The 276947-nt window shown below is 41.4% G+C and overlaps 1 protein-coding gene and 1 long non-coding RNA gene across 3 annotated transcripts; one reads left to right on the top strand and one right to left on the bottom strand.

Moving 5' to 3' along the window:
* The first annotated feature begins 109425 nt into the window (after window positions 1–109425).
* Window positions 109426–111530, top strand: LOC134332709 (uncharacterized). Its single transcript, XR_010015288.1, has 3 exons — window positions 109426–109602; window positions 109907–110204; window positions 111482–111530. It is a non-coding gene; the product is annotated as an uncharacterized LOC134332709 (long non-coding RNA).
* A 29233-nt stretch (window positions 111531–140763) lies between these two features.
* Window positions 140764–271222, bottom strand: pcdh1a (protocadherin 1a). 2 transcript variants are annotated; one of them, XM_063013786.1, is made up of 4 exons: window positions 270434–271222; window positions 267616–269802; window positions 190743–190962; window positions 140764–142001 (listed from the first exon to the last, which is right to left on the bottom strand). In XM_063013786.1, the coding sequence occupies exons 1-4, from the start codon at window positions 271220–271222 to the stop codon at window positions 141649–141651; spliced, it is 3549 nt and encodes a 1182-aa protein (XP_062869856.1). In that variant the 3' UTR covers window positions 140764–141648. The 2 variants fall into 2 exon arrangements, with proteins under 2 accessions (XP_062869856.1, XP_062869857.1); XM_063013787.1 differs by lacking the exons at window positions 140764–142001; window positions 190743–190962 and adding an exon at window positions 265795–266562.
* Window positions 271223–276947: the final 5725 nt, after the last annotated feature.

The following is a 276947-nucleotide window of genomic DNA, read 5'->3' as shown; positions in this document are numbered from 1 at the left end:
TTCAGACAGACCCAGTGTCTTCATGGGTCTTTGTTCTGCCAGTCATGCTGTAACAGACAAAGGACCTTCCTCAAACTGTTTTACGAAGTTAAAAGCATATAATTTATAACAGTGATTTTATACGTAATGGTTGTGTCTGAATTGAACCTTAGGAGCCCATGTACTTTTCACCGAGATCCTAAAAAAGCGAATGCTTTCGGGATCTGATGTCTGGAGTTTGAAAGTGATGGCGCTGCTCTACATCACCTGCGTCAGAAACACGAGTCGAACTGCTGCACATTCAGCCTAAAAAGCACCTATTTTTTATTCAAGGAGAAAGTGTTTTAATTGCATTTCCATGTCGTTCTCCTCTGAGAGCTTCCCGGTCCCCATCAGCAGCAGCAGAATGAGAGTGCCGAATGCCGAGAGGAACGTCCTGCACAAGAGGGCTGCTGAAATAAGAAGAAACACGGCAAACTATAAATACATTTATAAGAGTCAAAGCAGCTGGGAGCGTTTTCACCGCCGCCTGACTGGTTCGACTTATCCGCCGGAGATCTTCCTCTGCAGCGTACAATTTAAAAGAAATATTATTATTATCACTGATCAGATGAAAAAGCTGCAGGCCCAACTGGTCTACATTATTTTTTGCCACTGAAGCAGGAAAAAAGATTTCTCACTCGGGCTAGGCTGGCAAAAAATTCCGCATTAAACAAAGGAGTCAATTAAATGCGTACATGGCATTGCATTAATTTGCCTTTGCGTATGAAAATCAGTGAGCTAATTGATTCATTATTCTAAGCTGAAAGCAATTATAAAGTTTACACTGTGCACATTAGAAAGGTTGCTAGGTTGTTGACAGATTAGAGCCCTTGTGGCCATTTGGCACTATAATTGCTCATTAAACATGGAGGTGGTGCCGGGTTCCCAGACAGTCACATGGTTGGTAAACACTCCCAATCCTAGCTAACCTGCATCATCGTGAGCACAGGCAATTAAAAAGTGCCTCAAGAACAACCTGGGTAAATGTTCCAGTTTTATGTGTGCACAGCTTTTAGAAAGGACCACAGCCCGGCTCCTCATTGACCCGCCATCGATGCTGCTGGAATTTGGAATCTCTGTGATTATACACCCTGCATATGCAAATACACACGGCTCGGAACGAGATACCTATATCGATTTGCAGTCAGACGCCACTGCACCGGGCGCTATGCGGCGGTTTTGCCCACCTAATTGCAACTCTCATAATGTGAAATTGATGAAGATCTTGTGGCGAAGATATTAACACATCAATAGAAGCTGTAACTCTGAAGAAAAAGAGTAAAGCTCATCAGACTGATTAAGATGTAAATGCGTCTCCTCACACGGGGCGCCGATTTATCTGCCTGCAAGCTACGCGCTGCAGAGGCAAAACAAAAAAGTGCCTGGATTCTAGCCAGGGGTTGAAATGAAATACTTGAAAAGAATAACAAACAAAACTGGTGTCTTAGAGTAGCGCTTAACATGTAATGTTAAACCATTTTACCAGTTAAAGTCAAAAGCTTACATAAACTTGTGAGTGTACTGAGTCCCTGATTTTAATTACAGTGGTACCTTGAAACTCAACGTCAATTGATTCTAGGACAGACGTTGAGTTTCAAGGTATTTTTTCCCCATAAGAATGTATGTGAAACCTGTTAATGTGTTCCATGGTCCTGTGACACTGCATATATTTTAGCAGTTAGATAACTTAGTGCTATTAGCAGATAGTAATGGTGGCAATACCAAATATTACAATATGGGCCAAATCCAACTTTTAGTCATATGGATGTGTTATTATTAATAAATAGGGATGATACACTCTACCCACAATGCGATTCACGATACTTTCCTTTTATTATTTCTCTTTAAAAAAATTATAAAATACTGTATTTGTGCTTATCTTTTATTTATCTAAATAATGAATGTCCTTTTATTTGTGAGGTAGGTATTAAACTATGCAAAACAATGCTGCACATTTCCCTTTTTTGTGTAAAAAAACTGAAATGAAATAAATCCCACATTAAATAAATAAATGAATAATACAGATAAAGAAAGTATCCAAACCTGGCAACCCTGTAGTGACGTCCACCAGGCGAGGTGAATAGCACCAGTGCCCTCTGCTGTTTAAAGTGAATATCGATTGATTTTACATGTAAACCGATTTGAATCGTTACACATGTGAACCGATTTTTAACTGTCTTGTAGTGCATCGTTACATCCCTATTAATAAAGGTAAATATGTGAAGCTGTTCCCTTTAAGTAGTTAATCGCCTTGTAACAATAGAGGTGTTTTATAGACTACTGTTATTAGTTTACTTTAAGATAAAGTAAACGTGACCTTTCCTCACTGTTTAGACAATTAAGTTTCTCAGGCACATTGTCTGGTTCACCTTTGTACCTTAAATATGTTGAGCGTAGACTCTTCCTGCTCCTGAACAGTTGGCGGGAGCAGAGTTCACACGTACTGAATTTAATGAGGCTCTTCTCAGTAGTGAGAAGAATTATTTTTAAAAGTTGATTATGTATAGAAGAACCAGTGCTCATGATGAAGCACTTCTGTACAAGCGATTCTGTTCTATAATGGTCTCTTTGACTGGTATAGATAAGATTAATGTAACCCTGTCTATCATTCTTTGACTGGGCAGTGAGCAGCTTCTTATTAATGGCAGACCTTTTTTAATGGTTCTTGGATTACAACAACCATCCAGACTTTCTGTTGGAATAAGGTGACAGTTTTCTATGTGTTTTGTTTCCAACCCCAGCAGCAGAACACTATTTTATGTTTCCTTTTTTAAATTTTTTAAAAATATTTTTCTTTTTGCATTTTGTCCCCTTTTCCTCCCTTTAAGCACGTCCAATTGCCTGATTGCGTCATGCTTCCTCTCCACCAATGCCGATCCCTGCTCTGAATTAGGAGAACGAAGCTAACCCACGCCCCCTCCGACACGTGGGCAGCATGCCGTATGCATCTTATCACCTACACTTTGACGAGTGCAGTGCAGCTCAGCACTGTACGGAGAGACACACCCTGACAGCACTCTTTTCCCGTCTCTGTGCAGGCGCCATCAATCAGCCAGCAGAGGTCAGAATTGCACCAGTCATGATTGTTTGTTTGTTTATTAGGATTTTAACGTCATGTTTTACACTTCGGTTACATTCATGACAGGAACAGTAGTTACTCATTACACAAGGTTCATCAGTTCACACAAGGTTATATCAAACACAGTCATGGACATTTTAGTATCTCCAATTCACCTCACTTGCATGTCTTTGGACTGTGGGAGGAACACCAGTCATGAGAGAGAGACCCCATCCGGCTTAGTCCTGCCCATATCTGAACAACAGGCCAATCGTTGTTCATGTGGCCGCTCAGCCTAGCCGACAGGCAGAGCTGAGGTTCGATATGATGTGTTCGAGATCCCAGCTCTGGTTCCAGCGTGTGTTTTTACTGCTGCACCACCTGAGCGGCTAGTTTATGTACTTTAATACAGTCAAGCTAATTTCTTAAATGGCATAATTGCATAAATCAAGAAATGTTTACATGGCACTATATTGTGGGCTCACCACCTGCATGGTAAAGGGTGGTGATCAGCTTTGATGGTAGTCAGGCAGCAGGCGTGTTGGACAGTTTTAGCTTGACTGTGTCTTGGCGACAGAAATTAGGTTCACCAGTTGGCTCTGGGCTCTGTGATTTATTTGGAACAACCTTGGCATAAAGCCCCATCAAGCAGCTCCCACTAGAGCTTTTTCAAACACGTCCCAATGCACAGATCCTCCTGAAGGTGCTGGAACCCATGGCTAGGGATATAGAAAGCCTGGGCTGATCTGCTCAGCTTGCTACCACCATGACCCTCACTATGAAAAGTGTACAGAAGATGAGATGATAAATGAGGGATCAATTATACGGTATGTGGAAAAATAGCTGCTTGTTTGTAATAGCTATTTGTCCTTTCCTATATTAACCTTATATACTAATTAAACAGCAATTAATTAATGTTCCAGGTGCAGCGATAAAGATCTTGCCAAGAGAAAGAATAAGCAAATGTCAAACCTAATTGGTGCAACGTTTGGTTCAGTGCAAGGCTCAGCTTTACAGTCAGGCTTAAATTCATTCGTATGACTTAAGTGGAATATCTGTCATCTAATGAGCCTTTGACAGAGCCTGATGTTTTGGTTGCACCTACTTCAGCCACAACTAGTGCTAAAATAAACTAAAACACCATGCAGTCTTCAAACACTGGTGGTAGAATGGGTAGTACTGGTGAACGTGATGTACATCAATAAGTCATTTTCTACCCTGTTATTGTAAAGTAGGAACCTTTAGGAGCAACCACAGTTCATCCATTATACACCGATCAGCCATAACATTAAAACCACCTCCTTGTTTCTACACTCGCTGTCCATTTTATCAGCTCCACTTACCATATAGAAGCGCTTTGTAGTTCTACAATTACTGACTGTAGTCCATCTGTTTTTCTGCATGCTTTGTTAGCCCCCTTTCATGCTGTTCTTCAATGGTCAGGACCACCACAGAGCAGGTATTATTTAGGTGGTCGATCATTCTCAGCACTGCAGTGACACTGACATGGTGGTGGTGTGTTAGTGTGTGTTGTGCTGGTATGAGTGGATAAGACACAGCAATGCTATTGGAGTTTTTACACCTCACTATCACTGCTGGACTGAGAATAGTCCACCAACCAAAAATATATCCAGCCAACAGCGCCCCATGGGCAGCGTCCTGTGACCACTGATGAAGGTCTAGAAGATGACCAACTCAAACAGCAGCAATAGATGAGCGATCGTCTCTGACTTTACATCTACAAGGTGGACCAACCAGGTAGGAGTGTCTAATAGAGTGGACAGTGAGTGGACACGGTCTACTGATTCACTCATACCAGCACAACACCTAACACACTAACACAACACCTCCATGTCATTGTCACTGCAGTGCTGAGAATGATCCACCACCTAAATAATACCTGCCCTGTAGTGGTCCTGTGGGGGTCCTGACCACTGAGGATCAGCATGAAAGGGGGCTAACAAAGCATGCAGAGAAACAGATGGACTACAGTCAGTAATTGTAGAACTACAAAGTGCTCCTATATGGTAAGTGGAGCTGATAAAATGGACTGAGTCTAGAAACAAGAAGGTGGTTTTAATGTTATGGCAAAATATGGTGGTGATATTACATGCAAGCTAGACTGTCCGATTGACAATAAATTTGGCCTTGTCCTGGACACTTGTGGCTATATCTTACATTTGTTTACATTCTAGCTGACAGAGGTATTAAAGTTTACCGTTATAAATTAATCTGTCACCTTCTTTGAAGAACTTGCTTGCCACTCGTTTTCAGTCATGTATCTATTGTCACTGAATGATTTATTAAAGTCTGATAACCTTCTGTGCTTGGTGACCTTGTGCAGCTTGAGAGATGAAAAAGGTAGTTGGAATGTCTGACACCTGAGATTTATACTAACACAGAAGAATTCGGGGGCATGGACCTAAATAAGGTTTTCTTTAGGAGTTAGAAGAAATGTACCATTCTGGGATGTCCCACATGAACAACCCTCTTCAGCTCAGGTCTCATCATTGTCTGGACTTTTATTAAACCATTCTGGTGTTGATTTACTGGATTGTTTGAAATACTTGTATAATTTGTATTAAGCTTCAGGTGATTGAGCATTTATTGTTCTTCCCATCTGTACCAGCCTGATACAACAAAGCGGCTTTAAATTATTAGCGCGTCCAATTGCGTCATGCTTCCTCTCCACCAATGCCGATCCCTGCTCTGATTGAGGAGAACGAAGCTAACCCACGCCCCCTCCGACACGTAGGCAGTGCAGCTCAGTGTTGTGTACAGAGAGACACACCCTGACTGCACTCTTTTCTCATCTCTCTGCAGGCGCCATCAATCAGCCAGCAGAGGTCGTAATTGCACCAGTCATGAGAGAGAGACCTCATCCGGCTTAGTCCCGCACATATCTGAACAACAGGCCTATCGTTGTTCATGTGGCCGCTCAGCCTAGCCGTCAGGCAGAGCTGAGATTCGAAACGATGTATTCAAGATCCCAGCTCTGGTTCCAGTGTGTGTTTTTACCGCTGCGCCACCTGAGCGGCCACAAAATGCTACTTTTCCTGCAGTTGGGATGGGAGAGAGGGGCACCTGTACAACCCACATCTCCAACCTTATTGCATTGATTCACATATCATTCTAAACCTCATGGACTGTAAGTAATTAATTGTTTGGGTTATTAATGGTTTGGACAGAAGTAGTTTATGTATTATTAAGACGGATAAAAAAACAGACATTCTGCATCTGTAAGTAGGTATATACAGTGTTATGCTAAAGGTTGTACACCCCAGGGTCAAATTCCATGTATTCCCTTCCACCTACTGCATGTTTTTGATAGGTGAAAAGACACAAACCAAAAAATGTGGACACAGGAATAACAAACTCTCTTACAGACACAAAAGTGACTGAAGGTGAGCATCAAGTTCAGGTTAATGGAATCGGTCACATCTGGTATGTATTCTTTTTTTTTTTTCTTTTTTTTTTACATCAAAGTTGTGGACGATGGATAGCAAGGTCACCATCCACTTGAAATTGTATGTTATTTTTCTTACACACACACACACACACACACACACACGCACACACACACACACACACACACACACACACATCGATGATCCATGGTGGATGATTCTCAGCACTGCAGTGACACTGACCAACTAGGTAGGAGTGTCTAATAGAGTGGACAGTGAGTGGACACAGTATTTAAAAACTCCAGCAGCGGGGCCGCTCAGGTGGCGCAGCAGTAAAAAGAAACGCACTGCAACCAGGGCTGGATTCTGAGAACGTGGTATCGAATCCAGCCTTGCTTTACCGGTTCGAAGCTGAGTGGCTATATGAGCAACGATTGGCCGGTTGCTCATATGGGGGGTGGGACAAAGAACCGGATGTGGGTCTCTCTCTGTCAGAATGCGATTGCGTTCTCTGCCGGCTGATTGGAGGCTTCTTACACAGATGGGAGAGGGTGCCCTTAGGGTGTGTCTCTCCGCATGCAACGCTAGGTGGCGCCAAACTCGTCAATGTGTGGGTGGCAAAGATGCATCTGGCTGCTGCTCGTGTTTCGGAGGGGATACGGGTTAGCTTCAATCACCTCCGTCAGGGCAGGGTTCGGCATAGACAGAGAGGAAGCACGATGCTAATTGAACAATTGGATGCGCTAAAAGGGGAGAAAAAGGGGTAAAAAAAAAAAAAAAAAAAAAAAAAAAAAACTCCAGCAGCGCTGCTGTGTCTGATCCACTCATACCAGCACAACACACACTAACACACCACCACCATGTCAGTGTCACTGCAGTACTGAGAATGATCCACCGCCTAAATAATACCTGCTCTGTAGTGGTCCTGACCATTGAAGAACAGCATGAAAGGGGGCTAACAAAGCATGCAGAGAAACAGATGGACTACAGTCAGTAATTGTAGAACTACAAAGTGCTTCTATATGGTAAGTGGAGCTGATAAAATGGACAGTGTAGAAACAAGGAGGTGGTTTTAATGTTATGCCTGATCGGTATATATCAAATGAAATTAATTTGCAAAGGGTCTTGTGCTTACTGATGTGAAACTCCTTTAATTGTGCTGGTGCCTTGACCAGACAGCCGGTAACTCAGGGCAGCCGGAGACCAGACAGAGTGGCACTGACCCTCAGACCTGGCCAGCTGTATATGTTGAGCACCTGATCAAGCCAGTTGCACTACTGAGACTCAAACCTGGGAGCTTGAACTCCCTACCGTAGTAAACGTGTGCATTAGACTGCTGTAGCACCCAAATCCCCCCGACAGTGGTCCTCTTCTCATGCACCTTCAGCATGTGTTACTTTGCAACCTGCCGTATAGAACTACAGCTGCTTGCTATAAGGTATAATTAGCGAGAAGGGCATGCAGCACTATAATGCGATGTAATCATCACTAGAGGATCCATTATAGATATTATAATACTGTGTAATCATCAGTCCAGGAACCATTAGAGGAATATTATGGTGATTCGGAGCACTTTAAATGTATTACCTGGTTTTTAACAAAGGAGAGACTGCAGGTATTAGTTCTGTCTGGAGGGTTAGATCACTGTCTAGAGTCCAATGAAGTTCTTACATGTTAATGTTAGTGTATCAGTGGCAGCTTAGCAGTTAAGGTTCTGTTCTAAAACGCTTATATGCATTTTAGCCTCAGAATTTATGCAGATGTTTGAACACCTCTGATGGAATTTTTTGCTGTGTTGATCTAAATGTAATCCAAATATACCTAACTGAATATGGGATTGGACCAAGGGTATCCAGTCTTTTGCTTAAGACAGTGGTAGCCTAGTGGGTAGAGCTTTGGGCTATCAACTGAAAGGTTGAGAGTTCGAATCCCAGCTTTGCCATGCAGCCACTGTTGGGCCCTTGAGCAAGGCCCTTAACCCTCTCTGCTCCAAGGGTGCCTTACGATGGCTGACCCTGCGCTCTGTCCCCAGCTTCCAAGCAAACTGGGATATGTGAAGAAAGAATTTCGTTGTACTCTATGTCTGTATACACCGATCAGTCATAACATTAAAACCACCTCCTTGTTTCTACACACACTGTCCATTTTATCAGCTCCACTTACCATATAGAAGCACTTTGTAGTTCTACAATTACTGACTGTAGTCCATCTGTTTCTCTGCATGCTTTGTTAGCCCCCTTTCATGCTGTTCTTCAATGGTCAGGACCCCACAGGACCACTACAGAGCAGGTATTATTTAGGTGGTGGGTCATTCTCAGAACTGCAGTGACACTGACATGGTGGTGGTGTATTAGTGTGTGTTGTGCTGGTATGAGTGGATCAGACACAGCAGCGCTGCTGGAGTTTTTAAACACCTCACTGTCACTGCTGGACTGAGAATAGTCCACCGACCAAAAATATCCAGCCAACAGCCCCCTGTGGGCAGCGTCCTGTGACCACTGACGAAGGTCTTTAAGATGACCAACTCAAACAGCAGCAATAAATGAGCGATCGTGGACCAACTAGGTAGGAGTGTCTAATAGGGTGGACAGTGAGTGGACACAATGTTTAAAAACTCCAGCAGCACTGCTGTGTCTGATCCATTCATACCAGCACAACACACACTAACACACGACCACCATGTCAGTGTTACTTCAGGGCTGAGAATGAGAATGATCCACCACCCGAATAATACCTGCTCTGTGGGGGTCCTGACCATTGAAGAACAGGGTGAAAGCAGGCTAAAAAGGTATGTACAGAAATAGATGGACTACAGTCAGTAATTGTAGAACTACAAAGTGCTTCTATATGGTAAGTGGAGCTGATAAAATGGACAGCGAGTGTAGAAACAAGGAGGTGGTTTTAATGTTATGGCTGATCAGTGTATGTAATACTGTATAAAGATTGGGAGCCAGTCGAATGAAAGAAGCAAGCAGGCTTTCAGGAGCACCTAAACATATGTAAGTGAGGACAGGTTACTCCAGCAGTGATCAGAGAACACCATGGGTGGTTGGTTTTAGATGTTGCTTAGTGACAGAACAGAGAGAGAAATCCTGCTACACCAAGAGTCTGGCTTCATCAAAATGAAGACAAAGGTGACTGTGCTCATAATGCACATATTTTCTGAGCCAAGCTACTACACACTGTGTGGAAAAAGTCTAGTCCACTGTTAAATAATGCTTTGTACAATAATATACAAAAATGCAGTGTGTAAGTGACAGCAGAACAGCCACATCAGTAAAATACATCAGTAGAGACCCATGGTGGGCCAGCAATGGGATTGGACAGAGTGCTGTTATCCATTGTCCTGTTAGGACCATCTGTGTACAGTATAAATCTTTTCCCTGGCTACAGACCCTCGCCCAGTAGAAGGAGCATACCCGACGTGTCTAATGAATGTCCTAGCCAGTTCATGGACCTCGCCAGCTGGTAATGTAATCTCTTCTTGGGAGAAGGGACAACCGCAGTATTAAACAAGATTAATGGTTTGGCCTGGTTTATTTTGAATTGTCTAGTGAAACTTTTGGGGCTCTGTCTCATGTGGTCGTTATTCAGAATCAGCATGCTTTAGATACACAAATGGGTGGCACGGTGGCTCTGTAGATAGTACTGTCGCCAATCCCCAGGCCGGGTGGTCCAGGTCCTTTCTGTGTGGAGTTTGCATGTTCTCCCCATGTCTGCATGGGTTTCCTTCGGGAGCTCCGGTTTCCTCCCACAGTCCAAAGACGTGCAAGTGAGTGGCTTTAGAAGGAGGCTTGGTTTCACTGGCTCATTTCTATCATATGTCCAATTTGATTGGTTATTATTGTTTATTTGATTCTTCTATGCTCGGTGGGTAGCACTGTTACCTCACAGCTAGAGGGTTCGATTCTCAGGTGGAGCGGTTCGGGTCTTCTGGTTTCGTCCCACAGTCCAAAGACTGGCAAGTGAGGTGTTTGTGGGGGCATGGTGGCTCGGTGGGTAGTACTGTCGCCTCACAGCAAGAAGGTCCTGGGTTCGATCCCCAGGCAAGGCGGTCCGGGTCATTTCTGTGTGGAGTTTGCATGTTCTCCCCATGTCTGTGTGGGTTTTCTTCGGGAGCTCCGGTTTCCTCCCACAATCCAAAGACATGCAAGTGAGTGGCTTTAGGCTTGGTTTCACTGGCTTATTACCATCATATGTCCGATTTGATTGGTCCATTATTCGATTATTGTTTATTCGATTCTTCTATGCTTGGTGGGTAGCACTGTTGCCTCACAGCTAGAGGGTTCGATTCCCAGGTGGAGCGGTTCACGTTTTCTGGTTTCGTCCCACAGTCTAAAGACGTGCAGGTAAGGTGAATTGGAGATACAAAATTGCTCTGTGTGTGTGTTTGTGGGTGACACGGTGGGTAGGTGGGTAGCACTGTCGCCTCAGCAATAAGGTCCTGGGTTTGATTCCAAGATGGAGCGGTTTGGGTTCTTTCTGTGTGGAGTTTGCATGTTCTCCCCCTGTCCGTGTGGGTTTCCTTCGGGAGCTCCGGTTTCCTCCCACAGTCCAAAGACGTGCAAGTGAGTGGCTTTAGAAGGAGGCTTGGTTTCACTGGCTTATTACCATCATATGTCCCATTCGATTGGTTATTATTGTTTATTTGATTCTACTATGCTTGGTAGGTAGCACTCACCTTACAGCTAAAGGGTTCGATTCCCAGGTCTAGCGGTTCGGGTTCTTTCTGTGTGGAGTTTGCATGTTCTCCCCGTGTCTGCATGGGTTTCCTCCGGGAGCTCCAATTACAGTATCTCCCACAGTCTAAAGACATGCAGTCAGGTTAATTGGGGATACAAAATTGCCCCGGGGGTGTGTGTGTGTGTGTGTGTGTGTGTGTGTGTGTGTGTGGGTGTGTGGGTGTGTGTGTGTGTGTGTGTGTGTGTGTGTGTGTGTGTGGGTGTGTGTGTGTGTGTGTGTGTGTGTATGTATATAAATGTGTTTGCTCTGTAATGGACTGGCAACCTCTCTGGGGTGTTTTCTATCTTTTGCCTAGTGAATTGGACCCACCCAGACCCTAAATACTAAATACCCTAAATAATGTAGAATAAAGCGGGGGTAAAACAGACAATACATGAAAGAATGAATGGATAAATGATTCTACTATTACAACTAGTACAGGGACTGATATTTAGTAAAATAAATCGTTAACCTCTCCTATTCAGTGCTACCTTGTCACACTGACCACCATAGACAGGACACTGTGTTGTGAATATAAAACTGCATGTTTATCCTGGTAGAATAAAAGAGGGTATTGTTGGTGTGAATTTTATATTGTACTTTGTGATGAGTTTTGGTTTGAATGTTTGTACATTTTGTTCTGCACATAAGCATACTCTATTATCACCCACTTTAACCTTGAAGTATAACAGCTTGTTTTCGGTTATTTTTCATTGGCGCGCACATCCTTGTTTGTTCCTCTTTTGACAGACAAATATTTAGTTTTTCAATGTATGCTTTTATGTAATTCTTTTCTGACTTTCATAAATAATACTACTATAGCTTATATCCATTTACTTGCATATGAAGGGGGGCACGGTGGCTCGGTGGGTAGCACTGTTGCCTCACAGCAAGAAGGTTCTGGCTTTGATTCCCAGGTGGAACGGTTCGGGTCCTTTCTCTGTGGAGTTTGCATGTTCTCCCTGTGTCTGTGTGGGTTTCCTATGGGAGCTCCGGTGGGTAGCACTGTTGCCTCACAGCTAGAGGGTTCGATTCCCAGGTGGAGCGGTTCACGTTTTCTGGTTTCGTCCCACAGTCCAAAGACATGCAAGTGAGGTGAATTGGAGATACAAAATAGTCCATGACTGTTTGATATTAAAAACTTCAACTGATTAATCTTGTGTAATCAATACCTACCTGTCCTGTCATGAATGTAACCAAAGTGTGTGAAACATGACATTAACATACACCGATCAGCCACACTCCATTTTATCAGCTCCACTTACCATATAGAAGCACTTTGTAGTTCTACAATTACTGACTGTAGTCCATCTGTTTCTCTGCATGCCTTGTTAGCCCCCTTTCACCCTGTTCCTCAATGGTCAGGACCCCCACAAGACCACCACAGAGCAGGTATTATTTGGGTGGTGGATCATTCTCAGCACTGCAGTGACACTGACATGGTGGTGGTGTGTTAGTGTGTGTTGTGCTGGTATGAGTGGATCAGACACAGCAGCGCTGATGGAGTTTTTAAACACCTCACTGTCACGGCTGGACTGAGAATAGTCCACCAACCAAAATATATCCAGCCAACAGCACCCCGTGAGCAGCGTCCTGTGACCACTGATGAAGATCTCAAAGATGACCAACTCAAACAGCAGCAATAGATGAGAGATCGTCTCTGACTTTACATCTACAAGGTGGACCAACTAGGTAGGAGTGTCTAATAGAGTGGACAGTGAGTGGACACGGTGTTTAAAAACTCCAGCAGCACTGCTGTGTCTGATTCACTCATACCAGCACAACACACACTAACACACCACCACCATGTCAGTGTCACTACAGTGCTGAGAATGATCCACTACCTAAATAATACCTGCTCTGTGGTGGTCTCGTGTGGGTCCTGACTTGAAGAAAAGCATGTAGAGAAACAGATGGACTACAGTCAAATGGACTGAGAGTGTAGAAACAAGGAGGTGGTTTTAATGATATGGTTGATCTTTTGTGTTGTTTTGCACTTGCTGGGTGGTCTGTGTTGCACCCTGGTCCTAAAGGAACATTGTTTCACTTCAGTATGTACTCGTATATAGCAGAATTGACAATAAAGCCTATCTTAGAAGAAGAAGAAGATCTTAAACTCTTGGTGGCTTGGGACACCCAAACACAGGCATGCCCATACCACCAATCTTACATCTGGGCCTGTAACCGTGAGCAGCAGATGTACTAGAACGTTTTACCTGTAAATAATTGAACATGGGTTCATCTGCATTTTCTTTACTTTCTGAACTTTTGACAGCGCTTACCACTCAAACGATGCATCATTATTGTTTTTAATTATGCTTCCTGACCGGATCACGTATACCTGGTGTCTGGGAGACATCGAGGCTAGGAGCTGAATGTGAATGAGCGTGAGAGATACAGTGCTTTTGAGTTAATTGCAATGATTCTAGTCTACGTTACGGAGGAGTCCTCGCATAATTACCCGCCACTGAAATTATAGTGCGTGGAATTACTTGCTTCTGACAGGAGTTTGGTTTTAAATACCGATTGCTGTAGGTAGCTCCAACGTAATTAGCACTGTGATTGTGCAGCCGTAATACGCTAGCAGTCGTTGCTTAATGTGTTTAACAGCGCTTCTGATCCAATAATGATAACACAAGAGTGGAGAGAAGAAGAAAAAAAAGTTTTCACAGACGAATCCGGATCCCATCTAATATTTGATCTACAGTATCTACACACATCTTTCTAATAATGCAGGTAGTCTTCATTATCACCAGCCTGCTTTGCAATTCAAATGCGTCACCCAGCCCTGATATGTGAAATGAGCGGCGTGTATGCTCGAATAGACATCCTGTCAGTGATGTCGGCAAATATTTTATTTCCTCCTGACAGAGCGACGCCGGGACGGCCCATGTCACTGAACTGCTCGTGCACAATTACCTTGGGGTCAGCACAAGGAAATTGGCTTCAGCATTGATCTTTTTCTATCCCAAAGGGGCCGATGAATAATTGACCCGTCTCAAGTCTTGAGTGAAACACTAACCCATGCTTTGGGTTATCTGTGGACATGGCCTTCTTAATAGCAGGTTAATCCAACTCCAAACCTCGTTTTTGTCCTATTAAAGTTCTCTTCCTATTCTTCAAGATGTATTGTTCATCTAAAGTTTTTAAGGTTATTCAGAAACATTAGGACGTTTGGAAGAAATACTTGATATATCAAAACAATAGACATTTACATTTTCATCATTTAGCAGATGCTTTTTCTCCAAAGAGACTTACAACTGTGACTGTACACACTGCAAGCAACTGAGGTTTAAGGTCCTTGCTCAAGGGCCCAACAGTGGCAACCTGGAAGATGTGGGGCTTGAACCAGCGACCTTTTGATTACTAGTCCTGTACCACTGTCCTTATACACCGATCAGCCATAACATTAAAACCACCTCCTTGTTTCTACACTAACTGTCCATTTTATCAGCTCCACTTACCATATATAAGCACTTTGTAGTTTTACAATTACTGACTGTAGTCCATCTATTTCTCCACATACTTTTTAGCCTGCTTTACCCTGTTCTTCAATGGTCAGCACCCCCCACAGGACCACCACAGAGCAGGTATTAGTTGGTAGATCATTCTCAGCACTGCAGTGACACTGACATGGTGGTGGTGTGTTAGTGTGTGTTGTGCTCATATGAGTGGATCAGACACAGCAGCGCTGCTGGAGTTTTTAAATACTGTGTCCTCTCACTGTCCACTCTATTAGACACTCCTACCTAGTTGGTCCACCTTGTAGATGTAAAGTCAGAGACGATCGCTCATCTATTCTTGGTTTTTATGAATCTTGGTCTTGGTTTATTAAAGGTCTTTGTTCTTGCCGAGTGTGTGTGTGTATGTGTATGTGTGTCTGCCTTGCAATGGACTGGCGCCCCGTCCAGGGTATTACTGTGTGCCTTGTGCCCATTGAAAAGCTGGGATAGGCTCTAGAACCCCCCGCAACCCTGGATAAGCGGTTAAGAAAGTGAGTGAGTGAATGAGTGTTCTTGTCTTGTTTGGTTTTCAGCCTTGGTATTATTTTAGTCTTGTATTGGTTTGTCCTAGCTAAGCTTTAGACCTGACCCTGATCATCTGAAGTCTTCTTGGTGGTGTTGCTTGTTTTGGTCAGTGTGGTTTTACTCTCCGTTACTTTTGGTTCTTCAGTGGTGTGGTTTTGTTTCTTTCTTGGTCTTGACTAAACTGGTATGTTTAAATGCATTATAGACTTTTTAGTGGTTGTCTGAAATGTCTTCCGATAAGACTATTTACCATTGATTGCATAAATGCGCTTTAACTCCTGATCAGTGGGCGGTTTGATCTTTACAAAGTGCTTTGCTATAGTCATTTAAGGAGTTTTAACACCTAGTGTTGTGTTTTAAGCACTCAGATACTCAGAGGTGAGATGTTGGAGGCGTTGGCAGATTTGACCTTAAAACTGACACAATTAAATGAATCCCACAGTGGCCTCTGCACATCAACTGAAAAAACTCTTGTTTATGAATACTGAACACCCGACCCACAGATCCACTATCTGGTTGTTATTTAGAGTTCATAGAAAGCGAATTATAAATACAAAAGAAGAAGATATTAGAAATGTAGTAAACACCGCTCACACTGCAGTTGAACTCACTGATCAGTCTGAAGTGAAAATTATATTTATGTGTTTTAGATTTCATTATGTCTCAAACCTCAAAACACAATTATAAATATACTCATGAGCAAAGAAACGCAGCGTTTCTTTTAATGGTCATAACAAATCATGTGTCAGAAAATAAGTAAGAACTAAAAAAATATGCTTTTGAAACCTGCTTGTTATTCCTCACTATGGTGGTGAACCTTTGGGGGGGGGGAAGCTAAAAAACAGAAGTTTTTACATAAATAATTGATAGCAAAAAAACTGCAGTGACAATGACATGGTGGTGGTGTGTTAGTGTGTGTTGTGCTGAGTGTGTATGAGAGTTTTTAAATACCGTGTCCACTCACTGTCCACTCTTAGATACTCCTACCTAGTTGGTCCACCTTGTAGATGTAAAGTCAGAGACGATCGCTCATCTATTGCTGCTGTTTGAGTTGGTCACCTTCTAGACCTTCATCAGTGGTCACAGGACGCTGCCCACGGGGTGCTGTTGGCTGGATATTTTTGGTTGGTGTATTATTCTCAGTCCAGCAGTGACAGTGAGGTGTTTAAAAACTCCAGCAGCGCTGCTGTGTCTGATCCACTCATACCAGCACAACACACACTAACACACCACCATATGGTAAGTGGAGCTGATAAAATGGACAATGTGTGTAGAAACAAGGAGGTGGTTTTAATGTTATGGCTGATCGGTGTATATATATACAGTGTATCACAAAAGTGAGTACACCCCTCACATTTCTGCAGATATTTAAGTATATCTTTTCATGGGACAACACTGACAAAATGACACTTTGACACAATGAAAAGTAGTCTGTGTGCAGCTTATATAACAGTGTAAATTTATTCTTCCCTCAAAATAACTCAATATACAGCCATTAATGTCTAAACCACCGGCAACAAAAGTGAGTACACCCCTAAGAGACTACACCCCTAAATGTCCAAATTGAGCACTGCTTGTCATTTTTCCTCCAAAATGTCATGTGATTTGTTAGTGTTACTAGGTCTCAGGTGTGCATAGGGAGCAGTTGTGTTCAATTTAGTAGTACAGCTCTCACACTCTCTCATACTGGTCACTAAAAGTTCCAACATGGCACCTCATGGCAAAGAACTCTCTGAGGATCTTAAAAGACGAATTGTTGCGCTACATGAAGATGGCCAAGGCTACAAGAAGATTGCCAACACCCTGAAACTGAGCTGCAGCACAGTGGCCAAGATCATCCAGCGTTTTAAAAGAGCAGGGTCCACTCAGAACAGACCTCGCGTTGGTCGTCCAAAGAAGCTGAGTGCACGTGCTCAGCGTCACATCCAACTGCTGTCTTTGAAAGATAGGCGCAGGAGTGCTGTCAGCATTGCTGCAGAGATTGAAAAGGTGGGGGGTCAGCCTGTCAGTGCTCAGACCATACGCCGCACACTACATCAAATTGGTCTGCATGGCTGTCACCCCAGAAGGAAGCCTCTTCTGAAGTCTCTACACAAGAAAGCCCACAAACAGTTTGCTGAAGACATGTCAACAAAGGACATGGATTACTGGAACCATGTCCTATGGTCTGATGAGACCAAGATTAATTTGTTTGGTTCAGATGGTCTCAAGCATGTGTGGCGGCAATCAGGTGAGGAGTACAAAGATAAGTGTGTCATGCCTACAGTCAAGCATGGTGGTGGGAATGCCATGGTCTGGGGCTGCATGAGTGCAGCAGGTGTTGGGGAGTTACATTTCATTGAGGGACACATGAACTCCAATATGTACTGTGAAATACTGAAGCAGAGCATGATCCCCTCCCTCCGGAAACTGGGTCGCAGGGCAGTGTTCCAGCATGATAATGACCCCAAACACACCTCTAAGACGACCACTGCTTTATTGAAGAGGCTGAGGGTAAAGGTGATGGACTGGCCAAGCATGTCTCCAGACCTAAACCCAATAGAACATCTTTGGGGCATCCTCAAGCGGAAGGTGGAGGAGCGCAAAGTCTCGAATATCCGCCAGCTCCGTGATGTCGTCATGGAGGAGTGGAAAAGCATTCCAGTGGCAACCTGTGAAGCTCTGGTAAACTCCATGCCCAGGAGAGTTAAGGCAGTTCTGGGAAATAATGGTGGCCACACAAAATATTGACACTTCAGGAACTTTCACTAAGGGGTGTACTCACTTTTGTTGCTGGTGGTTTAGACATTAATGGCTGTATATTGAGTTATTTTGAGGGAAGAATAAATTTACATTGTTATATAAGCTGCACACAGACTACTTTTCATTGTGTCAAAGTGTCATTTTGTCAGTGTTGTCCCATGAAAAGATATACTTAAATATCTGCAGAAATGTGAGGGGTGTACTCACTTTTGTGATACACTGTATATATATATATATATATATATATATATATATATATATATATATATATATATATATGACTAAGGCGTTCTTCTTTTACTTCTGTGCAGAAAGCAAGGCTCACAAAACATGGTTTGGTTAGTTTAATGTAGGTGAACTGCAGAGACCTTAACAAAGCCCAGATCTCAACCCAGTTAAACAACCTGAGATAAAGTGGAGCATTGATCGCAAGTCAGGACTCCTCATCCAACCTGACAGACCACACAAAGGACTGACCTGACAAAATGCATATTGACTGGTAGGCACAGATTCCCAATTCCAAGTTCTATCTTAATGCCCATGGTTTTAGATTTGGATGTTCCACTATGTCATGGTCTGAAATTTTCTCTAGTGCTTTTCTACAATTCCATCTCTGTTGTGTTTTGTATGCCATTTCACTTCGATTGTTCTTTGAATGGGGCACCTCACTTGCATGCCTTTGGAGTGTAGGAGGAAACCGGAGCACCCGGAGGAAACCCACGCAGACATGGGGAGAACATGCAAACTCCACACACACTGAGTGAGTGAGTGAGTGAGTGAGTGAGTGAGTGAGTGAGTGAGTGAGTGAGTGAGTGATACCACATGGACAGACCCCACACAGATAAGTTAGAAAGAACTCCAAGTGATGAATTTATGTTAGTAAATGTACATTTATTTTTGATACCGTTGATGTATAAACATGTCAAATTACAAGCACAACTAAAAAAATGAACATTAGGTAAAATGCAATAGAAAGCAGTGATCTAGTAACTGTCTTTTATTCAATTTAATTAAAATAACACAAAGGGAGAGAATAGTTCAACAATGTAAAAATATTTTTCAATCTGTGATTAAAAGAAATTTGGAGATCCACAGCCCACTGATTTTTAAGAATCTAAAGAATCCAATTTAGAGAATCCAAAGAATCTTTAAAGAAAGCACAAGGCCAAAAACCAGTGTTGAATGCCTGTGATGTTTAGTCCCTCAGATTTAAATGCATTAAAATCAACAGACGTCTGTGCTGTGACGTCTATGTACAAATGAAAGTGTCATAAGTAGAGATGTACCGATCAGGGTTTTTGGCACCGATTTTGGCACCGGGAAGGGAGGGGGGGAGATGATGTGGCTGCAACATGCCCACACACACACACACACACAGGTTTAATGTTATCCAGTTCAGTCTGAAAAAAAAACTTAAAAAGAGCCTCACAGTGAAGATAAACCGGAGACAAACGCAACAGCGCGCGTGTGTTTGTTTGTGCCTTTAAGAGATGATCTGTTTAGTGTCGCTAAGTGATTCATGAGTCGATTCGTTTTCATGAGATGCGTAAGTTCTTCTTCTCGGTTATCTATCCGTGTTTACTGTTATTAATTAAATGTCGTGGTTTTAAATAAACACCAGATACTTCAGAACAGTTTGTGTGACTGTCTTACATTAAAAAGCTTCATTAAACTGCTTTAAATTAAATTGCTATTACCAAGTTTTCTGATGATCCTAAAAGTTCAGCAGATGATCCTGAACTAACGAATTTGGTAATGAATAAACTTTTGCCTCTGATTGGCTCTGTAACGTTTTCTGTTCTCATCTACATCACAAGTAAGAACCGCTCACGATTTACCAAAGTGAACCAGGAGTTTATATAACGTGCTGATAGAATCGACTCCGATGTGACCGGGTTGAATTATCTTTTTAAAGTAAATATTTCAATCAGCAAAATTACATCGTATGTATGATGCACAACGTTAATGATGTTATTTTAGGTCATGAAGAGCTTTCACGATGGTTTCTGTACGATGGTTGATGAATGGTGATGTGATGGTTGGTGCTTTGTAGCTCAAAGTCTGGATCAATCCACTGAGCTGTTAACTTAACATGGTCTTTATATATCACACGATCGGATCGGCTACATTTAGGAAATATCGGCCGATTGCCGATAGCATATTTTGATTAAAAATCGTCCGATACCGATTCATAGTCGATCGATCGTCCCATCTCTAGTCATAAGTCAGGTATCAACAACATCCAGAAACGCCGCCCATCTGAGATGGACTGACACAAACTTTGAATGTATGCTGTGGTCTGATGCCAGCTTTCAAACGATCTATTATGATATGTGGGTGTTGGCACCATTGGCATGGGTAACTTGTATATACACTGATCAGCCATAACATTAAAACCACCTCCTTGTTTCTACACTCACTGTTCATTTTATCAGCTCCACTTACCATATAGAAGCACTTTGTAGTTCCACAATTACTGACTGTAGTCCATTTGTTTCTCTGCATGCTTTGTTAGCCCCCTTTCATGCTGTTCTTCAATAGTCAGGACCACTACAGAGCAGGTATTATTTGGGTGGTGGATCATTCTCAACACTGCAGTGACACTGAAATGGTGTTGGTGTGTTAGTGTGTGTTGTGCTGGTATGAGTGGATCAGACACAGCAGCGCTGCTGGAGGTTTTAAATACCGTGTCCACTCACTGTCTACTCTATCAGACACTCCTACCTAGTTGGTCCACCTTGTTGATGTAAAGTCAGGCACGATCGCTCATCTACTGCTGCTGTTTAAGTTGGTCATCTTCTAGACCTTCATCAGTGGTCACAGGACACTACCCATGGGGTGCTGTTGGCTGGATATTTTTGGTTGATGGACTTCTCAGTCCAGCAGTGACAGTGAGGTGTTTTGTCTAATCCACTCATACCAGCACAACACACAAACACACCACCACCATGTCAGTGTCACTGCAGTGCTGAGAATGATCCACCATCCAAATAATACCTGCTCTGTGGTGGTCCTGAGAGAGTCCTGACCATTGAAGAACTGCATGAAAGGGGGCTACAAAAGCATGCAGTGGTAGCTCAGTGGTTAAGGTACCAGACTATTAATCAGAAGGTTGCCGGTTCAAGCCCTGCCACCACCAAGTTGCCACTGCTGGGTCCCTGAGCAAGGCCCTTAACCCTCAATTGCTCAAAATCGTGTTCAGTCATAATTGTAAGTTGCTTGTAAATGTAAATCATTGCTTTTTGTTTTTTAATTATTATTATTTATTTTCAAATCTTTCCTACTGCTCCTGAAATTGAATTGAAACAGTAGAATTTAAGATATTTTATTTCTTCTGCTTTTTATGGAACTACTTTCAGAGAATGACATTAAATTCTCCATTCACACTATGTTCTGACTTATAGCATTAATATTGCATGTTTCACATAAGTAGCTTTTGCTGTCCTTACAATAAATAAATGATGATTTTTTATATGAAACTTTATGGGAGGTGGGGTAAAAAAAAAATGCATTAAAAAATACGGTCCGGCCTTGTTGTTTCAGTGATTTTAGCATCGACATGATAAACGTGACAGTCGTGAGGAATCAGCATCACAGAGACAAATAGGACTCTGGAATAAGTGACGGTAATTCACACGGATGTGTGATGCTCACAACATCTGCAAAACTGATTACATCTGACCGTGTTAATAACAACCTGTATCTGCACAGCACAAAAAAACATGAAAATTCATCGTCCTAAAGGAGCTGGGAATATATTACAAATCACAGCTGCTGTTTTATACAAAAACCCACTTTGCTGGCCGGCAATATTAACTTTTTATAAATATAAAATGTCAAAACATTTTGGCAATGTTCATGTTCGTCTATAAGCTTTGCTTTCACTGCTTTGGTCCCAGAGTGTCCCAATACATAAACAAGACAAACTGGTATACAATACAAAACACAAACCTTGAGGTAGAACCTAAAATCATAAAGGATTTATTTTTGACTTAATATATACACAAATCAGCCATAACATTAAAACCACCTCCTTGTTTCTACACACACTGTCCATGTTATCAGCTCCACTTACCATATAGGAGCACTTTGTAGTTCTACAATTACTGATTGTAGTCCATCTGTTTCATTGCATGCTTTGTTAGCCCCCTTTCATGCCCCCTCAGCAGCACTGCTGAAGTTTTTAAACACCTCACTGTCACTGCTGGACTGAGAATAGTCCACCAACCAAAAAATATCCAGCCAACAGCACACGGTGGGCAGCGTCCTGTGACCACTGATGAAGGTCTAGAAGATGACCAACTCAAATAGCAGCATTAGATGAGCGATCGTCTCTGACTTTACATCTACAAGATGGACCAACTAGGTAGGAGTGTCTAATAGAGTGGACAGTGAGTGGACACGGTATTTATTAACTCCAGCAGCGCTGCTGTGTCTGATCCACTCATACCAGCACAACACACACTAACACACCACCACCATGTCATTACTGCAATGCTGAGAATGATCCACTACCTAAATAATACCTGCTCTGTGGGGGTCCTGACCACTCAGAATCACTGAAGAATCAGGCTAAAAACGTATGTAGAGAAACAGATGGATTACAGTCAGTAATTGAACAACTACAAAGTGCTTCTATATGGTAAGTGGAGCTGATAAAGTTGACAGTGAGTGTAGAAACAAGAAGGTGGTTTTAATGTTATGGCTGATCAGTGTACACCGACGAGGCATAACATTATGACCACTGACAGGTGAAGTGAATAACACTGATTATCTCAAAACACAGACGAGAACATAAAGCCTTGCAAGGTAAATTTATCCATGAATTTAGTAGAACCCTAGTCATAACCAATCATGTGTATGTAGACAAACAACCAGCCGATAGCTGATAGGTAACGGGCAAGTGCAGTTTGATCACTGCGCCACCTGAGCGCCCCAAATTTTGTGATGTGAAACAAAATGTATTTATTTTTTTATATGTTTGTTGTGTGTCAACTTTTACAAATGTTTTTTCAGCTGCTCCCATATTTGGAGGTTGCCAAAGCAGATCTGGTTTGCATACCAGACCTGGCAGTTTTTACACCCTTCCTGTGCACACTAGGTTGTTTCAGCCTTGCCAACCCCCCGGACATTAGCCAATTATTTGTGCAGACACCCAGCTGATAGCACTGCTGAACTCCAGGTCCTCTGATGTCAGTGGTTGTTGTTTAGTGCAGCCTTTTGCATGTTTACCCCAACCTTTTTAAGAAGAAGATGACCAACTCAAATAGCAGCATTAGATGAGCGATCGTCTCTGACTTTACATCTACAAGATGGACCAACTAGGTAGGAGTGTCTAATAGAGTGGACAGTGAGTGGACACGGTATTTATTAACTCCAGCAGCGCTACTGTGTCTGATCCACTCATACCAGCACAACACACACTAACACACCACCACCATGTCATTACTGCAATGCTGAGAATGATCCACTACCTAAATAATACCTGCTCTGTGGTGGTCCTGACCACTGAAGAACAGGGTGAAAGCAGGCTAAAAACGTATGCAGAGAAACCGATGCACTACAGTCAGTAATTGTAGAACTACAAAGTGCTTCTATATGGTAAGTGGAGCTGATAAAATGAACAGTGAGTGTAGAAACAAGAAGGTGTTCATAATGTTATGCCTGATCGGTGTACGACGAACATAAAAACACAAAGTTTATAACAATACTACTCACCAATGATGAAAAATCAGTGGGAACCCTGAGATTTTTTTGCTGCAATGAGACGCTCCCACTTAGGGGTGGTAACACAATAACACCTAAAGTGTGTTCCTTATGTCCAGTCTACTCTATAACTTTGTGAAGCGGGATTTTCTGCAGTGATGGCAACCAAAACAAAGATAGAATATTTGAAAAGGAAGCAGTGTTTTTACTGCTTTTGTAGCGATCTCTAATTATTTATTCCTTCTGTGTGGTCCAGTAATAAATGACCCATGGACTGGTACTGGTCCGTGGCCCCGTGGTTGGGGACCACTGGGTCAGTGTATTTTATAACTTTTCCATTTGAGCGTCCAATAATTGATTCAACTTTCTGAGCCTAAATGTAAGATTTTCACTTCATACTTAAACAGCAATTTCCTAGTGCTGTAAACTGCAGGAGCAGCTTGTTTGTTTACAATCCTCTCTCTTTTTAATCTGTCTGATTAATGTAAAGGCTTTACTGATATTTTGTAAAAGTTCAGACCCTCAGCTTATTGTTTGGGTGAATTTCTGAATCCAGTTGTTCTGTGGATTTCATCAGTCGTAACCAATCATGTCAGTATGTAGACCCAACCAACCAGCCGATAGCTGAGAGTTAGTGGGTAAGTGCAATTTATCGCTGTGCCACCTGTGCGCCCCTAATTTTGTGATGTAGAACTAAATGTATTTATTTATTATATGTTTGTTTCGTCTGCAGATCTGGTCTGTATACCAGACTTGGCAATGGAAATTTGTGCAGATGCCCGGCTGATATCACCTCTTAACTCCAGGTCCCCTGATGTCAGTGATTGTAGGTTATTGTACTTAATCGCTGCACCACCTGAGCTCCCAACTTTTACAACGATTATTCTTGATAATAGTGCTACTTTACTTTTGTACTTTGGTGCTGTAAACTGCTGGAGCAGCTTGTTTGTTTACATTCCTCTCTTTTGAATATATCTGATTAATTTGGGTGAATTTCTGAATCCAGCTGTTCTGTGGATTTCATCAGTCGTAACCAATCATGTCAGTATGTAGACCCAACCAACCAGCCGATAGACGATGGGTAGTGGGCTGGTGCAATTTATCGCTGCGCCACCTGAGCGCCCCTAATTTTGTGATGTGGAACTAAATGTATTTATTATATGTTTGCTTTGTATAATATATCTGATTAATGTAAAGACTTCACAGATATTTTTTTAAAAGCTCAGACCCTCAGCTTATCGTCTGGGTGAATTTCTGAACCCAGCTGTTTTATGGATTTACAGCAATCATGATAACTCTTCATAAAGTTGGCACCTCCAAATCTGCAATTGAGAGCCCATGTGTGACGTTTCTCTGAGAAGATTAGGGATAAACAGGTAAACATCATTGACGTTTCCTTCAGCTCTCCCGCTTTCTTCTTAATCCTTTTTTTATTGATCCGAGCACATTGACAAGCCAGGCAGAAGCGCCGCGCGCTCAAAAGAGATTGTACGCCCTCCAAACTTTCTCTGCAACTTTCATTCAGACGTAAGCGACAGACACCACCTCCCAGCTCTGAAAGCCATTTAAAGAGCACTATACAGTGCATTAGTACGTTTTAAGTGTGATTCATTGGCTTTCCTGCAGCGCTAAAGTAATAAAAAAGCACAACTGGGGTCTTTTTGTTGGGCGATTAATGACTTGCAGCGTGACACCATTCAGAATGCACGCTGCTTTTGTGTGTGTAATTGCGTATAATGTGGAATTGGGGGTAAAGCTAGGATCCAGGGTAGGGAAATGATCTTCCAGCGGAAGGATATTTATCTTATCCGCTATATTAATCTCATAAGCACACTCCAGTCTCCCCGAGGTGATTTTTAACCATAGCTCACCTGGAAAGTCCAGAGTTTGGGGTCGATTTGGAATGGATGTGTATAAGTGAATGCAACGTCGAGTGCCGGGCCTTGTTGCCATGGATTCCTCAGCCTTCCCTGTTGCCATTAGCAACAGATCAGTCCCCGAGTCACTGTTTTGTTCAGTGGTACAGTATGTCTCAGACATCTAGTGTTTTACATGCGGTCATTTCTTTCTACTCTAAGCACTAGAATCATTAAAAATACTACATATATTTTATTTAACTTTATATATTTATTTAATCTATTTATTCTGATTGACTAATTTTTTAGACTGTAAACAGTAGTGTACACGTCGACGTAAACCTAGTCATCTCTCTTGATGACTCCCAGATCAGACCGTCTGATAATGTAAGAAGCCTTGGTGTTGTCCTGGATAACCAGCTGACCTTCTCTCCTCATGTAGCCAACATGACAAGATCGTGCCGGTTCCTCCTCTACAACATCAAGAAGATCCGGCCATTTCTCTCCATGGAAGCTGCTCAGATTCTGGTCCAGTCACTTGTAATCTCACGGTTGGACTACTGCAACTCCCTCCTGGCAGGTGCTCCTATGTCCACTGTTAAACCCTTGAAGCTCATTCAAAATGCAGCTGCCCGTCTGGTTGTTAACCAACCTAAACACTGCCACATCACCCCACTGCTGCGTTCTCTTCACTGGCTTCCTGTAGCTGCACGCATTCAATTTAAAACACTGATGCTCGCCTACAAAGCCAAAAATGGACCAGCCCTAGGTTACCTTCGTGGTCTAATCAAACCCCGCTCTGTACCGCGCAACCTCCGAGCCACTAGTCTCGCTCGACTTGATCCTCCACCCAGGACTCGAGGAAGACCAGCATCAATGCTCTTCTCTGTTATCACCTCTTTAATAAGCACTTAAGCTGACTTGTACTTACTTACTAACGCTCTTATTCATTTCTTGAAAAGAAAAAAAAAAAAAAAAAAACTTTGGTTCTAACAGGGTTTCAGCAGATTTGTGTTCTTGGACTGTTGTCTACTGTGGTCCGTGGCCTGGTGGTTGTGGACCACTGATGTAGAGAGCTCACTAGGTTTTCGGACATTTCTCTGTGATGAAAATAGCTCATTAAAGGGCTTTTTTTTTTAAATGTCAAATGCTCTTTTGTAATGATGGGCACAAATTCCTCTCCAAAAAACTCTCCAAAATCCTGTGAAATGCCCTCACAGAACAGTGGAGGCTGTTATGGCTGCAAATGAGAAGTGTCATAATAATGTCAATAATTTTTAAATAGGATGTCCAACAAGCTCATGATCGAGTGTCCACATACTTTTTTTTCCCTATTTATTAATGCATCTCCCTTTTTCCTATTTTTCCCTTTTTCTGCCTATTTAACATTTGTGCCCGCTAGATGGCGCCCAGCCGACCGGTAGCAGAGCCGAGATTCGAACCGGGGTGTTCAGCAAAAAGAGATTCGAACCGGGGTGTTGAGAATCTCAGCGCTGGTGTGCTAGCGGAATATCCCACTATGCCACCTGGGCACCAGGTGTCCACATAGTTCTGATCATATAGTGTAATTCAGAATTAAATAATCTTCTTTATAGTGGAAATAATATTTGATTAAGGTGGCATGGTGGCAGAGCAGAGTGGGTGTAGCAGAGCAACATGGGTCCTGTGAACTTGGGTTCAAGCTCACTGACTGTAATTTATGACATTTTTCCATGCCCATGCTTCTTGGCTTACCTTCCACATGCAGACGGCATGGTGGCTAAGTGGGTAGCTCTGTCACCTCACAGCAAGAAGGTCCTGGGTTCGATCCCCAGGTGGGATGGTCCAGGTCCTTTCTGTGTGGAGTTTGCATGTTCTCCCCGTGTCTGAGTGGGTTTACTCCGGGTGCTCCGGTTTCCTCCAACAGGCCAATGACATGCAAGTGAGGTGAATTGGAAATACTAAATTGTCCATGACTGTGTTTGATATAACCTTGTGTGAACTGATGAATCTTGTGTAATGAGTAACTACCGTTCCTGTCATGAATGTAACCAAAGTGACATGACGTTAAAATCCTAATAAACAAACAAAACCTTCCACATGCAAAAGGTGCGTTTGTAGTTTGAAACTGCCCTTGTGTGTGTGTGCGTGTGTGTGAGTGTGAGTAAACGTGTAAGTGTTTGTTTTCCTGGCACCCCATGAAGTCGTTCATGAACAGATGAATAAATGAATGAAAATTAGCAAATAAATGAATCAGATCTGCAGTGAGTCAAGTTCCTGATTGAAGTAAATTGAATCGAATCGAATGCTTGTGCTCTCGAACCTCAGCGAAAAGTTTGAGACGTGGTGAAGGATCTGAATTCTCGGTTGGGTTTTCCGAAACATGGACGTGAGCCGTTGTTCCCAGCATGCACGCTGCTCTCGTCTGGGATTTACAAGCTGTCGTACAAGCTGATAAAGTGGAAGGAAATTTGCCCAACTGAGTAGATATTATAAAATGTAATGGAGTGAAATCAACCATGGATGAGAGAACGGGCTTTGTTCGATTGAAAGGTTGCCTGGTTTGTACCATTTCCGTTTTTTGTTCATTCGGCTGACACTCGTGTTCAAAGAGACTTGGCAGTAAAGCAGAATTTAATCTAAACAAAGAGTTGAACTTTAAGGGTCGGTGCTCAAGTGCTTCTGGAATTTGAACTGCCAACCTTGCCATTGTAAAACGTCAATTCCTGAGCTTTCACCAGCGGCGTGATACTGAATAAGCAATTGTAAGTGTAAAAATACTGACTTTTACTCCCCATGCCAGGGATTTAAGGTCGAATCTTTAGGGAAGGCTTTCCACAAGACTTTAAATGTTTTGGTTGCCCCGTTATTTTGGGGTCGGCACAGCAAATCTGGTTCTCCTTCCTGACTCAACACTTCCATTTTACCAGGCTTGAGACCAGCACAGAGAGCGCACTGACGAGCGCACCTCCTAGCAGAGATGTTTACAAATCACAAAGTCCGAGTCAAGTCACGAGTCTTTAGGCTAGACTCCGAGTCAAGTCACGAGTCTTTAGGCTAGAGTCTGAGTCAAGTCACGAGTCTTTAGGCTAGAGTCCGAGTCAAGTCACGAGTCTTTAGGCTAGAGTCCGAGTCAAGTCACGAGTCTTTAGGCTAGAGTCCGAGTCAAGTCACGAGTCTTTAGGCTAGAGTCCGAGTCAAGTCACGAGTCTTTAGGCTAGAATCCGAGTCAAGTCACGAGTCTTTAGGCTAGAATCCAAGTCAAGTCACAAGTCTTTAGACTAGAGTCAGTCAGGTCACAAGTCTTTAGGCTAGAGTTTGAGTCAGTCAAGTCTTTAGGCTAGAGTTTGAGTCAAGTCACAAGTCTTTAGGCTAGAGTCCGAGTCAAGTCACAAGTCTTTAGACTAGAGTCTGAGTCAAGTCACGAGTCTTTAGGCTAGAGTCTGAGTCAAGTCACGAGTCTTTAGACTAGAGTCTGAGTCAAGTCACGAGTCTTTAGGCTAGAGTCCGAGTCAAGTCACGAGTCTTTAGGCTAGAGTCCGAGACAAGTCACGAGTCTTTAGGCTAGAATCCAAGTCAGGTCACAAGTCTTTAGGCTAGAATCCGAGTCAAGTCACAAGTCTTTAGGCTAGAATCCGAGTCAAGTCACAAGTCTTTAGGCTAGAATCCGAGTCAAGTCACAAGTCTTTAGACTAGAGTTTGAGTCAAGTCACAAGTCTTTAGGCTAGAGTCAGAGTCAGGTCGCAAGTCTTTAGACTAGAGACCAAGTTAACACATGCTGATGCTAGGGACTCTTGTTGTTCACGAGTTTACGAGTCGAATCGGAGTCATTTGAAACAAGTCTGAAGTCACTGTGTGTGCGACTTACGTGCGACTTGGACTCCCCATCTCTGCCTCTTGGTGTTATCCCTGGATCTCAGCGGTAGTGGGCTAGCATATTTTCTCAAGCGCCCTGACATTTACTGAAGTTTAAATATAAATTAAACTCCACATTTGGCCCAATTACAAACTCAGCAGACAAACAGCTGTGTAACAGACAGGTCAGAGTGCTGTGAAGTTCCTCCACAACAACCTCTGCACCAAACACCAAAGAGGGGAGCATCCAGGCCCTTATGCAGCAAGCACCCAAACACCACCTCCTCCATTTGCTATAATGTTCAAACTATAAAATGCTGTATTTAAGGGGGGCGACCCGATGATAGAGTGGGATATTCCGCTGAACTCCCAGAGTTTGAATCTTAAATCTGCTACCGGTCAACTGGGTGCCCCCTGTTCGCAGTGCCTGCAGCAGACAAGATTGGCCGCCAATCTGTGGGGTGGGAAAGACCGGACTAACTGGGGGGTGGGGTCTTCAATGCTTTAAAGTAAGGACTCTGTTTAGCAGCCCTGTACAGAAGTGGAGAAACATGGAGATCAGTGTGTGACTCTCCATGCGCGATACCCGGCCTCACAAGCGAATCCACAAAAGTGTTTTGGTTGCTCGGTTATTTTGGGGTTTGTATGGGCGAATAAGAAGGGGTTGAGGGACTGTGCACGCATCAGAGGGGGCGTGATGCAGGCACATATATCTGCCTTGGATATGATGGGGATCCCCAGCAGCACAAGACTATTTGGCTATGCTAAAACAATTGGGAGAAAAGGGAAGAAGATGCATGAATAAAATGGGGGAAAATGCTGTATTTAAGTTTAAACAGACATCATAAGATACTTTGATTTTTTTTGTGCATAGACTTAGGGATCATCAATGAGTGCTTTTGTAAATGCCAGACAAGCACTGACGTTGTCTTTTTGTGGTTCTATAAACTCTTACTGTGGTTTGGTGGAGTCCTAAAGCCTTAGACATTTCTTTGCAACCCTTTACAGGCTGATGCATTTTACTAATCTCCTATCAAATATATTACGACTGTGATAGTGTTCCTTTAGGTTGACTGTTCGCCTTTAATAATAAGTAAAATTTATTTTCTACAGGGCTGTTCAATAGCAGAGCGAGCATCATAAAGAAATGCTTTGCTGAATTTAGTTCTGAAGATCTTGAACTGCCTGCCTGGACTTAATACTATCCACCACTTTTGAGATTAATCTGAGGCCTAATGCTCTTGTGGCTCTATCACCACAATCCTGTTGTGTGCTGGAAAGCTTTTTCAGAGGCTGGTAAAGCAACAGAGAGGAACAACCCAATATTCCTGAGCATGATTTTAAAATAAAGCTCAACTACAAACCCAGCAACCCAGCACTCAGTCCACTCTGTAACAGGTTATTCATTTAGATTTTAATTATCTTCATGCTTTCAAAATAAAAAAAACACTAACCAATATACAGTATATATCTGTTAAAAAAAATAATGGCTCACAGTAAAAAAAATGTGTATTAAAAATTAAACAGCATGAAAATATAAAGCAGCTTTGTTTATTCTCTGTCCAGGACTGGTGAGATAAAAGAACTGTATTATTGTTACTTACTTTTCTGATTGTGTTCATTAAAAGCTGAACGCAGGTTTGTAGTTCTTTCTTCTGTTCTAATGTTCTAATTGTTCTTTCTTTTGTTCCTTCAATTTCTTTCTTTCTTTTTTGTTTGTTTTTTCTTTCTTTCTTTTTTGTTTGTTCTTTTTTGTTTGTTTGTTTCTTTTTTCTTTTGTTTCTTTCTTTCTTTTGTTTGTTCTTTCTTTTCTATCTTTTGTTCATTTATTCTTTCTTTTGTTTTTTTGTTTGTTCTTTCTTTCTTTTTTGTTTGTTCTTTCTGTCATTTGTTTTTTTCTTTCTTTTTTGTTTTTTCTTTTCTTTGTTTGTTAGATTTTCTTTTTCTTTTTTTGTTCCTTTCTTTTTTCTTTCTTTTTGTTTGTTAGGTTTTTTTTTCTTTTTGTTCTTTCTTTTTTGTTTGTTCTTTCTTTTGTTTTTTGTTTCTTTCTTTTTTCTTTCTTTTTTGTTTGTTCTTTCTTTCATTTGTTCTTTTTTGTTTGTTTCTTTTTTGTTTGTTCTTTGTCATTTGTTTCTTTCTTTTTTGTTCTTTCTTTCTTTTATTCATTTGGTTTTTCTTTCTTTTGTTTGTTAGATTTTCTTTTTTGTTTGTTCCTTCCTTTTTTTTCTTTTGTTTGTTCGTTCCTTCTTTTGTTTGTTTTTATTTTTATTTTCTTTGTTCATTCATACTTTCGTTTTTTCTTAGTTCTTTCTTTTTTTCTTTCTTTCTTTCACTTATTTGTTCTTTTTCTTTTTTGTTCATTCTTTTTCTTTTTTTTCCTTCTGTCCGTCTGTTCTTTCTTTCTGTCCATTTGTTCTTTTCTTCCTTTTTTCTCTTTTTCTGTCTTTTTTTCTACATTTATTTATTATTCAAAACGGCGAGCACGTACGTGTGGAGTGTAGCGCTGGAATGTTAATTGCTTTAAATGTGCAGAGCGATGGAAATGTGTTTTGTCTCCTCAGTCGAGGTTACTGCAGGCACAGGAAGAAAGCACCAGCTATGTGAAATGAGGTGCAATTTGTCTTTTTATTGAAACATCATTTCTGACGCAGTTTGCAGACACTCATCAAGGTTGCTGTTTTCATTTGTTTGTAGCTGATATGTACAGAGATTGAAATTAAAATATGCTAAATGACAAAGCCTGCTCTTTGTGCCCGGTTTTTAAAAGTGTCATCATTGTTCTTACTTCCTTTAGCAGCATCACACCGATAATAAAGTGCCGGCTCTATTTTTTTTACAGAATGACGTCTATAACACAGATTAGCTTTAATTACATATCTGAAGAACTACAGGTCACACACTGACGAGGTATTTTTAGGGTGAAAGTTGAAGTAAAACTGAATTTTGCAACCTTTCAAACCATTACATTAATGATGCATCAATATCAAATCAATATCAAATTGTTTTAGTTCCACAAAATCTTTATTCTGCTTCTTACCTCAGTTTTTTATTTATTTTTTTTGCTCTTTTATTTATGCATTTTCTCCCTTTTTCTTTCAATTTACCATAGTTAATTCATCTTCCACTGCTGGAGACTCTGGTCGTGACCAAAATGGGAAATTTTTGCCTGCCCCACGCACCCTCTGACATGTGCGTAGTCCACAACTCCTTATTGCCCACACATTCAGTGAATTTGCACATGAAGCCAGTATTCGTGTGCAGAGAGCCACACACTGATCTTTGCTTTCCTCCACTACCTGTACAGGCGCCTCGGGCTACGGGTCCTTACACAGCGTCGGGCCACTTTTAGTCCGGTCTTTTCCCACCCGGAAGACTTTAATTGCCAATTTTGTCTGCTGCAGGCACTGCCAATTATGTCCGCTAAAAGAGGTGCCCAGCAGAACGTTTTTTTTGTTGTTGATCTTAACTTTAATTTTAAGCGATAAGGTGATTATACACCGATCAGCCATAATATTAAAACCACCTTCTGGTTTCTACACTCACTGTCCATTTTATCAGCTTCATTTACCATATAGAAGCACTTTGTAGTTCTACAATTACTGACTGTAGTTCATTTATTTCTCTACATACTGTTTTAGCTTTCTTTCATGCTGTTCTTCAATGATCAAAACTCCCCCCACAGAGCAGGTATTATTTAGGTAGTGGATCAGTCTCAGCACTGCAGTGACACTGACATGGTGGTGGTGTGTTAGTGTGTGTTGTGCTGGTATGAGTGGATCAGACACAGCAGCGCTGCTGGAGTTTTTAAATACTGCGTCCTCACTGTCCACTCTATTAGACAATCCTACCTAGTTGGTCCACCTTGTGGATGTAAAGTCAGAGACGATCGTTCATCTTCTAGACCTTAATCAGTGGTCACAGGACGCTGCCCACGGGGCGCTGTTGGCTGGATATTTTTGGTTGGTGGACTAATCTCAGTCCAGCAGTGAGCCTATCCCAGCTTTTCAATGGCCGCAAGGCACACAGTAACACCCTGGACGGGGCGGCAGTCCATCGCAGGGCAGACACACACACACACACACACACCCATTCACCTATATGGCAATTCAGTGTCTCCAATTAACCTGACTGCATGTTTTTGGACAGTGGGAGGAAACCGGAGCTCCCGGAGGAAACCCACGCAGACACAGGGAGAACATGCAAACTGCACAGAAAGGACTCGGACCACCCCGTCTGGGGATTGAAGCCAGGACCTTCTTGCTGGCCACCGTGCCGCCCTTGATGAATTTATGCATAGTGAAAAGTAAACCCATTTCTAAGCACATGTTTCTAATGGAAAAAGCTAATTTTTTATCTGTACCATCTTATTCATCATTATTTTTACTGAAATACTAAAGTTATATTTTCAGTACAATTAAAGCACACTGAGATTCATTTTTGTACTTTAAAGTGTAAAACTGGAATTTAGGGGTTGAAAAAGCTCTTTAAACTGGGCCATGCAAACACCTGGAAGGCCGATAACGCTGCATGGTGCGAATGGGAGGAGTGGTTAATGGTGCAAAGATGGAACATAGGGATGAGCGGATGTTTCTAACAGCAGGAGTGAAAACCAGCAGAGAATTCAGTCACTAGATGAAGTGCGAGACTGCTGCACTTTTATCTCCAAAAACAAATCTACACGTGCAATCAGACTGAGAACTGCACTGAAGCTTGGTCCAGACTTCACGTCCAGACTGAAATGTGAAAATGGCATGCTGGGCATGAGCGCGTGTCTGAGCCATGGCATAATGTCACTTTAATTCTGCAATTCTTTTCTGTCTCAAATGGTTTCTAGTTTTGCTTTAGTAGTTTTATTATGTATATATACACTGATCAGCCATAACATTAAAACTCACTTTCCATTTTATCAGCTCCACTTACCATATAGAAACACTTTGTAGATCTGCAATTACTGACTGTAGTCCATCTGTTTCTCTACATACTTTTTAACCTGCTTTCATGCTGTTATTTAATGGTCAGGACCACCACAGAATCAGGTATTATTTAGGTAGTGGGTCATTCTCAGCATTGCAGTGACAATGACATGGTGGTGGTGTGTTAGTGTGTGTTGTGCTGATATGAGTGGATCAGACACAGCAGCACTGCTGGAATTTTAAATACTGTGTCCACTCACTGTCTACTCTATTAGACACTCTTACCTAGTTGGTCCACCTTGTAGATGTAAAGTCAGAGACGATCGCTCATCTATTGCTGCTGTTTGAGTTGGTCATCTTATAGATCTTCATCAGTGGTCACAGGACGCTGCCCACAGGGTGCTGTTGGCTGGATATTTTAGGTTGGTGGACTAATCTCAGTCCAGCAGTGACAGTGAGGTGTTTAAAAACTCCCATCAGCATTGCTGTGTCTGATCCACTCATACCAGCACAACACACACTAACACACCACCACCATGTCAGTGTCACTGCAGTGCTGAGAATGACCCACCACCTAAATAATACCTGCTCTGTAGTGGTCCTGTGGGGGTCCTGACCATTGAAGAACAGCATGAAAGGGGGCTAACAAAGCATGAAGAGAAACAGATGGATGACAGTCAGTAATTGTAAAACTACAAAGTGCTTCTATATGGTAAGTGGAGCTGATAAAATGGACAGTGAGTGTAGAAACAGGGAGGTGGTTTTAATGTTATGGCTGATCAGTGTATATGGAACAGCATCCTGGTTTCTACACCTAATAAAACAATTAGTAGGTGATTTAGGATGTATTAATGACTTCAAGTTAAGCTTTTTTTATCCTCTTTATTGTTGCATTGTCTCTATTTGAATATACTTTTCTTAATCCCCATCTGCTGCCTGCAAAACATTATCTGACCTTCTTTTCCTCAGACATGACTAAATGATTATGCTGCTGCACTGCTTTTAAACCATATTTATATTTTTCACACAATTCCCTTCACCAATTACACAGGGTACCACATAATGAATTTTACATGCTACCTACTGCATCATGTTGTAAGGAGGGACGAGATGAGGCAGGACACAAGTGCCCTCTCTCAGCGAGTGCTCCATTAGGGCTGGTCCAATAATCAACATCCAAAGGCAGAGCTGTGGTCAGTACACAAACAAGCAAATAATCACAAGGACAATCCATGTTCATAGTCAGAGTAGCAGTCAAGGGTAAAACATCAGACAAGGAACATGTTAATGAACAGGACTAGAAAACATCAGAAACGACGGCTAATGCTTTGCAAAGAAACCCTGGGGGAATTGATAATGATGCTAATCAAGGGCTAAAGGTGTACTGGTGATAAAGAACAAAGGAACTAATAAAAACAAGGGGCAGTGACAGGGCATTGGAAGACTCGAAACAAAACATGTGATTAAAATCTGTGATGCCCTGGGGAGAGACTGTAGCCAAGTCAGGATTCACCTAGCCTGCTAAGTGTGTAGCTATAGTGCTAACTAGTTACTCCAATGTTGAACCATACTGGCTTAAAGGTTTATCACCACAGTTTGGGATGGATGGATAGATAGGTAGATGGATGTGTAGATAGATGGATAGATAAATAAATAGATAGATGGATGGATAGATAGATTCATAGATGGATGGATGGATATGCATATAGATGGATGGATAGCTTGATTATGGGTGGATGATGGATGGATGGATTGATTATGGGTGGATGAATAAATGGATTGATGGATGGATGGATAGATAGATTCATAGGTGGATGGATAGATAGAGAGATAGATTCATAGGTGGATGGATGGATGGTTAGAGAGATAGACTCATAGGTGGATGGATAGGTAGATGGATGGGTGGATGATAGATGGATTCATAGATGGATGGGTGGATAATAGATTCATGAATGGATGGATGGATAGATCATGGATGGGTGGATAATAGATTCATAGATGGATGGATGGATAGATCATGGATGGGTGGATAATAGATTCATAGGTGGATGGATGGATGAATGGATGGATAATAGATTCATGGATGGATGGAGAGATGGATGGATAGATAGATTCATGGATGGATGGAGAGATAGATGGATAGATAGATTCATGGATGGATGGAGAGATAGATTCATGGATGGATGGAGAGATAGATGGATAGATAGATTCATGGATGGATGGAGAGATAGATGGATAGATAGATTCATGGATGGATGGATGGAGAGATAGATAGATGGATGGATGGATAGATAGATTCATGGATGGATGGATGGATAGATAGATAGATTCATGGATGGATGTTAGAGAGATAGATTCATAGGTGAATGGATAGGTAGATGGATGGGTGGATGATAGATGATTCATAGATGGATGAATGGATAGATAGATAAATAGATTCATAGATGGATGGATTCATAGGTGGATGGGTGGATGATAGATGGATTCATAGATGGATAGATTCATAGGTGGATGGATGGATAGATGGATAAATATTAGATAAATAGATATTGTATGGATTAGACGGATAAGATGCATATCAGATATATAAGATGGATGAATGGATGGATATTTATAAATAAGAATATAATAAACCTGTTTTCTCAGTTAAAAGTAAAAGGTCGTGACTTCCTGTAATACATCCACCATGTTGAGCACTGAATTTTCTCATTTATATATAAATCTGGAACTCTTCATTGCTTTGACCCTCTCTGGTATGAGAAGCTTCATATAGTGTATAGATGAGGTGTAGATTTCAATACTGACCTGAAACCTTTGTTGCTTTTGAGAGTGAATCAATGTAACAAAAAATCTGAATATAAACCAACGCCAAAACCAAGGACTGCACGTGTACCTTTGTATTAGCTTGCTGAATTCTAAAGTATCATTGGCTACTTATAAGATTTAGTTTTGTTTCGTCACACCAACACAGAGCTGCTGACTGAGAGTAAAAGCGAACCCGACATGAATTGAAATCAATCAATAAATCAAATTCCTTTTTTTCTGAGAACAGCTTTAAAGCGCACAATGGAAAATCGAGGGCTTTTAGTTTCTGTATAAAAAGTCTAGACAGGCAAGGTAAAGATGAAACGTGCTTCATCTTTTACACTTTGAATAGCAGCATCTTTTGTCAGGAATCAGCTTTTAGTTGCTCAGGAAAAGTTCAGGTCCAGGTCTAGGTCATCCTTTATTTTACATCAAAGTTCTTCTATAAAGGTTGATCAAAAAAATCAAAACAGTTTTACCTTATAATTCTCCAAGTGCTACATCTTTAAATATCAATGGGTGGTTTTATTCATGGGTGTATTAGTCATACCCAGGTCCATTTCTGAATAGATGTTAGCTGTGCATTGTGAAACGTGAACTTGGTCATGCATTTAAAAAAAAAAATTTCTCCCTTTTCCTCCCGATTTTTAGCGTGTCCAATTTTTACCCAATTGTGTTATTTTTCCTCTTTGCTGGTGCTGACCCCCGCCCCAATTGAGGAGAGCGAGAGTAGCCGACTGCATCTTTTCACCTGCACATATGGCAGAGCTGAGATTCGATACGATGTATTAGAAATCCCAGGTCTGGTGTGCTAGCGTATTTTACTGCTGCTGGGAACCATAATGGTGTCCAAGGAGGGGGTGTCTTGACTGACACACACTCCCTCCGATCTCCCTTTGGTGAATTCAGAGAGCCACACCCCGATCTCTGCACTTCTCCACTTCTGTGTAGGCGTCCTGGACAACAAAGGTCCTTACAAGCCCCACCCTTTTTAATCCGATCTTTTCCCACCAAGCAGGGGCGGCACGGTGGCTAAGTGGGTAGCACTGTCGCCTTACAGCAAGAAGGTCCTGGGTTCGAACCCCAGGTGGGGCGGTCCGGGTCCTTTCTGTGTGGAGTTTGCATGTTCTCCCCGTGTCTGCGTGGGTTTACTCCGGGTGCTCCGGTTTCCTCCCACAGTCCAAAAAACATGCAAGTGAGGTGAATTGGCAATACAAAATTGTCCATGACTGTGTTCGATTTAACCTTGAGAAGTGATGAAACTTGTGTAACGATTAACTACCATGTGTCTGTCATGAATGTAACCAAAGAGTGTAAAACATGACGTTAAAATCCTAATAAACAAACAAACAAACCCACCAAGCAGACTGAAGGCCGATTTCGTCTGCTGCAGGCATTAGCCATTACATCAAGGGCATCAAGTTGTAGCCTAGCGGTTAAGATACTGGACTAGTAATCGAAAGGTTGCCGGTTCAAGCCTCACCACTACTAGGTTGACACTTTGGGCAAGGCTCTTAACCCTCAATTGCTTAGACAGTATACTGTCACAGTACTGTAAGTCGCTTTGGATAAGGGCGTGTGAATGTAGAGGGCGCCCAGCCGACCGGTAGTTCAGAATCGCAGCGCTGGTTTGCCAGCGGATTATCCTGCTGTGGCACCTAAGCGCCGGCATGTAATGCATTTTCATAAATGCTCCTCACTTTTTGTGTAACCTAAAAAAGCATCAACATTCAGTGAGGAAGCTTCACTATTTTTCGAATAGATGTCATTTACTGTTGTGAAATAAGTAGCATTCATTTTCTGAGTTAACATCATCACCGCGACAGGGGGAAGAACGTTTAACAGGATTCATAGCTTCTTCTTATTCATTTCTCCTGTGCCAATTAAAAGGTTCTGTTTGAAAAAGATGGTTCAAAGTAGCATTGACTCTTAACTTCAGGGCCCGGAGCTTCAGCGTAATTGCCTTCCGGGAGGGACGAAGAGCAAGCAATAGGAGATTTGAAGTGAAAAATGGCAAGGACTGAGGGGAAATGTAAAACACACGTAGTAAAGAAAAAAAAATAGCCACACCAGTGCTGGAAAGTCTCATCTCTCAGGCAGGTTCTTGGAAAATGGCTAATAAGGAAGCCTGTCTCGGTTTGTCCCCTGTTAGATCGGCGCGGTAGCCTAATTGTCCATTCAAGCCTGAACGTTTCAGCTAGACAATCTGGGGTAATTAGTGTAGATTTAGTAAAGGGAAGCGCACTCATGTTAAGCTCGGTCTTAACACTATTTTAACAAGAACGTGTCATGTTCATCCTCACCCAGAAGAAACATGAGTGCAGAACACGTCATATAAATGTGCATGATTTATTCACCATCACTATATTGTATAAAACTTAACTGCATTTAACTAACTAAACGTACCAAAAGCATCGAGTAAACTAGTACTAAATATAAGGCTAAAAATAGTTTGTCAACGTCTGCACAAACGATCTGTTTAGAAATGGAGAAATTCAGCACTGTCATTAATCTCTAAAGCATCCTTCAAGTTCACACCAAGAACATAAGAAACTTTAGAGGATTATTTAAGGAAGAGAACCAATCAGTAAAATGGGGTTGTTGGAAATAGATCAGGTGGTACGGTTGCTGGTACAACTGTAAACTTACAGCATTGTAGATTCTGGAATTTCAGTTCTTACCTTCATCCTCATCGCTTTTCTCCAAAGTGACTTGTATGCAGTTAAAGCAATTGAGGGTTAAGGGCCTAACAGTGGCAACCTGTCAGTGATGGGGTTTGAATCAGCAATCATTCTGCCGACTAGTCCAGTACCTCATTCGCTAGGCCAGTGGTCCCCAACCACTGGGCCGTGGACCGGTACCATTCCTTGGGTCATTTATTACCGGGCTGCACAGAAAGAAAAAAATACATTTCCAGTACTCTTGGGGTGTTAGTGTCTCTAATCACCACTAGGTGGGAGCAGCGTCTCGTTGCAGTGAAAAAAGCTCAGGGTTCCCACCGATTTTCCATTCTATAGTTCTTGTATTTTAAATCCTCCCACCCCCGCTGGTCCGTGAAATTATGTCTTATATGAAACTAGTCCATGGTGCAAAAAAGGTTGGGAAGAGCTGCACTAGGCTACAACTGCCCTGTCTGTCTGTGTCTTGCAGAGCTTCCTCCAGATACTTTGATTCCCTTTTACCTACCAAAATCATGCATTAGGTAGACTGGCTGCTCTAAATTGCCTCTAGATGTGAGTACGTTACTAAGTATGTGATGCCCTGAGATGTCCTGGATGCATTTCTGTCTGTGGTCAGACTGTCTGGACCTACCACAACTCTAACCAACCGAAATTGAAAGGAAAGAAAGAACATTGTACCATGGCTGACACAATTTGTCATCTTAAGTGTGAAGCATGGTGGAGGTGGTGTAATACTGTTTTATTGTTTTGGGCCATGAGGAACCAGCTCATCATTTGAAACTCAATCCCAGCAAGACAGAGATGTTGCTCATTCCCAGAGATCAGTCTCCAACCCAGGACCTAGTCATTTCTCTTGATGACTCCCAGATCATACCATCTGATAAGGTAAGAAGCCTTGGTGTTGTCCTGGATAACCAGCTGACCTTCTCTCCTTATATAGCCAACATGACAAGATCGTGCCGGTTCCTCCTGTACAACATCAGGAAGATTCAACCATTTCTCTCCAGGGAAGCTGCTCAGATTCTGGTCCAATCACTTGTAATCTCACGGTTGGACTACTGCAACTCCCTCCTGGCAGGAGCTCCCATGTCCACTGTTAAACCCTTGCAGCTCATCCAAAATGCAGCTGCCCGTCTGGTTTTTAACCAGCCCAAACACTGCCACATCACCCCACTGCTGCGTTCTCTTCACTGGCTTCCTGTAGCTGCACGCATTCAGTTTAAAACACTGATGCTCGCCTACAAAGCCAAAAATGGACCAGCCCTAGGTTACCTTCGAGGCCTAATCAAACCCCGCTCTGTACCACGCAACCTCCGAGCCACTAGTCTCGCTCGACTTGATCCTCCACCCAGGACTCGAGGAAGACAAGCATCAAGGCTCTTCTCTGTTCTAGCACCCAAGTGGTGGAATGAACTTCCTCTGTCTGTCCGAACATCTGAGTCTCTTGCTGTCTTTAAAAAACGATTAAAAACTCACCTTTTTACTAAACACTTAAGCTGACTTGTACCTATTTACTAACATTTTTTTACATTTCCAAAAAAAACTTTGGTTCTAACAGGTTTCAGCAGATTCGTGTTCTTTGACTGTTGTTTACTAAAACTTGAGAAATGAAATGTTTACTATGGAAGCACTTCTGTAAGTCGCTCTGGATAAGAGCGTCTGCTAAATGCAGAAAATGTAAATGGAACCTTTCATTCAATGATTTGATAGATCTTTTAGCCCATATGAAGAAGAGCTAACCTGACATGCTGTAAAACTCCTTCTTACAACTAGTGCTGGGCGATTTTCATGAATAATTCGGTTAATTCGAATGAACATTTTCACACGATGTGAAAATGTGACGATCGCAATTGTACAAGTTTTTACATACTTTATATTTTAATTAAAATACCAACATGTCACGAGGCAGAAACTGACCAGACGCTCGCGGAATATATATCAAGGAAAGTTTATTATTAAAAGCGCAATCCAAAAACAGTGTACAAAATCAGGCAGAGTCCAAAACCAGAGAATAAACAGCCTGGCAGAGAAAAACAAAGGGACCAAAACCAAAAGGAAAACCAAATTTGCTTCTTTTGTCAATGGCATTATACAAGAACAAACATAAAAAACTGTAATCGAGAATTGTTAATACATTTAAAAATAATTAAGATTTAATTTTGTTTTGCAATATTGCCTAGCCCTACTTACAACTTTGAACCCACTGTTAAAGCATATTGGATAAAGCAAATGTATAATTAGGGCTCTACTAAATTCAGGAAAATGTGCTTAACTTCATGGACCTTGTTTTTCCAAAAATCACAGATTTTTAAAGAAGTGTCAAATTTCACGGCAGTCATTAAATTACACTCATAAACGGAATGGTAGAATAAATGGAAGTTACAATACACATTACAGCCTGCCTTAATGGTTGAATGTAAACCTAGAACATCCAGCATCTCAAAGATATAAATTCTTGTCCGTGTTTTGACATGTTGCATATTTCAGGGAAAAGGCACGTTTCACAGTCCTTGACGAAATATTGGAACAGCCATGCCTGTCCAGATCTGCTCAATTGAGATGGTGCGGCACGACCTAAAGACCAAGAAATCCCTGATTTATTCGAATTTCTAATCAGCACCTATAGTGGCCAGTACTGCTGCAAAAAGATGCTCCACCAGTTATTAAACACAAGGGTTCACATACTAGTTCCTGCCGGGTCTGTAAATGATCATGCGCTATAATCGATGTGTACAATAAAGCACATAAAAGAAAATCAAATGAGAGGCTCACTAGCCATTTTACCATTTCCATAATCATAATAATTATAAAAAATAATAATAACAATAATAAACACTGGTGCGAGTCCATATTTATGGAATTTCCTGATCCACTCCGAGTGTATTGTGAGTCTGTTATGGCGATCCTAAACGAGGATTTATTGATGACATGAAATGGTACGAGCTGAACATCTGTTTGCTTTGCTGTAGTCATGGTGGTGTAAAAACACTCTTTTTTGGAGAATGACAGATTGCTGATGGCTCTCAGTGTAATTATGAACATGGAGTGGCTCGGCTACGAGTGCGCCGTAATTTGGTGGAATCAAAAAGCAGCACATTAGAGCCATCTGGCCATGGCGAGTAAATTAGCCAGCCAAAATGATGTTTTCTCTCTGAACTGTTAACCAGATAAAGAGAGCGTACAGTCATGGTTCATTTTACTCGTAATCAAACCCAGGGACTGAATATTAGTTCATGTTTATTTTCATTGATGTGACACTGTTTAGAAATGCTTGTGTTGTTAAATAATTCAGTCCTTGATGATGCTCAAACCTTTTAGAGTCATGTTCATTGAACAAAGATATTACATTGGAAGTTTTTGGACAACAGTATCCAACAACTTTGTCTGGCAAAGAGCAAACAGAGCATTTCATAGTCGGATCAAAACACTGGCACTGTGGTGTAGGGCTGCAACTAACGATTATTTTAGTAGTCGACTAATCTGACGATTATGTTTTTTAGTCGACTAGTCAACGATTATTTATGTTATACCCTCCATCTCTGCCTTAACATAACAAAACTCTGTTATGTTATTTAATAATAATAATAATAATACTTTCAATTTATATAGCGCCTTTCAAGATACCCAAGGTCGCTTTACATCTAACAATAAACAGTTCAGTGAGGTACAAAAAGAAAGCATAGTTAATTGAAGAGATGGGTTTTTAACAGAGATTTAAATTGTGGAAGTGAAGAGACAGAGCGAAGAGAAGAAGACCCATGAAACATGAATATGAAACTTAAGCTTGATAGTTTAATTAAATATATTTGAAACATTAATACACAATCACAATAAAAAAATTCAATTTAATAAGAAAGCTTTGGACAGCATTAGAAACTGTTATGTTTCAGAAGTTATCACTCTGGAAGTCAAAAACATTTATAACATGTTGTTGAGAAACATGTGAATGCTGTCTGTGAAGACCTCAGCCATTTGAGGGGTGCATGAACCTCTTCTCTGGTCAAAGTCATCCACACTCCATTGCTTAGTGCTGTTAATAGAAAGAGCAAAAGAGAAAGCTGTATTAATTATCACAAACTGAAGGCTATGTATCATAGTTTATTACAAATAGTGTACTGGCTATGCCAACTAAACCATAACAGGTTAAATATCTTCTGAATTATCTGCTGAGCTAACTAGCTATCATTAAGTGGAGGAGGCTTATTATTTAGAATGAATGCTCTCATTAACGAGAGCAAAAAATATGGAGGACGTGACAGGGTAACGTTAGGCTATAATGTTGTTATATAACGTTATTCATATAAATTACTCATTAACTATTGCACTTAATGAGTTAGCTAGCTAACAAACAATAGCGAACTCTTAGGAAGTTTTCCGACAAGTACTCTAGCATTAACAAACATTAACTACGTTGGTTAAAGCACAAAGCGGTGTAAAAACTTACCTGAATAACGCTGCTCATCACGGCTGCAAGGCGTTTCACCGTGTTGCTGGTGTGAAACCACAACTCTGCTCTGTAGTGTCTGCGTCCAGCTCGTTTCATTGGGTTATTTTGGCTGAAATACTTTAGAAAGTTTCGGTCTCTTTATCTTTGCCTCTCTGTCTTCATAAACTCCCCGCTGCGGCATGGAAGCGATGCTGCGCGCCCTGCAGTTCCTTTAGTGCGTTGCAATAATAACGACACGTCGACAATGAAATTCCAAATAAATTTTTATAGTCGACGTTATCGATTATCGTTATCGAGTTGCACCAGTTATGAGGATACATGATCTGACTCTTTACCCCTAACCCCATGAACAACAGCCGATCGTTGTTCATGCAGCCGCCCAACCCAGTCGGAAGGCAGAGCTGAGATTCTATACAATGTATTCAAAACCCCAACTCTGGTGTGCTAGCGTACTTTACCGCTGCGCCACCTGAGCGGCTTTGCTGGAGTTTGTAAATACCGTGTCCACTCACTAGACACTCCTACCTAGTTGGTTCACCTTGTAGAACTCAGTGACGATCGCTCATCTATTGCTGCTGTTTGAGTTGGTCATCTTCTAAACCTTCATCAGTGGTCACAGGACGCTGCCCACGGGGCGCTGTTGGCTGGACATATTTTTGGTTGGTGGACTATTCTCAGTCCAGCAGAGACAGTGAGGTGTTTAAAAACTCCATCAGCATTGCTGTGTCTTATCCACTCATACCAGCACAACACACACTAACACACCACCACCATGTCATTGTCACTGCAGTGCTGAGAATGATCCACCACCTAAATAATACCTGCTCTGTAGTGGTCCTGTGGGGGTCCTGACCATTGAAGAACAGCATGAAAGGGGGCTAACAAAGCTGGACAGATGGACTACAGTCAGTAACTGTAGAACTACAAAGTGCTTCTATATGGTAAGTGGAGCTGATAAAATGGACAGTGAGTGATCAGTGTATATGTATATATCACAAATAAAGGCATTCTATTCTATTCTATTTTTAATAGACACGTAGTTCCACTGTTTTCCTGACACATAATACCAGACCAACTGATCAAGCTGGAATGTGAATTATAAGATAAAATCAATATTAAATTCTGTAGTAAAATAACTTTCCTGTCTGATTCTGCACTAAAACATCTACATTCCATGTCAAAATTGTTTCATCTACAGCAGAATGAATTTGGCATTGGCTCTGTTTTCGCTAATCAAAAATGCTTTTTTCACTTTCAGGGCCGTTTCTAACCGATGCCAAAATAAAGAAAAACAAGCTGTTTGTGGACGTCTGCGTAAACATAAAATGCATCAGTAAGAAAACAATTTAGGCAGATAAATAAACATCTAGACTTAATCTCGAAGCAAATTGTGTTAGACTTGACGGCGGCCGCAACGTGAGGGGGCGTTATCGCGTCGATCGGCGTCGGCGCTCGCTCATCCATCTGAATTTTTTACACATTAATCCTCCATCACTTCATCTCCTCAGAGAGGCATGTGGCTGACGAATCTGCACCATCAATCAGCCGGCATCTCTCACGGGCAGGAAGAGAAAACTAACAAACACACACACGCTACGTATAAAAGTATGTGGACACCTGTACTAATTATTGAGCTTATGCCACTTATTATGTCACACTAATTACTGACATGTGTATTAAATGAAATAGAAAGGTACCTTAAAACTCAACGTCAATTGGTTCTGGGAGTGGCGTTGAGTTTAAAAGGTGTTGAGTTTCAAGGTATTTTTTGGATGAATGGGAAACCTGTTAATGCGTTCCATGGTCACGTGGAACTGCTTGTATTTTAAAATAATATAATAATATTATATATATATATATATATTATATATATATATACTGTATATACAGTGTATCACAAAAGTGAGTACACCCCTCACATTTCTGCAGATATTTAAGTATATCTTTTCATGGGACAACACTGACAAAATGACACTTTGACACAATGAAAAGTAGTCTGTGTGCAGCTTATATAACAGTGTAAATTTATTCTTCCCTCAAAATAACTCAATATACAGCCATTAATGTCTAAACCACCGGCAACAAAAGTGAGTACACCCCTAAGAGACTACACCCCTAAATGTCCAAATTGAGCACTGCTTGTCATTTTCCCTCCAAAATGTCATGTGACTCGTTAGTGTTACTAGGTCTCAGGTGTGCATAGGGAGCAGGTGTGTTCAATTTAGTAGTACAGCTCTCACACTCTCTCATACTGGTCACTGAAAGTTCCAACATGGCACCTCAAGGCAAAGAACTCTCTGAGGATCTTAAAAGACGAATTGTTGCGCTACATGAAGATGGCCATGGCTACAAGAAGATTGCCAACACCCTGAAACTGAGCTGCAGCACAGTGGCCAAGATCATCCAGCGTTTTAAAAGAGCAGGGTCCACTCAGAACAGACCTCGCGTTGGTCGTCCAAAGAAGCTGAGTGCACGTGCTCAGCGTCACATCCAACTGCTGTCTTTGAAAGATAGGCGCAGGAGTGCTGTCAGCATTGCTGCAGAGATTGAAAAGGTGGGGGGTCAGCCTGTCAGTGCTCAGACCATACGCCGCACACTACATCAAATTGGTCTGCATGGCTTTCACCCCAGAAGGAAGCCTCTTCTGAAGTCTCTACACAAGAAAGCCCGCAAACAGTTTGCTGAAGACATGTCAACAAAGGACATGGATTACTGGAACCATGTCCTATGGTCTGATGAGACCAAGATTAATTTGTTTGGTTCAGATGGTCTCAAGCATGTGTGGCGGCAATCAGGTGAGGAGTACAAAGATAAGTGTGTCATGCCTACAGTCAAGCATGGTGGTGGGAATGCCATGGTCTGGGGCTGCATGAGTGCAGCAGGTGTTGGGGAGTTACATTTCATTGAGGGACACATGAACTCCAATATGTACTGTGAAATACCGAAGCAGAGCATGATCCCCTCCCTCCGGAAACTGGGTCGCAATGCAGTGTTCCAGCATGATAATGACCCCAAACACACCTCTAAGACGACCACTGCTTTATTGAAGAGGCTGAGGGTAAAGGTGATGGACTGGCCAAGCATGTCTCCAGACCTAAACCCAATAGAACATCTTTGGGGCATCCTCAAGCGGAAGGTGGAGGAGCGCAAAGTCTCGAATATCCGCCAGCTCCGTGATGTCGTCATGGAGGAGTGGAAAAGCATTCCAGTGGCAACCTGTGAAGCTCTGGTAAACTCCATGCCCAGGAGAGTTAAGGCAGTTCTGGGAAATAATGGTGGCCACACAAAATATTGACACTTCAGGAACTTTCACTAAGGGGTGTACTCACTTTTGTTGCCGGTGGTTTAGACATTAATGGCTGTATATTGAGTTATTTTGAGGGAAGAATAAATTTACACTGTTATGTAAGCTGCACACAGACTACTTTTCATTGTGTCAAAGTGTCATTTTGTCAGTGTTGTCCCATGAAAAGATATACTTAAATATCTGCAGAAATGTGAGGGGTGTACTCACTTTTGTGATACACTGTATATATATATATATACTGTATATATATATATATATATATATATATACAGTATATATATATATATATATATATCAGTGTTTCCTCTAGAATTTTTTTTAGCAGTGGTGGCAGGCACCCTCAACCCCCCACACACCCACGGCCCCCACGGCTAAATGACGCCATCACCTAATTTGCATAAGCAATCAGCGCGGACCATGACGTCATCTGTGGGCGTGTCACAGTGTAGAGGCTGTGAAACCACTATTGCGCTGTTCTTTCATATTTTAAAAGTTCATCTAATTCAATTTTGATATTTTCAAAGCGATGAACTGTGCGATATGAGGCAGTAAAAGTGCTCTAGACAGTACGAACAATGCTTAACGTGAAAAATAAAGCTTAACGTGACTTATTGAACTAAAACAATGACAGATGAATTTGGGCAGTACAGAGCACTTATAACCAGTAATAACGGAGAGAAATTTAGTGTCCCTGTGTGGTTCTTTTAGTACTCCAAGTTACGCTTTTTTTATGTAAAGCTTTTTCGCTTCTCCCGAGAAGTCGATTTTCAAAACCCAGAGTTGCAGAACCACCACACAAGAAGTTAATACAGCTAAACACAGATGTATGTGGAGCTTTTGGACTGGATTTAATTGTTATTTCACAGAAATGGATGTTCGTTTTCGTGGAACTTTTGTGATGTTTTATCGCTCAAGCGGAGAACTGAGCAAATCGGCTATTTGACCCGAGGGTCGCGGTGAGAGCGAAGCTCAAAACGATTCTCACGTGATGCACTAAAGAAAACAATAACTACGACAAACACATCTACGTCACCAATGGTTATTCTATGCTTTTTGCATAAAAAGGAAAATCTGTAACAACACCACAAATGCTCACACATAATGTACACTCTCCGCATTACTCCACATCACTACTCTTTACTTTCTTTAAGTAACGCCCACCGTTGATGACGCACGCTTGTTTCCCAAAAAACTGGTGGAAACGCGGGTTGTTAGACTGACCGCCTGTGAGTGCTTTGGGACAGGGGTAATTGCGGTTTTATGTAATTATATAAATTCTGATGGAGCGGCGGCAATAATTAAGCAGCGGCGGGCCACCACCGCAAAGTACATGTAGCGGAAACACTATGTACAGTGTATCACAAAAGTGAGTACACCCCTCACATTTCTGCAAATATTTCATTATATCTTTTCATGGGACAACACTATAGAAATAAAACTTGGATATAACTTAGAGTAGTCAGTGTACAGCTTGTATAGCAGTGTAGATTTACTGTCTTCTGAAAATAACTCAACACACAGCCATTAATGTCTAAATGGCTGGCAACATAAGTGAGTACACCCCACAGTGAACATGTCCAAATTGTGCCCAAAGTGTCAATATTTTGTGTGACCACCATTATTATCCAGCACTGCCTTAACCCTCCTGGGCATGGAATTCACCAGAGCTGCACAGGTTGCTACTGGAATCCTCTTCCACTCCTCCATGATGACATCACGGAGCTGGTGGATGTTAGACACCTTGAACTCCTCCACCTTCCACTTGAGTATGCGCCACAGGTGCTCAATTGGGTTTAGTCCATCACCTTTACCTTCAGCTTCCTCAGCAAGGCAGTTGTCATCTTGGAGGTTGTGTTTGGGGTCGTTATCCTGTTGGAAAACTGCCATGAGGCCCAGTTTTCGAAGGGAGGGGATCATGCTCTGTTTCAGAATGTCACAGTACATGTTGGAATTCATGTTTCCCTCAATGAACTGCAGCTCCCCAGTGCCAGCAACACTCATGCAGCCCAAGACCATGATGCTACCACCACCATGCTTGACTGTAGGCAAGATACAGTTGTCTTGGTACTTCTCACCAGGGCACCGCCACACATGCTGGACACCATCTGAGCCAAACAAGTTTATCTTGGTCTCGTCAGACCACAGGGCATTCCAGTAATCCATGTTCTTGGACTGCTTGTCTTCAGCAAACTGTTTGCGGGCTTTCTTGTGCGTCAGCTTTCATCTGGGATGACGACCATGCAGACCGAGTTAATGCAGTGTGCGGCGTATGGTCTGAGCACTGACAGGCTGACCTCCCACGTCTTCAACCTCTGCAGCAATGCTGGCAGCACTCATGTGTCTATTTTTTAAAGCCAACCTCTGGATATGACGCCGAACACGTGGACTCAACTTCTTTGGTCGACCATGGCGAAGCCTGTTCCGAGTGGAACCTGTCCTGGAAAACCGCTGTATGACCTTGGCCACCATGCTGTAGCTCAGTTTCAGGGTGTTAGCAATCTTCTTATAGCCCAGGCCATCTTTGTGGAGAGCAACAATTCTATTTCTCACATCCTCAGAGAGTTCTTTGCCATGAGGTGCCATGTTGGATATCCAGTGGCCAGTATGAGAGAATTGTACCCAAAACACCAAATTTAACAGCCCTGCTCCCCATTTACACCTGGGACCTTGACACATGACACCAGGGAGAGACAACGACACATTTGGGCACAATTTGGACATGTTCACTGTGGGGTGTACTCACTTATGTTGCCAGCTATTTAGACATTAATGGCTGTGTGTTGAGTTATTTTCAGAAGACAGTAAATCTACACTGCTATACAAGCTGTACACTGACTACTCTAAGTTATATCCAAGTTTCATGTCTATAGTGTTGTCCCATGAAAAGATATAATGAAATATTTGCAGAAATGTGAGGGGTGTACTCACTTTTGTGATACACTGTATATACAGTATATATTATTATATAATATATAAAATAATATTGTAAAATAATAGTGTTGTTTTTGACACGTATTCACTGAAAATAACACAAATATAATATAAAAACACTGAAATAAAATTAAAAACAGTTAAAAATACAGCTGTACCTTGTAACTCAACGTCCCCTTAACTCTTATCTTTGAAACTTAACGCTCTTCATTGAGAAATTTGTACCCTTAAACTCAACGTGTTCAGTTTTTTTTTTTTTTATTCTTTATTTTATTTTAAATTAACTGAACAGTCGCCACTCAGGTGGCACTGCGGTAAAAACACACACTGGAACCAGAGCTGGGATCTTGAATACATCGTATCGAATATCAGCTCTGCCTGCCGGCTGGGCTGAGCACCCACATCACCAACAATTGGCCTGTTGTTCAGATAGGGGTGTGATATTAAAGCCAGATAAGGGACTGTCTCATAACTAATGCAATTACGACCTCTGCTGGCTGATTGATGGCACTCGCACAGAGACGGGGAAAAGAGTGCGGATCAGGGTGTGTCTCTCCGTACACAGTGCTGATCCGCACTGCACTCGTCAAATTGTAGGTGACAAAAATCATACGGCTGCTGCCCACGTATTGGAGGCGGCGTGGGTAAGCTTCGTTCTTCTCAATCAGAGTGGAGATCGGCATTGGTGGAGAGGAATCATGACGGAATCGGGCAGTTGGATGTGCTAAAAGGGAGGAATAGGGGAAGAAAAAAAAAAATTAACAGTTGCTCGACTTGAGCGGTGAGCAGTGCAGTAAAGCATCATCAAAGTGTGCATATGAGATGAATCTGTATTTGTGTGAAATAACCATCAGATTCACTCTGAAAGCTCCACATGTATCTGTGTTTAGCTGGATTTTTCTCCTGTTTCACAAGGTTCCCTTGTGCTTTGGAATGGTTTGGGATGGCAGAGGGGTAGTGTGTGTGTGTGTGTCTATATATATATATATATATATATTTTAGCTTATCACCCGTGTGCTGTTAGCACAGGGAACACCATCGTTTGCTTCTCGTTTCTCATTTGCGCCCCGTCACTCCAGATGTGACCACGCACTCTGACATCTGTTCCAGTGTCTGCTCTCGGAGGGAAACAGCATGTTCACAAACACACCCGCCATAAAACTGCTGGCACTCATATTGCAAACGACGCACACACACACACACACACACACACACAGTGCACAACAATGCTGATTATTCTGACTGAATGCCCGCAACATTTTGATTGATTTACAGTACACTAGCCAACTTCTGCTGATATCTGGGGATTCAGGGTTTAAATCTTAGCTGTTCTATTGGCTGGTCGGACATCTGCGCGGATTTACACCGATCAGCCTTAACATTAAAACCACCTCCCGGTTTCTACACTCACTGTCCATTTTATCAGCTCCACTTACCATATAGAAGCACTTTGTAGTTCTACAATTACTGACTGTAGTTCATCTGTTTCTCTACATACTTTTTTAACCTGCTTTCACCTCATTCTGAGCACTGCATTAACACTGACATGGTGGTGGTGTGTTAGTGTGTGTTGTGCTGGTATGAGTGGATCAGACACAGCAGCGCTGCTGGAGTTCTAGGTGGTGTTACAGCTCGGGGTTCTGAAAAAATTGTAAGAATCAGTTTTTTATTTCAGTGTTAAAAACAACCCCATTATTTTACATTAGTCTAAAATCAATGCAGTTCCACAGAACACATTAACAGATTTCCCATTCATTCTTATGGGGAAAAATACTTTGAAACTCAACGCCTTTCAAACTCAACGCCACTCCCAGAACCAATTGACATTGAGTAGGATGAAAACTTGGTGCTATCAATGGATTTTTCCAGTGGTGGTAGCGTTAGCTTAGAGCTTTAATCCAAATACACACACACACACACACACACACACTACCCCTCTGTCATCCCAAAGGTTTTCCAATGGTTTGGGATGGCAGAGGGGTAGTGTGTGTGTCTGTGTGTGTGTGTGTGTGTATAGCTTATCACCCGTGTGCTGTTAGCTGTTAGCAGGAGTTCTACCTAGTTGGTATACCTTGTAGATGTAAAGTCAGAGATGATCGCTCATCTATTGCTGCTGTTTGAGTTGGTCATCTTCTAGATCTTCATCAGTGGTCACAGGATGCTGCCCACGGGGCGCTGTTGGCTGGATATTTTTGGTTGGTGGACTATTCTCAGTCCAGCAGTGACAGTGAGGTGTTTAAAAACTCCAACAGCGCTGCTGTGTCTGTGAACATGTATGTTCTCCCCTCTGAATGATTGTGATTAGGTATTTTAGCCACACTCTATGCTAACAAAATCAAGGATCAAAATTTAGATACTTTCATTTTTTTGGCAACATTTTGGTTAAGCGCATTTCCTGTTCTGAGTGCCCCTGTGTACAAAGTGTGTCCATGTTTTTAGAAAACAGCATATCCGATCACACAAAGCTACCATTTAAAAATCCCTCGAATGTAAAAATGACACATTTGCCATTTTAGCAGATGCTTTTATCCGAAGTGTCATAATACAACACTAGCAAGAGAGGGAAAATTAAGGGCCTCGCTCAGGGGCACAACAGTGGCAGGTTGGCAGTGCTGAGATTTGAACCCTGCGACCTTCCATTGAATAGTCCAGTTTCTTAACTGCAGCGCTACATCTGCCCCTGTCAGAGCTTTCCTTTTAAATGCTTTCATTATTTATTTTCTTTTAACTGACTGTGTCATCCTGGTCAGGGTTGCTTTGTGTCTAACGCCACCTTCATTCGGATCAGCCGATTCATTCTTAGGATGTTTTTTTAATGTGAAGATGAGGTTTAAAGACAGACAGACAGGCAGATAGACAGACAGACAGACAGATAGATAGACAGACAGACAGGCAGATAGACAGACAGACAGATAGATAGATAGACAGACAGATAGATAGACAGATAGTCAGACAGACAGATAGACAGACAGATAGATAGACATACAGATAGATAGATAGATAGATAGATAGATAGATAGATAGATAGATAGATAGATAGATAGATAGATAGATAGATAGATAGATAGATAGATAGATAGTCAGACAGACAGATAGATAGACAGATAGATTAGATAGACAGATAGATAGATAGATAGATAGATAGATAGATAGATAGATAGATAGATAGATAGATAGATAGATAGACAGGCAGATAGATAGATAGATAGATAGATAGATAGATAGATAGATAGATAGATAGATAGATAGATAGATAGATAGATAGTCAGACAGACAGACAGACAGACAGACAGACAGATAGATAGATAGATAGATAGTCAGACAGACAGACAGACAGACAGATAGATAGTCAGACAGACAGATAGATAGACAGATAGATAGATAGATAGATAGATAGATAGATAGATAGATAGATAGATAGATAGATAGATAGACAGGCAGATAGATAGATAGATAGATAGATAGATAGATAGATAGATAGATAGATAGATAGATAGATAGATAGATAGACAGACAGATAGTCAGACAGACAGATAGATAGACAGGTAGATAGACAGACAGACAGATAGACAGACAGATAGATAGACAGACAGACAGACAGATAGTCAGACAGACAGATAGATAGACAGGTAGATAGACAGACAGACAGATAGACAGACAGACAGATAGATTAGATAGACAGATAGATTAGATATACAGATAGATACCATTTAAAAATCCCTCGAATGTAAAAATGACACATTTGCCATTTTAGCAGATGCTTTTATCCGAAGTGTCATAATACAACACTAGCAAGAGAGGGAAAATTAAGGGCCTCGCTCAGGGGCACAACAGTGGCAGGTTGGCAGTGCTGAGATTTGAACCCTGCGACCTTCCATTGAATAGTCCAGTTTCTTAACTGCAGCGCTACATCTGCCCCTGTCAGAGCTTTCCTTTTAAATGCTTTCATTATTTATTTTCTTTTAACTGACTGTGTCATCCTGGTCAGGGTTGCTTTGTGTCTAACGCCACCTTCATTCGGATCAGCCGATTCATTCTTAGGATGTTTTTTTAATGTGAAGATGAGGTTTAAAGACAGACAGACAGGCAGATAGACAGACAGACAGACAGACAGATAGATAGATAGATAGACAGACAGACAGACAGACAGGCAGATAGACAGACAGACAGACAGACAGACAGATAGATAGACATACAGATAGATAGATAGATAGATAGATAGATAGATAGATAGATAGATAGATAGATAGATAGACAGACAGACAGACAGACAGATAGATAGTCAGACAGACAGATAGATAAACAGATAGATTAGATAGACAGATAGATAGATAGATAGATAGATAGATAGATAGATAGATAGATAGATAGATAGATAGATAGATAGATAGACAGACAGACAGACAGATAGATAGTCAGACAGACAGATAGATAGACAGACAGACAGACAGACAGACAGACAGATAGATAGATAGATAGATAGATAGATTAGATAAGATAGACAGGCAGATAGATAGATAGATAGATAGATAGATAGATAGATAGATAGATAGATAGATAGATAGATAGATAGATAGATAGACAGATAGTCAGACAGACAGATAGATAGACAGGTAGATAGACAGCAGACAGATAGACAGACAGACAGATAGATTAGATAGACAGATAGATTAGATAGACAGATAGATATACAGATAGATACCATTTAAAAATCCCTCAAATGTAAAAATGACACATTTGCCATTTTAGCAGATGCTTTTATCCGAAGTGTCATAATACAACACTAGCAAGAGAGGGAAAATTAAGGGCCTCGCTCAGGGGCACAACAGTGGCAGGTTGGCAGTGCTGAGATTTGAACCCTGCGACCTTCCATTGAATAGTCCAGTTTCTTAACTGCAGCGCTACATCTGCCCCTGTCAGAGCTTTCCTTTTAAATGCTTTCATTATTTATTTTCTTTTAACTGACTGTGTCATCCTGGTCAGGGTTGCTTTGTGTCTAACGCCACCTTCATTCGGATCAGCCGATTCATCCTTAGGATGTTTTTTTAATGTGAAGATGAGGTTTAAAGACAGACAGACAGACAGACAGACAGGCAGGCAGATAGACAGACAGACAGACAGACAGACAGACAGACAGATAGATAGATAGATAGATTAGATAGACAGATAGATAGATTAGATAGACAGATAGTCAGACAGTCAGACAGACAGACAGACAGATTAGATAGACAGATACGTAGATATACAGATAGATAGACAGACAGACAGATAGCTAGATTAGACAGACAGATAGATAGACAGGTAGACAGATAGATTAGATAGACAGACAGACAGATCGATTAGATAGACAGAGTCATTGATTGAACTTTACTGTTATTGCTCAGTACAAGGCAACGAAATGCAGTTAGCATCTACCAGAAATGCAAATAGTAGCATTGTGCACGAAACGGAGACATCAGTACGTATATTTATGATTAATGTAATAAAATTGTAACTATAGCTATTTACATATATTATATTACACCAATCAGGAATAACATTATGACCACGCTCCCCACGTGCATCAATGAGCCATGGCCGCCCATGACCCTGTCGCCGGTTTACCACTGTTCCTGCCTTGGACCACTTTTCATAGATACTGACCACTGCAGACCGAGAACACCCCACAAGAGCTGCAGTTTTGGAGATGCTCTGACCCAGTCGTCTAGTCATCACAATTTGGCCCTTGTCAAACTCGCTCAAATCCTTACGCTCGCCCATTTTTCCTGCTTCTAACATCAACTTTGAGAATAAAATGTTCACTTGCTGCCTAATATATCCCACCCACTAACAGGTGCCGTGATGAAGAGATAATCAGTGTTATTCACTTCACCTGTCAGTGGTCATAATGTTATGCCTAATCAGTGTATATACATAATAGTAATAAAAGAATAAGCACAATAATGGGATTAGCTGGGTATGTATTATAATAAATAACTGTACAACTAGAACTATATAAAGATGCTGCTAACTGACTATACATATCCGAGTATTAATTGTGCAGATATGTATATGTATGACAGTTTGTGTAAAGTGCAGACGTGAATGATATATAATAATTAATAGGTCCAGGTATCAAAGTCAATTCCTCAGTCGTCTTGATTATGATGCAATCGGTTACAATATGAAAAATGAAAGACTGGGTGGCAGAGTGGTGCAGCTGGTAGTGTGGGTGCTGCACAGCAACATGGGTCCTGGTTTTGGAAGCTAGATTTTATAAATACCTCTGGTCTCTGTTTGTAGTGCTTGCATGTTCTTCTGTGTGGGTTTCCTGTAGGTTTTCTCCAACCTCAAAACCATGCTTTAAATTGCCCTTAAGTGTAAGGAAGTTGGATCAAGTAGGACTTGACCATGAGCTATATGTGGGAATTTGTACCCATATAGTCAAAAGAGCGTTTGTATGGCTCAGCACTGATGTTGGTTAAGAAAGCTTTAGTTGATGTTCCAGTTCATTCCAAAGCTGTTCAATGAGTATTTTTAATTAGTGTTGACATAGAGGGGGCTATAAGAAAAGCCCACTTTCCCGAGAAGGCTTCTACAAGACTTTGAAGTATATGTCTGTGGGAATTTGTGCTCATTCAGTCAATAGAGCATTTGTATGGCTGGGCACTGATGTTGATTAAGAAAGCCTCAATGGATATTTAGTTCATTTCAGGGCTGTTTGGTGGGGCAGAGGTCAGGGCTCTGTGCAAGCTGGTCTTTATGCTTTCATAGAGCTTGCTTTGTGTGCAAAGCTGGGAAGGATAGAAAGGATATGCCGGAAGCATATCACTTCCTTTATATGATTGATTTATTATGCCTGTAGGCAGTTGTTGTGGCTGTAACAGGTGGATTTAGTAATTATAAGGGGTGTCCTAATACTTTTGTCCATATGGTGTACATGTACAAAGTATATGTATATATATATAGACACACACGCTACCCCTCTGCTATCCCAAACCATTCCAAAGCACAAGGAAACCTTGAGGTGATAGATCTGTCCCAATACTTTTGTCCATATAGTGTACATGTACAATATATGTATATATACACACGTACACACACACTACCCCTCTGCCATCCCAAACCATTCCAAAGCACAAGGAAACCTTGAGGTCATAGATCAGTCCCAATACTTTTGTCCATGTACATGTACAAAGTATATATACAGTGTATCACGAAAGTGAGTACACCCCTCACATTTCTGCAAATATTTCATTATATCTTTTCATGGGACAACACTATAGACATGAAACTTGGATATAACTTAGAGTAGTCAGTGTACAGCTTGTATAGCAGTGTAGATTTACTGTCTTCTGAAAATAACTCAACACACAGCCATTAATGTCTAAATAGCTGGCAACATAAGTGAGTACACCCCACAGTGAACATGTCCAAATTGTGCCCAATTGTGTTGTTGGATCCTCCCTGGTGTCATGTGTCAAGGTCCCAGGTGTAAATGGGGAGCAGGGCTGTTAAATTTGGTGTTTTGGGTACAATTCTCTCATACTGGCCACTGGATATTCAACATGGCACCTCATGGCAAAGAACTCACTGAGGATGTGAGAAATAGAATTGTTGCTCTCCACAAAGATGGCCTGGGCTATAAGAAGATTGCTAACTCCCTGAAACTGAGCTACAGCACGGTGGCCAAGGTCATACAGCGGTTTTCCAGGACAGGTTCCACTCGGAACAGGCTTCGCCAGGGTCGACCAAAGAAGTTGAGTCCACGTGTTCAGCGTCATATCCAGAGGTTGGCTTAAAAAAATAGACACATGAGTGCTGCCAGCATTGCTGCAGAGGTTGAAGACGTGGGAGGTCAGCCTGTCAGTGCTCAGACCATACGCCGCACACTGCATCAACTCGGTCTGCATGGTCGTCATCCCAGAAGGAAGCTGACGCACAAGAAAGCCCGCAAAGAGTTTGCCGAAGAGAAGCAGTCCAAGAACATGGATTACTGGAATGCCCTGTGGTCTGATGAGACCAAGATAAACTTGTTTGGCTCAGATGGTGTCCAGCATGTGTGGCAGCGCCCTGGTGAGGAGTACCAAGACAACTGTTTCTTGCCTACAGTCAAGCATGGTGGTGGTAGCATCATGGTCTTGGGCTGCATGAGTGTTGCTGGCACTGGGGAGCTGCAGTTCATTGAGGGAAACATGAATTCCAACATGTACTGTGACATTCTGAAACAGAGCATGATCCCCTCCCTTCGACCACAAACACAACCTCCAAGATGAAAACTGCCTTGCTGAGGAAGCTGAAGGTAAAGGTGATGGACTAAACCCAATTGAGCACCTGTGGGGAATCCTCAAGTGGAAGGTGGAGTTCAAGGTGTCTAACATCTTTGTACATGTACAAGTACACATAGAATCCGTAAGGATTTGAGGGAGTTTGACAAGGGCCAAATTGTGACGGCTAGACGACTGGCTCAGAGCATCTCCAAAACTGCAGCTCTTGTGGGGTGTTCCCGGTCTGCAGTGGTCAGTATCTATCAAAAGTGGTCCAAGGCAGGAACAGTGGTAAACCGGCGACAGGGTCATGGGCGGCCAAGGCTCATTCATGCACGTGTGGAGCGAAGGCTGGAAACATTTGAATTAAAGGAAATAGAAGGGGTGTCTCAATACTTTTGAACACACAGTGTATGACTGAGTTTTATAGCACATGTTCTTCATCTCTGCCTCTCTGAAAGAGAAACTTTTTCTCTGTTCACCTACTTTTCTTGAACTGTGTATGTAATAACGGATGCTGCTGCCATCCCATCACATGCCCCCCCCCCTCCCGAGACGTTTCCAATGCCAGTTGGTTGAAGGCAGTATAGCACATTCCGGACGGACTCGGTGAACGTGCTAACACTTGCTATTCACCGTTTCATAACGTGGGCCGACAATCTGGGAGGAAAGTTAATATTTGATTTCTTTTTCACGCTAGATATGAAAATGCTGCCTACAACATAATGTGGTTTTATTTTTTGGACAACAACACTGAATATGTGGCAGCACCAGGCTGTTGGTACAGAATTCTGTGTGTAAAGTACATTCATATTGATGAGATTTGTGTACTGGCTGCAATTTAATACAACATAACCCCAACACATTCATTAATACGTCAGATTACAATGTGTAGTTGCTTTATGTGACTAAACTTGGGACCAAAAGTATGGAGACACCCAACCATACGATTGTCTAGCGCCAACATATGGAACAAATGCATCAATTCCAAAATTTTCTGGGGAAGCATCCCAGATTGTGGAAATTTAGTCCTAAGAGCATTTGTAAACTCAGGCGGTCATGTTGATTGAATGACAAGACCTAAATGAGAAGACCTGGCTCACAATTGATGCTCCAAACCAGCCCGAATGTGTAGATTGAACTGGAGGTCAGGACTGGAATGTTCAAGTCAGTGTTCATGCCTTTAAGGTCTGCATTTTGTACACAAGGGCGTATTAATGCTGGGACAGGAAAGCATTTTTCCTACAATATTGAAAGCCCATTTTAGCCATAACATTAAAACCACCTCCTTGTTTCTACTGTACACTCTGTCCATTTTATCAGCTCCACTTACCATATAGAAGCACTTTGTAGTTCTACAATTACTGCCTGTAGTCCATCTATTTCTCTGCATGCTTTGATAGCCTCCTTTCATGCTGTTCTTCAATGGTCAGGACTCTCCCAGGACCACTACAGAGTAGGTATTATTTAGGTGGTGGATCATTCTCAGCACTGCAGTGACACTGACATGGTGGTGGTGTGTTAGTGTGTGTTGTGCTGGTATGAGAGTGGATCAGGCACAACAATGCTGCTGGAGTTTTTAAACACCTCACTGTCACTGCTGGACTGAGAATAGTCCACCAACCAAAAATATCCAGCCAACAGCGCCCCATGGGCACTGTCCTATGACCTCTGTTGAAGGTCTAGAAGATGACCAACTCAAACATCAGCAATAGATGAGCGATCGTCTCTGACTTTACATCTACAAGGTGGACCTACTCGGTATGAGTGTCTAATAGAGTGGACAGTGAGTGGACACGGTATTTAAAAGCTACAGAAGCGCTGCTGTGTCTGATTCACTCATACCAGCACAACACACACCACCTAAATAATACCTACTATGTGGTGATTATTGAAGAACAGGGTGAAAACAGGTTATAAAACATATGAAGAGACATAGACAGGCTACAGTCAGTAATTGTGGAGCTGATAAAATTGACTATGAGTGTAGAAAGAAGGAGGTGGTTTTATTGTTATGGCTGATCGGTGTATGTCAGTGGGAATTTGTGGCCATTCAGTCAAAAGAGCATTTGTATGGCTGGACTCTGATGTTGGTCAATTAATGTTTAGTTCATTTCAGAGCTGTTTGATAGGGCAGAGGTCAGGGCTTTGTGCAGGTCACTGGAGTTTCTTTAAAGCAAGCTGTTCTTTATGCCTTCATAGAGCTTGCTTTGTGCACAGTAATGCTGGAACAGGAAGGATATAAAGGATATGCCAGAAGCTATAATTTCCTTTAAATAATTGATTTATTACGCCTGTTAGCAGTTGTTGTGGCTGAAACAGATGCATTCAGTAATTATAAGGGGTGTCCCAATACTTTAGTCCATATAGTGTACACATGTGTTTTAAAATGTAATGTGTGTATCATAATGCCCTTATATTGTAAGAGATGAAGACAGACCATTCTTATTTGTAGGTTCACTAAAATGCTGCAGAGCTTGGTGCGCTCTGTATAAAACTGTGAAATAACACTCGTCGTATGGAGCTCGTGTGAAAGAATCAGCAGGACGGACAAAACCCGCAGGAAAAATACAGCGTTCACATTAATACGGAAATTGTGCCGGTGACACACTGTTATCTGTGATTTATCTGCACAGTTTATTAGAAATACACGGCAATATGAGTTCCTTTCAGCACAGGCTAGATCATTTTGCTTGGAATAAATGGACGGGTAAAAACCGATATGAAAAAATTACTCTGACGTTCTGATTTATTAAGGACCTGTGTGTTGAAGAACGTGTGCAAAGCTAAAATTAGCAGGAAAAAAAAGTGCAACCTGATTTACCGAGTGCAGAAACCGAGAGCTTCTTTTAAATAGCAAAAACATCTGTACTGCAATATTTTAAACCTACAACTGCATAAACATAAACAAAGCATGTGTTTTAACCTACAAAATAAAGTGTGTGTATATACACTTTGTAGTTCTACACAGACACAGCAGCGCTGCTGGAGTTTTTAAACACCTCACCGTCACTGCTGGACTGAGAATAGTCCACCAACCAAAAACATAGCGCCCTGTGAGCAGTGTCCTGTGACCACTGATGAAGTCTAGAAGATGAACAACTCAAACAGCAGCAATAGGAACTCCAGTAGCGCTGCTGTGTCTGATCGACTCATACCAGCACAACACACACTAACACACCACCACCATGTCAGTGTCTCTGCAGTGCTGAGAATGATCCACCACCTCAATAATACCTGCTCTGTGGTGATCCTGTGGGGGTCCTGACCATTAAAGAACAGCATGAAAGGGGGCTAACAAAGCATGCAGAGAAACAGATGGACTACAATCAGTAATTGTAGAACTACAAAGTGCTTCTATATGGTAAGTGGAGCTGATAAAATGGACAATGTGTGTAGAAACAAGGAGGTAGTCATAATGTTATGGCTGATCGGAGTATATATACACATACAGTGTATCACAAAAATGAGTACACCCCTCACATTTCTGCAGATATTTAAGTATATCTTTTCATGGGACAACACTGACAAAATGACACTTTGACACAATGAAAAGTAGTCTGTGTGCAGCTTATATAACAGTGTAAATTTATTCTTCCCTCAAAATAACTCAATATACAGCCATTAATGTCTAAACCACCGGCAACAAAAGTGAGTACACCCCTAAGAGACTACACCCCTAAATGTCCAAATTGAGCACTGCTTGTCATTTTCCCTCCAAAATGTCATGTGATTTGTTAGTGTTACTAGGTCTCAGGTGTGCATAGGGAGCAGTTGTGTTCAATTTAGTAGTACAGCTCTCACACTCTCTCATACTGGTCACTGAAAGTTCCAACATGGCACCTCATGGCAAAGAACTCTCTGAGGATCTTAAAAGACGAATTGTTGCGCTACATGAAGATGGCCAAGGCTACAAGAAGATTGCCAACACCCTGAAACTGAGCTGCAGCACAGTGGCCAAGATCATCCAGCGTTTTAAAAGAGCAGGTTCCACTCAGAACAGACCTTGCGTTGGTCGTCCAAAGAAGCTGAGTGCACGTGCTCAGCGTCACATCCAACTGCTGTCTTTGAAAGCTAGGCGCAGGAGTGCTGTCAGCATTGCTGCAGAGATTGAAAAGGTGGGGGGTCAGCCTGTCAGTGCTCAGACCATACGCCGCACACTACATCAAATTGGTCTGCATGGCTGTCACCCCAGAAGGAAGCCTCTTCTGAAGTCTCTACACAAGAAAGCCCGCAAACAGTTTGCTGAAGACATGTCAACAAAGGACATGGATTACTGGAACCATGTCCTATGGTCTGATGAGACCAAGATTAATTTGTTTGGTTCAGATGGTCTCAAGCATGTGTGGCGGCAATCAGGTGAGGAGTACAAAGATAAGTGTGTCATGCCTACAGTCAAGCATGGTGGTGGGAATGCCATGGTCTGGGGCTGCATGAGTGCAGCAGGTGTTGGGGAGTTACATTTCATTGAGGGACACATGAACTCCAATATGTACTGTGAAATACTGAAGCAGAGCATGATCCCCTCCCTCCGGAAACTGGGTCGCAGGGCAGTGTTCCAGCATGATAATGACCCCAAACACACCTCTAAGACGACCACTGCTTTATTGAAGAGGCTGAGGGTAAAGGTGATGGACTGGCCAAGCATGTCTCCAGACCTAAACCCAATAGAACATCTTTGGGGCATCCTCAAGCGGAAGGTGGAGGAGCGCAAAGTCTCGAATATCCGCCAGCTCCGTGATGTCGTCATGGAGGAGTGAAAAAGCATTCCAGTGGCAACCTGTGAAGCTCTGGTAAACTCCATGCCCAGGAGAGTTAAGGCAGTTCTGGGAAATAATGGTGGCCACACAAAATATTGACACTTCAGGAACTTTCACTAAGGGGTGTACTCACTTTTGTTGCCAGTGGTTTAGACATTAATGGCTGTATATTGAGTTATTTTGAGGGAAGAATAAATTTACACTGTTATATAAGCTGCACAAAGACTACTTTTCATTGTGTCAAAGTGTCATTTTGTCAGTGTTGTCCCATGAAAAGATATACTTAAATATCTGCAGAAATGTGAGGGGTGTACTCACTTTTGTGATACACTGTACATACATATACACACCAGCCAATCATTGTTCGTGTAGGCGCCCAGCTTGCCGGTAGCAGAGCTGAGACTCGAACCAACGAGTTCAAGATGTCAGCTCTGGTGTGCTAGTGTGTTTTACCGCTGCGCCACCTGAGCGCCCACCACCTTGGATTTGTGTATGTTTTTGAGAGAAAATCAGAGCACGTGCAGCAGCCCCACAAAGCCATAGAAATTAGGATTGAACTTTGGACTATAGGACCCATGGTGCTGTGCTGCACCAACTCTACCAGCTGTTCCAACTCATCACCTCTTCAGTTAGCACTCAGGGTTAAGCTACTGAGAGAGACCACATACCTGTAGGGTGAAAATAGATGTATAAAAAGATGAAAACATAAAAAGTGCATTTTGAGAATGAAATTTAAATGTGGCTGTTAGGAGGCGCGAGTCAGATAAATATTTTAAGTGTGCGTACTTTCGACTAATATAGAATGCACCAGAGAGCTGGCCTGGCTAAAGAACAGAGCACCAGAGTCCGAGCAGAGGCGGGAGGGGGTAGCGTAGCCTGCGGTCCAGCCGAGATAATGGAATTAGCGTGTTCTCCTAGGGAAATGCTTCTAGCTGGAGTTAATTCTGATAATAGTGGGTGAATCCAATGGGGGAGACACAGCGGGAGAACGGAAACGAGGCGAGGCGAGAGAGAGCGTCCAGTTGTGGGATGTATAATGAATGAAGTGGGCTGGGGGGGGCGAGGAGCTCATAATTGCTCTAAGAGCTGCTAATGTGTCCTCGTAAAAAGGGCCAAGCCCCTCTGCGCTCGGCTCCGAGTAGCCCTCCAGTAGAATAACAGGAAAAATCCGGCCCACATGGGGGGGTTCTGAAAATTAAAAACACGTCTCCAGCCTTTCCTCCCACTCGCCGGGTTATTCCAGGTTCATTCTGGCCAAATTGAAACCCGAGCCAGTGTGGAATTGGAAGCGAAAAGGGGAAAAGTGGAAGAAATGAACGTTGATGTTTGTGATTACACCTGGCACGGAATCACGTCCTAGGTCGTGAAATTAGATCAGTCACGGAAGGCTAGCATTTTGCTGCCAACCGCTGTATACTCTGTTAGTATTATTTAAGCTGGATTGGTATGTTTAGGTTGACGGATGTCTGGATTGATCAGGACTAAACAGGATAAGAAATCTCTACAGCGTGGTACACCCTGGTGGCATGAAAAAGAAAGAAAAAGAAAAACTACCTTAAAAAATACACAGTCCAACAACATTCGCTTCCTGCTAATCTCAACACTTTACATTTTTCAGCAATTAGCAGACTAGTGTACAGTCTAAGCAATTGAGGGTTAAAGGACTTGCTCAGGGGCTCAACAGTGCCAACCTGGCAGTGATGGAGCTTGAACCAGTGACCTTTTGATTACTATTCCAGTATCTTATCCACTAGGCTATATTATTTCATTTAGAACCTTGAACCCATCAAAGTAAATTAGCGGTCTTAAAAGTTTCTTTATGAACACTATCCTAAAAAAATTCTACTTGTTGAAATCTGTAAGTTTGAAAAGAGCTACAAAGCCATTTCTAAAACTCTAGGACTCCACCGAACCACACTGAGAACCATTATCTCTAAATTGATAAAACTTTTTTTCTTGAGGTGCCACCTTCTTTTACCTTTATGACTTCTCTGCGCCCATATGAAAAGAAATAAATCTTAACGTTTTACATTTGTTTGCATTTAGCGACTTACAGTACTGTGACAGCGTATTTTCTAAGCAATTGAGGGTTAAGGGCCTTGCTCAAGGGCCCAACAGTGGCAACCTGGCAGTGATGGAGCTTGAACCAGCAACTATTTGATTACTTTTTCAGTACCTTAACCACTAGGTTATCTTACGTATATTTCATTCTGAACCTTGAACCCATCAAAGTAAATAAGCCAACTTAAGAGTTTCTATAGGAACACTATCCTACTTGTTAAAAAAAATTCTACTTGTTGAAATCTGTGAGTCTGAAAAGAGCTACGAAGCCATTTAGAACTCTAGGACTCCACCGAACCACACTGAGAACCATTATCTCTAAATTGATAAAACTTAGAAAACCAGTTCATTTAAGAGTTGGCAGCCTGCAAAAAATCTCCAAGGGCTTGGGGTGCCACCTTCACCTTTTTTTACTTCTCTGCGCCTATATGAAAAGAAAAAAATCTTAACGTTTTACATTTGTTTGCATTTAGCCACTTACAGTACTGTGACAGTGTATTTTCTGAGGGTTAAGGGTTAAGGGCCTTGCTCAAGGGGCCCAACACTGGCAACCTGGCAGTGATGGAGCTTAAACCAGCGACTATTTGATTACTATTCCAGTACCTTTACCTCTAGGTTACAACTTCCTTGATTACTTTTTTTAGTACCTTAACCACTAGGTTATCTTATTCATATTTCATTCGGAACCTTGAACCCATCAAAGTAAATAAGCCAACTTTAAAAGTTTCTATAGAAACACTATGCTACTTGTTGAAACCATTTTGATTAAATTTGATTTAAATTGATAAAACTTAGAAAAACTGTAAATTCATATGAATTGGCAGCCTGCAAAAAATTCTCCAAGGGCTTGGGGTGCCCCCTTTTTTTTATTTTTACCTGTTTGACTTCTCTGCGCCCATATAAAAAGACAAAGAAAAACTACCTTAAAAATACACAGCTTCCTTCATTCCAAACATCATTTGCTTCTCGCTAATCTAAATGCTTTACATTTTTCAGCATTTAGCAGATGCTTTTATTCAAAGCGACTTACAGTACTGTGACAGTATATTTTCTAAGCTATTGAGGGTTAAGGGCCCAACAGTGGCAACCTGGCAGTGATTGAGCTTGAACCAGCGACTATTTGATTACTATTCCAGTACCTTAACCACTAGGTTACAACTGCCCTGGTTATCTTACTCATATTTAATTCTGAACACTATCCTACTTGTTTAGAAAATCCTGTTGAAATCTGCAAGTCTAAAAAGAGCTACAAAACCATATCTAAAACTCTAAGACTCCACCGAACCACACTGAGAACCACTATCTCTAAATTGATAAAACTAAGGACAAAATTTACATTTATATGAGTTAGCAGCCTGCAAAAAATTATCCAAGGGTTTGGGGTGCCCCCCCCCCCCACTTTTTTTACCTTTTTAATTATAAATAACAATTGCTGGTGACTTCTCTGTGCCCATATAAACAGGGCTAGCTTAAACACACCTGTTAATAAATATATAACACTGGTTTTTTTTGCCAAAGTAGAAAAGTAAACCCAAACTGTCACCTTATACCAAAATGTTTCATCCAGAAGATCAAATGTAATTTAACAACCACCAGGAAACAAGTTTTTAAACAAGTGAATTAAAGGCTGCTTGTACATGAGTGGCTCTGTCCACAGTCAAGCAAACTGGACAGTACAGTAAAGGAAAGAAGTCCCTGCTTCTGTTTTGTCTTTGTCTGTTTGTTTTGTTTTATTAGGATTTTAATGTCATGTTTTACACTTTTGGTTACATTCATGATGGGAACGGTAGTTACTCATTACACAAGACTTCATATCTACAGGTCGCCTTCGGTTCACAAGGTTATATCGAACACAGTCACGGACAATTTTGTATCTCCAATTCACCTCACTTGCATGTCTTTGGACTGTGGGAGGAAACCGGAGCACCTGGAGGAAACCATGCAAACTCCACACAGAAAGGACCTGGACCGCCCCAGCTGGGGATCGAACCCAGGACCTTCTTGCTGTGAGGCGACAGTGCTACCCACTTAGCCACTGTGCTGCCATTTTGTCTATCTAATCAGTAATAAACTTCAGTCCATCTTTATGGTGCATGCACGGCAGCGTAAGGACAGTACCCTTCATATAGCATATTTCACGGGGGTGGCACGGTGGCTCGGTTTGTAGCACTGTTGCCTCAAAGCAAGAAGGTCCTGGGTTCGAATCCCTGGTAGAGTGGTCCGGGTGTGTGCATGTTTGACTGTTTCCTCCCACAGTCCAAAGACATGCAAGTGAGGTGAATTGGAGATACAAAATTGTCCGTGACTGTGTTTGAAATCCTAATATAATAATAGAATCATTTATTTCATGGTTTGTAATTTATATCTGAGAACATTCTCTCAGCATTAGGTTACAGTTTGTTAGCTTTTCTCCCTAATCTTGGAAAGGGACCACTGTTCCATATACTTTTTATAAGGTTCAGTCAGTCACACTACTTATACAGACACAGAAAATTCACCAGCTGTATTTATTCGTGAACAATAACAAGGATTCAGGAGTCTATGTTACAGAATGTCTAACATCTGGCAACCGTGCTTGAGAAGCAAGGCAACTAGAGGTCCAGGGGTGAAGTCATTTAGACTCGGAGCAGTTAATGAGCTACCTGCAATTTAGTGTCAATAACTGCAATAAACACTGCTGGTGTAAATATACAATTAAAATGTTTACAAAAGAAATAAAAACACATAAAACAAACGCATCCGACTACTGCTTTAGCTGCTTAAATCCTGGAGCACCGCACTGTGATAGATAAACTCATGTATATTTATGTTCATTTAAATAACAGGCCTGGAGAACAACAATAAAAGCACACAAATCAAGGGACAGGTCGCCTTCGGGCCACGCCAGGCTGCTTTTAAAGACCGCGGAGCATCGCTCGACAACGGGAGCTTTAATAAAATTCTCGGACTGGCTGAATGATGAGACTATTAAAGGAGAACAGTGAAGGCCCTCTCTTCTCAGCTCCTGTGGAAAATGGCTGGGGTGGCTCGTGGGATTGAAACGAGAAAACCAAGAAGCGACACCCCCCCTCTTTACTGCCTCACTTGTCCATCCGAGCAGCCTGGCTCGCCCCGCTCTCGGGGATAATTGCCGTCCGAATTATTTCAGCACGATCCTTCAGTGATGAAAGGTTCAATTTACTGCTCAGAAATCAGTTCAATAAAAGACAATTGCTTCTGCAATAAGTTTGGACGACTGAAGGAGCTCCTGTTCTGCAGGCGAGGGACGCAGTACCGAGTCTCACGTACAGGTGGAGCTCTCCAGCTTCTTGCAATTAATTTTTCCAGTCGGGCCAGTCAGTGAGGAAGAGATGCCAGGCTGCCGTCAGTCTCGAACCTGTTGCTGGTAATTAAATGATAAATGTCTGCCACAGAAATCATAGCTTGCGTCTCTCCCAAACGTGTACAAATGGGCACGCCAAGCAGGATAGATTAGCATGCGTCCCCGCTCCTGGTCAATCCTATTCTTCATCCGTGAATGAGGCTCATTGTCTGCCAGTTTGGAGTGGCGTATGCTTGCTGCGCGGTTCGTTCGCTGCGGACGTAATCTTCACATTCGGTTAATTAAAAAGGCACCGCGCAGGCCGCGGGAGCTCCGAGTCAGTCATTTACCGCTCGGCGTTAATTGATTTTAATTGCAGAATGACTTAGGAGCACCGCAAACACTGTGCTGCTTTATCAGATTTTGGTATGGATCTGCGTGCATTTGCAAATTCGCTTCTTCTAGAGGTTCAGCCTGCTTCTTTCACACAGCAACAAACAAGTCTAATCGTTAAGCCCGTCATATCAGACGTTTTGAAAAGCCTCTTCGCTGCTTTTGGCACAAATTGCCTAAATAGATCAGTTTCTGCTCTTTCATCTAACCAGCAAATAAACTGGAACTTCAAAAACATCGATTTATAAGACAGACCGAATTAGACCCTTATCTCCGTCCATGTGCATCAGATGCCAATTTGGCTCTCAGCTGAAAAGTAACTGATCAAATCTGTCTAAATCCAATTATAATAAATCTGCTATTGAATAAGCCACCAAGATAACAGCAGCTCACGCTTTGATGATGCGCAGTAACACCAGGCTTTAAATCAGCTCTGTAACCTACCCTTCATCTGCGCTCCACCACTCATCATTCATTCATTCATTTTCACTTATCATCCTAGTCAGGGTTTCAGTGGGTTCAGCTTTACCTACAAGCGCTGGCTGCAAAGTAGGAACAATTCAGGTTCAGGGCATCAGACACCAACACATTTACTCACCCACTCACACCCAGGGGCAATTCAGAGCAGCCAATCCACCTTTCATATGTTTTTGTAGGGTAAAAGATACTCTGAGTACTCAAAGGATCAATTCTAGGTTGCCAAGTACCATTTTGCTATGTGACATTCCCTGTTTCAGTGTAAAATAAATAAATAAAAAGCAAGTAAAATGACCCATATGCAGCGCTCAGGTGGTGCAGTGGTAAAACACACCAAAGCTGTTTTGGCTCTGCTCCCAGGCTGGGTACCTACATGAACAATGATTGGCTCGTTGTTCAGGGAGGGTGCCGGACATGATTCCTCATAACTGATGCAATTACGACCTCTGCTGACTAATCGACGCCGCCTGAGCAGAGACGGGCGATAATGGGATCAGTGCGTAACTCTCCGTGTGGAGTCTGATCCGCATATGAACTCACCTCGTGAAGGTGAAAAGATGCAGTCGGCTACTGCACACGTGTCGGAGGGGGCGTTTGTCAGTCACGGCTCTCCTCAGTCAAAGGTGGAAGTCAGCAACAGTAGAGGGAAAGCGAAATGCAATCAAGTAATTGGATATGACTTTGGGGCGAAATGCATTATACACCGATCAGCCATAACATTATGACCACCTCCTTGTTTCTACACTCATTGTCCATTTTATCAGCTTCACTTACCATATAGAAGCACTTTGTAGTTCAACAATTACTGACTGTAGTCCATCTATTTCTCTACATTTTTTTATCCTGCTTTCACCCTTTTCTTTAATGGTCAGGACCCCCACAGGACCACCACAGAGCAGGTATTATTTAGGTGGTGGATCATTCTCAGCACTGCAGTGACACTGACATGGTGGTGGTGTGTTAGTGTGTGTTGTACTGGTATGAGTGGATCAGACACAGCAGCGCTGCTGGAGTTTTTAAATACCGTGTCCACTCACTGTCCACTCTATTAGACACTCCTACCTAGTTGATCCACCTTGTAGATGTAAAGTCAGAGACGATCGCTCATCTATTGCTGCTGTTTGAGTTGTTCATCTTCTAGACCTTCATCAGTGGTCACAGGACGCTGCCCACGGGGTGCTGTTGGCTGGATGTTTTTGGTTGGTGGACTATTCTCTATTTTTAAAAACTCCATTAGCATTGCTGTGTCTTATCCACTCATACCAGCACAACACACACTAACACACCATTGTCATTGTCACTGCAGTGCAAAATGATCCACCACCTAAATAATACCTGCTCTGTAGTGGTCCTGTGGGGGTCCTGACCATTGAAGAACAGGGTGAAAGCAGGCTAAAATAGTATGTAGAAAAACAGATGGACTACAGTCAGTAATTGTAGAACTACAAAGTGCTTCTACAGGTATATGGTAAGTGGAGCTGATAAAATGGACAGTGAGTGTAGAAACAAGGAGGTGATTTTAATGTTATGGCTGATCAGTGTATAATGACATATGATTGCCACCTATTGAGCTGGCATAGCCATTTTCTAATTGCCTCTCCTCCACCATGCTTTGTAGTTGGCACTATGCATTTAGGCAGGCTAAACCCAAATTTATTCGTCACACCTTGAATGGACAATTGGAAACAATCCGACCGTACACACCGTTCTTCAGCCAGTGACCACATACTTTTGGCTAGGTAGTGTTTTTGCATTCCAGCAGTCGTTTTCTTTCCTGCAGTATAATTGGTAACTGCATTTAGTGCTCGAGTGAACATTATGTATGTAAATTGCTGGAGGTTTTCCCCAAAGTTCAAACCTTTCCTTGCTGTTCTCTCATATTTCTTTATTAAATTCTATAGAATTAATTAACAGAGTTTTATGGTGGTTTTTATGCCCGGCTTGGATGGTGAGGACGGTACAGAGTGATTCGTGTGGATGATGGGGGCAGAGCACGGAGTGAATGTGGTATGTTACAGTAAGCAGTGAATGTAAGAGTCGAACCCATACTGCAGTCATCACTCTTCAAAAATGCTGACCAGAGTCAACACACACACACACACAGCACCTGATAGAGATAAAGAGGGAGTGTTAGGGGAGTAAGGGACTTTATGAGTGGGAAGACGATATAGAAAGAAAGGGGTTGCCAAGGGCCAGCTTTCCATACCATCTGAACGACCACTCTAGGTGCCATTCCAGCATTTTTCCTATAACTAGGTATTTGAAATCCTCCTACCTATCCAGCCATCTCCTCATCATCTTAAAAAAAATATCTCAGTGCTTCTAAAACAATATCCATAACATGATCCTAACACCAATGAACACCTTTGGGGTGAATTGGGACATCATTTGTGAGCCAGGCCTTCTCATCCGACATCAGAGCCTGACTTCACTAATGCTTTCTTATGACAGAATGGCAAACTTCTACAGACATGTTCCAAAATCTTGGATGGAATCTAACCAGTACTATATGAATGCCCATGGAAACCTGTTTACTAGGGCTTCAACGATTAGTCGACATAATCGATAACGTCGACTATAAAAATTTGTCGACGTGGAATTTCATTGTCGACGCGTCGTTAGTATTGCAATGCACTAAAGGAACTGCAGGGGGCGCAGCATCGCTTCCATGGCGCAGCGGGGAGTTTATGAACACAGAGAGGCAAAGATAAAGAGACCGAAACTTTCTAAAGTATTTCAGCCAAAATAACCCAAAGAAACGAGCTGGACGCAGACACTACAGAGCAGAGTTGTGGTTTCACACCAGCAACACGGTGAAACGCCTTGCAGCCGTGATGACCAGCGTTATTCAGGTAAGTTTTTACACCGCTTTGTGCTTTAACCAACGTAGTTAATGTTTGTTAATGCTAGAGTACTTGTCGGAAAACTATCTAAGAGTTCGCTATTTTTCAGGTTTGTTACCTAGCTAACGCATTAAGTGCAATAGTTAATCAGTCATTTATATGAGTAACGTTATATAACTTAACATTATAGCCTAACGTTACCCTGTCTCGTCCTCCATATTTTTGGAATATATATTTTATTCTAAATAATAAGCCTCCTCCACTTAATGATAGCTAGTTAGCTCAGCATATAATTCAGTTAAGATATTTAACCTGTTATGGTTTAGTTGGCATAGCCAGTACACTATTTGTAATAAACTATGATACATAGCCTTCAGTTTGTGATAATTAATACAGCTTTCTCTTTTGCTCTTTCTATTAATAGCACTAAGCAATGGAGTGTGGATGACTTTGACCAGAGAAGAGGTTCATGCACCCCTCAAATGGCTGAGGTCTTCACAGACAGCATTCACATGTTTCTCAACAACATGTTATAAATGTTTTTGACTTCCAGAGTGATAACTTCTGAAACATAACAGTTTCTAATGCTGTCCAAAGCTTTCTTATTAAATTGAATTTTTTTATTGTGATTGTGTATTAATGTTTCAAATATATTTGATTAAACTATCAAGCTTAAGTTTCATATTCATGTTTCATGGTTTATTATTTTAATTTGATATTGGAACTTAAATGACATAACAGAGTTTTGTTATGTTAAGGCAGAGATGGAGGGTATGACATAAATAATCGTTGACTAGTCGACTAATCGAAAAAATAATCGTCAGATTAGTCGACTACTAAAATAATCGTTAGTTGCAGCCCTACTGTTTACCCTCTTGAGGTTAAAGACTGCAAGTCGAGACTACAGTGCCAACAATGCTGCTCCTACTAGATGGGATGGGAACCTGGCGTGTTTGCACCAGAAATGTCCAGAACTTACAACGGACTTTATCACAGACTGGACTGAACAATTAAGAACTACAATAAATTTTTTGCTAGTTATAACTTTCAGTTCAATTTAACTTTGTGTTTGTATAATTGGTGTAAATCCTATTTATTTAAAGTATCCTCCAGGCCACCCAAAGAGGATGGGGGTCCCTGCTGAGTCCTCTCAAGGTTTCTTCCTGTAATTTTAAGGGAGTTTTTCCTTGCCACTGTCGCCCTCGGCTTGTTCAATAGGGTTTTTTTGTCTGTTGGTCCTGGATTCTAAAAAGTTGCTTCATTGTTCATTGTAAAAAGCGTTATAAATAAATATAATACAACAAGCTCATGTTCATGGTCTACATACTTTTGGACAATGTATCTCTTTTCTTTAAGTATAGATGCATTTTTAGAAGCTAACTAGAATTTGAGACATTGGGTCTGTCTGAAAACCTAATGACCTCTCTACATAGATCATCCTACATGCTCCTTAGAAGAAGGCTGTCTAAATTCCTAGATTCTTAAAATGCTGCCTATGGTAATGCTTTATTGTTAGCAAATAACAAGGGAGCTCAGTTTTAGCAGTGGTGGGCTAGTGTAACCCAAGCACCTTCCTGTAAATATAATAGAAAATATAGTGGAAGTTCATTGTACTGTGTGTTTTTCATTCCAGGTTTTGTGCTTCTGCCACCAGATTATGGGTCTGTCTAAAAACCTAGTGAGCTGCCTTGCTGCCTACTGCCTATCTAGGCAGCTGCCTCAGTAGAGAGGATTCTAATAAGACATTGAACACATAAGGCAGATTATTTAGACTCACTGCTCAGACAGCGATTTCGTCACCACCGTTTTCGCTTACTCTGTAGTCCATCACATTAGATATACAGTGGTACCTTCAAACTTAACATCAATTGTTTCTGGGAGTGGCGTTGAGTTTCAAGGTGTTTTTTCCCATAAGGATGTATGGGAAACCTGTTAATGTGTTTCAATGGTCACATGGAACTGCATATATTTTAGGCTAATGTAACATAATGGGGTTGTTTTTGAAGTAGACAGAATTCTAATAAGACAACGAACACACAAGGCAGATTATTTAGACTCACTGCTTAGACAATGATTATGCCACCGCAGTTTTCGCTTCCTAAGCTAACACAGTTAGCCTTAGGCCATTCAAACCAATGGGCTGAGGCGACACAACCTGCTAGCATGCCAGCTAACATCTTCCTCTGTGTACCGAAAATGGTTAAATTGTCACTGACAAGCCCGAATGTGCAAATAAATTATATTTCTACACCTATATAAGAATTAAAAATCAATGATTTATTTACATTTGCTGGGATTGCCTTCACTACTAAGGTAGATCTGATGCTTCTTTGTTATTCAGTTAGATTATAGCTTAGAAATAAGGCACCTCACTAGGCAGCATTTTAAGGTATATAAGAATTTAGACAGCTTTCTTCTCGGGAGTGTGTAGGATGATGTTAAATTCATCTATATAGAGCTCACTAGGTTTTCAGACAGACCCTATGTGTCTTAAAACATTAGTGTTGGGCATACAGCATTGCTAAGTGGAACAGTTGGCAAGAATTTCAGCTCTTTAAAGCTCATCTCCGCCCTGGCGTTAGTCCCGCAATGCAGGGTCCGCTCTTGTGCACAGTCTTCTCCATTTGGCACGGTCTAGGGTGTCTTCGGGGGCAGCATTGACGATCTTCATGTCTGCATTGATACGGTCCAGCCACCAGTATCTTTGGTCGCCCCCTTGATCGGCGCCCTTGGGGGTTCAGTTGCAGGGCTGTTCGGGCCACTGAATCTGCCTTGCTCTGCATGACGTGTCCATACCAGTGCAGCCTCGCCTCTCTCATCTTCTCTTGCATAAGGGCGATGCTCAGATGTTTCCAGACGTCCTCGTTGGTGATGTGGTCCCACCGCGTTAGCCCCAGACTCCACCTGAATATCCGCATCTCCATGACATGGAGGACTTGCTCGTGTTTTACGGACGCCGGCCAGCACTCGGTGCCATAGAGGGTCACTGGGCGGACAGCGGTCTTGTATATTTTGGCCTTAAGATGGTTGGGCGGTCATGGAGCACCCCTGTGACTTGGCGCCACCTCAGCCATGCCGCGTTGACCCGGGCTTGGGCATTGGGAAAGGTGTTGCCATCGCTGCTGATGATAGAGCCAAGGGATTTAAATTTCGTGGTCTTCTCCAGGTCTTCGCCGCCGATGCTGATGGTACCGTTGGTCTGGGGGCCGTGTTCCATGTACTCTGTCTTCTTGGTGTTGAGGCGCATGCCGTAATCATCCAGACGGGTCTTCCGTTGCTGGATTTGGCGTTGCACATCCCCACGAGTCTCACTTGCAAGAAAGACGTCGTCGGCGTAGAGGAGCGACCATGGGTGGGGCGGTTGCAGATGAGCGGTGACCGTGTCCATGCAGAGGATGAACAGGAGTGGTGAGAGGGCTGAGCCTTGGTGAACACCGACAGTGATGGGGAAGGGCGGTGAGGTTTCAACTGGACAACAGACTGCGCTGGTGACATCGGTGTAGAGGAGCTCGATCCAAGCCACATAGGCCTCGGGTATACCATGTGACCGGATGGCATGCCAAATGAGGTCTTGGGGTACCCTGTCGAAGGCCTTCTCTAGGTCAAGGAATGCCACGTGCACCGACTAGTTCTTCTCATGGTGCTTCTCCAGGAAAAAACGGGTGGCATGGATTGTGTCCGTGGTGCCACAGCTTTGCACAAAACCACACTGGTTCGATGACACGGAGGCGATCCTCACAGCAAAAAGGTTTTGGGTTCGATCCCCAGGTGGGTGGTCCGGGTCCTTTCTGTGCAGAGTTTGCATGTTCTCCCCATGTCTGCGTGGATTTCCTCCGGGAGCTCCGGTTTCCTCCCACAGTCCAAAAACATGCAGTCAGGTTAATTGGAGACACAGAATTGCCCTATAGGTGAATAAGTGTATGTGTGTCTGCCCTGTGATGGACTGGCACCCCGTCCAGGGTGTTACTGTGTGCCTTGCACCCATTGAAAAGCTGGGATAGGCTCCAGCACCCCCCTGCGACCCTAATTAGATAAGCGGTTAAGAGAGTGAGTGAGTAGAACTTCGTTAGTTCCATAATTCTACTTTAAAATGGCAAAAATGAACTTAGCTGCGTAGCTGTGGGTGCTATGAAGCAAGATGGGTCATGGGGACCTGGGCTTGATCCTTCCCTAAGGTCACTGCTTGAGAGGAGTTTAACACACCACCCCTGTGTCTTTGCGGGACCCCTTAGGGTATTTCTTTCCCTTTTTTAACCTCAAAAACATGCAGGTGAGTTGGCTACTTGAAATTCCTTCAGCGTGGTTCCCTGCAGTAGATTGTTCAGGGTTGAGCCACCACCTTGTGCATAGAGTTTCTGTTTGGTGCTCTCCATGCAACTCTGACCAGGATTTAAAAAATGGTCATTCCTATTTTTCTTTTTATTTAATTGGAAGATTTATTTTAAAAAAATATGACAGTCTGCGTTGGTTTTGACTCATGGCTCTAACAGTTGAGATACAGGTTGGCATTTAATAGTTATAGAAAAATGTTTACCATTTAATTTAATTGTCAATATTGGTTAACACTGAACAGTAGCAGCACTTGCTGAAAAATTCTGAATCAGTTAAACATGATCATCGTTCTATTAGAAGATCTTTAGGAAACCATCAATATTTGATGAACAGTCGTGAAAGCTATAAAGCACCGGCGTGTGTAATTGCCCTCAAATGAGGTTCAGATGGCCTGGATTTGAAACTCACATGCTTTAAAAAATGAGAATCTCTCATGTCTTCATCACTCTCTCCACAACCACTGTTATTTCTCTGTAGTCCATCACATTAGTTATACAGTGGTACCTTGAAACTCAACGTCAATTGGTTCTGGGAGTGGCGTTGAGTTTAAAAGGCGTTGAGTTTCAAGGTGTTTTTTCCCATAAGGATGTATGGAAAACCTGTTAATGCGTTTCAGTGGTCAAGTGGAACTGCATATATTTTAGGCTAATGTAAAATAATGGGGTTGTTTTTGACACTTATACACTGAAAATAACACAAATATAATATAAAAAACACTGAATTAATGTTTCTTTTAAGCACCTTTAATTTAAATTGATATTATAGAACCAAGTTTAGAAAACAAAGTTTATATATAAACACTAAATATACTGTATATCTATACTTAGCCACAACATTAAAGCCACCTCCTTGTTTCTACACTCACTGTCTGTTTAATTAGCTCCACTTACCATATAGAAGTACTTTGTAGTTCTACAATTACTGACTGTAGTCCATCTGTTTCTCTCCTTTCATGCTGTTCTTCAATGGTCAGGACTTTCCCAGGACCACCACAGAGCAGGTATTATTTAGGTGGTGGATCATTCTCAGCACTGCAGTGACACTGACATGGTGGTGGTGTGTTAGTGTGTGTTGTGCTGGTATGAGTGGATGAGACACAGCAGTGCTGCTGGAGTTTTTAAATACCGTGTCCACTCACCGTCCACTCTATTAGACACCTTGTAGATGTAAAGTCAGAGATGATCGCTCATCTATTGCTGCTGTTTGAGTTGGTCATCTTCTAAACCTTCATTAGTGGTCACGGGACGCTGCCGATGGGGCGCTGTTGGCTAGAGGTTTTTGGTTGGTGGACTATTCTCAGTTCAGTAGTGACAGTGAGGTGTTTAAAAACTCCATCAGCATTGCTGTGTCTTATCCACTCATACCAGCAGAACACACACTAACACACCACCACCATGTCAGTGTCACTGCAGTACTGAGAATGACCCACCACCTAAAAAATACCTGCTCTGTGGTGGTCCTGTGGGGGTCCTGACCATTGAAGGGGGGCATGAAAGGGGGGCTAACAAAGCATGCAGAGAAACAGATGGACTACAGTCAGTAATTGTAGAACCACAAAGTGCTTCTATATGGTAAGTGGAGCTGAAAAAATGGACAGTGAAACAAGTAGAAACAAGGAGGTGGATATGGCTGATCAGTATATATATATATATGTATGAAAGACTTAGACAGGTCAGGTGTCAGACAGGTCAGGTGATGTTTGTGGATTTCTTTAAGTAGTATAATATCATAATAAGCAGAATAATAATGTGGATGTAGTTGACACTGCTAAACAGAATGAATTATTCAGCTTGTACACCTGTAAAAAGCGTCATTACTCTGTTATGCCTGCATCTTCAGGTTATTAGCTGAACTAGCACTGATCAGCAGCTCAAACTGTGAGGTCTGTATGACATGTTGCTCTTAATGACTTGTCTGTGTCAGACAGCACAACAGCAGCATGTCGCTATGTGGCTATTTTAAACGGATGCCTGTATTTGTTCAGGGGATGCCGGGAATAGGCACCTAAGAAGCCAATTACACGGTCAAGTGAGAATTTGTCCAGTCGTTGAAGGCCATTTGTAAAAGAATGGCGCCAATCCTTATTCTCAACACTTTTCCATTAGACCCGAAGTAAACAGACTAGCATGCTGGGTAGGGACTATTATTTTTTCCCTAAAAAGACACTAGGAGAAGTGATGAACGGTGGCCAGCCTTAATGATGTCGTGAAAATTGAAATGTTCCAGAACATGCAGTGGACGCAGTTTGTGCCGAAGTAAAATAAAAATGCAGAAAATAAACAGCGTGGTGGTGAGCCTCAGGTGATCCGGGCTGTGTTCCAATACTGTTTTTTACACCTCCCTCTCTATTTTCACTCAGTTGGAATCCAGTGCCACCTCAAGCCAAGATGGCCACTGAGGTGAGAGATTGAGGCAGGATAAATCTAGAAGTCACATAATAACAAAAAACACCTCAGAATAACATTGCCATCTTTGCCTTAGATTGTAGGATAATGCATGCATGTGTAAGATTGTAAAAAAAGTAACTGTCCCTTCCAGGCTGCTCATTATAAAACCTGATATAACTCAAATAGAGCCTGAAGAAAACATATTATGTTATTTCATTATTTCTACTATAATATCTATATCACATACTGTGGACATACCAGGATAATTATCAACTTCCCTTAGTAGTTAGAAATAATAATAATAAAAATTCCGGCACCCAGGTGGCACAGCGAGATATTCCACTAGCGCACCAGCGCCGAGATTCTAAACTCCTCGGTTCGAAACTCGGCATCGCCACTGGTCGGCTGGGCGCCATCTAACGGGCATAATTGGTAGTGCCTGCAGGGAGGGATGACTGGAATATGTGTGGGCGGGGTCTTTAAACGCTGTGTAAGGACCCTGATTGGCGGATAGAGGTGCCTGTGCAGAGTTCATGGGTGGAAAGAGATTCGCTTAGCGTTCAAGTGCCTCATGTTTGCTGGTTAATTTGCATTATGAGCCGGTCCTAACAATCCTACGGCAATTCAGTTAGCAATTGGTTAGTCAAAACGTCCAAGATGTCGAAGTCTAAAGCAGCTAAAAATACGACTCTGGTGACTGAGTTTGGAAAACTCCCAATCAATTCTGTGGACGCAGGGAAGGGGGGGAGGGGTGTCAAAACATGGATGAGAATTTTCATCTTTGAGACCGCCGCTGGATGTTCGATTGCATAACACTTCCTCTCTACGGATGTTGATCTCCACCTTGGTTGATGAGAGCCATGACTAACACACACCCCCTCCGACACGTGTGCTTTAGACGACTCCATCTTTTCACCTGCACTAGGTGAGTTCATATGTGAATCAGCTTTGCGTACAGAGAGCCACACCCTAATCCTCACTATCCCTTGCCCCTACGCAAACACCATCAATCAGCCAGCAGAGGTTGTAATTGCATCAGTTATTAGTTTCCCTCCAGCACCAACCAACCCACGAACAACAACCCACGAACAACAGCCAATCGAATGGCAGAGCTGAATTTTGAACCGACAAGTTAGAAATGTCAGATCTGGTGTGATAGCGTGTTTTACCATGTTTTACGACACAGTGGATCAGTTGGCAGCACTGTCGCCCCACAGCAAGAAGGTCCTGGGTTTGATTCCCACGTGGAGCAGTTCGAGTTTGCATGTTCTCCCTAAGTCTGTGTGGGTTACCTCTAAGGAGGAGCTCTGGTTTCCATCCAGATAGTTACTGGTTACACAAGATTCATCAGTTCAAGTTTTAATTCTAAAACATGACGGTAAAATCCTAATAAAATAAAAATGATGTAGCAGTTTACCACAGGTCATCATACCTCAAAATCTGATTACTCGCAATGATCTGATTATATGCATGTAAGCACACTTATTGTGAAATCATTGCCTTGTGTGTACCACTCTACTGGGTCTGATGTGCACTTCCTGAGGTCTAAGGGGGGTATGTTAAGGAACAGAAGTGGAACGGAGAAGGAAGGGACCATGACGGGGATCTCTCAGTGTAGTGAGAGATGTTGGCCTGGTGCACTGAACTCAGAAAATCCATAAGGCAGGTCTATAAATTACACTCTCCCTAATGTCATGTGACATGATGTTAACTAAATGCAGTGCTCATTGGAGTACTTGTTCAATTTCCAGCTGATGCATCTACTCAACCATAACGACTGGATGTAAAAATCCTGCGTGTCAGTCACATTAAGTAACCATTCTGAACCCCTAAATGTCAACATTCTCAATTCCTCGTCCAACGTCTTGCCTTAGCGTGTTACTCTAAAGGCTAAAAGTATGTGGGCAGTGCCCCTGAGTTCTGGTGTCCAGCGTTAATAAATGAATTACAATAATTTGTATTAAATGAACTATATGCTTTAAGCTTTGAGTTCATGTTAATTACAGGATCCGTCCTGTTCCTTCATGACTGTCTATCTCTGCATAAACCGTCATTCATAAAGACATGGTTTAATGAGATTGGTGTGGAGGTCTGCTCAGTACCATGACCTTAACTCAATTAAATTAAAAATTATAAACGAACATCTGGCCTGCTTGTTCAACAACAGTTCCTGCCCTTACAAATGCTGTTTTTACTGAATGGACAAAATTCCCAGAGATACATTCCAAAAGCTTTGTAGTTCTACAATTACTGACTGTAGTCCATCTGTTTCTCTGCATGCTTTGCTAGCCCCCTTTCATGCTGTTCTTTAATGGTGAGGACCACTACAGAGCAGGTATTATCTAGGTGGTGGATCATTCTCAGCACTGCAGTAACACTGACATGGTGGTGGTGTGTTAGTGTGTGTTGTGCTGGTATGAGTGGATCAGACACAGCAGTGCTGCTGGAGTTTTTAAACACCTCACTGTCAGCGCTGGACTGAGAATAGTCCACCAACCAAAAATATCAAGCCAACAGCACCCCTTGGGCAGCATCCTGTGACCACTGATGAGGGTCTAGAAGATGATCAACTCAAACAGCAGCAATAGATGATCGATCGTCTCTGACTTTACATCTACAAGGTGGACCAACTAGGTAGGAGTGTCTAATAGAGTGGACAGTGAGTGGACACGGTATTTATTAACTCCAGCAGCGCTGCTGTGTCTGATCCACTAATACCAGCACAACACACACTAACACACTACCACCATGTCAGTGTCATTGCAGTGCTGAGAATGAACCACCACCTAAATAATACCTGCTCTGTGGGGGTCCTGGCCATTGAAGAACAGGGTGAAAGCAGGTTCAAAAGATATGTAGAGAAACAGATGGACTACAGTCAGTAATTGTTGAACTACAAAGTGTTTCTATATGGTAAGTGGAGCTGATAAAATGGACAGTGAGTATAGAAACAAGGGGTTGGTTTTAATGTTATGGCTCATCAGTGTATGTGATTGAATAAGTGAGTTGCCCCTCAGACTGCCACCCTGTGCATGGTATTTTTCTACCTTTGAGTTTCCAGACAGCTGCATACCCATTGTGGCTCTAATCAGAATGAATCAGTTAGTAAAAATGAATAATAAATGATGCACACTCACCTGGCACTTTATTAGGAACACCTGTGCACCTTCTCATTCATATAATTGTTCAATCAGACAGTCGTGTCGCAGCAGCACAGTGCATGAAATTATCCCGACATGGGTCGAGAGCTTCAGTTCACATGAAATAAATGTGATCTGAGTGACATGGCATGCCTGTTGGTGCCAGATTCACTGATTTAAGTATGTTAGAAACTGTTGATCTGAGATGTTTACACAACGAGTAGTAGGAAAAACAGTCAATCAAACAAAAAACATCCAGCGAGTGGCAGTTTCTTGACAACAAATGACTTATCTTTCAACGGCCTGCCCAGTCACCAGATTTTTCACAGGGAGGACCCGTCTGCTCCACCTGGGAATTAAACTCACTACCTCTTTACACTCTCACTGAATACATGATTGCACACACACAATCATCTATCTGAGAAAAAAGTATTTACACTCCACTGAATACATGATTGCACACACACAATCACCTATCTGAGAAAAAGTATTTACACCCCACTGAATACATGATTGCACACACAGTCACCTATCTGAGAAAAAGTATTTACACCCCACTGAATACATGATTGCACACACAGTCACCTATCTGAGAAAAAAGTATTTACACCCCCATTGAATACATGATTGCACACACACACAATCACATATCTGGGAAAAAGTATTTACACTCCCACTGAATACATGATTGCACACACACAATCACCTATCTTGGAAAAAGTATTTACACTCCCACTGAATACATGATTGCACACACACAATCACCTATCTGGGGAAAAGTATTTACACTCCCACTGAATACATGATTGCGCACACACACAATCACCTATCTGGGAAAAAAGTATTTACACTCCCACTAAATACATGATTGCACACACAATCACCTATCTGAGAAAAAAGTATTTACACCCCACTGAATACATAATTGCACACACACACACAGTCACCTGTCTGAGCAACAGTATTTACACCCCCACTGAATACATGATTGCACACACACAATCACCTATCTGAGAAAAAGTATTTACACCCTCACTAATTACATGATTGCACACGCACAATTACCTATCTGAGAAAAAAGTATTTACACCCCATTGAATACATGATTGCACACACACAATCACCTTTTCCCACTACATACATTACACATTAGACATTACACTTGTTCATTTACAACAATTTTTAAGTCATTTTTTCTCTCCAAAAGGCTCACTCGCAATTTAGAGCATCCATTCCACCTTCTAAATATTTTGTAAGGTACACATTCAGTAAAAGAACATAAACTCCTCACAGACAGCGACTGGAGGTAGAGATTAAACTCAGGTCCTCAAGATTTTTTTTCCATATACGGTCATGTCCTCAACCATTTATGCCAGACGACACCTGTAATCTTACACATGGTCCAAGTGGAGCTCCATTACTACTCCACACTCTGGAATGTCTACAAGCTCACTCAACCGTTCATTCACTCACTCATTCACTCACTCACACCTAGTGGCAATTTAGAGCAGCCAGTCATTGAGGACACTGAAACCCAGACATTAAATAAGAGAACATGAAGTCTTCACTTGTGGTGACCAGAAGTTTGGATTAAACCCAGGTCCTTAGGGCTCGTGTTGCTGTGCAGCACCCACTCTACCAGCTGTGTCACCGTGCCTCTAGCTTTCAAATATTTTTTTCTCTTCTTTAAAAAAATATCTTGTCTTCTTCATTCCCCAAGGACATTGTATCATTTACATTCATGTCCCCAAACCTATTTTTTTTCTCTGATGAGACCTGTTATCTTCTACATGGTCTAAGTGGAGCTCCAAAGCTACTCCACACACTCTATAATTTTTACAAGCTTTAAGTGATGAAACACGCTGTTAGCATTCGATCAAACCTGGACGTTTTAACCTAAAGCTTGGAGGGCTTTGAAGTTTTACCGAGGGCCATTTGCGCTCCTCGTCCATTCAATGCGGCTCTTTAGCGCCCATTGGAGCTTTTACGACATGCTCCGGCACCACTTAAAACAGATCTGGAACCACCACTTTGGGAAGCATAAATAAAAAAAGGAATAAACGGCGGATGCGGTTCGCTCGTATCATTTATTGACACCTGGCTGAAGTGAGAATCAAAAGGACATCCCAGCTTTTTTTTTTAATAAGGAAGAAACCTGGCACCGTGGTGGCTGATGGTCTGTGCTTTCTGATCAATCTTTAGTCAGCCCGGCTGGTCTGCTTTTCACCGGACACCTCCGGTGAGCACAGATCATTGATTCCTGTACACCACAGATATGCCTGCTTTGCTGATTCTGCTGCATTTTGAGGCGTCTGCTTTAAACCTTTCGGCCCCTGACACTGATAGCTCGCTTTTTGCGAGAACATGATCAGACCCTCGATAGGCGCTTGCATTCTGTATTAACTAAGGCAGGACAGTGAATTGAGCCTCTTTTCATACCAATTTGCTGTGACATTCAAAATTTAAGGTTTGTGTTTAGCGATTTACCGTAGTGTTCAAGTGCCTCATGTTTACTGGTTCATTTTCACTGTTACCCCTTTTCCATCGATGCGGATCCAGCTTCGTTCCGGTTCGCGAACTTGATTTTGAACCGGTTCTGCGTGTTTCCACCGACAAAAGAGGTTCCAGACAGCTAACTAGCGTTCTAATCTGGCACCACAGAATACTTGGTTTTTCAGCGCGAACCGTGACGTCATCTGTGGGCACAGTGTCACAATGTAGAGGTTTGGGTGCTTTTACATGAGACATTATAACATTATATAGAATTTAAACCACCTTCATCTTTTAAAGTTCACCTGATTACATTTTAAACCAGTTTGCCACTGATATTCGCTATTTTCAAAGAGATGAACTGTGTGATATGACGTGATAAAAGTGACCCGGACAGTACGAGCAACAGTAACGTGACTTGTTGTACTAAAACAATGACCGATACATTTGTGCAGTACAGAGCACTTATAACCAGTAATAAGAAGTTTAGTATTTCTGTTTAGTACTTTTAGTACATTCAGCCACGTTACGCTTTATTTAGGTGAAGCTTTTTGCGGATTCAGAACCCCGAGCTGCAGAACCACCACATGTGAAGTTAATCCAACTAAACCCAGATACATGTGGAGCTTTTCGAGTGGATTTGATGGTTATTTCACACAAATGGATGTTTGTGTTGTGGAACTTTAGTGATAATTTATCGCTCAAGCAAATCGGCTATTTGTGCCGAGGGTCGCGGTGAGAGTGAAGCGCAAAACACGTCTACGTCTTCTTATCACCAATAGCTCAGCGATGCTTTTTGCATAAAAACAAACATCTGTAACAACAGCACAAATGCTCGCAGGTAATCTACACGCTCCGCCATCATGTCACTACTCTTTACTTTTGTTGTGTAACGACCACCGTTGATGACGCAGGCTCGGTTCCCAAAAACTGGTGGAAATGCGGGTCGGTTCTCTACAAAACACCAAGGTTCGAAGAAACCTGAACAGAACCGGTTCAAGAACCATGCTTATTATTATTATACATACCTAGTATTTTCATTCCTATGCTTATATTATTGTTATTCTTATTTTTTTTTTTTTATATACATACCTAGTATTTTCATTCCTATGCTTATATTATTATTATTATTATTATTTTACATACCTATGCTTATGCTTATTATTATTATTATTATCATTGATTATTATTATACATACCTATGCTTATATTATTATTATTATTATTATTATTATTATAATTATTATACATACCTATGCTTATGCTTATTATAATTATTATTTTACATACCTATGCTTACTCTTATTATTATTATTATTATCATTTATTATTATTATTATTATTATCATTTAGTATTATTATACATACCTATGCTTATGCTTATTATTGGTAATTATTATTATCATTATTGTTATGTGTGTGTGTATGTATGTGTGTGTGTGTGTATATATATATATATATATATATATATATATATTTAAAAAAAAATCACCGATGAGGCATAACATTATGACCATCCTAACTTATTTCACTTATTATTATACATATCTAATATTTTTATTTCTATGCTTATTTTTGAAGATCCCGCAAAGCTTCCAAATGAGGTTTGTGAATTTAAGCAAATTTTTCCTGTGAATTTAGTAGGGTGACTAAAGATGCCAACATATCCATGAGATCATGTGTTCATAGACATTAATTTAGCTCCAAATTCCACCTTGCTTGCTGTCAGTCTTTCTGTATAGCACATTGGAAGTAAAGCAACCTTTTCCAACAGGTTTCTTCTCAGGTTTGTTGGAGGAGGATCCTGCTGTGAAACCCACCTCTCAGTTCTCCTGTGCTTCAATTACCAGCACATCATAATCCACACACATAAATCATGGACGAGTCTGCTTTTTACTGACAGGGGAATGATGTGGCTGTGCTGGAGAATCCTGACAAGCACACAGCCTCAGGTTCTTCTACCAGCTGCTGTGAACTTTTGAGATACCTGGACTTGGTTCACATACTGCATTTATGGAGAGCTGCTCATGCTAATTTTTAGGAACTTCTAGTGAAAATGCAGATTCTTTTCAAAAGTTTGCTTCATGGATAATATACAGATACAGATGAAGTCAAAATTTTACATAAACTTGTGAGGGACGTGTATTTTATGTAACTGATTACAATGTCTACACCTGGTGTCACTGTCCACAGTCAAGCAAGCTTATATGCTTTAAAAACTTTGTACCTCACACATCTGCATAATTATATGCTTTATCAAACCCTATGCTCACTTATTATTATATAATGTTTCCTCACTCACTGTCCATCTTATCAGCTCCACTTACCATATAGGAGCACTTTGTAGTTCTACAATTACTGACTGTAGTCCATCTGTTTCTCTGCATGCTTTGTCAGCCCCCTTTCATGCTGTTCTTCAATGGTCAGAACTCTCCCAGGACCACCACAGAGCAGGTATTATTTGGGTGGTGGATCATTCTCAGCACTGCAGTGACACTGACGTGGTGGTGGTGTGTTAGTGTGTGTTGTGCTGGTATGAGTGGATCAGACACAGCAGCGCTGATGGAGTTTTTAAATACCGTGTCCACTCACTGTCCACTTTATTAGACCCTCCTACCTAGTTGGTCCACCTTGTAGATGTAAAGTCAGAGTCATCTATTGCTGCTGTTTGAGTTGGTCATCTTCTAGACCTTCATCAATGGTCACAGGACGCTGCCCATGGGGCGCTGTTGGCTGGTTATTTTTGGTTGGTGGACTATTCTCAGTCCAGCAGTGATGGTGAGGTGTTTAAAAACGTTATCAGCATTGCTGTGTCTTATCCACTCATACCAGCACAACACGCGCTAACACACCACCACCATGTCATTGTCACTGCAGTGCTGAGAATGACCCACCACCCAAATAATACCTGCTCTGTAGTGGTCCTGTGGGGGTCCTGACCATTAAAGAACAGGGTGAAAGCGGTCTTACAAAGCATGTAGAGAAACAGATGGACTACAGTCAGTAATTGTAGAACTTCAAAGTGCTTCTATATGGTGAGTGGAGCAGATAAAATGGACAGTGAGTGTAGAAACAAGGAGGTGGTTTTAATGTTATGGCTGGTCGGTGTATGTATATGGACCTAATACCATATATGTAAATAGCTTCAGTTATAAATATAATACTAACCATAGATATATGTTTACTGATGTTCTTTGTTTCTTTTTGCACAATGCCACACCCATTGCTCATAATTGTGTATAATCAATTATATAAAATATACACTTCCAACTTTGTGGCAGTGGTTTGGAAAAGACCCTTTCTTGTTTCAGCAGGACTGTGACCCTGTGCAAAAGTGAGGATTGTGTTATGAAGACATCATTGTATTTGGTGTGGAGGAACCCCACTGGTCTGCACACAGCTCTGACCTCAACCCCAATAAACAGCGTGAAAGAAATTGGAACAGTGATCGCAGACCAGGATTTCCTGTCCGTAAGTGGCCATCGTAAATGACCATGGCATAACCTGATTCAACTAGCAAATTATCAGTAAGCAGAAGATGTGGCTTCATGCTGCTCGCTGTTGCTTTGAAGTAAACAAAGATCTGCTCCTGCACCAAAAGACCAAAAGCGAAATCAGCACAGTGACCATCAGCTACACAAACTTTATCCTGAGCTGAGGATGGAAAGCTTGGCATGAGTGTGCATGTTGTATGGATCTGTGAAGACAGAGCTAGTTATCTGGCGGTACGATGTGTGTTACCATGGTGACAGTTAGCGACCAGGCGAGTGATGGATGCGTGCACTTTCCCACGTGACTCAGACAGACACTGGATTAATTGTGTTTGTGTGTATGTCTGCTTGGTGTTTTTTGTTTTTTTTGGTGGAGAACGTGTGTGCGCAGGTGTTTCGGAAATCCACGGTGTACCATGGTATTGCGGCGCATCTCATGACTCGGCGTGCGTGGTGGTTTTGTGGGGGTGTTGCAGTGAGAACGGCTTTGATGAGGCCATCCATCAGTGTGGAGCAGCGAGGACTCCGTCAGGCTGGCGCGGTGAGGGGAGGCTAGGGGAGGCGAGGGTGTCACCCTTAAACAGGATATATGGCCTGTCACGGAGACACAAATTACAGAGTAAATACATTACAGTGCTGCCGCTGACTTCTACTAGCGTCTCTCTACTAGCATGGACGCGCCACCCTGCATACACAATCGCATTGGAAAAGGCTGCCAACATCACGCAGTCGCATTAGCCGAGTCGGGCTGCGTTCGAGATCGCTCCTGAATGCACAATAAAGCGGTAGAACGCGGATCATCGACCCGGCGAGCACCAACGAGGCCTGCATACCAAATCCAGCACTGTACCAACACACCATGCACCATAATCCTATCAATATCATGATTCAGCTCGAGAGGTTCTAACTCGACTCAACTAATCTATTTGATTTAACACACAGCCTTTTCTTTTCCTTATTGAATACACATTCTCTCTCTCCTCCTCTCTATCTCACTCTCACCTTCTGTCTCTATCTCCATCTGTCTCTCGCCCATTGTTTTTCATTTTTCATCCCGGCCACACATGCACCTCTCCTAATTCGCACGACACGCAATCACTCAATGCAGAGCTCATTCACAGACCCATACGTCAAATCACAACGCTCAGAATGCTGCTAAAAAATGAGGACCAGATTCTCCTAATACGTCTGGAACATGACTGCTGGGATTTGCTTCCATTCCAACTTTGTAGCAACAGTTGGTTTACGACTTTTTGTGGTCCTGCATGTGCCCCTATGACTTGGGGTTGACAAGTTTGTTCCAGAGGAACTTCACTGGTGGGCACAGAATTCTGCCCTCAACCCGAATAAACACTTTTAAGATGAACTGGAAAGACAACTGTAAGCCAAATGAACACAATCACTTAATGCAGAGCTCATTCACAGACCCATACGTCAAATCACAACGCTCAGAATGCTGCCAATAAATGAGGACCATGACTGCTGGGATTTGCTTCCATTCCAACTTTGTAGCAACAGTTGGTTTACGACCTTTTCTGGTCCTGCATGTTCCCCCTGTGACTTGGGTCTTGAGGACAATCACTGGCTCACAAAATTCAATTGTGAGCCAAATTAACACAATCACTTAATGCAAAGCCTATTCACCTAAACCATGTCAGATACCCACCCTCAGAATAAAGCCAATAAATGAGAACCAGATTCTCCTCATTTATTTGGCCTGCTGCTACATTTGGCAACTTTGTAGCAACAGTTGGTTTATGACCTTTCCTGGTCCTGCATGTGCCCCTGTGACTTGGGTTTGAGAAGTTTGTTCTAGAGGACATTCACAGGTCGGCACAGAATTCTGCCCTCTTTTGAGACGAATTGGAAAGTCAACTGTGAGCCAGATGAAAACAAAGCACAATCACTTAATGCAAAGCCTATTCACCAGAATCATACAGCATATACCCTCAGAATGCAGCCAATACATTACTCCTTATTACTCCTCCCACGTTCACCGCTTCCAACCAAAATATAATAGTGCAGAAATTTTTTGAAGATCCCTCGTATTACCTTTACTTTAGGCTCCCACAAACGTGAAGCTAAACATCAAGAGTGGAGTCAGATGCATAAAATCTAATCTTCGTATAGTCAGATAGATGTTGGAACATGAGAATAATCGCTCCTGGGATCGAATTAAATGACCAGTCATTTTTAAAGGTTGCCACAGAAAAACAGTGGGCAGAGGGCAAGAATGCACACAATTATTGAGCAACACGCTCTTACACATTTATGCGCCCACTCAAACCTCAGGGTAATTTAGAAAAGCCAGTCCACATTCTGCATGGCTTTGGAAAGGTGGATGAAACTATTACTACTGCAGTGCCCTGAGAAACCCAGCAAATACAGAGAAATGTGATTTCAGCTGGGAAAGCAGGAAAAAAACTAAAGCAACAAACACCAAATGTTTTGCAACCAATTTCTTCCTCATCTTGAAACCAGATTCTTACATTTGCGTGGGTTTCCTAAACATACTCTGGTGTCCTTAAACTCCCATAAACTTGCAGAAAGAAGACAGACTGCTTTAAATCGCCCCTAGGTGAGTCAGTGAGTCAATGCACGAGTTGCTCTGCAATGGATTGGCGCCCCGTCCAGGGTAAATTAAGTCTTTCAGGGTTCTCAAAGACACGATTTGTTGCGTGTGAGAAAGGGAAGGTTGGATGAGGTATCATCCACAAGGATACAGAAAGTGTAGGTCAGGTACAGAGGTCCTCAGCGGTCGATGTGAAGATGATGCCGGTAGCTTTATTTGTTCTGGAGGTGGTGTGTGTTAGCCTCTTGCCATCCTCGGTCAGCTAAAGTATCATGCTGTCATGCAGTAAGCAGAGGTTGCTGGAGTGGACCAAGAAATTGGGGATATTCAGTACAGAAAAAAAACAACCAACCACTAATAAAAGTTAATAGGCTGAATATGCTTTGATCCTTGAGGTGTGTCTAGATTTTAACTGTAGTCACCTGTTTCAATTTGAATTGATTATACAAAGATTGGAAAGGCTCACGTCTGGGTCTATAAGGGCCTACAAGTTCCACTGCATTGTCAAGACACAAACCAAACCATGAAGTCCAAGGAGCAATTTGTGTCTGTGTGAATAAATTGTAGTAAGGCACAGATCAGGGCAAGAATAATAAAACAATACCCAAATAATAAAACAACACCCAGGGTGTTCATGGGACCATAGTGGCCTCAATATGAATTTGAAGATGTTAAACCTTCATAGATTTGGGTAGTAATAGCATACAACACTGTAGTGACTTTGGGGCAAGTTGACCCCACTAGACATCTTTAGAAAGACCTAAGAGAAGTGGTTGGTCCACTAGACAGGGATACTCACCATTCAAATCTTTGTTATAACATGGTTTCAGCAGATTAGTTCAAGAAGACAACAGTCCAAAGATACAAGAGTAAGAAAATATTTACTGAGGCACTTCTGATGGATGGATGGATCTGGATAGATAGATAGATGGATGGATCTGGATATATATATGGATGGATGAATCTGGATAGATAGATGGATGGATCTAGATAGATAGATGGATGGATGGATGGATGGATGGATGGATGGATGAATCTGGATGGATAGATGGATGGATGGGTCTGGATAGATATATGGATGGATGGATGAATCTGGATGGATGGATGGATCTGGATAGATATATGGATGGATGGATCTGGATAGATGAATGGATGGATCTGGATGGATGGATCTGGATAGATAGATGGATGGATGGATGGATGGATCTGGGTAAATGGATGGATGGATGGATGGATGGATCTGGATAGATGGATCTGGATAGAGGAACAGTGGTAGCCTATTGGGTAGATCTTTGGGCTATCAATCAAAAAGTTGAGAGTTTAAATCCCAGCTCTGCCATGTAGCCACTGTTGGGCCCTTGAGCAAGGTCTGAGCTAACCCTCTCGGCTCCGGGGCGCCAAAAAAAGCTCTGACCCCAGCTTCCAAATTAAGAAAAAGAATTATGTTGTGCTGTACACCTGTATATGTAAATATGACAAATAAAAGCACTCTATTCTATAAGAGCATCTGCTAAATGGCCAAAATGTTAATCATGTAGCTTGGGATGATCTTCCATGAAAATTGAAATAAACTGCCCAAATCCAGGTGTCCAAAGTTTTACAGATTTTAAAAGCCACTTAATTATTAGGCTTTTATAATATTGTTGTAGTTAAATAGTAGCAATTTTGTAATGAAATGAAATGTAAGAATATGACAATGTTTAATAAATGACAAAAAATACAATTGTAAAATATGTAAGTGAGAGATCGCTGTGGCTGTTTTATTAGAAACATTCTAACGGGTTTATTTTCACTATGTAGAATCTGAAATTGATTTCTAAAATACGTCATCCAACAATCAACAAAACCAGATCCCTGTACGCAGCACATATCATTTTTATTTCAGTTTTTATTGCACTTTTAGAAAAGGTCCCAACTTTTCTGAAAATGAGGTCTGTACGTTTTCAGGGAGCAAAATCAATTTCAGAATGTTAAACATTGATAAAGATTATGTAAGTGCTACCCTGATGCCCTCTTGCTCTGACAGACTGAGCAGTTTTTCAGTAATATTTCAGCTGTAAACGCCGGAGTGATGCGGCGGCAGGACAGGGGTCAGTAAAACTCGATGTTCAGGGACTAATGATGCACTGCTGATGGGTAGAGGGGTGAAAGGTTGAGGGAAGAGATCGCACAGGGCTCTAATGTAGACGGTGTGAAAGCGGAGCGAGGCGAGGCATCATCAGCTTGATCTTTACTTCTCAGAGCAGAAAGCCAAGAGCTTATATAAGAAACCCAGTCTCTGTTCCGCTGATCCTCCATGATCTCCGGCTAAACACATGGCTAGAAAAGAAATCCAACAAAGACCCAAACCTGAAAGTTTAGCGTAGACTTGGTTGAATGTTTGCCACAGGAAATAGATTTTTAAAGGTGAATAATTCCAGTAGGTAGCATTAGTAGAGGTTATATTTACATTTATTACGTTAGTACATTGTAGCTTTAATATATTGTAGCTACACTATTAGTGATGATACTGTAATAGCTAATGAGTAGCAAGTTTGAAAAATAAAATAGATTTTTACATTTATTTCATGTAGTGGATGCTTTTATTCAAAGCAACCTGCAGTTGCAAGGAATTAAGAGTTAAACACCGTGCTCAGGGGCCCAACAGTGGCAACTTGCTGGTGGAGGGGCTTGAACCAGCGACCTTTTGATTGCTAGTCTGTATGTAGACAACAGTCATTGCAAATAGGTGTATAAAATCATTCATTCATTGTCTGTTTTATCAAATGCTTTATCCTGATCAGGGTCATGGTGGGTCTGATTCATTGTGAAAAAGACAGGTCACCAGTCCATCACAGGGCAGACACACACACACACACTCAGCACTGGGTAATTTTCAGTAGCTTCAATTGGCCTTACTTACTATATATAGCGCTTTTCCACCAAAAGAACTCTGGTTCTTGAACCGGTTCTGTTCGGGCTTTTTCAAACCTTCGTGTCTTTTAGAGAATAGGCCCAAATTTCCACCAGTTTTGGGAGCCAAGTTTGTTTCTTTTTTTTTGGTAGAAACACACTGAACCGGTTCAAAATCTGAGCCCGTTCTGCGTGGGTGGAAAAGGGGTACTAGAGGAAACCCACATGGACCCAGGGAGAACATGCAAACTCCACACAGAAAGGACCAAACCCAGCTTCTTCTTGCCATGAGGCGACAGCACTACTCCATGTGCCACCATGCCTTGCTTGTATACACCGATCAGCCATAACATTAAAACCACCTCCTTGTTTCTACACTCACTGTCCATTTTATCAGCTCCACTTACCATATAGAAGCACCTTGCAGTTCTACAATTACTGACTGTAGTCCATCTGTTTCTCTGCATGCTTTCTTAGCCCCTTTCACCCTGTTTTTCAATGGTCAGGACCACCACAGGACCACTACAGAGCAGGTATTATTTAAATGGTGGGTCATTCTCAGCACTGCAGTGACACTGACATGGTGGTGGTGTGTTAGTGTGTGTTGTGCTGGTATGAGTGGATAAGGCACAGCAGCGCTGCTGGAGTTTTTAAACACCTCACTGTCACTGCTGGACTGAGATTAGTCCACCAACCAAAAATATATCCAGCCAACAGCACCCTGTGGGAAGCGCCCTGTGATCACTGATGAAGGTCTAGAAGATGACCAACTCAAACAGCAGCAATAGATGAGCGATCGTCTCTGTCTACAAGGTGGACCAACTAGGTAGGAGTGTCTAATAGAGTGGACAGTGAGTGGACACGGTATCCATTCATACCAGCACAACACACACTAACACACCACCACCATGTAATTGTCACTGCAGTGCTAAGAATGATCCACCACCTAAATAATACCTGCTCTGTGGTGGTCCTGTACGGGTACTGACCATTGAAGAACAGGGTGAAAGCAGGCTAAGAAAGTATGTAGAAATATAGATGGACTACAGTCAGTAATTGTAGAACTACAAAGTACTTCTATATGGAAAGTGGAGCTGGTAAAATGGAGAGTGAGTGTAGAAACGGAGGTGTTTTAAGGAGGTGGTTTTAATGTTATGGCTGATTGGTGTATTCTTAAAGACACACTGCAACACCCTGTGGGAGGAGAAGTAGAAGTTCTAGCTCCAAAACAAGGGTGGTAGGAGGTGTGAGGTATCCAGATACTTTTGGCCTTATTGTGTATATAAGGCCAGTAATCACCACTCACAACTTCAGTTCTGTACTGCCTGGTAGGAACAGAGTTCAGGTGTCCTTGTCTCGGACTCTTTGTTCCTTGGGAAGAAGGGTAACCAAATTCGGCACGGTGCTTAGTTCCGCTACGGGTCACTTGGCAAGGAAACAACCATAAAATGTGAGATCACAGATTAGTAACCAAAGCGCGTCGTAGCTCTCGGTCCGGTAGAAAAGCCGCAAAATGGGCATGTATGATGATAAATTCATTACTTTAGAATACCCTTGGAATAACCGCCTTTACTTTTTCTCCTGGTTTTAGCTGAAGTGGGATGAAGAGAGGCATCAGATGGAGGCTCTGGTAATAAGCCAGCTCCTCTGCATCTCACAGGGATGAAGAAGAAGAGCACTCGCTTATGATATGAATCTCATTTGAGATGGCCACTTTTTACGCTTTGCATGAGCGGCCGTATCGCCGGGCCGTTACTCCACGCTGAGATTTGTCACTGGCTCCCGGCGTTCTTGGCTCTCCACTCCAAAGCTCTTCTGAGTAAACGCTCTATATCTGCATGCTCCAGCGCTGCTGAAACAGCCTGAACCACAACAGGCCATTAAAGGTACCTCACCATGAAGAGAGATAAAGCTGCAGGGAGAAAAGAGAGGGAGAGAGAAAAAAAAGAAAGAAAGAGTGTGAAAGAAAGAGAGATAGTGAGCGAGAGAGAACGAGAGATAGAGCGAATGAGCAAGAAAAACACTTTAACACTTTTTTTTTCACGGCCCTGAAACAAGCAGGGAAAAAGAAGCCCTTTATTCTTCTTCCCTTGCAGCTAGACATGTTTAAGGAGATCTGATCTACATTTCTCATTTATTCATTCATTCATTCATTAATTTATTAACTATTTCATGAGTGAGTGGGTAAGTAAAAGCCTGAGTGAGGGAGTGAGTGAGAGAGAGTTAGTAAGAAAGACAGAGCATGGGTGAGTGAGTGAGAGACAGTTAGTAAGAAAGACAGAGCATGGGTGAGTGAGTGAGAGACAGTTAGTAAGAAAGACAGAGCATGGGTGAGTGAGTGAATGAGAGACAGAGCATGGGTGAGTGAGTGAATGAGAGACAGAGCATGGGTGAGTGAGTGATTGAGTAAGTGAATAAGAGACAGAGCATGGGTGAGTGAGTGAATGAGAGACAGAGCATGGGTGAGTGAGTGAATGAGAGACAGAGCATGGGTGAGTGAGTGATTGAGTAAGTGAATGAGAGACAGAGCATGGGTGAGTGAGTGAATGAGAGACAGAGCATGGGTGAGTGAGTGAATGAGACAGAGCATGGGTGAGTGAATGAGAGACAGAGCATGGGTGAGTGAGTGAATGAGAGACAGAGCATGGGTGAGTGAGTGATTGAGTAAGTGAATAAGAGACAGAGCATGGGTGAGTGAGTGAATGAGAGACAGAGCATGGGCGAGTGAGTGAGTGAAAGACAGCGAATGGGTGTGTGTGTGTGTGAGTGATTGAGTGAGTGAATAAGAGACAGTGTGAGTGAGTGAGTAAAATACAGAGAATGGGTGTGTGAATGAGTGAGTGAGTGAATAAGAGACAGAGAATGGGTGTGTGAGTGAGTGAATAAGAGACAGAGCATGGGTGAGTGAGTGAGTGAAAGACAGAACATGGGTGAGTGATTGAAAGACAAAGAATGGGTGTGTGAGTGAGTGAGTGAATAAGAGACAGAGCATGGGTGAGTGAGTGAGTGAGTGAGAAAGAGAGAGCATGGATGGGTGAGTAAAAGCCTGAGTAAGTGGGTGAGTGAGTGAGGAAGAGTATGAGTTAGTCGGAAGAAGAGAGCATTGGTGAGTGAGTGAGAAAGAGAGAGCACAGATGAGTGAGTGAGTGAGAAAGACAGAGCATGGGTAAGTGAGTGAGAAAGACAGAGCATGGGTAAGTGAGTGAGAAAGACAGAGCATGGGTAAGTGAGCAAGGATGAGTATGAGTGAATGAGTGAGAGAGAGAGAGAGAGAGAGAGAGAGGAGAGAGAGAGCATGGGTGAGTGAGTGAATGAGTAAGTGAGAAAGAGAGAACACAGATGAGTAAGTGAGTGAGAAAGACAGAGCATGGGTAAGTGAGCAAGGATAAGAATGAGTGAGTGAGAGAGAGCATTGGTGAGTGAGTGAATGAGTAAGTGAGAAAGAGAGAACACAGATGAGTAAGTGAGTGAGAAAGACAGCATGGGTAAGTGAGCAAGGATGAGAATGAGTGAGTGAGAGAGAGCATGGGTGAGTGAGTGAATGAGTAAGTGAGAAAGAGAGAACACATATGAGTAAGTGAGTGAGAAAGACAGAGCATGGGTAAGTGAGTGAGTAAAAGCCTGATGAGTAAGTGACAGACAGAGCATGGGTGGTGCGTGAGTGGGTGAGAAAGATAAAGCGTGGGTGAGTGAGTGAGAGAGAGAGAGCATGAGTGAGTGAAAAGAAAGCATGGATGAGTGAGTGAGTGAGAGAGAGAAAGTCAGAGCATGGGTGAGTGAGTGAGTGAGAGAGAGAAAGTTGGAGCATGGGTGAGTGAGTGAGAAAAAGACAGAGCATGGGTGAGTGAGAGAGAGAAAGTCAGAGCATGGGTGAGTGAGTGAGTGAGTGAGAGAGAGAGAAAGTTGGAGCATGGGTGAGTGAGTGAGAAAAAGACAGAGCATGGGTGAGTGAGTGAGTGAGAGAGAGAAAGTCAGCGCATGGGTGAGTGAGTGAGAAAAAGACAGAGCATGGGTGAGTGAGAGAGAGAAAGTCAGCGCATGGGTGAGTGAGTGAGAAAAAGTCAGAGCATGGGTGAGTGAGAGAGAGAAAGTCAGAGCATGGGTGAGTGAGTGAGTGAGTGAGAAAAAGACAGAGCATGGGTGAGTGAGTGAGTGAGAGAGAGAAAGTCAGAGCATGGGTGAGTGAGTGAGTGAGTTAGAAAGACAGAGTGTGAGTGAGTGAGTGACAGTGAGTGAGTATCTGTGTCCTTCATCTTTCAGAAAAAAACATGCAGAAGGTAGATTGGCTGCTCTAAATTGTCCTGAGCTGGACTGGTGTCTTGTTCAGTGTGTATCTTCACTATTTACTGGACATGGACCCTGAGGACCAGTGTTCGGACCCCTGTCTGTCTGTGAGTTTTTCATGCATCTGTGTAGCCCAATGTTTTGTCTTTCAAAAACATGCAGAGGGTGGCTTGGTGGCTGTAATCTGCCCTGATCCATTAGTGCCTTGTTCAGGGTGTGTTCCTGCCATGCACCTGACCCACTGCAACCCTGACCAGGATGAATCAATTCATAGAAATAAATGAATTGCTGTATGTATTGGGTGGTATGATGGAGTGTCTGGTAGAAAAGGTGCTGGGCAGTAAAATGGGTCTTGAGGACTTGGGTTTAAATATTGCCTGGTCACAGTCTGTGAGGAGTTTGGTATGTTCTTTGTGTGTGTTTGCTGTTCTTAACTTTGTTTTTCTCAACGTTGCTTCCATTAGTGGGAAGTAATTGCCCAGATGAATTGATGCCATTTTTCACAGAGATATCCTGCTCTGTGCCGAGTGTTTTCCAGTGGCATTAGTCCCACCACAGCCCTGATCAGAATGAAGCAGTTAGTAAAGGTAAAAATTATATGAATCATTTATATACATTTTATTTTTCATAGGAACGATTTTTAAGAAAAAAACAAACAAACATTCTGTTCTGGTGTAATTGGCTGTAAACTTCGCCGCTTCACTCATTCTGATTTGAAGAGAAATCTGAGCAAACCTGTCAGATCTTCACACTGCTGAGTGAGACGTGAGCAGAAAGGTCCTTCATTTCATCTGAATGGAGAAGAAATACAAGTTTAGTCAGGCGTGATAGAACAACTCATTATAAAAGTGAAACCGCCGCTGCAGGAGGAAAAAAAAGCAGCTGTGACACAGAAAAAGAAAAAGATAATTTAGAAATGAATTTGAACTGCCGTCCTCTTCAACAATAGAGCACTTTAAGGATGAATGATTAGTGTTACGATGGAAAAAAAGAACTCATTTTCACGTTTGGAACTTTTTGAGGACAACTGATCCTGTTTCTAGTGGAATAAATGAGGAGTTCACGGGTTATCTGCTCATACTTTAAGCCCATCTGTCTTCAAAGCAAGTGTGGGAATAAAAAACAAAATACTGAAAAAAGGAGAGCATCTAATATTCAAATCTTCTCATTTGGAAATGTCTAGCGTTCCAAACTTTTGGTACCGGACATCTTTTTACCAGCATCTTCTAATACAAAAGGTTCCAGCTCCAGTCCCAGTCACACCAACAGCACAATATATGTGAATGGTAAAGATCCTGTACCAGAAGTACCAGTTCCAATACCAAAGGTTCTGTGTCAGTACATACTGTTTTAGCCTCTATAACATTAAAACCACCTCCTAGTTTCTACACTCACTGTCCATTTTATCGGCTCCACTTACCATATAGAAGCACTTTGTAGTACTAGAATTATTGACTGTAGTCCATCTGTTTCTTTGCATGCTTTTGTAGCCCCCTTTCATCCGGTTCTTCAATAGTCAGGACTCTCCCAGGACCACCACAGAGCAGGTATTATTTGGATGGTGGATCATTCTCAGCACTGCAGGGACACTGACATGGTGGTGTTGTGTTAGTGTGTGTTGTGCTGGTATGGGTGGATCAGACACAGCAGCACTGATGGAGTTTTTAAACACCTCACTGTCACTGCTGGACTGAGAATAGTCCACTAACCAAAAATATCCAGCCAACAGCACCCCATGGGCAGCGTCCTGTGACCACTGATGAAGGTCTAGAAGATGACCAACTCAAACAGCAGCAATAGATGTGCGATCGTCTCTGACTTTACATCCACAAGGTGGACCAACTAGGTAGGAGTGTCTAATAGAGTGGACAGTGAGTGGACACAGTATTTTAAAACTCCAGCAGCGCTGCTGTGTCTGATCCACTAATACCAGCACAACACACACTAACACACCACCACCATGTCAGTGTCACTGCAGTGCTGAGAATGATCCACCACCTAAATAATACCTGCTGTGCGGTGGTCCTGTGGGGGTCCTGACCATTGAAGAACAGGGTGAAAGCAGGCTAAAAAGGTATGTAGAGAAACAGATGGACTACAGTCAGTAATTGTAGAACTACAAAGTGCTTCTATATGGTAAGTGGAGCTGATAAAATGGACAGTGAGTGTAGAAACAAGAAGGTGGTTTTAATGATATGGCTGATCAGTGTACTGTTTTATATTGTCAGTACATACTGTTTTAGCCTGAGGTTTGGTATCACTGGGCTCTATTCCAGTACCCAAGGCATATTTTCAAAAGCAAGAGTTTTCACTCCAGTAACAACATTCTTCTATCCCACTAGCTAAGCTTCTAGTCTAGCACCAAACTCTTTTGTTCAAGTACTGAAGATTACAGTACCAGTACTAACAGATACCTGAGGTACTGTACCAATTGACCTAGTTTCAGTATCCAAATTCCCAATACCAAGTCCAACAGTTCAGTCGACAAATGTCCCTGTTACATACAATAAACTTCTAGTTCCAGTAGCTAGCTATTCAAATTAAGTAACAAAGGCAAGCCTCAGTTCCAGTACTAAAGAAACCAGTTCAGTTGTAAGGGTTTTGCAAAAAAAATAAAGACATATGAAAGAGATGACATGCTTTCTACTGCTGTGTCCCAGAACATTTGGTTCCAGAAAACCAGAAATGTGTAATGTGTAAACAGAGGATCCAGTTGTCCAGTTAAAGGTACCTGGTCTGGTTTTGCACCAACAGAGTTCAATAATATTGCAGGCTTTGTCTACTTAAAACTTTGTTTGTTGTGTATTTATTATATGCAACACTATAAACCCAAACTGGAAGGTCTCAGTTCCGGTACTAGTACCAGCATTTCCAGTTTTGGTAACAAATGCATCAGTTCTAGTACCTAAAGTTCCAGTTTTATTATCAAACATCACAATATCATAATCTAAGGACCAGGTTTGTGCACTTAGTTCTGTTCTGAAGCCTCAAGTTTTTCTATAAAACTTGTTCAGTATAGTAATAATGGAACTTCCCAATAATTAGGTTCCAATACTAAATATTTAATTTACATAAGATCAAATGATCCAGTTACTGTACTAAGGTTTTAGCTTCAATAACAAGAAAGGTCTCAGTTCTATAATCTAAATCCTAAGTTCCTTTGCCTGTGGCCGCAGTTCCAGTATCAAATGTTTGAGTTTCCAGTACCAGATTGCCATAGATGTGGGCACATTTCTAAGTGTTTGTTGAATGCACTGGTTAAACTGGCACTGCATTAAAGAGATTCTTAGCATACCTCCTGTTGTACCAGTGAATCCAGCACTTTCTAAAAAGACAGCAAATGAAAGCGTAGTACGGAGCCGCTGCTTGCTGGGTGCCAAATGGAAACCCCAATTCCTGGTGAACATACAGGAGTGGAAATTGGCTGGACTGAGAGGGAGAGGCGAGGCACTGCTGGGGCCACGGAGAAAACCTCACTGCCTGAGGAGACAATGATCTTCAATTACCTCCAAGTCTCCGTCCAATTTAGTGCAGACATGAAAGAAAGCAAAGAGCTGCAGAGGTAAGAAAGGTAGAATTGTTCTCCTGCAGTAAAAGACTGAACGTTCTCAGAAGGTGTGGGCTACAGGCATGATCTTCTTAAGTGGCCAAGTGGATGGACGTATGGACCGTAGGGGAACAGGGCATTTTAATTAGATGATGGACACACAGGGGAAAGGGCCATTTAATTGGATGGGAATCGAATGCAGGACAGCCAAGAGTTTTATTAAGGAAAGATAGGGAGGCTCAGAGCAGAAGCCGGGTCTCTAATGAGAGCAGCGCCACAGAGAGAGAGAAATGGAAAAAGATATGAAAGGGAAAAAAAAATCCTTATTGGAAGAAAACTGAAATGCTACTTACTGGCAGGGGAGTTAAAGCAATGAGCACACAAAAATCTTTCATTTAAACTGGTAATTCATATGTTCTTAGTTCCTGCTTTATAAAAAAGCACACTGAATAAAAAGCTGCTCTTAACTGTGGAAGCAAGATTTCTACCCATGGTCCCAGACTTTTGCTTATCAAAAGATTTAGTTCCAGTACCAAATGTTTCAGTTCCAGTAGTAAGCAATTTAGTTCCAGTACTAAAGAAATGAGCAACAGTTTCGGAGCCCAACAAAAGTCTATAGGCATACGAGCAGAATACACCCTGTACAAGCTGCCAATCCATCACACGGCATAATTCACTCAGTTTCAGTTTCAAATGGTTTAGTCCCACTAACAAAGGATCCTGTTTTAGTATGAAACACAGTAGCAAAAAGCCTTATGCCAAGTTCACACTACACGACTTTCCAAGTGGTCAGGTCGCTGTACAGTTCACACTACACAACTGGATCTCTTGTAATCGGGAATCTTTCAAGTCGGTGTGGCTTTCACACTACAAGACTGATCGGTGATAGGGATCAGTCCTGGAATCGCAGGCGAGCTTCTCTGGTCTCCCAAACTATGTTTTGTCACGAAAACAAACGCGAGAAGTGACGAAAGGTTTAATGATTCCACGTCCAAAAATGCACGTCAACAAGTAGCAAGTGATCAAAGTTTGTGCGCTGATGTGCAGCGTAAAATCAAGGAGAATGAATGAATCTGAGTGGATTTAGCAACGCGACCAGCAGGAATTGTTCTATAGTGAGTTGGAGGTTAATAAATATTTTTGCAATGCAACTTGGTATTGTTAGACCACTGTTCTAGCAAGAACTTTACCAATGGCCCAGTTTTACCACCAAATGATTGATTTTGGGTGTTAAATGGTTTAGTTCCAGTAGTATAGGATTTAGTTCTGGATCCAGAACTAAAGAAGTGAGCAGTGGGTTCAGAGTCCTACCAGATTCTATGGGGACACAAACAGAATACACTGCTCTTGGACGAATGTTGAATGCTGAATATTGATTACTGAACACTGCTTTCCGAATGCTGATTGCTGCACGGTGGATGCTAAATGCTTAATGATGAATGCTAAAAGCTTGTACCGGATGTGGTTACAAAATACTAAGTGCTAAAGACTTTATTTTAAATGTAATACTGGCACTGGGTTCTGAATCCTAAATGCAGGATGCGGAATGATAAGTACTGAACAGTGATTGCTCAATACTGTGTTCTGAATGCTGATTGGTACAGACCCACTGCAACCCTGATCAGGTTAAAGCGGTGGTAAAACTGATGTAATTGATTTCATGAATAAAACGCGGTGGCTCCATGAGTTGCAGTGTCACCTTTCAGCAAGAAAGTCTTGTGTTCGATTCCCAGGTGGACCGGTCCGCGTCTGTGTGGGTGGAGTTCTGTAGAGTTTGCATGTTCTATCTGTGTCTGCGTGGGGTTTCCTCCTACAGTCTGAAGACATGCAGTCAGGTTAATTGGAGCTACTGAAATTGCCCTGTGATGGACTGTCCAGTGTGTTTCTTATCTTCCTCCCAGTAAATAGGACCCAGCAGCTGTAAAACAGACAATGAATGAATGTTTTACCACCGCTTTATCTTGGTCAGGGTCGCGATGGTTATGATTCATTGAACAAAAGGCAGGAATCACCCCGGACAGGGTGCTGCGAGGCATCTGCTGTACCCACTGTGCCACAATGCTGCCCCTAACTGCTGTATGTAGAATACTAAATACTTACCACTCAATATTAAACACCAAATGCTGAATACTAAACACTAAATGTTAAATGGTGAATCTTGAATGTAGGATGCTGGGCAACAAATGCTGGATGCTAAATAGAGATCTGTGGCTTTGGGCTTGGCACTTGTCATTCAGTGCCGCAGGTATGAGCTTAATCACAAGTGCCATTGCTTCCGTTTTCAGATTGGACAGAAGGAACAGGTACTGCGGGAATTTCCTTGTCAGCATTCATCTTCTAAATGAGAATCTCTTCTCCAATCTATCATGTCGTCCGTCTCGGCTTCTCTGCTCCAGTTCAACTCTAACTGATGCTTACAACATCTCACTGCATTTTTTCCTTTCCACTGTTACTCCATCCTCAGGTCTGGTCCAGTGTACTTTCCACTAACATGTACCTGCTCCTACACTCGATAGCCAAAAGTATGGGGAGCCTTCTGCTAATGATATAATTCAGATTATATAGGATAAATTATAGGCATTTATGAAGGCATGGTTTGAAGAAATCTGCACAGATGGTCTGCACAGAATCCTGACCTCAACCCAATAAGGTTGTGTTTACACTTTTAGTTTGGAACAAACAAGAAACTGATATGTTGTTATATTTAGTCCTGGTTTGCTAGCATTCACACTCACAAATTTACAATCAAATCAAAAGGCCAAGGCTCACTGATGCACGTGGGGAGCGAAGGCTGGCCCGTGTGGTCCGATCCAACAGACGAGCTACTGTACCTCGAATTGCTGAAGAAGTTAATGCTGGTTCTGATAGAAAGGTGTCAGACTTCATGCCTCAATGGGTCAGGGCCGTTTTGCCAGCAAAAGAGGGACCAACGCAATATTAGGAAGGTGGTTTTAATGTTATGCCTGATTGGTGTATGTTTTGCAAGCACCATGCTGGGCTTAATGCACTTATTGGGCTTGGTGTTATATTTACCAACTGAAAACATAGTAAGAGATTGTAAATGGATAAAGGACTCAAAACAGCACAAGAAACTCCTCCATACATCAAAGAAGGTACTCTGTTCTCTTGTGGTGCGTTTGTCTCATCTTGTGACGTCACATACTGTGATTGGTTTATTTAGATGCCTTTTGATTCATATTGTGCTCATACCTGAAACAAATCACACCAGATAATGAGATGAGAGTTGAGACTGAGGGGGGCAGTGGTAGCCTAGTGGGTAAAGCTTTTGACTATTAAACAGCAGATTGCCGGTTTAAATCCAGGCCCGGTTATACAGCCACTGTTGGGCTCTTGAGCAAGGCCCTTAACCTTGTCTGCTCCAGTGGAAAAGTACAATGGCTGACCCTGTGCTCTGACCCCAGCTTCCAAACAAGCTGGAATATGCTAAAAAGATTTTCATTGTACTGTATATGTGTATATGTATAAATGACAAATAAGGACATTCTTATTCTAGGAATGAGCCAAGACCACTTATTTGGTGCGCACCAGAGTTCAAAAGGAAGTGTTCACACTTACTGTAATGAGCTGCACAAACAGAGCAACTAGAAATGTATTTATAAGCTGGGACTTTTTCCTCCAACATTAGTTCTTGACCTGATCAATGCTGTTTTTACTAAATGTGCAGAATAACCACACATACTTTCCCTAAGGATTAAAGGCTGTTATAGCTGCAACTAAGAAGCAACTTTATAATAATGGTTCTGTTTGGAACAGGTTCAAATGGTCAGATAACAATCACATGACACTGACAAAGACATCAAATGTTTAAACCAGATAAAAACAAAACAGCTTAAAACTTTATTTCTGTTTCTTCAGCCAAATCACTACTAGAGGACCCTGTTGTTTTTGTTCCTGAGTGGCACGTTGCTGCTCTTCCTCATTAGCGTGATGGTTGGTACCCCCCGGTTGTTGCTCTCAATAAAAGTGCTTAGCCCAAATGCTAGTGCAGCGTTTAATTGTACCCCCTGTGTCTTCCACAACAAAACATCTATCATTTCTTCACTCTTGTTATTTTTTTCTTTTTTTTCCTCAGCCTGGTTTGGTATTTATTTGTATAAAAAGTAAGAAAAGGCAGTGCTGTTAAAATATGAATTTCATCATCATTTTTTATGCTTTACCATTGGTCAGGGATGCAGTAGGGCCAGTTTTCCGAAATCACTAGGCGCAGTGCAGTGACACATCCTGGACAGGATGCCAATTCAAAGCCTCGAAGAAGATATTTAATGTTTTATCTGCTCAACTTCATTTCATTTGTTAATATACAGTACATCCATTCCTGCATATCAGGCCTGCAACACATTCCAAAAAAAAGTTGGGACGGGGCAATTTAGGGCTAGTAATGAGGTGAAAAAACTAAATAATGATGTGATTCCAAACAGTTGATGTCAACATGTGATTGTAATCATGGTTTGGTACAAAAGCAGCATCCAGGAAAGGCTGAGTCTTTGATGAGCAGAGATGATCAGAGGATCTACAGCTTGTCAAAAAATGTGTGAAAAAAATGATTGAAATGTTTAAAAACAATGTACCTCAAAGAATGATTGGAAGGGATTTGCATATTTCTCCTTCTACAGTGCATAATATCATTAAGCAATTCAAGGAATTGGGAGGAATTTCAGTGCGTAAAAGCCAAGGGCGCAAGCTTAAGCTGTGTGAACGTCTGTGATCTTCGATCCCTCAGACAGCACTGCATCAAGAACCACCACTCAACAATAGCTGATATAACCACATGGGCAGGGGATTACTTTCAAACCTTTGTCAAGTACTACAATACAGACTTACTTTTTTTTTCTCACTTTGGTTTGGTATTTTTTTGTATAATAAGTAGGAAAAGGCAGTGCTGCTATAATATGAATTTCATCATCATTTTTTTTTATATTTTACCACTGCTTTACCATTGGTCAGGAGTGCAGTAGCTCCAGTTTACTTGAAATCACTGGGCGCAGTGCAGTGACACATTTTGGACAGGATGCCAATCCAAAGCCTTGAACTGACAAAAGTAGAAAGGAAAGATTTCCAGTGTTTTTACTGATCAGTGGCCCAGTGTTTAAGGTACTGGGCTAGTAATCCAAAGGTTGCTGGTTCAAGCCCCACCACTACCAGGTTGCCACTGTTCGGCCCTTGAGCAAGGCACTTAACCCTCAATTGCTTAGACAATGTACTGTCACTGTACTGTAAGTCGCTTGGGATAAAAGCGTCTGCTAAATGCTGAAAATGTAAATGATCAACTTATTTGTATTTTGACACATTTAGAATTTAATGCCTGAAACATGTTTGGGCAGAGGTGTGTTTAACACTGTGTTCTATCACCTTTCTTATTAATGAGTCTTTTCTATTTATTTTTTTCATTTTCTCCCTTTTTCTCCCAATTTAGCATAGTCAATTTGTCTTCCACTGCTGTGGATCCCTGATTGCACAGGCGCCTCGGTCTGCTATTTAGGTTCCTTGCACAGCGTTTGAAGACCCCACCCACTTACTCCGGTCATTTTCCCACACAACAGACACGGTGGCCAATTTGTTGTGCCAGTTGTGCCCGCTAGATGCGCCCAGCCAACGGGGGTGTTCAGAATCTCGGCGCTGGTGTGCTAGTGGAATATCCTAATAAGTCTTTTCAATAGTGTAGAAACTGAGGTCACTAAGTGTCGCAGTTCTGCAAGTGGATTTCTCCATTCTTGCTTGATACGAGACTTCAGCTGCTCAACAGTCTGTAGTTGCCACTGGCTAATTCTTCTCTTAATGCTGCACCATACATTTTCAATTGGAGACAGATCTGAACTGCAGGCAGGTTAGTCAAGCACACACACTCAGTGTCTATGAAACCAGGTTGGTGAAGCATGTACAGAATGAGGTCTGACATTGTGTTACTTAAATAATCATGGACTTCCTGAGAAAAGACTTTCCCTGATTGTAGCATGTGTCTCTCTAAAAAAATGTACGCCTCTACTTCAGTAGTACCCTCACATACACTGATTTGTCTTGGGCACTGACTTGTTTCTGCCTTCAGCTTAGTTCATCACTGATGAGCACTGATGCTTCTTCATATTATGACAGATTTTGGCTTCTGCACCTTTTGCTGATAACTAAGATTCTCTAGTTTTTTAATTCTTTTAACTGTATTATTTATGGTAGGTGCATTAACATTTTTTAACTGATTGACGATTCTCTCACACACCGATCAGCCATAACATTAAAACCACTTCCATGTTTCTACGCTCACTGTCCATTTTATTAGCTCTACTTACCATATAGAAGCACTTTGTAGTTCTACAATAACTGATTGTAGTCCATCTGTTTCCCTGCATGCTTTGTTAGCCTCCTTTCATGCTGTTCTTCAATGGTCAGGACTCCCCACAAGACCACTACAGAGCAGGTATTGTTTAGGTTGTGCTAAATTCTCAGCACTGCAGTGACAATGACATGGTGGTGGTGTGTTAGTGTGTGTTGTGCTGGTATAAGTGGATCAGACACAACAGCGCTGCTGGAGTTTGTAAACACCTCACTGTTACTGCTGGACTGAGAATAGTCCACCAAACAAAAATATATCCAGCCAACAGCAACCTGTGGGCAGCATCCTGTGACCACTGATGAAGGTCTAGAAGATGACCAACTCAAACAGCAGCAATAGATGAGCGATCGTCTCTGACTTTACATCTACAAGATGGACCAACTAGGTAGGAGTGTCTAATAGAGTGGACAGTGAGTGGACACTGTATTTAAAAACTCCAGCAGCGCTGCTGTGTCTGATCCACTCATACCAGCACAACACACACTAACACACCACCACCATGTCATTGTCACTGCAGTGCTCTGTGGTGGTCCTGACCATTGAAGAACAGGGTGAAAGCAGGCTAAAAAAAAGTATGTAGTGCAATAGATGGACTACAGTCAGTAATTGTAGAACAACAAAGTGCTTCTATATGGTAAGTGGAGCTGATAAAATGGACAATGAGTGTAGAAACAAGGAGGTGGTTTTAATGTTATGCTAATCGGTGTATATGTCTTGCTTGCAAATACAGAGCCTTTTTATACCCAATCAAGATTGGAGAAAAAGAGAAAAAAAATAAGCCCATTGTCACGTGGGAAGAAAGGACGCAAATGCAGAAGTAAATAAAAATAATAATATTTTATTTAATTATAAGGACAACAGAAAGATAAACAGCAAACGAAAAACAGAACACAAAAAACCCGATCGGAAACTCCGACGGAGCTGCTGGCGCAACTAAATGAAAAATAAACAAAGTGAAACCAAAACAGAAGGAAGCGGGACGCGAACCCCGGTCAGCCGCGTGGCAGCCGGGAGCGTTACCACCGCACTGTAGTGGTGCTGGAAAACGGGAGCGCGAGAACCTCTAATACGCTTAGGAGCGAAGGGAGAGGAGGGGAACTCCGAGGAGCGCTAGACCCAACACCGCGACTAACAATCGCAGTGACCGGTCGGCGCGCCCTGGATCGCGGAGCTGACACACCAATCTGAAACCAGAAAGAAACAAATAAACAAAGTTAGGCAGTTCTAGACTGCGGATTCGAACCGGGGTCTTTAGCACGGCAACCGCTTGCTCAGCGGAGTCGCCACCCAGCGGTTGGAGAATCCAATGTTCAGAATAACTGAAGGCACTGATGCCAGAATACTTTCAGCGCTTTAACACAGCGCTGAGTGAAACCGCTAACGCTAACTGCTAGCGCAAAATGAACTGCAGTTCGAGGACTGCACTGCGTCGCACCACACTATATCTACGAGACCAACAGAACATACCAGTTACCTCAAACCTTGCGGTTTTACTTACCCGAATGGCATACGCCACCAGGGCTACCAGCTAAGGCTACGAACGTGTGGACGACTGCCACCACGGACCGGAAAACAAACAAAGGTGCGACACACGCTGCTGTGTGGAGCTGGCTTAAGTAGTCAGCCCCACGGCTGCGGGTGATCAGCACTAATTAGGAGGCCTGGTATAAGAGGCCTTTGTTTTCTGAGCTCTGTAATGTCTGCTTCGCTGGGAACCCGGGGCACGTTCACCAGCTACCACAGACCTCGTTATACCCATAAGCCAGTATCCATAATTAGCTTGGCTTTAAAATTAAAATACAGTTTTACTAAATAAATATTTGAACAATCATGTTTTCAAAAATGTCTATCTCCATTACCAACTTTTATTCCCCCCATTATCCCAGGCTTGCCAGGACAATCCCTAAGGTCCAACCTACCCAGCAGGAGGCTTGCTTTAATCCCATCCAGCATCCGGAAGTAAACGGGAAATGTTGCACACTGTAGCACAGACTTAAAAATAAACGACTGAGCAAGATGAGAAATAATGAACTGAGCTGGAGGCAGAAACAAACGACAGACCAGCAGAGCAGAAAGAAATGACTGACCACCAAATTGGATCTAAACAACTGACTACAGAGGAGGACATAGAGGTCACCACATAAAAAGAAGGATGGATCATTAGAACAGGGTCCACCAGCCCAGGTTCTGTATCATCCATTTATTCATTCATAACATACTTCTGTGACACTGGACACTTGGCAGTCAGTCCCAGCATGTACCACACTCCAAGGGACATTTTTACTAGCCAAATCACCTACTGGCATGTTCTTGAGAGGTGGAAGTAAACTAGTATCATATTATTCCTATTTTTATTTCTTTGTTACGCCACTCTATACCTATTTGTGTTCATCTTAAATTTACTAATTAAAAATTTTGAGAGCTTGCCAAAATAAAGTAACTTAATTAAACCAGATTTACACCGATCAGCCATAACATTAAAACCACCTCCTTGTTTTTACACTCACTGTCCATTTTATCAGCTCCACTTACCATATAGAAGCACTTTGTAGTTCTACAATTACTGACTGTAGTACATGTTTCTCTGCATGCTTTGTTAGCCCCCTTTCATGCTTTTCTTCAACGGTCAGGACCACCACAGAGCAGGTATTATTTAGGTGGTGGATGATTTTCCGCACTGCAGTGACACTGACATGGTGGTGGTGTGTTAGTGTGTGTTGTGCTGGTATGAATGGATAAGACACAGCAGCGCTGCTGGAGTTTTAAAGTTAAAAATTATTTGAGAGGTCACACACTGGGAATTAATGCAAAAGGTGTTCAGTGTAAACACAACAATTAGTAGGGGTGTCCACACACTTTGGCCGTATAGTATATGCATTTTCAGAGAAACAGATTTGTTTACCATACCTCTTTATTGAGCCTGTTATCTTATGTGATGCTACTTGGTTTACATTGATTGGAGGATCAGTATGGGAAGCATGCCCGCCGCTCTGAGTTTAATTAGTACTGTGTATCATTGTTTGCTTTGAAAATATATTGTAATTCATGAAGGAATCAATAAGGAACCCAATGGAAAAGCTGTAAATCACATTTCCAGTTAGCCCTGTTTAAAACCACAAATGATATCGAACCGCTGGCAGTTTGCAAGAACTAACACACCGCTGGCCTTGTCTTCATTATCCCGCAGAGAGTGATAGAGATTAATAAACCTACAATAAATACACATTTTCCACTCTTTTTAACTTTAAACCCTGCATGCTAATCACAAATTCATCCACCTGCTCACAAGAAATATTGACATTTTCTGAGAAGTCGATATAACATTTTTTACTCTATTTCTATCCACACACAAGCAGGAGGTCTGAATGCAAAATTCAACATCCATTGTAAAATGAACACTGTATATTTTATATCCTGATTGTTTGTAAAGGATAGTAAACAACTTTTCTATTTGGTTTCAGAATCTAATAAAACAGAGAAATATTGAGGGCAGTTACTGCTTCTGCTAGAGCTTCTTTCCCCAGGCGGTCGGCCTCCTCGACACCCAGCCACCCCCCTTACCTTGTACCCACCTGAATTGAAGTAAACCGAACAAACCAAATCAAACACAGCCCAAAGCCTGCACTATATAAAACTTCAACAGAGACCAGGACTTTCCAATTTTTAGTGTGAAAGAACTGTATACACACATAGAGAGAGAGAGACTCATACAGTGTTGTGTATAAAGGTGTGTGTATAAACCCCTGTCCATAAAAACATGGTCTAACCCCACTGAACACCTTTGGAATAAATTGGAATGCAGATTCAGAGCAAGGTCTCTCATCCTACATCACTTCCTGACCTTAAAATGCTTCTTTTGACTGAATGGCCTGAAATTGCCACAGATGCACTTCAAACCTTGTGAGAAGTTTTCCCAGAAGAGAGGAGTAGAGCCTGTTATAGGTCAGGTTTTCACATATACTTCGTTTTATTTTTTTCAAAATGTGTTTCAATTATTTTGTCTTTAAAATAAAAGTTACAGGCCTTATAAAAACTGCTATAAAATACCTCCTGACTTCAGCTGTAGCTTAAGCTCACCAGTCTCTTGTCATGTAAACACCTTTTGCACTGATTTACATGTAATTTGGGAAATGTCTTTATTATCTAATGAAATACTAAACGATGATTGGCTGACAGCTTTATATTAGTACAAATGTGAAGGAAATGAGTAGTGTGTGAAATAAACATTCAGTCAGCACCACAATGACCAGGGCAGTTGTAGCCTAGCAATTAAGGTACTGGACTAGTAATCGAAAGGTCGCTGGTTCAAGCCCCACCACTGCCAGGTTGCCACTGTTGGGCCCCTAAGCAAGACCCTTAACCTTTAATTGTTTAGACAATATACTGTCACAGTACTGTAAGTCGCTTTGGATAAAAGTGCAAATACAAATACTTAAACAACAGAGTAATTAGAGTCTTACACTTTATTGCCAAAAGTATTCGCTCGCCTGCCTTCACATGCATATGAACTTGAGTGACATCCCATTCTTAATCCATAGGGTTTAATATGATGTCTGCCCACCCTTTGCAAATATAGCAGCTTCAACTCTTCTAGGCAGGCTTTCCACAAGGTTTAGGAGTGTGTTTATGGGTGTTTTTGACCATTCTTCCAAAAGCGCAACCCCACACCATAATCCCCCCTCCACCAAACTTTACACTTGGCACAATGCAGTCAGACAAGTACCGTTCTCTTGGCAACCGCCAAACCCAGACTAGACCGATGTCTAGAAGCGACACCTAGCGTGTGGCTTATAAGGTCCATGTGGCACAGTCATTTAAGCTCAGTCTGTTGAAAAGGTGGCATCAAACAGAAATGGAGCAAAAACAGAACCTTAAATTTTGTTTCAAATTGGGAAAAACAACGACGAAGGTGTACAAAATGCTGATAAAGGGGATGAAGGCATCAGCACTTTTTTGTTTCCTCGCCTTAAGGAGGTTCTGAAGAGATCAAGGTTTGTGGACGTCTCAGAGATTCAGACCCGTATGACAGCAACTCCGAAGGCGTTTCCAAAAAAATACTTTTAGAGCAGTTTTCAGAAGCTGTATGAACGTTGTCAAAAGTGTGTTGTGTCTGAGAGACTTTGAAGGTAAGTAAAGGTGTTTTCTATGTATATTCTGATTTGCTGTTTTTATTGTAACGTTCACAAAACTTTTTGTCCACACCTTGTATACTTTAGTCATAACTAAAGTTCTAGACTTCCTACAGCTTTCTAAATGCTTATTTTCTTGGGGAAATGATTTCAGTAAGTCTTTTTGTTTAATTTAGAGCCTTTTTGTTTCGGCTCTCAGGTAACACAGCAGTCTACTACGCTAACCCGCCTCCACCGAGATCCCTGTTTGAATCTTAGTGTGTAACACAGAAAAAAAGGTCAGACACAAGCAGGAGAAAAGTAAAAATGAGGTAAATAAATTGACAAACCATAATCACATCAGAAAAAAAATAGTTAGGGACAAAACCTAGGAGTAACTGCTGACAGGTAAAACAATGTGAATTTTAAACTAAACAAAGCTAAAGTAAAAAAAAATCAGGCAACTAAAACAAAAAGACGCCAGACAAAAATCAGAAACAAACAGACAAAGAAGTAGAAACTGACAAAAAGATGCTTGGTACACTATAAGGAAAATACATCCAATACTGAGCAAAAAAAACAGCCAAAGCAGGTGAAAACCAGCAGTAATCAAATGATTATGAACGAGGAGGTCTGGATTGGTAGAATGAAGGGAAGCAGGGGTCATGTGACTTTCAGCGGAATTCTGAATAATGGAGTCCACAGCAGTCTTTATACTGTAGATTCTAAAGACACAGTGGTGCTGGATGTCAGGGATTCTACACAGACATGATTGGCAATGTCTAAGGAAGGAGGTTGGAATGGTTGAAGACAAGAAATGGATTGGCATCCTGGCCAAGGTTTTTGTGCCTTGTGCTTAGTGTATGGGGTGGGCGGCACGGTGGCTAAGTGGGTAGCACTGTTGCCTCACAGCAAGAAGGTCCTGAGTTTCATCCCCAGGTGGGGCGGTCCGGGTCCTTTTCATGTGGAGTTTGCATGTTGTATGCGTGGGTTTCCTCCGGATGCTCCGGTTTCCTCCCACAGTCCAAAAACATGCAAGTGAGGTGAATTGGAAACACTAAATTGTCCATGACTGTGAACTGTTGAACCTTGAGTAACTACAGTTCCTGTTATGAATGTAACCAAAGTGTAAAACATGATGTTACAATTAGAGATGCATGAGTACCGATACTGGTATCGGGTATTTGCCCGATACCGCGCTCATTAACTTGTACTCGTACTCGCAAACGAGGCTCTGATACTAAACATCCGATACCGTGTGCCTAGTGCACGTTGCTGCGTTATGCGTAGTTCACACTACACGATTTTTGCCCTGATTTTCGCTCGGCGACTGGTCGGCGCTAGATTTGCCGGCTCGGGAGCAACTCTGCGTTCGCTCGGCGATCAAAACTCGGCTCTCAGTCGCTAAGTGTGAACTATCCAACAACTCGATCCGACCGGCTCGCAGAGCGCTCGGTGACCGGATCGAGTTTTCTAGCATGTCAGATATCTGATCTGAGATGTGTGACTGGGAATGAGTAACATGTCTAACAGCCAATGAGAACGCAGGATACAGTGTGAGTGGAAATGCAGGAGAGGAGTGTAAACAGGTGGGACAGGGGGATAATATAGTTTATATCAGAATACACACACACACACGTTTTACAGTATTTCTGACCTAATCGTTCTCTACAAAACATAACAACAAAACACCAACATTGCAAAAATATTTATTAACCTCCAACTCATTAACTCCATTAACTCATTAACTCCATCATTCTAAATAGGTATTGGTATCGGTATCGGCAAGTACAAAATACATGTACTTGTACTCGGTTGGGAAAAAATGGTATTGATGCATCCCTAGTTACAATCCTAATAAACAAACAAACATAGTGTATGTGGTTCTTCAGTGGTAGGAAAGTGTCTTTATTACTAGAAAATATTCTTTACTTGTCATATTTTACAATCGCCAAGTTTGTTTGTTTATTAGGAATTTTACATCATGTTTTACACTCTTTGGTTACATTCATGACAAAAACGGTAGTTATTCGTTACACAAGATTCATCAGTTCACAAGTTTAATGTCAAACACAGTCATGGACAATTTAGTATCTCCAATTCACCTCACTTGCATATCTTTGGACTGTGGGAGGAAACCGGCGCTCCCGGAGGAAACCCACACAGACACGGGGAGAACATGCAAACTCCACAAAGAAAGGACCCAGACCGCCCCACCTGGAGATCGAACCCAGGACCTTCTTGCTGTGAGGCGACAGTGCTATCCACTGGGCCACCATACCGCCCACAATCTCCAAGTAAAATTAAAGAACAGGATTCTTTCTCATTGAAAAATTGAGACTCTTTATGTTAACTGGAGACATTTCAGCTTCACTCATCATTTCATCCTGGTCACTGGGTCCTCTGCCATCTGGGTACACTGAGAAAACCCCATCTCTGGGCATCATCACTAAGACATTCATATTCTTTCTTATAGCTAGGGGCAATGTAGAGCACCTCAGCCCAACCCATACCATTGGAATAAATTGGAATTCAGATTCAGAGCAAGGCTGTCTCATTTTACATCACTTCCTGACCTTAAAGATGCTTCTATTGACTTAATGGCCAGAAATGGCCCCAGATGCACTTCCAGCCTTGTGAAAAGTTTTCCTAGAATAGAGGAGGCTCTCATAGGTCAGGTCTCCACATATACTCCTTTTTATATGTTTATGAAAATGTGTTTCAATTATTTCGCCTGACAAGTAAAACTTACAGGCCTAATAAAAAATGCCATAAAATACCTACTGACTTCAGCTGTAGCTAAAGCTCATTCATTTTCTTTCTCATAGCTAGGGGCAATATAGAGCAGCCAGCCCACCCTTTGGTCTTTTCTTTTAGGAAGCTGAAGGGCCTTAGGAAGACCCACAAAAACAGGAGAACAGAGAAACATAAACACAGTCAGTAATACAGGTTTTTCAAACCTGTTGTCTTGCACCACCCACCCGGTTGCTGCACCACTGTGCCAACCCATGATTTAAACAAAAATGGCCCCCCAAAATTATTGTAATTAGACAAAGAAAAGTCTAATTTTACACTGTCTCACGTAAGACTATGTAAGAATAACTGCTAAGTGAAAATGAAAGCAGACCGTAGGGTTGCTGTGCTGCTCAGCATGACAATAGATGTTCAGAGATCAGATATCGCATCAGCCTTAACATTACACCATTACAAATTGTAGATCTGATCTGGCGTTCTTGTCTCTGATTGATCCACTGATGGAACAGGAAGTTGATCTTTCTCCAGCTGAGACGCTGAGACATGATTACTATTGAAGGTGAGCCATGTAGAGTGGGAGGAATTCTGCTGATCAGCTTCTATTATCTCCAAGAAATGAGAAAAGAATAAAAGCCTAAACTAGAGAAAATGGATATGAATCAAATCTCTGTATGTACTTATATTACTGGAATTAGATTCATTCTCTCATTTTCACTTTCTGCTTCATCCTGGTCGGGTTATTATGAGCACCACCCAGAAACACTGGCCAAAAGTAGCTCACACATTTTCACACTTACTTACATCTAGAGATATTTTAAACATCCAGTCCAAAGCCAGAACCAAAGCATACATTACTAAGCAACCAGCTCCTCTGATGAGTAATGCAGGACACATATTTCTTACGAGGGACACATGTCTGGTGGGCTGGATTAGATTCTGCAATTCATTCATTCACTTTATTTTACTAACCGCACGGTGGCTTGGTGCGTAGCACTGTTGCCTTACAGCAAGAAGGTCCGGGGTTTGATTCCCAGGTGGAGAGGTCCAGGTCCTTTCTGTGTGGAGTTTACATGTTCTCTTTGTGTCTGTGTGGGTTTCCTCTGGGAGCTCTGGTTTCCTCCCACAATACAAAGAAATGCAAGTGAGGTGAATTGGAGATACAAAATTGTCCATGACTGTGTTTGACATTAAAGACTTGAACTGATGAATCTTGTATAACCAGTAACTACCCGTCCTGTCATGAATGTAACCAAAGTGTATAAAACAGGACTAATCAATAAATAATACATTTTACTAATCTGCTTTATTTTGTCCAGGGTCACGGTGGGCAGGGCAGGACACCCTGGACACTTTCTGATCCCAGGATGCTTGTGGGTCATTATTTTTTTGGTTTGCCTTCTTCCAGCAGTGATATTGAGGTGTTTTCCAAACTCAAATACAATTGTGACCAGGTACAATCCAAACAATTGAGGGTTAAGGGCCTTGCTCACGGACTAAAGAGGCAACATGGCAGTAGTAGAGCTTGGACCAGGGACCTTCACTAGTCCAGTAGCTTAACCTCTGAGATACCACTGCCTGAAGTGAGCATCTAATACCAGTACATCACACCACTATGTCATCCCCATGTTGGCAGCACAGTGGCTTAGTGGGTAGCACTGTCACCTCACAGCAAGAAGGTCCTGGGTTTGATCTCCAGGTGGGGCGGTCTGGGTCCTTTCTGTGTGGAGTTTGCATGTTCTCCCCGTGTCTGTGTGGGTTTCTTCTGGGAGCTCTGGTTTCCTCCCACAGTCCAAAAACATGCAAGTGAGGTAAATTGGAGATACAAAATTGTCCATGACTGTGTTTGACATTAAAGACTTGAACTGATGAATCTTGTGTAACCAGTAACTGCCCGTCCTGTCATGAATGTAACCAAAGTGTGTAAAACATGACCAATAATAATAAATACATTTTACTAACCGCCTCATTTTGTCCAAGGTCACAGTGGGCAGGACAACCTGGATACTTTTTGATCCCAGGATGCTTGTGGGTCTTTATTTTTGGTTATTCTTCTCCCAGCAGTGACTTTGAGGTGTTAAAAAAACTTAAGAACACTGCTGCACCTACATTTACAACATTTAGAGAACACTTTTTTATCCAAACCTAAATACAACTGTGACCATGTACAATCCAAACAATTGAGGGTTAAGGTCCAGCTAGTCCAGTAGCTTAACCTCTGAGATACCACTGCCCTCAGTAGGTGAGCATCTTATACAGTAATACCAGTACATCACACCACTATGTCATTACCATGTTAGTGTCATTGCAGCGCTGAGAATGGTCCACAACCCAAATAACATCTGGTCAGTAGGTGTCCTCTGAGGGCCCTTTTAAAATGTACATTCATTATACCCACACTGTTTATCTGTATGGTAGATGGAGCTTATGAAAAATGTAATGAACATACAGACCAGAGAGGTGTTCCTAATTGTAAAATAATTTAATTAGTTCATGTGTTAATGTCTGCCTAGAACTTCATAATAATGCCTAATGCTCATAATATCCTCTAGCGACCGTATCTTGGGGAGTGCATGTGTCCTCCCAAGGCTGAAAACTGCTCCTTTATTCTCAGGGGGAGAACATGAATGCATTTGTTAATTCAAGAAGCAAACAGCTCACAATGAGAGTATTTTCTTGAGACATGAGTAGTCTGTTCTAATATCCTGTTGATGCTAAACTGTAGCTAATTAGATTAAAGCTAAAGTGTCATGTCTGCTGGATTCTGAGAGGCAAATGAGCAGCAGTAGTCAGTGGGGGGGCTGGAAATAGATGAGTGAAGGCTTAGCTTTACTAGATACGACCGAGCCTCTGCTGTTCAGGAGCGCTGTGTTAAGCGGTGTTTACATGGACATTTTTAGGCATCCAGCAGAAAACACTCTGACGTGGGTCGCTAATGTGTTTGTGGGTGGAGTAGATTTTTAAAATCACTTTGAAATTTTCATCACATTTTACATGTACACTATATAACCAAAAGTAAAAGGACAGCTCTCCTGACTAATAGGCTAAGTTGTTTTTGCCACATCTGATGCTTACAGGTGCTTATTTCAATTGTATTGTCAATATGCTTCCAACTTTGTGAGGGCCCATTTCTGCTCCAGCATGACTCTATGTCATGCACAAACCAAGCTCCACACACATGATTTGACAAGTTAGGTGTAAAAAAAAAAAATTAATTGACTTCTGTAGCTGCAGCTTTTTGACGCAACCATTTAGGGATACTAGGAAAAACAGTGATGCAACAGCAATGAAAAGCTTCAAGTTTGAAACTCCATCTACCGACCAGGCTAAAGTTTTCTGAGAGAATTAGACAAAACATTATGACCAGTGTGAACGTAGGGTACTGGATATGAAAACTGTAAAACATACTGTGTAAATCAGAGAATAAATACACCTATCACTAAAAAAGCTTATCTGTGAGGCATAAAATATAAAACTGTTGTGATATTAGAAAAAAGGAAGCAAGGAGGCAATGCAATACCTGGTCGATGCGTGAAGCGTATAGAGCAAGCCCCTCTTCCGACTCCCAGGCCTAAAAGTGATTCTCCTCAGGATTCTGGTCAGGGGTTCAGTGGACCCGCTTCCACACGAGTGCAAGCCCGGAATACCCTGGACAGGGTGCCACAGATAAGCACACCCCCTTTGACACGTGTGCAGCATGCCGTATGCATCTTGTCACCTACACTCTGACGAGTGCAATACGAATCAGCACTGCGTACGGAGAGACACACCCTGACAGCACTCTTTTCCCGTCTCTGTGCAGGCGCCATCAATCAGCCAGCAAAGGTCGTAATTTTAATATCCCACTCCTATCTGAACAACAGGCCAATTGTTGTTCATGTGGTCTCCCAGCCCAGCCGGCAGGCAGAGCTGAGACGCGATACAATGTATTCGAGAACCCAGCTCTAGTGTTGCAGCGTGTGTTTTTACTGCTGCGCCACCTGTGGATCATATGTGGATCAGCTTTTTGTACAGAGAGCCACACCGCGATCCCATTATCCCCTGTCTCTGTGCAGACGCCAGCAATCTGCCAACAGAGGTCATAATTGCATCAGTTATAAAGTCCCGTCCGGAACCCCCTAGAACAACAGCCAATCATTGTTCGTGTAGGCGCCTAGCCTGCTGGATGACGGAGCTGAGTTTCAAACTAAATAGTTTGGTATGTCAGCTCTGGTGTACTAGCTGGTTTTACCGCTGTGCTACCTGAGCGCTAGTCTTGAAGTTCTCATTTTCTGTGAGATTAAATGTTTGAGATGCTGTTTTTTGTCCAAAGAGTAAATCAAAGTTATATTTACTTGTATTTTTAAATCTAAATTTTCTAGTGCTCTGTGGTGACCTCTGCCTGCCATCTGACTCCCCCTCCCTCAAAAAACAGCCAACTGTGTCTGGTGTATTGCATGCAGAGCTGCTTCTATTAAAGCTGGTTGCGTATTTGTCACACAGCACATTTTGCCCCTTGTCTAAAGTGTCACACCTGCTGAAATCTGAGAATCAAATGAGCAGCAGTAAGTGTGTAGACTGGAAATTGATAAGTGAAGAGTAAAAAGAGAAAAGCAGTCTTTACCGGATATGACCAAGCTTTCGCAGTCTCATTTGTGCTGCTGTGATTTATGTAATCCTGCCTTAATGGGCTGTGAAGCACTTGTACACAAACAATGCACATTCGTACACACACACACAATACACACTAATGCATGTGGTGCACACTTGTACACACAATACTCTCATATCCGGACACACTCTGGCTTTTAGCTGTCAACAGTAACAATAAGAGCCAAGATTTTTACCAGCAGCTCCTGTCGACCTGCAGCATTCAGGGTCTGAGGCTCAAAAAGTTTCTATTTTGTTTTAAGTGATATTGATTTCTTTTATTAAATATACAAAATGGATGCAGAAGTAAAAAAAAAACAGGTGAATATCCTTTCACTGGGTTTCTTTTGCAATGAAAATTCAGGCGTTGATGTCTAATGGTTGGGCATCAGTGGTTAAGTGTGTCTGATATTATTGATTCAGTGATGTAGCTCTTGGACAGAAAAGGCATCACGTTTGCCTTCAGTCCAGTTTTGAGTTTTGAGGGGACCCAATTCCTGATCAATTAAGTGCATGAAAATTGCAATTTTTACAATGCTGGAAACTTAAAGAGCATAAACAAATACTAATATAAACTTTCTGGCGAAACCCATAGACATTCATATAGAGTTGATGATATTTTCCTGCTACACCCACTACACTCACTAGATTCTGCAACTGGGATTCACTTCCATTCAGCCACAAAAGCTATTAGTAAAGTGGTGTTGGGCAACATGGGTTGCATTTAGCTTTTAATCCCAAAGGTTTTGGATGGGATTCAGGTCAGAGCTTTGTGCAGGCCAGACACGCACTTTTTCAGACCTTATTTCCTGAAAAGTTTGGACGTAATTAAATCATTCAGTCATTGTTTTACCACCGCTTTATCCTATTCAGGGTCACGGTGGGTCCAATTCACTGGGTGAAAGGCATGAAACACCCTGGACAGGTCACTAGTCCATCACAGAGCAAACACACTCACACACACAATCATAAGACAATTTTAGTAGCTCCAGTTCATTCGACTGCATGTCTTTAGACTGTGGGAGGAAACCCACTTAGACACGGGGGGACAAGCAAACTACACACAGAAAGGACCTAGACCACTCCACCTGGGAATCGAACCCAGGACCTACTTGCTGTGAGGTAACAGTGATAACCACCCATAATCCTTTATTTAACCAAAAAAAAGTAGAAAGAAAAGATTTCCAGTGTTTCACCCATCAGCTTCATTTTATTTTGTAAATAAAATAATGTAGAATTTGATGCCTGAAACACACTCCAAAAAGTTAGGACAGAATTATTATTTTTAATGCTGGTCGGTGGGTCTAGTAACTCCCAGAAATGACACAGAAATCCCCATCAGGGTGCCTTCTGTACCTTTTATAAAGGTGGGAGGAAACTAAGCTACCCATAGAAAGCTCAAAAGATCAAACCCAGGTCCTTTAACCTCATGTTGATTTACAACACCTAGTGTATGAGCAGTTATATAAGGGATTCCTGATTCTGCACTATCTTTGCTGTGAGGCAAAATTTAAGTGTGTGAGGTATGAGGTTCTTTGTGTGTGTGTGGCGGGACCCTGTCAGTGTTGATGGATGGCTATGAAGTATTTGTGGATCAGAGATGATTGGAAGATTGAGTTCAGGTGGAGGCAATAGAGTGGTAAATGAGTTAGTGAGATGTTTCATAGACACTATTAGGACGTGTGTGTGAGTGTCTGTGTGTTTGTGCGTTTGCTTTGTATAGAATGGGTGGGTCCTGGGGACCTGGTTCAAACCTTATCTAACCTACATGACTTTTCTAATTTCTCTAGTTTCTTTCCACCTTTAAAAATATTCCATTGTACAATTCTCTCTAAATTAGGCGATTGTAAAGGTGTGATGATCCCTGTGTTCTTTTCTGTGAAGGCATCAGCCCAGCTAGGACTATTATTCAAAATAAACAAATAAATTATTAATAAATTAAACATATAAGTAAGACCTTTACAGCTCTCGGGTGGAGTGGTAGTCTGTTACGCTCACCCACCACTGCTGATATCTGGGTTCAAATCTCAGTGGTGCTATCTACACAGACATGCTTGGCCAAGTCTGAGAGGGCAGCAATGGCCGTAGCCTATTGATGGATTTACTGGTGACCACTGGTGGAGAGGTGGAGCAATAGCAGTCAGTCATAACATTAAAACCACCTCCTTGTTTCTATACTTACTGTCCATTTTATCAGCTCCACTTACCATATAGAAGCACTTTGTAGTTCTTCAATTACTGACTGTAGTCCATCTGTTTCTCTGCATGCTTTGTTAGCCCCCTTTCATGCTGTTCTTCAATGGTCAGGACCCCCACAGGACCACCACAGAGTAGATATTATTTGGTGGATCATTCTTAGCACAGCAGTGACACTGACATGGTGGTGGTGTGTTAGTGTGTGTTGTGCTGGTATGAGTGGATCAGACACAACAGCACTGCTGGAGTTTTTAAACACCATGTTCACTCACTGTCCACTCTATTAGACAATCCTACCTAGTTGGTCCACCTTGTAGGTAGATGTAAAGTCAGAGATGATCTCTCATCTATTGCTGCTGTTTGAGTTGGTCATCTGCTAGACCTTCATCAGTGGTCACAGGACTCTGCCTACGGGGCGCTGTTGGCTGGATAAATTTTTGGTTGGTGAACTATTCTCAGTTCAGCAGTGAAAGTGAGGTGTTTACAAACTCCAGCAGCTCCCCATATATATATATATATATATATATATATATATATATATATATATATATATATATTGTTATACATACAATGTATCACAAAAGTGAGTACACCCCTCACATTTCTGCAAATATTTCATTATATCTTTTCATGAGACAACACTATAGACATGAAACTTGGATATAACTTAGAGTAGTCAGTGTACAGCTTGTATAGCAGTGTAGATTTACTGTCTTCTGAAAATAACTCAACACACAGCCATTAATGTCTAAATAGCTGGCAACATAAGTGAGTACACCCCACAGTGAACATGTCCAAATTGTGCCCAAATGTGTCGTTGTCCCTCCCTGGTGTCATGTGTCAAGGTCCCAGGTGTAAATGGGGAGCAGGGCTGTTAAATTTGGTGTTTTGGGTACAATTCTCTCATACTGGCCACTGGATATTCAACATGGCACCTCATGGCAAAGAACTTTCTGAGGATGTGAGAAATAGAATTGTTGCTCTCCACAAAGATGGCCTGGGCTATAAGAAGATTGCTAACACCCTGAAACTGAGCTACAGCATGGTGGCCAAGGTCATACAGCGGTTTTCCAGGACAGGTTCCACTCGGAACAGGCTTCGCCAGGGTCGACCAAAGAAGTTGAGTCCACGTGTTCGGCGTCATATCCAGAGGTTGGCTTTAAAAAATAGACACATGAGTGCTGCCAGCATTGCTGCAGAGGTTGAAGACGTGGGAGGTCAGCCTGTCAGTGCTCAGACCATACGCCGCACACTGCATCAACTCGGTCTGCATGGTCGTCATCCCAGAAGGAAGCTGACGCACAAGAAAGCTCGCAAACAGTTTGCTGAAGACAAGCAGTCCAAGAACATGGATTACTGGAATGCCCTGTGGTCTGACGAGACCAAGATAAACTTGTTTGGCTCAGATGGTGTCCAGCATGTGTGGCGGCGCCCTGGTGAGGAGTACCAAGACAACTGTATCTTGCCTACAGTCAAGCATGGTGGTGGTAGCATCATGGTCTTGGGCTGCATGAGTGTTGCTGGCACTGGGGAGCTGCAGTTCATTGAGGGAAACATGAATTCCAACATGTACTGTGACATTCTGAAACAGAGCATGATCCCCTCCCTTCGAAAACTGGGCCTCATGGCAGTTTTCCAACAGGATAACGACCCCAAACACAACCTCCAAGATGACAACTGCCTTGCTGAGGAAGCTGAAGGTAAAGGTGATGGACTAAACCCAATTGAGCACCTGTGGCGCATCCTCAAGTGGAAGGTGGAGGAGTTCAAGGTGTCTAACATCCACCAGCTCCGTGATGTCATCATGGAGGAGTGGAAGAGGATTCCAGTAGCAACCTGTGCAGCTCTGGTGAATTCCATGCCCAGGAGGGTTAAGGCAGTGCTGGATAATAATGGTGGTCACACAAAATATTGACACTTTGGGCACAATTTGGACATGTTCACTGTGTGGTGTACTCACTTATGTTGCCAGCTATTTAGACATTAATGGCTGTGTGTTGAGTTATTTTCAGAAGACAGTAAATCTACACTGCTATACAAGTTGTACACTGACTACTCTAAGTTATATCCAAGTTTTATTTCTATAGTGTTGTCCCATGAAAAGATATAATAAAATATTTGCAGAAATGTGAGGGGTGTACTCACTTTTGTGATACACTGTAAATTGTGTGTGTGTGTGTGTGTGTGTACAATACCCAAAAATCTTAAAAACCCATGGAACAAATTTAAAAAAATACTAACAATAATTCTCACTTCTTTACTTAGTTGGGGTACCTGGTGAAACCTTTTCCTCAGTTGGTGTAACCTGACCTTGACCTACCTTCTTATCCAGGTAATGAAATCATAGCTTTCCTGAACTCCCATTTGGCCGGGTTCAGAGTAAAAGAGGCATAATTTTTGTGTTTCATGTTTTCAACAGTACTCTCACATGCTTTTTAATAGCATGGCTGGTGTTAAGTGAGTTACCTTTACCCTGCATATCCTAAAATAGTAAAAAAAGAAAAAAAAATCACCTCTCAAATGTCACCAGTTCTTGGTTTCACAACCAACATCAATTTCAAGCTGAAACAAAACCAGTTTTATCAGTGAGATCCTATATTACTACTAAAAAAACATGGAACAGGTTTAAATTAGGCACCTTAATGTGTAAAGATGTGTCTTTTTAGGTGTCTTACCGCCCCTTCAGTCCAAGAAAAATATGGGAAGGTTTAGAAATATGCAATGCCTTTTAAGCAGCAGGAGTCACAGTGAATTCTGGGTAATTACAGTGGCTCTAATCTCACTCCTCATCCACCCACCTTTTCTTATTACAATATTTACCCTACAAACTTCCTAAACTCACGTTTTATTTGTGCTTTAAACCATTTGTGCTCATCATCCAGAGGAAATATAAGTGAGTGTAGAGAAAACACTGGTGTTTAATTGGATCAAGTGCTGAAAGGCCGCCGTCAACGCCAGTGTTTTCATTTCTACAGCGGATCGACTGGGCTAGAGAGAACGCGTGGGTGATAAAGGAAGTGAGAGAGAGGTTGCCACGGCAACAGCGGATCAACAGCAGCCGTAGCCCGAAGGGAAAGATTTTGTCTCGGAGAGAAGGAGGTGAACAAAAACCCCCCTGATTCTCTAAACAGCGTACACAGACTCTACACTCACACTCGAATCAAAGACTGATGTTTAAAAACAAGATCTTTAAAGAGATGAAAAAGCAAAACACAAAAGTACCACAAAATTCTCCTGTTAATCAGCTCTACGCCTAGGGTTTGGCTTGTTATGTAGTGTAGCCATGCTAGCTCTCTGGCTAAACAAGCATCTAGTATGTACTGATGTGTACAATGCAATCCATTGTGGAACGTTCATTTTTTATTAATAATGTTTATACCTAACAGCTACCAGTAACTCATCATGAGCTACCAGATTGTTACGTCATGGTTTATACTCCTGTGACCAGATTTTTTAATGAAAACCAGAAACAAAAATATGGTGACACTGATGGTCCCAGTGCATTTTCACTCCTTTTGTTCTTTCTCTATTACTCTTTTCAATATCATTAAATTATCACCAGAAGTCCTTCCTCTTACTCTTCACTTTCTCTCTGCACCCAGATTATCAATCAAAAGGGACCCCCACTGACCAGATGATATTTAGGTAGTGGACCATTCTAAGCACTGCAGTGACACTAACATGGTAATAACATGGTCGTTCTGGTGTGAATGTAGCAGGTGCGACAGTGTTTTTGCTATTTTTAAACACAGCACTGTCAATGCTGAGAGGATTATAGAGATCCATCCGAAAATAGAAAGCCTACAGGGTCCTGTGATCAGAAAAGGTCTTTTGATTAAAGATTAAAACATAAATTATGAAAACAGCTCTAGTCTCTAACTGTGCACTTAAAGGCAGTCGTAGCCTAGCAGTTAAGATACTCGACTATAATTCGAAAGGTCGCTGGTTCAAGCCTCACCACTGCCAGGTTCCCACTGTTGGGTCCTTGAGCAAGAACCTTAACCCTCAATTGCTTAGACAATATACTGTCACAGTAGTGTAAGTCGATTTGGATAGATGCTGTGAATAGGGTGGCCAGCCGTCTGGCTTTAGGTCGGACAGTCCGGTTTTTCAGCTGCCAGTCCTCCACCCATGCAATGCTAGGACGGACACTTAAAAATCCTCCTTTTGGAATGAACTGGTTACATTTTTTATCTATATTATCTGTCATTGGCTCAGTTACATGTCAAAATAAATGCTCGCCCACCAGTGGCCAATCGCAGAAGGTCCGCCCTCTAAATGCTAGTCTGTGATTTGGTGGTTGAATTTTGCCCGCTCGCTCTGTTCTGCATACACCTCTACTTGAGTCAATTAGTAAACTTTTGGAGGCAGCGAGGAACAGACTTAAATATCAGAAGTAGACACAACATGGTGAGTAAAACAGTAATTTGCTATAGAATTCTAGCTTAAATTGGTCAAAAACTCTGTTATATGGGTAATGGTTTCATTCTGTGTGTTGCAGTATCATGTCCCCCGTTCCATGACGTCCTCCTTTTGGGGTGTAATGTCCTCCTTTTTGTGACTATGAATGTGACCACCCTAGCTGTGAATGTAAATGTGCACCTACAACCAGTGCTAACAGGGTGTGTTCCTAATAAAGAGACATGTACAATTAATCAATAGATACATTTTCCAAAACACTGCTGCACCTACACTCATACCAGACCAACACACACCATCATGTCATTTTCATGTGTCATTGCACTGCTGAGAGTGCGCCATGACTCAAACATCATCTGGACAGTGGGGGGTTCGTTTAGATTACAGAAATTGGGTACAGTGTATAGAGAAACAGATGTGATATGGTCAGCCATTGTATACCCACAATGTACAACTGCATGGTACATACAAGATAGGTGTACCTATTAGGTAAGTGCTCATTGAGTATATACAATCATTTCACACATTTTAACATGGAAAACCTCTTTGTATGTATTATTTTTACATTCAGGTTTAGCAGCCAACCTCAAAATCAAATCAAATCAGTGTGGTCCGAGTTCTAATAGTTTTAATCACATTCACTTTCTCAACCTCTTATCCAATTAGTGTCGCGGGTGGGGGTGGCTTTTCAATGGGTGCAAGGCACACAGGGCACACAGTGTGTGGATGGGACTGGCCAGTCCATCGCAGGGCAGACACACATACACACACATACACACACCCATTCACCTATACCCATTAACCCGACTGCATGTTTTTGGACTGTGGGAGGAAACCGGAGCTCCCGGAGGAAACCCACGCAGACACGGGTAGAACATGCAAACTCCGCACAGAAAGGACCCGGACCGCCCCACCTGGGGATCAAACTGTGAGGCGACAGTGCTACCCACTGAGCCACCGTGCCGCCCTTGTGCCATTCAGCATTTTTTAATTAATAAATCGCATTTTGTACATTTCTGATTTGTTTCTGTATGTGTTTATTATTTTATTCAGATCCATGTAATACAGATTTAATTAGCTTGATTGTCCGCTTGTGACCTGTGGTGTCTTGTTTTTATATGAACCTGCCTGTGATTTGATTTTTAATACGGGCTTGATAAAGGGAACTGGTTTTACCATAATAAATATTGTTGATCCCCTGCAAATGCCTGGCATGGACTGGAGTAAACCAGCAAACTCTATTAAAATTAATAACAGCTAATGCAAACTACTCTTCCCAGCTTTTGTAATGCCTCCACGATTGCATCAGTCAAACCCCGGTTCTAGCACATTAGCTAGGTATTAATAGTGCACCACATCTGATTGAATTTCCCGCAGTGAAAGTGCTGTATAATTTTAGCCATGGCCACAATCTGTTTTTTTTTATTTTTTATTTTATTTCACCAGCTTCCATTCTGATCATTATCTGTATAAAACTTTAATACACCACAGGTGCTGGGAAAATCAAATTGAACCCTGGAGGAAAGAACATCTGATTCAATTAATCTTCTGCTCTGACAATCAGCTATTCATGTCTAATCTTTTAGTAATCATGCTAAAAGGGTATGAGATATTTTGGCTTCTCGAACCCTTTTTGTATAGATGGTTTCATAAAGCAAAAGCAAAACTTCTAAAATGTTAAAATAAAAGTCTGTAATGGATGGTACTATCATTTTAACCCTTTAATGGTCTGCTCAACCACTTAGAGAAGCTACTTTGAGTCTAAATATTTGGGTAAAAAAAAAAAAAAAAAGGGCGGCATGGTGTCAAAGTGGGTAGCACTGTCGCTTCACAGCAAGAAGGTCCTGGGGTCGATCCCCAGGTGGGGCAGTCTGGGTCCTTTCTGTGTGGAGTTTGCATGTTCTCCCCATGTCTACGTGGGTTTCCTCCGGATGCTCCGGTTTCCTCCCACAGTCCAAAGACATGCAAGTGAGGTGAATTGGAGATACTAAATTTTCCATGATTGTGTTTGATATAACTTTGTGAATTGATGAATCTTGTGTAACTGCTGAATAATCATCTATTAAAAAAAGTTGCATTATTTTTGTGATCATCTTAACTGCTTGGTAGAGGATTATTAAAAAATACTGTGTGCACTAGTAACAAAATATTATATTGTTTGTTGTTGGTTTAGTCCCAAGAAACTAAGAAATGCAAAGAAATAATTCTTAAACATTATTTTCTTGGTGAGACCATTAAAGGTTAAGAAGACGTCATCTTGTGCTGTTACTTTCCCCCAAGGTAACATATTATTTTCATTAACCACTTTATCCTGGTCAGTATTGGTCATTGTCACAAGGTCCCAAGGCCAGGAGACACTGTACAAGGGCGCCAGTCCTTTGCAAGGCTTTGGCCACACATACACCGCTACCACCACCTCCAGACGTAAACAATCATGTCTATGTAGATGCCCAGTACATGATGTAGATGACCGACAGTACAGCTAAAATACGAACATAGATCTCAGCAGTGGTGAGGTGGACCACTGCACCACTTAAGCACCATTCCAAGGTAACAACATACACAAACTGTAACATCACTGCTAACAAACACTTTCTATGAACACATTCATGCAAACAAACATATTTTCGCTGTTAAGCTAACAAGTGTTAAAAATAAGCAAGTACTTCTCAAGTGTTTTGAACATTTTTGACCTGTTATTGCATAAACTAATTTGGAGGCTTTCTAATTAGCCAATTGGAAGCACCCATGTTTGTAAAGGAAGGGAATATTTCAAAACTTGAAAGTGAATATTATTAAATGCACTAGATTAAGGTTGCCAGATTTTAGACACTGAACAGTGACAGTGTTTCATCAGTGCTTCAGAACTCCTTTTTATCCTGAATCCTGAACAGACACCTGAGCAACACTGCTTTTAACATCAAACACCCTGGTTCTTCACTCCTGTTCAGGATCCATGTTACCCTGTGGCACCTGCACTTCCAGCTGTGCTGTGGTGCCATTAGCACCCGAATTTCACTTCCTAATTCAGACATTATGTCAGTCAATCACCATGTATTCATTTTTATTACTTGTTTTATCCAGGTTCAGGTTGTAGTATGTCTGGTGTTATTAAAGAGCAAACCACACTCAAATGTTTATTCACTTCCGTATGTAAAGAGGAAATAAGGATAGGCCAATCCACCTTCTGCATGTGTCAGGGTGGTGAAAAACAAACATACAGACTTTTACATGGAACTATCCAGTCATCTGACAGACAGTGACAGTATCAGTGATAGAACTGCTATGTGGTACCCACGTTGCACCCATGCACCACTTAGCCTACCTTACAGAATAATGCTTTGAAAATGAATGCTAGGGTTCCTAATGTTTTGTGTATTGTTTTGTATCATCCAGCTTCCTGTGCTGGATAATATCCAAAACAATCTCCATGCCCAATTCGACCTCTCTCTGCTAGTAAGATCTGCATGCAATATTGGCTGGATATACCTTCTGGCTTGTATCCTTTCCCTGTTTCTTATCTCTTTCCTTGACTTTTAGCCATTTATTTCCATTTTAGAACAGCATCATTTGTTCACGAGAGGCGGCATCCTCTCCAGCTGTGTATAAAAGCCAGATTGATTTATTGTCTTTCATCTGTGCAGTTTTATCTTTATGGCATTGTCTTTATTGTGCTGTCGAGGTTGGTAAGATCTTGGGGTTAATACACAAATCCTCCAGCCCCCCCACCATCCCTACTTCACCAATCCATCACTTAGAATACATTTCACTTCCCACTTCTTCCTTGATGCTGATTTTTTTTCGTCTCTGTCTTGCCGGGATAGACCGTTATCTAAACACATTAATATTGATGGATGTTTGGGGTCGGGTTACGTGCAGATGTGAAAGCTTTCTCAAACTCAATATTCTGCTCCATCAGGTCCTGAATGCATGGCCAAACCCATGCTGTCTGCTAAAGAGGCTATAATACCCGGAAATGAGGAAAATGATTATTTTTGGTTGCTTTGCTTCAGCAATGTCTTAATAATGCAAACGCATTGTGGGAAAAGTCTGGTCAGTGCACTTAAGAATGCCATTCATGGGAATACATAAGAACGGTCTAACAAGTGATTTACACCTGTTATGTGAACTTGCTGGCAGAAGAAGCATCTATAACAGCTAGAACCTGTTCAGTAAACCCTGTAATAACAGTACGCAGAAAACTTTGATGCAAAGCTTCTGGGGATTTTTTTCCTTTATTTTCTGGGGAACATGGCATAAAAGACATTTAACATGTAAGACATACACTGATCAGCCATAACATTAAAACCACCTCCTTGTTTCTACACTCACTGTCCATTTTATCAGCTCCACTTACCATATAGAAGCACTTTGTAGTTCTACAATTACTGACTGTAGTCCATCTGTTTCTCCGCATGCTTTGTTAGCCCCCTTTTATGCTGTTCTTCATGGTCAGGACTCTTCCAGGACCACTACAGAGTAGGTATTATTTGGGCGGTGGATCATTCTCAGCACTGCAGCAACAATGACATGGTGGTGGTGTGTTAATGTGTGTTGTGCTGGTATGAGTCGATCAGACACAGCAGCACTGCTGGACTTTTTAAGTACCGTGTCCACTCACTGTCTACTCTATTAGACACTACTACCTAGTTGGTCCACCTTGTAGATGTAAAGTCAGAGACGATCGCTCATCTATTGCTGCTGTTTGAGTTGGTCATCTTCTAGACCTTCATCAGTGGTCACAGGACGCTGCCCATGGGGTGCTGTTGGCTGGAAATATTTTTGACTGGTGGACTGTTCTCAATCCAGCAGTGACAGTGAGGTGTTTAAAAACTCCATCAGTGCTGCTGTATCTGATCCACTCATACCAGCACAAAACACACTAACACACCACCACTATGTCATTGTCACTGCAGTGCTGAGAATGATCCACCACCTGCTCTGTGGGGGTCCTGACCATTGAAGAACAGGATAAAAGCAGGCTGACAAAGCATGCAGAGAAACAGATGGACTACAGTCAGTAATTGTAGAACTACAAAGTGCTTTTATATGGTGAGTGGAGCTGATAAAATGGACAGTGAGTGTAGAAACAAGAAGGTGGTTTTAATGTTATGCCTTATCGGTGTATTTATGTTGCAGTGCAATAAATAAAGTTTCATGAACAAATACATAAATTGTATACATTGAAAAAACCCTTATGTAGGTCTTATGTAGGTCTTATGACAGAAATACAGACCAAACTTTTCCTCAGTGACTGCAATTATAAAACTTACTAATGTTGTTCTGCAGGTGCTTTGTAGTGCCGAGGTTTATTACTCTAACCCACCACTGCTGGAATCCAGGTTCGAATCTCAGCTGTGCTATCGGCCGGCCCGTCATCTACACAGACATATCTAAGGGGAGGTGGGGATGGCTGAAGCTTTGTTATGAATTATTGCCCTGTTTTCTGGTGAAACCTGACCTGCTGTGACCCTGACCAGGATAAATCAGATGATGAAAATAAAAACAGGTTTTATGTAGGACTATATTTCTAGTGTGACGTATAAAAAGCTTATGTAGGGCATTTCCTCTCACAGTGACTGTGAAATAATGAAATAATAAAATGTGTTTATGTGTTTTAGGTCAGCTGTGGTAATGATTGTAGATTTGGGTTTGATAATGCATGAGTTATATAGCTTATTTAGTTGTGTTGCCCTATGAACACCACCTTTAAATAATAACAACCAGCACATTTTCTCAGCATTAATGAAGCCCTGATGTTTTTCACCATGAAGCACTGATGTTTTTTACCATTGCTGTGCATAATTAATGTCACTTCATGTTGGTAGGACAGTGTATGAAGAGTATATAAATATCTCATGTAGCCCTGTAAATGCCATCCAAAAATGTGTTATCGACCAGGCTTTTCCCACAATTCCTGTGCTTAATTAAATCTTATCGACCTTGTAGTACATAAATACCAGGTGTACTCACCGATATCCCAATATGGTCTATGTTTCCTCTTGTATTCATTAATTTCCCTTTTGCTAGTTAGCCCTGCCTGAGTCAAATCCTCTGTTTTAGCCCAGTGTTTTAGCACCGCTCCTGCTCTGGTTTTTAAACCCTGGATTTTTCTATATAAATCACTTTGTTCTGCTCTGTATTTTTTTCTTTTTTTCATGCCTTTGAATCTCAGCCAGGCTGTGTACAATGAATTCCCCAGTCTCCTCACCTGATTTCAACGTTTTCTATCTAAAATAAAATAAACAAACTCTAATGCTTTTTAATCTGACAGGAAATACAAATTTTAAGTGCATTTTAAAATAAAACAGAAAACTCCGTCACCCTCAGACCTCTTGGAAATTAAAAGAACAATATTTACATAATTCATAAAAAAGTGTTTTAATAATGAATTATTAAATAAATAAAACGCTTTGGGGAGTTATATGAATATTTGAATGGGATCCATCGCTGCTGAAGGTTTTGAAGTTGATTCCCTAAACACATCTGAACTTATTTATGCAAATTTGATGTCCATCCTCACCCTCCACAAAAACTCTTCTTCCTTTTGTTAGATTGCATTATCCTACATGAGGGCATAATTTTGTGTAAACACTTCCTTAAACTCAGTTAATAGATTGTTTTAGGGAAATAAGACTTAAAAACTTAGGAGGATCTGAGAATGAGGAATGTGAGAGCACATTACAGGAGCAGCACCACTGATGTCCATGCAAAGCGATCACCAGTTTACTTGGGAAACAAAATAGTAAGTGGATTCAACTTAACCAGCTACTCAGTCCACCAACAAGTTACAACTCAGAAAAGACCAAAAAGAGGGCAAGTAAAAAAAAAAAAAATCTGGTAGCAAATAAAGAACTTAAAAAAGCAGACTCAAGACAGATGGTGGCGTGCAAGTTAACAAACCAGAAAGCCACAACCATTTACTGGATAAGTCACCGGGTACAAAAGCTAGAGAGAGTCAAATGGTCTGGTGACTTTAAAGCACTGGCCTGAGGTGCAGCAAGTAAAGCTTAATGAGACAGGAAACATTATCACAGAACTACACTGTGAATCAAAAAAGGACCTCTGTAACTTTGGCCATCATTTTGGCATTTATTTATCAATTTTCAAAATGTTGTCTTGACCAGTGGAATCTGCAACTATGTGCATTTTGACTGTGGGCATTGTAACTTAGAATTGTAAAAACAGTTCATCAATGTTGAATTTGGTCATAAACTGATTGATTGTAGAATTAAATTGTAAAAAATGATCAACATTTGCTAATGTTATGGACAAAGGTACAGAGGTCCCTTTTTTGACTTACAGTGTACACTTACATGTCAACCTGCACCCCTTTCTTTTCTGCCCACTGCGATAGGCTTGGCAGCTCGAGATGTTACAACAGTGTATGTTTACATTGTGGTAAAGTATACAGCCTTGTAGCTTTGAGAATGCTGAAGTGTTACCGACTGCTCTATAAATAAGACAACACAGTACACTTATTCATTTGTCTTCACTCATTTTATTACAAATTTCTCAAGGAGGACTTATTACAAGGGGTATATTTTTAACATGCGGAAACAGAATGAAACATAACACATGGGAAGTAAACAAACGCAGAGGATCGGACGGCTCACTGTTCACAATAAACGCAATAAAAAGATCGGGATGAAGCCGCCGGGAAGTAGGAGCCAGTGAAACGACGAACGTTGCAGGCATAAAACGGCCACATTCACACCGACTCAGCCAATTATCAACTCAACTCAACCAAGGCAAAAGATGTGCACGTCTCAATAAACACTTTACGATTTTTATATGCCGTTGCAATACGTTTTTGTCGCAAGATTTAAAAAGCTTCACTTGCATGTACATAAAACTGTACAAAAAAACAGGGCATCACAAGCATTTAGTTCCTATATAAATATAACCAACAATAAGGATAACATTTTTATTTCACTCTCCTGCAAAATACAGACTTTCAAGGCAGCTTTAGATTCTTTAGATTGGGGTGAATAGTGATGATGGGGGTGTATGCATTGTGAAACTCATTACTGTTTAATCTCTGACGCAAAAAATGAAAAACATTGTTTTAACCACCACTAACATTTCAGTGCAGGACAGCAAACAATTTCTACCCATTTATCTTTGGAATTCATGCTAAACTGGTGGCCTGCACACACTGGGGCTATGTACAAAACACCTTCTAGAGAGGCTAGCCGAAATACAAAATACCATACCACTGAGTGAGTTCTTGGAAAAATGAACGTAAAAGTTATCCCCGCTCACGACAATCTTGATCTACCCATCACTCCTCAGCTATAGACACCAAACAGCAACAGGGCACATGTCTAAAAACACCAGTTATAAAGAAACAACCACTAGTCAAAGGTTTTAACATTCAAGTCACATCCGATCCACCTGGAAAGAGGCCGCATCGGAGTGATGATACGCAATGATTCAGTGCGAAGTACATTATGCCGGACTTGTAACCGTGTAGCCATGGAAGCTTGAAATTTGAAGTTCCTCTGTACCCAACAATACAAACTTAATTCTATACAATTCAGGTCAAAAGTTCACGTAAAATTGCAATGACATGAACTTGTGTCAGCCTTGGGATTTCAATTTCTGCAACTGTTTGATTTGTGATCACAAACGTTGTAGCTCATTGGTTAAAGTACTGTATTAGTAATCAAAAGGTTGCTGGTTCTAGACACACTACTGTCAGGTTGCCACTGTTGAGCAATTTTAAGTTGCTTCCAATAAATGTATACATGTAATATATGGTTACTCCAGGCTTTCTGAGAATCTACTGGGTTGAAATATATAAACAGCAGCTTAGATTAATAATTTAGTGATGCAGGGAGTTCTGTAATGTCATGTCAGGTTGGCACAAGTCATGAATGCCATTTGAGGACAATTTTAAGCAGCTTCAAGGCTCAACATCTCTGTACAACAATGATCTATTATAACAAAATAAAACATGGAACAGTGGTCTCTTTACTAAGTGGAAAAATCCCCCAAACCCAGTCTGTTACCTCGAGGATAAATTTGTCCCAATAATTAGATGCCTATTAGTCCTATAATTAGTCCTATAACTCTTTTTCTTGTTCCTCAGCCTTTGTCCCGTTTTTCGGTTATGGGGTCGGCATTTCCGGCTTCTTCACGTTAGGGGTCGTCGGCGGGATTTGGCAGTTTTTTTTTACGCCGGATGCCCTTCCTTACACAACCCTCCCTATTTATCCGGGCATGGGACCGGCACTACAATCTGTGCATCCCAGCGGCTAGGTAACTATGGGACAATTCAGTGTCTCCAATTAGCCTGGCCGCATGTCTTTGGACTGTGGGAGGAAACCGGAGCACCCGGAAGAAACCCACACAGACACGGGGAGAACATGCAAACTCCACACAGAAAGGACCCGGACCGCCCCACCCGGGGATTGAACCCAAGACCTTCTCGCTGTGAGGCGACAGTGCTACCCACTTAGCCACCGTGCCGCCCAGATGCAGTCCTATAACAACCAAAAAAAAAACAAGCCGGCTATATGTTAGAAGCTGCTGGGACAGTGGTTGCACAGTCCACAGTCAAGCAATCTTTACATTGACAAGGGCTTAGACGTGGCTATGCTAAAAAAGTTAAGGCATCTTCAAAATGTTGTGGCCAGAATGATCAGAAGTATGTTTTGAGACAAAATACAAGGAATTCTAACCCAACAACTGTCAGCGCTGTACCTCCTCTCAAACATTCTGGAGGTGGTATTCTGCTTTGGGCTGTTTTGCTAGAACTGATGCATTTCAGAAAGTGGAGAGAATAAAGAAAAAAGAAAGATTTTTGAATCCTGGATCACACCTCACAAATGGTTTTGGAATGGTCTTCCCAAAGTCCTAACTATAACACTGTTGGAAATATGTGGACTGTAATCAAAAGTCAAGTCCATGCCAGAAAACCATCTAATTTGGATCACCTCCACCAACTGCAGGCTGTGCCAGCTTGCTGATGGGGATTGAAAGTGGCTGATCGAAGTGAGAGGTGTTTAGACACATTTACATTTACGACATTTAGCAGACGCTATTATCCAAATCAACCCACAATTGTGAATGATTATACTGCAAGCAATTAACTTTGGCAGTGACTTGAACCAGCAACCTTCTGATTACAAAGCCAGTACCTTAAACACTGAACTACCACTGGTTTGGGACATCAAACCAAATATTAGGCGGGCTGTAAATATAACAATATTATTCACTAAAATTATTTTGTTACAATTTCAACAAACAAACAAACAAAAACAATAAATGTATAAAAACTTGAAAAAAAAAGAATAAAATCATTTTAATTGGTAAGTCCAAAAAAGTCTGTCTCAAAACTGTCATGACATGTATCACTTCTAAGTGTATGCACGCTTTTGACCTCAATTGTATTTTATCATGGTATTTTTATCAAGAGCAAATATATGTTTTATGTGTTTGTTATGGTGTACAATGATTAAACGAATGTACAGAGGTACTTTAAGTAAATAAAAGCAGTCAGATACAGAGACAGAGCATGAATGATTCAAGCCACTCTGGGATTTCAGCGCAGTTGGGTCACATCACACTTTCAGTTATGTCAGAACTGGTTAAACCGAGTGAGCAGTGAAAACAGTGAAATGATCATGTCTTTTTTTCAAATGAATTAAGTCCAGGTCAGCAAGCTTACGCTTAGCCATGCCAGAGCTGGCCACAGTCGAGGACCACGCTAGAATTTCCCTTTGATTATCACTGCTTTGAAAATGTGCTTTTTCTTCATCAGGGCGGCATTACGGTTCGCCTTGCTTAATCACAGTCATGTCCAGCAGGATAATGTCCATACGCTTCGCTTCGTGTTGCCTGGGGTGCTGATGAGGTAGGAGCTGTGAGTGTGCCGAGTTTCTGTCGACAGACCTAGACCTCGAGATCCAGTCCCAGTCTCCCAGACACCCACCACATACCACTAATTGGTGGATTTCACTATAATTAGTGAAATAGCCACTGTAAACACGCTGAGCGCCAGGGGGTCGAGCTAGGCGCCACAGAGTCATGAAGATAACGGAACACGCTAACGGGCATGAGGCGGCATGGTGATTACTGATGATTTTTCCGCATTAGATTGCAGTGTAGCTTGGAGCATCATGACCACGCTTGCTCCATGCCATCATTACTGAAACAGGCCATAGAAAAGGCTAACACATCGTCCAGAAACTCCAGGAACCACCCAGATCAATTTCAGGGAATATAGTGTAAAGGAAATGATCTTGGTTTGATGAAAACGCAGAATCAACTGAGGCTAATTTCTCTGTAAAATTCTTGACTGAAAAACAAAACAAAAAAAAACATGCACAGCCAACATGCTCGCGAGTTCAGGCGGGATTATCAATCATCAAACATGATTGTTAAATACAACAATTTTTAAGGCATTGAAAAAAACTGGCAACACTTCATAGAAAATTTGTGTTTATAGCACTACATAGCACCTAAATAAGGTCCTCATAATACATACAGCTGACAAAGACATACATAAACAGTTATAAAAACATTTCAACAGTAATCAGCTGTTATAAAGACTATTAATGTCAGTGTTGAGAATTTTAATTACTACTGTAATAATAAAAAATGTTTCAATTAAAGTGAACCATTTATATATTGTTTAAATAATTTAAAGATTACCCCCCCACAACTGACAAACTTCACGCTGACTGAGACCCGCAGACTAGAAACCATCAGCCTCTTCTTTTCAACAGCCAGCAACGAATTCATACATAAAATCAAAACACACACAGAGTAACACACTCGGCTCAAGGTGAATCCCCATCCGACCCAGCACACTGTCGCACATACAACCGAGTCTGCAGAGTGCTCGACCAGGCCTGTGCTTTTAATGAGACCTGAACACAGATCTCAGCTTGCGGAGTAGACAGTTGCATCACCCGAGCTTCTAAATGAGCTGTTTTATTTTGCCACTGTAAGATGTGCATGACTTACAAAGCAAAATTCTGTACTGCTTTATTTAAAGATCCCTTCAACACACTGTAGCTCTGAAGCTCTGGTCCAACCCAAAATTAGACTAGGACGTGTTACACTGAAATAACCCTGTATTCTAGGTATAAAAAAGCTGTAAAGCTATTTTAACCTTTTGGCTAAACTATGCTATGTTTTTAATAAATAATTTCTACTTGATTGGGTAGTATTGTTCATAAATAGTCTTTTTACTTATTTATTTATTTATGCATGTTCTCCCCTTTTTCTCCATTTTAACGCGTCCAATTGCCCGATTGCGTCATGCTTCTTCTCCACCAATGAAGCTAACCCACGCCCCCTCCGACACGTAGGCAGCAGCCGTATGCATTTTGTCACCTACACTTTGACGAGTGCAGTGCAGCTCAGCACTGTATACGAGAGACACACTCTGACAGCACTGAACAACAGGTCAATCGTTGTTCATGTGGCCGCTCAGCCTAGCCGACAGGCAGAGCCGAGATTCGATACGATGTATTCGAGATCCCAGCTCTGGTTCCAGCATGTGTTTTTACCGCTGTGCCACCTAGGCGGTCTGTTCATAAATTCTTAACTAGTGCTTTTACCTACTAAGTAGTTTGTCTACAGGTGAGAAGCACTGCGTCTTTAGAGGCCAAAAGAGCAAAGCTTTTGTTGCAAAGGTGAATATGCTTGTCAAAAGGTTTTCACCTCTACATCATTATATTAGATTAGATTCATTTTGTGTGCAGAATTTTGTATAATAATAACCTGGTGTGGCTGGGTCACAATGTACCAATGCATGAATAAAGCATAAGCAGCTTTAACTAACTGTGTGTAGGTACAATGAACAGTAAACTAGTCTCACTAACTTTAGGTAAGTTAACTCACTGCTCTGTGATACCTTTACCATTCCCACAGAAATCCTTATATTCAAAATGCTCCAGTATTTATTTGTAATAAATATCATTGTCAAAATTCAATATTTCCCCCCTTTATCTGTCAATCTAGTCATTTCCAATTTCCGGTTGTAAATCTGCTGCTGCTTGCACAACCCCGATCCTATCAGGGAGAGCCGGATCACCACACGCTCCTTCCAACACGCGTCCAATCTACGGCCGCATCTTATCGCCCGTCAGTGTTGGTTTACCTCCGTATCGTGTATGGAGAGTTACGCTAAGCTCCATGTGACTCCCAAACCCCATATTGCAAAGGCAATGGGAAAAGACCCCGTCCAACCTTCCTTCCCTCAAACACATACAGCATTGCTTACTTGACAGCTGAGATTTAAACTTGCGAGTAGACCACTGTGCCACCCTACCGCCTGAATATTGATATTTCTATTGTTATAGCTTTAATAGGAATAAGTTTCAACAATGTTCTCCCGACTACACCTGACTACAGGCTAGCGTCTATGTTCCATGTTCCTTTAGGAACTCCCAATTTATACCAATGATGGATTGATACCAATTTGGACATTTGGTATAAAGTAAGTCTTTATAACAGCTGAAGCTAGTTCTAGCCTAGTACCCTTGCCAGTATGAAGTATAAAGAGCTTAAGTACTTATATAGGACTTATGTAGCCTTATAAACACCAGCCTTTATGAAAGTGTCACCAGAAGTGTAAAGTTTTTTAGACCTAGAAATGTGTAATCACAAGACCAGATGGTCATATAGATGATGATGAGTAGAAACGTTGAAAGAGAAGCTTGTGAAAATGTGAAGATGTTTCAGCTCAGTCAGACTGGGCGGTCACTCCGACTGTCCATCAATTCCTGACACAGAGAATTGCTAATGTCAAGGCTCAGTGCAGATTTTTTTCTCCCAAAAAAGAAAAGCCGTTGTAGCTTCACAGGAAGCTGTGTTCCAAAAGCTTTACCTGCTGGGTGGAGTTTAGGGTTCACAGTGCCAAACACATCAGTTAGGTTTCGTACACACACAAGGTAAGCTATAGAACAGAGCGCTGGTCGTGCCAGATACAAGTTCGTAACGGCACACTGTCCAGAGTGTGGAGCTGCGTGTGAATCTCTAGCCATTAGCACCACTTGTACCATCAATACCACCTGTGTTCAGGCTGATTTGTTCGGAATGTAGCATTTTTAATAGATATATATTTCTTTTTTTGATCCCAGCTCGAACCTGGTTGCAATACTCATATATACACACCATAGAAATGTATTTACACGGCTATACAGGTACTAATGCTGCTCCGTTCGGACAAGGATCCGATCCAGAAAACTCTAGAAGAAGCCGAGCAGGTGCTTCAGGCTTGTTATGGCACTACAGCTCAGGTCACACTGTCCGAAAAGATCCAGTAAACATTCCACAGGCTAAAGAAGCTAAGTCATTCAGTGTTCAAGCTGTTTTATCAGTGAAAAGAGTAAAATAATAAATAGACAAATTTATGCATTTATGAGCAAATAAATAAATAGACATATAAATACACTCTACCACAAGTCCACGAACAGCCTGATTCGCTATTCTCATTCACTCCGCGCTTCCTCGCATTTCTGCTCCGCGCATCTCACTGCAATTTATTTTCAACAATGGTGCTTTGCTCACAGGTATATCTCGCGTTTAGGGGCGTGATTGGAGGTGGAGCTGGTGGGTGGGAACTCGGATGTGACGCTCAAAGGAACCTCCTCCACCGGGACATGGTCGTTAGGGGAGTGGTCGTTGGGGACGTAGGCACTGCGGGAAGGCGGAAGGCGGGGCCGGGGCTCGCCGTTCGCAAGCCGTCCCAGGGTCCCTCTCTCCTGGTAAGGCACGAAGGTGGAGAGTTTGGGCAGGGTGCGTGTCTTGCGAGCAGGCGAAGGCTGTCCGGGCATCCAGCAGGCATCCGAGTGGCCGAGCTCGCTACACTCCGGACTGCAGGTTCCCGTCATGGCAACGTCTGGCAGCGAGCGAACGTCTGCAGAAAACAATGAGAATGCAAAAATTGGTATGCTGTAGAACAGTGAAGGAAAAATATGTGCTCATGTGCATCAAATTACTTCTTAATATAAATACATTTATTTTTATTTTGTTCACATTTCATATAAATCACTATGTAAAATGTTTACTACTATTAACTTTGTAAAAGTCACTATAAATGATTTATTTTACATAAGAAATTATTTTCTTTATATATTTATTTAATGCATTTTCTCCCTGATTCTCCCGATTTTTTTTTTTACCCAATTGCGTTATGCTTCCTCTCTATTGGTGCTGACCCCCGCCCCGATTGAGGAGAGCATGTCCCCTCCGACATGTGAGCAGTAGCCGACTGCATTTTTTCACCTGCACGAGGTGTGTTCATATGCGAATCAGCCCTGTGCACGGAGAGCCACACCCTGATCAGCATTAATCAGCCATTAATCAGCCAGCAGATGTCGTAATTGCATCAGTTATGAGATCCCTATCCCGCTCCCTACCCTGTATGAAAAAAAAGAGTTAATAATAATAATGTTCGATACAGTGCCCTTCTTTATGCAATAAAACATATACAAAGAATACAGCACTCTCCATGCCTTCGGTAATGAACAAAAGACAGGCAACAAAGAAACCAGAACAAAATGTTTCCTCTTGTCTGCACCATGCAAACCATAAGCAAATTTCCAAAATGCAATAGACTACAGCAAATGTTCCTTATTGCGTTTGCATAAACTACACAGTAAAATACTCTAAATATGAGCACAATGACATCATCAAACCTGCACAAGCCCACCACTGGTACACAAAGGCAGAAATGATTGATTATTTATTTAATCCACAGCATAAATGTATTACATTATTCAAGCATCCTTTTAAAATTCTGTCTTTTTAATCCAGATTTCTCGATGTGCAAATTCTACATTTGCATAAAACCAGAAGCTGGAGGGTTCACAACCAAAGTCAGAGTGCATCAGAAAGCGCAGATCACCTGCAGCCAGACACGCTCGATTAGTGAACGGTTGCTATGAGCTGTTGAGAAGTCGCTTTGTGTGGTGGCATGGTTGCTATGCATGGCGGTGTGGTTGCTATGCGCTGTGGTAGTTGCTGCTGCTACTGATGGGCTTTGATCAGCCAGTGAGGGTACACTGAAGTGAGAATGAGTCTGTGCGTGTGTGTGTGGAGAGTATATACATGTACATTTGTGCAGCCTTCAAACACACACAGACACACACACAGACTAAATACTTACAATACATAGCCAAAAGTATGTGGACACCCCTCCTAATAATTAGGTTAAGATTAAAATAAATATAATTGCCCCAGTTTTGTAAATGGTTTTATTTTATGCACAAATATATTCACAGGCCACACCCACTCTATGATACACCCTCACACACACACACACACACACACACACACACATATTTATGACCTATAAACGGAGTTGAATTGAGCCTAAAGGCAGAATGTTGGGTGGCATTGAGTGGCAGGGCTGAAATTAGTGCGCTCTTGATTGCTATCCATTTCCCATCCCACTTTTCCTAATGAATTAAACACAGCCGAGAGCCAGTGACCTCATTCCAACAAGCCGAGGCACAAGCGCCTAAATCTGCTGTATCTACCGCTGTGTGAGTCCTCAAACAATCAGAGTGTAGCACACACACACACACAGGCACTTAAAACAGAAAATAAAGAGTGCTCTGGTCCTAAATGTTAAACATGTATTTTAATGGTTTTTCTTAGCAAGAGCTCTAGAAAAACATCAACCACAAAAACAACGTTGGTCCTCGCACTAAAATATATTTGTAAATATTATTTCCATAAAGGAAAATAAGCAACACACCCTGAAGCTTCCACAGTGAAATGTCACACGCTCAGAGGAATGTGTCTGAATTTCATGAGCCGTTTTCAATCAAACATTGCAAAAGTTCTGCAGGTACCCCAGTGACATTCACTGCCTTTTCAAACCTATAAATGTCACTTTAAACGTAAACAAAGAACATTTTTTATTTAATGTAAAATGATCTAAAGCATTGACTCGAATGCGCTGGTGTGCATTCAGTTGGACAGCATTTTTAAGAACCCACAGACACCTTGGTAGAGAATCACAATGTGCTCTTAGACTTATTATAAAGAGGGTAGGGAAGTACATCAAAACCACAGTAAAGTATGGTGGTGGAAGCATCATGATATTAAGCTGCTTTTTTGTTTTCATTATATCAGCCATAACATTAAAACCACCTCCTTGTTTCTACACTTACTGTTCATTTTATCAGCTCCACTTGTAGTTCTACAATTACTGACTGTAGTCCATCCCTTTCTCTACATATCTTTTTAACCTGCTTACACCTTGTTCTTCAATGGTCAGGACCCCCACAGAGTAGGTATTATTTAGGTGGTGGATCATTCTCAGCACTGCACTGACATGGTGTGTTAGTGTGTGAGGTGAGTGGATCAGACACAGCAGCGCTGCTGGACTTTTTAAATACTGTGTCCACTCACTGTCCACTCTATTAGACACTCCTACCTAGTTGGTTCACCTTGTAGATGTAAAGTCAGAGATGATCGCTCATATATTGCTGCTGTTTCAGTGGTCACAGGACGCTGCCCACGGGGCGCTGTTGGCTGGATATTTTTGGTTAGCTGATTATTCTTAGTCCAGCAGTGACAGTGAGGTGTTTAAAAACTCCATCAGCACTGCTGTGTCTTATCCACTCATACCAGCACAACACACACTAACACACCACCACCATGTCAGTGTTACTGCAGTGCTGAGAATGATCCACCACCTAAATAATATCTATTATAATATCTATATTCTTTTTGTACTAGCACCCAAGTGGTGGATTGAACTTCCTCTGTCCGTTTGTACATCTAAGTCTCTCACTGTCTTCAAAAGATGATTAAAGACCAACATCTTTACTAATCACTTAGGATGAGGAATAACAGCACTTAGCATCTATAGCAATAAAAATAATAATTCTACTTTGTTCTAACAGAGTTTCAGCAGATTTGTTTCCTTGGACTGTTGTCTACTTTAACTACAGTAGTGAAACTGTACTTTACTATAAGTTGCTCTATATTAAAGCGTCTGCTAAATGCCCAAAATGTAAATGTACTACATCATGATCTACATCATGTACATTTAAAATGCCTGAATATTTTCTTTGTTCACATATAAATACATATTTTTTGTTAAAATTTTTAAGTACAAAGTCTAAAGGCAGGATTGTGTGTAAATAGAAAGCGGATCCTCCGACTCGAAGTGTACACCTAAAAGAATATCAGATTTAATGCTTGTTTGGTCTCACTATAACATTGAATCTGTAGATGTATCCCGAATGTATTGGATGTGTACTGCTGATAGTGTGTGTGCGCACATCTATGTGTGTGTGCAGCTGCCGGTGGCTGTAAGCAGTAGCTAATGGGATTGTATGAGCTGGATGGTGTGTTTGAGAGGAGAAAAGCTTCTCCATTTCTTGTTAGACAATCAAAGCCTGAAAGCATCCAGGTTGGCAAACACACTATAGCTGTGGCATCATCACCACAGCACTTCATACCACGCTTGCACCACTTACACCACTCACACAGAGCGAAGGAGAGAGAGAGAGAGAGAGAGAGATAGAGAGAGAGAGAGGAGAGAGAGAAAGAGGAAGCTTCTCAATTACAGCACTATTGCTATCATTGTGGATCTTGCTGTCTTCTTTGCTTTCTTACATTCATTCATCGATTCATTTGATAAGCGCTGATCAGGGTCACGATGGAATAAGAGCTTATGCCATTAAAACTGGGCAGGGTGCTAATCCATCACATTTAAAGCAGATGTGAGAGAAAACCAAAGTACATAAGAAAACCCATGCAGTCATGGGAAGATCATGCACACATAGAGTAAGGGTGGGATTTAAACCTTGGTCTCCAGTTACCTAAACTGTGCACCACTCACACCACTATGGAAGCCTATCCATAATGGTGCATCACTTACTTCTGCAGTCACACTCATTCACACCTAGGAATGATTCAGAGCTGTCAATCCACCCTTTGCCTCAATACTTAGAAAGAGCATCTGCATATATGGAGTAACCCACCAATCTCCACACATCAAGTACCCAGAGGCAAGAGTTTTGCCTTCATAAGCACCCACACCACCATTGTAATACCATCCCCAGCAACCACTTAATCCTGTTTAGGGTCAAAGAGAGTCCAGAGTTCACTCAGACACACCGGCTGCAAAAGCAGGAGCACACCCGGACCATAAATCTATAAACACACACTCATGTATTCGCTCACTCACCCACACCTACACTAGGTACAATATAATGTGGGCGTCGCACAGCAACATGGGTCCTCGGGACCTCAATATTCTCGGCCCTCGGTTGCTGTCTGTAAGAAGTTGTTTTCCCTGTGTCCGGGTGTGTTTACTTTTCATCATCTGATTTCCTTCTACCTCCCAAGAACATGGGAAAGGTGGATAGACTAGTCTGAATTGCTGCTAGGTGAAACTGAGTACGTAAGGGCAAGCGGGTGAAAGCCTGTGATAGATTGATGTTCTGTCCAGGATAAAGTGGTTTGAGAAAACGAATAAATGGAAGAAAAATATGATTGTAGTCCAAAGAAGAGAGAGAAAGAGAGAGGGGATGAGTCACAGGTCTGAATAACATGTCACACACACACTCACACACACACATATGTAATGAACAGGTTTTGCAGTAAGCTTGCATCAGACTTGTGTGTTTGTGACAGGTTTGTTCTGTGTCTGATCCTCTGCCTTGGGGCACAGGGGGGTTTCTGTTTGATTTTTCACTCTTTCAATTTATTGCCCCTTTCTCTTGCTCGAATGCCCACCTGTGGAGGCGGAGTGCACCGTTGCGCGCTAATCAAGTGGAAGTTCTGACCCGGTTGAAGCTAAGGAGGTACAGTGGGGGTTTATCTTAATTCTGAAAGCATGTTGCACGACGAATTAAAAGTGTCGCTCTGTGGTCATTCATGCTATTAATCTGTCATGCAACACACCTCTGGAGTTAAGCTAAACCATCATTTCTGCACCACCTCCAAAAACGAAACATCCTCTTATCCTCAGTAAGGCTGGGCGGTATATTGCAAAAATCGATATATTCGATATTACTTTTTACACGATACTGAAAATGACTATATTCGTTATATCGAGTATGCCTAGTACACATTTGCCTAGGATACATTTAGGTTACCATTTGAGAACGTTTAAAACAGCACAAAAGTGCTGTGCTGCACATTTTCTTTCGCAAAGCATTATCAAATACTCCTACCAACTAGGTAGGAGTGTCTAATAGAGTGGACAGTGAGTGGACATGTTATTTAAAAACTAACAACAACACACACTAACACACCACCACCATGTCAGTGTCATTGTTGTGCTGAGCATGATCCACCACCTAAATAATACCTACACTGTGGTGGTCCTGTGGGGGTCCTGACCATTGAAGAACAGGGTAAAAGCAGGCTAAAAAAGTATGTAGAGAAACAGAGGGACTACAGTCAGTAATTGTGCAGTCAGTAATTGTGCTTCTATATGGTAAGTGGAGCTGATGAAATGGACAGTGAGTGTAGAAACAAGGAGGTGGTTATGGCTGATCAGTGTATATATATTTTATATATATATAAAAGAATTAAGTGGATTATATCCCTAATGGAACAACACACGGGCATAGATTTGAAAAAGAGAAGCTCAGGTAAGCAGCGGTTATGATTTTATGCTGCTGTGTGGTTGATCTGCTGTTTACCGTTCACTTTTATTTTGCAATGGTAGCAAAGCATTATCAAATATTGAACCTTTTCAAATTTCAGTTATTTGAAGTAAAATGGAAGTGGCATGCCACTGTACTTTGTTAAGTTTACATTTTATCGCATCGTATCGTATATCGCTACTTCTCAAAAGCATATCGAGATATGAGTTTTTTAGTCATATCACTCAGCCCTAATCCTCAGTGTCATTAGTGTTTAAGACAATACCGTCTGGATAAAGATAATCATGACTGAACCAGTAGAATGACACTAGCTGCATTTTTTTTCTTCAACGCAGCGTGCCAGGCTTGTTATCATATTCAGGAGTTCAGTCTAACAAGCTGACACCTCTGAGTACATCATGTTCCCTGCCAGAGAGATGAGAGGAACCAGGAGAAAAAAATGAGACGCTGAATTCATCAAAAGCCAAAAGTATCATTGTATTCTTTTGGGAAAAGTGTTTCAGACATACATATGTTAAGTTACAGAAGGAAATGTTTAAAAAAAAGCCTATTAGTGTCAAGGATTGATTTTTTACAGTTGGGCACCAGAGGGCACTGTATATTAATGCTATAAAGCTGCTTTTGGAAGTATGCAAAACTGCTGACATCTCAAACCATTTTGAGTCATCATTAAGGTTGACAAGGTGATAGACTAATACAATACTTGTAATAAATCATTCAAACTGCTTAACAAATAAGGTACTTGTTGCTTGTACTGGCCAGGATTCAGTAAATAGAAACTCCAACCTTTGGTATACCACCAGAATTAGTTTTCCACACATACAGTGTATCACAAAAGTGAGTACACCCCTCACATTTCTGCAGATATTTAAGTATATCTTTTCATGGGACAACACTGACAAAATGACACTTTGACACAATGAAAAGTAGTCTGTGTGCAGCTTATATAACAGTGTAAATTTATTCTTCCCTCAAAATAACTCAATATACAGCCATTAATGTCTAAACCACCGGCAACAAAAGTGAGTACACCCCTTAGTGAAAGTTCCTGAAGTGTCAATATTTTGTGTGGCCACCATTATTTCCCAGAACTGCCTTAACTCTCCTGGGCATGGAGTTTACCAGAGCTTCACAGGTTGCCACTGGAATGCTTTTCCACTCCTCCATGACGACATCACGGAGCTGGCGGATATTCGAGACTTTGCGCTCCTCCACCTTCCGCTTGAGGATGCCCCAAAGATGTTCTATTGGGTTTAGGTCTGGAGACATGCTTGGCCAGTCCATCACCTTTACCCTCAGCCTTTTCAATAAAGCAGTGGTCGTCTTAGAGGTGTGTTTGGGGTCATTATCATGCTGGAACACTGCCCTGCGACCCAGTTTCCGGAGGGAGGGGATCATGCTCTGCTTCAGTATTTCACAGTACATATTGGAGTTCATGTGTCCCTCAATGAAATGTAACTCCCCAACACCTGCTGCACTCATGCAGCCCCAGACCATGGCATTCCCACCACCATGCTTGACTGTAGGCATGACACACTTATCTTTGTACTCCTCAACTGATTGCCGCCACACATGCTTGAGACCATCTAAACCAAACAAATTAATCTTGGTCTCATCAGACCATAGGACATGGTTCCAGTAATCCATGTCCTTTGTTGACATGTCTTCAGCAAACTGTTTGCGGGCTTTCTTGTGTAGAGACTTCAGAAGAGGCTTCCTTCTGGGGTGACAGCCATGCAGACCAATTTGATGTAGTGTGCGGCGTATGGTCTGAGCACTGACAGGCTGACCCCCCACCTTTTCAATCTCTGCAGCAATGCTGACAGCACTCCTGCGTCTATCTTTCAAAGACAGCAGTTGGATGTGACGCTGAGCACGTGCACTCAGCTTCTTTGGACGACCAACGCAAGGTCTGTTCTGAGTGGACCCTGCTCTTTTAAAACGCTGGATGATCTTGGCCACTGTGCTGCAGCTCAGTTTCAGGGTGTTGGCAATCTTCTTGTAGCCTTGGCCATCTTCATGTAGCGCAACAATTCGTCTTTTAAGATCCTCAGAGAGTTCTTTGCCATGAGGTGCCATGTTGGAAATTTCAGTGACCAGTATGAGAGAGTGTGAGAGCTGTACTACTAAATTGAACACACCTGCTCCCTATGCACACCTGAGACCTAGTAACACTAACAAATCACATGACATTTTGGAGGGAAAATGACAAGCAGTGCTCAATTTGGACATTTAGGGGTGTAGTCTCTTAGGGGTGTACTCACTTTTGTTGCAGGTGGTTTAGACATTAATGGCTGTATATTGAGTTATTTTGAGGGAAGAATAAATTTACACTGTTATATAAGCTGCACACAGACTACTTTTCATTGTGTCAAAGTGTCATTTTGTCAGTGTTGTCCCATGAAAAGATATACTTAAATATCTGCAGGATAATCTGCAGGCAAGCTAAGAGACTGTGACATAATACTTGAATGCATCAACCAAACTGAAGGAGAAATCATGATTGCTGCTGCTTGTACTGGCCGGGATCCGACGAACAGTTGACACATTGTCTACATGAAAAGACCAAAGCTCCAGCAGTGCAGTGCCTAAAGTCACAGGGTACTAGTAAGTCCTTAAAAAAAAAAAAAAAACTGGAGGGCCGCTCAGGTGGCGCAGCGGTAAAAACACACACTAGCACACCAGAGCTGAGATCTCTAATACATCGTATCAAATCTCGGCTATGCCATCTGGCTCGGCTGAGCGGCCACATGAACAACAATTGGCCTGTTGTTCATATAGGGGTGGGGTATTAAGCCGAATAGGGACTCCTCGTGACTGATGCGACTGCGACCTCTGCTGGCTGATTGATGGCGCCTGCACAGAGGCGGGGAAGAGTTGCGTTGATCAGGGTGTGTCTCTCCGTACACAAAGCTGATTCACATATATGCACTCGCCTAGTGTGGGTGAAAAGATGCATACGGCTGATGATCACATGTCGGAGGGGGCGTGGGTTAGCTTCGTTCTTCTCAAATCAGAGCGGGGGTCGGCATTGGTGGAGATGAAGCGTGAAGCAATCGGGCAATTGGACGCGCTAAAAAGTCGGGAGAAAAAGGGGAGAAAATGCATAAACAATATATATATATATATATATATATATATATATATATATATATATATACTGTATGTATATATATAAATGGTGCTTGGTTTTCAGTGGGTAGATCCATGGGCAGGTACGGTGAGTCTCAGACCTATGGTGGATGTCCACTTTCGCCAAGCTGCATCCTATTTAAAGAGAGTTCAGCCTGATTGCTTTGCTTAACAGAAGCTTCTGGATGGGGCCAGCAAAATGCATCATGCATTTAGCAAATCAGGCAAGTGCTTTATGAAGGAAAAAAGTCTGATTAACAATAACCAAACCCAAACAATTCTGATAGACACTGTTCAGCCAAAGGTAAAGAGACCCAATGCGGTGCTTTTAGCAAAACAAAAGGGGCAATGCACACACTTGGCTATTAAGGACTCACAAATTGTAAAATAGCCTTTGCCAAACTGAATGTTGCAAACAATAAGACAAGTGATAGGTTAATAGGTGTGACAACTAGGTACCCATCTTAAACATACTACACCTAATATAATGAACAATGATGGTCAGTTATTGGTAACCCCAGTGGTTTTCAGAATAATCTGATAATAATCCGATTCCAGATTTAAGAAGTGATTGGGCTGAGAATGGGTTCACAGACCTGTTTTATCTTGAGCTGGTGCCGTTTGTAAATATGTGCTGAAATACTCTGCTGGCATTTAAGGCAGACAGGTGCTTTATAGTAAAAAAAAAAAAGAAAGAAAAAAAATGCTTATTTAGAATGGCCCAAATATGGAAGAAGGAAGATTGCCTCTTTGGGTAATATGAATATGCTATGCAAAATAGCAAGCAACAACAAAATAACAAGCAAAAATAATAAGCGAAATACCCCCACCACCTCCCATTACTGCCGTGGCTCCACTTACGTCATGTTTTGTGCAGACATATGGATTTATTTTTGTTTCTGCACCAATCTGATCTGGTGATTGCATACAATTGGCTTGCATTTATAAATGGGAGATGCTTGTGTACATAGAAAAGGGGCGGCACGGGGGCTAAGTGGGTAGCACTGTCGCCTCACAGCAAGTAGGTCCTGGGTTCGATCCCCGGGTGGGGCGATCCTTTCTGTGTGGAGTTTGCAAATTCTCCCCGTCTTCATGTGGGTTTCCACCCACAGTCCAAAGACATGCAAGTGAGGTGAATTGAAGACACTAAATTGTCCATGACCGTGTTCGATCTACCTTGTGAACTGATGAACCCTGTGTAATGAGTGTTTTTTTGGGATTTTAACGTCATGTTTTACACTTTGGTTACGTTCATGACAGGAACGGTAGACAAACAATACATAGAAAATGAACTAGAGGAGCAAAAGAAGCTTCATTTCATTGCAGTTTGAACAAACCATAAGAAAGATTTTCTTCATTGAATGCCTGCCTGATCTATTTTCTGCACTGGTGAGCTTGGCACTGATGGTGAGATGGCAATGATTGGGCATACAAGGCCTTATCCCAGGCATCATTCCTTTTTCTTTAGCCACTTTTCACATGATAACAGCATTTTAAATTCAAGGTTAGGGCTGGTGACCACTTTGGGCAGGTAGCCTTCAGATCAGCTGATAAAGATAACAAAAGGACGGAAAGGTAAAGTCGCAGGAAAGAAAAATAGGGCGGCTGATGGAGGCTGATTAACCACAAGGTGCTGCCAGATTCTCCTGATGGCCTGTGATACTTAGGCTAAGGATCATTTTCCTCTTAGCTGTGGGAAAACTGCCGCTTGGCTGAGAGGGAGGTGGCATGGCGATGGCCTTTATTATGGAGATTGCTGGCAGGTCTAGCCTGCATTGGCACGCTTGCTATTGGACTGTTGGGGAATAATTAGAGGCTGGCACCTGAATGGATGGCTATATCATCTGTGTGGTAGGGAAATAAAGTTTAAATATGTATGTGGGTTTTGGGCCAGAGCTCGGATTGTGCTGCCGCCGGCAGAGATTGGAAAGCCAGCGCTCCTCCGAACTCGGCAGAAAATAAGAAAAGTGCATGTCAGTTTTGTACAGAGCCAGTCCCTCAAGTGCCAGCCATCATGGCAGGGCACTGCAGTAGTTAGAGAGTGCTTGACTTGCTGTCTGTTTCTCTTGCATCGAACTGATGGAGGGAAAAGCTCCAGGGTCTTTCCATACCCATGTGAGAGGTCCAACTGGGGTAAAATCAGATTGGGCTGCAAGCCAAAAGGCTTTTTAAAGTGCTCACTGATTTAGCTTCTCTTAGTTGTCTGCACTGGGTGGGATTGTAGTCATGTGACCATTTTATCTTGTATGTTCCTCCTTGTATGTCATGTTGAGAGCTTGATGTCTATTCACATCTTCACAGGGAGTCAACTCAGTACTCATCGTTAGTACAATACGGAGTACATCAAAATATGTGGACACACCTCCTATATATTGAGTTCAGTTGTTTTAACTACACTTATTGCTAAAAGCCAGTTTAGGGAAGGCCCTTTTCTCCTCTAGCATAACTGTGCCTCATAAATTCATGTCAAGGAACTTGCACTGAGCTTGCACAGAGACCTCACCTCAACCCCGTGGTACACCTTTGGGATGAATTAAAACATCAGTTGAGAGCCAGGCCTTCCATTATTGCCTGACCTCACGGATGCTCCTTTGACTGAATGGGCACAGATTTTTAAAATCTTGTGGAAAGACTTCCCAAGATGAATGGAATCTGTTATAGGCACAAACAGGGGGTTACAGACCCACCATGACCTGACCAGGATATAACAGTCGATAGAAATGAAATGAAACATTTCATTAGTAAGTCTGTTGTTAGGATTTTATTGTTTATTTTATGTCCAGTATAAAAGCTCATTTTTTTTAGTTACATCAGACTGAAAGGAAATGTAAATATAAAATATAATCAAAGTGATTTATTTTTATTAGTTTGAGTACATTTGGATGTGGATGAGAAGATAATAAAAATGGACTTGACTTTACGATTATGGAATTGACCCGCTCTGTCATGTTTTGTGTTGCTGCACATCCGGAGCTTATTATTCAGCTCTCCTCATTATACAGTCATCCACTCTGCTGCCAGCCTATACAGTGTATAATCTGCCAGCACAGCCAAACACACTATGTTTTTTTTTCCCTGTAGCCAACAGTACTCTAAATAATCCTCCCATTAATCTGAAGGTGTCAACGAGACCTTTAAGAGACAGCAGATAGAATCAGTAAAGTCACTGGAGCCACAGTGACGCTAGTGAATAAAGAAACGAGAGAAGTTCTTTAAGGACTTTTAGCTCTGCAAAATGACACCAAAATGCAAACACATTCCTACATTCATTTAATCTTTCTAAGGAATAGCACGGTGGCTCAGAGCAAGAAGGTCCTGGGTTCGATTCCCAGGTGGAGCTGTTCGGGTCCTTTCTGTGTGGAAAGGCTCTGGTTTCCTCCCACAGTCCAAAGACGTGCAAGTGAGGTGAATTGGAGATACAAAATTGTCCATGACTGTGTTTGACATTGAACTTGCGAACTGATAAACCTTGTGTAACGAGTAATTACCTCTCCTGTCATGAATATAAAACGTGTGTAAAACATTATGTTAAAATCCTAATAAATAAAGCAACCCTACTTATTTTATCTTGGCTTCACAAGTGCACCTTCCAATGGCTAGGCTGTTCGATTCCGCTTGCACACCAGCACCGAGTTTCTGAACTCCTCGGTTCGAAACTCGGTGTTGCCACCGGTCGGCTGGGCACCATCTGGCGGGCATAATTGGCAGTGTCTGCAGCAGATACTAATTGGCCACTGTATCTGCAGGGTGGGGGCTGGACTATGTGTGGGTGGGTGGATCTTTATACGTTGTGTAAGGACCCTGATTGGTGGAAGAGATGACTGTGCAGAAAGCAGGGGCGAGAAGAGGAGGGCTGTGCATGTGTCGGAAGAGGCGTGTACAGTGACGTGCTCTCCTCGGGTGCAATCTGGTATCTCTGGTCGCAGCGGAAGACAAAATTGAGTGCGGGGGAGGAAAATGGGGAGAAAATGCATTAAAAAAACTAAAAAAACAATCAACAGCCGCTTTGTTCAGCGATCAGCTTGAGCAGTGCGGTAATACATCATCAAAGTGTGAATATGAGACAAATCTGCATTTGTGTGGAATAGCCATCAGATTCACTCTGAAAGCGTCCACATGTATCTGTGTTTAGCTGGATTTTCCTCCTGTTTCACTTTTAAACTTGTGTTACAGCTCGGGGTTCTGGGATATAAGAATCAGTTTTTTATTTCAGTGTTTTTATATTATATTTGTGTTATTTTCAGTGTATAAGTGTCAAAAACAACCCCATTATTTTACATTAGCCTAAAATATATGCAAGTCCAAGAGACCATGGAACACATTAACAGGTTTCCCATACATCCTTATGGGAAAATTACCTTGAAACTCAACGTCACTCCCAGAACCAATTGACGTTGAGTTTCAAGGTACCACTGTATTGGATTTAAAATGCAGGCCCTGTCAGTTCACAGGTAACAACAGCGTCTCTTTCTAGTTTGTCAGTCATCTGTAGAGTCTCATGTTCTCTCAGAGTTCACTCATTTTGTTTGTGTGTAAACATGTTGATGGTTCCACCAGGTGAAAGGTCTTGACGTGTGTGCAGATCTCACCAGATCCTAAACACAAAGCTCTGAGACTTTTCTATGTCATGCAGTGTGCGCTCGGCACAAGTTGCACTCGCATGAAATAAACTACAATCTATTTTTGAAATGAAAAAGCAGGTTAAAGAAAAGTTGGATGGCAGCTATGGTATGTGGGTCAGTCCCGTATTTAGTTGCTTCCCATGTGGCTGGACTAATTCTCTATAAAATGCTAAAGTGTCTGTATGATGTAACTTGAGGGAAATTGGGTGTTATTTGGAGGACACTGAGCGTAGAAACAGAAAACGCTCGAAGTGTGAGCTCCCGCTATCTGACATGATGGGGATATAATCAGTGTCATCAAGTTGTCGGACGAGCGCCGCCACTGATGGTGACGCGCTATAAAGCAGATAATCATTCGATTTTTATCTGCCATGAGCCTGGAGAGGAGGATGAGCTCTTGCATTGTTCTAAAGAAAAAGGCAACAAGAAGCATGCTGATGGTCCAAAGTGGTTATGGGTGTGATATACGGGTTGGATATTTTCATTTTGTCTTATGAATTACACCTGAGGGTAAAATTTGATGCATAGATGACAGGCATCACTTCACCGAACAAAGGAGAAGACAAAAGTGTTAAGGAGAGAGAGACCTTGACTTACAGTGGCTGCCCTCATCCATCATTTATCTCACCATTAAAATACCTGTTAATATTTTATTACTACGCATTAAATAAAACTACAAGTGAAGTCAAAAGTTTACATACATTTGTACGTGACGTGTATGTCTATCTATCTATCTATCTATCTATCTATCTATCTATCTATCTATCTATCTATCTATCTATCTATCTATCTATCTATCTATCTATCTATCTATCTATCTATCTATCCATATATATATATATTTTGACAGCCATCAACAGACTCCTGGAAGAACTCTGGTTGAATCTTCAGACACTTTACTTGGCAGAACTGGTAAAGTTCAGGCAATTTTTTAAAGAAACGTATTAGTACAGTCCAATTATTTTTAAAAGGATTGAGTTCAGGACTTTAATAATCACTTACTCACTTTCTTAACCGCTTATCCAATTAGGGTCGCAGGGGGTGGGGGTGCTGGAGCCTATCCCAGCTTTAAAATTTGCGCAAGGCACAAAGTAACACCCTGGACAGGACGCCAGTCCATCGCAGGGAAGATACACTCACACACACCCATTCACCTATAGGGCAATTCAGTGTCTCCAATTAACCTGACTGCATGTTTTTGGACTGTGGGAGGAAACCGGAGTTCCCTGAGGAAACCCACGCAGACACAGGGAGAACTTTCAAATTCCACACAGAAAGGACCCGGACCGCCCCGCCTGGGAATCGAACCCAAGACCTTCTTGCTGTGAGGCGACAGTGCTACCCACCGAGCCACCGTGCCGCCCCTTTAATAATCATTTAATTATATTAAAAGCTTAATTTATTTCTAATTTGGTTCATGTTTCCCTGCTGGAACACCCAGCTGCATCCTTTTAAGGTACAGAGCATAATGCTACCACCACTATGCTTAACAGTAGGTACAGTAATGTTGGTTGTAAATACTAAAAGTATAATCCTTACCATGTTTGGCCAACAAACCCCTGTTCCATTTGCTAACTTCTTTTTGGTGTTTATAAAGATTTCTCCATGCCGATGTAAATAAAGCTAGATTGACTAGACATATTAAAAAGTACATGGACAGACAGAAACAAAACTCACTCACTCACTTTCTTATGCAGTGAGGGTGGCGGGGGTGCTGAAGTCTATCTCAGCTTTTCAATGGGCGCAAGGCACACAGTAACACCAGTCCATTGCAGGGCAGACACACATAAACACACACACACACACATACCCACACTCATTCACCTACAGGGCAATTCAGTGTCTCCAACTAACCTGACTGCATGTTTTTGGACTGTGGGAGGAAACCGGAGCTCCCGGAGTAAACCCACGCAGACACAGGGAGATTCCGCAAACTCCGCACAGAAAGGACCCGGACCGCACCGCCTGGGAATCGAACCCAGGACCTTCTTGCTGTGAGGCGACAGTGCTACCCACCGAGCCACGATGCCGCCCCCAGAAACAAAACTGTCAAATTATATTTAAAGAGAAAGATGGAACCACCAGAAAAAAGGTGACACTGTTAACAGTCAACTGAGCTTTAGATTGCCATAGAATTAGATGCTGTCATACAAGAAAAAATGATTATTTGGACAGAGAATAATGTGTTCCAATCATTTAGTCACACAAAAAGTAACAATATATATTTATTTGAATCCAAAGACTGCAAGACATGTTTCTCTGAGTTCTAATTACATCATGGTTTCTCAAATCAGTTTATTTTATATATAAAGTCAGTGTGTGTTAAATCATTTTTACTTGACTTTTTTTAAGAATCAATAGACAGCGGTGTTAAATCCTTGAGTAATGTAGTTTCACCGCCGTCCTGCTAACTAGGCATTAAAAGACAATTAAAAAACAAAAAGAAAGCAAAAAAGAAAACCTCAACATAATAAACACGCTGAATCTGCTGTAACCCACAAACAATAACAGCAGATTAGCACAGAATTCATGCATCTCCTGGCTCCCCTGCTATTGTTCAACCAGAAATCCAGCCCAGCCCAAATGCTCCACGCTGGGGGGTAAAAGAGAAAAAGCCAGGGTCTCGCGGGTTCTTGCCCGAGCTGATTGAGCTTAGCAGATTCTGGCTCAGGCCACCGCAATCAATTCTACTAACAGGCAGGGGCTCTGACGAGGCCCGGCACCATCTGTGTGAGCAAAGCCGTGTCCCGCATCATCACGCCACGCTGGCACCCGGGCATGGGCCCAAACTGGCATCCGCAAGACAAACAAGCCCCCTCAGACTCACACTCTGTTCCTCGGTCTGTCTCGCTCCTTTTTTCATGGAAATAATAGAGGGACGAGCAAAAAGTGATGATAAAACATCTAATGAAAACATTACAGGGTGAGAAATCATACAGCACACAAAAAAGGATACAGCACTGAGTAAAGAAACTCTTATACTGTACCATCATAAGCCCTCAAACATCCAACCACAAACACTCACACCCAACCGGCAGATAAAAACAACCCAGAACTACAAATGAAATAAATAATAATTGTTATTTTTAATATTAAGCAAACATAAAGATCATGTGATTTTTATTCATTTATAAATCTTATGAGTAGCAATGGTGCAGCAGTAAATTAAGCTAGCCTACTATCGTTGGGATCAAGGTTTAAATCCCCAGCGGTGCTATCAGCCGGTGGGGAGTCTACATACAGACATAACTGGTTGTGTCTGGGGGGGAAATCCAGCATTTTGTTCATGGTGTGCTACTGCGTTGTGCCCAGTGATTCCGGGAAAACCAGACCCGGCGTTACCCTGATCTGGATAAAGCGCTGATAAAATGGAAAAATGAGTAGTTATATTATTCTTTATTTTCTATTGTAATGTATTTGTCATTTGCCAATAAAAATAATATTAAAAAATGTATGTGAATTTCCATACATTAAAACCACCTCCTTGTTCCTACACTCACTGTCCATTTTATCAGCTCCACTTACCATATAGAAGCACTTTGTAGTTCTACAATTACTGACTGTAGTCCATCTGTTTCTCTACTAACCTTTTTAACCTGCTTTTACCCTGTTCTTCAATGGTCAGGACCACCACAGAGCAGGTATTTTTTAGGTGGTGGATCATTCTCAGCACTGCAGTGACACTGACATGGTGGTGGTGTGTTAGTGTGTTTTGTGCTAGTATGAGTGGATCAGACACAGCAGCGCTGCTGGAGTTTTTAAATACCGTGTCCACTCACTGTCCACTCTATTAGACACTCCTACCTAGTTGGTTCACCTTGTAGATGTAAAGTCAGGGATGATCGCTCATCTATTGCTGCTGTTTGAGTCGGTCATCTTCTAGATCATCATCAGTGGTCACAGGATGCTGCCCACGGGGCGCTGTTGGCTGGATATTTTTGGTTGGTGGACTATTCTCAGTCCAGCAGGAACAGTGAGGTGCTTAAAAACTTCATCAGTGCTGCTGTGTCTGATCCACTCATACCAGCAAAACACACACTAACACACCACCACCATGTCAGTGTCACTGCAGTGCTAAGTAATGACCCACCACCCAAATAATACCTGCTCTGTAGTGGTCCTGTGGGGATCCTGACCATTGAAGAACAGGGTAAAAGCAGGCTAAAAAAAGTATGCAGAGAAAAAGATTACAGTCAGTAATTGTAGAACTACAAAGTGCTCCTAAATGGTAAGTGGAGCTGATAAAACAGTGAGTGGACAGTGAGTGTAGAAACAAGGAGGTGGTTTTAATGTTATGCCTGATCGGTGTATATATATATATTTTTTCCCATTTACAAGACATTTTATGCATTAAATAAAAGTATCACCACTACTGTAACTAATACTAATAATCAAATATTCAACCATTTAAATCTATTATTTGATTATCATTATTATTTTGATTATTATTGTTATTATTATAATTGTTAGTAGCAATAGTAGTATTTCCATCAATAAATATTGTGATTACGTTCATATCACCCAACCATTCTACACCACATCCATAGTGCTTGGTAAATGACTGAAGCATGATGGGAAGTGAGAATCACCCAGCATCTCAGATTTCCTCATCATTATGTAAATCTCATTTAAGTCCTTCTGATCCTTTCCTCAGTGTGGTGCCCATATGTAGACTCACTCCTGCTCTGGCTTCAAAGTGAAGTCGCGTAGCGGGCACTGAGTGCCCATGTAAACACGTCCATCTGGGGCTGACGCTGCCCAGCATGCACACTCGGGTCACGATGAGCCCACAGAGCAAACTCTACCTAAAATAACAGGTGGAAACTGTGATTCAGGTGTCTAGACACTTTGAGACACTGTGACCTTGCATGATGCTACCTGAGATCTATACCGTACACTTCTGAAACTGCAATGTGAAAAAGAGATCTTCAGTCTAGACTGAACATATTCATTCAGCATGCACTCACCACAGTGATGCTAATCAGACACATTTATAGTAAGCACAAAAAAATTTAGACGACCTATAGAATTAAAATAAACCAAAAGATTCTGACAGTTTTATTATGCAGAATGCGAGCATCCAGTTTTGTTTATTTCACTGCCAGAGCATTATCTGTTTTATTTACTATTTTTTAAGACTTAGATGTTAATTGTTGTTTTTCTTAATGTTTACCCCTTTTGTTTTTTTTATTTTTTATTTAAAGGTGTAGTGCATTGACACTTATTTCTACTGCATTAAGGAAAAAAAAATTGTAAATGAACTATTATACAATTTAGACTTACTGTACAGGGGGACCAAAAGTCTCTATATATTGTTTATGCACCCCCCCCCCCCCCCCCCCTTTTCTCCCTTTTAAACCTGTCCAATTGCCCGATTGCATTATGCTTCCTCTCCAACAATCCCAGCTCTGATTGAGGAAAACAAAGCTAACCCACGCCCCCTCCGACATGTGGGCAGCAGCCGTATGCTTTTTGTCACCTAGACTTTGACAAGTGCAATGCGGATCAGCACTGTGTACAGAGAGACACACCCTGACAGCACTCTTTTCCCGTCTCTGTGCAGGCGCCATCAATCAGCCAACATAGGTCGTAATTGCATTAGTTATGAGAGAGTCCCTATCTAAACAACAGGCCAATCGTTGTTCATGTGTTCTGGTTCCAGCGTGTGTTTTACCGCTGCGCCACCTGAGCAATGGGACCAAAAGTCTTTAACCACTAGTAAAAATGCTTTTATTTTTTTATTTTCTATTTATTTACGCATTTCCTCCCGATTTAGCGTAGTCAATTTGTCTTCGGCTGCTGGGGGATCCCTGACTGCATTCGAGGAGGTTTTATTGCTGCTTATGCCTCCTCCGACCCGTGCGCAGTCCTAGCAGACCCCTTCTTTTCACCCATGCATTCTGCACAGACGCCTCTGTCTGCTAATCAGGGTCCTTGCACAGCATTTGAAGACCCCACCCACATAGTCTGGTCATCCTGCCCTAGCAGACACAGTGGCCAATTAGTGTCTGCTGCAGGCACTGTCAATTATGCCCGCTAGATGGCGCCTAGCCGACCGGTGGCAATGCCGAGTTTCAAACCAAGAAGTTCAGAATCTCGGCGAAAAATTCTTTTATTTAGCATTGACCTTGAATTAATTAGAATGTTGTTCATTACAAATCAAATATACAGCAAAACAATTACAGTGGGGGGCGCCCAGGTGGTGCAGCAGGATATTCCGCTAGCACACCAACGCAGAGATTCTAAACTCCTCGGTTCGAAACTCAGTGATGCCTCCGGTCGGCTGGGCGCCACTTAGTGGGCACAATTCAGTGCCTGCAGCAGGGTGAGGGCCGGACTATGTGTGGGTGGGTGATTGGCAGAAGAGACGCCTGTGCAGAATGCAGTGGTGAGAAGAGGAGGGCTGTGCATGTGTCGGAAGAGGCGTATACAGCGACGTGCTCTCCTCGGATGCAATCAGGTATCTCTCAGCAGCGGAAGACAAATTGAGTGTGCTAAATCGAGAGGAAAATGGGGAGAAAATGCATAAAACAAACAAACAAACAAAAAACTATTACAGTGAAAAGCTGAACCAACAAACTCCCAATGTATTAAACATTGTGCCCTTGTGAGACCTGATTTGGTCCCCTGAAGTAAAGTATAAAAAGCTAGCTGACACAAAGTCAGAAGTTTGACTTACTGAAGGCATTTTCTCTTTCACATGATGCGAATGGGCTTTCACTAGGGAATGTTCCATTAACTCTGTTGGTTAAAAAGGTCATTCACATTTATTTGAACAGCCGACATTTGACTTGAACTGAGAGTGGTGCTACAGGTCTCCACACACACGATAGCTCAGACTGCGTAGTTGAGACTCACCCACATTGCACAGTTCTGTGTCATTAGGGAATCTGACTGCATATTAAACTCTGCACATGTGGACCTGTGTGTAACGATGTAGAGATTTTGCATCATCTATAAGTATACCAGTGGTCATCATTTCATAATAATAATAACCACACTAATGTAATCAGAGAGCACTTTCACATACGACTTCATCTATATTTTATTATTAGCGTGTTTAGTTAGCACTTGTAATTAACATTCTGGATGTTATAACTGGTTCTGATTTCGGTCTTTATGTTGTTCGCCGTGTTCACTATGTTATGCTGTTTTTTATGTGAACTACTATTACTGAAATATGAACCCGTAGTTAAAGTCAGAGCTGTCGGGTCAGGGTTTTTTGTTTGTTTGTTTTTTGTACATCAGATTAATGGAATGCCTGAAGCTTAGCATGGATCAAATTCAGATCCGCTGCTCCTTATGTGGTATAAACTTCTAAGAAAGCTAATTATTTTATTACACTGAACATTTTTTAATATTTTATATGCTAGTTTTCCCTCATTATTTACTTCTTAACTTTTTTTTCTTTGATTTTTTTTGCTCTTTGTCTTTTATTTGTAAGCTGTAATTAAGAGTCTGGGTTAAACTCAAATAATAATAATAATAATAATAATAAAAATAAAAATAATAATTAAAAATTTAATAATAGTAACAATAACAATAATAATATTAATGATAGTAACAATAATAGTAATAATAGTAACAATAATATTAATAATAGTAATAATAATAATAATAGTAATAATAATATTAATAATAGTTATAATAGAAATAACATTAATAATAATAGTAATAACAGTAATAATAATAACAGAAATAATAATAATACTAGAAATAATAATAATAATAGTAATAATAATAATAGAAATAACAATAATAATAGTAATAATAATAATAGTAATAATAATAATAGAAATAATAATAATAATAGTGATAATAATAATTGTAGAAATAATAATAGAAATAATAATAGTAACAATAATAATAATAATAGTAATACTAATAATAGTAATAATAATAATAGTAATAAAATTAATGATAGTAATAAAAATAGTAATAATAATATTAATAATAGTAATAATAACAGTAATAATAATAATAGTATTAATAATAAAAATAATATTAATAATAATAGTAATAATAATAATAATAGTAGTAGTAGTAATAATAATAATAGTAGTAGTAATAATAATAGTAATAATAATAATAGTAATAATAATAGTAATAGTAATAATAATAATAATAAAATAATAGTAGTAATAATAATAAAAGTAATAATAATAAGAATAAGAATAGTTATAGTAATAATAGTAATATTAATTATAATAATAATGTGCTCATTATAATCAGAGCAAGTGTTAATGTATACAAAAAAAGTGTTGTACAGTGTTTTACTCGTTCAACAAAAGCTATACAGTAACACATTCTGTAAAAAAACATAAACATAATTCATTTAAATATGACTTGAAAAGCTGCTGACACTTCTTTTACAACAGGGATCCTTACATAGAGCTTATTACATACGTCAGTCCACACCACCCTCTCAAGATCCCTTCACAGCTCGTACCAGTGCCTCAACCAGACAGAAGGAGCTGCTGTTGACGTAGCAGGGAGGTGATTTCCCGTCGAGACTCAGCGGTGGTGAGCTAGTGTATTAGACTGCTGTGCCACCAAAGCACAAAAAACTCATTTTTAAGATAAAAAATAAAAATGGCATTTAACAGAGCTTTTATCCAAATTATAAATGAGACCTTTATCCTGGTCAGGGTTCCAGGTCCGGTTTCCCTGGAACAACTGGGCACGATGCAGAAACACACCCTGAAGAGGACTCCAATCCATTGCAGGGCTCTGCCACCCCCCCCTTCCAAACACAGCCAATCTTGTCTGTATGTAGACACTCAACCGGCTGGTAGCACAGCTTGGGATTGTAACCCTGGATCCCAGTGGTAGTGGGCTAGCACAATTCACCGCTGTGCCACCAAGCCATATTTTCTACTATTTTCAACTATTATTGTGTTAGCTGAATTTGCGGTTTTGTTACTAATCAATCGTGAGTACACAGGTGTGAGAATGTGAGGTTTGAGTTTGGAATGAAATGTTGGTAGACGTGACTCTCATGTGGGAGACGACAGTCTTTGTACAACTGTAATGTTCCATAAAACACACGCCGTCAACTTTCATAAATCACAACCAGCAGCTCTAATTACTGTCAAGCAGCATCTTGTAGAAACCGAGTGACTAACACACACACACACACACACACACACACACACACACACACACACACACACACACACACACACTTTTCTTTCTCACCGTGAGTGAGAGAATGAGACAGAGAGCTGGAAGTGGTAATAAAGTGAAAATGAGCATTTTCATGCATGTCATTGTGCACTTGGCGTCACTCAGATGGCAAAGTAAAGTGAAAGCTGTACACCTGACTCACCTAACCAATCGTGTCCAATTAAGTCAGATTACAATGCTCAACCTGTTACAGCGACCATGTTCCCATGAGTGTTCAGCAGTAATTAAAAGACTTTACAACTGTATGCAGAACAAACGCACAATAAAACAACTTCCATTACTTTAGATGCTGCATTTTAACTACATGAAATTCCAATATTTGCACCCCAAATGTAGGGGCGGCACGGTGGCTAAGTGGGTAGCACTGTCGCCTCACAGCAAGAAGGTCCTGGGTTCAATCCCCAGGTGGGGCGGTCTGGGTCCTTTCTGTGTGGAGTTTGCATGTTCTCCCCGTGTCTGCGTGGGTTTACTCCGGGTGCTCTGGTTTCCTCCCACAGTCCAAAAACATGCAAGTAAAGTAAATTGGAGGCACTAAATTGTCCATGACTGTGTTCGATATAACGTTGTGAACTGATGAACCTTGTGTGAAGATAAACTACCGTTTCCTGTCATGAATGTAACCAAAAGTGTAAAACATGATGTTAAAATCCTAATAAACAAACAAACAAACAAACAAACCAGAATGTAAGGAAAGTTTAGCATCATGCAAACCACAAGACTGATGATGGCTCGATCTAAATTCTGCACACAAATTACTTTAATTTTGAAAGCAACTGCATCAATAAGCAATTTGCATCACAAATTAATGGTGCAAAAAAACTGGCAGAAAAAAGGAGAAATTTCATCCAAAGTTTAAATTTGCTGTGGCACTGCTGAGATTTAAATGGTGGTTGTTTTCATTTATTTAATTAGAACAGGACTGCCTGTGACCTCTTACACATGCACTATATGGTCAAGATTACATGAACACCATTTAATATGACTTTAATGTGAAGTTGTCACGAGAGTTTGACATGTGTCTGTGGGAAACTGAGCCCATTTAGTTGCTACACGTTGGTTATTGTAAAGGTTTTTAATGGGGTTGAGGTCTGGAGCTCCCTCACACCAAACTCAATCCATGTCCTAATGGACCTCACTTTACGCACAGTAGGGCTGGGCGGTATATCGCAAATATCGATATATTCGATATTACTTTTCACATGATGTTGAAAATGTCTAGGATACACAGGTTACCATTTGAGAACATTTAAAACAGAGCACAAAAGCAGTGTTCCGCACGCTTTCTTTTGCGCATGAGCGGGTGGCGCGTGCACGCACACACATGCAAACTGAATCACTGAAACGAGTCAGAAAAGATTATTTTCATACGAATTCTTCATTGGAATCGAATCATAGTCCAGGCCTTGATAAACAGCTGTAGAAACCAATCAAAGCTTCCGAATTCAGATTTTGGGCGGAATTTCAGTCTCTCGCTTTATTGGTTGTAGAGGCATAAGTGACAGTTTAGTGAACGAATTACCAGTTTCAGCTTTTTACCGGGAAAGCCAACAGAATATAGATCTAAAACGTTTTTCATTAGTTAGGTGAACAAACACAGTTGGAAATGGATTATAAATTCTGGAGATATTCTGAAAACAAACAAGATGGCCTTCAAGAAGAAAAACAAGTGGATTATATCTCTAATGGAACAACACACGGGTATAGATTTCTAAATTTGAAGAAGAGAAGCTCAGGTAAGCAGCAGTTATGATTTTATGATGCTGTGTGGTAGATCTGGCTCACAGTGCTGCTGTTTACCATGCGCTTTCATTTTGCAATGATAGCAAAGTAGTATCAAATATTAAACTTTTTCAGGATTTTTTTGAAGCTCATGTGAATTAAAAGGGACAGCATAAATGTGACTGTGAGATTCTGCTGGTTTGTTTGATATAAATATTGTCAAAATGAATACAAATACAGCCGTGTAATAATACAAAATATAAACTCTAATTCTGTCAGAATTTATCTTTTTAAGATAACTTATAAACAAAATAAGCTAAAATACGGGCAGTGGCCTGCCATTGTAGTTTACATTTACATTATATCGTATCGTATATCGCCACTTCTCAAAAGCATATCGAGATATGAGTTTTTTTAGTCATATCGCCCAGCCCTAGTGCACAGTACAGCAAAGAGTCATGCTGGAGCAGGAAAGGGCCTTCCCCAAAAGTCTTAAAGTTGTCTGCATAAAAGATGGATATAAGGAGAGTGAGAGAGCAATAAATGAAAAGGATTGCGAGTGGGAGAGAAATAAGAAAGTGAGAGAGCATAACGAAGAGACCCTCCTCTGTTCTATTCTTGCCCTAAAGTTGGCTACATATAACTCGTGTGTTATATGTGTGTGATCATGTGAAGCAATCAATGTCGATGCAAATGATTAGAAAACTAGAAAAAAATTGAATTGGTGCATTACTAGCTTTGAAGTTTTAATTCTAGAACCATTTCTGTGGCAGATGCCACTTGAGTAATTTGTGTCTGGCATATGGATTTAAAGCTGTTGCTTTATTATGATCTCCAAACCTGGAGAGTAGCAGCTGGTTATTACACTCCTGTCTCTTAAAATGATTATACAAAATTACCAAACCGTATTATCTTCTTTACTTCCAGCATCAGACTCATAGGCATATGCATGGTGTTGTACACCTATCAGCCATAACATTAAAATCGCCTCCTTGTTTCTACACTCACTGTCCATTTTATCAGCTCCACTTACCATATAGAAGCACTTTGTAGATCTACAATTACTGACTGTAGTCCATCTGTTTCTCTGCATACTTTTTTAGCCTGCTTTCACCCTGTTCTTCAATGGTCAGGACCCCCACAGAGCAGGTATTATTTAGGTAGTGGATCATTCTCAGCACTGCCGTGACACTGACATGGTGGTGGTGTGTTAGTGTGTGTTGTGCTGGTATGAGTGGATCAGACACAGCAGCGCTCCTGGAGTTTTTAAATACCGTGTCCACTCACTGTCCACTTTATTAGACACTCCTACCTAGTTGGTCCACCTTGTAGATGTAAAGTCAGAGACGATCGCTCATCTACTGCTGCTGTTTATCAGTGGTCACAGGACGCTGCCCACGGGGTGCTGTTGGCTGGATATTTTTGGTTGGTGGACTATTATCAATCCAGCTGTGACAGTGAGGTGTTTAAAAACTCCAGCAGCGCTGCTGTGTCTGATCCACTCATACCAGCACAACACACACTAACACACCACCACCATGTCAGTGTCACTGCAGTGCTGAGAATGACCCACCACCCAAATAATACCTGCTCTGTGGTGGTCCTGACCATTGAAGAACAGCATGAAAGGGGGCTAACAAAGCATGCAGAGAAACTGATGGACTACAGTCAGTAATTGTAGAACTACAAAGTGCTTCTATATGGTAAGTGGAGCTGATAAAATGGACAGTGAGTGTAGAAACAAGGTGGTTTTAATGTTATGGCTGATCACTGTATGTTGATCTGATGCCACTGCAGATCAGTGTCTTTCCTAATTTTCTCCTTCTGCATGGCCAAAAAGAACAGCCAATCAGCATAGTGAATATACAAAACTCCCCACACACTGACACTGAACATAGAGAAAAAATGCAAACTTGCTTATTTGATGCTTAAATTTGGAGTTTATCCGATTCAGCTGCTAATCAGAATGGAACGTAAATGCAGCCTGAGGGAGACGATTTTAGAAAATGAGGAATGATTGGCTGAGTTGTTCTGATGACAATGAAACCTGATAGAAGTGCTAATGAATGCTACCATTGGTTACTGTGTGTAATCAGAATAGTGAAGCTAGGCTGATGAATCCTGCAAATCGTACACACTGTGTACTCAAATCACTGTTCACCTGCTCAAACTTTATAATCCCCCAGTGAAGAATGCTGGTAGATCTCATTAGCGAATCAGACAATGATTAAGGTAGTGCTGAATAATATGTGTGTGCTACTGTGCCCAGGCAAATACACCCAGGCAAGCTAGCGGTGGTAATGAGAGAGATCCAGTCTGGCACTGAAAAGAAGAGAAAGCAGAGCTAATGCTAAAATGTTAATAGAGACCTGCAGAAATCAATAGTGACGGGTCATGTTACATGAGAATCAAATAGGTAGCTAGCTTTAGCGTGAGCTAAGGGGAAAGCAGTAGAGAGAGAGAGAAAAAGAGAGAATGTGAGAATGAGAGTAAATGGCATCAGTGTATTTTTAACAAAAGATAAAAATGTCCATGTTAAGGTACAAGGATATATAAAGGTTCAGGTGTCAGAGAACAAAGAAACAGAATCAGTGTAAACGAGGAATAAATGAGATAGCAATAGAGTGGGAGAAAGAACATCAATTTAAATGTAGAATTTATTTAAGCTCTAGTTTAGTTCACCTACACACGCTCTGATTTTTGGATCATTCCTACAATTCGGTGCCTTTTGTGTCCCCAGTACTGATCATTGTATTTATTAAGTACATTTTAAACAATACAATTTCTAAACATCTTACTGAAATAATTAACACTTTCAAATATTAAACACAATGTTTTCTACCCCCCCCCCCCAACCGAATAAAATGACTGCATACCCAGAATTTTTCCCATGTCCCCAGTGCTGTACATTCTGATTTAGTGATAGATATATGAAAATATCCCAGTCTTTCAATACTGTTTAAAAGCTTTGCTTAAATCCCTCTAAACCTTGGATGTTTTTTTTATTATGAGTTTCATTTTATTGCCGATTACAGTAGACCCTTGAGTTATAATTAAATATGGTTCACCTGTGCAATATTTTGTGCAATATTCAGTGCAATTTTTTGTATTCATATGTGCAATAATAATAATGCAAGCATTTAATTATTTAATTATGTGTAAATAACTTTTTAACTTCTATTTGCACATTTTTCTTCTTTTTGTCTTTGTTTTAAGCTAGTAGAGTGTTTATTCTTTCTACATAAATGGGTGCTACTGTAAGAACTGCAATTTCCCTCTGGGATCAATAAAGTATTCTGATTCTGATTCTAATTCTGATGAACGGTTTACTATACAAACATTTTGGGTTATGAGCGATCTTTTTCAACTTAACGTACGAACCGAAATTTGCGAAACACGTGACGTCACAAACAAGTCTCCAACCGTCTCTCTCTCTCTCTCTCTCTCTCTCTCTCTCTCTCTCTCTCTATATATATATATATATATATATATATATATATATACAGTGTATCACAAAAGTGAGTACACCCCTCACATTTCTGCAAATATTTCATTATATATTTTCATGGGACAACACTATAGACATGAAACTTGGATATAACTTAGAGTAGTCAGTGTACAGCTTGTATAGCAGTGTAGATTTACTGTCTTCTGAAAATAACTCAACACACAGCCATTAATGTCTAAATAGCTGGCAACATAAGTGAGTACACCCCACAGTGAACATGTCCAAATTGTGCCCAAATGTATCGTTGTCCCTCCCTGGTGTCATGTGTCAAGGTCCCAGGTGTAAATGGGGAGCAGGGCTGTTAAATTTGGTGTTTTGGGTACAATTCTCTCATACTGGCCACTGGATATTCAACATGGCACCTCATGGCAAAGAACTCTCTGAGGATGTGAGAAATAGAATTGTTGCTCTCCACAAAGATGGCCTGGGCTACAAGAAGATTGCTAACACCCTGAAACTGAGCTACAGCATGGTGGCCAAGGTCATACAGCGGTTTTCCAGGACAGGTTCCACTCGGAACAGGCTTCGCCAGGGTCGACCAAAGAAGTTGAGTCCACGTGTTCGGCGTCATATCCAGAGGTTGGCTTTAAAAAATAGACACATGAGTGCTGCCAGCATTGCTGCAGAGGTTGAAGACGTGAGAGGTCAGCCTGTCAGTGCTCAGACCATACGCCGCACACTGCATCAACTCGGTCTGCATGGTCGTCATCCCAGAAGGAAGCTGACGCACAAGAAAGCCCGCAAACAGTTTGCTGAAGACAAGCAGTCCAAGAACATGGATTACTGGAATGCCCTGTGGTCTGACGAGACCAAGATAAACTTGTTTGGCTCAGATGGTGTCCAGCATGTGTGGCGGCGCCCTGGTGAGAAGTACCAAGACAACTGTATCTTGCCTACAGTCAAGCATGGTGGTGGTAGCATCATGGTCTTGGGCTGCATGAGTGTTGCTGGCACTGGGGAGCTGCGGTTCATTGAGGGAAACATGAATTCCAACATGTACTGTGACATTCTGAAACAGAGCATGATCCCCTCCCTTCGAAAACTGGGCCTCATGGCAGTTTTCCAACAGGATAACGACCCCAAACACAACCTCCAAGATGACAACTGCCTTGCTGAGGAAGCTGAAGGTAAAGGTGATGGACTAAACCCAATTGAGCACCTGTGGCTCATCCTCAAGTGGAAGGTGGAGGAGTTCAAGGTGTCTAAGATCCACCAGCTCCGTGATGTCATCATGGAGGAGTGGAAGAGGATTCCAGTAGCAACCTGTGCAGCTCTGGTGAATTCCATGCCCAGGAGGGTTAAGGCAGTGCTGGATAATAATGGTGGTCACACAAAATATTGACACTTTGGGCACAATTTGGACATGTTCACTGTGGGGTGTACTCACTTATGTTGCCAGCCATTTAGACATTAATGGCTGTGTGTTGAGTTATTTTCAGAAGACAGTAAATCTACACTGCTATACAAGTTGTACACTGACTACTCTAAGTTATATCCAAGTTTCATGTCTATAGTGTTGTCCCATGAAAAGATATAATAAAATATTTGCAGAAATGTGAGGGGTGTACTCACTTTTGTGATACACTGTATATATACAGTGTATCACAAAAGTGAGTACACCCCTCACATTTCTGCAGATATTTAAGTATATCTTTTCATGGGACAACACTGACAAAATGACACTTTCACACAATGAAAAGTAGTCTGTGTGCAGCTTATATAACAGTGTAAATTTATTCTTCCCTCAAAATAACTCAATATACAGCCATTAATGTCTAAACCACCGGCAACAAAAGTGAGTACACCCCTAAGAGACTACACCCCTAAATGTCCAAATTGAGCACTGCTTGTCATTTTCCCTCCAAAATGTCATGTGATTTGTTAGTGTTACTAGGTCTCAGGTGTGCATAGGGAGCAGGTGTGTTCAATTTAGTAGTACAGCTCTCACACTCTCTCATACTGGTCACTGAAAGTTCCAATATGGCACCTCATGGCAAAGAACTCTCTGAGGATCTTAAAAGACGAATTGTTGCGCTACATGAAGATGGCCAAGGCTACAAGAAGATTGCCAACACCCTGAAACTGAGCTGCAGCACAGTGGCCAAGATCATCCAGCGTTTTAAAAGAGCAGGGTCCACTCAGAACAGACCTCGCGTTGGTCGTCCAAAGAAGCTGAGTGCACGTGCTCAGCGTCACATCCAACTGCTGTCTTTGAAAGATAGGCGCAGGAGTGCTGTCAGCATTGCTGCAGAGATTGAAAAGGTGGGGGGTCAGCCTGTCAGTGCTCAGACCATACGCCGCACACTACATCAAATTGGTCTGCATGGCTGTCACCCCAGAAGGAAGCCTCTTCTGAAGTCTCTACACAAGAATGCCCGCAAACAGTTTGCTGAAGACATGTCAACAAAGGACATGGATTACTGGAACCATGTCCTATGGTCTGATGAGACCAAGATTAATTTGTTTGGTTCAGATGGTCTCAAGCATGTGTGGTGGCAATCAGGTGAGGAGTACAAAGATAAGTGTGTCATGCCTACAGTCAAGCATGGTGGTGGGAATGCCATGGTCTGGGGCTGCATGAGTGCAGCAGGTGTTGGGGAGTTACATTTCATTGAGGGACACATGAACTCCAATATGTACTGTGAAATACTGAAGCAGAGCATGATCCCCTCCTTCCGGAAACTGGGTCGCAGGGCAGTGTTCCAGCATGATAATGACCCCAAACCCACCTCTAAGACGACCACTGCTTTATTGAAGAGGCTGAGGGTAAAGGTGATGGACTGGCCAAGCATGTCTCCAGACCTAAACCCAATAGAACATCTTTGGGGCATCCTCAAGCGGAAGGTGGAGGAGCGCAAAGTCTCGAATATCCGCCAGCTCCGTGATGTCGTCATGGAGGAGTGGAAAAGCATTCCAGTGGCAACCTGTGAAGCTCTGGTAAACTCCATGCCCAGGAGAGTTAAGGCAGTTCTGGGAAATAATGGTGGCCACACAAAATATTGACACTTCAGGAACTTTCACTAAGGGGTGTACTCACTTTTGTTGCCGGTGGTTTAGACATTAATGACTGTATATTGAGTTATTTTGAGGGAAGAATAAATTTACACTGTTATATAAGCTGCACACAGACTACTTTTCATTGTGTGAAAGTGTCATTTTGTCAGTGTTGTCCCATGAAAAGATATACTTAAATATCTGCAGAAATGTGAGGGGTGTACTCACTTTTGTGATACACTGTATATATATATATATATATATATATATATATATATACAGTGAGCGAACATTCGGACAGCGGACGGTGCTTTCTTTATATTTTGTATAATAAAATTCAATATTAAAATGTCCCCAAAGACATTAAAAATAAAAAAATCTATTACTATTTGTTGTTGTATAATTACTCCTGTCAGTAGCTGTCACTGTGTATCAGGCAGAGGGGACAGTGAGTGAGAGAGAAGAAGGAAATCGCTGAGTAAAGTATTCTTTCTTTCGTGCAATTACACCTACAAAATACAACACTATTGAAATAAAGAAGGAAATAATAGAGAAATATGAGAGTTATTGTTTCTGGTAGATGCATTTTATAAAAAAAGAAGGAAATTTATTATGGTGTATGATACAGCACACGTACTGTACTGAGATGTGGTGTGTGTTTTATGTACAGTACAGTACTACTGTGTATTGTTGTTTATTATTGTTTATTACAGGAATGTTTATTCTATAATTTAAAATTTAAGGTAAAATATACTTGTATTTATAACAAAAAAGAGCATTTAAGACATTAGAAAGGTTAGGTAAGGGGGTGGTTTGGGAGGTCTGGCACGGATTAATTCTATTTACTTATTTCTTATGGGAAAAATAGGTTTAACTAATGAACATTTTGACTTAAGAACAGCCCTTCAGAACCAATTAAATTTGTAAGTCAAGGGTCTACTGTATAAGGGTTTTTTACAAGTCCCTCAAGTTGCTGTCCACTCTGTTATTTCTTACTACTGTCTCTTAAAATGAAGAGCTGTTTTACATACTAACATAATTTCCTGGAGCTCACACGATCTTTTTGGAGGGAAAACAACTGTGGAAGATGAGTGGCTAACTCTTCATTTTAATGTTGTTTTTTCCACATTTTATCCTAAAGGTCTCATATGGTCAAACATAACATGTCCACCCTGTTATGGAATATATGAGAAAAAGCTATACGATTTGATAATTAAAATAAAAATAATCATACTAAAAAGCTGAGAATTCTTTGTCTGAATTTACTTTTATGCTAGCATGGTTTTGCTCACTGGCTAGCTAATGGCTAATTTTATGTCAGAATGTCCACCCTGTTATGGTCCACACTGTTACAACCTAATACGTAACAGGGTGGACGTCACAGTGTATATGAGGTGCATGTGTGATTTATATAGTGATTTATAAATACAACAGTTCTGCATTTGTCCGTAACAGGGTGAACATCCTGGGTCAGAGACTGCATAAACATGTTTTAATAAAACCTATAGTCTGTGTGCTGGAGCTTGACCAGTATTAGTTTGGAAAAGTATAACATGTCCTTTTTATAATAAAACATAAAAAAAAAATAAAAACAGTGTTTCATTTTTTAAAAGGTTTTAAGGTCCAAAAGGCACCCACTCCCAGGAATGACCCATTTCTATATTCCACCCTAACACAGCTACATCTGAAAGCACATTGTTTAAAATCTGTTCTTGAAAGTGGATAACTCTAACAACCATGTTTTCACGTTTTAGTGTGAACGAGGGAAAACAAAGCTTTTTTGAAAAACACCTTGGTAGCAATTCAGATGCAATCTCGTTTTTTCTTTGACCTGGAGAACAGAACATCCATCATTTCCAGAAACAACTGAAAAGATCAGACTGCAACACACGTCGTCTCTTTTTATGTTCAGTTTATTTTAGATGATCTTCAGTTCAAAGACGTTGGTGGCGTTTCTGGATATTGTTGATACAGTAGACCCTTGACTTACGAATTTAATTGGTTCCGAAGGGCTGTTCTTAAGTCAAAATGTTTGTTAGTTAAACCTATTTTTCCCATAAGAAATAATGTAAATAGAATTAATCCGTGCCAGACCTCCCCAATCACCCCCTTACCTAACCTTTCTAATGTCCTAAATGCTCTTTTTTGTTATAAATACAAGTATATTTTCCCTTAATCTTAAATTATAGATAGACATTACTGTAATAAACAATAATAAACAACAATACACAGTAGTACTGTACTGTACATAAAAAACACACATCTCAGTACAGTACGTGTGCTGTATCATACACCATAATAAATGTCCTTCTTTTTTTATAAAATGCATCTACCAGAAACAACAATAACTCTCATATTTCTCTATTATTTCCTTCTTTATTTCAATAGTGTTGTATTTTGTAAGTGTAATTGCACAAAAGAAAGAATACTTTACTGAGCCGAATTCCTTCTTCTCTCTCACTCACTGTCCCCTCTGCCTGATACACAGTGACAGCTACTGACAGGAGTAATTATACAACACATCAAATAGTGATTTTCTCACCACTGCACTTTCTCCGCACTTTAATTGGGGAGATTTTAATATTGAAATTTACAAAATATAAAGACAACACCGAAAAAACACCGTCCGATGTCCGAATGTTCGCTCACTGTATATATACTATAGAGAGAGAGACGGTTGGAGTCAACTTGTTCGTGACGTCACGTGTTTCGCGAATTTCGGTTCGTAACCGATTGTTCGTAACCCAAAATGTTCGTATGGTAAACCGTTCGTAACTCAAGGGTCTACTGTATATGGCTTTAGCTTTATGTAGCAGAGTCTAAACTTGCATTTGTAGCTGCAAAAACAAATTGTGTTCACTGAAAAGAGCGTATGTGGTTACATTAATTACAGACAGACATCGATTTTTAATGCAGTGCCTTCTGAGGTATTAAAGGTCACAGGCATTCACAGGCAATTTTTATTTTGCCCGTTACGCACGGGATTTCTTTGTATTCTCTCAACCTTAAAACTAGTAAGGTAAGACATTAAATAACACTTAACATTAAATTGTTTGCTGTTTTGAATTAAATGCCTGCAATTTATGGTGTACTGGAACTCCTGCCCAACGCCTAGTGTTTTTCTAGTGTACCAGAGGGTTTCATGCATTCTAATTCACTGATCATGTCAATGCATATTCTTGTTTTGCACAATATATACCCATGAGGGGCACTTGGGTAGCAAAGCGGTAAATTACGCTAGCCCACTACCACTGGGATTCAGTGTTTGTATCCCCAGTGGCGTTATCAGCCGAAAATAAAATGTATCCATGAGGAAAAAATAATGATCTATTTATCATTGATAATTAAATACAGCATGCAGAGGACTGCACTGATTTCTATCCAGGTATAAAAAAATGGACCCATATATGTACACACTTTATACTACATACAACAATATCTCCACCTCATTATTGTACATTGGTTACGTTGCCCATTATATACCATATATACACTGATCAGCCATAACATTAAAACCACCTCCTTGTTTCTACACTCACTGTTCATTTTATCAGCTCCACTTAACATATAGAAGAACTTTGTAGTTCTACAATTACTGACTGTAGTCCATCTGTTTCTCTGCATGCTTTGTTAGCCCACTTTCACCCTGTTCTTCAATGGTCAGGACTCTCCCAGGACCACAACAGTGCAGGTATTATTTGGGTGGTGGATCATTCTCAGCACTGCAGTGACACTGACATGGTGGTGGTGTGTTAGTGTGTGTTGTGCTGGTATAAGTGGATCAGACACAGCAATGCTGATGGAGTTTTTAAACACCTCACTGTCACTGCTGGATTGAAATTAGTCCACCAACCAAAAACATCCAGCCAACAGCGCACCATGGGCAGCGTTCTGTGATCACTGATGAAGGTCTAGAAGATGACCAACTCAAACAGCAGCAATAGATGAGCGATTGTCTCTGACTTTACATCTACAAGGTGAACCAACTAGATAAAAGGGTCTAATAGAGTGGACAGTGAGTGGACATGGTATTTAAAAACTCCAGCAGCGCTGCTGTGTCTGATCCACTCATACCAGCACAACACACACTAACACACCACCACCATGTCAGTGTCACTGCAGTGCTGAGAATGATCCACCATCTAAATAATACTCTGTGGTGGTCCTTTGGGGGTCCTGACCATTGATGAACAGGGTGAAAGCAAGTTAAAAACGTATGCAGAGAAACAGATGGACTACAGTCAGTAATTGTAGAACTACAAAGTGCTTCTATATGGTAAGTGGAGCTGATAAAATGGACAGTGAGTATAGAAACAAGGAGGTGGTTTTAATGTTATAGCTGATCAGTGTATATAATACATCAATTTGTTTTTAATTAGTACAAAATTAAAAATACCTTCAGTGTGTACAGCTTTAGCATTAAATCTAATTGAAGTGAAGTGAGTTGCATTAAATGTGAGGTGAATTTAATATCAAGCGGTATAGAGCCCATGATAGAGAGAAAGGTTTGAAAAGGACTGAGGGATTTCCTGTGCGTGTGAGACCCTCTACCATCCGTCACTTCTCCAGTTTACTACAGTATAACATCATACATCATTGTGATCCAGGATCAAAAGCTTATCACACTGCTACTATGGCAACAGCATGTGATGCTCTGCCGCTGCTGAAGTGGATGTTTGCTGAACTGGTTGGGGTACCTGTGCGGAGGCACTCACGTCACCATGACTGCGTCACTGCTGTCACATACGTCCATGTTACATAATACTGTGATTTTCGAGGACATGAGGTGCATTCCAGACTTACGTTATCTTCACTAAGCAAAAATAGCTGAATGTAGAATTAAATTCACAAGAGAATTTTAGCAGATGCCACAGAATGCACTGGTGTTCTGCTGTTTTTGTAAACTGTATTAATAAATGAATTCAGTCAGCCAGTCATCTTCAGGAACTGCTCAACCCCAATCAGGCTCACGGTGTGTATGGACTATTCCCGAACACACAGATTGCAGGGTCAGAATGCACCCTGGACAATGTGCCAGTCCAATACAGGGCATCACACACTCACCAACTGACTTAAGCCTACTTTACACTGTGATAATCGGACTGATTTGTATGTTGAAGACAAAATCGCTAGAAGATGGTAGAAGCTTTTCATTGTTTGTATTAAATCTGTGGTCTTGGAACGCATGTGACTAGCTCACTGGCAGTTGAATTAGTGCCGCTGCGAACAAAGACAGGCAATACGTTCTTGTTACAGAAGATTGAAGGTTGTTATAGTATCAAGAGTGGTGGTGGGGAGGGGGGCTGCATATAAACGCTCATTGTTCAGGAACAGGCTGTCCTACATGCTTAAGGTCAAGTGTTTACATACTTGTGTTCATACAATCGGCTGCTAATACTCGAGTTTTGTCTTTGAACTCTTTGTTCGATTAATTTGGTCATTTAAACCTTAAGCAGGGGGATTTTTAGTGTCTCGATTTCGACTCATTATACTACTAATAATAATACTAATACTAGTATTAACAATGGACAGTTGTGGCCTAGCGGTTAAGATACTGGCCTATACTGGCCTAAAATGTAAACAATACTAATACTAATAAATAGGGATGTAACAATACACTCTACCCGCGATGCAATTCCCGATATTTGGTTCACGATATGATTTATTTCCCAATTTTTTAAACAAAATGAAATTGAAGACAAATGATAAGTTTCCTTTTATTATTTCTCTCAAAAAAATAAATAAAATACTGTATTTGTGCGTATCTTTTATTTATCTAAATAATGAATGTCCTTTTGTTTCTGAGATAGGTAAAAAAAAAACTGAAATGAAATTTAAAACAATCCCACATTAAATAAATAAATGAACAATACAAATAAAGAAAGTATCCTCACATAAATACATTTGGCTGGAAAATTCTGAACCTGGCAACCCTGTAGTGACCTCAACCAGGCGAGGTGAATAGCACCAGTGCCCTCTGCTGTTTAAAGTGAATATTGATTCATTATACATGTAAACCGATTTGAATCGTTACACATGTGAATTGATTTTTAACTGTCTTGTGGTGCATCGTTACATCCCTACTAATAACAGTGCCAGTTCCACAACACCTGCTTTGGCCAAGAAGGACTGCAGGCTGGCACATGCCCCCTCCGACATGTGTGAAGCCATCGGCTGCATCTGGCTAGTAACGAATTCTTACTGAGGGCTTTAGCACATATGGAGGACCACGCTACTTTCTTAGCATTCCTCAGCCACTACTGCCAGTGCCTCGACCAGAAAGCAGGAATTGCTGTTGCAGCCAAGGCGGCAAATAACCATCTGGTCGTTCCAGACCATCCAGCCTTTATAAGCCTTGTCGGGTTTTCAGTAAACACAATTATTCTGGTCTGGACTAGCTTATTAGACTGCAGCACCACACAAAAGTGTTTTTTTTTATTAATTAATTTAGCTTTGTGCTTTTCAGTTAATATATAATTATTACTGATGACGGTAAAAAATTATAATGAAGCATTAGCATTCCTAACTGCAGCATTTGTAGATAATATAACTGATTATTAAACAGCTAATCATTTGATCTCTTTTTAACACTGTTTTATTCAGAATTACATCAAACCAGACTAGACGTATATAAATATTATTGTTTCCATGTGAGCTTTAGACTGGTGTGATGGATTTTTCTTCTCTGTAAAGATCATAAGTGTTTCTGAAGTTTCTCTGACGTTCCGAGATCAGACAATTTTCTTTATGCCTTTTCAAGACGATTGGACCGTTTTTAAGTGGGACCCAAGTGTGAGAATAAAAACTTGATCTTCAATCAAATATAACGCTTTATTCCTTATAAATCTCATTCTTTATAAAAATCATCAAATCCACTGTGTAAATAGAACAAGACTACTGAACGCTGAATAGCTTTTCATGTAGTTAAATAGAAGCGTCTTTGTGTTCTATGTTAGGAGAAGCTCAGTGATTAATATCTCTGATAGTTTGTTGGTTGATGGTGGTTTAGAGAGACATATCTAAGCCATTACGTGGTCCACTTACCCAGTCAATAGAAATTTTGGGCAACCTGAAAATGTCACCCACACACCTCAACATTTATGTACCTTCTGTTTCTTTCTTTTCTGTAAGAGCTTTATCTTTAAGCTTTCCCCACTTGCATATTGCCAGTCAGGTGTCGACATACAGGCATGATAGGCTAAATGCTTTGGAGCAGGGGTCACCAACACGGTGCCCGCGGGCACCTGGTCGCCAGCAGGGACCACGAGAGTCGCCCGCAGGGCATGTTCTAAAATAGTAGTGACCATAGAGCTCTGTCTAAAAATTTTATTTGTGTTGCTGTTCTTTTTAAATCAGTAACACCTGCATTGATGTAGATTTGAAAATGACAATACTGAATATAACATTTAAAAACAAAAATGCTGTATGTTTATATGAGCTCTGATCTTGTCTGGGTGCGGAGTTTTATATCGTGCGCATAACGCTGAGACAAGCAAGCTACGCATGCGCAGCTACGATGTGGAGCGAGATGCAGGTTTTACCCCGAAAAAATAATAATGAAAAAACATACAAGTAAAGCGAAAGAAAACTCAATATTTTCACAATGATTGGGAGGAATGTGGAGAGACACTTCAGTACGTCTCACAAAAATCATCACATGTACATCGCAGTACATTGCAGCTTTTTTAAATCGTACATAACTAATAATTTGTACAAACATGGGACCGAGTTCATAATTTGTTCTAAAATGTTGCAAAGGAAGTGATAAGTACAAACAGGACATGATTTGAAGACGTGATTTCCTTAAAAAAATGGTACAGAAGTGATGATCATTTGTAAAGAAAAAAAAGTGTGATTTTGATCAAAATGCTGCTAATGTGCTCATTCATACAAAACTGTCAAGAAATATATTTACAAAAATATCAGAGATGTAACATCTCTGACGTTCAAATATTGAAACAGATTTAGATTAATAGAGATACACTATATTGCCAAAAGTATTCGCTCGTCTGCATTCACACGCATATGAACTTGAGTGACTCCCATTCTTAATCCAAAGGGTTTAATATGATGTCAGCCCACCCTTTGCAGCTATAACAGCTTCAACTCTTCTGTATAGGCTTTCCACAAGGTTTAGGAGTGTGTTTATGGCTATTTCTGACCATTCTTCCAGAAGCGCATTTGTGAGGTCAGACACTGATGTTGGACGGAAAGACCCGGCTCACAGTCTCCGCTCTAATTCATCCCAAAGGTGTTCTATCGGGTTGAGGTCAGTACTCCACTTCATGGCCTACCACTTCATAGCTGAGTTGCTGTCGTTCCCAATCACTTCCACTTTGTTATAATACCACTGACAGTTGAATGTGGAATATTTAGTAGCGAGGAAATTTCACGACTGGACTTGTTGCACAGGTGGCATCCTATCACAATACCACGCTGGAATTCCCTGAGCTCCTGAGAGCGACCCATTCTTTCACTAACGTTTGTAGAAGCAGTCTGCATGCATAGGTGATTGGTTTTATACACCTGTGGCCATGGAAGTGATTGGAACACCTGAATTCAATGATTTGGATGGGTGAGTGAATACTTTTGGCAATATAGTGTATATCAGTGGTAAATCGTTGTTAATAATTTTTCTGAGGAATCATTAACATTAACATGTGATCAGACAGTCTCTTCATATATATGAATATTTATAATAATATACAGTATAATAATAATAATCATAATAATAATAATATCAGTAACAGTGAACCATGCAACTTTATGTTATTCAGGAAGTTTGTATCAAACACGTATCAAACAAGTAGCCCTTCGTATTATTCAATACCCCTGAAGTAGCTCTCGGTCTCGAAAAGGTTGGTGACCCCTGCAGTGGAGGATTTCAGTCACAAAGCAAGGAGAGTTGCAGATAACATTAAAAGCCATTCACTGATTTTGTTTTTCTTAAATGATGTAAAACAGACAGTAACGAGAGGCGAGGATGGAACAAACTAAATAGCAGAGAAAACAATAACCCAATTAGTGGCTGAAGTTCAAATCTTTTAAAACTCTTCTTGGAGAACTTCAGTATTAAATCTGGCTGTAATTAGCAAAGTGCCTGTATGCGAGTTTAACCGAATTCTCTCGCACTGGAGCAACACTGCAACCCCAGCCATCAATAGAACTTCATTACTAACTATATTTGAATCTACAATGTGATTGATTTGTTGCTGCACTGTTTGGATGTGATTGTATAATTGCTGACGGCAGGATCACTCCCTTTTACTCATTCAGATGCGATTTCTAACAAAGTTTCTATCTGATTTTAGTCTAATCCAGCTAATCAATGTGTTAGGAATATCAGAGGTGACTGGATGTGATTAGAGTCGGAACAAAGGCCTGGTAGATTTAACAAGGCTGAGCACCAAACTGCTGCACTTAACATAATCAATAGTTTATTGAACGTTTTATAGACAACCTTCCGATCTTCTAGTATCCGATCCGAGAGAGCAAATCTTTCTGAGTAAATCCCTGTTCGTTTATGCATTAAAGGATCTGCTTATATAAAGTCTAGAAAAAAAAATCAGTATTAATAACTGTGGTGTTTACATCTCTCTACATACCAGGAAATGCACTTTATTTTAATTGGACGCATTAAGTGTATGTAGTTTATAAGGCTCAAAGTCAATTAACATACTATGAAATGGTTTGTTTCATGGGAGCATCAGACATCTGTAAAGAAGTTGCACTTTATATTTATATCTATAATAAGAATTTGAACCCCTCATCATGAGCTCGTTGGACATTTTATTGCTAACTCATGGGCAGTAATACAGAATGCATTGTTTTCCTTACTTTGTACACATGGGTACAGTTATATTAAAAGAGAAAATGGCTTTTCTTAACCTGTAGCAATAAAGTTTAAGGCATGTAAGTAAAACTGAAACACTTAGGAATAAAAAGAAGTGTTCATATACAGTGATCAGGAATAACATTATGACCAACTTACTAATACTGTGTTGGTCCCCCTTTTGCTGCCAAAACAGCCCTGCAACTGTGATGCACTGTGTATTCTGACACTGTCCTTTGTGGATTTCTCCCACCTCCAGAAAACATGTCGAAGGGTGGATAGCTGCTCTAAATCCCAATGATCCCATTATCCCAACCAATGCCTGAGCTGTTTGGATTTACCAAGAGAGCAGTTCAAGAGGATCGATGCATTAAATGTAGTGTAGCGAATAGATGCTAAATAGATGCTAGAAGCTATCAACAGGGGTCCACTGAATCCATATGCTCAGGCTAGGAGTTTTGCTACCACAGGAAGCAGGATCGCTGGAAGGGTTTAGGGCATATTTAGGGTTCACAAGTATACATAGATAGATGGGAGATAGATACTGGGAGGATAGTGTGCTGTTACAGTAGCAGGAAAACAGAAGTCTATATATCATGAACATCTATTGCACAAAGAAAAAAACATGATATGCACCACGTTAACCACATCATGTTTATTCATAGTGCTTTTGTTAAATAGATAAAACTTCTTTTAATTTACTGTAAGAAAATTGGGCGGCACGGTGGCTTAGTGGGTAGCACTGTCGCCTCATAGCAAGAAGGTCCTGGGTTTAATCCCCAGGCGGGGCGGTCCGGTCCGGGTCCTTTCTGTGCGGAGTTTGCATGTTCTCCCTGTGTCTGTGTGGGTTTCCTCCAGGAGCTCTGGTTTCCTCCCACAGTCAGGCATGCAGTCAGGTTAATTGGAGGCACTGAATTGCCCTATAGGTGAATGGGTGTGTGTGTGTGCGTGTATGTGTCTGCCCTGAGATGGACCAGCACCCCCACCCCACCTCACCCCGTGAGCCTAATTGGATAAGCAAATAAGAAAATGAATGAACGAATGAATGAACGTAAAAAAATATTGAGTGCAGTGGAACAACCAGCAAAAACAAAATTAGGCAGCAGTTGCATCTCTTACAGGCCTTAACAGAAAAAAACCCCAAAATTTTTCAATACAACAAAGGGTACGTTGTCTTATGTCTTATACACAAAAATGTGGAGTTCTACTCAACAGTGAGCTTCATGAACCACAAAACACTTCTGTCAGGGGTCAGCGGCGCATGGAGATTTCACACAAGCAAAAAGCCAGAGTGCATTACGAATCGTTGGTGCTGTTTGTGCCATGGGACATTGCACTCAAGCAGGGATCACACACTGCTTCCTTAAACACGGCACGACACATGCCGGCTCAGCCCCTCCCCCTCGCGCCCATGTCCCTGCACCCATCAATCATCCGCCCGCCGGTGAACAATAAGCCTCTGCCAGCGCTGGCTGCCACCTTGCCACTCACATTTACGCACCGACAAATAAGCAGGTGGAGGAAGCGCTACAGGTGACGTCTTCTGCCTCGCCTGTCTGGATTTAACCGAGGCCTCTTCTCTTCTCATGATCTCCCCGAGGTGAAAGCCACCTTTAATTAGGTCTACCTCAGCTTAACAGTATATTCTCCCAAATTAGCCACCCTACGTGCTTGGCCAGCGGGGGTTCTGCACTGCTGTCAACTCCCCTCACTTTCAGATCAAACTCTGTCAAAAACCAAAGATCCTGTCGTGACTGCTGCTGGAAATTAGGGCTGGCTCGATACCACTGTTTTATGTCCGATACCGATACTGCAATTTGAGTATCATCATTTCTCCTCTCAAACAACTAAGCAGTAATAATACATGTCTCAATGCACCATGGTTAAACTAGCTATCTAAATAACAATGCTCAGACTGTAAAACTAATATTGTAAATAAATAAATACAGAACCTACAACATCACACTTATGTATGATGTACAACAGCTGTTCTTATTTTCACTTTTACACACAACATTTAGCAGCATTTTTGGCTTGTTTAACAAAAGTGTCTACAGTTGGAAAATGTTGATGTCAATCAAACGCGATGGACCAATTAGAATTGACGCAGAGTTTGGTTGAGATTTTCCGTTAAAGTTCTGTCACGTTTTTAGATGATTAAACCCTGCTGGATTTTGAAGAGGACATCTGTGGCTAAACAGGAAACTGTGTAGTTTGTTTTATTTCATAACACTGATGGATTAATCGTTGAGGATGTGAGAGATCTCCAAGCCGGGACAAGATCTCAGGTAAACGATGTATCGTTTATTGTGTTTAAACAGTGTTTTTAGATGTGGCAGTAGTAGATGACTTTTTAAAATGCTAAAAGTGTAGCCGCACAGGTGGCGCAGCGGTAAAAACACGCGCTGCAACCAGAGCTGGATGTCGAAAGAGCGTCGTTTCGAATCCAGCTCTACCTTCACCGGTCGAAAGGCTGGGCGGCTATATGAACAACAAATTGGCCTGTTGTTCAGGTGGGGGGGGCGGGACCGGAGGGTATACTCTCTCAGGAATGGGGCGGTGGCGCCCTCTGCTGGCTGGTCGGTGGCGCCTGCATGGAGACGGGAGGGGGTGCGGTGGAGTGTGTGATCCTCCGTGCACAGTACTCTGACGCGCTCCACTCGTCAAGTGTGGGTGATAAGACGGTCGATTGGCTGTGCACGTATCGGAGGAGGCGTGGAACGGCCTCGTCAGCCCCCAATCAGGAGCAGGAACCGGTATAATGAGAGATTGACTGATGGGATGAAAATTGGACCCGCTAAATTATTAAAAAAAAAAAAAAACAACTATACAAAAACAAAAAAAGGCTAAAAGTGTAAGTAGATCAGTGTGTTTTAATTTCTGAATGGCTGTTGTGGATGAGTTGTATATCAGTGGCACATGTTAATGATGTCATCAAGCGTGAGTGGCAATAAACGGGGCTCTGTTGGAATGTACTGTATCTTCGTGTGTTATTTGCTTTACACACAAACAATGGACTTATTTACATTAAGTGTTATTTACATTAAGTGTTATTTACATTAAGTGTTATTTACATTAAGCAACAGTATCGGATCGGTTATACGTTTTTTTCCTTTCGGTATCCGATCCAGTGGTTTGGGTCAATATCAGACCGATACCGATACCGAGTATCGGATCGGTGCCAGCCTTACTGCAAATATGAGGAAAAAAATTTAAATCATAGTAAAATAATAAACAAAACAAACTAGCTTTAACAAGTTATCTCAGCTAATTGAACCTTAGATGCAACAAAATGCTCTGAAATCTTACTTTGATTCATCTGTCCATAGGACAGACGGTTTGGGGGTAATTCAGGTCGATTTTTTTTATATATGCTAAATTAACAATGAGCTTTCTCCATAGTAGTAGTGGTGTCTGTGTCTTTTTTATTTTTTTGAAGTCACAAACACTGAGGTTAGAGACAGTTGAGGTTCTTTGTTTTCTGGGATCTTTTTAGCAGGTCATCACTCCTGGGTGGATTTAAGAAGTTTTCTCTTATTTGGAGATAATAGCTCTCATTGTGGTGCAGTGGAGTCCTAGGGCCTTTGTAACAATTTTTAGACTAACATTTAATTTTTTTCCCTTTAGTTTTTCTAAAATACCCGTAGATCCTGGTGCAGTGTTCCTGTAGAAACTTTAAGGGTTTAAAACTTTATTTATGCTTCAAAATGTCTTTTAGAAATGTTTAGGTGGTAATGTACTCTAACACATCGCTAAGATTTGGGTTTGAATCTCAGCAGTGCTATCGGCCAGGTGTCTACACAGATATTAGTGTAAATGTTTGGGGGGAGGGGATGGCTGAAACCTTGCAGTGTTTCTCGGTGAAACAGGGCCCATCACAACCATAACTTGGCTACACAGTGATAAAAATGAAATGAAAATGTGTTGATTTTATTATCAATCCCTTTGTTTAAAATCTTGTTTTGTTTAGTGATGTAATTTTTTTATTTTATTTTATGAAGGAAATGTGGGCGGCACAGTGGCTCAGTGGGTAGCACTGTCGCCTCACAGCAAGAAGGTCCTGGGTTCGATCCCCAGGCGGGGCGGTCCGGGTCTGGGTTCTGTGCGGAGCTTGCATGTTCTCCCCGTGTCTGCGTGGGTTTCCTCCGGGAGCTCCGGTTTCCTCCCACAGTCCAAAAACATGCAGTCAGGAGACACTAATTGGAGACACTGAATTGCCCTATAAGTGAATGGGTGAGTGTGTATGTGTATGTGTGTCTGCCCTGCGATGGTCTGGCGTCCCGTCCAGGGTGTTACTGTGTGCCTTGCGCCTATTGAAAAGCTGGGATAGGATCCAGCACCCCTCCCCACGGCCCTAATTAGATAAGAGGATAAGAAAATGAATGAATGAATGAATGAATGAAGGTAATGTTCAATTTTTGTTTGCATCTGAGGGTTTAATTATATTTAGTTTCTTGAAGTTGCTGGACAAAGTAGAAGAGAAGGACCTTATACATGCTACAGAAGAAAATTAGGAATTGGGGAACAGAAGACGTGCGGTTTCTACTTTCTCTTCTGAAGATAAATCCTTTTGTGAAGACAGTGGAATGCCTTGTTCTACAAAGAATGTTAAAATGTCACGTGCAGAGAATAGTGCATGTTTTCGAGTTGAAACGCTAACAAGAAAGCTTGCTAATTCTGCCCAGAAAGCACCCGCAAAACAATTACGCTTAGCCATGCTAATGGAGAAAAAGCTAAAGCGTGGAAAATATAATGGTATTAGAAAAACCAGAGGCTGTAATGGAGATGAAATGGTACAGAAAAGGATTTACAGAAAAAAATAGTCTGAGCACAGAAGCAGCTGTCAGGATGATTCCTCCCAGAAAAACCGCTACACAAATGCACTTTGTAAAGCTCAGGAGACGCCAAGAGAAACTCTGCAGTGTGCTGGCTTTAGCAAGTGCTCATTAGCGCATGCTTATGACAGATAAATAGAAGAGAAGGAAATACATTTTTAGCACTAGCTTTGTTAAAAGCCAGGGTGCTTATGTATGAAGCACATTGTTTTCTGGACAGGCCAGCTGCAGGTTTATCTGGTTTACTGGAAAGCCATATTAGCCATGGTGATTTAATTAGCATATTCGTCAGGGAGTCAGGAAACCACTGAGATGTGGATTTGTGATTGGGAGGAAACAGAACAAAGAACGCTTTCAAAATAACTCTGACTGGTTGCTAAAAAATGTTCAAGGTACCTGCATGGCCTTCCTAGTCTTCTGACTTTAATCTCTTTATTTATAAGGATCTATATAAAGGATTTAAAAATTGCCCTCAATTTAAGTCCTCAAAGGAACCCTCGTAGGTTTGGAGAACGGAAAATGATTTGTAAAGAGGAATGGGCCAAAGTTGCTCTTATTGGCAACATCCACTTTGCAAAAAAGTAAAAAAAATTTTTTTTAATTTATTTAGAGTGTCTGAATACTTCGCCTGGGCAGCACGGTGGCTCGGTGGGTAGCACTGTTGTCTCACAGCAGGAAGGTCCTGGGTACGATCCCAGCGAGGCGGGCCGGGTCCTTTCTGTGCGGAGTTTGCATGTTCTCCCCGTGTCTGCGTGGGTTTCCTCCGGGAGCTCTGGTTTCCTCCCACAGTCCAAAAACATGCAGTCAGGTTAACTGGAGACACTGAATTGTCCTATAGGTGAATGTGTGTGTGTGTGTGTGTGTATGTGTCTGCCCTGCGATGGACTGGCGTCCCGTCCAGGGTGTTACTGTGTGCCTTGCGCCCATTGAAAAGCTGGGCAACCCTGATTGGCTAAGTGCTTAAGAAAGTGAGTGTCTGAATACTTTTGCCTAGTGATTTAGTTTTTTTCTGCATAAAAAACACTCTTTCTATTCATATTTTGAAGTATGAAGTTAAAAACTGTTGCTGCAAAGTTAAAAACATATACTTTCCTTTATATAGTTAATTTATTACCCCTGTTAGCAATTGTTGGGGCTAAAACACACATACTTTTGTCCATGTAGTGCATCTCAAATACCAAAAAACAAGGTTATTGAATAACCGTAGTGGTTGTAGTGGTACTTTCATTAATTCACTTTACATGTTTGTTGCTACAGACTTGTACCTTTGTTGCTCAATTTGCCACTGCAGACACCAAAACTATAAAATACTGTGTAGACATAACGGGCCCACATGCTACAGAGATCGACAAGGGGCGTCTGTAACAGAATCATGCCCATCTGCCATGCCACTATGATGCAGATGATTTATCACTGTTTCCTCCCCACAGATTTTTTTGTTGGAAACCTGCAGTTTTTGCATTTCAACCGTGATACCATGCTCGGGCCGGTCCAGTTTTCCACTGGTGCAAATGTCAATCAATGTTTTTCTTCCTTCAAAAGAACTCTTTTGGCCTCAACTTTTTGGCCATTGTGACTGAACCATCGGTAAGCCTCTTATATGCGAGCTCCATTCATGGATCCATGTTGGGCACGGTCTGTGTCAGTAGGTGGAGTGGCTGCCCTGCTCTATTTGAAGCTGCTCTCAGTTTGTCTCAGTCTGACGAGTTAAACTTGGTTGAAGGGGCAGTTGTAGCCTAGTGGTTAAGGTACTGGACTAGTAATCAGGAGGTTGCCGGTTCAAGCCCCACCATTGCCAGGTTCCCACTGTTGGGCCCTTAAACAAGGCCCTTAACCCTCAATTGCTTAGACTGTATACTGTCACAGTACTGTAAGTCGCTTTGGATAAAAGCGTCCGCTAAATGCCGTAAATGTAAAGCTGACATCTCTAACTCGTCGATTCGAATCTCAGCTCTGCCATACGGCAGGCAGGGCACCAACACGAACAATGATTGGCTGTTGTTCAGAAGAGGGTGCCAGAGGAGATTCCTCATAACGGATGCAATTACGGCCTCTGCTGGCTGGTTGATGGTGCCTGCACAGAGACGAGGGATAATGGGGATCAGGGTGTGTCTCTCCGTACACAAAGCTGATCCACATGTGAACTCACCTCCTGCAGGTGAAAAAATGCAGTCGGATACTGCACCGTTGTCAGAGGGGGCGTGTTAGTCATGGCTCTCCTTAGTCAGATCAGTAGAGAGGAAGCGTAATGGAATCGGGTAATTGGATATGACTAAATTAGTAGAAAAATTGGGGGGAAATGCAACTTATTTTGTATGAACAACAGTTTTGTAAACAAAACAGCATTGTTGGGTGATCTTATCACCTGCAGTGCATTTGGAGCACTTCATCAGGTGTGTTCAAACTTTTGAAGTGTTTATGTAGTAAATATTAATCATGATATTATTACGCACTTACTAAATCTAAATGTAACAGTACTAAAAACAGTGTCTGGGCAGAAGTATATGGACATCTACCCGTAAGCTTGCTGGTCATTTTATTTCAAAATGTCCAATTATCCAATTATCAAATTATCCAATTAGAGTCGCTTGAATGCTGGAGCCTATCTCAGCTTTTCAATGGGTGCAAGGCACACAGTAACACCCTGGACTGGGCGCCAGTCCATCGCAGGGCACACACACACATTTACCTATAGGGCAATTAAGTGTCTCCAATTAACCTGACTGCATGTTTTTGGACTGTGGGAGGAAACCGGAGCTCCCGGAGGAAACCCACGCAGACACGGGGAGAACAAGCAAACCCCACACAGTAAGGACCCGGACCGCCCCGCCTGGGGATTGAACCCAGGACCATCTTGCTGTGAGGCGACAGTGCTACCCACTGAGCCACCGTGCTGCCCCATACTAAATCACTCCACAGGTATTCAGTAGAATTGGGGTCAGGGCAGTGTGAATGCCACTGGGATCACTTCACAACATACCTGTTAACCATGCTTTTATGAACCTTGATTTGAGCACAGAGGTCCACTCATGCTGAAATAGGAAGTGCTTTGCCCAAATGTTGAAGCATAGTGCAACATAATGGATTTAAAAGTAAAATAATAAGGTCCTGATGTGCGTGTTTATACTGTATGTATGTATGTATGTATGTATGTATGTATGAATACAAAAGGACACAGACGTGTCTCTTACCATTCTCAGGGTGCTCCATCTCTCCAATGCTGCCGTCCGGGGTGGTCCTCTCGTAGTGTTCCTCGGGCAGGGCCAGTGGGCCAAGACGGGGTCCCGAAGAGCTCTTGCTGCTGGGTGTCTCCGACTCCTCAAGGCCACTATCATAGTAGCTCTGCTGAGATGAATCCTGGGCATCCTGGACCGGATTGGCTGTGGAGAACGTCACTCTGCGATGAGGCAGCTGCAAAGCAGAAAGGAGCAGACCCTCGGGTCATGACGAGCTAATTACCATCCGATTTTAACTTCGGGCTGCCTAACTGGGCTAATTGACCACCAAATTTGTAATCACATTCGTGGAGACTTTTTCAGCGTGCACATTTTAGAAGGGTAACTAATGATAACTAATGAGGAAATGTTTTCTTTCCGCCGTTAGCAAAGGGTACCATTGATGCACAGCTAAACAGTGTGAAAAACTTAATTAGATTTTCTGTGAAGATGACCTCGGTCTTCGAATGAGCCATGGGTGTGTATACATGCATGACCTCACACATGCACACTTTATAAAACTGAATATCACTGATTGTGCCAAAAAATGTTTTTTTCCTGCTGCATTAGTTCCCATTATGCTGAGAGCAGGTGGGGATCAATAGCACAAAACAGGACGCACACACACACACACACACACATCTATATACACAAGTGAATTGCAAACATTTATTTCAGAGCAGGAATTGGAGTAAAGCAGGAATTAGAGCCATTAGGAAAAGCATTTTTGCACAAAAGCACCATTAATACAGGCACTTTAAACACATAGGAGTGCCATTACCGGCACATTCTTCATCAGGACCAACTTTATTTTCTGGGGGGAGGAAGGGGGGTGGCTACACATTACACCACCAAGCCAAAGTTCTTTCAGCTTTTCTCTCCATAACCATTTTATAGTGCTTATTTATTTATTTAATCCTGTATTTATCTGTCGGTCTGAATATTATCTCCCATTACTGATGTGTTCAGGATAAATGTACAGTGTAATATAGGCCTGTTCCATTTGAGAAAGTTGAGAACAAACACTTGAGCCAAACACCAGACAGTCAATATACTTGGGAAAACGTCCACAGAGCCAAAAACACCTACAAACGTTCCTTCTGATGCCAAGTTCACACTACACGACTTTCCAAGTCGCCAGGTCGCTGTACAGTTCACACTACACGACTGGATCTCTTGTAATCGGGAGTCTTTCAAGTCGGTGTGGCTTTCACACTACAGGACTGATCGGTGATAGGGGGTTTCACACTACATGATCTATCAGCAACTGGAATCGCAGGCGAGCTTCTCTGGTCTCCCTAATTATGTTTTGTCACGAAAACAAATGTGAGAAGTGACGAGGAATTTAATGACACCACGTCCAAAAATCCACATCAACAAGTAGCGAGCGATCAAAGTTGTTTGTAAAAATCAAAGAGAAAAATAAATGAATACAAGTGGATTTGGCAACACGACCAGCATGGATTGTTTTGTTCTATAGTGAGTTGGAGGTTAATAAATGTTTTTTGTAATGCAGTGTTGGTATTATGGTTTGGCGTAGACGATAAGTTCACAAATATTGTAGAGCTTGTGTGTGTGCCGACGTATTCTGATAGAAACTATATGATCCCCCTCACCACACTTATTGCCTTTCGCAACCAACTGATCCAGATATTTAACATGCTAGATATCTCTCCTCAATCTCGCTCAGATCGAGTTGTTGAGCAGTTCACACACAGCGATTGAGAGCAGAGTTTAGATCGCCGAGCGAACGCCGAGTTGCTCCCGAGCTGCCACATCTAGCGGCGACCAGTCGGCGAGCGAAAATCAGGGCAAAAATCGTGTAGTGTGAACTAGGCATAACATACACCATATGCAGTAGGCCGGCGCCACCCAGAAACACAACATGCAGGCTGGAAATACTGCATGAACAAGCCTCAGTCCATGGTAGCTCACACATTCACCAACTTACTTGACTTTTGATCACTGAGGTTTTAATAGAAACATGATTAAAGTAACACCTGCGTTTGGATCTATGTGAATAGCATCAATTAAAAAGGTTGGAACTTTTTGGTCTCCTTGAAGATAACAATGACCCGTCCACAAGGTGAGGACTCCAAATGGTTTAATGAGTATAATGACATAAATTATGCAGTGTGGCCTTTACAGTCTTCAGATCGAATTTTGGACTAAATTGTTCATCTGTAAGCAGGGGTCACGTCACACCAGGTTTTTTTAATTTATTTTGGCGGAAGGGAGAAGCAGTAGATGAACTCATCATCAGTTTCTCTTTTTTCTCAACTTCTTATGTGCCTACTAAATCATGGGTCAAAGCTTATTTAGATAACTTGATGCAAAGCAAATTAACTGTGACCTGCATCCTCATGTGTTTAAATGAACATACTTTTTGGTTGATGTAATTTATTTACATGCAGGGTGACCACTTATTTAGAAAGTACTCTCCACCTTTATAATTAATACACCAACTAAAGGAAATGCTTTTAGAGTCACATTGTTAAAGAAATAAATCATACACTGATCAGCTATAACACTAAAACCACCTCCATCAAAAATTGTCAAAATGGATCCGTCTCTCTCTCTCTCTCTCTCTCTCTCTCTCTCTCTCTCTGTCACACACACAGAATTATTTATCCAGTGCTGCAGCACCGCATTGCTAACTGCCAACCTTCACAACTCATGTATCTGTAATAAAGCTGAAATGGTACCATCACTGGTAACCAGTTAAAAAAGAACATTACCAACTGAGACCAATACAAGAACATTACCAACTAAGAAAAGACCCAGAACATTACGAACCAAGATCAAGACCAAGAACATTACTAACCGAGACCGAAACCAGACCAAGAACATTAATGACCGAGACCAAGACCAGGAACATTACTAACCGAGATCGAAACCAGACCAAGAACATTACTAACCGAGACCAAGACCAGGAACATTACTAACCAAGACCAAAACCAGACCAAGAACATTACTAACCGAGACCAAGACCAGGAACATTACTAACCGAGACCGAAACCAGACCAAGAACATTACTAACCGAGACCAAGACCAGGAACATTACTAACCGAGACCGAAACCAGACCAAGAACATTACTAACCGAGACCAAGACCAGGAACATTACTAACCGAGACCAAGACAAGGAACATTACTAACCGAGGCCAAGACCAAGAACATTACTAACCGAGACCAAGACCAGGAACATTACTAACCGAGACCAAGACCAGGAACATTACTAACCGAGACCAAGACCAGGAACATTACTAACCGAGACCAAGACCAGACCAAGAACATTACTAACCGAGACCAAGACCAGGAACATTACTAACCGAGACCGAAACCAGACCAAGAACATTACTAACCGAGACCAAGACCAGGAACATTACTAACCGAGACCAAGACCAGACCAAGAACATTACTAACCAAGACCAAGACCAGGAACATTACTAACCGAGACCGAAACCAGACCAAGAACATTACTAACCGAGACCAAGACAAGGAACATTACTAACCGAGGCCAAGACCAGGAACATTACTAACCGAGACCAAGACCAGGAACATTACTAACCGAGACCAAGACCAGGAACATTACTAACCGAGACCAAGACCAGGAACATTACTAACCGAGACCAAGACCAGGAACATTACTAACCAAGACCAAAACCAGACCAAGAACATTACTAACCGAGACCAAGACCAGGAACATTACTAACCGAGACCAAGACCAGGAACATTACTAACCGAGACCAAGACCAGGAACATTACTAACCAAGACCAAGACCAGGAACATTACTAACCGAGGCCAAGACCAAGAACATTACTAACCGAGACCAAGACCAGGAACATTACTAACCGAGACCAAGACCAAGAACATTACTAACCGAGACCAAGACCAGGAACATTACTAACCAAGACCAAAACCAGACCAAGAACATTACTAACCGAGACCAAGACCAGGAACATTACTAACCGAGACCAAGACCAGGAACATTACTAACCGAGACCAAGACCAGGAACATTACTAACCAAGACCAAAACCAGACCAAAAACATTACTAACCGAGACCAAGACCAGGAACATTACTAACCGAGACCAAGACCAGGAACATTACTAACCGAGACCAAGACCAGGAACATTACTAACCGAGACCGAAACCAGACCAAGAACATTACTAACCGAGACCAAGACCAGGAACATTACTAACCGAGACCAAGACCAGGAACATTACTAACCAAGACCAAAACCAGACCAAGAACATTACTAACCGAGACCAAGACCAGGAACATTACTAACCGAGACCAAGACCAGGAACATTACTAACCGAGACCAAGACCAGGAACATTACTAACCGAGACCGAAACCAGACCAAGAACATTACTAACCAAGACCAAGACCAGACCAAGAACATTACTAACCGAGACCAAAACCAGACCAAGAACATTAATGACCGAGACCAAGACCAGGAACATTACTAACCGAGACCAAGACCAGGAACATTACTAACCGAGACCAAGACCAAGAACATTAATGGCCGAGACCAAAACCAGGAACATTACTAACCGAGACCAAGACCAAGAACATTAATGACCGAGACCAAGACCAGGAACATTACTAACCGAGATCGAAACCAGACCAAGAACATTACTAACCGAGACCAAGACCAGGAACATTACTAACCAAGACCAAAACCAGACCAAGAACATTACTAACCGAGACCAAGACCAGGAACATTACTAACCGAGACCAAGACCAGGAACAATACTAACCGAGACCAAGACCAGGAACATTACTAACCGAGACCGAAACCAGACCAAGAACATTACTAACCAAGACCAAGACCAGACCAAGAACATTACTAACCGAGACCAAAACCAGACCAAGAACATTAATGACCGAGACCAAGACCAGGAACATTACTAACCGAGACCAAGACCAGGAACATTACTAACCGAGACCAAGACCAAGAACATTACTAACCGAGACCAAGACCAGGAACATTACTAACCGAGACCAAGACCAAGAACATTACTAACCGAGACCAAGACCAGGAACATTACTAACCGAGACCAAGACCAGGAACATTACTAACCGAGACCGAAAGCAGACCAAGAACATTACTAACCAAGACCAAGACCAGGAACATTACTAACCGAGACCAAAACCAGACCAAGAACATTAATGACCGAGACCAAGACCAAGAACATTACTAACCGAGACCGAAACCAGACCAAGAACATTACTAACCAAGACCAAGACGAGGAACATTACTAACCGAGACCAAGACCAGGAACATTACTAACCGAGACCAAAACCAGACCAAGAACATTACTAACCAAGACCAAGACCAGGAACATTACTAACCGAGACCGAGACCAAGACCAAGAACATTACTAACCGAGACCAAGACCAGGAACATTACTAACCGAGACCAAGACCAGGAACATTACTAACCGAGACCAAGACCAGGAACATTACTAACCGAGACCAAAACCAGACCAAGAACATTACTAACCAAGACCAAGACCAGGAACATTACTAACCGAGACCAAGACCAAGAACATTACTAACCGAGACCAAGACCAGGAACATTACTAACCGAGACCAAGACCAGGAACATTACTAACCGAGACCGAAACCAGACCAAGAACATTACTAACCGAGACCAAGACCAGGAACATTACTAACCGAGACCAAGACCAGGAACATTACTAACCAAGACCAAGACCAGGAACATTACTAACCGAGACCAAGACCAGGAACATTACTAACCGAGACCAAAACCAGACCAAGAACATTACTAACCAAGACCAAGACCAGGAACATTACTAACCGAGACCAAGACCAAGAACATTACTAACCGAGACCAAGACCAGGAACATTACTAACCGAGACCAAGACCAAGAACATTACTAACCGAGACCAAGACCAGGAACATTACTAACCGAGACCGAAACCAGACCAAGAACATTACTAACCGAGACCAAGACAAGGAACATTACTAACCGAGGCCAAGACCAAGAACATTACTAACCGAGACCAAGACCAGGAACATTACTAACCGAGACCAAGACCAGGAACATTACTAACCGAGACCAAGACCAGGAACATTACTAACCGAGACCGAAACCAGACCAAGAACATTACTAACCGAGACCAAGACCAGGAACATTACTAACCGAGACCAAGACCAAGAACATTACTAACCGAGACCAAGACCAGGAACATTACTAACCGAGACCAAAACCAGACCAAGAACATTACTAACCGAGACCAAGACCAGGAACATTACTAACCGAGACCAAGACCAGGAACATTCCTAACCAAGACCAAGACCAGGAACATTACTAACCGAGACCAAAACCAAACCAAGAACATTACTAACCGAGACCAAGACCAGGAACATTACTAACCGAGACCAAAACCAGACCAAGAACATTACTAACCGAGACCAAAACCAGACCAAGAACATTACTAACCGAGACCAAGACCAGGAACATTACTAACCGAGACCAAGACCAGGAACATTACTAACCGAGACCAAGACCAGGAACATTACTAACCGAGACCAAGACCAGACCAAGAACATTACTAACCGAGACCAAAACCTGACCAAGAACATTACTAACCGAGACCAAAACCAGACCAAGAACATTACTAACCGAGACCAAGACCAGGAACATTACTAACCGAGACCAAGACCAGGAACATTACTAACCGAGACCGAAACCAGACCAAGAACATTACTAACCAAGACCAAGACCAGGAACTTTACTAACCGAGACCAAGACCAAGAACATTACTAACCGAGACCAAGACCAGGAACATTACTAACCGAGACCAAGACCAGACCAAGAAAATTACTAACTGAGACCAAGACCAGACCAAGAACATTAACCGAGACCAAGACCAGACCAAAAACATTACTAACCGAGACCAAGACCAGACCAAGAACATTACTAACCAAGACCAAGACCAGACCAAGAACATTAATGACCGAGACCAAGACCAGACAAAGAACATTACTGAGACCAAGACCAGACCAAGAACATTAATGATGAGACCAAGACCAGACCAAGAACATTAATGACGAGACCAAGACCAGACCAAGAACATTACCATCAGAGACAAAGACAAGAACTCATTAGTGGCTTTTAGACTGACTGCTCAGATCAATCTATATAACACAATAAAACCTGGAGCACTTATAGGACTATTGTTTACCTCAACCTGGACAGTTTTTGCTTTTATGGAGTCTCGTCCATACAGATTTCCTTTCTACTCAGGTCCCTCAGCAGCTTTTTCTTTTTAACATAACCCCCCAAAATAAATGTTAACATAACTTGCTATAAGATCACATGTGCTGCTTTACCTCCACCCCTTTAAATTTCTTTAAGACTTGTAAAAAACACTGAATGATTTTCAGCTAACCCAACAATGCACAGTCTATAAAACCATACATTTTCAGAGATCTAGCAAATTTCCTATTCAATTACAATAGCCAATAAAATACTATAAATAAATATTGAACCTAAATCCTTGCAGGGTTCTTTTCCAATACCCCTGTACTTCACATTCTACAAATGAAAGTCTGCTTACAAGATCCCATATAGAGGAGGAGGATGTTGAATGTGTATAACACTGCAGGAGCCTCCAAAGATTCAATTATTCAGCTGCTAAAGTAGATTATAAAGTGCATTTAATCTCCTTCTTCAGCCATTTATCTAAATCATGCAGGAAAGAAGCAGCTTTCCCTGCTTTTATAATCACAGTATGGACTCAAACAGCTAAAATATACTGTATAAATATATATTTATGTGGTGGTGGGTGTGTATATATACAGTGTATCACAAAAGTGAGTACACCCCTCACATTTCTGCAGATATTTAAGTATATCTTTTCATGGGACAACACTGACAAAATTACACTTTGACACAATGAAAAGTAGTCTGTGTGCAGCTTATATAACAGTGTAAATTTATTCTTCCCTCAAAATAACTCAATATACAGCCATTAATGTCTAAACCACCGGCAACAAAAGTGAGTACACCCCTTAGTGAAAGTTCCTGAAGTGTCAATATTTTGTGTGGCCACCATTATTTCACAGAACTGCCTTAACTCTCCTGGGCATGGAGTTTACCAGAGCTTCACAGGTTGCCACTGGAATGCTTTTCCACTCCTCCATGACGACATCACGGAGCTGGCGGATATTCGAGACTTTGCGCTCCTCCACCTTCCGCTTGAGGATGCCCCAAAGATGTTCTATTGGGTTTAGGTCTGGAAACATGCTTGGCCAGTCCATCACCTTTACCCTCAGCCTCTTCAATAAAGCAGTGGTCGTCTTAGAGGTGTGTTTGGGGTCATTATCATGCTGGAACACTGCCCTGCGACCCAGTTTCCGGAGGGAGGGGATCATGCTCTGCTTCAGTATTTCACAGTACATATTGCAGTTCATGTGTCCCTCAATGAAATGTAACTCCCCAACACCTGCTGCACTCATGCAGCCCCAGACCATGGCATTCCCACCACCATGCTTGACTGTAGGCATGACACACTTATCTTTGTACTCCTCACCTGATTGCCGCCACACATGCTTGAGACCATCTGAACCAAACAAATTAATCTTGGTCTCATCAGACCATAGGACATGCTTCCAGTAATCCATGTCCTTTGTTGACATGTCTTCAGCAAACTGTTTGCGGGCTTTCTTGTGTAGAGACTTCAGAAGAGGCTTCCTTCTGGGGTGACAGCCATGCAGACCAATTTGATGTAGTGTGCGGCGTATGGTCTGAGCACTGACAGGCTGACCCCCCACCTTTTCAATCTCTGCCGCAATGCTGACAGCACTCCTGCGCCTATCTTTCAAAAACAGCAGTTGGATGTGACGCTGAGCACGTGCACTCAGCTTCTTTGGACGACCAACGCGAGGTCTGTTCTGAGTGGACCCTGCTCTTTTAAAATGCTGGATGATCTTAGCCACTGTGCTGCAGCTCAGTTTCAGGGTGTTGGCAATCTTCTTGTAGCCTTGGCCATCTTCATGTAGCGCAACAATTCGTCTTTTAAGATCCTCAGAGAGTTCTTTGCCATGAGGTGCCATGTTGGAACTTTCAGTGACCAGTATGAGAGAGTGTGAGAGCTGTACTACTAAATTGAACACACCTGCTCCCTATGCACACCTGAGACCTAGTAACACTAACAAATCACATGACATTTTGGAGGGAAAATGACAAGCAGTGCTCAATTTGGACATTTAGGGGTGTAGTCTCTTAGGGGTGTACTCACTTTTGTTGCCGGTGGTTTAGACATTAATGGCTGTATATTGAGTTATTTTGAGGGAAGAATAAATTTACACTGTTATATAAGCTGCACACAGACTACTTTTCATTGTGTCAAAGTGTAATTTTGTCAGTGTTGTCCCATGAAAAGATATACTTAAATATCTGCAGAAATGTGAGGGGTGTACTCACTTTTGTGATACACTGTATATATGTTTCTTGTTTCTACACTCACTATCCATTTTATCAGCTTCACTTTCCATATAGAAGCACTTTGTAGTTCTACAATTATTGACTGTAGTCCATCTGTTTCTCTGCATGCTTTGTTACCCCCCCTTTTATGCTGTTCTTCAATGGTCAGGACCCCCACAGGACCACTACAGAGCTGGTATTATTTGGGTGGTGGATCATTCTTAGCACTGCAGTGACACTGACATGGTGGTGGTGTGTTAGTGTGTGTTGTGCTGGTATGAGTGGATCAGACACAGCAGCGCTTCTAGAATTTTTAAACACATCACTGTCACTGCTGGACTGAGAATAGTCCACCAACCACAAATATCCAGCCAACAGCGCCCCGTGGGCAGCGCCCTGTGACCACTGATGAAGGTCTAGAAGATGACCAACTCAAACAGCAGCAATAGATGAGCGATCATCTCTGACTTTACATCTACAAGGTGGACCAACTAGATAGGGGTGTCTAACAGAGTGGACAGTGAGTGGACATGGTATTTAAAAACTCCAGCAGCGCTGCTGTGTCTGATCTACTCATACTAGCACAACACACACTAACACATGACCACCATGTCACTGCAGTGCTGAGAATGATCCACCACCCAAATAATACCTACTCTGTGGTGGTCCTGTGATGGTCCTGACCATTGAAGAACAGGGTGAAAGCAGGCTAAAAAGGTATGTAGAGAAATATATGGACTACAGTCAGTAATTGTGGAACTACAAAGTGCTTCTATATGGTAAGTGGAGCTGATAAAATGGACAGTGAGTGTAGAAACAAGGGGGTGGTTTTAATGTTATGGCTGATCGGTGTATACATATATATATATATTAGTTTTATGCCATATTAACTTATGAATGTTCACTTGCTGCCTAATATATTCACTTCTTGACAGGTGCCAGTGAAACCAGATAGTTAATGTTAATCACTTCACCCGTCAGTGGTTTTAATGTTGTGGTAGATTGGCAGTACACCTGTCAAGAAGTGGACAGAATTTTAGCCAGTAAGTGAACATTTAGTTCGTGAAGTTGATGTTGGAGAAGTAGAAAAAAATTGAGTGACTTTGACACAAGCCAAAGTGTGATGGCTAGACGACAGGGTCAGAGCCTATCCAAAACGTTGGCATGCAGTGGTTAGTACCTGGATACGGTGACAGAAACAGATATTGCTGAAAAGTTAATCCTGGCGATGATAGAAAGGTGTCAGAACACATCTCTTAAGGATTGGCATTATGGCAAGCCGGTGAAGGGAGTGTGAAGCTCTGGGCAAAACATTTGGTGGTACTTTGACAAGTACAACCAACCAAAGCATTGTTGCAGACCAAGTTTACACCAATACTCAGTAGAAATGCCAGTACTGGAACCAAGTGCTAAGAGATTTGTGTAAGTCAAAGACAAAAAGTATTTTTCCTCTATAACAAACTTAAAAAGAAAAGAGAAGTCATCCAAGAAATTGGTGAGGACTTGAAGACCTAAACGTAATCGGGTCATTCCTACAATTCGGTGCCTTTTGTGTCCCCAGTACTGATCATTGTATTTATTAAGTACATTTTAAACAATACAAATATTAAACACACGGGGTGTGTTCGAAAACCTAGTGCGCTCTCTACATAGACAGCATTTTACACCATCCTATGCACGCTCCCGAGAAGGAGGCTGTTCGAAATCCTAGATGCCTTAATAAGCTGTCTAGTAAGGTATCTTAAAATTTCAATGTTATTTTGACTCAAGAACGAGTGAGCATCGGAAGCATCCTTAGTGATCAAGGCAATCCCAGCATTCAGTGCGGCAGCTCTTCTCTCAAAGAAAAATAAAAACATGGCTGACTGTGCGTAGAAACAAAGTTATTTTCAAACGTAAATAAATTATTATTGTTTTTTAACTGGTATAAGCTTGCACAAGTGTATTTATTTGCAAGTTCTGGCTAGCGAATTTAACCGTTTTCGGTACATGAAGGGAGATGTTAGTTGACATGCTAGCACGCTGTGCCACCCCATCCCATCGGTTTGAAGGGCAAGATGCTAAATGCTAAACGCGAAACCCGATGTAATCGCTGTCTGAGTAGCGCGTTCGAATAACCTGCCTTATAAGTCATTGACTTATTAGAATCCTTTCTACTGATACATACTGTTTTTATCTCTTATATACCAGAGGTTTTCCCATGTCCCCAGTGCTGTACATTCTGATTCAGTGATGATATATGAGGTTTAACCATGAAAATATCTGTCTCTTAATACTGTTTAAAAGCTTTGCTTAACCGCTAAACCTTGGATTTTTTTCTTTATGAGATTGATTTTATTGCTGATTATAAGGCTTTTTCACACGTCCCTCAAGTTGCTATCCACCCTGTTATTTCTTACTACTGTCTCTTAAAATGAAGAGCTGTTGTCTGAATTTACTTTTATGCTAGTATGGTTTTGCTCACTGGCTAGCTAATGGCGAATTTTATGTCAGAATGTCCACCCTGTTATGGTCCACCCTGTCACAACCTAATATGTAACAGGGTGGACGTCACAGTGTATATGAGGTGCATGTGTAATTTATATAGCTTTATTATTCCGTATTATTCAGAGCTAGCCAAAGGAAAGCGTCCCACGGGCAGGTCTCAGCTACACTATAAGGATGTCTGTAAAAGAGACCTGAAAGTCTTGGACATCAACCTCAACATGTGGGAAGTCCTGGCCACCGAGCGATCATCCTGGAAGCATACAGTGCAGAAGGGTCTCTCCAAGTTTGAAGAGAAAAAAGCTCAACAGACAGAGGTACAACGGCAGAAGAGGAAAGCCCTAAGTGCAGCTGAGAGACCAGTATCAAGCTTCATCTGCGCAAGATGTGGAAGAGACCGTCATTCCCATATAGGCCTGACAAGCCACAACCGATGTTGCAAAAATTGAACAGTGCACAACTCCATGGTCTCCCGAGACTGACGGATGCCTATACAAGTATTATTCAGTTTGGTTATATTACAACAGTTCTGCATTTGTCCGTAACAGGGTGAACATCCTGGGTCAGAGACTGCATAAACATGTTTTAATAAAACCTACATTTACATTTTCAGCATTTAGCAGACACCTTTATCCAAAGCGACCTACATTACAGTTACAGTATACAGTCTGAGCAATTAAGGGTTAAGGGCCTTGCTCAAGGGCCCAACAGCAGCATCCTGGCAGTGGTGGGGCTTGAACCAGCGACCCTCTGATCACTGGTCCAGTACCTTAACCACTAGGCTACAGCTGGCCTACAGTTTGTGTGCTTGAGGTTGACCAGTATTAGTTTGGAAAAGTATAACATGTCCTTTTTATAATGAAACCTAATACGAAAAACTAAATAAAAACAGTGTTTCATTTTCAAAAAGTTTTGAGGTCATAAAGGCACCCAATCCCAGGAATGACCCAATCATTAAATAGGATGTGTGCATACTTTTGGCCATAAAGTGTTTGTTTCTAAGGTTTCCAAGTTAGCTGTTGTTCATTCTCTTCTAAAAAGTTGCTGTCTGTTCTTTTTTAAACAGGACTAAGCATGATCTATTTTAGTCTGTTTTCCAAAACTGGTTTCCTTCATAAAAAATGAAAATATTACAAAATATTTAAGCATTGGTTCATGACATGAAGACCTTGTTTGGGAAATTAAGAGCTTAAGGACACATTGAGCAAAATGTGTAAATGTAATCACTGTAATGTGTGTTTGTTTAAGAAATGCATTTAAATTCCTTTAGATAATTGTATACACTGTCTGGGTTTATGGGAACATCCCAAATTTAGAGCCCATATTCCTATTAGCATACTTATTATAGACACATTAATCAAGGACATTATGACCGTCTCAGGCCCCATCCTGGAGTCGATGTGTTCCCACAGAGAGCAGAAATGGTGAAGAAAGTTCTCCAGGGCAAGCACATTACTATTTAAATGTAAGAGGAGCGTTTAGTTGTGTAAATATGGATCCGGTTCTTAAACGACTCCTGCAGGCAATACTCCAGAGTCAGCATTTTCTTACTATAAGCTCGGGGAGCTGCAGCTCTGCAGATGGAGAGCAGATTCCCCTCTCAAACTTGTTTAACGCTGCCTTCAGAGAAGCACAGAGCAGGCCAGAGAGGCTAAAAGCAGCCTGCGATGGGACATGAGCCAATGCGAGATTGGAACAGGCCATGCCAAGGAAAGTAGCACAGGTTTAGCTAGTTGGACGTTGCCAGGTGCTGGACTGAAGAAGGGTTTGGAGATGGATGAAAAAAGGATAACTGGAATTGGGCAGCAGTAAAGGGGCACCAACGCATGAGGCAGATAAGCTGATAGAGCACAGTTAAGACAAGACCTGATGTGGTTTCCAGAACACTGAGAGAGACAAAGAGTTGGCAGAAAAAGCCGAGAAAATGCTGAAACTACAAAGCAGAACTGAGGGAAGTATAATGGACTTTTGTAGCTGAGACGATGAATAAAAAGTGAAAAAGTGAGATCAGTGAGAACTGTTTAATTCAAGTAAAATATGTGAAAGAATACGAAGGCTGAAGAGAACTACAGAGATAGCAACCACAGAAGAAGGCAGTAAATGGCACGTGATAAAACTGAAAACTGAAAGAAATGCATCATTTAAAATCGTACTTTTGCCGCTCAGGTGGCGCAGCGGTAAAAACACACACTGTTCACCAGAGCTGAGATCTCGAATACATCGTATTGAATCTTGGCTCTGCCTGCCGGCTGAGGATGAGCGGCCATATGAACAACTTTTGGCCTGTTGTTCAGATGGGGCGGGTTAAGCCGGATGGGGACTCTCTCTCAGACTAGTGCGATTACGACCTCTGCGGGCTGGTTGGTGGCGCCTGCACGGAGATGGGAAAGGAGTGCGGTAGAGGGTGTGGCTCTCCGTACACAGCGCTGTACTGCACTGCACTGCACTCGTCAAGTGTAGGTGATAAGATGTTCGATGGCTGTGCACGTGTCGGAGGGGGCACGGAGCAGCCTCGTCCTCCCCAATCAGGAGCAAGGACCAGCATTAGTGAGAGGATGATTGACGGGCAGAAATTGGATGCGCCAAAGTGGGAGAAAAAGGGGTAAAATAAAACAAATAAATAAATAAAATAAAATCCGCCGCTCAGGTGGCGCAGCGGTAAAAAGAAACGCGCTGCAACCAGGGCTGGATTCTGAGAAAGCGTCGTATCGAATCCAGCCTTGCTTTACCGGTTCGAAGCTGAGTGGCTATATGAGCAACGATTGGCCGGTTGCTCATGTGGGGGGTGGGACAAAGAACCGGATGTGGGTCTCTTTCAGTCAGAATGCGATTGCGTTCTCTGCCGGCTGATTGGAGGCGCTTACACAGAGATGGGAGAGGGTGCCCTTAGGGTGTGTCTCTCCGCATGTAAACTCGTCAATGTGTGGGTGGCAAAGATGCATCTGGCTGCTGCTCGTGTTTCGGAGGGGATACGGGTTAGCTTCAATCACCTCCGTCAGGGCAGGGTTCGGCATAGACAGAGAGGAAGCACGATGCTAATTGAACAATTGGATGCGCTAAAAGGGGAGAAAAAGGGGTAAAAATTTAAAAAATAAATCAAAAAATAAAAAATAAAAAAATAAAATAAAATCCTTCTTTTCTGCCAAAGTCTAAGCAAACTACTGTCTTTCCAGAACTGACCTACCCTGATTATATCACAGTGTCTGGTGTTTGAAAAGACAGGAGGACACGTCACTGGCATTGCCCTTTAAGACCCAGAAGAAAGAAAATACAAAGGCAGGGAGCAAAGTTCAAACTGACATGCATGATTCAGCAGGCCAACCGAAGCCGGGTTTTGAAAGGCTGAGAGGGAGCGTAGAGCTGAACGATTTGATGCCACGGGTAATAAAGGGCTCTGTGATGTGTTCCTATATATCATTTGTTAGGTGTGGTCCGAGGTGAAAAGTGCTTCACAAATGGATTCCAGATAGATTTCCTTTTCCATTCGCCCACTCCATTACTCTTGCATGCTGTCATGCACGGTGGTGACGACAATCAAATTTGTCATAGAAAGTGGCAATTCCAATCTGAACTGCAGGTTTTACTATGACACGCTGCCACTGTTAACCCTGACAGTCACAAACTGTCCTAAAACTGATAACCTGGAAGAACCAGGTTTGTCTGAGGGGGGCCTGTCAGAATTACAAAATTGTAGCTCTTGATTAGTAGCTATACGAGTACATGTGATTAATTCTCTTCATGGGACAGCATATCTAATCATCACTTCTGTCTTATGATCTCTGGTCACACCTTACACCACCCAAAAATTTTTTGATGCTCTACCATGATCTGGCTTTCTGTTTAGGGTGTTTTCCTACCTTGTACCCACCGTTTTTAAAATAGGCTCCAGACCCACCGCACACTTATTAAGAATGAATTAAGCACTAATATTAAATGAGATCCGATACCTTCTAACATTAATCAAGAGGACTTTGTTAATGACTCAGGTGCAGGCAAGTTACGCAAGAAATGAAATTATTTAGGTGTAGGTGATGCACAGTAAAATGGGTCCTGCAAACATGGGTTAGTTCTTGGCCTCTGATCATTGTCTGAGAAGAATTTCTCATCATATACATGTAGGTTTGTGTAAGAGTATGCTCTGGATTGGAACCCTGTTCCGGGTGTTGGCATTTTATTCCATTCTGGCAGTTCAGGGAATTTTAAGCCATGTCCACAAAGAAATGATTTTATTTAGACTGGAACAATTTGACTAGCCTGCACCAGACTTCGACCAGAAACCCATCCTTTAGAATAGATTAAAAGACGCAGTAGGTAGCAGTGATAGACAGAGGTAAATTCCTGCTCATTCATGTTCCAAAAACTAGAGGAACGTTTTCTCAGGAGAACAAAGACTGGTATTAAAAAGATAAAACTGAATCTAGGTTACAAAAAACCTGCTGTGAGTGTGATGTCTAAGTTTTGTGGGGTAAAAGCCTTTGGTTTTTTAGTATGATGCAAAGATCTTTCATGTGGTTCACTCATACTAACTTCTAACAGCTGAAAAAAATTAGAAATAAAAAATAAAATACTCTGATCAGCCATAACATTAAAACCACCTCCTTGTTTCTACACTCACTGTCCTTTATATCAGCTCCACTTACCATATAGAAGCACTTCATTTTTCTACAACTACTGACTGTAGTCCATCTGTTTCTCTGCATGCTTTTTTAACCTGCTTTTAACCTGTTCTTCAATGGTCAGGACCCCCACAGGACCACCACAGAGTAGGTATTATTTAGGTGGTGGATCATTCTCAGCACTGCAGTGACACTGACATGGTGATGGTGTGTTAGTGTATGTTGTGCTGGTATGAGTGGATCAGACACAGCAGCGGTGCTGGAGTTTTTAAATACCGTGTCCACTCACTGTCCACTCTTTTAGACACTCCTACCTAGTTGGTCCACCAGAACAGCATGAAAGGGGGCTAACAAAGCATGCAGAGAAACAGATGGACTACAGTCAGTAATTGTAGAACTACAAGGTGCTTCTATATGGTAAGTGGAGCTGATAAAATGGACAGTGAGTGTAGAAACAAGGAGGTGGTTTTATTGTTATGGCTGATCAGTGTATATGCTTCCTACTTAATGGCAGTTATTTATTGTTTCAGCATGACTGTCCTCCTCTGCCCCAACTCTATTGAACATCTTTGTAATGAACTGGAACATTGATTGTTCAACATCAGTCCTGACCTTACAAATGATAATAGACACACACCAAATTATTGTGGAAGGCTGCTAAGCCACACTTTTTTGGGGGGGATTCCCATCATAATGCTCATGATTTTTGAATGAAATAGTAAACAAGCTTATGGTCAGATGTCCACATACTTTTAACCATATAGTGTATGTAAAAAACAATAATCTAGTGGATGATTACAGTCATCTTAAATAACTTGTGATTTCTTTTTTAAATGTATGCATTTTCTCCCCTTTTTAGAGAGTCCAATTGCCCGATTGCATCATGCTTCCTCTCCACCAATGCCGATCCCTGCTCTGATTGAGGAGAACGAAGCTAACCCACGTCCCCTCCGACACGTGGGCAGCATGCCATATACATCTTATCACCTACACTTTGACGAGTGCAGTGCAGCTCAGCACTGTGTACGAAGAGACACACCGAGAGCACTCTTTTCTCATCTCTGTGCAGGCGCCATCAATCAGCCAGCAGAGGTCGTAATTGCACCAGTCATGAGAGAGAGACCCCATCCGGCTTAGTCCCGCCCAAATCTGAACAACAGGCCAATCGTTGTTCATGTGGCCTCTCAGTTTTAGCCGGCAGGCAGAGCTGAGATTCGATACGATGTATTCGAGATCCCAGCTCTGGTTCCAGCGTGTGTTTTTACCGCTGCACCACCTGAGCGGCCTTAAATAACTGTGATTGAGTAATGATGTAAGAACTAGTGACTGTTTTGAAATCAAGATATAAGAGGTTACATCTACCAAGCTTCACCGATTGCAATTAGCATGCATTGAATGCTCAACGAACTGGAAAAGGCCTTTACGTCCTCCGCCTCTCAGTCCGGACCCACTCTTGTGATTATCACTCATTCTTTCCTCATCATTTGTCCAATTTTGTCCTGCCCCCCACCCCTGTTTTTTTGCTCCTTCAATCTTGTCTTGTTCTCTACTTGCTGTTTCTCTTTGATAAGGCTCAAGTCTTTGAAGACTCCAGCGCTATGCTGTGTGCCTCCTAGCTATTGAACAAAAAAAAAAATCCAAGAAAAAAGAAGGTGAGCGTCAGAAAAAGATCGGCAGGCAACTCTCCCCCTTTCTGTTTCAGTCTCTATGATTTTGTGTCTGCTGCATCTCCGCAGAGGTGCACTCCTTCATTGTCAAATTTGTTTGTGTAGATCATTTTTTCTTCGCCCGACATGCCTGCAGAGGAAGCGGCTCATTGATCCTCGCACAAGCCTCAAGCACAGGGAACTTGCATTTTCTCTACCTTCTTCTTCCTCTGCTTCTTCTTCACTCTCTCTCTCTCTCTCTCTCAAACACTTTAACTAATTCATCTTATACACAAACTTTAATTAATGCAAAAATTTACAATCATAATGCCAACTGCAGCAGTTTGCATAAAATACATCATTTAAGTGGAGATTGAGTAAAAAAAAACTCCGACCACTGTGAATAGTGAAGATCTCTGAATACTTTACATTCATAAAAGGAACTCGGAGAGAAAAGGAAGCCCAGGGTTTTAACCTGTGGGGGCGTGAGCATCTGCCACAACAGACGAGAGAGTACGAGATATACGGGTACAAAAAGGGAACATCTCAACAAACAATCAGCTCAACCACATAAGTGAAGAAGCTTAAAACTACAAGGAATATAGCATTTTACATTTGGAGCCTTCATATTTTGGGGTCACTACATGCATGAAGAAAATATACACTGGGCATGGTGCCAGTCCATCACTCCATCACAAGGTATCTTTCACCACCCACATATTCATACTCCCTTATCTCAAGTGGTTTAGAGTAGCCAGTGCACCAACTGGCTCGTCTCTGGTATGGTAATCGGAGGCAGGGATCAATTCCAAGTACCTGGAGTTGCACAGCAGCAACTCTACACACCAATTTTAAATACAATTATTATTCATCCATCCCAAACTTCCGACTTCTTCTTTTCATTTTTCCTCTTTGCCTATGTAGAGCTTTGGGCTATCAATTGGAAGGTTGTGGTTTTGAATCCACAGGACAAAAATTGAAGATGGATGAATAAATGAATGGACACCCCTCTATATTATTAAGTTCAGTTGTTTTTGCCAAGGGCAGCACGGTGGGTAGCACTGTCACCTCACAGCAAGAAGGTCCTGGGTTCGATCCCCAGGTGGGACGGTCCGGGTCCTTTCTGTGTGGAGTTTGCATGGGTTTCCTCCCGCAGTCCAAAAACATGCAGTCAGGTTAATTGGAAACACTGAATTGCCTTATAGGTGAATGAGTGTGTGTGTGTGTGTGTGTGTGTCTGCCCTGCGATGGACTAGTGCCCCGTCCAGGGTGTTACTGTGTGTTGAACCATTGAAAAGCTGGGATAGGCTCCAGCACCCCCCCGGACCATAGTTTGGATAAGCAGTTAAGAAAGTGAGTGAGTGAGTGTTTTTGCCAAACCAATTGATACCAACAGATGTTTCCATACATACAATTGTGACTAACAGAATGCAATCAGTTGAGGGTAAAGGGCCCTGATCAGAGGCAACTTGGAGTTGGGGCTTGAACTAGTAACCTTCTTATCACTAGTCCAGTACCCTCCACCCAACATCAGTGTCTTACCAATGATCTTTTGACTGAATGGGCACAAATTGTCTCTCAACACATTCCAGGGGTGCGGCACGATGGCTAAGTGGGTAGCACTGTCACCTCATAGCAAGAAGGTCCTGGGTTTGATCCGCAGGTGGGGCGGTCCGGGTCCTTTCTGTGTGCAGTTTGCATGTTCTTCCCACCTGCCACCTGCCCTAATTCATTAACAGATTAGATAAAATCATGACAACATAATAAGGTATTTACTTGTTAAGTACTCGTGTTGCTAATCACCACCTTGGATCTCTACTTACTGTCATAGTTACCTATTTGTGACAGGAAGTGAATAAAGATACAGCCAGCTGAGAAAATACCAAAAACATAAAGAAAGTAAGAGATTGGGCCAACATGGATTACCCAATGACTTCAATGTTCTTGGAATCAATTTTACAAGTCAGAGAGGACTTCCAATTTCCCAATGATACAGAATCCAAAATCTTCCATAAGTGTTCATTTGGTTCAACTGTGAGGGCCACAGCACGTCGTTTTCATAGTTATCAAATAATTAGAGATGGGACGATCGATCGGCTATGAATCGGTATCGGCCGATTTTTAATCAAAATATGCTATCGGCGATCGGCGATATTTCCTAAAAGTAGCCGATCCGATCGTGTGATATATAAAGATCACGTTAAGTTAACAGCTCAGTGGATTGATCCAGACTTTGAGCTACGAAGCGCCAACCATCACATCACCATTCATCAACCATCGTACAGAAACCACAGTGAAAGCTCTTCATGACCTAAAATAACATCATTAACGTTGTGCATCATACATACGATGTAATTTTGCTGATTGTAATATTTACTTTAAAAAGATAATTCAACCCGGTCACATCTGAGTCGATTCTATCAGCACATTATATAAACTCCTGGTTCACTTTGGTAAATCGTAAGCGGTTCTTACTTGTGATGTAGATGAGAACAGAAAACGTTACAGAGCCAATCAGAGGCAAAAGTTTATTCATTACCAAATTCGTTAGTTCAGGATCATCTGCTAAACTTTTAGGGTAATCAGAACTTTTAGCTCCACAGACGGAACGAGTCTGACTCGGTGACCGCTCTGTGGTAATAGCGGTTTAATTAAGCTTTTTAATGAAGCTTTTTAATGTAAGAAAGTCACACAAAATGTTCTGTAGTAGCTGGTGTTTATTTAAAACCACAGCATTTATTAATAACAGTAAAAACGGAGAGAGAAACTTACGCGTCACATTCGACTCCTGAATCAGAATCATTTAAAGCGACACTGTGAACAAAGCGTTTTTTTTAAAGAAACACACACACGCTGTTGCTTTCGGTTTATTTTCACTGTGAGGCTCTTTTTAAGTTTTTTTCAGACTAAACTGGATAACATTAAACCTGTGTGTGTGTGTGGTCAGTTAGACTAATAAGATATGTCTCCTGTGGGTGAAAAAAATAATTGTTTGGTTACTTTATTATTTACTGCTGATTTTGCGCTAAAAATTGCATGTCACCGACCCCCCCCCCGCGATCGAAATCGACTATCGTCCGATTGCCCTGAAAAGAGATCGGAGATCGCAATCGGTGCAAAAAACCCCGATCGTCCCATCTCTACAAATAATAATAATAATGTAAGAGACGACTCCAACCTGGAAACGATTTTCCATCATTGATCAGGTGGCCAGTCAAAATAAACTAAATGTATTGACTTGTCTATTAATAGGGCAAGTGAAATACCCATGGGGGCAAAATGCTCCCAACAGCACAAAAGCCACTGGACCTTCTTACGATATGGGTCAATTCAATCACTTATGTTTTGCTGTACACTAGGTTTGTCATTAAACACTAACCAGGTGTAAGAAAGTCCTGAAATCTATGGTGCAACAAAAATGCACCTTTCATCTTCCTATATTGATCCAAAATCAACTGGAGTCAACTGAAATGCAAACGTAAAAATGTCTCTCCTATTTCTTTAGGTTTTGTTTTTACTTTGTCAAGTGTCTGTTTGTCTTGTGCAGATAGTTTGGAATTCTGATAAGTGTCTGATGGTAAAGCACTTCAAAAGTCTTACCGTAACACACTATAGTATCCTGTCCATCACATGGACAAGGAGCAGAGAACCCACACCAATCGACACTTACTGTTACACCTCTTAGTCTCTTACCTTGGTTGTCCTCTCACTTTCCCCCACTCCATTCCTCTCAACCATTTCCTCAGCCCCAGCCTCATTCAACATCTGTCATTCTCTTTCTCACTTTCAATCTTGCACCTACCATCTTGCCTCGCTCTCTGTCTTCTCTAGCTTGCTCACTCCATCTTCTCAGCGCAGCCACTCGCCACTGGGATTTGCAAAGAACTGAGTTGAATTATGAAGGAAATTCTTTTCTCAGCAGCACGATTGGCATCATTTCCCCCCTTCACAATAGAACATCATTCTCATATCTCGCAGTGAGGCAGAATGAAAATAGGACGCACACGATTTTTTTCGCATTCTTCTTAAATTGAATTTTTCATATCGCAGGGCCAAGGAGACATCTGCCGTTTTCTTTTGAGAGAAGGCCATTTCATAACATCTGAGCAGAGAATACATGGAAAGTCAGACTGATTTTTTATATGTACAGATTCCTTAATGCAAAATAGGATTCCTTGCTAAAATTAAAAGATGAAGGGTAACAATGGTTCCTTTTTATCAGCATTTGATCATATCAGGTCAAGTATGTCCAATTTTCACTTTTTAAACCAACCACATTTGTTCTCTGTCTCCAAATGTGTGTTTTGTATTCATGCAACGTACCATCCCAGAGGCAAAGCATGATTATATGATACGCCAAGATAATTTCTTTGTTAAAATAAGTGACATTAGAAGCGGCAGGAAGTGGTATTTCCACTAGAGGAAGAAAAATATAACTAGATGGCACAGAGAAAGGAAAGTGAGGAAGGAAAAAGAGATGGAAAACGAGCTTGAAGGAGTAGGGGAGGGATGCTTGATAAATTAATCCTCAATATCCACCCCCAGGGGGCCACCTTATACCTTCTCAAACTTCAATTTTCAGAGTTAATATCTCTATCCGTTGCTGGGAGGTATGCATGGAGCTCACTCTGCAATTGCTTTAAGGACGTGCTACATAATGGGATTGTAGGGCAAGATGACAAGTCTTTCAAGCAAGCTCAAAATTTCTGGGGGCTGTTCCAGAGCTGCTTGCTGCATCTCTATTAATAGTTTCAATGGAAGGAAGCTCCGATTTAATAGCATGATACCAAAACAGCATTACTTTGAATCTTGGATGCAGAGTTAGTAGGTGTGTTATCATACAGTGTAACAATCTGTATCACAATCTGTGTTACAATCTGTAGAAAATGCAGCTAAACACTCGATCTACATTAAAAACATCAAGCATATCAACTTGAGTGACATCCCATTCTTAATCCATAGTGTTTAATATGATGTCGGCCCTTTGCAGCTATAACAGCTTCAACTCTTCAGGGAAAGCTTTCCACAAGGTTTAGAAGTGTGTTCATGGGAATTTCGGACCATTCTTTCAGTCTCTGCTCTAATTCATCCCAAAGGTGTTCTATCGGTTTGAGGTCAGGACAGGACACCAAACCCGCTCATCCACATCCTTATGGACCTTGCTTTGTGCACTGGTGTGCAGTCATGTTGGAACAGGAAGGGGCCATCCCCAAACTGTTCCCACCAAGTTGGGAGCATGAAATTGTCTCTTGGTATGCTGAAGCATTAAGAGTTCCTTTCACTGGAACTAAGGGGCCGAGGCTAACTCCTGAAAAACAACCCCACACCATAATCCCCCCTCCACCAAACTTTACACTCGGCACAATGCAGTCAGACAAGTACCGTTCCCCTGGCAACCGCCAAACCCCGACTCGTCCATCGGATTGCCAGACGGAGAAGCGTGATTCGTGACTCCAGAGAACACGTCTCCACTGCTCTAGAGTCCAGTGGCGGCGTGCTTTACACCACTGCATCCGACGCTTTGCATTGCTCTCGGTGATGTAAGGCTTGGATGCAGCTGCTCGGCCATGGACACCCATTCCATGAAGCTCTCTACACACTGTTCTTGAGCCAATCTGAAGGCCACATGAAGTTTGGAGGTCTGTGGCGATTGACTGCAGAAAGTTGACCCATTCTTTCACTAATGTTTGTAGAAGCAGTCTGCATGCCTAGGTGCTTGATTTTATACACCTGTGGCCATGGAAGTGTTTGGAACACCTGAATTCAATGATCTGGATGGGTGAGTGAATACTTTTGGCAATATGGTGTATGTTTACAACTCAGTTTGAATTTAGGAAGCAAAGTATGACCTTCGAGTATTCCTCGAAAAAGGAACATGGTTAGGGAATTGAGTAAAACATAAGCACTGCCACGACATCACTGGACACAGATCACGTCCAGCCACATACAAATACCAGCAAAATACAAGCACACTATGCCACCATGGGACACGGCTTGCATCGTGGGTGGGTCTCTGATGGCAGCCATATTTAAAAATTCCAGTAAAAGCGCAAGAGAGAAGCACCACACCACCAGCTAAGGGCACGAAAGATGGGCAAATTATCGTAACCCACAGCAGGTGAACATGTTACATTAACATTCTGCATGTTTGTCTCCACCTGGATGCAAGCTAGATAAAAGTATGTTCATGTTTTACTTTAAGATAACCAAAAACCAATGTGAGGTGGTAGGGTGGGGTTGGCATCAAACTAATATTTTGTACCAGAATGATGCTAAACGTTCTGTATTGCAGCAGACTCTTGATGCTTCACAACTCCAAGCTGCATGAAAAAAACATAAAAAACGGTGGTTGCTTACTTTAAAGTAATGTTGTCTAATATATAGAGAGATTTGAACCGAAGACACTGTCACGAAGCAGCTTTAAGTCTAAACCTCAATGAGCAGCAAGAGGTAAACGTGGCAGGAAAAACTCAGTGAAATGCAAAAGTGACAGAAACCAGACTCAAAAAGGGAACCATAATCCTTTTCTTCTTTAAGTCTTGTATAGTGGTTAGGAGTTGTGTGGGTTTTCTCTGGCTTCCTTGGTTTCCTTACACCTTCTAAATCATGGTTGGTAAACTGGTTACATTAAGATTAAGCATTAATGATTAAAGCAGTGAGTTTTCCCCTATTATAGATTTGGCATATTGGAAAGTGTTCTTAGGACAGGTGATGGATTCTTCATGGCAATTTTATCATTTCAGATAATGTAAATATATATATACACCGATCAGTCATATCATTAAAACCACCTCCTTGTTTCTACACTCACTGTCCATTTTAAATACCGTGTCCACTCACTGTCCACTCTATTAGACACTCCTACCTAGTTGGTCCACCCTGTAGATGTAAAGTCAGAGACGATCGCTCATCTATTGCTGCTGTTTGAGTTGGTCATCTTTTAGACCTTCATCAGTGGTCACAGGACGCTGCCTATGGAGAGCTGTTGGCTGGATATATTTTTGGTTGGTGGTCTATTCTCAGCCCAGCAGTGACAGTGAGGTGTTTAAAAACTCCAGCAGCATTGCTTTGTCTAATCCACTAATACCAGCACAACACACACTAACACACCACCACCCAAATAGTACCTACTCTGTAGTGCTTCTATATGGTAAGTGGAGCTGATAAAATGGACAGTGAGTGTAGAAACAAAAAGGTGGTTTTAATGTTATGGCTGATCGGTGTATATGTTCTTAATGTAGCCAGTGTTTAATGTAACAAAATCATTATTGCATATTATATTGAATGTATTTGTTTCATTACAAATCATTTAATTAGCAAAACAATTTCAGAGAAGTGTTTAATCTTCAAAAAATATGACATATATTTTTGAATTTCTAGGTATTTGCCATGTTGACATTTAAACAACGGGTAAACAATGACAGGTAAACTAAGACTGCAACTTTATTAACTCACAGAGCAGATCTGATCTGATCATGTGCCCTAACAAAAATAATCAAACTGAATCAGAATAAGACTCAAGAAAAGCTGAGTTTTGTGCTTACTTGCTTTTCAGTAGCACCAGATACTAAATAAGTTATAAAATGTATTTTTCAGAGATTCATCTTTTACTCAAGTTGTTTTGCTGATGTTATGATTTGTAATTAAATAAACTGTAGTAAGTTGAAGGTAAGTGCAAAACTGATGCATTTGCTTGTTGTGACAGGTCTCTCACAGTGTTTACTGTAATGCTACCACTGGCGCCATTTGATGTTGGCTTGCAAATATAAATGTGAATAGATTTTTAACAGATTGCAAAATGTTCTGTGTATTCAAAATTCATTTCAAATGTGCAATCAAGTAACAAATTCAGTGGAATTACAAAAACCTTGGCATTTAAACAGCCAGCTTCATTAGTTCGTTTGTACACTTGCCGTCAAGTGACAGAACATAACCATGCTTTGAAATTCCTTATTTTCAACACACAAAATGAGGTCTAGGATATAAAAAAACTGTTTAATTAGCACCCGAGCAGCCCTTTCATGTCCTGTTCTGAGTGAGTAGCAGGTACTCCACTACCGACATATGAGCTGAAATCTCTGCCTCATTGACAGAGTACTACTGTGCTCAACAAATCTGAAGAAAAAAGTGTTGAGCCCATAAAATGATGAGAATGGTCGGTCTGGATTTTAGTCTGGAGATATCAAAGCAGTGTAACGACACCAACCAATATCGTTAGCTGTTGTTTCTGTGGCTGTATGATGCTTTTCCAATGTGCGGATCCACTGAGTGCCAAGCCAGTGCTATTGAAGCTGCAGAGCTTTTCTGTTAGTAAATTAAGCACTGATTAGAAATGGCTTATTATGGCTGCGGCTGAAAGCAATTAGCCCTTAGGGACAGTAAATATAAAAATAATCCCATGCAAATATGTAATTTGCGAGCTAATTTCAACTACTGACACTTCTCTCTAGGAAGATATTGGCCAGTAGCAGTGCAGCTTGTAAGCATTAATATGCAAACAATTTTCTACAATTAAAATAAACATATCAGCATTAAATATCCAGAATAATTAGTCATGTACTAATAATATCATAATGTTTCTATTATTAATATATTATGTACACGATCAGCCGTAACATTAAAACCACCTCCTTGTTTCTACACTCACTGTCCATTTTATCAGCTCCACTTACCATATAGAAGCACTTTGTAGTTCTACAATTACTGACTGTAGTCCATCTGTTTCTCTGCATGTTTTGTTAGCCCCCTTTCAGGACCCCCACAGGACCACTACAGAGTAGGTATTATTTGGGTGGTGGATCATTCTCAGCACTGCAGTAACACTGACATGGTGGTGGTGTGTTAGTGTGTGTTGTGCTGGTATGAGTGGATCAGACACAGCAGCGCTGATTTTAAACACCTCACTGTCACTGCTGGACTGAGAATAGTCCACCAACCACAAATATCCAGCCAACAGCGCCCCGTGGTCAGCGTTCTTCGATCACTGATGAAGGTCTAGAAGATGACCAACTCAAACAGCAGCAATAGATGAGTGATCGTCTCTGACTTTACATTTACAAGGTGGACCAACTAGGTAGGAGTGTCTAATAGAGTGGACAGTGAGTGGACATGGTATTTAAAAACTCCAGCAGTGCTGCTGTGTCTGATCCACTCATACCAGCACAACACACACTAACACACCACCACCATGTCAGTGTCACTGCAGTGCTGAGAATAATCCACCACCGAAGTAATACCTACTCTGTGGTGGTCCTGACCATTGAAGAATAGGGTGAAAGGGGGCTAACAAAGCATGCAGAGAAACAGATGGACTACAGTCAGTAATTGTAGAACTACAAAGTGCTTCTATATGGTAAGTGAAGCTGATAAAATGGACAGTGAGTGTAGAAACAAGGAGGTGGTTTTAATGTTATGGATGATCATTGTAAATTTTAGTTGGTCTATATATATACAGTGTATCACAAAAGTGAGTACACCCCTCACATTTCTGCAAATATTTCATTATATCTTTTCATGGGACAACACTATAGACATGAAACTTGGATATAACTTAGAGTAGTCAGTGTACAACTTGTATAGCAGTGTAGATTTACTGTCTTCTGAAAATAACTCAACACACAGCCATTAATGTCTAAATGGCTGGCAACATAAGTGAGTACACCCCACAGTGAACATGTCCAAATTGTGCCCAAAGTGTCAATATTTTGTGTGACCACCATTATTATCCAGCACTGCCTTAACCCTCCTGGGCATGGAATTCACCAGAGCTGCACAGGTTGCTACTGGAATCCTCTTCCACTCCTCCATGATGACATCACGGAGCTGGTGGATGTTAGACACCTTGAACTCCTCCACCTTCCACTTGAGGATGCGCCACAGGTGCTCAATTGGTTTTAGTCTATCACCTTTACCTTCAGCTTCCTCAGCAAGGCAGTTGTCATCTTGGAGGTTGTGTTTGGGGTCGTTATCCTGTTGGAAAACTGCCATGAGGCCCAGTTTTCGAAGGGAGGGGATCATGCTCTGTTTCAGAATGTCACAGTACATGTTGGAATTCATGTTTCCCTCAATGAACTGCAGCTCCCCAGTGCCAGCAACACTCATGCAGCCCAAGACCATGATGCTACCACCACCATGCTTGACTGTAGGCAAGATACAGTTGTCTTGGTACTTCTCACCAGGGCGCCGCCACACATGCTGGACACCATCTGAGCCAAACAAGTTTATCTTGGTCTCTTCAAACCACAGGGCATTCCAGTAATCCATGTTCTTGGACTGCTTGTCTTCAGCAAACTGTTTGCGGGCTTTCTTGTGCGTCAGCTTCCTTCTGGGATGACGACCATGCAGACCGAGTTGATGCAGTGTGCGGCGTATGGTCTGAGCACTGACAGGCTGACCTCCCACGTCTTCAACCTCTGCAGCAATGCTGGCAGCACTCATGTGTCTATTTTTTAAAGCCAACCTTTGGATATGACGCCGAACACGTGGACTCAACTTCTTTGGTCGACCCTGGCGAAGCCTGTTCCGAGTGGAACCTGTCTTGGAAAACCGCTGTATGACCTTGGCCACCATGCTGTAGCTCAGTTTCAGGGTGTTAGCAATCTTCTTATAGCCCAGGCCATCTTTGTGGAGAGCAACAATTCTATTTCTCACATCCTCAGAGAGTTCTTTGCCATGAGGTGCCATGTTGAATATCCAGTGGCCAGTATGAGAAAATTGTACCCAAAACACCAAATTTAACAGCCCTGCTCCCCATTTACACCTGGGACCTTGACACATGACACCAGGGAGGGACAACGACACATTTGGGCACAATTTGGACATGTTCACTGTGGGGTGTACTCACTTATGTTGCCAGCTATTTAGACATTAATGGCTGTGTGTTGAGTTATTTTCAGAAGACAGTAAATCTACACTGCTATACAAGTTGTACACTGACTACTCTAAGTTATATCCAAGTTTCATGTCTATAGTGTTGTCCCATGAAAAGATATAATGAAATATTTGCAGAAATGTGAGGGGTGTACTCACTTTTGTGATACACTGTATATATATATATATATATATACAGTGTATCACAAAAGTGAGTACACCCCTCACATTTCTGCAAATATTTCATTATATCTTTTCATGGGACAACACTATAGACATGAAACTTGGATATAACTTAGAGTAGTCAGTGTACAACTTGTATAGCAGTGTAGATTTACTGTCTTCTGAAAATAACTCAACACACAGCCATTAATGTCTAAATGGCTGGCAACATAAGTGAGTACACCCCACAGTGAACATGTCCAAATTGTGCCCAAAGTGTCAATATTTTGTGTGACCACCATTATTATCCAGCACTGCCTTAACCCTCCTGGGCATGGAATTCACCAGAGCTGCACAGGTTGCTACTGGAATCCTCTTCCACTCCTCCATGATGACATCACGGAGCTGGTGGATGTTAGACACCTTGAACTCCTCCACCTTCCACTTGAGGATGCGCCACAGGTGCTCAATTGGGTTTAGTCCATCACCTTTACCTTCAGCTTCCTCAGCAAGGCAGTTGTCATCTTGGAGGATGTGTTTGGGGTCGTTATCCTGTTGGAAAACTGCCATGAGGCCCAGTTTTCGAAGGGAGGGGATCATGCTCTGTTTCAGAATGTCACAGTACATGTTGGAATTCATGTTTCCCTCAATGAACTGCAGCTCCCCAGTGCCAGCAACACTCATGCAGCCCAAGACCATGATGCTACCACCACCATGCTTGACTGTAGGCAAGATACAGTTGTCTTGGTACTTCTCACCAGGGCGCCGCCACACATGCTGGACACCATCTGAGCCAAACAAGTTTATCTTGGTCTCGTCAGACCACAGGGCATTCCAGTAATCCATGTTCTTGGACTGCTTGTCTTCAGCAAACTGTTTGCTGGCTTTCTTGTGCGTCAGCTTCCTTCTGGGATGACGACCATGCAGACCGAGTTGATGCAGTGTGCGGCGTATGGTCTGAGCACTGACAGGCTGACCTCCCACGTCTTCAACCTCTGCAGCAATGCTGGCAGCACTCATGTGTCTATTTTTTAAAGCCAACCTCTGGATATGACGCCGAACACGTGGACTCAACTTCTTTGGTCGACCCTGGCGAAGCCTGTTCCGAGTGGAACCTGTCCTGGAAAACCGCTGTATGACCTTGGCCACCATGCTGTAGCTCAGTTTCAGGGTGTTAGCAATCTTCTTATAGCCCAGGCCATCTTTGTGGAGAGCAACAATTCTATTTCTCACATCCTCAGAGAGTTCTTTGCCATGAGGTGCCATGTTGAATATCCAGTGGCCAGTATCAGAGAATTGTACCCAAAACACCAAATTTAACAGCCCTGCTCCCCATTTACACCTGGGACCTTGACACATGACACCAGGGAGGGACAACGACACATTTGGGCACAATTTGGACATGTTCACTGTGGGGTGTACTCACTTATGTTGCCAGCTATTTAGACATTAATGGCTGTGTGTTGAGTTATTTTCAGAAGACAGTAAATCTACACTGCTATACAAGTTGTACACTGACTACTCTAAGTTATATCCAAGTTTCATGTCTATAGTGTTGTCCCATGAAAAGATATAATGAAATATTTGCAGAAATGTGAGGGGTGTACTCACTTTTGTGATACACTGTATATATACATGTGTGTGTGTGTGTGTGTGTGTGTGTGAGTACAGTTATGTTTGCACAGTTTACTGTTCTTGAGTTTACTATTCTTCAGATGTGAGTAACTGGAAAGCAAAAACAAGCTTCCATTAAAGAAAGAAGCTTCTCCTTGCTCCTGTTTTAAAAAAGCTTATTTCTTGTACAGTAGCCTATGAGGCCACAAAGCTATTGACAGTGTCACCCTATTTCCAGTGGCTTGTAAATCATGGAGGACCAGTTCTTAGAGTTCCTCAGATTATGTCTGATCATCTGGACAAATTTCCCTGTATCATAAGGAATCAGCTTGGGTTTCTTTCTGACCTTGGCATGATGGGTGCGCAGTCAAATGAGCTCTACTTAGCTGTAATGTTTGTAGTATGGTTTACTGTCTCACCTGCAAGGTTATTGAATTGAGAATTTGTCAATGGTTACTTTTTTAAGCCGAGGGAAAGAAATATTAAAGATTCTTGATCAACTGGGATCCCTAAGGGAGGCATTGCTCACTGATTTGATATTACAGTAGACCCTTGACTTACGAATTTAATTGGTTCCGAAGGGCTGTTCTTAAGTCAAAATGTTCGTTAGTTAAACCTATTTTTCCCATAAGAAATAATGTAAATAGAATTAATCCGTGCCAGACCTCCCAAACCACCCCCTTACCTAACCTCTCTAATGTCTTAAATGCTCTTTTTTGTTATAAATACAAGTATATAACAAATTTCCTTCTTTTTATATAACATGTATTTACCAGAAACAACAATAACTCTCATATTTCTGTATTATGTCCTTTATTTCAACAGTGTTGTATTTTGTAGGTGAAATTGCACGAAAGAATAACTTCCTTCTTCTCTCTCACTCACTGTCCCCTCTGTCTGATACACACTGACAGCTACTGGCAGGAGTAATTATACAACAACAAATAGCAATCGATTTTTTCATTTTCTCAGCACTAAGTTTTCTCCGCACATTCTTTGGGGACATTTTAATATAGAATTTTACAAAATATAAAGAAAAGAAAAAAAACACCACCCGCTGTCCGAATGTTCCCAAGGGTCTACTTTTGTATTTTGAGTGATTGTGTTTTATAAAAATAATAATAATTATTACTATTATTGTTGCTGTTGCTGTTATTGCTAAAGCCATGGCCTATCCTTGGGCGAAAAATCAGTATGCCAACTGATCTAGGACACCGGTGTAATTCTGTGATTCCTCATAAAGTCAAGCTACTTCTCTCAGTAATTATCCTATACACATATTTGATTTAATAATGACGGCCACGTTTCAAACACATAAAAAACTTTTATCATACCATAAAAAGCCAGATCTCAGTAGTGGTGTGCTAACATTATAAACTGCTGCACCACCTGAGTGCTACTTATGTTTTACGTGGTTATAAATGGCATAATGAAACCAAAGGAACTTTATAAGACAAGCAGTTTGTTTCTGCAGACTAGACACTGTTGATTAAGAACCTCTTACAGAATTGGTTAGTGAAATTTACTGGGACCAGACGCGTCTCTTAACTGACTCAAAGTAATTCACATAAAACTGAGAAAATCCATTATTTTGTTAAAGCTGTTGCTGGAATCACAGTTCCATGTTGCACACTTGCCTAAGAAATAAAGGCCGCTTATCATTTTTATGATCCCTCTGGGTTAATTCTGCCAAGCTAACATGAAAGTACTAGGTAATTATCAGCACTGAGCACTAATATTATTGTGCATCCTTAGGAAAACACATGAAGGGGATGTTAAGCATTGTGTTAAGTCTAAAAACAAACCTTCTCATGGAGCCTGGTAATCAGAAACCATTGATCCGGCATTTCCAATTAAGTAAGAATGCATGAAGGGTCCAGAAGCTTGTGATTAGGCATTCATGTGTGGGAGAGAGTGTTTGTCTGTGCTTAGTGTGGTGTAATAATGACATAAAAGTCAAGACTGACACCGACTATATCAGCCTCACTATCCTTTTCAGCCTCTGGCTCTCTCCTTCATTCTTCAAATCTTCTTCCTTTTTGCCGTCCTGGCTCTCCTTTTGATTTGGTTTGAAATGAATCACCAAAATCTTGCTTCTCAAATGCACTCTTTGCAAGGTGATGCAATTATTCCCGCCTCTGCTCTGTGGTCTTGCAAAAGCTTTGTTCTGAGCTAAGTGTGTTTGACACCGGCAGGCATTCTTCAGACTGGTGTGGATGCAAATCTCATCACAGGAGAACTGAAGTGTGCAGGATTTTACTGGCACCTCAGCACTTAGGTCGCTGATTAAAGACACAGATCGGCTTAAGTGATCTTCTCGTTGCTTTCTAAAGTGTTGATTAGAGTCGGGACGAATTGAACCATTGTCCTGGAAACCTGAACATACAAATAGGTCTGTTGGGGACTAAAATTTCACCCAAAGCAGTGGTGGAAGAATTGGACATGGAAGGCATGATGTTGCCTTGGGTTTAAGGTGGTGAGGGGACATCCAACAGTGGAAACAGAAATGTATCAGCAGCATTACAAAATTCCTCTTAAGGGTGCCCCATCCTGTTGATAGCATGTCGTATTTTGCTAGCAGCAAGCAAACTGTTATTTGGGTTATTAGCCTACAAAGTATATACATTAAAGCAGTAAAGTCTAAACTTCAGTGACAGCAAAGGTCTTACATCTGAGTCAAGGGATGCCATAAAGGAAATTCTGGGAATGTCAATAGCTGTAGAGTCTCTAAGCAGGCAGATGCCCAAAGACTCCCTCCCTAAGGGATTAAAATTGGAAACACAGTGCATTGACCTTTTATGGTGTCCTGAATCTGTTTAGACATTTTCCTGGCAAGGCATATACTAATGCAGTGGTTCATGACTTTTAATACTTAGACCACAAACATTTAGGGGAGCGTCTATAAAATTATATTTTGTAAAACTATGATCCACAGCTGAATGTTGGGTATTTCAACATTAGGAGGCACCAGACCAACACAATCTGGTTTTGAGAGTTTACCAAATTTATCACAATAACATGCAACATAACAGCAGAACAAAAGATGTATTGATTCTGCTTCAGTAAGAAGATCTCGAGCTAGTCTAGTTAACTATTTGGGCTGCAACAGTTTAATGTGTTTATTATGCAAAATGTAATGGTTTTATAGAAGGATTACACCAATCAGGCATAACATTATGACCACCTTGTTTCTACACTCACTGTCTATTTTATCAGCTCCACTTACCATATAGGAGCACTTTGTAGTTCTACACTTACAATTGTTCTTCAATGGTCAGGACCACCACAGAGCAGGTATTGTTTAGGTGGTGGATCATTCTCAGCACTGCAGTGACACTGACATGGTGGTGGTGTGTTAGTGTGTGTTGTGCTGGTATGAGTGGATAAAACACAGCAGCGCTGATGAAGTTTTTAAACACCTCACTGTCACTGCTGGACTGAGAATAGTCCACCAACCACAAATATCCAGCCAACAGTGCCCCGTGGACAGCGTCCTGTGACCACTGATGAAGGTCTAGAAGATGACCGACTCAAACAGCAGCAATAGATGAGCGATCGTCTTTGACTTTACATCTACAAGGTGGACCAACTAGGTAGGAGTGTCTAATAGAGTGGACAGTGATTGGACACGGTATTTAAAAACTCCAGCAGCGCTGCTGTGCTTGATCCACTCATACAGCACAACACACACTAACACACTGAGAATCATCCACCACCTAAATAATACCTGCTCTGTGGTGGTCCTGTGGGGGTCCTGACCATTGAAGAACAGGGTGAAAGGAGGTTAAAAAAGTATGTAGAGAAACAGATGGACTACAGTCAGTAATTGTAGAACTACAAAGTGCTTCTATATGGTAAGTGGAGCTGATAAAATGGACAGTGAGTGTAGAAACAAGGAGGTGGTTTTAATGTTATGGCTGATCGTTGTACATTATATGTCCAATTCTAAACAATAGCCTTACTGATTTCTTATATAACAGCAATAACTGTTGATCATAAAAAGGAAAGTAATTCTTTTATCTCAAAACAATGGATGGATTTGCCAGTTTGTACTTCCATGAGTTATTTGCCTGACATTTGCTTAACACAACTGCAGAAGAATAAATCAGCCATAAAATAGCATTGAAACTGCTAAACTAAGCCAAGAAATTAATTTTCTCACTTTTATTTCTAGAGTTTTAATGTGACAGGTGCCAAGGCGTAGGCTGTTCAAGGCTTACTTATAGGTCAGTAGGCTAATCAGAGCCTGGGGGTAATCCTCCACAGCAGCGAGTGACCTCAATAACATGGCTGCAGACTTTAAGACAGGGATGGACCCAGAGATGGCCATTAGTCCCATATTAAAGCGCCCTGTTCTAGCAAATAAAGCTAACGACTTTGCAGAGGCTGAGCTTACACAGCACACTGTGGCGACTATGCTCCAGGGACCTTATTACTGTATCCATCTTGTCAAATGCATAGGACTGGTCACTCCTTTCAGTCATATATGTAAGCAGAAGAAGACTCCTGATGCACCCAAGCCGAGAGAAGATATCTGTCCTGGTTTTAAAAAAGAACTTGATGCGTGGGATTAACCAACAGTAAAACAACAACTCTCAGCCAGTATGGACGAAATAAGGATCCCATTATTTGGAACTGTAAAAATATTGACTTAAATCATGAAGTTAATATTGGAGGGCTGTATTTAAAATCACACTAAAAAAAGTCTGTGTGTATTTCATCATGGCATTAGTTTATGGGTGTATGGCCCCCACGTGCCTGTATGCACTCCCAAGAACATCTGGGCATGGTTTTTGGTAAGGGCATCAGTGAGCTTCTGGATAGCTTCTGGATGGCGCTACTTGGCAGTGTTAGATGCACTGATACATAACATCCCAGAGGTTCTTAATTGGATTTGGGTCTGGAAAAAGCCAGTTAATGGCATCAATGCCTTTGTTCTCCAGGAACTGCCAACACACTCTGACCACATGAGGCCAGGCATTGTCCTGCACCTGAAGGAAGCTAGGGCCCAATGCACCTTTGCAAGGTTTAATGACTATGACAATTTCATCCTGGTACCTAACAACAGTCAGGGTACTGTTGGCTATCACATGGTGGTTTGTGCAATCCTTCAAAGACCATCACTGACCTACCGCCAAATCGGTCATGCTGGATGATTTATCATGGCATTTGCAGACTCTTTCATTTCATTTTGTAAGGCTCTGGCAATGCTCGTCCTGTTCTGCAAAAGAGCAGATACTGTGCCTGCTGCTGGGTTTATGCCCTTCTGCTGCCCTGTCCAGCTCACCTTGCCTAACTGTTTGTGTCCTAGAATCTTCTCCGTGCTCTTTAGACTATGCTGGGAGACACAGCAAACCTTCTTGCTATGGTGCGTATGGATTGGGCTGCAGGTACTGCCTCATCTACCTCATCTGCAAGTTCTGGTCATGAATATTCCATTCCAAATTCTGCCAGGTTACCACATCTGGGCTCTTCTGCAAGACCCTTAACTGATTGGATTGTGTATGGTCACAGTTGTAAGTTTGTTTATTTATTAGGATTTTAACGTCATATTTTACACTTTGGTTACATTCATGACAGGAACGGTAGTTACTCATTACACAAGGTTCATCAGTTCACACAAGGTTATATCGAACACAGTCTTGGACAATTTTTGTAACTCCAATTCACCTCACTTGCATGTTTTTGGACTGTGGGAGGAAACCGGAGCTCCCGGAAGAAACCCACACAGAAAGGACCCGGACCACCCCGCCTGGGGATCAAACCCAGGACCTTCTTGCTGTGAGGCGACAGTGCTACCCACTTAGCCACCGTGCCGCCCACAGTTGTAAGTAACGTTGAATAAAAGCATCAACTAAAGACCATAAATGTAAATGAGAAATAATGAGGCCATGTCACAAAATTAAATTGAATTATAGAGCTTTCTACTTTGGCAAATTAAGTCTATTTTTGATCCAGCATATTTTGAAAAAAATCAGTTTTTAATAGAATAATTGCAAAAATAATTTCCAGGAACAGTGTTTTTAACAGCACTGAGCCTCTTGCTGTAATGCAAATGCTGCTGATGCAATATTATGCATTATATATAATATATTATGTATAATACAGCACTGGTTTAAAATCTCAAGTCTAATCAAATGCACAGTGAGATACGGGCAGCACACGAACAACTGCTGCCACTCAAACGTCCTGCATTATTAAAAGTCCGATATATTCTGATGACAGTGATGAAAACACTTTTAAAACTGCATAACAATGAGTCAAGCATGATAAATTATACATCTACTGAGATTTGCAGTGAGCACAGTGACTCTGTCGATGGGAAATGCAAGCGCTAAGAACTTGAGGAAATATCCCAGCTGCATTCTTTATCGTTTCATTTCCTTTAGTTAATGACAGAACTACAGGACAGCATAACTTACAACTATTTCTATTTGCTTCTTTTTCCATCCGTTATTCCTGCTCTGTTTGTTGGTTGTTGGTTTAAAGTTCTGTGGCACTTCTTTAAAGCAGCAGTGTTTCTATTATTTCCTTATTCCTTATATTAAAAAATATTTTGATTTCAGCAGTTTTATAAATGCAAAGGCAGGTGTTTTGGTAAACAGTTCCAATGCAATACTGAATCAGAGCTGATACTGATAGTAAACGCATCTGATAAATCAAGTTAAAAATACAAAAAAGGAATGAGAACATCTTCATTGTTTGCCATGGGTTCATTGCATATAAGGAAAATTCTAAAAGCTTCAAATCAGCAATAAAAACATTTTTGTCCTCCATACACCTGCAGTGGCACAATACAAAGAATAATTTCTAGCCGCTCAGGTGGCGCAGCGGTAAAAACACACGCTGGAACCAGAGCTGGATCTTGAATACATCGTAATGAGTCTCAGCTCTGCCTGCCGGCTGGGCTGAGCAGCCACAAGGACAACAATTGTCCTGTTATTCAGATAAGGGTGGGATATTAAAAGCTGGATAGGGACTCTCATAACTAATGCAATTACGACCTCTGCTGGCTGATTGATGGCGCCTGCACAGAGACGGGAAAAGAGTTCTGTCAGGGTGTGTCTCTCCATACACAGTGCTGATACACATTGCACTCGTCAAAGTGTAGGTGACAAAATGCATACGGCTGCTGCCCACGTGTTGGATGGGGGGTGGGTTAGCTTCATTCTCCTCAATTAGTGCAGGGATCGGCATTTGTGGAGAGGAAGCATGACGCAATCGGGCAATTGGACACGCTAAAAGGGGAGAAAATGCATAAAACGAAAGCCAATCATTGTCTGTATAGGCGCCCGGCCTGCCAAAAGCAGAGCTAACAGATCAAGTAAAAAAATGTTTGATTATCTGTTTTGTATTTCACCCCCTTTTTCTCCCAATTTTAGTGTAGCCAATCTCTGCGCTCCTCCACTTCTGTGCAGGCGTCCCGGGCAACCAGGGTCCTTACACAGCCCCACCCTTTGTAATCCAGTCCTTTCCCACCCAGCAGGGTATCTGCTGCAGGCATTAGCCAATTATGTCTGGTACAGGGTGCTCAGCCGACAGGTAGCAGAGCAGCGATTCGAACCTGGGAGTTCAGAATCTCAGCACTGGTGAGCTCAAGTAATTTTTAAAACAAATCAGAAAGCCATCTCTGCAGCTACATGTTTGAACTGGATCCCACTCGTAGGTTGCTTTGAATTGCACAATTATACACAGACCACCTGTCTTGTTTGGCATGGTTCACATATAATTAAGTCCTGTTATTTCTCAGCAAACAATCCGAAGTGTTTCATCTTCAGGATTATTATGAAACTGTGACTGAAGGCACAAACATCCATGATAGAGGCAAATGAGAAAACATCAAACAGTCTCTTCTATCTAGTACCAACCGATATAAACATGAAAACAGTCTTTCTCTAGTTCTCAAAAAACACACATTGTATGCAGCCTCATGCTTAATACATCAAATAGCATTAGTTCCCAAACTGCATGAGCTAGTTCACACCGGCTTTTGAGAGACCGTGTGTTTCTCCCCATCTCGCTCGTTTTTTTAATCCTTTCTGCCAAAAGTGAGTGCTTTTAGGACTGTATGGTACAGTCACTTATAAATGATGTCCCACTTGTGTAAGCTAGTGTAATGCCATGTTTACAAAGCCAAATGCAATGGGACCTGTTAGTGCTGGAGCAGTGACTGGATTTACCATTCTGGTTATACTATGATGCCTAAATGCTCAACCATCATAGTGGTCCTTTCATGCAGTGTTTATCTTTTATTCATTTTTATCTTAGCTTTAATCGTTTGTTTAAAGATCTAAACTCAAAATGTAGTCACATCATCACTAGAAGCAAGGCATAAACCCTGGAGAGGGTACAGATTTATTGAAGGAATTTATACATTTGCATATTCACTGCTGTAGATACACACCTGCTGTGCACCTTCTATAGTAATTACCTGTAGTCACTTATTTATTACTTTTTTTCTATTTATTTATGCATATTTATTTATTTTCTCCCATTTTTCTCCCGATTTAGCGTAGTCAATTTGTCTTCCGCTGCTGGGGATCCCCGATTGGTTTTGAGGAGGGTATATTTTCAGCTCTCACCTCCTCCGACCCTTAGCAGACCGCTTCTTTTTCACCCATGCACTCTGCACAGGCGCCTCTGTCAGCTAATCAGGGATCCTGCACAGCATTAGAAGACCCCACCCACATAGTCCGATCATCCTGCCCTAACAGACACGGTAGCCAATTAGAGTCTGCTGCAGGCACTGCCAATTATGCCTGCTAGACTGCGCCCAGCTGACCGGTGGCAACGCCGAGTTTGAACCGAGGAGTTCAGAATCTCGGCGCTGGCGAGTTATCATCTTTGAATATATGACAATAAGCTTGTTGGACACGTTCCCAAACATCTGTACTAGAAACATTTCCATGACTGTTCATAACCGTTTATGACATTTCCTTGGCATATGTTCAGATTTTTGGTAAATAAATTTTCAATTAGCACCCTCTTACATCATTGATTTACTCCAAGTCTACAATCCCACCCGCACTCTTAGGTCTTCCTCAGCCTTCCAGCTTTCTATTCCTTCTATCCACCTGTCGACTATGGGCGCGAGGGCTTTTAGCCACTCTGCCTCCTCTCTCTGGAACACCGTCCCAATCCATATCCGTACTATCGATTGTTTCTCTACTTTTAAATCCCAACTTAAAACTCACCTCTTCAAGCTAGCCTACTACTAATCATTCGAACTTGATTGGTAGTACTACCCCCAATATTTGTTTAACAGTGATTACATTTGACTGTTTAGAGATTGTATTGATTTTATGGGTGTTTATCTTTATTGATTTTTCTATTAGATCTTAATGGTTTATTGATGTCTGTTACTTTCTTGCTTTTGTAAGGTGTCCTTGAAAGGTGCCCTAAATAAAATGGATTACTATTATTATTAAAATTTCAAATGGCAGATTTCTACATAGAACCATATCATGCACTGAGGAGTTCGTATGACTGAAGTATTCTTTCTACAACAATTTATTCAGGCACCTTGGCCACACAGCAGCAATCATACTCCATCCGGCCTCCCCTTACTCAGACATGGTCAATTTTGTCTGCGGAGTACCTGACCAGGCTAATGGCAATGCTGATCCACCGAAACATCTATTTACTATTACACACAGAGCGGATATTTTATTCGCTTGATGCACTAGGGTTAAACATACATATGCATGATTCCTTTTTTATTCATTCCTAATGGATGCCGAGCAAGGTTGTCTCCAAGCATACTTTATTAGCACTTAGAATCACAAAGGGGAAGTGGCGTTGAGATGAAATGACCAGGTGGCCAATTAGAATCACTCCTCCAAAACAGACATTAATTAGTCCATCAGTTGAATAAAACCTGCCCTAATTAACACCAATGCACATCAATTCTGACAATAACCCCCCACCACCACCACAAACACACACTTTCTCATGTTAAATCCTGAGTGGTGTCCTGTTGGAACGAGGCTGTAATTATGCTATTGATATGCATGGCAAGATGTAAAAGTCCTTTGTCAGTGAACCAGGATATTTTCATAAAATGGCATAACTCACTTTGAAGCCACACAGAACTCCAATTTGCTCCAAGCTCCTTTTAAAAAAAAAGCCTCAGTGTGCATTAACTATTTCTAATAAAGAAATAAAAGAGGTATTCCTATAAGAGCATGTCTGCCTAAACTTTCCAGACACACATTAAAAATTCTGCAAATCCATGAAGTCTGTAAATGTGCTTTGGCAATTTAAGACAATTATTATGGCAACCTGACATTAGCATTGACACGGTACTATCTGGAGGCTGAAGGTTTTATCTTCAATTACCTGATCATTTTTCAGTATGAGCGGGTAATCCGTGAAATAGACTGTTTGGACATGAGGGCTATCTCATTGTTTCGTTTTTTATTTCCTTCCACAGTTGGAGACGTTTCATTAGCTTAAAGCAGAAGCAATAACAGCTCCAGAAATCTAGATGAAATGACACTTAGCGGATGGATTTCTTGTGTTTGAAGGGTATCCTCGGAGAATAGCACTGGCCTTGGTTTTCGCTTCAGTAAGAAAGAAAGGTGATGTACTATTAAGAAGAGGCAAAGACGCTTTTTCCAGAACAAATGGAGGAAATGGTATCTCCAGGGCCGTGATGAGCAGCGTTTGGCTTGAAAAGAACAGAGCACACAGACCTGTCATATGGCCTGCGCTCGAGTGTCTCTAGAAATAGACGTGAAAGCAGGCCATTATCTTTAACCCCATCTATCAGGGCAAAGGCAGCATCTTCCGTCTTAAGGTCCACAGATGTCTTCCCTCCATGAGGAAGCCTCGCCCACTAACGTTTCTCTAAACTGCAGATTAATGAGGCCTGCCCCAGTCTTATGCAGCACTCACTTTCTCTAACAGATACAGTTTTTGGGGCGCTGCAATGAACAACGGCGAGCAATTTAGCTGAACTATGCTTGCGTGCATTGTCCATAAATCTCTGCAGTCATTTGGCCTGCCAATGTATCTTTATGGAGCTGGGAAAAAAGCCTAGTGAATCTCATCGGTCCTCTTCAGGGGTTCCTCAGCTGACTCAAGGTGTTCTGAATAAGCTGACGTCTCCGCAGTGCTGTATGCTGATGTTTACATCTGTACAAAACTCACACTTTATGACAGCCAAGGTTTCCGAATGAGCGATTTAATTCCCAGCGGATTCTCTGATGGCTGTCAAAGACGTCATATGTTTGCGCTTACCTGCGACAACTGGGTGACATATCTGGAGACATTTTCATCAATTCCTTCCCGCCATCCCTGCCAAAATAAATACACGCAAGACAAACAAAAGTCCTGCATGCACCAGTGTAGTTCCTGTCAAAGAACCCCACATTAGCTTGTCAAGTTAAAAATTAATAAAAGGCATAGACAACACTACAGGTAGTAAGCATGCTTGTGCTTTGATCCAGTTCACCAAATATAGAGTTCTTTGTATTCACCCCATCTGCCTCTGTCTGGCTTCGGCCTGCATTGTTTAAATGACAGGCCAAGAAAAAAGCTCTTAAAATTGATTGATTGATTTGATTGATTGATTGATTTGATTGAGTACTTTATTAATCCCCGAAGGGAAATTATGGTAAAAATCATAAAGAAAAAATTCTAAATCTGTCTTTTGAGCTAAATTCAGCTCCAGTTCTAATTTGCATGGCATAAGCATCTGATGCATGAGATAAGGAGGATGAAAGGCAATGGCATTTGCAGGTGGGACAGATAATGAAGAAGCTCTTCGAGGAGAGCCGAGGCCGGCAGCGTTGCTCAGCCGGGTTTGCTCACGAACAGCGTCTTGGTGAATGCCTCCATTTCCCTGCTGGCATTTCGGTGGCATTTTGATATGAGCATGGTGGAGGATCCCAGGAGAGAGACCTGCTTTTTTTTTTTTATTATCCTTTTGTGATGCAGATCAACAGCAGAACTGCATATTTAGACTAAATAAGAAAAATCAACTAAAGATGGTCACAGATGTTCACTTGCACTAGTACGATCAATCATAAAAACACAGTAAACATTTGTGTTTTTTATTTTTTTTTAATGATTTTTTTAAATGCATTTTCTCACCATTTTCCTCCAATTTTGTCTTCCGCTGCTGAGAGATACCAGATTGCATCCAAGAAGAGCACGTCGCTGTACACGCCTCTTTAGACACGTGTACAGCCCTCTGCACATTCTGCACAGGCGCCTCTTCTGCGTTTCTATACAAACTGTCCATTTTATCAGCTCCACTTACCATATAGAAGCACTTTGTACTTCTACAATTACTGACTGTAGTCCATCTATTTCTCTACATACTTTTTTAGCCGCCTGCACCCTGTTCTTCAATGGTCAAGACCCCCACAGGACCCCCACAGAGTAGGTATTATTTAGGTGGTGGATCATTCTCAGCACTGCGGTGACACTGACATGGTGGTGGTGTGTTAGTGTGTGTTGTGCTGGTATGAGTGGATCAGACACAGCAGCGCTGCTGGAGTTTTTAAATACCGTGTCCACTCACTGTCCACTCTATTAGACACTCCTACCTAGTTGGTCCACCTTGTAGATGTAAAGTCAGAGACGATCGCTCATCTATTGCTGCTGTTTCAGTTGGTCATCTTCTAGACCATCATCAGTGGTCACAGGATGCGCTGTTGGCTGGATATATTTTGGTTGGTGGACTATTCTCAGTCCAGCAGTGACAGTGAGGTGTTTAAAAACTCCAGCAGCATTGCTGTGTCTGATCCACTCATACCAGCACAACACACACTAACACACCACCACCATGTCAGTGTCACTGCAGTACTGAGAATAATCCACCAACTAAATAATACCTGCTCTGTGGTGGTCCTGGGAGAGTCCTGACCATTGAAGAGCAGCATGAAAGAGGGCTAACAAAGCATGCAGAGAAACAGATGGACTACAGTCAGTTATTGTAGATCTACAAAGTGCTTCTATATGGTAAGTGGAGCTGATAAAATGGACAGTGAGTGTAGAAACAAGGAGGTGGTTTTGATGTTATGGCTGATCGGTGTATATGCACAAATAATGCCAATACAGCTAACTGTTAGGCTAAGGCTTGCTGCTTAAATTGACATTTACCTAGCTGACAATAAAAGGAAGTAAGTACTAAAGTGCAACCTCTGAAAATCGACTGCTCAAGCTTGTTTTCTCCAACGGCTGCCCCAGCTGTCAAGATGTACCAACAGCACATCCATGATAGTGATGCACAGGCATCGGCTCCATTTAGATCTTACATCAGACTCCTTTGTTCTTGTAGTCCCCGCATGAGAACAATACCTCTGCAGTGTTTTTGCCAAATTGTTTTTGTCTTTATTTTGGGATGTTCTCTCAGTTACATAACTAACATTGAGAAATGTCGTCTGACTTAGTGGCAGACGCAAGCATGTGAGAATGCACTCCCTTCCTGAATTATTTAGAAAGGCTGCTCATGCTTTCCTTCACCCAAGAGCCTCCCAGCACTGATTCATGAATGGAGGGGAGTGCGGCTGCCACAGAATCACAGGCCTGCACTGTTAGCAGCTCCGGAAATCACTCGCCTCCGCTATGCAATCTCTTCCCTACACTGTGGCTCATTCAGCTAGTTCTGGATGTGCAAGCTGCCTCGCCTGGGATATTCTTTATCTCTCTCCATCTTACTCATTTCCATATTCCTTAGCTTTCTCCACTCTCTCTATGAGTCACTATGCCCAGCATAGCTGGCAGCTACAGCAAACTGTTCATGTTAACAGCCGATGTAGTGTGAAGGGCATTTTTTCACATAATACTAATGCTGACGATGCAGAAGAACTTTGTGTTTACCGTGAAGCTTTACAACATATTCTCGGGCTCCTTTCCCACATACATTTTTACCCAAGAGTTCAATAGTAATTATAAAGGAAGCGTTTTAGTGTGAACATAAGTCAGACTTACAATCCTGAAAGGGTGATGCAATCTACTAAGATGAGACCTAGTACAGGTCCTAGAATTGTTGAAATGTAAACAGAAGCTGAAAGATTACCACAGATATTAGGGCTGGCACCGATCCGATACTCGGTATCGGTCCGATATTGGCCCAAATCACTGAATCCGGAAGGAAAAAAACGTGTAATCCGATCCAATACTGTTGCTTAATGTAAATAACACTTTACATTAAATAGCGCCGTTTATTGTCACTCATGCTTGATGACATCAATAACATGTGCCACTGATCTACAACTCATCCACAACAGCCATTCAGAAATTAAAACACACTGATCTACTTCAACTTTTAGCATTTTAAAAGATCATCTACTACTGCCACATCTAAAAACACTGTTTAAACACAATAATCGCTTTATAAATGATAAATTGCTCACCTAAGATAAAGAAAACCTATCTTGTCCCGGCTTGGAGATCTCTCACATCCTCAATGATTAATCCATCAGTGTTATGAAATAAAACAAACGACACCATTTCCCGTTTAGTCACAGATGTCCTCTTCAAAATCCAGCAGGGTTTTTTAATAAGCGCTCTTTGGTTTTTAATCATCTAAAACGTGACAGAACTTTAACGGAAAATTTCAACTCTGCGTCAATTCTGATTGGTCTGTCGCGTTTGATTGACATCAACATCTTCCAATTGTAGACACTTTTGTTAAACATGTTCTGTGTGTAAAAGTGAAAATAAAAACAGCAGTTTAGCATAAGTGTGATGTTGTAGGTTCTGTATTTATTCCTTTAGAATATTTGCTTCACATTGTTATTTAGATAGCTAGTTTAACCATGGTGCATTGAGGCATGTATTATTACTGCTTAGTTGTTTAAGAGGAGAAATGACGGTATCGGATTGGTATCGGTATCGGCAGATACTCAATTTGCAGTATCGGTATCGGTATCAGACATAAAAAAAGTGGTATCGATGGTAGTTTATCACAATTGCAAAGTTTACAAAATAAAACTATAATGGAACTGTGCTACCTAAAAAGAAACCTAAATAAAAGAACCACAGGCCATCAGTGTGGAACATGGAACTCTGAAAGTATAGCTAATTCGCTATATTGATCTGATACTGACAACCTTCTCTACGCTTCTGTTGGCTTTTGTTATGCAAAATACAGACAATTTTGTTAGGTTCTGTGGCATCAGGGGAATGTGCCATCTCTCCCTGACGCCACAGGCCTTACAGAGCAGTGAACGAGCTGGCTGAAATACCTGGCCAGCTCGTTAGGGCGAATGCGCTGCAGCTGTGTCCTGTGCCTTCCCCTATTTAAGGGATAGGCGCAGAGCTGCAGCCGTCGCATCTTCTGCGTTTGTTGGCCTTTTTCTTTCTTTCAGTTTGTTTGGCACTGCGGTGCCCTTTTATGTTTGTTTATTTGTTTTATCTCTAGATTGTGCCGCCGCACTGTGCCGCCGCCGCTGTGCCGCTGCCGCCGGGCCACCGGTATTGGGGCGCCACCAGGCCGCCGCCGCCGCCAAGCTGCCGCCATTTGAGCCGCCGCTGTCGTGCCGCCGCCGCCGCCTGGTCGCTGCCTTCAGGTCGCCGTCGGGCCGCTGCCGCCGAGCCGTCGAGCCGCCGTGCCGCCGCCACCATGAGATCCTGTTATCGCGCCCAGAGGAACGCGACCCCCTCCCAGCGTAAACCGCTGGTGACAGCGTCGCGTTCCGCTGTCTGGAGCGCTATTACAACGGCCACTTCCCAGCCAACTTGGCTGGTGACAGCGCCGCTGTGTTCTTTAGCGTAATGACGCGGTTGCGTTCCAGCAATCCTTGCTGCCGACCGTAACACCCGGGCTTGTAAAAAGCCCGTGTTTTTTCCCCCTTCTCCGGCCAACAGCGCGAGGTTTTCCACCTCGCGAACCCGGTCGCTTCACCTCTTTAGTGCTGGGAGCGGTTTTGCTTTCAGCGCTGCTGTGGCAGGCTGCGTAAGCTCCCAGCCAGGAGGTGAGCGACCAGGGTTCGCGCCTCGCGCTTCCCCTTTTTGTTATTTGTGTTTTTCTGTTTATTTTCAGCCCCGACGTCCGGCTGCCTTCGGGATTCCCCGAAGTGTTTTTTGTTGGTGTTATTCCTTTTATTTTATTGTATATTATGTTTATTATTTTGTAAATAAATCCCTTTTAATCCAACTTCCTCTGCATCCTTGGGTCCTTCCTCCCCGAATCATAACAAATTTGTAGTGCAATTTTGAAAAATAAGATATGCGTAGTCAGTCAACATCAGAAATGGCTGACATAAAATAAAGCAGTGTCATTTTTTTATTTGATGTGAAATAAAATAAAAAAAATAATAAATTGGCTTGTATTGGTATGAAATTGGTTTGTCCTTACTTGAAATGTGAATTCCACCAAATACATCTGCAGGTTTTGTTTCATATTGTGTATAATGAGACTCAAGGCACGTGTTAATAAATCCACTCAGGAGTAAATAACACAGACTTTAAGTTTCCCCATCACAGGATGGCTGGTAGTTTGCTGGGCTCCTAAGCTGCTTAAAATGAGTACAATCAACATTGACGCTTGTGGTATGCAAACATCAGCCTAATGTAACCTAATAGCTTTATTCTTCTACTTCTTCTACTGGGACAAAACCCAATACAATCTTTGAGTAATGAAACACAGCCATTATGTGTTAACAAAAGCTGATGCATAAAGAAATACCTTAAGAGGTGGGTAACAGTATGCTGGGATTTAAACTCACAACCTTACAAATGATAGTCAAACGCTCTACACACTCAGCTACCACTAAACCAATTTGTTAAAAGAATGATAAAGTAACCTCATGTTTTACTTTCCTTTATTTGTGAATTATTCCAATATACACTGTCAGGCATATCATTATGACCACCTTCCTAATATTGTGTTGGTCCCCATTTTGCTGTCCCATACGCAACAAACTGTGATGCACTGTGTATTCTGACACCTTTCTATCAGAACCAGCATTAACTTCTTCAGCAATCTGAGCTACAGTAGCTCGTCTGTTGGATCGGACCACACGGGCCAGCCATCGCTCCCCACGTGCATCAATGAGCCTTGCCCGCCCATGAACCTGTTGCCGGTTTACCACCGTTCCCTTCTTAGCCCGCTTTTGATAGATACTGACCACTGCAGACCGGGAACACCCCACAAGAGCTGCAATTTTGGAGATGCTCTGACCCAGTCGTCTAGCCGTCACAATTTGGCCCTTGTCAAACTCGCTCAAATCCTCACGCTCGCCCATTTTTCCTGCTTCTAACACATCAACTTTGAGAATAAAATGTTCACTTGCTGCCTGATATAAGAGATAATCAGTGTTATTCACTTCACCTGTTAGCGGTCATAATGTTATGTTGTACTTGGTCAAAATTGTAAGTTGCTTTGGACACCAATCAATGTCTGAACTGCTGCTATATGTGCTATATGTATCCTATTGCTTTGCCCTAGCCGAAGCTCCTCCTGTTACACCATGACATCTACGTCTTGACATCAACAGACTGTCAAAATAAAGACTCTGTTCTATTGCTCTGAGCCGCCTTTCCTCCTTTTGTCCTGCTTGATCGTCATCATTCCTGTCACTCACTGTCTTTTGGTTCAAGTTCTTGTCCGACACGCTTCCATTAGCAGGAAGGCTGTTCAATTACCTCAGCTTGAAATGTTTAAACCCTGCCAATTACTGATACATCTTCCTTTTAAATTATGCATACGCTGGGTCGAGCTCATGTGTGTAATAATTTTCCCCTTTTGACACTGCTTCTGACATGTATGTTAGACCTGCTGAACGACACACAGGCCATGTGATTGACACATGTACAAGAGCTCATAAATCTGAGTCAGTCAACCCGGACTCTGGTATATCTTCTGTTTATTTAGCCTGGTGGCTTTTAGGTTGTGGGTATACTTGTAGGTCAGACCAAACTAAAAATATGTTGTTACATTTTAGTCCTGGTTTGCTAAGCATTCGCATTCACAAATGTACAATCAAACAAAAATTAGTTATGAATGTAAAATACATTTCTCCACTGCACACACACCAAAGAAGGCACTATGTTCTCTTATGGCGTGTTTAGTGTCGCATCTTGTGACGTCACATACTGTGTTTGGTTCGTTTAGATGCCTTTGATTTGTATTGTGTTCATACCTGAAACGAATCACACCAGAATTCGTTTGGAAACCAAGACCCCCCTTCTCAAGCGGTCTCTGTCACCCTTTTCCCACTGTAAAGAACCGCACTAACAAAGCATTCGCACCAGCATTGGTTTTAATAGAACCAAAGCTGACAAGTATAAACACAACCTTAAATTGCTGCAGGCAATTTTTGGCACCCCTGTGACAGACTGGCACCTTATCAGTCTCTATGCACTTTGAGCATACCTCCTGTCATCTCTTTTGTCTCCTAGCAATCTCTGCTGCCTTAATTGTGCAAGAGGCATCCCTGGATCTTGTGCCTTTTTATATTTAACCTATGCCCTTTTTGGCAGCCAGTGTTTAGGAGATGACCCAGTCTTTCTCATAGGCACTCCATTCTACTCTGTTCTGGCTAACTTAGTACACCGATCAGGCATAACATTAAAACCACCTCCTTGTTTCTACATTCATTGTCTATTTTATCAGCTCCACTTACCATATAGAAGCACTTCGTAGTTCTACAATTACTGACTGTAGTCCATCTGTTTCTCTACATACTTTTTTAGCCTGCTTTCACCCTGTTCTTCAATGGTCAGGACCCCCACAGGACCACTACAGAGCAGGTATTATTTGAGTGGTGGTGTGTTAGTGTGTGTTGTGCTGGTATGAGTGGATCAGACACAGCAGCGCTGATGGAGTTTTTAAACACCTCACTGTCACTGCTGGACTGAGAACAGTCCACCAACCAAAAAAAATCCAGCCCAGAGCACTCAGTGGGCAGCGTCCTGTGATCACTGATAAAGATCTCGAAGATGACCAACTCAAACAGCAGCAATAGATGAGCGATCGTCTCTGACTTTACATCTACGAGGTGGACCAACTAGGTAGGAGTGTCTAAAAGAGTGGACACAACACACACTAACACACCACCACCATGTCAATGTCACTGCAGTGCTGAGAATCATCCACCACCTAAATAATACCTGCTCTGTAGTGGTCTTGGGAGAGCCCTGACCATTGAACAAAGCATGCAGAGAAACAGATGGACTACAGTCAGTAATTGTAGAACTACAAAGTGCTTCTATAACTCATGTATTAAAGCTGAACCAATGTTACACATAGATGACCATGGTAATAATACCCAATACATTGTGACTTTGCTAGCCTTTGTATTTCCCTCTCACAAGAAGCTCCAATCTAGCATCTCCAGAAGCAGATTTCTTCATTGCTTTCTTAACCAATTCTCTTTTCCAGGCGAGCATGAAGCCTGACTGCGAGGCAAGCATTATTACCAGTGAAATCAAGGAGAATTAATTACATTATTTTTAAGCCAGTGAGGTCCCCTATAGGTAATAGTTTCTGAATCAGTAGCCATGGCTGTGCTAAAAAAAACTGTCTGCACACACTCATGTAGATCTAAACAAAGCCTAAAGCCAGCGATGCGGACCCACTCTGCGCCATAATGCACAAATGCACAACAACTCATAATTAAATTTGTGCAGGCTTGATCAACTCCTGCACATCTCTTTAAGTTAAACAGCACACGAGTGCTGCGGCTGCTTAACTCAGATTAAATATGTATTCTGTATCAAAATAGTTCCAGCATCAATCTTTATGCACAGGCATCATCAAATGTAAATGGACAACAACTAAATATGTCAGTCTTATTAAAGGCACAAAAATCTATGATCAAGGCTTCTAGCTTTAAAAAACTGCAGTTGGATCAAGAATAAAAGATCACGTCCCTGCCAACTTATTGAGAAGAACACAGACCTGAAAAGACAAACACAATACGCCAATGGAACTTCATCACATGGCTTTAAAGCAGACAGTGCATTATTTAAGCTGGAAATACTTTCACAGCAATTGCAAGATGCACCATGATAATACAAACCAAAGGCAGAGGCCACAAATATTTTAGATAAAGTTAGAGCAGAACAATCGCTCCCACGCAGACCAGCCCAGCTCCGAGCTATATATGTCATATATCATTTATGGAGTTTGAACTAACAACCTCTGGACAATAGGATCAACATTTTTCTGTTTTGCCACACTGGAGCCACTGCATTTTTTTCCAAGAAATAAAACATGGTCATTTAGTGTTATAAATATTAATCAATCAGCTGAGATAAAAAGCATTTCTGTGCACAAGATTCACAAAATCCTGCCTCTAGATCCTGACTCGGTTTAAATATTACAGAACCCAAAGGACAAAAAAGTGAAGATTTTATTCTCATAAAACCCCGGAAAAACAGTTCTTGCTTCACCCACTAAATCTATACAAAGAGATTAAAGTTGTTGAGGCATAGACAAGGTTCAGTCCAAAATAAATCATAGTTAAAGGCCAGGGGGGCTGGGACACTGGGAGAAATCAAAATTCATACCAGTCAGCCAGTATCAAAACACATCAATAATGACCTGGACAAATATTTCCATGCTTTTGTTCTGTGAGTAGATATAAAAGTGCAGTCAATATTTTTCTCCCCCTGAGATTAGTGCTTTGAAATAAGGGCAGATTAAGACAGGAAGCTTGAATTCATTTCATCTGCTGTATTTGGCTTTGAGGCTCTGAGTCATGGCTGATTTTAGTCCGAGTGCTTTATGACTTGAAGCTCAAGCTTTGCTGTGCCGGGGGTGCCTATGTGGGGCACTGCAACCCTGGCATGCGACTCTTGTGCTGCCATGGAACTCGCAACGCAGAGCTGGCTGATTTGATCCCCAGCTGTGCTGCTATGGCAATAGTGGAATACGGGACAGGAGTGGGTTATCAATCCGGAGCACAGCTGAGCTGCCAAAACGATGCCGAAAAAATCAGAACAGGCCTAGCATAAGCCCCTGAGAAACCCCAGCTGTGCTACTATAGCACATCACAGCTGGGGACCATGCAGATGTGCTGTTGTTGATGCAGCAATGCCAGAACACGGGATGTGAGGTTCATACAGATTTCATGTCTATATGCTTGTTGGCAATGGTGACCGACTGGGTTCCATTACAGTTAAAAGTGACCGACCGGGTTGAAGATCAAGAAGATAAAAGTTAAAGGTGGTCATCTCAGTTGTGCATATTGTGAACTATACTAGACCGAAATATTTGAAGCACTAGTCTCAGTACTATAGCTGCTAATTAACCTAATCTGACAATGATATGGGTCTCCCAGTAGAGCAAAACTCTCTCTCAATAAATAATAGAAGACGATATGTTTTTGCTTATGAGAATTAAGGATTGTCTACTTCACATAATGCTTGACAAATCCCAGTTGATGTAGCGCTAATATGAATATTTTACACAACATGTGACATTTCGCAAGCTAATAAGAGGGAATGCAGTTTCTACAAATGCTTTTCAAAAACAGCCTTATTTTAGAACTGAACATTGTCTATGCTTTGTTTAGACTCAGACTAATTTATACAGGGGAAAAACATTTTATTCTTCAGTCTTTTATGAATGTAATAACTATGAACAAAACTAAACTAATGATAAAAGCAGGACATGATTGCTAAAAGGACCTGATGAAAATGGGTGAATAATGCACCTCCTCTATTTTGGTGCATTTAGATATTAAAGGCCAGCTCTCCCAAGCCTGATATTTGCAGTCAGAATTGTTCCGATTTTTTCTGTTATCACAACTCGAAATCAGAAGAAAACAACTACATTAGTAAGTGGCCAAAAGGAATATAACACAAAAAACAAACAAACCATAAATCACAGACTGTAGATAAACAGAGGATTTAACAGGTAGGAGAATTAACAAAGACAAGAAACTCAGTGAAACCAGCAGCAGCTTCATAATGAAATACAGCATACTGCCACCCCATAACCTGATCTCCACCTGTGTCTCTGCTGGCAGCCACATAAAAGAGATGCCTCCACAACCCCACTGGACACAGCTAGCTTCCCGGGTGGTTTCTTAGTATTGGCAATACTCACAAAAGGCAATAAAATAATTCTAAGCGACTGGGTGAGTTCCCAGGAACAGAAAAAGAGCCCTGGCAAAAAATATAGTAAAAAAGCAAAGTATGGTCGCTCAGGTGGTGCAGCGGTAAAAACACACGCTAGCGCACCAGAGCTGGGATCTCTAATACATCGTATTGAATCTCAGCTCTGCCATCCGGCTGGGCTGAGCGGCCACATGAACAACAATTGGCCTGTTGTTTATATAGGGGCGGGTATTAAGCCGGATAGGGACTCCTAATAACTGATGCACTACGACCCCTGCTGGCTCATTGATGGCGCCTGCACAGAGGCGGGGAAAGAGTGCGTACACAAGGCTGATTCGCCTAGTGTGGGTGACAAAATGCATATGTGTCGGGGGGTGGGTTAGCTTCGTTCTCCTCAAATCAGAGCGGGGGTCGGCATTAGTGGAGAGGAAGCGTGACGCAATCGGGAAATTGGACGCGCTAAAAAATCAGGAGAAAAAAAGGGGAGAAAATGCATAAACAAAAAAAATATATACAGTGTATCACAAAAGTGAGTACACCCCTCACATTTCTGCAAATATTTTATTATATCTTTTCATGGGACAACACTATAGACATGAAACTTGGATATAATTTAGAGTAGTCAGTGTACAACTTGTATAGCAGTGTAGATTTACTGTCTTCTGAAAATAACTCAACATACAGCCATTAATGTCTAAATAGCTGGCAACATAAGTGAGTACACCCCACAGTGAACATGTCCAAATTGTGCCCAAAGTGTCAATATTTTGTGTGACCACCATTATTATCCAGCACTGCCTTAACCCTCCTGGGCATGGAATTCACCAGAGCTGCACAGGTTGCTACTGGAATCCTCTTCCACTCCTCCATGATGACATCACGGAGCTGGTGGATGTTAGACACCTTGAACTCCTCCACCTTCCACTTGAGGATGCGCCACAGGTGCTCAATTGGGTTTAGTCCATCACCTTTACCTTCAGCTTCCTCAGCAAGGCAGTTGTCATCTTGGAGGTTGTGTTTGGGGTCGTTATCCTGTTGGAAAACAGTTTTCGAAGGGAGGGGATCATGCTCTGTTTCAGAATGTCACAGTACATGTTGGAATTCATGTTTCCCTCAATGAACTGCAGCTCCCCAGTGCCAGCAACACTCATGCAGCCCAAGACCATGATGCTACCACCACCATGCTTGACTGTAGGCAAGATACAGTTGTCTTGGCACTTCTCACCAGGGCGCCACCACACATGCTGGACACCATCTGAGCCAAACAAGTTTATCTTGGTCTCGTCAGACCACAGGGCATTCCAGTAATCCATGTTCTTGGACTGCTTGTCTTCAGCAAACTGTTTGCGGGCTTTCTTGTGCGTCAGCTTCCTTCTGGGATGACGACCATGCAGACCGAGTTGATGCAGTGTGCGGCGTATGGTCTGAGCACTGACAGGCTGACCTCCCACGTCTTCAACCTCTGCAGCAATGCTGGCAGCACTCATGTGTCTATTTTTTAAAGCCAACCTCTGGATATGACGCCGAACACGTGGACTCAACTTCTTTGGTCGACCCTGGCGAAGCCTGTTCCGAGTGGAACCTGTCCTGGAAAACCGCTGTATGACCTTGGCCACCATGCTGTAGCTCAGTTTCAGGGTGTTAGCAATCTTCTTATAGCCCAGGCCATCTTTGTGGAGAGCAACAATTCTATTTCTCACATCCTCAGAGAGTTCTTTGCCATGAGGTGCCATGTTGAATATCCAGTGGCCAGTATGAGAGAATTGTACCCAAAACACCAAATTTAACAGCCCTGCTCCCCATTTACACCTGGGACCTTGACACATGACACCAGGGAGGGACAACGACACATTTGGGCACAATTTGGACATGTTCACTGTGGGGTGTACTCACTTATGTTGCCAGCTATTTAGACCTTAATGGCTGTGTGTTGAGTTATTTTCAGAAGACAGTAAATCTACACTGCTATACAAGCTGTACACTGACTACTCTAAGTTATATCCAAGTTTCATGTCTATAGTGTTGTCTCATGAAAAGATATAATGAAATATTTGCAGAAATGTGAGGGGTGTACTCACTTTTGTGATACACTGTATATAAAAAAAGCAAGGTATGTGCAGGAATAAGTCCTTCAGCTCGACATATTGGCCACAAAAACTAAATAATCTGCACACAAACAAAAGAAAGGAAATAAGAGATGCCAGTGATTAGCTGACCAACGAGGCAAATAAATGTATAGCACCTTAGCAATTAGTGCTTAATGGGGCTTAAAGTCGTAAATAGACTGCACTTAAAGTGCTGATTAAAGGAACTGGCACTGTCAGTCATTTGCGCCTCTGCTAATGGCATGGCAGGTAGGCATGATACCTCAGTCCAAGCCCCTGACGGCCTATATGGCAAGTGGACCCAATTCAGATACCTGATTCTAATCTAAAACTAGTACTCACCGAACAGACAAGCAAAATGTCATAAACACAGTAAAGTGCTTCACATGTATATTTGCAAAAAGTGAAATGAAGTAAAGACATCCTCTGCAGCAAACTGTTAGTGTACGTACTTAAAAAAATGGAAAGAAAAAATTATTATGTGCTATTCTACTGAATAGGGATTAAAAACACTTGCTTAACAAAAGATTTCACCACTTGCAAACTGTAACAGGGCTGGAATGTGCTTCGCTGACTCTACACACCTGCACGAATAAAAATAGAACCCAGTTTGCAAATATCAAATCAAGGTAGAACAATACTGTGACTAAAAAGCCACTAACAAACAAGGGAAAAAACTGCAAATGAATAAGCCACCAAATCAGTAAAAATAAAATATCAAAAGACACAAAAACATTCACAACTCACAGTGAAGAAAGTGAATAGAAAAAGGATAGTGCAGAAATGATATGACAGGCTACTCTGGCTGTCCACAATAAGACCAGTGGGATTATTCAACCCTCAACCTAGCACAAGGTTTGATGAGTTGTCATTATGCTCCTAAATTATCTTTAGCTGATTATTTCTAATGACAAATTTTGTATGTTGTCAATATTTGGCAAGAAACCAAACTTGCCAGATGAAGATGAATTTTGTAGATTATAACTCATAAACCTGTTTTAAAAGTTTTGTATATCCTTCAGTGGACTTTTTGGGGTCCCTGAGACCCCAGAATCTCTTAAACAATATAATATAATAAACTATATAATAAAATGAAAAATATCATTTGCATCCACTAATTGGACAGCAAGGACAGCAAGAAGGTCCTGGGTTAAATTACTCACTCACTTTCTTAACCGCTTATCTAATTATGGTCGCGCTGGTTGGTTGTGCTGGAGCCTATACCAGCTTTTCAATGGGCGCAAGGCACACAGCAACACCCTGGACGGGGCGCCAGTCCATCGCAGGGCAGGCACACACACACATTCACCTATAGGGCAATTCAGTGTCTCCAATTAACCTGACTGCATGTTTTTGGTCTGTGCGAGGAAACCGGAGCTCCCGGAGGAGACCCACGCAGACACAAGGAGAACATGCAAACTCCACACAGAAAGGACCCGGACCGCCCCGCCTGGGGATCGAACCCAGGACCTTCTTGCTGTGAGGCGACAGTGCTACCCACTGAGCCACCGTGCCACCCTGGAACACAACATCAATATAAAAATTAATATCAAAAAGCCATGAAGTATCTAGCTGGTTGAAAATGATATTTTTAAATATATTATATTATTTATTTTATTATATTGTTTTTATATCATATTGTTAATGAGGCTCTGGGGTCTCAGGGACCCCAAACAGAACATGAGGATTAAAACAAGTCCACTGTAGGATATACAAAACTTTTAAAAGAGGTTAGTGAGTTATAATCTACAAAATTCACCTCTCAGAATCTTTCTCCTAAGGGCCAAGCAGCTTACATCTAAGGGCTTTCTGATTACACTTGGAATGACATTAAGGTATTGCTGATTGCATTCTGTCTTCCCAGTGGAAAACAATCAATATTATTCTCAATTTTCTGTGATGTAAGAAGCGATTTAATATTAATTGGTCTTTCAGTTGTGTTGTGTGTTGGTTCTGGGAATCAGATCCTTAAACGGTAATACTGTTGAGCTGGCCAGTGGCGGCTGTGAAGTGCAGGGTACTGAACTCTGTGTCTTAAGAGTAGGAGATGGTGAAAAGGATTTGACAGAGTGGGCCAGGGCATTAGCATAGCGGCTGTGAGGGTGAAGTAAGAAAGATAGACAGGCTCACTGAGCAGCAGGGCAAGTCTGTTGCTCACCTCTCTTATCAGTCTGCAGGGCCAGGCTTCAGAAGGAGCGAGTCGGAAAAAGAGGGAGGGCAAAAGCTGAACAGAGGTAGCCAAGCAATTAATTGTCTTCAAAATCTGGCATTTCATTTTAACACTCAAGCAAAGAAAGTCAATTACAAGAACAGGATGATCATTAAACCCCACCAGTAATCTCCCACCACAATTTTTCCATCTCTCCTCTCTTGATGTTGTAGACCATCCAAAAACAGCCATTTCCGCTGGCTCACAGTCACTGAACTGTAGCCAGTAGATTGAAAAATAATAGCAGTTGTGATGGTCCCTGAGGCAATGATAGTGCATGCAGATAGATAAAGTATTTCAAGTTTGCTGGCCGAAAAGAGAGTGCAGACTTCATTTTCAAAGTCTGGCTGGGGTTGCCAGGCTGGGATCGAGACGATGCCTTGGGCTTTTACTCTGCAGAGTAAGGAAAAATGCAAAAATGAGTGGACAGGAGAAATATGAGTGTGGGCACAGATACATAGCAAGGGAGGAGAGGGGGACAGCAAAGAATTGCAGGTAAATGAGGGATGAGCATAGCAGTTGGAGGAGCGCCGGAGAGCTCCAGTTCATTTGTCACTGTCAAATTGGTTCACATCTCGCTCATAACTAGGAGGATGGTGCACGGCCCTCCTGTGAGAGGTGGTGGAAAACTGCATAGATTTCTAGCCAAGAAAGACGTCCTTCATCGGTAATACATAGTGCCACGGCACTTCTGATTCAGCATTCTGACTGTGTTTACTGTTGTCTGGATGTGGCGTTTATTCATTGCTTTCAGCCTAAATTTGTAAAGGTACATGATTTTATTTGTCTAAGCGTGGAATGACAGCGTTATGACAGGTACAGAGCACATTTGGGATTTATCACTGTGAACGAAAATTACAAAAAAACAGAAATAACTCTCGCTCTGTCTGGCGGGAGGATGTGGGCGTGTGCAGAGGCATCCGGACGCTGATGTAGCACTCCTGAATGCATCGCAGGCAGAATTGGACAAACTCATTTATTGGCCCTGTGTCCACCCCAAGCAGCAGTGCATAATGAATGGCAGAGAATATCTCCTGCAATAAACACTCTCTTTCAATCTCTCTCGTACTCACTCTTTCTCTCTCTTTCGCTGTATCTCTCTATTCACTCACTCTCTCCATTCCTCCTGCTCTGATTCATTTTACAGGCCTCGAGGGAGGCAGCAGGTGACCCTCGGGTTACATGTTCAACCCCCCAACTGGGAACAACATTGTGCTTTCGTTATTCAGCAAGATAATTAACCTGAATTCTTCTGGGTATCCAACCGCATAATGGATAATGAGTAAACTGTACATCATGTAAGTGAAACCAGAAATAGGATTTGTGCTGCACCATGAATACACTCCTACAACATAGGGTCAAACATTATGTGTTATTACCACCAATTATCGATGTCTCTTGCATTGATTGCATATGTGATCATAGAATTACAGTGGGAGGTTTGTTTAATCTCTACAGAAATGGTAGTGTTGATTTGTTTTACTAGAAAAAACAAGCCCACTTGAGACAAACAGCATTTATTTTGGCATATGCCACTGGTAAATTGCACATTGATGAAGTCCATTAAGTTAAACAGTTTAGGCTCGATTATAATCTGATTGGATTCACCATATTTTTGCTGGTTTGCTTACATTATTTTAAACTGTAACCAGATCTGATTTTTTAGTATGATTAATCGATTCACATGAATATAAAACCAAATGTAGCTTTAAAAAGGTGACCACATGTCATTTTTTAAATGTAATTGTAGATGTTAAGAACCTCATTACACACTTTGGTTTGTTACACACTTACTGACATTTAGCTGGCCAAAGTTTCAGCACAACTAGAAGCTATGATCTGTTATGTAACTTGCTTGAGATGTGTTGGTTCAACTACTGTCAGAATACTTAAATCTAATCAGTATTAGTGGCAGCCAGTGCTCAGAGTGATAAGTAATGCAATAAATAAATAAAAAATGTGAGCAATATAATTCTAATTATTCTAACTAATTGTTAATGAAAATACAACTATTTGTAAATAATCTGTGATGGCCTGGCACCCTGTTCACGATGGCTAAGTGGGTAGCACTGTCGCCTCACAGCAAGAAGGTCCTGGGTTCGATCCCCAGGTGGGGTGGTCCGGGTCCTTTCTGTGTGGAGTTTGCATGTTCTCCCCGTGTCTGCATGGGTTTACTCCGGGTGCTTCGGTTTCCTCCCACAGTCCAAAGACATGCAAGTGAGGTGAATTGAAGACACTAAATTGTCCATGACTGTGTTCTACTGTATATATAACCTTGTGAACTGATGAAACTTGTGTGTGATGAGTAACTACCGTTCCTGTCATGAATGTAACCAAAGTGTGAAACATGACATTAAAATCCTAATAAACAAACAAACATCAACATTCCTCATTATTAAAACAAAAGATAGTATTTCTGTTTGTAAGGCATGCTGTAAAAAAATATACGTTTTACAGTACGTTTTACAAAATGTCAAGATGATTTCTAAAGACAATAGCTGAATACTTATATTTTAAACTGGATCGTTATGTTCTAGACTGGCAGCTGGAGAGAAAAAAACACAGTTTTCTGATATTTTGTACAGTGAAAGGACTGAAAGCTACAATCAGATGTAGAGCAGTAAAGAAATCCTAAACAAACAGTGGAGGCTGATGTCCAGTTTAGAGGCCCAGGATAAAACTCTACCTCCCCATAGCTGTCCTCTCTCATCATCTTTCCTACTATTTATCCAATTTCCTTTCCTTGTTTTAGTGCACCTTAATTAAATTTCATTACCAGACAAGTGCTTTTAGGCTGATGTTTATACTGTGGCTTCGTCCGTGTGCTTTCCCTCTCCTCAGTGGTCTGAGTTGATACGTCTGTTATACAAAGATAAAAGACTTAAATCATTTTCTTCAAACATGCCTTGGACTAACTATCCAAATACAGTTGTACCTTGTAACTCAACGTCCCCTAAACTCAAAATCTTTGAAACTCAATGCCCTTCGTCGAGAAATTTGTACCCTTAAACTCAACGTGTGTGCGACTGCTGCTTTTCTAAGCGCTCAGCTTGAGTGGTGCAATAAAACGTCATGCGAACATGAGAAGAATCTGCATTTGTGTGGAATAACTGTCAAATTTACTCTGAAAGCATCCACATGTATCTGTGTTCAGCTGGATTTCACTTTTAAACTTGTGTTACAGTTGGGGTTCTGAGAAATTGTAAGAATCAGCTTTTCCGAGAGTCTAAAACGCTTATCATTTAAAAAAAATAATGTAACTTAATGTATTAAAAGAACGACATATAAACACTAAACCTTTCCTAATTATTACTGCTTATTTGTTCTCTCCATTAATTAAGAAGCATAAGAAAACGATTAAGAAGTAAAGGTAAGGAGCAGGTTTTACTGTATTTTTTATTGATTTTTAATTGTTTTTTAATTGTATTTCAGTGTTTTATATTATATTTGTGTTATTTTTCAGTGTATTTGTCAAAAATAACCCCATTATTTTTCATTATTAATATATAAATATATATATACATTATAAACATACGCAGTTTCACGGGACCATGGAACGCATTATCAGGTTTCCCCAAACATCCTTATTGGAAAAAAATACCTTGAAACTCAACACCTTTTAAACTCAACGCCACTTCCAGAACCAATTGACGTTGAGTTTCAAGGTACCACTGTAATCTAGAAGGAAAGTGAGAAAAGTAACAGGCATAGATACATTGCCACAGGTCTCTGTCTTTACTGCACTCCCTGTTGCCTGTCAGACAAGGGATTCCAACATGGCAGAAAATATCGACCCTGGATCAAGTTCAGCCATGTCATCCGACACCAGAGATTATTTTTACTGGGTGGGGGAAAGCTTCCGGAATCAATGCTGAATGAAATATCACCCAATCACCCAAATACATTGATATAGACACCAAACACACATTCCCAAATAGAGTTTCATATACAAAAAAAACCAAAACAATCATGCCCCTATAAATATATATGTGTCAGCACAGTGGCTTGGTGGGTAGCACTGTCGCCTTCTAGCAAAAAGGTTCTAGATTCAACTTCCAGGTGGAGGTCCTGAGTTAGGTGAACTGACGATACCAAATTGCCCGTGATGGTGTTTGACAATGAACTGATGAATCATGTGTGACCTGTAACTACCTGTCATGAATGTAACCAAAGTGTAAAACATGACTTCTAATAAACAAAAATGTTCATCTTAACATGTCCAATCAGCTGTTCTTGTTAGAAGAACACAGTGGTCATTTATCTCCATCTTGCTCTGTCCTTCTGCCTGGCGGCTCAATCCTTAACCCCCTTTCTCCTTTCTCTGCACATGCCCAAACCATATCAACGTTCTACCTGCCTTCCCAATCTTTTCCATTCTCGTCACTCCTAATGAGAATCATCTCTGCCACCTCTTTAGTCAGTGCCACATCAATTATTTCCCTCGGGATAAATAATCTGTCTGTCTGTCTGTCTGTCTGTCTGTCTGTCTGTCTGTCTATCTATCTTTTTATCTATCTGTCTGTCTGTCTGTCTGTCTGTCTATCTGTCTGTCTGCACGTCAACAAGCAGCGAGTGATCAAAGTGTGTGTGCGCTGATGTGATGAAATTAAGGAAGAAAAAAAAATGAATCTGAGTGGATTTGGCAACACGAATATCATGGATTGTTCTGTAGTGAGTTGGAGGTTAATAAATATTTTTGCAATGTTGGTGTTTTGTTGTTGTTTTGCAGAGAACGATTAGGTCAGAAATACTGTAAAACGTGTGTGTGTGTATTCTGATATAAACTATATTATCCCCCTGTCCCACCTGTTTATACTCCTCTCCTGCGTTTCCCCTCACACTGTATCCTGCGTTCTCATTGGCTGTTCGACATGTCACTCATTTCCAGTCGCACATCTCAGATCAGATATCTGACGTGCTAGAAAACTCAATCCGGTCGCCGAGCAAAAATCGTGTAGTGTGAACTAGGCATAACGCAGCAACGTGCACTGTCTGTCTGTCTGTCTGTCTGTCTGTCTATCTATCTATCTATCTATCTATCTATCTATCTATCTATCTATCTATCTATCTATCTATCCATCCATCCATCCATCCATCCATCCATCCATCCATCCATCCATCCATCCATCCATCCATCCATCCATCCATGCATCCATCTGCCCCCAAGCCATAACATAGCAGGCCTCACTACTGTGTTGTAAACTTTCCTTTTCCTTCTGTTAAATACCTTTCTATCACAATGCCACTTTATGCCATCCACTTCACCCCGCCTACAATCTCTTCTTCACCTCTCTACCACATTCTCCATTACTTTGTACATTCGATCCCAAATATTTAAGTCCATTTTTATCACCTCAACTCCTTGCAGCTTAACCTTTCTGCCACCCTTCCTCACATTCACGCTCATGTACTTTAGATTTACCTCTGCTAACTTTTATTCTACCTCTCTCAAATGAATATCTCAATCTCTCAAGGCTCTCCTCAACCTGCTCTTTACTCCCGCTACAAATCATAATGTCATCCGTGAACATCATATTCCATAGAGACTCCTGCCTAATCTTGTCCGTCAGCCTGTCCCTGACCATTGCAAACAAGGAAGGACTCAGAGCTGACCCTTGCAGTCCCACTTTCACTTCAAACCTGTCCATCATTCTTACTGCACATCTCACTGCTGTCACACTGTCCCCATATGTATCTTGCACCACCCTCACATGCATCTTTACCACACCAGATTTCCTCATACCACAATACCACAGCTCCTCAATCGGCATCGTATCATAAGCTTTCTCTAGATCCACGAACACACAACTCTTTTTTTTGCATTTTAATTTAAAAGACTGCAGAGGTGAAAAATAGTAACAGCACCACATATAATTATCATTTCAAGAGACTCAAACTTTATAAAGATAACGATATAACAATAATTAAAACAAAATAGAAATCTTAATTAGCTATATCCTTTATAGGAATAGCTCACACCCAACCCTTACTTTAAATATTGTGCAGCAGAACCTCCTTACATTAGGAAAAGTGCAAAACTACAAAAAGTTATTTACAGGTTTCTTAAAAGGAACACAAGCCTGTGAAGTGAAGTGAGTCTGTATCAGTATCTAGGCTGGGGGGGGGCATCAAGTAATCACTCTGCTCAGATTTGATTTTGTCCTCTTGTGACTCTGGGGGGGTGGATGGAGGGGGTAAGTTCTGCTTCTAACAATATAGACTACAATTCCCATGCTCCCACGGACTGTCACGTGACTTGCACATGTCCCCAGTCAGCCAATCCTGATCGCGCTCATCGGCTCCGGAGTTGTGATTCAGTTCGGCTGTGTTTGATTCAGTGACTCTTATTTGAACTCTGTTTGTGTATCGTTTTGCCGATCGTGTTTGCGCTCCTTATTTCTGAATCTAACCGTTACCGTGTATAATCCTTGTTGTCTTCCATTTACTGTTTTAGTCTATCCTCTGGTTTTGGACTGTACCTGATTTTGTACACTGTTTTTGCCCTTTTTATATTAAACTTTCCCTGATTTATATTCCGCGAGCGTCTGGTCAGTTTCTGCCTCGTGACATGTTGGTATTTTAATTAAAAGATAAAGTATGTAAACAATCATGACTGTCACATTTCTAACATCGGGTGAAAACATTCATGCGAATTAACCGAATTAATCGTGAAAATCGCCCAGCCCTACATGAAACCATATGACCGTTTAAAAATCCACACCTTTTCTCAACCTAGCTTCCACTACTCTTTTCCAGATCTTTGTGCTGTGGCTGATTTGTAGTTGCTGCAGCTCTGCACATCAGTCTTATTCTTAAAAATCGGAACCATTATACTTCTTCTTCACTACCTATGCACCCTGTCTTTAAAACCATATCCCAACACCTCATCATCACCTTTATTCCCTTCACCAATGTGTCAATTGAAGTCAGCTCCAAACACAATTCTCTCTTCTTTTGGTTCCCTCTCAACCATTTCATTTCACTTACTTCAGAAATCTTCTCTCTCCTCCATCTCACAACCCACTTGTGGGGCATATGCACTGATGACATTCATCAGCACTCCATCAATTTCGAGCTTCACACTTATCCCACTATCAGACACTCTTTTCACCTGCACTACATTTACTGATGTACTCTTCTTTCAAGATTATCCCTACTGCTTTCACCTCCCATCTACACCATGGCAGAACAGTTTAAACCTGCAAAGCTCCTAGCCTTACTGTGCTTCAATTTGCTCTTTTGCACACACAGTATGTCAACCCTTCTCTTTATCATATCAGCTAGCTCTCTACCTTTAACAGTCACAGTGCCTGAATTCAATGTAAGTTTACAGTGCAGTGCAAAATATGGTTAAAATTTATAAGATTTTGTAATATTTTAAGTGTCCAGTGAGATGAATGGATCTGCATTCAAGCAGCTGCCTAAGTAGAGAGGATTCTAATAAGTCATCGACTCATAAGTCAGGTTATTCAAACGCACTACTTAGACAGCGATAACATCAGGTTTCGCTTACTAAGCTAACACAGTTAGCATCATGCCATTCAAACCAATGGGATGAGGTGGCACAACGCGCTAGCATGTCATATAACATCTTTCTCCGTGTACCGAAAACGGTAAAACTGTCCCTGACAAGCCCGAACTTGCAAATAAATACACGTTCATACAAAGTCAAAATCAATAATAATTTATTTACGTTTGAAAATATCTCCGCCGCTAAGGCAGCATCGGATGCTCACTCGTTCTTGAGTCCAAATAGCGTTGAAATTTTAAGATACCTTACTAGTGAGGATATTAAGGCATCTAGGATTTCGAACAGCCTAATTCTCGGGAGCGTGCATAGGATGACGTAAAATGCGTCTATGTAGTGAGCTCACTAGGTTTTTGAACACACCCCTTGTCTCATGTCAGCAATAATAAAGCAACAACGAACTATCCTCAGTTTTCTTTGTAGGGGTTCTGGCCAGGTAGACTTTTTTCCCAGTACATGAGAATTAAAACACGGAATTCTTTTGCAGTTTCTGATCTCTGCTATTCAATTGTGTAATTCAAACATAATCAGTAATTAGTATTTTGATGGTAAATCAAAAAATCTCACAAGTCAGCTACCTCGGGGAATAAGCTTATTTCGATTCTGTCTGGATTGCTCCTACGGTTGACATCTCAATACTGGCAAGCCAGCCTTCAAACAGCAAGACAGATGATTGACAGTCCTCTGAAGATGACTTTTTAAAAGATTGATTTCTTTTTGGTTCTGTGTTTATTTGGTCCCAGAAGTGTTGTGTAATAAAAATACAAACTGCTCAGTGACAGAATGTTACAGTGCAACTTTTCTAAGAGTATAATCACAAAAATGGTAAACTAAATCAATGTAGCTATGCCTTACTTGCAAACATATTTAAGACATTTGTTAGCAAGTAAACCCCACACAGTATCTATTAAAGAAAAGCATAAACATTAAACAAGATTTGTTTTATTCTTCGTTTTGTGTTTTTTAATCCCACAAAAAAGAAACTATTAAAAAACTCAATAAATAATAACAATTAATATGTAATCAGTTAATCCTAGTTCACATCTCTTTGAAATTCAACTAAACAATAAAATAAACTGTCTTTATTTACTAAAGTAAAAGATAAACCGTTTACAATACAATGTACACTGATCAGCCATAACATTAAAACCACCTCCTTGTTTCTACACTCACTGTCCATTTTATCAGCTCCACTTACCATATAGAAGCACTTTGTAGTTCTACAATTACTGACTGTAGCCAATCTACTTCTCTACATACCTTTTTAGCCGCTTTCACCCTGTTCTTCAATGGTCAGGACTCCTACAAGACCACCGCAGAGCAGGTATTATTTAGGTGGTGGATCATTCTCAGCACTACAGTGACCCTGACATGGTGGTGGTGTGTTAGTGTGGGTTGTGCTGATATGAGTGGATCAGACACAGCAATGCTGCTGGAGTTTTTAAAAACTGTGTCCACTCACTGTCTACTCTATTAGACACTCCTACCTAGTTGGTTCACTTTGTAGATGTAAAGTCAGAGACGATCGCTCATCTATTGCTGCTGTTTGAGTTGTTCATCTTCTAGACTTTCATCAGTGGTCACAGGACGCTGCCAAGCACTTCTACTTGCTTAAAGACCCCATGTGCTATTCTTCTCTGTAACATGCACAAATAAAGCTTACTATGTATTGAAGCTAATGAAATGCTCAGCTCACACACGGCCTGTAATGTCCTTGTAAATAGCCGATTCAGCCCTTCAGCTAATCAAAGCCAACAGCTAGATAAATATAATATGCATACAATGCAGTGTTTTCCCGTTGTACTTTGTAATCTGCATTATTTATAAATGAAGCATTTGAATAATGAAGCTTGATTGTATGTGTAACAGCGCAATGCTCAGGGTGCATGGCCTAAGAGGTGTTCATGTGATTGTATACTTCTCTAATGGAGCTTAATGGATTATGTGTGGCGCTCGGCTGCTTTAATGGGGTGAGATGCCTTGGAGATTCATTCTCTTTGCTTTCTCTTTGCTCTCTGTCTGACCTGCAGTTAAGTCTTACCACTGACAGACATGGGAGGAATAGATTTGTCAAAATCGGCCTAAAGGACTTGCAGTTTCTACAAACAGGAGCCTTGACTCAGAGCACTGTAATACCAAAAAAAAAAAAAAGCCAGACGTTTTGTTCACATCTTCTTTGCCTTGGTTAGATCATTTAAAATACAGGAGACCCTGCAAAGCTGTCAAATATCTGAGTAATTTTATAGAAGTGAAAACACATCAATCTGATGGCATAGGTCAGGCTACCATAGATCATTTTGCGCATTATTTATGACATTATCATTTTTAATAATGTTGTGCAATGCAGCAACTGTGAGCTCAGGGCTTGCTGTTTCCGCTCACCATGGCAACACATCACATGAAAAAATGCATTTCTCAGTTAACATGCAAGTGCCACGATGTTGCATCACGCCATGTTGATTTTCCTTTGCAATACAATAAGCCAATCTATTTTTCAGACCTGAAACATGCATTTGGAATTTTCAGCTCCATAAATACGAGGAAAATTTAAGAACTGAATGGATGAATAAATAACCAAGAAAAACACCGATCAGCCATAACATTAAAACCACCTCCTTGTTTCTACACTCACTGTCCATTTTATCAGCTCCACTTACCATATAGAAGCACTTTGTAGTTCTACAATTACTGACTGTAGTCCATTTATTAGAGCAGGTATTATTTAGGTGGTGGATCATTCTCAGCACTGCAGTGACACTGACATGGTGGTGGTGTGTTAGTGTGTGTTGTGCTGGTATGAGTGGATCAGACACAGCAGCGCTGCTGGAGTTTTTAAATACCATGTCCACTCACTGTCCACTCTATTAGACACTCCTACCTAGTTGGTCCACCTTGTAGATGTAAAGTCAGAGACGATCTCTCATCTATTGCTGCTGTTTGAGTTGGTCATCTTCTAGACCTTCATCAGTGGTCACAGGACGCTGCCCATGGGGCGCTGTTGGCTTTGTTTTTGGTGGTGGACTATTCTCAGTCCAGCAGTGACAGTGAGGTGTTTAAAAACTCCAGCAGCATTGCTGTGTCTGATCCACTCATACCAGCACAACACACACTAACACACCACCACCATGTCAGTGTCACTGCAGTGCTATGAATGATCCACCACCCAAATAATACCTGCTCTGTAGTGGTCCTGTGGGGGTCCTGACCACTGAAGAACAGCATGAAAGAGGGCTAACAAAGCATGCACAGAAACAGATGGACTACAGTTAGTAATCGTAGAACTACAAAGTGCTTCTATATGGTCAGTGAAGCTAATAAAATGGACAATGTGTGTAGAAACAAGGAGGTGGTTTTAATGTTATGGCTGATCGGTGTAAATAAATACCTGAATGTAGGACTATAATAATGTAGTAGGAATTGAAAAAAAGAGATGTATAAGATATTTGACCCAATTATATAAGTTATAAAATTTGGAACAAAAATTATTCTATGAATGAATGAACAAATGAATAAATGAATGAATGAACTAAACCTTACATGACTCTACCTGGGGAAAAACTGGAGAAAAGGCAGGAATAAGAGAGAGCTGCATTTAGGGTTGTGGCTGAGAGGAAATACCATGACACATTATTGAAGGTTCTTTTGGCACTAAGCTGCTTATTGATAAAAGCACTAATCTGGCTGGCAGCAGGTAAAGAGGATGTGGTGATAAAATATCAGTGCTAAAGGCAACACCATCAGGAAGCTGAGCCTTCACAACGCTGCACCATTATTCTCATGATTATTTTTGCATAAAAGTGTAAACCTGACCTCGGGAGAGTTGCACAATGAGCTCCTGGCAGAAGCAGGCCTGATTTTTATCAGTGAAGATAAGACAAGCAATTTTAGAATTTACGGTTCCACTTTTCCTGGATTATTTTCTTTGCTAGTTCTGTAAACAAGATGGTAATTTGATGCAATAAGAGATTTTCTATCTCTGGCAATGGGAAGATATTAAAAAAATCCTGGTTAGTTTGTGATAAGCAAAAAGCATTGTTTCCTGAAGCTGGGTTTACATAAAAACTCACTGGGATGTATGAAGAATGTTTATAAGGAATTTAATCTAACTGTGAGCCCTTGGATATTAACATAATCACCGTTATTATTGTCAGTCTCATCTTCGCCCACATCATAATTAGTCTCCCATTTGCATACTACCACTGTGTACTGCTTCATGCATTACCACACCAACGTCTCTCCCTGTCTCCTTAATCTACAGAGCAAACTTGTTCTGCTCTTAAAGCATCCCTCTCCTCCACATGCTGAGATCTCTTTTAATAATAGTAAAAAAAACCTAATAAAAATGTATTAATAACATTACATTCAAAACTTTAATATGCTCCAAAACAGGCTTAAATGAACATGGGTTTTGAGCAATGATCCAATACCCCTGTAAAAGATCTGCCAGGCAATTGCAGCATGCTTGCCTAGATCATAAAAATCAATCATCCTTGACTAAAAAACAACCTTTTGCACTTGCAGTAGTACGATCATTTGAAGAAAGCTGGCAAAAACCACTGAGTTTTAAAGTACTTACTTGGGTGAAGGCCAAAAAGTAGGTTGAATCATACAAATTGCCTGTAAAAGAATTTGTCAGGTTTTACCTTGAGTGGTTATACTGTCTTATCTCTCAAAATGCCCTGGACAAGATCATTCATTTGAAATATGTCTGTCCAGCAAACTAAATCCCTGAGCACTTGTCCAGGGCAATCGATTGCAAACTGTCAGCCTAGACTAGTCAATCGGTAAGTGCCTACACTAGACATTCACGAGGAGGAAACAGTGCTTAAAGATCTTCAACAAACAAAAACACAAACTATTACCCTATCCTAACCCTTGTTAGCCCACAAAATATTGAAGGGGTGCACCAGTGGGGTGCTCTGTGTAGGTAGCACATCGCATTAAAACGTCTCATTAGTGTTAAATTTTACTCAGACTGTGAAATGTCTGTATTGTAATTTATTCCTGAAGTATTTGTTTATAATTGCTTGTTCGTGTCTTCCCTGCAGGCAACAGAGGGTCCTGATCTCTCAAATCCATGCCACTGTCAGAGCCTGAAAGACCGTACGGTGGTTAGCTCTGCTAAAAGCACTGAGGGATGTCGGTTTTGTGCTTTAATGAGGAGCAGTCCTAGGGTATTATTGGATAAATCCACCATGGAGGGGAACCTGAAAGGGTGGGTGCCAGGTTTGATGAGTTAAAAACTGCATTCTGGGTATGGTTATTAGAAAGCTGGAATCAGTTAGAGCAGATGCTCAAAAATAGGAAATTTTGGGGTCTAAAAGCTGACTGTTTTTTTATACCAAGCTAAGGTAAAAAGGGTCCAAAAAGATGCCATATATTTTATGCCTTTAGATTCTTCTTTTTTGCAAACATGCTGATTTCTTGCCAAAGTCAATTCACAATACAGTGGGCATAATTTACTCAAGAGGAAAGTAGGCGGAGAGAAGAGCATTACCTTAGAGAGAGGCAGAGTGGGGTAAAGAGAAAATATCCTGCAGGAATCCATGCCTTTTGATGGCAGATTTTCTACTTTTTCTCCCACTTAGTGTAAATATAGATGGCAAAGGGAAGATATTGAGATAGAACGAATGATAGTTATGGAAGCTGTGGGTAGCATGGCCTAACCTAATGCCATTTTCAGCTGGAGCCAGTCTAAAAGAAAAATCATATACTTATTGTGCCTGCTTTGCTCCTGTGGAGCAGCACTGATGGTCACAGCAGGGTAAAGGGGTTTGGGGAGTAATGTTCTGAAACACTGGCTCTTGGAGTTCACACTGGGTGAAGAAGGTTAAACAATGTCTTCTATTAATTAAAGCCTGCCCCAAAATCGGATCCCTGCCTCCCAATCCTGCCACACCAGCCGAATCTAAAGTTGTGCAGAAATGTCAAGAAGCCTAGTGTAGGCACATCCCTATGCTATCTCTACCTAATTAGGAGTTCTAATTGTGTGGTTTTAATTTAAGCACAGATGTATGACTTCACACCTCTCATCATGCCTACTTTAATATAAATTGGAATTTCTCATCTTTATTCTACCTCTGTGAGCATCTCTCCCATTCTGTCCTGAAGGGGAGGAAATGTTTTATAGAAATACAGAACTGAATCCTAGATAGCTACAGTAAATTGGCATTGTTTTTTTTACATTGAGATTGTTTTATCAGTACACGGGTGAGGCTGAAACTGCACAAAAGCTGTGCTTTGCATCAGTTATAGGTGCATTTTATTGTCCAAATTTACACAGGCATCAAACAAACCTTTTTACTTGGGATGTTCAAAGTGACTTTAACTAATACAAGTGCAATATATAAATCTTCAAGGTTAAATATATTATATATAAATATATAGTTAGGGCACTAAATTCATGGGGTAATGTGCTTAATTTCACGGACCTCATTTTTCAAAAATCACAGATTACACGGATTTTTTAAGAAAAGTGCCACATTTCACGGCAGTCATTAAATAACACTCATAAATTAAATTATAGAATCAATGGAAGCTACAATACACAGCACAGTCAACCTTAATAGCTCCCTCTCAAAGACGAATGTCCGTGTTTTGACACACCATCCTCTGTGTCTACAGAATCTGTTTAGCTGCTTTAGACTTCGACATCTTGAACATTTTGCCTAAGCAATTACTAGTCTAACCAAGCATCTTAAGTAGGGGTGGGTTTATAAAATCGATTTTTCGATTTGAATCGATCTTTATTTGAACGATCCGATATCGATTCATTTAAACGCCAGATCGATCTTTTAAATACGCCCCTTTTTACGGTGTACACGGAAATCTGTTACCCCCTTTAATTTCGCGTGACCAGCCAGTGTTTTTTTGCGCAACGAGATCTGACCTGCACATCAGTTCAGCATGGCAGAAGCTCAAGTTATGCAGGGCTCTAGAGTGCGACCAATTTGGTCGCACATGCGACCTAATTTCTCAATGGTGCGACTAAAAAAAATCTCAGGTCGCACCGGTGCGACCAGGCATCCGAGGGAAAAAAAAACCAGACACACATTAGGCCAATATCATGGTCTAAACCAATCAGAGATAGCGAAGGGCGGGACATTATTGTAGCGGTTATATGTGAGCGACATTCAGCTCAGCCAATCAGAATGCAGCACCAGGTTTATACACATTTTGGATATGAGACTCGCTGGATGTCCCCAGAATGAAAGTTCGGGTTCTGGAGCTCGGCGGTGTAAAGTGTTGTAAAGCTCACTTAAGTCCTGACTAAACAGTTAAAGTGACTCGACCCTGTCGTGTGCCTTTATTCCCACACCTCCACCACCGCACAGCAAAAGACCCGCAGCATCCCCACCGGACAGCGGCTAGGTGAGCCGACCCTCTACAGTAGCAAGGGGCTAATGCTAGCGGTAAAGTGTGGCGATAGTGAAAGTAAAAACACGACAATATTTTCGTTAAGTAAAATATAAAAATAACTAAAAGACCAAAATATATTACAATACATGTAGTCAAAATACGCAGTGAGTGCACCGCAAGCGATTTTGGGAATCTGTGTAAAAGATTCAGTAAAGCCGATAATATAATGCACTGCATTTAAGATTACACTCTAACACACACAAACATATACATATAATTTTAAATACACACACACACATAAATAGATATACACACATACATACACATTTACTCTATTATTATTTTTATAATTTTTATAAGTGTGCTATAATTAGTCTGTAATACTATAATTAACTGTATTAACTGTATAATTACTACAGTATATTAACTGTAAAGAGCATGGGAAGACCATGGCCGGCAATAGTATATTTGTGACTGGTTCTAATACATTTCGAATTGAAAGGCTGAAAAAGCCCAATGCATCTATAAAACACATTACATGCCGCGATAAATGCACTGCCCAAGTGTCCCCCTCTCCCCACTGCCTTTCAGTGGCAGGCAGTAGCAAACAGATCATCAGACAAGGCCATGTTGACCAGATTGTTAGTTATTTACAAGTCAATATTGCCTGTGTGGACAGTGATTTAAAAAAAAAAAGTGAACCTGTAAAACTGCGGTGTTAAATGCGATGCGGTCAAAAATTTGGGTGCACCTAACTTTTGTGCTGGTGCACCTAAGAAAAAAAGTTAGGCGCACCAGTGCAACCAGTGCAAAAAGTTAGTCTAGAGCCCTGTTATGCCTGGTTCACTTTTCGATTTTCGCTCGGCGACGGGTCGGCGCTAGGTTCGGGAGGAACTCGGTGTTCGCTCTGCGATCAAAACTCGGCTCTCAATCAATGTGAGAAACAGTGAGGGGAAACACAGGGGAGAGGTTGTAAACAGGTGGTACAGGGGCGTAATATAGTTTCTATCAGAATACATCAGCACACGAGTTTTACAGTATTTCTGACCTGATTGTTCTCTACAAAACAAAATATTTATTAACCTCCAACTCACTACAGAACGATCCATGCTGCTCGTGTTGCCAAATCCACTCAGATTCCTTTATTTTTCTCCTTTTATCTACATCAGCGCACAAACTTTGATCGCTCGCTACTTGTTGATGTGCATGTTTGGACGTGGTATCATTAAACCTTTCATCACTTCTCACGTTTGTTTTCGTGACAAAACGTAGTTTTGGAGACCAGAGAAGCTCGCCTGTGATTCCAGTTGGAGATAGATGGTGTAGTGTAAAACCCCCCATCGCCTGTGAGTCGTGCAGTGTGAACTGTACAGCGACCCGGCAAATCAGAGTGTCGTGTAGTGTAAACTTGGCATAAGCTGTTCAACAGCCAGGTGTATGTTTACATTACATTTACAATGTTGTAGTGTGTCAGACATATAAAATAATAATAAAAAATAAATGCTACTGTTTTCTGTTTTGGATTAATTATTTATGTAAACAAAATACAAAAATATTTGTAATAATGAGTGTACTTTGTACAATTATCACATTCGTTCTCTGAACATCTGTACATATTTAAACAAAACCTGTTAATGTAACTCAAATATGCCTAAATGTGTTGAATCGAAATCGAATCGAATCGGGACCTTGTGAATCGAATCAAATCGATCCAGGAAATTAGTGGTGATACCCAGCCCTAATCTTTAAAGTTTGCTGCATTTATAAAGAAAGAAATAAACTGTACACAAACTATCGCAGTAGGTCATCCGTAATACGTATTCGGACACACTACCCGCTCTCGTTCAGTATGGAAGTATGCGATTTTGGACGCAGCCTGTCAGAACCCAAGACAGAAAGTCTGTTACACTAACATAATTACCGTATGATTGCTAGGATCGCTTTATATTTCAAACACTATGTGAATGAAAAATGTTAAGTCGCTGAACACAAACCTTAAATTTTTACTTTTACAGCACGGGAGATGGCTCATTACATGAATTAGGTAGGGCCTTAATTACAGTACATAAGGGTGGATAAATCACAGGTTTATTAGCTAGTTCACTGGGCAAAAGAAAACTTCAATGGGCTGCCGATTTCTATGTTTTGGTTTTTCAAAAACTTTTATGTTAATTGGTAGCAATGCTATCCAAACTAAAACATGGTAGCTAATTTTATTTAACCCACAGTGAAAATGAACTAGTCTGCTAGACAAGCTATGAATACAGAGTAATTGATAAGTAAATAAAAAAAACCATAAAATAAAGTAGACACAATGTATCTTTTATGTCTGTTGTGTATCAGATATTCTAAAAAAAAAATAAAAATTGTGTTACATTCAGAAACCTGTGAAATAATACAATGTTCAGTAATAATGCAAAAAGAGATGTTGATAAATGCCACAAAATATTCTTGTAACCTCTACTCCAGCAGAGTCCTAAGTCACCTGTCCACCACGTAATCAGAAATAAAATACTGATAGTGACATACAGTTTCTTTGTTCAGAGTGCCACGGCTGCTGATTTGTACACCCCTTGTGTACTATGAAGTCTGTACTGGATTATGAATCATACAAGCGCTATAATATATCCATTAAAATGGTGTAAAAAAAAAAGCATGTTGGACCCGGTGCCAATTTAATCAGCGATGCCATTTTGTAGGCTGAGTGTCACGCTTAGAAGCCATAAAAAACACATTTTGATTGTGCGAGTAAGAGGTGAAGAAAAACTATCTGATCCCTGACACAATACATGCAACCTGATAATCCGCTCAATGCAAACATAACCCATTAAAAAATCATTCATTTACTAAATAAACATTTATCATTAAAATAACAGACATTTTCAGAACTAACATTCAATAACAGATTAATATGTAAAACTATGTGTAAATGGATATTTTATATTTTATTTATTTCCCTTTAGTATCCCCACCTTGTGTAAGTTTCTGTTAGTTGTCTGCTGAAAACTGGGACTCTGTAAAACTGTGACCATGACACACCATGACACCCTACTGTATAGATATTATAAACAGGAAAAAACACTGGCATGTGTTTTCCACTGGCAATCTTTGTTTATTTTACAGTGACAGAAATAGAGCTTTAAGTAGTTTGCAGAAGTATTTTTAAAATATTTAATTGGCTTGTAAACACAATCTGTTGACAATCATTTGTTTTTAATGGAATTATGTTTATAGTATTTGTTAATGTAGCATAGCAGGCAGCAAGAAATTATTTCAGTGAGACTGATCTACCTCTGAATTACTAGTATGTATGCTTATATCAATAAAGCAGAATCATTTTTTCATCTTGGTACTGGTATTTGGATATTTTTTGTCATCCCTAACAGAGGAAAGAAAAGGCAAAAGACAAGCAGTAAAGCACAGACAATGCTGCAAAGTTTACAGAGACTGAGGGAGCGTACCATGTCACTTCAGTAAAACACACCTGAGCACATCCACAATAACACACAATAACACTGACTGTATTGCCATCGGTTGCGCCAGGTCCTATTTCACCACATCTGTCACTTGTCTTGGCGCACACTTTTAATATTTATTTTGGTCAATCTGTTCTGCCTGATGTGTGTAGAGATCCCTCAGAAGAGTTCACATCTGCTGAGAGTTGTCATGTGAGTTAACATCTGTCCCTGTTTTTGTATGCCTGTCAGTCAACTCTGCTACAAAGACAAGTACGCAAACAAGCCACAGGTTAATTGTGGAATGTCTATGTGAATGTAGAATGCAGGTCATATATAAAAATAAACCCCGCTCCACATTTACATGCATGTCTCACAAAGTCCAACCCAGATACAAACACAGCATGCATTGCTGCAGTCTATTGTCACTTCCATGCCATATGCTGTCCATCACAGTGCTGCTCTGGGTCACTCTCGTCTCCAGTCAGTTAGTCCACAGGGCCTGCACTCACCCCAACTGTCAGCTAGCATCTGCTGGCATTACCAACCAGCAGGCTGGTACTGACAAAACCAGAGACCTTGCTTCCTCAAACCATGGCTCATGCATATCCTCTGCCTACTAACCATAACTAACATGCTTATTCAGGAGAATGAGCTCAGCCTGATACCTCAATTCATCCCCTGGGCTCCGACACACACGTACACAAATCATTCAGCTTCAGCCACTTAAAACGCAACTCCCTTTGCCTACACAAAATTAATGTCCTGGATTAGCATTTGAAAGCATTCGGCTAAAAAGTGCCGAGAAGTTGGCAGTGGACCTGCTTAACAAAAGAAAGTCAGCTATAAGTATCCACTCTATCTACCAGTCTGATTACTGACTCTGTGGGCACAGTGGGATGCTGGCAGATAAGCATAATTTTACACTGTACTTAAGCCCAGAACAGGAACAATGTAAACCAATAATGAAAAACATCAGGTATAAATTTGACCGTTTTAAAGCTTTGAAAAACACAATGGTACAATACATGCATTTTATTTAATACCTGTCTAATTCTACATTGGGTATTAGGTATTTTTCCTTATGGTTTGTCTGATATTTCAGTTAAGCCTGTTAAAACAATCTACTGCAGACCACAACCTTTAATCCACTGTATCTAAGAACTAACTAGGCATTTTTAAAAGCATATAAACAGAAAATATAGAAAGCAAGCATCTATTTTTTTAATCAGTCAGTCTATTCAGATTTAGACGAAGTGTTAGTTTCAGAAGTTGCACATTATCTTCAGATAATGAAATGTTTGTAAGACTTACCGATTTTGTGCTGTATTTTGGCTGACTGGTTTTGTAGCTGTAATCCGAGTATTGGTCAGATCCAGTAGAGTTGTCATCTCTTTCTGTTCCCACGAATGTATTGGTGGCAGGAAGCTCCTGGACTGCTTGATGCTTCTGGGAAGCAGATGGAGACTGGGCCTGAAGTTGAATGGAAGGCAGGGGTGAATTTGAGCGATAATGCCTGCCCAAGTCAGGGCTGCCAGGTGGGTAGGTCAAAGGCAGGTGGATCCTGGGGCTATCATTAACCCCGTCAATGTTAAATTTTAGACTCTTTTGAAGACTAACCTCTTCATCTTCTCCAAGAGGTTTAGGTGACTTTTGAGGCTTTCCTTTTCTCCCCTTTTTGCTCTTAATGCACTTTGGCCCTTGTTTGGGAGCATACAGATCTTTGGTCTCTTTTTTCCCAGCTTGATAGCCACTTTTGGTTTCCCTCTGTAGGTGATGTCTGATGAAAACTACTGCTATAATTACTGTAACAACCCCTGCCATGCCAGCTAAACTACCATACACAATGTTGCTTCTTTGAGCAGCTAGACCATAGTCAGGGTCACCTGCAATGTCCGTGTCTAGTGGAGTGTATAAACTATGTCCCACTAGACCCTCCACTAGGCTGACGTTTGAAATGGTCTCATTAACATAAATGTGCACCAAGGCAGTTGCATGGCGGGAAGGTTTGCCTCTATCGCTCACTTTCACAACTAATCGATGCAGTCCCCCATGTTTTCGAGTCAGCTCCTTGGTTAGTTTGATCTTTCCATCAGATGGAGAGATGTAGAAGAGCTCATGAGGGTTTCCACCAGCTATACTATAGACCAGTTCAGCATTGGCACCAGAGTCCATATCCTCAGCCTCTACCACCTCAACAACACTGTCAGGTGATGCCAGGGGGGACAGACGTGTGAAAGATGAATTGGAAGGCTTTGTTACTACAGGTGCATTGTCATTCTCGTCGAGAACATTGATGGTCACACCAACATAAGATGACCTAGGCGGGTCCCCTCCATCCACTGCTTTAAGTCGGAAAGTGTAGCTACTTTCTTTCTCCCGGTCAAAGGATATACTGGACAAGATAGTTCCTGTGCCATTCTGAACTACAAATTTTCCAACATTTGGTTCCACAGAGAGCTGGACTTGAGAATTTTCACCTTTATCCATATCTAATACAGTCACCATGCCAACAGGGCTAAGTGGTGGCATGTTCTCCAGTACTGAGAAGCTGTAGGTACTAAGCATGAACTTGGGGTCATTGTCGTTTCGATCCAGCACCTTTATAACAACTGTTGCTGTTCCTCTGTGGCTAGGAACACCCTTGTCTGCTGCAGTGACACGAAACTCATAACGTTCCTTGTGCTCACGGTCAAGTGGGCTTCTTGCTCTTACTTCTCCTGTGTTTGCGTCAATCTCAAAAAGTCCCCTTGTTGAGGAGTCTGCAACAATGCTGTAAATGAGTTCTGCATTGGTTCCACTGTCTGCATCTAAAGCAATAACATCAATAACCTTTTCTCCTGGCTGGTTTTCTTCAGCAAACTCTACTTCAAACACAGGCAGTGAGAATATGGGAGAATTGTCATTAATGTCAGTGACTTGGACTTTCAAAGAGTTGGTGCTGGACAAAGCTGGGTTGCCTGAGTCCACAGCGACAATTTCTACCCGATAGTCCCTGACTCGTTCATAGTCTAGAGGTGTGGTGGTTTGTAAAAAGTACTTCTTTTTGTTATCCACAAAGGAATCACCAGCTGGTCGGAGCTGGAATGGAACATCCCCAGCTACCACACAAGTCACCACTGCATTTTCTCCTTCATCCTTATCTGAAACTTGCACCAGCGCCACGGCTGTGCCCACTGGCATATCTTCAGAGATGTTTGCCACTCCGTCGCTATGAGTCCTAAGACCAATACCACGGATCTCCACAGCTGGTGCATTGTCATTCTGGTCAGTTACATCAACAGAAACGTAAGTAGAGGAACTTTTAGGTGAAGGACCTTTGTCCCGGGCAATTACATGGAATTTTAGACTGTTTATCTCTTCACGATCCAATGGGCCTTTGACGTATATGATGCCAGTGGAACGGTCAATCTGAAGTAACTTTGGGACTGGATCACTGGCCTGGTGTATAGTGTATTCAATCTCACCATTTGGACCCAGATCTGAGTCATTAGCTTTGACCTGCAAATATAAAGATGAAAAAAGATCAGAACTCTAATGATAATACATCTGACTAAAAGGTCATAATATGAAATAAGCACATTCTGTATAAACATGCTGGATGTACAATGATGAGGATAATTTTGGAACTTCTTAGTTACTATTCCACACAGATTTACTCCATGTTTACTCCACACTGGTCCTACTCTAGTAATAACTTAGATCTATAAGAATCACTACTTCTGTATCATCCAACAGCGGCATAGTTCACATTAACCAGCCTTCCATGGGAGGAGCAGGGTCAGACTTTGAGGGCATTTTTAATGACAATTCACTCACACCTTTAATTTAACATGTCTACAAATACAATTTTAAAGCACAATTTGAAATATTTTGTCAGAAATACTAGTTGTCAAATGTGCTTAGGCATCACAAGCAAAAGTAGTCATGCTTTATGTGTACAACATCGATTAGAAAAGAAACCAGGCTATGCTCTGTTTATATACGAGATCAAAGTCAGGAAGAAGCAGTTGGGGGTTTAGACAGCAGTGCTGATTTAAAATAAAAACTTCCTTCTCATTGATGATGCAATACTTTTCCTTTCCCCTACTTGCTGAGATCTAAAGGTTAACAATACCGTAAAATATTTTACCTGCAATACTGAGTGTCCAACTGGGCTGTTCTCTGAAACTTCCGCTTCATAGGAGGATTTCTCAAACTTGGGAGCATTGTCATTGGCATCCGTGACGACAATTCTCAGCAAGGCACTACTGTAGCGTGGTGGGCTTCCCCCGTCCACTACTTTAATAGTAAGGTCGTAGGAATCCTTCAACTCTCTGTCCAGGTTTCCCATCACAATGAGCTGAGGCAATTTCTCACCCCTGTCATCTGCCACTTGCAGGCCAAAAAGTGAAACAGCCTCTGGTCCAGCAGAGAGAGTATAATCAGCTACTCCATTACGCTCTGTGTCTTTGTCAGTGGCCAGTGGGATGGAAAAGGTGGCTCCCATGTGAGTGTTCTCCTGAACAGAAAGAGTAAGCACAGGTGAGGGGAACTGTGGGGTGTTATCATTAATGTCCAGCACCTCGATCCGTCCCTCAATCAGTCGTGGACTTTGGTTCTGGATTAGGTCTGTGACTGACACCTCGAACTCCAGAAAGCAGGGCTTTCCTTTTATTCGACAATCCTTCAGCGTTTCTCTGTCTATGGGGGTCTCAGTGGTGAATATTTCTCCTGTTTTTCCATCCACCCTCAAGTAAGGGGTGCCCACCTCCAGCTTGTATAGATGTCCCGAGTCAGGTAAGCCCTGGTCAGCCGCCAGGCTGCCAATCACTGTGCTTGGAGGCTGCTCTTCACGAACACGGTAGAGGATGCCACCCAGTGAGCTGCTCCCATAGTCCAACACCGCCAAAAGCAGATACAATCCCACAGCGAAATCCATGTTGCCCCAGGGACGCAACACCTGAGACTGAAAAATAAAAGGTTGAAAAAACAAGTTAAGATACAAACACGGGTACAATGCAGCAAACCTAAATAGAGATGAGCAGAAGACCTGAAAAGCATCAAGGTTTCTGAGGTCTTCTGAGCATCTATATTTAAAAATCATAACATTCTAGTTTTATTTTGGGATATCTAAGGTGAAACTGCATTCATATTCCAACATAGCAGAGCAAAGTAGTTTGAGTACACTGTGAAAATACCTGTTACAAATAGTACATAACTGCCTAATTACAATTATTACAGCTAATCATAATTAGACTGATTATTTTCAGGTGTATCAACCATACATGGGTTTCAATAAGGGGTGAGCGCGGGTCGGAGGAGGCGTGAGCAGCAATATACCCACCTCGACTGCAATCAGGGATCCCCCAGCAGCGGAAGACAAATTGACTACGCTAAATTGGGAGAAAATGCATAAATAAAATAGAAAAAAATAAAATAAAAGTTTATAGTACACAGTATATAGTTTAGTACATAGCTGAATATTAATATATACTGAATGAATGTTTAAAAATATTAGAATTAGATTAGATTAAATTAGATTTAATTGCATGACAAATTAGGTTAAATCCTCTGCTGACACTAAACATCATAGCATTTTTTTATTTTGTCGGCAATGCAACAAAATCACTGTTTCTCCTAAGACTCAGAGTTAAATCATCCTCATTAATGCCACAAGGAAACTACTAATTATCACCCTTTTGAACGCTTGTCCAAGATAATCTGCTTTTCACAAATAATGATACAGCAATAAGGAATTCCTAATGAGTTTTTTTATTAAGAATATATCAGTGACTGTGCCCAAAAACAACAGCTCAGCAAACATTCCATTATTAAAAATCTAATTTAAACCCATTTTGTCAGAGAATAGAAATAGAAAAATAGAAACTCAATACAAATTTACTAGCAATGATGTTTTTTTAAGGAGAAAGACTATAAATCAAAAATTTATTATTTAGTCACTTTTGATTCATCCGTAACCTTAAAATGAATTGTGTGGTTATAAGTGATAAGGAGTGATAAGCACTGATCTGATAAGATTAAGAATGGTAAAGCAGAGAGATATTTACACAGCAGGGGAACCAATGAGCCTTATAGAAAGTAACAGATCCTTCAAAATGTATAACTCAACCAAACCCAGCTCTCCTGTACTCAGGTTACAGAGGACCTGAAGGCTTAGCCTTTATGGTAGGACATGGATTTACAGTAAAGCTTATAAGAGACCACCATTTCATCTTGGCTTTCCTGTTCAATGCTAATTTACAGACTGTAATGGTCGTGTTTGATTTCTAACCTGCTATGCCTGCTCACTAATTAATATTCCTGAGACTCTGCTTTTATCTAGATTCCCAAAGCTAAGGAGTTCTTTCTTTTTTGGCTTCATATAAATGCAGACATTAAAACATTCTTTGTGATATGAAAGAGGAACAGATGGCTTTTTGAGTTGAATTGTTCTGAGGCTTTGACAGGCTGTTTGCTTCTTGACAGAATTTGAACACCTAGTCATACAGAAAATACTTATGTTAACATATATGGAGAAACATTGTTCTGAAGTAAGACCAACAATGTTTACGCAACATACAAGTGCCCCTGGTCCAAAGCAGAGCAAAACAAGCAAGTGCAACATAATATAGCTAAACGCAAGAAAGAATACAGTAAATTAATAAGAAATTCAACTCTTCTGTAGGATGGGACTAAGGTTGGGATTGCAGCATATTGATACACTAATTGCTCAGTTATTGATGTGTCCCTTCTTGCAATTGCAGGGCAGTGTGCTGTCGATTTTCTGGAAATTATAACGTGGGGTAAAAACATGATTAGAAGGTGGGACATAAGGCCCAGTTTCTGAAGACCGAGACCATAAGAAACTCAGCCAGGAAATATGGGCTAAAAGACCTTACAGAAAGGTTAATGATTGCCCAGAGATGTCGTTTCTAGAACAATACTTTTTTGCAAGTATATTGCTGGCATAATTAAAAATATCACATTCTTCAGATGTGTAACTTGACAGCACCCTGGCAGAAGCTTAAATGTTTATTCAAATGTATTAATACTGCTTATGAATGCTGTCATTACATGTGAACCAAAATGTTAGCTGTTTAAAATATTTCATGCATTTGATTTAAATCCATGCTTGTGTGTTTTAATACAATTGATTTCCCAGTAAGGTGTAAGATTTTAAAAGCCACCTTTGCTTATGTCGCAAGTACTAAAAAGTACTGCTAATGCCTAGTTCACACTATACGATTCTTGCCCTGATTTTCGCTCACTGACTGGTCGGAGCTAGATTTGCCGGCTCGGGAGCAACTCAGCGTTCGCTCGGCGATCGAAACTCGGCTCTCAATCGCTATGTGTGAACTACTCAACAACTCGTTCCGAGTGGCTCGCCGAGCACTCGGCAACCGAAGAGAGATTTCTAGCTTGCCAAATATCTGGATCTGAGTTGCCCGACTGGCAATGAGTTGTAAAAAGGTGGGACGGGGCATAATATAGTTTATATCAGAATACACCGGCACACACACAAGTTTTACAGTATTTCTGACCTTATCGTTCTCTACAAAACCTAACACCAACGTTGCATTGCAAAAATATTTATTAACCTCCAACTCACTATAGAACAATCCATGCTGCTCGTGTAGCCAAATCCACTCAGATTCATTTATTTTTTCTCCTTGATTTTACGCTGCACATCAGCGCACAAACTTTGATCGCTCGCTACTTGTTGACGTGCATTTTCGGACGTGGTATCATTAAACCTCTCGTCACTTCTCGCGTTTGTTTTCATGACAAAACGTAGTTTGGGAAACCAGAGAAGCTCGCCTGCGATTCCAGTTGGTGATAGACGGTGTAGTGTGAAACGATCAGTCATGTAGTGTGAAGCCACACAGACTTGAAAGACTCCCGATTACAGGAGATCCAGTTGTGTAGTGTGAACTGTACAGCGACCTGGTGACTTGAAAAGTCGTGTAGTGTGAACTTGGCAAGTGTGTTTATTAAGCCAAAAAGACCTTTTGAGATTTAGTTTAAAAAAAAAAGGATACAAATATAAATAAACATTTGCTATGCATTTCCACTAGAAATAAACAGAGGTGTGTGTGCTGTGCAGTACTTGGAAAATTGGGGAGTATATATTTAAAAAAAAATAATAATAAAATAAATAAGTAAGTTTCAGATTAAATACAATTTTGGTTCAATTATTGAATTCATTTGATTCAATTATTTATTTATTTTTTCTTTTAATGTATAAGCTGAGATTTAAGGTCTTTAATTTTATAGATGCAGATTTCATGTTCATTCATTCACTCAATCATTTATTGTATGTTTTACAACCATTTTATACTGGTCCAAGTCTTGAAAGGTCTGATTTATTGGGTGAAAGGCAGAAACACCCCAGACAGGTCACTAGTTAATTACAGAGCAGACACACAGACACACACACATTCACTATTATGTCACTAAATTTGGCAAACCAGTTTTGACCTAAAGGTGGGAAACAGTAACAGTGTAATTATGTAAAGTACTGGTGGATGACAACCTTAAGATAAATGTTTATTCAGGACTGCCAACAGATTACGTAGGTATCAGTACTATTATTTACTGCCAGTATATTTGTTATTCCTGTCATTTATGTTGATTAATGATTCTCATGATTCTGATTTTACTTAAATCTACAATCAAGGATGAGTTATAAATAAAGCAGTATATAACAATATCTGCTATGTAATAATATATCAGTCCTGTTTAAAAACATTACAAAGATTAAAAAATAGTTGGCAGTTGTGTTACTAACTGATGACTGTTGATGAATGCACTACACTTTGAGGGAAGGGAAAGCTCAGAGGGAAAGCTTGTTCATGGCTGTCCTTCAGCTGATTCTGAAACTATATTATACAGCTTACGATTTTCCCACTGCAGCACAGCCATGTAAACCAACTCAATGTCCAGCTTCATCAATCAGCCGGAGAACACAATTCCCTGAAAGATAGTCAATATATTTTCTCCACAGCCAAGGCAAACAAATGTCTTTCCACATTTGTCTTTCCACATTTGTCTTTCCACATTTGTCTTTCCACATTTGCCAAAACCAGCATAACTTTTACTACAGAATAATTTTAAGACCTTTTAGATAAGATACTCTCCAATCTTCTGAAACATTCATGGGCTTTGGCAGGCCCAGATACAAATGCTCAAAACCATTTACAAAGAGAGATCTGTTTCAACAGTGTTTCATTCTGCTAGAAAATAACAAATAATGTACCTATTTCAATCATTAGTAAGACTGAAGGACCAAACTAAAGTGTAACATTAGGAATGTTTGTATTTATTTGGTTTACCATGAAACACACTATAAATGCATGACTTGAATGACATACACTATATGGACACAAGTATTAGGACACCACTTCTCATTTTTGAATTATTATTGAGTTTCAGCTATAACAACTGCTAGCATTTGTAATAAATCAATGATATGAATAAAATTATATGTTTTCAGCAACAGTTTGAGAAGGGTTCTTTCGAGTGCCAGCATGACTGTGCCCCTGCACCACTTAAGGTCTATAAAGACATGAAGAAAAGCTCGATTTACTTCAGTGCCCTGCACAGAGCTCTGACCTCATCTTCACTGAAAAGCTTTAGAATGAACTGGGACATCAATTGTGGCTTTATTGACTAACATAAGTGCCCAGCCACACAAATGCTCTTTTGACTTGACTGGGTACAAATTCCCACAGACATACTCCAAGGTTCCACGTGTTTCAGTAGTTGTTCATGTTGTTGAACCCCAAATCCAATCCTTAGTTATGTTTCTAATACATGGTATATAAGGGGGTAGACTTCAAGTAAAATACAGCCTTTGTCCCTGCTGGACTGCTACCAACACTGAACTACTGAAAATTAAATTAAAATGATAAACACCAATCGGTTAATACTTCAGAAATGTAATATTCCTGCCCACACTCATTTCTTGACAAAGTTCTAAGAGTACAGCTTGCCTACAATTTTAAAGACAACCACTTTTACTTCAGTGAATACTTTCCACTGGGCTTTGATGCACACCATGAGAACAATAAAACCAGATATAATTTTCTGTAATCTGGCCTCCACTTTTAAATAATAAATAAGTACTGTCTAAACTGTCTGTAAATCACTAGGAAACAAAAGAAACCAATTTTTCATGCTGCACCGTGTCATACATGGATATAAAGTTCCTTGGCTATTCCACATACCTTTATTTTAATACTATAATACAGTATAATAACTATGCCAGACATGCATGAGCCTATGTGATTGTGTATTTTGCTTTTCACTTTTTCAGATTGTTGTGTACATATTTTATGGCATTTAAAAAATCATTACAAATCTCAACCGGGAATTCTTGCAGGCAATAAAGAGCATGTCTGTGTTGTGATCCCACGCACAGCCAGCATTTTTAAACCTTGCTTATTTATTAACCACTAAAACTTAATATGCAAAAATCTCAGAGGAACCACCTTCTAAATGCCACTGCTTAGCTCTTAGTAATTAAAGGTTCATGTGGGGTATATTACTGGCCTTGTGCTGTGACCTTTTTTCTGCAAAGCTCTAAATCATCTGTTATCACATTTATTCAGGTTCAACAGGTTTAGCATTTCCACATAACACAGTGTAAGCGGTTATAATTACCG

Source organism: Trichomycterus rosablanca, chromosome 18 (assembly GCF_030014385.1).
Source record: "Trichomycterus rosablanca isolate fTriRos1 chromosome 18, fTriRos1.hap1, whole genome shotgun sequence".
Lineage (NCBI taxonomy): Eukaryota > Metazoa > Chordata > Actinopteri > Siluriformes > Trichomycteridae > Trichomycterus > Trichomycterus rosablanca.
Note: the sequence above shows the minus strand (reverse complement) of the source record. Positions and strands in the feature narration are given on the sequence as shown.

Coding starts and splice junctions, on each gene's coding strand:
- pcdh1a (XM_063013786.1), bottom strand. CDS start 271,222: ATGGATTTCGCTGTGGGATTGTATCTGCTTTTGGCGGTGTTGGACTAT. Junction 269,803..270,433: donor TTGGACACTCAGTATTGCAG/GTAAAATATTTT, acceptor TTATATTTGCAG/GTCAAAGCTAATGACTCAGA. Junction 142,002..190,742: donor GATGGAGCACCCTGAGAATG/GTAAGAGACACG, acceptor TGTTTTCTGCAG/ACGTTCGCTCGCTGCCAGAC.